Source organism: Xyrauchen texanus, chromosome 40 (genome assembly GCF_025860055.1).
Source record: "Xyrauchen texanus isolate HMW12.3.18 chromosome 40, RBS_HiC_50CHRs, whole genome shotgun sequence".
NCBI lineage: Eukaryota > Metazoa > Chordata > Actinopteri > Cypriniformes > Catostomidae > Xyrauchen > Xyrauchen texanus.
The window spans coordinates 29,869,917-30,103,625 of NC_068315.1; the positions used below are offsets into that span (position 1 = coordinate 29,869,917).

General features: G+C 38.5%; 4 protein-coding genes across 4 annotated transcripts; 2 read left to right on the forward strand and 2 right to left on the reverse strand.

Annotated features, from left to right (window-relative positions):
• Window positions 1–23,868: 23,868 nt before the first annotated feature.
• LOC127633200 (inositol polyphosphate multikinase-like) lies at window positions 23,869–48,418 on the reverse strand. The gene is made up of 6 exons (XM_052112067.1): window positions 47,926–48,418; window positions 42,852–42,937; window positions 41,464–41,560; window positions 40,407–40,579; window positions 33,522–33,603; window positions 23,869–29,317 (listed from the first exon to the last, which is right to left on the reverse strand). The coding sequence occupies exons 1-6, from the start codon at window positions 48,068–48,070 to the stop codon at window positions 28,782–28,784; spliced, it is 1,119 nt and encodes a 372-aa protein (XP_051968027.1). The 5' UTR covers window positions 48,071–48,418; the 3' UTR covers window positions 23,869–28,781.
• Window positions 48,419–53,331: 4,913 nt separating this feature from the next.
• LOC127633203 (ubiquitin-conjugating enzyme E2 D4-like) lies at window positions 53,332–62,505 on the reverse strand. Its single transcript, XM_052112069.1, has 7 exons — window positions 62,333–62,505; window positions 60,922–60,985; window positions 60,788–60,819; window positions 54,532–54,609; window positions 54,346–54,451; window positions 54,154–54,247; window positions 53,332–53,833 (listed from the first exon to the last, which is right to left on the reverse strand). Exons 1-7 carry the CDS (start codon window positions 62,354–62,356, stop codon window positions 53,788–53,790), a joined length of 444 nt encoding a protein of 147 aa, XP_051968029.1. The 5' UTR covers window positions 62,357–62,505; the 3' UTR covers window positions 53,332–53,787.
• Window positions 62,506–64,719: 2,214 nt separating this feature from the next.
• LOC127633202 (transcription factor A, mitochondrial-like) lies at window positions 64,720–81,456 on the forward strand. Its single transcript, XM_052112068.1, has 7 exons — window positions 64,720–64,923; window positions 67,095–67,222; window positions 67,339–67,409; window positions 67,730–67,879; window positions 73,636–73,731; window positions 77,913–77,969; window positions 78,492–81,456. Exons 1-7 carry the CDS (start codon window positions 64,838–64,840, stop codon window positions 78,726–78,728), a joined length of 825 nt encoding a protein of 274 aa, XP_051968028.1. The 5' UTR covers window positions 64,720–64,837; the 3' UTR covers window positions 78,729–81,456.
• A 5,511-nt stretch (window positions 81,457–86,967) lies between these two features.
• On the forward strand, window positions 86,968–219,679 carry LOC127633197 (protein bicaudal C homolog 1-like). The gene is made up of 21 exons (XM_052112063.1): window positions 86,968–87,260; window positions 116,890–116,936; window positions 145,584–145,653; window positions 170,920–170,999; window positions 175,637–175,795; window positions 178,375–178,428; window positions 183,022–183,210; window positions 188,752–189,003; window positions 190,449–190,580; window positions 195,959–196,169; window positions 199,514–199,672; window positions 199,839–200,020; window positions 200,140–200,278; window positions 203,021–203,174; window positions 206,559–206,715; window positions 209,425–209,464; window positions 210,551–210,705; window positions 211,175–211,328; window positions 213,956–214,113; window positions 215,499–215,598; window positions 218,709–219,679. The coding sequence occupies exons 1-21, from the start codon at window positions 87,068–87,070 to the stop codon at window positions 218,837–218,839; spliced, it is 2,916 nt and encodes a 971-aa protein (XP_051968023.1). The 5' UTR covers window positions 86,968–87,067; the 3' UTR covers window positions 218,840–219,679.
• Window positions 219,680–233,709: the final 14,030 nt, after the last annotated feature.

The following is a 233,709-nucleotide window of genomic DNA, read 5'->3' on the forward strand; positions in this document are numbered from 1 at the left end:
CTCCAATGTGAAAAAAATAAAAAAATAAACATGAATTGACTTTACTACAACCTTACATCAAACCATACCTGGCAAAGGATAACATGAGGGTTTACAACAACCAATAACAAAACTGAACTAATAACATAAGAACCAATGACAGAACATAACAGATAACAAGATAACAAGATTAATAAACCAAGGAACCAATAACAACAAAACACATGAAACAAGGTGGAGCAGGGAATCACATGACAAGTCACATGACAAGAAACAGGAACAGGAAGCATGAACTAAACTACAAAATAAAAGACAAAAAAAATCAAAACATGGACAAAAAAACAAATAAATGTGACAACATATAAACTAGATCTAATATCTACTAAGCTCCTAAAAGACAACATTGTTTTGGATATGCTTGAGAATTATGTCGAAATTTATGGACAGGCATTAGCTTGGATTAGGTCCTATTTATCCGACCAGTACCATTTTATCTGTGTAAATGAATAATTGTCATATGAAGCTAAAATGTATGAGTATGGAGTGCCACATGGATCAGTTGTAGGGTCTCTGCTTTTCTAGTAGTGCTGACTAGAACCAAGAAATATTATCATATCAGCCCAATTTTATTGTCGCTACATTGGCTACCTGTTAAATTTCAATTCATTTTTAAATTCAGTTAATTACTTACAAAGCTATGAATGGTCTAGCTCCACAGTATTTAAGCAAACTTCTATCAGGCTATATTGATCACAAAATTCCAGCCTGTTAATAATACCTAAAATATCAAAATCCACAAAAGGAGGTAGATCCTTTTCTTATTTTGCTCCTAAACTAGGAAATAGTCTTCCTAGTATTGGTCAGGACTCAGACCCACTCTCTCAGTTTAGAATAAGTCTAGACTAAATGACTGATGACTACTTAATGCAGACTATTCTAGCCAGACATCACTTTAGTCTATTTACTATGATGAACTTCACAGAGGATGAACGGCTGACACCTCCAACCGTAAAACATGGGATAATTCACTGGCCACTGTCTGAACCTTGGATTTAGGATGTACTTCACCAGAAATGAACCGCCAAAAGCTTCCAGACAGACTGTGATGCCCCTCACTGGCATTTGCCTTTATCATCTTGGTCAATGGAATACATAGACAATACATTTATTGCCAACTAAAGCGTTCATATATATAATATATAATATATTCTAATATACTGTACAATATATATAAGGCATAATCTACAATCATGTTTTCTTCAAGACATTACAGACATTACAGCTTCATTTTCTGTTCTATCATAATTTTCTGTAAAGCTGCTTTGAAAAAATGTGTGTTGTGTAAGCGCTATACAAATAAAAATGACAAATTAAATAATTCACCTGGAATTCTGTCATTATTTAATCACTGTTTAATAACCCTTTTGCTTTGTGTAAGAAAAATACCAAAATGTACACACTGAAAATCTTTTCCGCCACTGCAGCTGTCAAATATAATTCTTAATTTCACACATTTTAGCGGGTGCGTTGTGTTATACAGTAACAGACACACACATCGAAAACAAGGAGATTTACAGTAGCATCAATGACTTTAAACCTGGCCCATCAAAGGAGTGTCAAAATTCCTCGGAAAAACAAACACTACACATGTTTGAAACGGCATGAGATCCAGCTTTTCATTTCGGTTTGCTTTTAGTGCAACAATAGCCTCTTTAGGAAACAGGGCCAATGGCAGATACAGTGCAGGTCACTCTACTGCATGGAGTATTTGTCTTGTTGAGAAGCAATACTTGAGAGCAGTCCTTGAACTTTACAATCCATAACTTTGCTCTCTATTTGTGCTCAAACTAGACTGCAGCAGAGAGCACCATATATAAAAATTGCTTATTGATTTTTGATCGCCATACAATGACATTTAGCTTAGAGATCATGTGGAAATTTTAAACGCAATTTATTTGAAAATGTCATGTTTCTTTTTTCCACTCAAGGGAAATAAATAATTCTGTGCCTCAAAGCACTAATGTCTGAATGTTTCAAAGAATGAAATCATTACTTAAAAGAATAGTACACCTACTAAGGAAATTCTGTCATTATTTACCTACCCTCATGTCATTCTAAATTATTTTTACTTTTCCTTTTTGAAAACATAAGTATTTTATTCTATACAACGACTGTTCATTGTGACCATAGCTGTCAAGCTCCAAAAAGCTCAATTAAATGAATAAATAGATAAATAAATAAAACAGTCCACATGACTCATGCACTACATTCCATCTTCTAGATACACATACAATAACTTTGTCTGAGGAAAAGACCAATATTTAGGTTGTCGTTCACTGAAAATATTCCTCTCTGCTGGAAGATTGTTTAGCACACTGTACAGGTTTGGAACAAATTGAGATTGAGAAAATAATTAAAGAACTGTCATTTTAGATTAACTATTCCTTTTAGCTGATAAAAATAACTCCGTGATGTCATGCAGCTGAAGTGGCAAAAGGGTTTTTTAATGGGGATTACTTAATGTATATTTAATTCATAAAATCTCTGTGGAGACAATCAGTGAACCCTAATGAATACATTTATGGCATTTGAATAAAGTGCTGTGCACATTTTATGCCATGGAAAAATCTGGCCTTGTCAACCATCCAAAAATTAAAACCCATCTTTTATCTTTACCATTACTGAAGCATATTTTCCAGATGTGTGGACACAGAAATATCTTGCAGGAATGCTTCAGACATTACGGACCATGGGGAAATCGGAACACAGCACACTGTCATATTATGTGTCAGTATATAGAGCTTGCATGACTGTCCCAAAAGGACCGCTATGCTGACAGGACTCTGTGCATTTGAAGTTGCTATGAAATCCCAGGCTGAATTTCAACTTTTTATTCCTAGTAGCATTCCAAGTGAAAATCCTCTTTGCAGCGAGGTAAAGACCTAGCTTTTATGCTAGGTGTCACTCACACAGGTTCACTATCTTGCAAATACCCACAGTCCATTAACTGACCAACTGAGTCATACTGTGCAATTAGCGGTGGGAAGCAGCAGCCATGGACTTGGCAATACAATGTTGTTGATATCACGGTCTCAATACAAAAGTAGTAAATAAATCAAATAAAATGTGATATAACTAAAAAAAAATATTCTTGGCTTTAGAATGAAATATTGTGAGGTATTTTTTCCCTTAGCAAATTGCGAGCAAAATGTGCAAGCTTTGGCTAGGACTAGTCGTGTTCTGCCTGTAGTCCATGCATTGTGACTAGTTGAGTTGTTGTGGATCACATACCTTTTTGTGGTTTTAAACATGACAACAGTAGAAGGAAAATTCCTCAGTCCACAAACTGTGTCCCAGTGTAATTGCATCAATCAGCTCTGCGACTTAAAAGCCTGATCCTCCTTTCACTCTTCGTCTGGTCTCGACTAAGAATACAAACTAACTTACCTGTTACCGCTGGTTACTCCCTGAAGACATTCCCTCACTCTCTTATCCTGGTTCCTGCTCCATCGCTCCGTTGATGATTCCCCAAGTTCATCTGTGCCCCTGGTTCCTGCTCCATCGCTCTGTTGACGATTCCCCAAGTTCATCTGTGCCCCTGGTTCCTGCTCCATCGCTCCGTTGACGATTCCCCAAGTTCATCTCTGCCCCTGGTTCCTGCTCCATCGCTCCGTTGACGATTCCCCAACTTCATCTCTGCCCCTGGTTCCTGCTCCATCGCTCTGTTGACGATTCCCCAAGTTCATCTGTGCCCCTGGTTCCTGCTCCATCGCTCCGTTGACGATTCCCCAACTTCATCTCTGCCCCTGGTTCCTGCTCCATCGCTCCGTTGACGATTCCCCAACTTCATCTCTGCCCCTGGTTCCTGCTCCATTGCTCTGTTGACGATTCCCCAAGTTCATCTCTGCCCCTGGTTCCTGCTCCATCGCTCCGTTGACGATTCCCCAACTTCATCTCTGCCCCTAGTTCCTGCTCCATCGCTCTGTTGACGATTCCCCATGTTCATCTCTGCCCCTGGTTCCTGCTCCATCGCGCCGTTGACGATTCCCCAACTTCATCTCTGCCCCTGGTTCCTGCTCCATCGCTCTGTTGACGATTCCCCAAGTTCATCTCTGCCCCAGGTTCCTGCTCCATCACTCTGTTGACGATTCCCCAAGTTCATCTCTGCCCCAGGTTCCTGCTCCATCACTCTGTTGACGATTCCCCAAGTTCATCTCTGCCCCAGGTTCCTGCTCCATCACTCTGTTGACGATTCCCCAAGTTCATCTCTGCCCCAGGTTCCTGCTCCATCACTCTGTTGACGATTCCCCAAGTTCATCTCTGCCCCTGGTTCCTGCTCCATCACTCTGTTGACGATTCCCCAAGTTCATCTCTGCCCCTGGTTCCTACTCCATCGCTCTGTTGACGATTCCCCAAATTCATTTCTGCCTTTGTTTAGTTTGTTTTGTTCTCAATAAACACTACCTCCGGGTTCTACGCTATCTACGAGTCTGGGTGTCTGTTACACTGTGATGACAAAATTTGCGACATGCATACTGTGTGTGGAGTGATCAGCAAGGATTCCACCGAAGTATACTTTGGCCTTTATTAGTGAATGATTTTAAGCACTGCACAGCTGCAACACGATTGGCTGATTAGATAATCACATGGATGATTGCTGGTGCCAGACGGGCTGGATTGAGTATTTCTATAACTGCTGATCTCCTGAGATGTTCAAGCACAACAGTCTCAAGAATTTACTCAGAATTTACTCAGGTGCCAAAACAAAAAATATCCAGTGAGCGGCAGTTCTGTGGACGGAAATGCCATGTTGATGAGAGAGGTTAACAGAGAATGGCCAGACTGGTTTGAACTGACAAAGTATACAGTAACTCAGAAAAACGATATGTACAATTGTGGGGAGAAGAATATCAAGTATATGCGGGTTCCCGCTGTCTTGGTAGCACGAGGGGGACCAAAACAATATTAGGCAGGTGGTTTTAATGTTGAGGCTGATCAGTGTATATAAACTGTATATATATATATATATATATATTGGAGGTGACGTGCTCTCTCAGTGTCTATGGTGATCTCAGCCCTGACATTGCATGTCAATCAGATGGCCTTTTACCTTCCTGTCCAAGTGGGTGGTTCTTGGCCAGAAAAGGCTGCAATGAGAACCAGACTTTACACCGCAAGTCAAAAGTGAGACTTCCTTATGACTGGCCTGTTTCTCACATTGATGCAGCCAGGCAGCAAAATGTGAGTGTGGCAGGGCGGAGGTCGGGGCCGGGTTGTGATCCTACACACCCGGTCCTGTATTAGGCTAATTATGCCTAATTATGCCTAAAGAGAGAGATCGTTTACGGACATGTCCGTCGTGTGTGTTTATGTCTTCTTTTATGTTTATCATTAAACTATTATTTATATCGTCAAGCCGGTTCTCGCCTCCTCCTTTCCATTGATCCCTTTACACTGGTGCCGAAAACCCGGGACCAGGTGTATAGGATCACGACCCAGCCCCGCCCTCCGCCCTGCCACAGTGAGCTACAATGGTCTCAATGAGCTTTTCCTATTCAACTTGGGAAACATGACATGTGACCATTTGATATTATTGTCCTTTTAAATGTTGAAATGTTACTTTGCATTATTTATTTACTGCTAATATGTCTAATGGAGAATCTTCAGCTGGACTCAACCACAATATAATTTCTACACTCCTCAGGAAGTGATCCAGCTTGCTTAATCTTATTTGTAAAAGCCAAGATTCAGGCATGTTCAGGATCACAACTGGCTGTGGATCAAGTCAGTCCTGAGCAACCTCCTTTCAAATGCTGCAAAAGTTCCCATGGTCATGAGCACTTGTGTGCTGCTGTCAGATTTATGGAAAACAGCTTTGGCATCCCCCTTAGTGACACAAGTACATGGCAAAGTGCTTCTCTGAAACTGCTTAACAAAAACATACAAGCAGAATGTGTAAGGTGAAGCAAATCCTCATATAATATAATAGTAAATCCACCATGTAAGATAGTGTTAAAATATAAACGTTTTATTACATTTGCATAATCTTTGAACTTTATAGAGAATTAAAGCCTCATTCACAAATCTTTTGACTTATCGCTGTCAAAAACGCTGGAGTAAAATATCCAATATTAGTTATTAAGGTCAGTCATAGAAGAGACAGTATAATAAAGAGTAAGAGTCAAACTCCTAATAAAATTATGTTGAAAAATCTTAAAGCTCAATATGGCAGCTTTAGGAATAGCCAATAGCCTTTTTATTTTATTTAGTTTGATGGGATAGTTCATAATGTTTAATTCGGTTATCATTTACTCAAGTTTAAGATGGACTTTATCGGAAATGAACCATCACAAGATTTCAGCCGGACAGTGTCACCTCACTGAACTCTTTTTTTTTTTTTTTTTTATTTAAACTGCTCATTAAGGACTTTAAGACATAATACAGCCATTACAGCATCATTTTTTGTTACTGCAAAATTTTCCTCTAAAGCTGCTATGAAAATATATGGCTGAGTTCGGAATTGCATACCACCATACTACTCATACTGTTTCTACCATAGACACATATGGCAAAAGTAGTAAGAGTAGTATGGGTAGTATGCCATTCCGAACTCAGATTGTATGTTGTGAAAAGCACTATACAAATAAAAATGACTTGACTTGTTTTACTCACACTAATGTTGTCCCAAACGCATATGTCTTCTTTCTTACATTGAACACAAAAATCAAATCACACAGTTTTGGAACAGCATGAGGGTGAATAAATGATTACAGAATTTTCATTTTTGAGTGAACCATCCCTAGGCATCATGATATCAAGAATCAAATGGATGAAAGTGTACCAACTCTACTTTTAAATATCAGTGTCAGAGCTGAAAATGATTTAATTGATGAGGAAGTAAAGGCAATGAACAGAAGATCAATACTCAATTGACACCCTGCAGCCAAGATTCATTACATATATACCAACTATTTTCTTTTTTGAGATCTTACTTGATCTTATTTCACATCTTTTTGACATTTCTTGGAAAAGAGCTTGACATAACTGGAAAAAAGAGATGATTATATCATATTTTTGGCCTTGATAAACCTGGATTTTTGGCATTGATTTCTGAGCTGAGGAGCAGATGTTGTGTTCTGATGATCTCCTCTAAATTAGGGATCTGCACGTGCCTTAAGTTGAAGTCCGAACACAGACTGTACCTAATACTGTGTGACCCGACCCGACCATATAAGCCCGACCCCGAAATCACTCTTTCTCTTTAATAAAGTAAAAAAAAATGTATATGCTGTATTTTATTTAAGCATGGTAGGCAGCATTCAGAACAGTATAGTTACAGTAAACATACACCGTTTTAGCCAGGCACGGCAGCCTCCCACCTGACCCGAAACTCAATGCTTTGTCAGGTCCCATTGGGCTTGGGTCTGATAGCAGACCTCTACACTAAAAACAACTTAAATAATAGAATACACACTTATTTGTTTAATAAAAAATGAAATAAAAACATTTGTTACCATTTATCAAGTGCAGAAACTTTGCTGGTTGAAAAACAATCTGGAATCATATGTAACAGTCACATGAAGTCCTCTTTGCAACCTGAACTTTTTCAGAACATCGAATCTTTGTGATACCTGTGCAAAATAAAACTATTAATGACATGGTGCTGCAAATGACATAGAACGCAGGTGTCTCGGTGGAAGTTCTTTATAACTTGACATGGTGTCTAATAATTAAACTGCGTGAGACACAGATGAAACATGCGTCCATGTGTCCAATGCGTTTACAAAGAAAAATGACTGAAACAGCGCAGACACATGCAAAGCACATTTTGTTTTAAAAAAAACCTTTTGTGTTTATGCCGTTTTTCATTAATTACAAACCTTAATCCGAAGTTATACTTGAAAAATTGACCCGAACCCGGCCCGAAACCCAATGCTTTGTCAGGTCCCATTGGGCTTGGGTCTGATAGCAGACCTCTACACTAAAAACAACTTAAATTATAGAATACACACTTATTTGTTTAACTAAGTTGAAAACAGGGTAACACAGCAGCATTGAACTAAAGTTTTGCTCTAAAAACTAAAACCTAAAATGCATTGCAGGAACTAGAAATGGCAACTTTCTCAATTGGTTAATGTTCATGAATCATCTAAACAAACCTATTCACTTGAATGAATCAGACATTCCAATGCTACTTACCAGTATGAAAAAGAAAGAACATTCTTGGAGAGCGTGTTTGATTATTTCTTCAGTTTGCTCAGCTGGAAAAGTGACTACACATTAGAGAAGACTCCAATGGACCATTTAATGGATAGAATTGCATACTGTAACATTCAGCTTTTGAGATGTGGAAAGAAATAACACGAAAATATAACAAATTGGATTTCCAACTGAAATGGACCCGCCAATCTCAATGACATTTCTCATTGGTCAACGGATGCCTACGTCAGTGTGTTTTGCAACAAAGCATATCTACATTTTTGGTCATATGGCAGACTGTCACTTTCGCAAACACTTGCACTTTTCCCTCTATGTGCACTGCACCATTCCCTTTGACATCAGTAGATTTATAGTGATCTCTGATGAAGCAGAAACTCTTGTATTTAGATGTCCTAAGGCTGTATGCTCAATACAATGTGACATTAAAATCATTAATGTTTGGGTTTGGACAAAAGTACAAAATAAATAAATAGCTAACAGCATTTGGGAATAAATACTGTAGCTTGTTTCTGGAAAAGCCAAACTGTGAAATCTCAATAGTGTCACTACATTTAGTTTGTTACTGCCCAGCACCGACTGATTTTCACATCAAATAAAAACTGGCTATCAATTTGCACAGTGCTTTTGATCATTTCTAATGTCTCATATTGACTCACCATGTGATGGGATATTGAGACGCGACCAGACTAACTCTCCACCGCCTTGCTTTGCTTATCCATATTTAATGAGGGAGGTGATTATGGCAAAGGTTGAGTCATGAAGCGAAGGCCTGTGGGAGCACAGATGGATTGGGAGTCAATGCTGTGCTGCTGTCCACAGAAATATGATTCAATAATTAGTTCTCGAAAGTGGTTATTTAATTAGTTTCACCTGAACTTTATTAAGAAAAAGTTTTCAAACTGCAACACTAATTGTCAAAGATGCAACATGAACATCTGTCCCCCGTTGTTTCATGTGCTCTAAGAAATTTTCCCGTGCATAGCTCTTATTTTATTCATTCTTTTTATCCATCAGCTGTTTTCTACACCTTTTGTGATATAAATAATAGCAACAGACTCCTATTATTATTATTATTTATTAATAATAATACTGACATTTTTCAGTATTACTTTTGGATGGAAAATTGTTATCACAAAATCTATACCCATTTCTTTTTATGTTTTCAGTTCAACCGTTCACAGAGACTATGGTGTTATTATTTGATTTAATGTAATATTATTAAATGATACTGTAATTAAATGTAGTTTTCTTTTAACTGGCTGCAATGAAAGCTGCCATTAATGTGTTCATCATAGGCCACCTATTTAACAAGACTCTCCAGGTCCTCTCTATGAAATGACCCTCATAAAGATCACACAAAATGCTAACCCTTCTACAAGAGTATTGGCATTACAGATGCCAATGGTAAAGAATGCCTTCCCCCTTTTTAGTAATTTAATATTTCCCAAAGATTTTCACAAAAAATTCAAGAACACTTGAATTTGTTGTGACATTGTGGAGATATTAAAGGTGATCTGAATCCAGTTTCTTTTAATTGTACATTTTTGCTTGAAGTCTGTCTGTTAAGTCATTGACTGACTGGGCAGAAAGGCAGCAAAGCAGATGGCTTCTGTTTTGGATACTACCAAAATAACGTGAACCACTGAACCAAACAAGTCATTAGCACAATCTACTTAATTACCTCTCAGATTTCCTTTGGGAACAAGAACTAACATACATACACTTAAAAATGACCTGAACACTCCAAGCTTCCCCGATGAACATTGTGGTACATAAATTGTCTTAGAACATGATGTTCAAGCTTTACTTAAACAGTTTTGGGCGCAAATCATCTTGAGGGAATACTTTTTCCACATTATCTTCTGGGAAAGTTGGCAGAGAAATTTTCGTAATCAGGAAGCGTCTGTTTTATTGACTGAGCACATTAGTCTGCAAGGATATTCTGGTGATCACTGGGGAAGTTGTGTGTGTCTGACTGCATCCAACACAACATCTAAATACTCAGAAACTTGCAAGCTTGCCTTATTCATAGCTCCATAACAACTATTAGTAGTCAATGGAAATGGAAGCGCGTAAAAAAATAAATGGATAGTTCCGATTAAATTCTGATAGAATGAACTGCATCCATCATTGTAATATGCAAATATAAACAGACATCTGTGACTGCACATTCTATGTTCATGAACCAAGTTGCAATGTCTTACAGTGATTTTACAATGTTTAGGTTAAAATCACCCCTTCATGCCACGAGAGGCTACATGGCAATCTGAATTGACTTTCAATCACGTGCAAGATATTAATTATCATTATCAACAATTACATTTTCCAACACAGTCTTACTCACAAGGGGTTAAAGACTGATGTTTGAGCAAGAGCCCAGCGCGTCAATCTACAGACACCAAAAGCACCCTCTTGCATCAGTTTTACGATGCATCCAGCACGTGCATTCTTTTCCAACGAGAAACCTTTGACATCAACTGACTAGGCATTATAATTTTAGCATTGTTTATACATCGGGGTACAATTTTGTCATTGTGACATATATTGCGGGTATGAGTTTCATTTAAATTGAAATCAGCAAAATTTATTTGAAATATTTGAGACAGTGGTTAATATTTTATCTGCTGTTTATGTTGTTCTGCACTGCAGAAGTGACCAGTTTCACTGCAGGTGTATTTAGAGTCTTACAATCATTTTATGTGAAGAGCAAACCTAAATGTACGTTTTTAGTCACCGATTTAATCACCTGGTGTCCACCGTAACACATCCTGCACAAGTTACGTTATAACGCGTTCAAAATTGATGCCTCAAGCGTAATGACACGGGTTTGGCGTCATCATGCCAAGGGTCAAATCTGGACACTTAGGGAATGAGAACAGTTGAATTTTCACTACTAATTCTTTATATCTGGAATGGAACTGATATAAAAATGACCACTTGCAGAAAAACACATTCTTGATATAATAAAAATTGAATTTCATCTAGTTAAAACTGTAATTCTAGATATCTGGAATGCATTTTCACTAGCAGAATTTCACAATGATCCGTCATTCACTTCAAAACAAAATTGAAGATGTCTATAATTCATTTATTACTAGTTGAAATTCCAATTTTACATACCAGCAATAAACTTCTTACGAATTATAATAATATTTTTATATCAGCTTTTACATTGCCCATTCCTCATATCAATCAATGAATTACAACTAGTGAAAATGCTATTTTTTGATATCTGTAAAAATATTGATCTATGATACATTTAAAAACATGATAGATTTGATATTTTCAGATATCTGCAAATGGATTTCAAATATCAATATCAAATATCAATAAATATCAATGGAAGTCTTTCTTACTAGTTACAATCACATTACAGATATCTGAAATGTTGCCACTGCTGACAAATAACAGGCATCAAAATTAGCATTGAATTTAATTGTAATTTAATTGTTGAAATCGTGTATAAACATTTGCTCTTAAAAATGTAATTATTGATATGAATAATTATAAGTTTTACTGTGCTGATAAGTGAAATTGGAATTTCAACTAAGAAATGAATTATAGATATCTATAATTGTGTTTTGAACAGGAATGAATGATAGATCATTGTGAAATTATGCAAGCCTGAATGCAATTACAGATACTTTTTAATTTTTTATATCAAGGATGTGTATTTCTGTGAGTGATGCTGTCATTTCTGATATCAAGAAGTCAAGTTTTTACTAGAGCAAATGTAATTAATGATATGAAAAATGAGCACTTCCACTAGTATTAATTCTATTCCTGATATAAATCATTCGCACTTTAACCAGAGAACATTAACTTGTTGATATCTATTATTTATATCCTGGACGTGATTAAAAGTCATTTCAACTTGCCAAATGGCCTTTTGTGCTATTATTACTATAACGCACATTCAGTTTTCCATTTAACAATAATATTTACCCTTTCACTAGAACTGCTGCTGTCTATAAGGAAAATAAGAAATGGGAATAATATCTAATATCTCATATATATCTCATAGATAGCAATGAGTCTAAGGGGAGTGCAAATGGAGACTTTTCTCCCCAGTAATGTCACTTGTGTCACTTCTGTCTACAACTACGCTCAGATTTACCAAGATACCAAAATGTCAAATCAAAAGTCAGGGATTTCAGTACAAAGTCTACACTATACAAGTCAGAGATTTCACTTTATGTTAATGTTTCCTTTGTAAAGGGTTTATAAAGTGGTTTATTAATGACTTATAAGTACTTTACAAATCGTTATAAATCATGCATATGCAGTTACAACAACATGACTAAAAATTACAACTAACATGACTCACTATGTATTTCAAAATGCAGCAAAAATAGATTCAAAGGAGGGATTATGTCATTTTGCTACCGTCCGCTTTGTGTTTAAATGAATTATTAATGTCTTGACTCACTTATGTTGTCACTTTTCATAGCATATCATATAATAAAGCCTAATGATGAGTAAATCATACTGATTGTTATGTATATTCTGTGACTCCTAAAGTTGGCAACTCCGTAATAAATTCATCATATGCCTCCATTGTACATTTAGGGAACATTTTCAAATATTATTCAGTTTAAATACGTTTATTAAGCATTTACAACATCTGAGGTAAAATGGCTCACTATTTGGCGAGTACTGCTAGAAAGTCTACATTATTATTCATATTCATATCAAATGATTTATAATGCATTTGTAAATGGCTTATTAGTCATTAATGGAACATTAATGTAAAGAGTTACCAATATTTCAATATTAACTCATTGTGAAGGGAGTATACAGGAAAGGAGGAGGCGAGAACCGGCTTGACAATATAAATAATATTTTAATGAAAAACTTTAAACCAAAAGATACAAACACACACATGACGGTCAGCTGCCCATAGACGATCTCTCTCTGTTGCACCACCATCCGCAGTCGGCCTTTATCCCTCTCGGAGGCTTAATTAGCCTGATAAGGGACCGGGTGTGCAGAATCACCAACCAGCCCCGCCCTCCACCCTGTCACACTCCTAGACATGTTTAATCCAATTTTTCTAAGAGCAAATTATCTAGCTATGCTATCCTCAGCCTCATTCATTGTATAGCTCTATCCTCTTACTGTAACAATCAACAATCGTCTCATCTGTGTATACTTTTATTTCTCTAAGGACTTTTGGTTGCTAAATGAAACATATATACGATCTCTAAAGTCTGAGCAATCAAATTTTCCACTGGGTAGTTATATCTCACATCATAGTTTAGCTAAATAATGTTTCGATATAAGGCATCCTATAGGAGTGTAAGAGGTTAATTTTGCACCTCTTTTCACTCCTCTTTTGAGACAGTGGTTCAAGAATATTACTGGACTCTCAGATCAAAATCCCCAAGAGCCCTGTGGAAGCCAGAGAGCATGAGACACTTTTGAGAAATGACATTTCTGCACTCCAGCTATATATTCAAGTGAGGTCTGAATCGCCTGCAGACTTTCCCCTGCGATATGCTGAGCATATATGCACCAGACAGGCTCAGCAGTTTTGGGTCACAAAATTCAATCACCCGGAATTATCATGAGTTTACTGGCAACCATATTTGTGGGATGTCACTTCTTTGGCTCCAGGGGCACAGTGAGTAAATTATAAAGCTCAGTTATAAGGACGGCTCTAAACAACCCCCTCGAAGCAATTCCCATTCCTCATGCACGCACGGACAGGAACCCATGGTGGGATGATTTCACTTAATTGCTCATTATGTTTTCCAAGAGACAAATCTACTTCTGAAATATTAATTCTACAGGGGAATCTGAGGCTACATTCACCACTGGCACTGTTCATTAAGACTGTATACAGCATCTGGATGCCTCAAAGTACATTGTTTATTCATTTGGAATAGTGTCTTGGGATATGTAAAGGTGTTTGGCGCCACCAAGAGGATATTAAGACATGTTTCATCATAACAGTCACTTTCACTTTGAGAGATGGGGTAGACTAGAGCTAGTTGACAGACCTTTTTATTCTAGTAAATAGCCTATTTCTCAGGGTATGCCAACCCGTGTCTCAGAACAGCATTCTGAGATGATATTCTTCTCACCACAATTGTACAGAGCGGTTATCTGAGTTACCATAGACTTTGTCAGTTCGAACCAATCTGGCTATTCTCTGTTGACCTCTCTCATCAACAAGACATTTCTGTCCACACAATTGCTGGTCACTGGATGTTTTTTGTCCTCAGACTGGATGTGAAAGGTGACTGTGGACAGACTGAGAGCCGGACGTTGGGATCTGTAGGAGATCAGGCATGGCGTTGGCCCCTCGGGACTGAACAGATTGGACAGCGTCTGCTGGGAACTGTAGGAGATCAGCCAGGGCGGCACCTCGGTACTAAACAGATTGTCCAAGCCCGAAAGGATCTCATCAAAGCACCACCTGTGAGGCTCACTGACCACGACCGTTCTGGGAGCTGGCCATGTTGTGGTTGAGCTTGGCGGTACTTTGAGAGACCGGTTCCTTTCAGGCAGGAGCGGGGGGAAAAAAGTGCCCAAACTACCTCTGCTGGGTCCAAACTCGCTGGATTGTTCTCACAAATTTGCAGTAAGGCCCCAAATGGAGAGAGTCAGAGATGAGTCTTAATTACAGAAACAAATCAAATACAAACCAAGACTCTCGAGGGAGAGAAACACTATTACCTAAAAACCAAAACAGAACTAGACCGACCGAAGAAAAGACAGGACTGGTAATCAAATTAGCACAAACAGCTAACATCACATAACAATCCAGCAAAGGAAGAGGATTTATAAGGTAAAGTGATTGAAGGTAGGTGCAGCTGGTGACGAGCTGGGTGGAGAAACAATCAGTCGCACTGGCAAGAGCTGATGTTCTCCATGTGGCACCTGCAAAAAACCAAAGGGAGAGAGAAGGAAACACAGACAAACACACAACAAGACAGACATACAGGAGGGACTGTCCAGCCCAGACTGTGACAGATATGTCTAGAGATTTGGAAAGAAAACTAATTCATAAAACGAAAATGTGGTTTGTTCACATCAAATTGCTTAAGAACATTGCTAGGATATGATGAAATTACAGGAAATTAAATATACCCCAAACAGTTTTGTAATCTTGTATTGATGCTGTGCACCAAATACTCCCCATAGCAATTTCTCATTATTGTGCTCAATCAAAAATGTCATCTTTTCAAATGAAGTCCCCTTTGAGCTTAGCCAACGTTGCATTGAAACTAATGCTTTCATTTTAGAAGTCAATACACGCACATCTAAATTATGTTTGAACACATTTTGAATGAACGGGTCCACAATGTACATCAGATTTGATCTGAAAATGTTTTAAAAAAATGCTGTTGTAATTTATAATTTGCCTGTCACAAGTTGATGTTATGGTGTAAAATACACAGAATTGTATGGCCTAAGAGGCTCTGGGAGAAGTTCAACATTAACAGCACAGTAGTAGGGTAATCATTTTTGCATAGCACAGTGCTGCACCATAGAACGTCTGAAATTACTGCCCTAGAGGGTTTTTGAAATGGCAAGGCTTCATTTTACATTGAGGAGACCTAAAATACTGAGCCATAACTGAGAAAAGTTGAAATATGTTTAAATAGATGACTGATGATGGCCTTGATCTCCCTGTAATCTTAGTCGACACATAAACGCAGGGCTGTAGATATTGGGGTGAAAGGTGGGGACTATTTTATGGATCCAAAGGTGTAAATGGCCAACAGCAATTTCCTTCATGATCTAATTGGAATTTGACATGTTGCTTCCAAAAGTTAATGTGTCCTGAAATCAACCCCATACTGCCGAATTTTGACAAGACTGAGGTTCTGGTCCCATGGAAACCAGAAGTAATCATGTTCAATCGCGATCACACTTTGTGGACATTTCACCTGGAATCTAGGGCTCACATTTGCCCATACGTTCAACAACACTTCCAGCTTCGGCCACTGGGGACAGTGCTTCGCATTTTAGGTAAGCACAAACTGATTTCAGCAGCAAAACTTTCAACCTGTCACCAAATTCATTGTGCGATCAGTCTGCTATTTTTGCTTTAAAATTTCAGAATTTTTAAAACCATTTTGTTTGAAAATGTTATTGCTAAACTTTCAAGAACTCATAAATGTGGTTATAGCCTTGCAAAGTTCCAACAGTAGTTTATCATAACTAAACTTAACCAATGTTATCTCTACCTTGTAACAGTTTGGAATTCATTCATACATTTTGGTAGTATCAGTCTTCTGCCATAACAGAGTTTAACTATTGAGCTTGACAAGGCCAAAAATGCAAACATAATGAAATGCTCTTAAATATGATGTCAGAAAGATTTTTTTTTTAAAGGGGGTAATGTCAAAGCATTTCAGGGTTAAATAGGAAGTGCCGGGACAAAGATGAATTCTGAATAGTCTCAGAATAAAAAAATAAAAAACATTGACAATAAAAGCATCATATTGTAATTTAGTATTTTTTTTTAATATTTAAATATAAAATAAATGATTTCTTTTGTAAATGCATTCCCAGGCACAATTTAAATTTGCCTTTAAAATGTATTTCAAGCATTTAAGCACAAGCCATTTAGATAATGAGAAACAATAATTCAATTAATTGTTTCCAAACTTTTGGCTGGTAGTGTAACTCAAGAGTACAGAAGTAACATTTCAGTTTTAAGCATTTTACAATGGCAGGCTTGTACTGACATAATATGACATGACATGTCAAAATCCTTCTTGATTGCTGTGCGATAAAATATTTAACTTCACATCAGACACTCATGAATATTTAAATCACACTGGGGTCTATACCTGCCCAGGTGCTGATGGGGAGAGACAAGAAGTCTATCATCGGCCTGTCGGCAGACGTCTGATATTAAAATGCCCCCAAAGCATCACTGCACCCACACATGTACTGTATGCACGCAGACACTGATGTCATTTTACTGCATCTCCACAGATGACATGCTAGTTAAAACAGTTGCATTTGTTATGGGCAGAGGATCGCTTCTGATGCAAGTGTATGCGCTACTGCACAGTACTGAGTCAAGAGCCTACCAGTGCTCCAGGGAGTGTGTCTGTGTGTGTCTAGTGACAAAAATCAAGATTCATGTTTGTGTGCATTCATTCAGGTTCTTACACCCCATTTGCTGCAAGCGATTGATTCAACACTTGCAGTGTAGATATGGGATCATTCTAGGCCAGTCGGCCACTTTAAGTCACGTTCATCATATAGAGATTAGCCCATTACTGAGACCACAGTTAATTACAGTCTGCCCTATAATGTATGGAACAAGAGATACATTTCAATATTTACTTAATTCACAGTGATTATTAATATTCAGTATTACTGGCTTAAACTCTCAAGGTACTTCCAACAAACTCAGCCTGTTCTGACTTTGTGTCTTTTTCTAACTGATTTCACTTTTTCAACCAAGTCTTATGGCAACTCGTAAATTTTGTGATATTGTATGACTTGGCTCCTTCAAAAATCTTTGACATTCATTTCCATAGAGACCAACCAATCAGCATTTCAAATTGATGTAATGCAGCAATAACATTTTACTGTATCTAGGTTTGTTTATATTTCTCTATGGGAGTAAAAGTCACAAGTTTTGTTTGAGCCAAGTTGTATGATTTTAACATATCGTTCTATTACGACTTGAGACCCTGTTGGACATTTGGTTTTTCCCATAGCTAATTATCTATATCCCAAAAATTCCAAACACCTGTATTTGAAAATGTCTGAATGTAATTCATCCAAGAGCTTTCAAGTTTTGTCCATACTTCCGTATTTATGCTGTTTTTTCCTTCTAATTTAGGACTTATGATTTTCTATCTACATTGTAAAATCTAATTAGTTGATCTTACTTAGATATTTCATGGCAATCTGTAAATGTACTTATATGGATCAAGTAAACAAATAATTTTTTTAAGTAAAGTTAACTTGTTATCAGTAAGCTTCACTAATCTGTGATTAAAGTATCGTTGTTTATATTAAAATATTTAAAAGGAGTTATCATGTCTAATACAGTATAAGGGAAATTAAGACGGGACTCAAGGTTAGCCGTGTGGTATTTTGGATATACTCAGTACTTCTTAGTGCACATAAATCTGCACTTTTGTAACATATAGTTGAGTAAAGAAAAATAGCTTAACAGGCTCCAAGTTCACCAGAGGTAACACTAATCGACTTCACAATAATCTCAACTATCAACCAGCTACAACAAAACAACAAAAATAGTCATAAGAATTCAAGCTAAATACAATTTCAAATAATAATAATTATTTTTCTACACAAGTTCCCTTGTTTTGACCAGACATTCATAATTTATTCAAGCACAAGGGCTTATGGGCCAATCTATCTGTATATCTATCAATATCAATCAATCTATCTGTCTGTCTGTCTTTATATCTATCAATCAATCTATCTGTCTGTCTGTCTATCTATCAATCAATCTGTCTGTCTGTCTTTATATCTATCAATCAATCTATCTGTCTGTCTGTCTTTATATCTATCAACCAATCTATCTGTCTGTCTGTATATCTATCAATCAATCTGTCTGTCTGTCTGTCTTTATATCTATCAATCAATCTATCTGTCTGTCTATCTATCTATCAATCAATCTATCTGTCTGTCTTTATATCTATCAATCAATCTATCTGTCTGTCTTTATATCTATCAATCAATCTATCTGTCTGTCTGTCTATCAATCAATCAGTCTGTCTGTATATCTATCAATCAATCTATCTGTCTGTCTGTATATCTATCAATCAGTCAATCTGTCTGTCTGTCTATCAATCAATCAATCAATCAGTCAGTCAGTCAGTCTGTCTGTCTGTCTGTCTGTCTTTATATCTATCAATCAATCTGTCTGTCTGTCTATCTATCTGTCTGTCTGTCTTTATATCTATCAATCAATCTATCTGTCTGTCTGTCTGTATATCTATCAATCAATTTATCTGTCTGTCTGTATATCTATCAATCAATCTATCTATCAATCAATCTGTCTGTCTATCTATCAATCTATCTATCTGTCTATATAGCTATCAATCTATCTGTCAATCTATCTGTCTGTCTATATATCTATCAATCTATCTGTCTGTCTATCAATCTGTCTGTCTATCTATCAATCTATCTATCTGTCTATATAGCTATCAATCTATCTGTCAATCTATCTGTCTGTCTATATATCTATCAATCTATCTGTCTGTCTATCAATCTGTCTATCTATCTGTCTGTATATATATATATATCTCAATCAATCTATCTGTCTGTCTGTCTATCTATCTGTCTGTCTGTCTATATATCTATCAATCAATCTGTCTGTCTGTCTTTATATCTATCAATCAATCTATCTGTCTGTCTTTATATCTATCAATCAATCTATCTGTCTGTCTGTCTATCAATCAATCTGTCTGTCTATCTATCAATCTATCTGTCTGTCTATATATCTATCAATCAATCTATCTGTCTGTCTGTCTTTATATCTATCAATCAATCTATCTGTCTGTCAATCTATCTATCTATCTATCTGTCTGTCTATATATCTATCAATCTGTCTGTCTGTCTATCAATCTGTCTGTCTATCTATCTGTCTGTATATATATATATATATATATATATATATATATATATATCAATCAATCTATCTGTCTGTCTGTCTGTCTATATATATCAATCAATCTGTCTGTCTGTCTTTATATCTATCAATCAATCTATCTGTCTGTCTGTCTTTATATCTATCAATCAATCTATCTGTCTGTCTGTCTATCTATCAATCAATCTGTCTGTCTATCTATCAATCTATCTGTCTGTCTGTCTTTATATCTATCAATCAATCTATCTGTCTGTCTGTCTTTATATCTATCAATCAATCTATCTGTCTGTCTGTCTATCTATCAATCAATCTGTCTGTCTATCAATCAATCTATCTGTCTATCAATCTATCTGTCTGTCTATATATCAATCAATCTATCTGTCTATCAATCTATCTGTCTGTCTATATATCTATCAATCAATCTATCTGTCTGTCTATATATCTATCAATCTGTCTGTCTATAAATCTATCAATCTATCTATCTGTCTGTCTATATATATCTATCAATCAGTCTGTCTGTCTATCTATCAATCTATCTGTCTGTCTATATATCTATCAATCAATCTATCTGTCTGTCTATATATCTATCAATCTGTCTGTCTATAAATCTATCAATCTATCTATCTGTCTGTCTATATATATCTATCAATCAATCTATCTGTCTATCAATCTATCTGTCTGTCTATATATCTATCAATCAATCTATCTGTCTGTCTATAAATCTATCAATCTGTCTGTCTATAAATCTATCTATCTATCTATCTGTCTGTCTATATATATCTATCAATCAATCTATCTGTCTGTCTGTCTGTCTATCTATCTATCAATCAATCTATCTGTCTGTCTGTCTGTCTATCTATCTATCAATCAATCTATCTGTCTCTCTGTCTGTCTATATATATCTATCAATCAAACTATCTGTCTGTCTGTCTGTCTATATATATCAATCAATCTGTCTGTCTGTCTATATATCTATCAATCAATCTATCTGTCTGTCTGTCTGTCTGTCTATCTATCAATCTATCTGTCTGTCTGTATATATATCTATCAGTCAATCAATATATCTGTCTGTCTGTCTATCTATCAATCTATCTGTCTGTATATACACTCACCTAAAGGATTATTAGGAACACCTGTTCAATTTCTCATTAATGCAATTATCTAATCAACCAATCACATGGCAGTTGCTTCAATGCATTTAGGGGTGTGGTCCTGGTCAAGACAATCTCCTGAACTCCAAACTGAATGTCAGAATGGGAAAGAAAGGTGATTTAAGCAATTTTGAGCGTGGCATGGTTGTTGGTGCCAGACGGGCCGGTCTGAGTATTTCACAATCTGCTCAGTTACTGGGATTTTCACGCACAACCATTTCTAGGGATTACAAAGAATGGTGTGAAAAGGGAAAAACATCCAGTATGCGGCAGTCCTGTGGGCGAAAATGCCTTGTTGATGCTAGAGGTCAGAGGAGAATGGGCCGACTGATTCAAGCTGATAGAAGAGCAACTTTGCCTGAAATAACCACTCGTTACAACCGAGGTATGCAGCAAAGCATTTGTGAAGCCACAACACGCACAACCTTGAGGCGGATGGGCTACAACAGCAGAAGACCCCACCGGGTACCACTCATCTCCATGATGAATCTCGATTTCTGTTGAGACATTCAGATGGTAGAGTCAGAATTTGGCGTAAACAGAATGAGAACATGGATCCATCATGCTTTGTTACCACTGTGCAGGCTGGTGGTGGTGGTGTAATGGTGTGGGGGATGTTTTCTTGGCACACTTTAGGCCCCTTAGTGCCAATTGGGCATCGTTTAAATGCCACGGCCTACCTGAGCATTGTTTCTGACCATGTCCATCCCTTTATGGCCACCATGTATCCATCCTCTGATGGCTACTTCCAGCAGGATAATGCACCATGTCACAAAGCTCGAATCATTTCAAATTGGTTTCTTGAACATGACAATGAGTTCACTGTACTAAAATGGCCCCCACAGTCACCAGATCTCAACCCAATAGAGCATCTTTGGGATGTGGTGGAGCAGGAGCTTGTGCCCTGGATGTGCATCCCACAAATCTCCATCAACTGCAAGATGCTATCCTATCAATATGGGCCAACATTTCTAAAGAATGCTTTCAGCACCTTGTTGAATCAATGCCACATAGAATTAAGGCAGTTCTGAAGGCGAAAGGGGGTCAAACACAGTATTAGTATGGTGTTCCTAATAATCCTTTAGGTGAGTGTATATCTATCAGTCTATCAATCTATCTGTCTGTCTGTCTATATATCTATCAATCTATCTGTCTGTCTATCTATATGTCATCTATCTAACTATCTGTCTGTCTGCCTATCTATATATCTATCATCATCTGCAAAGATTTTCCAATTTTATTCATTACACGCTTTTGTGTTTTTTTGTACTACAAGACACACCACCTCTCACTGTTAAAATAAATATTTTACCTTTCAGTTTTCATAACTTAAAATGTAAAGTTAGAATAACTGCTGTTGAGATCAATTATCCAAGTTTTTGTTGGCTGAACTTGTGATCAAGTCAACTTTTATTAATAGAGCACTTTTAAAAACAACAGAAGTTGACCCAAAGTGCTTTACAGATCAAACAAACAAAATATATAAAAACTGATTTAAAGGCTGATTTAAAATTAAATATAAAACATAATAACATAAGTAAAAGCATTTAAATACAACATCATGTATTAATCCTCTTCATCCTATTCAATGATCTATTCAAAAGCCACAGAATAAAATGTGTTTTTAAAAAAGACCGATAAATGGCTAGTGATGAATCTGACCTCACATGTAAATGGAGACTATTCCAGAGTTTAGGACCCATCACAGAAAAGGCACGGCCACCCTTAGATCTATAGCGGCAACGAGGAACCTTCAATAAAAGTTGACCAGAAGTCCTGAGCGTTCTGGTGGGGGAGTAAGGGTATAGAAGGTCACTGATATATTGGGGCGCGAGACAATATATAGTGCCTTGTAGACAAAAATAAAAATTTTTAAATCGACTGTGAATTTCACTGGAAGCCAGTGTAGAGATGCTAAAACCGGAGAAATGTGATCCCTCATTCTTGACCCTGTTAAAAGCCTAGCTGCTGCGTTTTGAACAAGCTGAAGGCGGGATAACGCAGTTTTGAACAAGCTGAAGGCGGGATAAAGATTTCCCGATTCAATTAGATTCCGATTCACAAGCTCTCGATTCGATTCAATATAGATTTGTAGGGATTTATTTCAGTTATAATGTCCCTTTTGTTACATATTAAATACATTATTTCCCAGCTAATGCCATTAATTATACAGGGGACCTATTAACTAGATTTATTAGGAAAATATTAATTTGACTAATTATATTTTATTACGTTTTCATCATTTTGGTCACATTTTGTCTTTTTAAAAATGAACAAATAAATCAATCAATAAATTATAATTTGTACAATTTACAAATATTGACATTGATATGTTGAAAACGTGGTAAAACCGGTACGGTCTCTTTTACAAAAAAATTCTGTAAACAGCGCCTTTAATTGAGCGAATGTTGACATATGAGGTAAAGCCATTCAAATCCTCTCATGTGCGATGAATGATTAAGATCAAATATATTTTGGTAGTTTTTGATCAACATCTGACTGTAAAGAAAAAAAGGGTATTAAAACAAACATTATTCAATGACAAATGGGTTGCGTGGATCTTGTCTTCGGACACATTACACGGAACAACTCTTACCCGCAACACGCTGTGAAAGGATCTTGCTGCTGAACACTTTACAACTAAACTACACTATTACAGGAGAGTAATTGCCAGTTGCCAAATATATATTTACTTTAATCACATAGCGCGAAATTTGGTTGCAAATGCGAGTGATTTCCTCTCATTGTAGTAGTGTTGCACAATGTGTGAAAGATCGATCTTGGGATTTATGAATACAATTTTAGACCGTTCATGAAGATTGCGATTAATATATATATTTATTTATTTATTAAGTTTGAATGCTTACATGTGAAAAACATCCCACAAATTGAAGACAAGCATACACAACCTGGTATCAACTGTAGATTTTATTACTGAAAATTTGCCAAATACACATATAATTTCATCCAAGTAAATACATTTTGTTCACGTCTCTATTTTCAAAAGTGTTTAATTTGAGTATGATTAGAGCAGGGTTGAACAGACATTATATCTTCAAAGACTACACAATATATACTGTAGGTCTGAAAGCATTACATTTCTTAAAATCAGAGCATTCATTGATTTTTTTATACATTTTCATCATTTTTCTTTTATTACCTTGAAAAATCATATATAACTATATATAACCAGTAACAAACAGCAAAGTATAAAGACACCAAAGATATATTATATCATACTCCACTGACTCTGCATGAGAGAGAGAATGCAATTGAAAAATTCCTGCCATTCTACAAACAAAAGATCAAGCCAGTGTACAAACATTTGAGTGTTCAGACTTCATCTGTAGAAATAAACAGTTTTGTGTCAATAAGCAAGTTTGATTTATTTCATGGTTGAAAATCCAGTCTTGCCAGAGGCTCAGTAAAGTGCTTTAAGCACCACCATACAGTAGTTAGTTGCCAATCAGGTGCTATATACCAGTATTAAAAAACAAACAAAAAACAAAATACAATTAGAGATAAACTTTAGTAAGTAACAAAAGCATAAATGAACATGCTAAATATTTCCACTTATGTTCAGTGCATAAATAAAGATAAAATAATGATTTATGCATGTATGACTCTAGCATTAAGTGTCTCTGTCCAGATAACTATAAAAAGGTAGAATGTAAACAAGATGCAGTTCATTAACTGTGCTCTAAAACTAAATATAATATTATAGGGAGCACTATTATGCTCTCCAAAGGCAAAAAAAAGTAACGACGCCAACACTGAACCTATGAAACGGCTTTGTTTTTAGTGTGGAGTTTGTACTCACCGCAACTTAGTATAGTTGAGCTGAACCTGTCAAATAACAGATCATAGTATAAGAGACCTGATTTCAGTCAAAACTCCATTTTGACTCAATATGAAGTTACTGCATTTTGCCTTGGGACAGCATTATAAAACTCTAAAGCCTGCTTAGACTGTTAGCAAATAGCCACTGAAAATTTTGTTTTTGTTTTTTGTCAATAATATGCCAGTAGGAATCGCAAAAGGGCTAGACTATACTTTCTTAGGCACAAAGGGAGTTCAACTTTGCCCATAGACACACAATTCCATTTTGCGTTGGAGCTATACTTTTTATGCACTTCTATATTTTGGGGGTACGAACAGAAAGAAACTCTTTCCAATTTTGTGCTGTTCAAAAGATGAACAAGAATGTAAAACTGTATTTCGTACACTTGGTGTGCTGCCCTAAGCTTGCTGTGGTCTTTGAACATCCATGACAACTGAGGTGATGTGATATATTACACAGATAACACAAGAGAACAAAAAAGGAACACTGTGGCTCTATTCCGAAGCCTAGTGAGTTGCCTTGCCATCTAATACCTACATAGGGATCTGGCTTCTAAGGCAGTATCCTGACTAAAATGAAACCTCATATGTGACTGCTTTGAAACGTAGGCAGCTACTCTGTGTGTAATGCAAATAACACATTTAATTTAAAGCGAACTGTAGCATGTGGCGTAAAGCATGTTGCTAAACTAACAACTAAATACTCTTATAAGCAATACAACACACGGAACAAAGAAATATTGGATACAAGTCCAACAGCTACTCAAAAATCAATACTTTTTGGTATCATTTATAAATCAAAACTACAGCCACCATCTTGGATGGGATGGAATTTTCTTCTCTGTATAAGATACATGTGATGCTGCCTTTTAAGCAATGCTGAATTTTAAACTTTTTGAATAGGCTCAAAGTCTTTCTAGCATGTCAGTCCACTGTTGGCCATCTTTGGAACACTCTAGGGAGGTTATTTCCAGTCATGCCAGTGCCAATGCAATCTACTTGAATGGAGAAAGACCAAAATCTCAAACATGGTTGGTCAAGATTCCAATCAAAGACCATATTTCAAAAAAGCAATAAAATTTGACAATACTGGTATCATAAGTTGTGATTCTTTACCTCATATTACCCTAAAAAACGAAATTTTCCTGGCTTGTATAATTGATGTGCATTCCAGTGTTGATTGACAGGTGATGTCTTTATCTAAAAGGTGATCTGATTTTTTTACTTTATGGCGGGACTTCCTTTCTACATCCGTTGACCATTGGGGGCTCTGAGGTTTTTGGTTGAGTGATCCAATTTCTCGCATTCATGTTAATAGAAGTGGCCCATCTCTGCGAAATCATTTCTGATAGCCTTCATGTCAGAAGTGTGCCAATGCTACCTTAAAATGCTGCCTACTCAGGCAGCTCACTAGGCTTTGGAACAAAGTGTATGTTTTCTGATGTTTTTTGATTTAAACATAACCGTACTGAGATGTAAATTAATGATCATGATACATGAGCATAATTCATGTTTATAAGACAACTTTTAATAAACTTGCAATACCTAAGAATTAAAAATGGATACAACAGTAGGTAAATGAAAAACTTTGTAAAAAAAAAAAAAAAAAAAAACAACAACAAAAGAACCCCACAAAAAACATGTTATGGTGCGTTCACATACAACGCGAAGCGAACGCTGAGAGCCGGGCAGTGCGATTTAAGAGAATGGTGCGACTCAAACACGCAAAATCGCTTCAATCGATTTTCAACACGAGTGAAAAATCTGCATGACACATTGTTGCGAAAGCAATTGAGATTGTCCGGATGACTGACGTACTGACGTAGTAGCAGAAGAAATCTGGAAAAATGTATTAAAAAAAATTGTTGTAGCAGTGTGAGGCACCCGGAATTGTATGACACAATGTCATACATGTATAGAGACCAGATGAAAAAAGACATCGCTTGGAGGAAATTGAGTGAGGAAGTTGGACTACCTGGTAAGTTCTGAAAATATGCGCATCTACTTGATTCCAGCGATTGGTTGTACTTTACTATGAACCAAGTCATAGAAGCCCCTCCTCCTGTCCTTTTCCGGAATAGAAGGGGGAATACTCGCAAACGTGAGTTTAAACACAATTTTATAATCCAGCGAAAATTTTATTCGCATTGTATGTGAACACACTATTAGTCTCCGCTATGAAGAAGCATGCAAACTGCAAATATAAAAAATGTTAAATGGTTACTTACAAATCAGAGATCATAAATAAACCTAAAAAAAAAAAAAAAATGGACTGATAGATACTGAAAAAATAGATATTAAAAATATTTATCATTTAAGGGTCTTTATTATATTATTTTCTCACATTCTGAGGCTTTTAATTATTAAATATCACTCTATATGTGATATTCCCTGTCTTAACTTGTGTGCTCACCCAACGAACATGGACTAATGTCCAAATTAAATACCTGGACAAGAAAGGAGGACGTGAAAACACGAGAAGGATAGTATGATTAAAACTCAAATAAACCATTTATGAACACAGTCTTAAGTTGCTAAAGCTACTTGAATTCTCCAGTTCTCATTGTCTATTGATAGAAACTTTGGCATTCCTTGTAGACACAAGGGTCTCTTTAAGATGAAAGTCACAAATCTTCATTACCTTCATCCTATCATTTTAGTCATATTGCATCAGTAATGTCAGAACATGAATATACTTACAAAAGTTTAATTATTTCAAAATCACACGTTAAAAAAAAAACGAGAAAATTCACAATTCAACAGGTCTGAAACAACAGGCAGGGTCTTTATGGCAGCATCTGCGCAAGAATGTCAGACATATTTTCCTACATCTTCATTTTGATTAAATTCCTATTTTCAGTCACATCAATTTAAAAATAAAGAGATAAAAAAGAACTGGCTCTGCCATGGCTCTGGAAACAGGAACTAATATGTGATAGAGTGTTTTAACATTTTGTGAATGTTTTCTTCTTTTGCCGGGATAAACATACAAGCATTATGGATTTATTTACCTGAGTAAGATATCATAATAAACTGTACAAAGCTTTTTGAAGACTAAAGCACATACATCAGACGAGGGCTACAAACATATTAACTCCACTGATGGTGTAGGTAGTGCAGATTAGAGCGAAGGGGGCATATGGTCTTGAAAGTGGCTACAAAATGTATACCTTCATCAATCAGCTCTCCAAGGATCACTAAAGAGCCTCATCAATCATCCAGAAGTTGATTTAGGACCTTTAGAAAGTTATTTAAGCTGTAGATGTAACCCATGTAAGTACCACTAAAAGAGCTCCATCACTACTCTAGAACTTGCTGTAGGACCTTCATTAAGCTCTTCAAGCAATAGATATAACACATTTAAGAACCACTAAAAGAGTTCAATCAGTTGTAAAGAACTTGCTGAAGGACTTTTTGCTGGTTCTTCAGGCCATACATGTAACCCATCTCCAAAAACTACTAAAAGAGCTCCATCACTCCTCTAGAACTTGCTCTGGGACCTTCAGTAGGTTCTTCAGGTGATAGATGTAAACCATCTAAAAATCACTACAAGAGCTCCATCATCACTTGTCTAGACCACGCTGAAGGACCTTTAGCTGGTTCTTCAGTCCGTATATGTAACCAATCTCCAAAAACTACTAAAAGAGCTATATCACTCCTCTTGAACTTTCTGTAGGATCTTTAGTGGGCTCTTCAAGCCTTAGATATAACTAATTTAAAAACCAATAAAAGAGCTCTATCAGTTGTATAGAACTTGCTCTAGGACCTTCAGTAGGTTCTTCAGGCAGTAAATGTAACCCATCTAAGAATCACTAAAAGAGCTCCATCACTTGTCTAGAACTTTCTGAAGGACGAGTATGTTCTTCAAGCCATAAATGTAACTCAGCTAAGAACCACTAAAAGAGCTCCATTACTAGTCCAGAACTTGATGCAAGACCTTCAGCAGGTTCTTCAATCCAGATGTAACCTATCTAAGAACAACTAAAAGAGCTCCATTACTCATCTAGAACTTGTTGTAGGACTTTAAGCAGGTTTTTCAAGCCATATATGTAACCCTGGTCATGGACATCACTAGGGAAGACATGTGCAAAGTCAATCATTTTAACCTCCACATCACTGACCGTTTCCTGTTCCGCTTCAATTTTCGACTCCCTCCCCTCATCTTTCAGTCTAGCAGGGCTACGGTTGCCATTGGGCTGCTGTACGGACATTTTCCACACACTGTTATCCTGTTTGGTTTGGTAGTGGCTCCTGACACAACCTTTCTTGTGCAGGGAGTACATGGAGGAGAGGCTCTGATCAATGTTGTTGTTCTGCTCACGGCTTTTGGGTGGAAGATGGCTATCCAGTAGGGTCTGATAGCCGAGACTGGGCATACAGATGCCCTCGTAGACGAAGAGCAGAGAGCTTGCATAAAAGTTGAACTGACTCTGACTCTCAAACCACTGGAGGATTTTCTGGACTTTGAGGATGCTGGCAGTGATGGCGTCTTTGCGGAGAATTTCACCGTTGAAGAAGAACTTGGATAAACCTGTGGTACAGAGTGGATGCCATTTACGATTGAATGACATGATGAATTAAACAAGATTAATTAAACCAGGAGTAGGCCCAGATGGATTCTGCAAACTTTTTTTTTGCATGCTTGTTGATTTTGGGACAAGTAAATTCTAAATCAAGCAAAACATCCCCATTTCTTATTTTAATTCAAAAGCAGAAAGGACTTTAGTTGGAGTTGGCAGAATATTTAACTAGATGCAAATAGAAGATAGTAGTACATTCCATTCAATAGGTTCATAGTTCAATCAATGTAGTATTGAAAATATTTCTCTAAATAAATTTCCAGTGGACGAAAAGTAGTATTTTCAAGCTTGCCTTGGCAGAACAATTGACACCCAGGTACACAACAATATGACAAATTGAATGGACTGTACTTCTCACAGCTTTGTTTTTGTGTCAGATTAAATATTCCATCTGTTCTGACTAGTGCTGCAACAACCGATCAAAATCAATAATAAAAAATAATAATTGTGCTGTTTGATAGGAGTTGTTTCTCTCCAGCGAATCACTTGTGTTTTTTTTTTAATCTTCTATATTTTATAATGTATAAAAGTAATGCATATTTCCATTTCACAAAACCATTTGTCTTTACTGTAAGCAAGTCTCTGTTAAACAACTATGACTTCAGTAAGCCAGTTAGCTTGGGTAAAACAGTTTAAACAGTTTGTAAAAATCGTTAGGAAATTCATAAATGTAACATGTAAACCTTTTTGGTTACAATGTACATTTTTAGGCTTGGGATTGATGCCTTCTTCCTGAAAAATGTATGCCTTTGCCTTTTTCAATAATCAGAAAATGTTCCATATGATTATAAAACTATATATGCATATTTTTAAAGATATAAATAGGGCTACTTGTTGCACAATAGTCTTTGTCTCTTCATATTTCTCAATACAATGTTAGTACAGTGTGAGTTGCAGGCTGTAGTTCACTTTCCTCTAACATGTTTCGTAAAAAGGGACACTCCACCATGTTAAATGGCTGCATATCGCCTACTATAAACTTAGCTACACAATTTGTTTACTTCTTGGACTGTGGCCAATCAATTTATATTTTTTCCTAGTGTTCAAAGATTACATAATAGTAAGTTTTGCCCATTTGTTGCTTTTCGCTGCACAGACCTGCCATTCGCCATGATGTCCATTCATTCAGGATATTGACCAGCTCCATCAAATTCCTTCCAAACTTCACTTCTTTTGCCCTTTCCCCAAAACTCTCCCATTTGTTTATCCGCCATAAATAACATTATCCACAACGAAACACTATACGAAATACCAGCTGCACAAATGTAAGAGTGACCAAGGTGATGATAACATAGTATTAAGTACAAAAAAAATGCAAAATCACCCCTTTGTGGTCTCATAAATCTATTAAACCAGACTACATTAGTAGACTACATTACTACAACTAAAAGTGAACTGGAAAGCACAAAAAATAGGCTTCTAATCTAAATGTCGGCTTAGGTAAATATATCGATGCATCAAAAACGCATAGAGAAAATAACGTGCCGATCAATAATCAATATATCAATATTTTATGAAATTCCAAATATTTTTTACACATTGAGGAAGGCCTGTACACCAAAACGCTCGGTGTCTAATTCCCCTTTAAAAGTCATTGAATAAAAACATTAACAGTTTACTATCGGAGTGTGGATCAACTACATTTTATTACAAAAGCTAAAAAGATTTACAAACCCCCCCAAAATACAAAGACAATATAAAACGACTGAGTGCAGTGTAAAAATAACTTTGTTGGACTGATTCCTAATATTCTTTTAAAGAAAAATATAGTATTTTCTAAAGTTTTTCCATACAAAATTTGATGTTTGCTTAATATCTTTTTGCTTGCCTCTGAAAGTTTAAACTAGTTTTAATAGTTTGAAGTTTGATGGATATAAAGACATTACAGTAAGACGAACAGCAAACTAGCTAGCTAGAGAGAGAGGAAGTGAGGGAGAGGGAGCATCTAGATTAAAGACTTTTAGTGGGCTTATTTACATTTGAATTTTTGACAGTTTTTTAAATAACAAGCATTCTGTTGGCCTGTTTGAAAATTCTGTCAATGTAAGACAATGGAATTTTTCAGATTTGAGATCATCCACTATGTGAAAACCAATCAGTGCAATCAGCTAAAATGAAAAGCAGGAGATACAGTTTAGCTTTTTAATCCAAATAATCAAAGAAATAATTGATAATTAATGGATTTTCAAATATTTTTTAGTTGACTAAAGTTTATAGTGCATGTCACTAGTAGTTTTATTAGCATTACAAACCACAGCTGTGTTTCTAATGACACACTAGACTATGCAATTTTCAAGTGTAGTATTGTCCCAAAGGGAACACTTAACACTTTTTGACTAGACAGAAGCATTCACCGTTTAACAGGTGACAAAAGTGACGTTTCAAAAGCATGCGGTGTATTGCTGCTAGCTTTAGCACGTTAGCCAACATCAGTTCAACACTTATATCTCATAATGTACATATTCACACACTGTGGGGTGATGGTAAAGCGTTCAGCTGTCATTTGTAAAGTGCTTTCTTCAATGAAGTTTCGCTAGTTGCTACATTCTCCATTATTTACAATTGTTTTGTCAGGCCAGCATCACCAGGTAATCCGCTCATTCAGCTACGTACAGCAAGCCGCGCGCGCTAAATGTATGAAGTGCCTAACATTCCGTTTTAACGGTTGAAAAAGTGCATCATACGTGTATTTATAGTACACTACTTTTTGTTGCTTGTGTTATATTACTTGCACTACAAAATAGGGCTCAGTATTGATACAGATTTTCCGATTAAATTCCGATTCACAAGCTCTCGATTCGATTTGATACAGATTCATATGGATATATTTCAGCTATAATGTCCCTTTTGCTTTCATGTGAAAGAAATTATTTTCCAGCTAATGCCGTTAATTATACAGGAGACCTTCTAACAAGGTACGTTATGAAAAAAATGTATTTGACTAATTACATTTTATTAGTTTATCATATTGATCACGTTTTGGCTTTTTTTATTTTTTTTAAATGAACAAATCTATGTATTTAATAAATAACATTATATTTCATAATTTCACCATTATTTTGTTAAATGTTTATTGTTTAATTGCATAATTTGTACTATTTACAAGTACTCACATTGATTTGTTGAACATGTGCTACAATTAGTACAGTCTTTTTAACAAAACCGGCATTTTTGTATATCATATGTTAACGAGAGCGACTCGAATGGCTTTATCTCATCTTTTGTTTTTATCAACAGCTGACTGTAGAGAACAGAAAGGGTATTAAAAGAAACATTACTCAATGACAAATTGGTGGAGTGGATCTCATCTTTGGACACATTACACGGAAAAACGTTTACTTTTAACACACTGTGAAAGGATCTCGCGGCTGAATTCTTCATCACTATAATTCACAATACTTCACAATCACAGGTGTGTGAAATCTAAACATTTACCAGCCAGTTGCATAAATATATACATTTTAGCTACATAGCGTGAAATTTGGTTGCAAATGCAAGTGATTTCCTCGCATTGTAATGGAGGGTCGTGCATAGAGTAAAAAAAAAAAAATCGATCTTGGGATGTAAGAATTGATATAGAAATTGTTCAAATGAAGATTGTGATGCATCAGAAAATCTAGATTTTTACCCACTACAACTACAAAATGACAGAATAGTGCAGAAGTGCGCAGTTTGGGTCACACCTTATATGCTAATTATTTATAGATAACAGATATTGAACATTTACAATACAATTTATGAGATTTAAGATTATACAGTATATAGAGTTGGTAAAGGTTTCATTACACAACTGAAATGAGGGATAGAAGTGACATTTTAGATTTTGCCTTTTATATTTAGCTGTTTCTCAGTATGCATTGAAAAATTATTTTTCGATTAAATATTTTAGAGCTGAGTGTAAGAAACATTCATATTCACTATAGAGATTTCAGTTACTTTTTTTAATTTCCATGACTTGGGACTAGAATTAAAATTATTGAATTAAATCATTTTACATATAATCTAATTCACAACAATGGCTGTAAAGTCCAACCACCCTTTTAAGACATTTCAGTGTAAATACTTTAATAATGAGATATATATGAAATATCATCAAAGGCTGATATATAATGTTGTTGAGTTGCACTCAGGAACTATTCTTCAGTTTGACCTCACCTTCCTTGATAGTGTCCTTTACGAGGCCCCTTCCATAATGCTGGTCATAGGTGTCAAAGCTGTCTGAGCCCGCTTTATATACCTAAAAGTCAAAAGACAGTCAGACAATAAGCATGAACATTTTTGAACTTGAAATATTAACAGTCATTTCAAATGTCTTGCTCTCCCTCTAGAGGGCACATTAGGTCATTACAGCCATTCCAAATAATACAATTAGTTCCAATGAAGAAATTCAATTAAAAAATGAACTTCTAGAATGGGTGATGAGACAGCAAATGTAATTTCATACTGCGTAATTAACATTTATTTTGAGGGGCCTTTCTTTCTATATCACCTAAATCAGCAGTGCAATTATGACTAATAGTTCTATTTGCATGGCGGTCATGTAAATTGCTTCCTCTCATCTATCTGTTTTTCCATGTGGGCTGGCAGAGAACCAGACCTCTGGGACGGACCAAGAATCATAATTTACATAACGTCCACTCCTCATCAATATTACATCAAGAAACCGGACTGCATTGCCCTACCTGTGCACAATTTTGGGAAAACATCTTAAAGGCTTCAGAAATCACTATTTTCTAAAAAAGTAAAAGGTCAGCCAATAATTTAACTAATTAAACTGAATTAAACCTCATTTATCATGAGCTGCTGATAGAGTGTTTAGAGGTCTCCACCCACATTTCTCGAGAGATGAGATATAGACCCTTAGGACACTTGTGCGGCTGATGAATTACGGGAGAGGTCACAGTGCAAGATATGCTCATCCTGACTGATGCCACAGATATACAAAAATGTCTCTCGGAGCAACTATAAAGCTGAACAACAGAGGTTTGTTGTCACGGACATCAATGTGGTCAGGTTACACATAGGCCACATACACACTACAGCTATTAACAGTTGTCACACCCCTTCAGAGAGCTTCGTTCACACAGAGCTCTTTTAGACACCAGAAAGCTATTTATTGAAAGTTGCTTAATATACAAAAGTGGGAAAGTGGCATTTACATGCACCGTGTTAGTATTTTTACACCTGTACACTTGCAGCTCGGTCAGTAAACAGCTTTCTCCACAGCAAAGTTTATAACATGGGATATCACAGATATTATTTGTTAACCGGCGTACTTAAACGTATATGCGGACGTGAGGGATAGTAGTCGATATTTTAAATTGGTGTGCTCGAACATTGGCAAAAACATTGAACTCTGAGTTAAGTGTCAGCATTATCCCCAGCGCTGCGATTTGCTTCCGTTAAGTGTTTAAAAAATGCCAACTTTGATCCCGATGATGCTGAACTTTTGAAGCATAGGACAAGGATTACCAGACAATTTGCATATAAGCAAAGTCTGTCTTTGCAATGACAGGTCCAACTTTAAACCTCAGTATTTTTTCAGAAAGTTTTTACCTTGCCAATAATGCCCAGGGCCCCATGGTACCTTAATGCAACTCCGGTAATGTTTGGCCCTGTTGGTGATCCGATCACAGCCATGGTGCATTTCTGCTTAAAAAAGGTATTAACATGAGTCTCAGATGCATTTCCTGTGACCACTTGTGATCAGTTTTCGAGGGGAGGGGCTCTGATTCCATGATGACATACATCAGACAATGTCAGTGCGTTATTGCATGATAATAAACCGCAAAAAAGGTATAAAAGACAAAGAAAGCACGAATTAAACTGGCGTGGCATTTTTCTCAGATGCAGCTGAAATTTAATTGAAGAACAAACACAATTCTGCTTGAGATGTCAGCAGAATTCTCCATTATACCTGTATTTACTGCTCTTAAAGATGTGTGTGGTTCTCATTTGTGTCACTTCATGCTGATTTACGAAACACTGAAGAATTTGCTTTTTCAAAATTACCAATCAGACAGTAATTTTCCATTAAAGCAGCATGCAACTTTCAAACGCTTGTTTAAGCAGAGTCGTTGATTGAAAGGTCAAGAGAGGTGCTTCACTTATGTCTGGGATGCATTTGGGATGGATAAACATTTTACATCTCACTACCTCCATATGTGGTTTCAGTGATCCAAACACTGTATTCCAATTGTATCTAGCACTGATCACTTGTGGTCTGATCAACAAAACGCATCTTATTACCAGGTCGAAAAACAGGGTCTTTGGCAGCCAGAAAGTGTCCAAAGTTTTGTCTTCATGCGCAACAAATAGGCACACCCTTTTGCTTGCAAAAAGGCTCAACTTTAGGTGTGGGGACGTTTTACTAAAAACAAGGTTTAGGTTCACTGCAAACAATGTGATAAGTCTGCTAAAGTAAAACATGACAATAAACACTTTTTCTCGCTGACAGGGTGTGATGTGTCAGAATATGATTCCAGAAGTACGAGACATGCTGTACATTCTCTGCGAGTTATCATTTGTTATAATTTAGTGCATGGCCAAAAGTAAAATAATTTATAATTCACACAATGCATTTTTTGAAAGAAAGAATCTATGTTACTGGCATCCAGTTCACAGCAATCCATTTGGCAAGTGAATTTGTCAATCAGTTTGAGATTTATTATGAGGGCTTGTTTAAGGACCGGTCAATGTACACCTGCGTAAAACATGCTTGTGTAGCGTCTCGGGTGTGGACTTTTCTAAGGAAGCATCAAACGTATGCTTTGATCTCACTTTGGTGGAATTGCATCAGGAGAACAGCATTTTTAGGTCGCTGTGTCAAGTTAAGGCAGTTTGAAACTTAGAAAAACAAGTCTTGCGATCCCGGTGTTCGGATTTGCACTCCATCAAGCTGTATTTGAACGCAAGTACGTGCTCTCATCTTGTACTGTCTGCTGTGAGCAAGTGTGGTTTGTTCATTATATAAATTGTGCGTTGTCAAAACAGCTGGAGTTTCGCTTGCCCCCTAGAGAAAACAGGTAGTACTTCAAGATATTCAGGCTCTCCCTTATCTCGCTCTCCCACTGATCAGCTGATTCAGTGCTGGCCGTGCTCTATCACGGCCCAGCCACGCCCTCCTTCTCGTCACACTCCTCTCCTGCCCGATTCAGGCTGGGGCACCACTGGTCGTATTAACTCCCCCCCCGGTCCTAAACTGCTCCTCTTCCCTCTGGCGGACGCCAGCTCGCTCCTCCCATGGCGGACGGCAGCGAGTCCGCCGGACCCTGGTGGGCAGAACCGCTACTCCCCTTCTAGGCAGATGGCCGTGGTTACTCCTGATCTAGGCGGTCGGAAGCAACCCCTACGTCCCCAGAGAGACGGCCGGGGCTGTTCCCCTGGCAGATGGCAGTGGCGAGGACACCACGACAGCACGTCCCTCCTCCCTCCTGGGTTTTGGCACCACTGTAACTGATAAACAGACGGGCAAGGATTGCGGCGGGAACTGGCTGAACAGTCAGCATAAAGGTTTAATGATAAAAATGAACTTAAAGCAACAAACAAACAGACGCACGCAGTGCGGCCACGAGTGTCTCTGGCTCCCCGTTATCTCACTCTCCCGCTGATCAACTGATTCAGTGCCGGCCGTGCTCCATCACCGCCCGGCCACGCCCTCATCACACACTGAATTAATGCGTCTTTTCAATTCAAAGGCAGTCAATAGCGACTCACTTTAAAGCTTAAAAAAGGGTCCAGGGGTATTATCTATACAGTCCATTCAACTACGTATCATATTCCAAGTCTCTATATCATTTTGCAAGTCTTCTGAAGGCATTCATACATTAGGTTTTGGTGAGAAACAAACCCAAAATGAAAGTAATTTTTTAGTACAAATCTGTTCATGCAAGAAACAACACGTGAATAGGAGAGCCATTGAGCACCGCTCTCATAGTGCTCATGACAACCCTATCTTGAAAACCCTATCTTTTTATCATCTTTTGAAAACTCTGTTGTTGCTCGGACAACAAATTGTGTCTTATATTGGAAAAACTATGCAGTTCCTCTTCAATAATTCTGTACTAATGGGTACATAGCTGTCTAACAGCTTGGTAGCTGGCCAGCCAACAACATTTTACTCAAGTTTGAAGTGGTGAAAGTTCACCAATGTTTTGTTTTACCAGGGTTCTTACCATGTGTCCTTGCATAATTCAAATGCTGTGTTTGTCCAATTTCTCCATTCAAACCCTTTGAATATTTCACTCAATCAGTGTTGATGACTGATTGGCTCTTGCCTACCGAGCTCAGTAAATCTGTGACTCCAGTGCACAAACTGTGGCCTCTCTACCAAGCATTCACCCCCACTGCTCTCTCTCAAAGCTGTTGACCATTAATTAAAATGGTCAACATGAGGCTTTGACACTGACCGTGCTGAAGTGGCTAATTTCCTGAAATGAAAGAACTTCTGGAAGAGCAAAGCCACATCAACACTAAAAAGCAAGAAAGTGTTTAGAACAAGATATCAGGCTAGATGTCAAGACTTATAGGCCCTGTTTCCACCTAGTATTAAGATGCGTTTTCGGTGATCCGATCACAAGTGATCAGCCGAGATGCATACCTGTTTCCACTTGGAATTACCATGTGTCTCATGCATCTGCTGTGACTCCTTGTGATCGGAATTTGTGCTGAGTATCTCTGATTTCATGACGACATAGAGGGGCTAGGGGAGGGCGATATACTGGTAGACATGATAAACAGGTAGAAATTTGGCAACCGGTATATATTTTGGATTATCATCTATATTGTGGTTATGCAAAACCGCTACCGCGTGCAAGAAATGTGCAATTAATTTGCTATTCACGTAACGTACGTGGTACACATTTTGTCTGAGAAAAGGAGGAAGAAGGCGGAGTGGCTCTATGTGAGACTGAGAGAATTAAAGAAACAGGGTTTTTCAGGTACTGACAGACACCCAAGCAAAGTTTTGGGCCACCAAAGCAAATTTGGTCACATTAATCTTGCTTTCAGAATATGCTTCTCATCAGACACATGCAGCTGTGTTTCACGTGATTTTCGCACACGCTATCTCTGAAGCATGAAAGTGAGCACGAGTCCCATTTGAATTCTACTGAGTTTTGAGTTTTTTACCTTAAAGCGCTATGGAGGAAGTCAAACATCTTAAATGGCGAGAGAGCCTGACATTCTAATCAACACCATTGAGGAAAACAGCTAAAACAATGTGTCATGCGGCAACAATTGTGTCATCTGTCACACAGATTTTTTAAACCTAAAATTCAGTTGGAATAATGTTCGATATTAGAAAGCAAGTAAAAGCCTAATGAAGTGTTTTATAATAATAATAGTCAACAACATCAGATTTAAATGTAAAATTTAGTATTGTGGTAAGGTTGATAACCACTTTTTGAATACCACCAATTTGTTTGGCTTGACTATGTCAAGTTCCAAATAAAGAGAAAATTATACAAGAGGAAGTAGTTTTCATTTATAAAGTATTTAATTCAATGACTGGATTTAAAAAAAAAAAAAAAATAGGCATTACAATATGGTTATTTAATATATAAAGCAATTTTTATTGCAAATGTTTTATCACACGCTGTAGCACAGGCATAAAGAATGAAAGATGAAGCGCTGAAACACTCAGCTCCGTCTCTAACAGCTACCGCAAACTTTACACAGACAGGGGGGGGAACAGAAAGCCACTGAGAAAATGCTGCTTCAACTTTCTTTGCCTCAAAACTGCATCTCATTTGGAAAAATAATCAAGGCATTATTCCCTCATTTCTTGTCAGACAACATTTCCACTCTCTTTACTGTGCATATAGACACACAGATCTCGCATTCAGCATGCCGTATGATACATTGCGTTTGGAAATAAATAAATAAAAGGCATCATCATAGGTTTTGCAGATACAAATATGAATGGAGGTTTACATGGAGACAAGAAACACAGCATTGTCACGCTCTCAGTAAAGTAAGAAGCAGATTTTATTATTGTCTCTTCAATAACAACACAGCAACAAGTGAATGATCTACTTACACTTTTACTATAAATGCTGATGTTAGAAAATGATCTGACATTGGCATAATATTCTGCTTTACATGCTGTGGTTGTGTGATGTTTATAAGCCCACATCACTAAATTCTGGTCTTAGTATCCTTCTAGTAATTTACATTGAGGTCAATGAGAGCGAAACTTTGTCACATTTGCCGGAAATGCAGTCGCTTGCTTTCATCTGTGGATACTATAGAACCAAGCCATTCTAGTTTTAGAGTACTCAAGCAATGGCCACAGAGGAACATGGTGGTATAAAAAGATTATTAATAAATAAATGACAACTATCGACATAAGACTTTTGCCGATAACCGAGACAATGGATCGCAGATGAATAGGGTTTATGCTAATGCTTGCTACAGCACCCCTTCTGGCAATGCTGAAAACACAACCCATACTCGCTTAACAATATCAAATGCGTTGACAAATTTCAGAATGCAAAGATGTGTGTAACTGAGCCCATGTAACTAGAAGCATTTGCGTTCACATATTTTTGTCATGGGCTTAAGGCTTAGCTAGTATCACAATTTCTTGCAACCAGTTTTGCAAGTTGTTTTGTAAGAATGTATCAACACAGGACATTAATAGTTAATGTTAATGCATCATCTATTGTGTGAAGAGTATAAATGTCATGTAATGTATATGAGTCAATACATCAAATGTCAGTGTCCATAAAGAGAGTGGCATCACTACATTAACAATAGTTCAGTTAGTTTTTTTACATACAACGCAGATATTATAAAAATTCTGTTGTCACTATCAGAACTTTTTCGGGAGTGACTTTAGTTGTAGAATGCTGTTGTTCCTCCCATCAGTCACCAAACTCAGGGTGTACTGAACAGAACAGAGCAGAAAATGAGAGACAACTGTATTTAGTGTGTAGTTGGCCATTAAGTCCAGTTACAGTAACGTTTGAATTGTACATGGCATTATAAAATAAACAGAGCCACGTTTGAAATCCACAGTGATTTTAAAAAGGCACATACCCTCATACCCAGAACCAAGAAGCCAATCTCCTCCATCAGCGGGTATTTCCTGATCTGCTGCTCCCGTTTCTCTTGCAAGGCGAAGGGGTCGTAGCTCCTCTGCCCGATCTTCACATCCATGATGCATGGCTTCTGAAACCTACGTGTCACGTCCTCCAGTTTTAGGTACAGGTCTGTGGTGGAAAACAGAAAGGCTTACTAAACACACTGCATATCCATTCATTCATCTATACATCAATCTATCCATTTATTCGGAAGGAAACGGTTTACATTTCTCACATATCAGAGTAATGTGGCCACATTTTCAGTTTGGTAAATTATAGGTATGACACTATTGGGGTTAGGAAATTGGAGGCTGATACCCCTAACCAATGATTTAAATTTGATTGTCCAATGGTCAAAATGCAAAAACAACAATGCTGTAAAATAAAGGAAAAAATGTAATTTAATGGAATAAATCATTGATGAAATCGATCGTTGGGGGACACTGGAATCTAGTAAATAGCATGAGGGTTTGGCATCACACACACCAGAGGTGCCTTCAAAAACTAGACAGATATATCCGAAAATCGCTACAAAATGGCTCCAGTGAAATCGTTAGTATGATTTGTTTACCCTCTTTATAGTTTTGTTTAGATTATGTAATGCAAATCACTAAAACCCAAGCAAGATGTCGCAGTGCCATTAACAGCTGTTGACGTTATTACTGTTATCACCAGGAACATTTATCTCAGTTGATCTCTTCAAACGGGTTTCAAAGAGAGCACATATGTTTGCCTAAATGGTTTCTATAGTCTGCCTGAACACCACTCATCTTTGCATCTTTGTTTATTGTTCAATTCACGGTTACATCCATTATATGCATGTTATACATCTGGATGTATATTATTTATACTGGTATAAATAAAGCAATGGAGAGAAAAAAGAAACTGCATATTTCTCTCCGTCACTTTATTTATACTTTCTTAGGCATTGTAAGAAATGAGATGAACAACCGTGCAGATCATCTTTTTTTTTTTGTTAACAGGGAATCGTTTTAGCTCTACTATCTGCATACCTGTGGGAGTGTCAGGTGAGGACCAGGTGCCGTAGTACTTGGGAAGGTGCTCTCGGAGGTTTATGAGACAGGGGTCACAGCAGTCTTCAGCGTACACCTGGTGTGAAAAAACTGTTAATTGTTGGAAAGAGTCCTATTTGATTTACATTATAAAATGACATCTGTATAGTAAAAGGGATTTGTGGGTTTTCATTGTTATAAATATGGCTGAATGATATTTCGAATTTGTACGATATATCGCAAATGAACTTATCACAAGACGCTTATTAAGTGTGTTTACATGCACAGCAATATGCTAATAACCAACAAAAAGCAGCACAAACAGTCTATAAGATTTAAAATCAGGTTATCCTCTGCTTTTGATGTCAAAACTTTAACAATCAACACTTCGCACACTGTATAAGCCAGTAAGAATGGTTGGTTACATACAACATGAAATTGGGGTAATGGGCAAAAATGTGCCGATCGGTTTTTTGCTTAAACCATTTAACCTTACCCCGACAGAAGAACACTATTTGCTGTAAGGTGTTTACATGACATGTTGTCAGCTTATTAAGCATAATCTGTGTATGTAAATGCATGTAATGCTTAAATGCGGTTGCAGTGCAATATGATTTTATTGTAGAGGTCGACCGATAGTTTATTTTGCAGATGACCAAGGTGGGGAAAGGGCCGATCACCGATTAATCAGCTGATAGTTTTTTTTTTTTTTTTAAATCGATCTACAGAATAATAAAACAAATATCTTAATCTTTCCTTACTATGAACACACTGAGGCTGCAAAAATAATAAAATCCCAAAGGCAGTTTATTGTGCAAACAAAATCCCAATAATAGCCAGAGAAATTATGATTTGATGCATAACACGGGCATTTTTACTCTAAACAAGCCGGAAATAAACTGGGGACTCTTTATTTTTAAATAACAGAGATTTGGCATGTTACAATGCTCTATAAATGCAAGTGTTTCCCAAATTAAGCCAATAGAATCACCAGATGTAAAATTGTATATGTATATATATTTCACAAGATGAGGTTAATTGAAAATTTTTTAACAAAATATCAGCAAATATTGGCATTTATTTTTTCAGATAACCAATAGTTCCAAAAGGCAACTATCTGTATCGATTAATCGGTAAAACAGATATATCGGTCTACCTCAATTTTTTTGTTGTTGCATTAAATCAGTTTGAATAGTGTTTCAGAGTTTGTTGTAATAAATGGCATTTTGTAAATAGCATAATATGTCAGACAAAACTGTATTGTTAAGCACAATGTTAGGTTGCAATGCTCCAGCAGCAAAATCCTATAGCCAACACTGCATCAACATATACTGTACACCCAATTCAAAGACCATTGTATGACAAATCAAATATACTCCAACACTTACCATACTATAGAACTGCATCTCTCTGGGTCCTCTCGGAGGGGGCTGCAGCTGTTTTAACACTGTACCATCAGGATGTTGCAATATACCTGTAAAGAAAAACATCTCGCTGTTTGTGTGCACTAACATTTTTGAAATTCTTCACATTTAGTCCTTACATATCTCTGAAAGGAAACTGATTACTGGTAAGTAATGCAAGCTATTTTGTCCAACACAGCTCTGATATGCAGAGAAAACTATATTAAGTGTGCTACAGATGCTTCTACGTAAATAAATGCTCTGTTTGGTTTAGTTTAAGTAAGATATTGTGACTTGGCCCTTATGAAGCTCATGAGAACAGTGGAGACTAAAGCCGTGTGTGTAAATGACATCATGGCCTGGCCTACATGCTGGTGAAAAGTGGGCTGATTGGGCTTACAGATTACGGTCACAGACTCTGGTTGTGATGCTCAGGATTTAGGTCAGGCTCTCCCTATTTAAAAAGCTATATACATCGGTGATTAATCTATACACCCTTCAGCAAAAGGAAATATATGATGAGCCAAAATTCATGCTAAGAATTTGATCAGTTTTTACAACCAGGGGACTATAACCAACTATAATAATCAAAGCAAAAAATAAAAAAATATTCTGGAAAATTTTCACCACCAAAAATAAAAAATAATAAAATGATATTTTGCACAAAAAAGCAGCACATTTTAGGATCATTTGGATTTGCATTGTTATTGTCATGATTATCACGTTACATAAACATGGTCATGAAATTTCATCTTTTTAGAAACGCCATCAATAAAATGGCATTTTAATGCATTTGATGACCAAAACCATTCCAGACACATAGCGACACAGTTATATCACAGAGTGATAATTCAAATAATACTTAATGTGTTTGTCAAGAGTTAAGAGAACAATCAAAAATATCTTAAAATGCTTCTTTAAATTTGATGTTGAATCCTTTGCAGTTGACAGGATATTAACCTTTGGAAGGCAGAGTTTACATTGTACAGTGTTGTTTTTCCCCATGTCGCCTTAAGTGAAATTATCTCTGTACATCCAGTGGTCAAACACTGATTTAATCCGCTCCATCTTCACCTGGCTAATGACGAGTATCAGGTCTGTGTGCAATTTCACAAACCCCATTCGTAGTAAATTCAAGAGACTGTTGTGCTTGACAATCCCAGATGATCAGCAGTTACAGAAATACTCAAACCAGCCCGTCTGGCACCATCAATCATCCATGCGATTATCCAATCAGCCAATCGTGTGGCAGCAGGTGCATTAAGTGCAGATACGGGTCAGGCTGGTTTGAATATTTCTGTAACTGCTGATCTTCTGGGATTTGCACATGCAACAGTCTCTAGAATTGACTTAGAATGGTGTCAAAAACAAAAACATCCAGTGAGTGGCAGTTCTGTGGACAGAAATGCCTTGTTCGAACTGACAAAGTCTACGGAAACTCAGATAATCTCTCTGTACAATTTTGGTGAGAAGAATAGCATCTCAACATGTTAGACAGGTGGTTTCAATGTCGTCGCTGATCAATATATATATTATACACACACATGCATAAACACACACACACATAACCCCAATTCAGAAGTTGAGACAGTATGAAAAATTATAATAATAACAAAGTTATTTGTAAATAATATTCACCCTTTGCTACATTGAAAGCACCACAATTACACACAATATGATGTTTTACCTTGTGAATTTTATATATATATTTTTTAAACGTACAATATTTTCAAATCTGTTGATTGCAACATGCTCCAGACAATCTGAGACAATGTAAGACTAATAACAATTTGACAAGTTGAAATAAGGCGATGTACAAACAGGAGATGTTTAACATATGATGTGTCATAGTACTGTATACTGTATAAGAAGCCTCCAAAAACAGCCTAGACCTTCAAGAGCAAGGATCGTTCACGACTTGTCAATTTGCCAACAAATGCTTCAGCAAATAATTCAGCACATTGAGAACAAAGTTCCCCAAAGAAAAATTGGAAAAATGTTGGGCATTTCACCCTCTACAATGCACAATATAGTTTAAGGAATTCAAGGAATCTGGTTAAATCTCGGTGTGTAAAGGGCAAGACAAAAAAACACTTCTGAATGTGTGTGATCTCTGAGCCCTCAGACATCACTGTCTTAAAAAACATCATTTATTTGTAATGGAAATCATGAACATGGGCTTGGGATTACTTAAGTAAACCTTTGTTAGTCAGCACCATTCACTTGCATACACAGATACAAGTTAAGCTTTTACTATACAAAGCAGAAGCCATACATCAACACTGTCCAGAAGTGCTGCTGACTTTTCTGGGCTCCCTCTCATCTGAGATGGAAAGTAGTATAGTGGAACTGTGTTTTTTGGTACGAAGAGTCCACATTTCAAAACGTTTTTGAAACACACAGCCATCATATTCTCTGAGCTAAAACGAAAAAAGACCATCCAAGTTGTTATTAGCATCAGGTCCAAAAGCCAATGTCTGTATGGGTCAGGGGTCTGTCAGTGCCCATGGCATGGGTAAATCGCACATCTGTGAGAACACCATGAATCCAGACACATATGTACAAATTTTGGAGCAACATATACTGCCATCCAGCACCGTCTTTTCTTGAGATGTCCCAGCATTTTCCAGCAGGACAATTTAAAAACAACTTACTGCCCAGATTACAAATACATGGCTGTGTAAGCATAGAGAATGGGTGCTAGATTGGCCTGCCTGCAGTCCTGACCTGTCTCCAATTGGGAATGTTTGGTGCATTATTAAGCACACCATCCGGCAACAAAGACACCATACAATTGTCCAGCTAAAGACCTACATAATGGATGAATGGGGGAAATTCCACTTTCTAAACTTAACAAACTTGTCTCTTCGTTTGCTAAATTCTTAATTAGTGTTATCAGAAGATATGGTGATGTTTCACAGTGGTAAACATTCAAATGTCCCAAATTTTGGAGCATGTTGCAATCATCTGATTTGAAATGACCCTACATTTTAAAAAACATATATATATATATATATAAAATTGTATATAAAATAATGTTCATGCAAAATAATCTTAATAGTCCAAAAATAGATTCTTTTTTTAATGCATTTTTTATTGTTGACACTTTTGAAATATAGCCCAAGCAAGTTCTTAAGAGAAGAACTTTTCTTTTTTTGTAAGGTTTACCAAAAAAGTACGCTACAGAAACAGCTACAAACATATTTCCCTTGATATTGCAATGGTGATTATTTTTAATTAATAGAATTTACATGAAAATAGGCTACCTATTTTGTCTGGGGCATCTGCATGCCATATACTTTATGTAGGCTACACGGCCAACATAAAATGCGAACCATTTCCGAATGACTTTATTGCTATTTTACGCATAGGCAAATCAAGACTCAAATCAAGCGAAAACGGTCGAGTTCACATTGCCCCAAGCACTAGCAGCATAAAAAACTAAACTATTATTAAAATTGACAAAATTCTACACAGACATTGAGCATTTAATCAACAGTCAACAGACAGACAAATGTGTAAGCAAAAATTATATTTGGCATGGTCCTCCATTCACCGTAATCAAAGTTTACCCTGTAATCGATTACTTCGTGTTCCAAAACCTGGAAGTGTGAAAAGGATTCAATGACACATTCCACTATTAGTTAAGTGTGGCTGTTGTAATCATTATCTCAATTATTATATTGTGCAGCCTAGAGCTACATCTAATCTAGATGTGATCATTCTTTGCAATCTACATCACCTGAAGCTGTTTGGAAGTTTAGAGTTCATCTGGACTGTGAATTGTGTAATTCTTTCTCTCAGTGCAGTGCTGCTCTCGCGAATCATTAGAGTTTCATGTGAGCTCATGTTATGTTAAATGAGATCAAACGACTATTCGAGAACGTACATTTTTGTCGACAATTTTTTATTGTCTATAATGTCGACTAATCGTTTCAGCCCTACTACATATGGAAGGGGTTAAAAATCTCTTAAATTAATTCAATCAAATTATAAAGACATTCAAATCTTTGCAATAATCCGTTTTTCTTGATTTGTTGTTCTTAAAGCATTGATCTAATTCTCTTTCAAACTGCGCTACCACTGACTCAACATATGTGTCATACATGTAGAGCTTTTGTGCATGTCATCAACACGCTAGCATGCCATGAGACAAACCCAGTTCAGTCAGCAGTATACAAATATTATAGGAAACATGGCAAAAAACAAAATCATATATAATATAGGGGAGGGATGTTTTCACAAGGGGTATAAAGTCCAAGGTCCAACAGCACAAATAATTGTATTCTCTCAGTGGCTTTTGTGTTTTTGTGAATTCTGACCTCAAAAGTAAAAGTCCAATATTGTAATATTTTTGTTACATCTGCTGCGTATTACAAACACAATTCCATGTTATGGTTGAACTGTGTTCTCAAGACTTATTTAAGTTTATTTTATATATATATATATATATGTCCCATCAGGGCAAGGAGTCATGTGTTTTTCCTATATGTAGTAATTCTATACAATTAATTTTATTATAACTTCTGTAGGCCAAATCCATTCATTTATTGTTGCCTTTAAAACTTTTGCCATTTAGAGAACTGATTTGGGTTAAACGTTTTTGTTTATTTTTGCTGAAAAGACGTTTGAATGGCAGGTTCCCATTGTGAAATGGTCATGTAAAGTAATGTCTACTTGCCTTTTTTTTATTTATTTTTTAGCAAAGGCAATAAAGCATTTACAAAATTCATTACTACTAACCTTCTGTTGTTTCACCTTTTACATTTAGCTGTTTCAGGATCTGTTTGCATCATATTTGTGTTGCTGTTTACATGTTGCTTAGATGCCAGTATTATGCTATTTAATATGCTAGGTTCCCAGATTACCTTGACAAGAGCAGAGAAAATATATTTATTTCTGTAGCTAATCCTATATTAAGCATGTGCCTCAAAGAAATGAACATGATAAACCTAAACTGAGAAATATTCACTCCATTGAGTACATGGCGACCGTCTCCCCTATAACAAACCAGGAGTATGGTTCAACCCAAAAGGAAAGACAACATATGTATACTGACCCACTTTGTCCACGCCATACTTGTGTCCGGCCACCTGATGAGAGAGCGGCACGCAGCCGTTCAGGTGAGCGCTCGGCGCGCTCTTCCCCGCGTCCTCCGGTAAACACGAGCCCCTGGTTATTAACAGCGCCACAGAAGAGTCCATTATCTGATGCAGACGACTTCAATGCACTGGCTTTTTATTTCACAAAACTTCCATTTGCCAATTCACATATTGATCTCACGCCCTCGACGCGTCATCCAGTATTGCGATACTGATGTGGATGACCGACCGATCGCGTGCCATCAGTCACTGAGCCCACGCGCGCAACCACGTAACAGGCTATTCACATCACAGAAAACAACATCCCACTTCCTCACTTCACAGATGTTTACACAACTCCCTCGGAAATTGGTACGAGATGGTAGATACGGAACGGGTACGGTATATTCCGGCGGAGTTAGTCATTTCCACTCGTGGGGTCGCACAGGAACACGCAGTTACGCGAACGCTTCGCTGTTGGCTTCCGCCCCGCACACACACTGAAACGTGTACCCGAGAGACACGCTGCGTGTGACGTCACGACGCACGGCTGGCAGACGCGTCACTAGTATTATTTAACAACTCATATAAATGGTCAGAACAAATTTCTTGATACATTGTCCAGATCTTAAGTCTTTCAGAAGATTAAATATGCCATGTTATAAGATCTCTTAAGTAATAGCAAGAATGACACATTTCGACAGTATTATATCAATGTTTTTCTTTTTGAGGTTATTTATACTACTTTTTTCTCTCTGTATTTCCCAACTGTAATGCTTTTCTGTTCTGTGTTTGTGTGATATGCAAATAACTTCAAAACAAGAAATTAAATGCATCAAGCGTGTTTCCTCTTATTTCTTTTTAATTAGGTAAACATGGGCTCACAGCAGCATATTTGTAATATATACTACTTCATTTTAATAATAATAAAAAAACTTAAGGTTGGGGGAAAAACAGGTTTTTTTGTGTGACCATTTAAAAAATTTACACTTTTAAATTTCATAACAACATTCCATCAAATTGAATTGAGTAATCTTTTACAATTTTTTTTTATATATTTATATATATATGACTCAAATATATGTAATTGAGTGATCTTGAAAAAATAAATAAATACATACATAGAACTTGAAAATGTTTGAATATTGAGTTTAAATTAATCATTGTATTAATAAAATGTTATTTTATATATATATATATATTGGAGTGTACAGATGATAGATAAAAATTTGTTTACACTGCTGAATATTCAGTAATGATGTGACTAATGAGAACACAGATAAAAATTATCAGTACTGAATATAATCAGAGAAGGAAAACATTTTACATAATGATATGTTTTGTGTACTGGGCCATTTAGAAAATCCCTCTGGCGTAATTACTTAAATTCGCCTGGGAATGTTGTGATAATTATGGTATCAGCTGTTTACATACAAGCAAACAAATTAATAGCTAAATGTTGATGTGAATACTGATGGAGATACAGAAATTAGCATCTGATTTACCCTTTCAAAAATCAGCAAGGTTTATTTTTATCCAAGGGTATGGAAAGCACACAAAAATATAAACTACAATTCTATAAGTGCTTTCCTTCTGGAAGCCACTGAACAAATTAAGATCTTTGAATATTAACCCTAGAACACATATTTCACTTCACCTCCAGTAAATGCATGTGTGAGTCAAAAAAGACAATCAAGTCAAGTGGTTTTTATTGTTGTTCAACCATATACAGTTAGTACAGTACACAGTGAAACGAGACAACGTTCCTCCAGGACCATGGTGCTACATAAAACAACATAAGACAAAACACAGAACCCCCGAAACTACAAAGCCTAATAATATTTCTACATAAAGTGCACGTGCAAACATGTGCAAAAAAGTTTGGGACAGTACAATAAATTACTAAAAGGAACATGACAATAGACACAGTGAGAGACAGTGCAGCGCCGACCAGTACACATTTGTAATGAATAGTGCAAAAAAAATGACACTTTCTAAAAATTCCAAATGTAAACATACCATATGAAATAGTGTTCTATGGACATAGCAGCTATTGAGGTAGCAGCCAGGTAAGGTGACAATGAATTAAAGTGCAACTCTGGACATGTGCAAAAGTTGGATGGTGTACAGGTGTGTGTCAGTCCAGTCTCTGAGTATTGAGGAGTCTGATGGCTTGGGGGAAGAAGTTGTTACACAGTCTGGCCGTGAGGGCTCGAATGCTTCGGCACCTCTTGCCAGATGGCAGGAGGGTGAAGAGTTTGTGTGAGGGGTCGTCCACAATGCTGGTTGCTTTGCAGATACAGTGTTTTTTGTAAATGTCATTGATGGAGGGAAGAGAGACCCCAATGATTTTCTCAGCTGTCCTCACTATCCTCTGCAGGGATTTCCGGTCCGAAACGGTGCAAGTAGATGCAGGCAGTGATGCAGCTGCTCAGGATGCTCTCAATATTCCCTCTATAGAATGTAGTGAGGATGGGGGTTGGGAGATGTGCTTTTCTCAGCCTTCGAAGAAAGTAGAGACGCTCCTGGGCTTTCTTGGTGATAGAGCTGGTGTTGAGGGACCAGGTGAGGTTCTCCGCCAGGTGAACACCAAGGAATTTGGTGCTCTTGACGATCTCCACAGAGGAGCCGTCGATGTTCAGCGGAGAGTGTTCACCTTGTGCTCTCCTAAAGTCAACAACCATTTCTTTTGTTTTGTCGACATTCAGAGACAGGTTGTTGGCTCTACACCAGTCTGTTAGCCGCTGCACCTTCTCTCTGTATGCAGACTCGTCATTCTTGCTGATGAGACCCACCACGGTCATGTCATCAGAAAACTTGATGACGTGGTTCGAGCTGTGCATTGCTGCACAGTCGTGAGTCAGCAGAGTGAACAGCAGTGGACTGAGCACACAGCCCTGGGGGGCCCCAGTGCTCAGTGTGGTGGTGGGAGATGCTGTTCCCGATCCAGACTGACTGAGGTCTCCCAGTCAGGAATTCCAAGATCCAGTTGCAGAGGGAGGTGTCCAGGCCCAGTAGGTTCTGCTTTCCAATCAGGTGCTGAGGAATTATTGTGTTGAATGCTGAGCTGAAATCTATGAACAGCATTCGATTGTATGAGTCCTTTTTATCTAGGTGGGTGAGGGCCAGATGGAGGGTTGTGGCGATGGCATCGTTTGTTGAACGGTTTGGATGATACACAAACTGCAGTGGGTCTAGTGAGGGGGGCAGCTGGGTCTTAATGTGCCTCATGACGAGCCTCTCGAAGCACTTCATGATGATTGGTGTGAGTGCGACGGGACGGTAGTCGTTGAGGCAGGACACTGAAGACTTCTTTGGCATGGGGATGATGGTGGTGGCCTTGAAGCACATTGGAACAACGGCGCTGCTCAGAGAGATGTTGAAGATGTTGGTAAGCACATCTGCCAGCTGGTCTGCACATCCTCTGAGCACTCTGCCAGGAATGTTGTCTGGTCCAGCAACCTTCCGTGGGTTGACTCTATGTAGAGTTTTCTCACGTCGTCCGTGGTGAGACAGAGCACCTGGTCGTTGGGAGGAGGGGTGGTCTTCCTCGCCACCGCATCGTTCTGCACCTCAAACTGAGCATAGAAGTCATTCAGCGCATCTGGAAGGGAGGCATCTTTGTCACAAACAACCGATGTTGTTCTGTAGTTGGTGATGGCCTGGATGCCCTGCCACATGCACCGCATGTCGCCGCTGTCTTGGAAGTGACTGTGGATTCTCTGGACGTGTGTGCGCTTTGCCTCTCTGGTGGCCCGGGACAGTTTGGCCCTCGCTGTTCTTAGGGCAGCCTTGTTGCCTGCTCTGAAGGCGGAGTCTCGGGTCCTCAGCATCGCAAGCACAAATCCAGATTCTATAAAAATCTACGTATTTAAAAAGTAATAAACTTGTAATATGATAAACTTATGCATTCTTTATTGCCAAATGACATATTTCTATTACTTTGCAGCTGTATAAAATTGTTGTTCAGATTGAGTCGTACTGAAAAATAAAAGTTACAGGTTCAAATGTTCCAGAAGCTATGAACATTGTACGCTTGACATGAACTAGGCATCTAACCTCGGTTTGCTCCATGAGGACCGTTTCTTTAATGGGTATCATATCAAGCACTTTGGATATAAGCACCGGCTGGCTGACAACTTTCTATACTACACATAAATATAACTGTGAACATAGTATTTAACATATATTTAATTACATGACAAATAGATACCAAAAACAATCAATGTATTACAAAAATAATACCAGTGTTAAAGGCATTGAATACCATAGAAAATATGGGTTAAATAGGACTTACACATGCATTCTAGCGATAGTAATTCTCTAATAATTCCAAAAATATTCCACTAAATAAAGAAAGAAAAGTCAGTTCACATTAAATAAAACACCTTTACGGAGGAAAAACCAGAAAGGCAGATCAAAAGATCATGTAAAATCATCTCTTAAAATGTTGCAGCTGGATAATTTTTTACCCACCCATGCTATGGTTAAAGGGATAGTTCAGATTTTTAGAAGAATATCTCAGCTGTGTTGGTCCATACAATACAAGTGAATAGGGATCCTAAAATCACATAAAGGAAACATAAAAGTAATACATAAGACTCTAGTGGTTAAATCCACATCTCTAGAAGCAATATAACAGGTGTGGGTGAGAAACAGATACAAATTGAAGTCTGTTTTTTTTTTTTAACTCTAAATCTCCACTTTCACATCTAAAAGACACATTTAGTTTCTCATTCACATCTGTGAAGGTTTTTACTAAAACAAGACTAAGACTTAAATATTGTTCCGTTTCTCACGCACACCCATTATATAATTTCACATGAGACTGGAGTATAATGGATACATTTTTTGAATTTCCTTTATGTGATTTTTGGAGCTACAAATGTCTGATCGGCATCTGCATTGTATGGACTTACAGAGCTGAAATATTCTTCAAAAACCTTTGTGTTTTGCTGAAGAAAGAAACTCACACACATCTGGGATGGCATGAGGGTGAGGAAATGATGACAGAATTTTATTTTTCAGTAAACTATCCCTTTAAGGGCGGACACAGCAGCATTGTTGTCTACAGACATTCAGATAAATCCATTCTCTGTAACAATTTTTGCATAACGTTGAAACATTTACAAAATAATTGGAAATATGTGAATATTTTGACATTAAATATTTTCTTTGTGACCTTAAATCATGAAGACATGTTTGAATATTGCAACTGCATTGGATCTAGTGGAAATAGAGCCTTTGTGTACTTACCATTGCAGTCACGGTAATTTCTGCAGAAGGTCAGTTATGATCAAATCTTCAAAACGAAATGCTTCAAATATAAAACAGCTGTTGTGTACAAATATGAAAGAATGCAAACAAAAACAGCAACACAGATGCAAACTTTTCAACAAATTTTAATGCAAAATTAAAAAGAAAAAAATAGATCCAGAATAGTTGCTCTTAACTATACAATAAAAATATCTAAAAGAAAAATGTAATCAGTTAAATGAGAGATACAATAAAACGGTTTTCAATTTCTTAACTGTCCTCTTGTAGGGTAACCACAGCTGTATAACGTCATGCCAATCTTAAATAGGATTTATGAAACAAGAAAACAAAGTGCCCAACACCACTGCGGGGATGACCAAAAATGCACAAAACCAATAAAAAAAAAGCTTAAATGTCACATTTTGCAGCGCACAGTCCCCTTCAAAATACTAGTTCATCTATTATTACTGGTCATTTCAGATGGTAAATGTTAACAGTACAATGCGTTTAATATAACCTAATCTTACTTTTTCAATGCTAGAATTTACAGTGATTTGTGACTTAAAAAAAAGTCTGTTAGGTCTTCACATTGCATACTTTTGGGTCCATTCTCTTGCTAGTCTGTTGTACCTGGGGAGAAAAATACATTTATTTCATTAAAGAATTTATTAACAGTCTAGCTTGTTTAGATTAGCATGTCAAGCTAATGCAATATTTACATTTTGAGTTGTAAGTGCCTCACTGTAACCTCAATTTTTGCTTTTTTAAAGAAAAGGAGGGACAAGTCGAAATTAATTTGGTGGTATTCATCATTATGCCACAGATGCTGTCGGTTGAGCTTAACTTGTATTAAACCCGGAATATTCCTTTAAACACGTAAAGGATAAATCAATAATTCCACGGCCACAAAGAAAGAAAATGAAGTCTACCAATCATATCTATATACTTACTTTTCTTTGTCTGATTTGTAGATATGTGCTATGTCTGGGACTAAGGGGTCATCAGGATTTGGATCACAAAGCAAAGAACATATGGACAATAGAACTGAAGAAGAGATTAAAACAATGATCACAATCATGAAGGCCCTGGTATTAGAAGAATCCAACTATTATAAGAAGCACCGACTAGTAACATCAATTTACCCTTTGAAACTGTTAATGCTGGAGACCATTGTGACCTCAGGATGTCCAGGCAAATACTTCCATTACTGTTAATGTTTGGATGGTAGATTTTTGTCGTAAACGCTACCTGTTACAAGGAGAAGAGTGTCAAAATGCTATTATGAGAAAACGCAGTAAATAAATGGGGATGGGATGTAACTTGATTACCTTTGGTGGCTTGAAGGGATAGTCTGTAGGAAAGTGAATTGTGAGAAAGAAGACCCCTCCTTGGTATGGGCTGTCACTCTATAAATGGAAGAAAACGACTCCAGATATAATCAAAACTGAAAAGACGAGTAGCATTTAGGGTGTAAAATTAGCACCCATGACCAACCAAAGGAGAGCACTTTTTTTGCACAGTGGCAGGTCATTATTTTATTTGCCAACCACTGTGTAGGAGAACCTTTATGATGTCTCAGATTAGACTTCACAAGAAAGGTTGTCGCTTAGAAGGAACGATGCACAATTAAAGGTGCACTTAGTAATTTATTTCCTCATTTAAAAAGTTTTACTCCTAAAGAAATAAATCAGAATTTTGAAACATGGATAAAATCATGATCACTCACATGAGATGAGGACTCTTGTCTTATCAGTTATCTCATTAAAGCGGTTTAATTTTTATGGGGCAGGGGCACCCTCATGGGGGCTGTCCGCACACTGAATGACAATCAGGCAAATGTTTCCGCTCATAGCTTTTTATCAGTGCTTCCAGGGGGTGAAAACATTTGCTTGAGTAACTTTTTCCACTATGCAAGTTTAAAATGATTACAAATATCCATTACGGCGAGAGACTTCCTCTCTGATGATTCACACTTCCGCTTAGTTGTTGTAATCAACTAGACTAACGCTACTGGTGAAGGCGAGTAACAGAGGCTCTGGATGAATATGCGCGGTTATAACAACTACAGGTTGCTTAAAAACTACTGTAAAATTACTGTCACAACAGTAAGCCCCCACAAAAACTGCCAATGCTGAAACATTTTGAGTCAAGCCAGATGTAATAAACAGCGGTTGCATTAAATGAATTCTCTGTCACTTACCTATTGGTTTTTAAATTTGACAAATAATTCCAAATTATGTCCATCATTTCACCAAGCTCCTTGTTGTTGTTTTTTCATTAATCATCTTTATGAGGTTCATATCTCATGTTTCCCTGTGAGTGTATGTGAATCAGGGAGAGATGGAGTTGTTGTCGGCAGATTGAGAGAGAATGCGGCACTTGTTAATGCAGAAATAATGCCATAAATTGGAAGATTTTTAAAAATGGAACCTTTGATGACCATGTACCCTCTTTTCTCAGACACGTCCTCTTTTTCTAACCTTAATAGAGCATCTGGCTGGATTTCTAGATTCCCTAAATGTCCGGGATTTGGATGATTTCATATTGAAGTGCTCAATAGAAGCGCAATGAAATCTAGCGCATCATATTTGTGGATTCTCTCTCTCTGTGCTGCATGTCTGGCAAAAGGCCGTCGCCTTTATTTATTTATTTAATCTAGTTCTGGGAATGGTCAACATTTTGTGATTTTCTGATCTCAGTGCTCTGGGGGTGGGTATAAACATTCGGAATGATGGTGCGAGGTTCTTCAGAGATTTGTAAACTATAATTATATTTTTTTTATTTAATTCTAAAATGAATAGGCAGCCATTGAAACGAGGCTAATACCGGAGTAATATGTTCATGTTTTTGACTCATTTAATGAGTCTAGCAGCTGCGTTTTGAACCATTTGCAGATGTGCCAAAGCCGTGGATTTAATTCCATAGTACAAGGAATTGCTGTAGTCAAACCTAGATAAGATAAATACATGCATTACTCTCAAATTCACCGGCAGATAAAAAAAGGTTTCATTTTTGCTAAGAGGCGTAGATGATAAAAACTTCCCCTAACTACTGCGTTTATTTGTCCATCCATCTATCAAAGTTTGTTAGAGAGAAAAAATCCAAGTTTTTTTTTTTTTTTTACACATGACTTAGTCAAGTTGACGAGCGACACCATCACTAACTTGTCCAAATAAGATGACCTCTTTTTTTTTTTTTATCCTCATTTATTTTTAAGAAATTTGAGACCATCCGAGTCTTCAATTCCTTTAAACAAGTCATTAGTCTTGGAGCACCTCAAAGCAAATAAATGTGTGTGTTGTCAGCATAATAGTGGAAAGACACTCCATGTTTCCTAAAAATGGAACCAATCGGAAGCATGTATAGGGAGAAAAGGCTAGGTGCAAGAATAGAACCTTGAGGAACCCCCAAGATAGAGGTGCTCTAGAGGACTTAAAATGTCCAATGCTGACAGAAATATTTGTTCTCATCTCATTGATCTCATCTACTCGGAATTGCCGCCGAAACCTAATGTCCATACGCAGACATTAGTGAGAAAGTGATTTACAGTGCATCCGGAAAGTATTCACAGCACTTCACTTCTTCATAATGACAACTTGAAAGAAGCAAATGTATTAAAAATAAAAAATAAAATCACATGTACATAAGTATTCACAGCCTTTGCTATGTCACTCAAAATTTCAAACATTTCAAAGAGCTCAGGTGCATCCTGTTTCCACCGATCATCCTTGTGATGTTTCTACAACTTGATTGGAGTCCACCCGTGGTAAATTCAGTTGATTGGACAAGATTTGGAAAGGCACACACCTGTCTATATAAGGTCCCACAGTTAACAGTGCATGTCAGAGCACAAACCAAGCCATGAAGTCCAAGGAATTGTCTGTAGTTCTCAGAGACAGGATTGTATCGAGGCACAGATCTGGTGAAGGGTACAGAAAAATGTCTGCAGCACTGAAGGTCCCAATGAGCACAGTGGCCTCCATCATCTGTAAATGGAAGTTTGGAAATACCAGGACTCTTCCTAGAGCTCCAAACTGAGCAATCAGGGAGAAGGGCCTTAGTCAGGGAGGTGACTAAGAACCTGATGGTCACTCTGACAGAGCTCCGGCATTTCTCTGTGGAGAGAGGAGAACCTTCCAGAAGAACAACCATCTCTGCAGCACTCCACCAATCAGGCCTGTATGGCAGAGTGGAATCCACTCCTCAGTAAAAGGTACATGACAGTCCGCATGGAGTTTGCCAAAAGGCAACTGAAGGACTCTCAGACCATAAGAAACAAAATTCTCTGGTCTGATGGAACAAAGATTGAACTCTTTGGCTTGAATGGCAAGAGTCATGTCTGGAGGAAACCAGGCACCGCTCATCACCTGGCCAATACCATCCCTAAAGTGAAGCATGGTGGTGGCAGCATCATGCTGTGGGGATGTTTTTCAGCAGCAGGAACTGGGAGACTAGTCAGGATCGAGAGAAAGATGAATGCAGCAATATACAGAGACATCCTTGATGAAAACCTGCTCCAGAGCACTCTGGACCTCAGACTGGGGCGAAGGTTCATCTTCCAACAGGACAAAGACCCTAAGCACACACAGCCAAGATAACAAAGGAGTGGCTATGGGACAACTCTGTGAATGTCCTTGAGTCGCCCAGCAAGAGCCCAGACTTGAACCTGATTGAACATCTCTGGAGAGATCTGAAAATGGCTGTGCACCGACGCTCCCCATCCAACCTGATGGAGCTTGAGAGGTCCTGCAAAGAAGAATTGGAGAAACTGCCCAAAAATAGGTGTGCCAAGCTTTTAGCATCATACACAAAAAGACTTGAGGCTGTAATTGGTGCCAAAAGTGCTTCAACAAAGTATTGAGCAAAGGCTGTGAATACTTATGTACATGTGTTTTTTTTTATTTTGTTTTTTATAAATTTGCAAAGATTTCAAACAAACTTCTTTCACTTTGTCATTATGGGGGTATTGTTTGTAGAATTTTGAGGAAAATAATGAATTTAATCAATTTTGGAATAAGGCAAAATAAAATGTGGAAAAAATGAAGCGCAGTTAATACTTTCCAGATGCACTGTATGTTAAATAAACAGACTGATCTTCCTTTTTGACTGTTGTTAGTGGTATTATAGTGCTTGGTAGTGGGAAGAAGTTGAAAAGCGGAAGTCTAGTGCATCCTTATTGGAAGAACGTCCAAAGCATAATGGGTAATTTTGCTGCCTGTGAAAAGTGGATAATCATAATTTTTGTTTAGAACTTTTTTCACTCTATCATTTGAGTGTGGACAGCATCTTTTGTCAATTTTGATACATTTTTGCATCCCCACACCTGAAGTAACAGAAGTTGTTTGAGCACAGAAATTCCCACTACTTAATATTTATTGGGTGAAAATAAATTCTATCATTACTATTATTTTTATTTTTTAGAAGTACGACTGTGCAACAGTTGTGTCATTTCCACCACACCAAACAATTTGTTTTATTTAAAAAAACTAACAATTATTAATCTACAGTACTCGTTAACCAAGTCAACAAATGTGTCAGTGAAGCACATGCTTGAGATCAAGTATGAGACAAGTGACGCTTAAAGGGTAACTAAACCCTAAACCAACTTTTTTTAGTTAATGATCTGTAAGAATGGGGCTTTATTAGTACTGGTCATTGATTCAAGTAATTTTTTTGACATTTGTGTATAAAGTGTTTTAATTCTACAATATATGGTGTAAAAACGTCTGAGTGCTGCCCTCTTCAGGTTGAACGGTGGCTACTGCAGTTGAATTTTCCTATTGGCTTTTTGCGGTACTTCGTGACGTAAGCGGTGACAGCTGACATAAGCAGGTTCCAGCTCACCACGCCCTTGGTACGAGCTACCACGCCCATGGCAGTATAAAAACCATCTCGTTTCAGTCAAAACCACTGTAGCGAGTCAGGAGTTGGAATAGCGAGTATTGAAAACGATCAGTATAGAGTATTTTAGCATCTATTTAGCATAGCATTTATATAGTTATTTAGATTATTTTGTGTAGCCTAGGTAGTTAATTAGCATATTTGTTAGTGTAGTATTGTTAGAAGCATAGTTAGTTAGTAGCATAGTATTAAGGCCAGTTAGGATAGCTTCAAGTTAGCGTAGATTATCTGTATTTAGTACAGTGGTCAGGATGGTACGTAGGTGTAATCTTGCTGGTTGCAACAGCACTGCTGGACTGTATTGCTTTCCATATAGACTTGGAAATTAGGTGCCAGGGGTTGCACGTCCTTGTTCTGGAAGACCGCAAGTTCCCGCCTAGAGCTGTAGGAGTGTGCAAACTGCATTTTACGCGGGATTGCTTCTCCAACGCAATGGAGGTGGAAATGGGCTTCTCCAAACAGCTCGCGCTGAAAAGCGACGCAGTGCCAAACGCTGCTCCTCCTGCATGGACTCCACCACCTCAGCGGCGCCTTGAGGTGAGTGATCATATATATTTGAATCACAATTTATGGTTAGGCTAAAGTTAATCCTCTGGGGCCGACAAACGCTGCGTTCGCGAGCGGGAGTGTTAAACGTATTGCACCCTTATACATTGTATTACGGTATTGACTACCTGTATAGTTTTATTTGGAGGTATATGGTTTTGTACATGATGACGTTATGCTTTGTCACATTCTTCTAAGTTGAGAGAACAGCTAACTGATGTTATGTTCAAGTGAAGCTTGCTAAATAAAAATCCTGCTACAAGGATAAACATCACTGAACAGCGTTTCGTTTGTTTTTCCTGCACGTGAGTGAAGGTGAATGCGCACTCGGATGCTCAGCAGGGAGTTAAAACCGCAGTTTGAGCCAGCGGCTCGAATTGATATGGCTCCGGCCCTGTGTCCACAGACAATTCACCCTCCTCCACTTCAGGTGAAGGTGGGGGAGAAAGGTCCTCGACTTCAAAAGACCGCTCCGTGGCAAAGCTACTTGCGTCACTCTCCATTTAAGAGTCTGACAGCAGCTGTCAATTAATCTGTCACTACGGGTCTCAGGTGCACGCCCCCCCGCTCATCCCCGCCCTCGGTTCGTCCCCTCTATCCCCGCTGGGGTCTGCCCACTTTGAGCATTTTTCAAATATTGCTAGTGGGTGGAGTCAGACTCTGAGCAGGGGTTTAGTTACCCTTTAAAGAAAAAGACCAATCTGCTGTTGTAGATGCACATACGCTGTTAAAAGATTCTCATTAGGCAAATTACATAAACTAGTGAGTGTATTAAAGAGTTTTAACTTTCTAGATGTTCACAGTGCAAAAAAATATAAATACCCAACTTACAGTAATTGAATAGGTTCTAATACAATTAGGCTGGTAGAAAATCTAAGCGGCTGGAAAAAATTGGGAAATCACAAGCCACTGTGGCAGGTGAGCAAAAAAGTTCCCCATCATAAATGATAAATGGTGTGCACTTATATACTGCTTTTTTAACCTTGAAAAAAAGGTTTGACACGGTGTCTCAATCACCCATTCACACACACACACTCATACACCAATGGCAGTCCCATCCTTCAAATTATTCCTGAAACTTACTTTAAAACAAAAGCATTAAATTTTTCAGTCAAGACTAAAGAGGTGAATACTTACAGGTCCCATTATAGTTGCCTGCCAGTGAAACACTAAAAACAAACAAAAAGAAGAGGCTTATGGAAATGTGTAGATGAGTCAGATGTTATCTGTTTTCATACAAAGCTGAACATTTTGACTGATAAGAAACTTACAGTCATCCCCAACAGGTCCAGCGGAGCATTGTGCGGGAGGGTCCCTCTGCAAGTCTTGAAGCTCCTGAAATACAAAATGAATGATGGAATAAATGTACACCATATACAGTACTGTGCAAACGTTTTAGGCACTTGTGAAAAATGTTGCATAGTGAGAATGTCTTTAAAAATAATGATATAAATAGTGTTCAATTATCAGTTAATGTTATACAAAGTCCAGTAAACATAAAAAAGTTAAATCAATATTCAGTGTGACCACCTTTGCCTTTAAAACAGCACCAATTCTCATAGATACACCTGGACACAATTTCTCTTGGTTGTTGGCAGACAGGATGTTCCAAGTTTTTTTGGTCAATTCACCACAGTTCTTCCATCTATTTAGGCCGTCTCAAAGGGTACCCACAGTACCTTTCTTTAAAATAAACACCACTTGGTGTTTTCTAATGCACATGCATTTTTATCTATTGCAACGATAGCCTATAACTTTAGGCTACATCTAAACACAACTTACTTTTTAATAAAATAATGATCATACGCAAGATTGGAAGGGCTTTTAACAATATGCTTAATTACTTTAGTTTATTTAGCCATTGTGCGATACTCATCACGTTGTGAAAGAGAAACTGTCAAAATGACAAAGCAAAAGCGTCATGCTGGAACGTCTGAGAATCAGGTTGTGTTGCTTTGTGTCACACAACAGACACAATTGCGCATACTGACCATGTTCAGTATAAACGACACCAAATCAATGGTAGCCAAAGTCACTCGAAATGTCACATCAGCTGGGAGGTTTAACAAAGAGCACAAAAGTGGCCGAATCCATCCAGAGATTTGCCTCGTTTAGTGCAGCTGCTACTGAAGCTCGTGAGAGCAGTGTCTTTGTTTAGATATGGGCCTTCTCGAACACAGTGTATTATTTCGGAAGGAAATAATAGTAGGCATACACGTCCTGATGAAACAAAGCTACTCGATTGCTTCATTATGTGTTTTTACATGTATGTGTGCATCATTGCTACGCGGAGATTGTCAATCTGATTGTGACAGTTTATGTTGTGCTTTTGCCAGCATAGCTGATAGTAAAGTAAAACACTGTTCTTTTGACCTAACTGTCATTAGTAGACAACAAACGGTGAATAAATCGTCATTGTTAAGAAACATTACATGTTAGCCCACATATGCTACATTTAACTTACATCAGAACATTATTGCGAAACGTTTAAACGTGAAAAAGATTGACTAAGAAACACATATACAACCAATGTAGAACTATCGTGTAACGTAAGTGTTAGTTATAACCCTGACAGTCGACATAAACAAAGTTAGCAGGTTAACAAAATCTGGGCTAATGTCGTCAGGCAAAAGCGAATCGTTTGCTCATTGACACACACACACACACAAACACAGGTCTTACCTTCTGTATTCTCTTTAATGCCATGATGCTTTACTATGTGTACCGCCCCAGGTTTACACGATATTAGTTTTTGTCAGGTATTATTGCTACGAAAGAGTCCAGCAACACTGTGTTTCCCTGAGTAAAGACGCAAATGTGAACGGCGAGAAAACGAGACAGCTGTAGCCCCACGAGCTCACACTTCCGGTGCAAAATAAAAGTCAAAATGCATCGACAGATAAATGCACTAGGGATGGGCGATACCACTTATTTTATTTTCGACCCGATACCAAGTACTTTTAGGCCAGTATCGAAAATATCGATACCTCTAATGCATTTATTTTATCATAAAATAAATTATTTGGATAAAATTATTAACTTAAATTATTACTTAATATGTTTATATATATTTATAGACATAAGCAGAAAATTATTATGCTGCATTGTTTACCTTTTAAAAATGTGTAAGTACAAGCAACATAAAAAAACACAAATTAACCATAGATATTATTATATGGTTACTATTAATAAAACCAAGTTACAATATGGATACTACAGCAATGCTGTAGCAAAATCATGGTTAATTTTATCAAAAACTTTATTACTGCCAAAAACAACTAGGTTACTACAGTCGTGATTACTAGTCATTGTTAATACTACATTAAATCCATGGGTAATTTTCATACGGGTATTATTTATTAACGAGGATTAAAGATCATTATCAATGTTTTAACACCTCTGTATTTAAATAAGCCTGTAAAATGGTCACTCAATGCAATTATTATACATGTCACGTCTAGGTTTGTCATTACTTAGTGTGAATGACTCCAGATTCTATTTTCTGTCATTACATCAGGAAAGCACTGCTCCCTCTTCAAACGAGCGCTGTCTGAAAGGGTGAGCACTATCACTACTCTAGTGACAAGCACTGTCTGACTGCTGGTGTAATTTAGCATTTCTGTGCGTCAAGATGAGCGAAAGAAAAATAGTTCCGGTGCCATGCAACAATACGCTAATATAATATTTTTTTCCCCACTTCGATGCTTATGAGATGCATTAATATTAATTTTATCTAAATAATAAGATCAATAGTTTAAAAAAAAAACTTCAGAATCTATATTTGTAAGTGAGGATCGATACCACACCAGTATCGGAAGTACCAATGCTTTAGTATCGATCCGCCCATCCATAAATGTTACTCAACAGATGAACGATACATTCAGTTGATTTCCCTTGACTTGTTCATTTTGTAACATTGAACAATATAATATTGTCATGTTTAAACAATCTCAGTGTTCACTCTGCTTTTGGCCTCAATCTCTGTATGTGAAAACGAACGTTTATGTCGTCCTAAACCCTTGTGCGTCAATTAAAAAAAGTTTCTCAGAGGTCCTGATCATGACTACCAAATATTCATTCATTTTCAAGATTTTAACCCTTTAAATGCCAGTTTGTTTCATACTGCCACTTTAGTTTCACTCACACACACACACACACACACACACACACACACACACACACACACACACACACACACACACACACACACACACACACACAATGTTTTGTAAATGTAAATGTCAAAAGGCTATAGAACCTGTAATATTTTAAGTAAGGATTGTTGCAGTAGTGGCAACCTTTTCCTCTTTGTATTATTTTATTTTATAGTTCTCTGTCACCTGTTTATTTATTTATTGCTTGTTTTTGTTTTACATTTGAATGAATGTTCCTTTTTGTATTCATTGTTTTTGTATAAAGCAATGTAAAATAATACAATTATGTTCCTATACAAATGAGAACAAGATGGCAGATAATTAAATAACGTATGTTACTAAGAACATATCATATTCATGAGAAAAGGTTTAAAACTCAGATTCACCCCTTTCCAGACTGCCCCTTTTAATTGTTTTGAGTCTATCAAGGCTTTTTTTTTATTTTATTTTTTTTTTTAAATAAAGCCTGGATGACGTATTTGCTTGATGAATTCAACAAAATACATTATTTGTGCCTCGTTCTTCATTTCAGTTGCATTTTTTATATTCACTGTATGTATTGAGTCCTAAATAGCAAAATAAAAGTCCTTAGAGGACTTAACTCATCAGCTCAGATTCGTCTGACAAATGCTTACAGAATATTACAGTCAAGAAAGATTAATATGAAAGATTAATTCAGCCCAATTTAAAAGTGGCATGCCAAACTGATTTGAACACAGCGCTGCGTCCTCCGTTGATCTGGACTAGAGCATTTAATGTTATATATTGCAGGAAAACCGTCAATATTATAATACTACCATTTTAAAAAACAACACAAAGCATGAGGTGAATCCATTACCTGGCAATTTCCTAAATGTTCGTTTCGTGAAAGTACTTCTGTGAATGTAGTACTAATGTTTCTCCCATGATGCCCCTCGGTGTTATCGCAGGAGGGGGACATGATAATTCACAACCATAACAGTTTATTCTAACTAAGTATCTGTGTGTCCATTAAATATCTTATTGACATTACTGGGATTGTCTGAGCGCGTGAATGATGGCTCCGTTCAGTTTGCTGTCAGTCGGTGCAAATGTTCTGCTGAAGTCTTTGGGTTTGTTCTGTTCTGCATCTGCTGTGAGGTGAGCATGCTTCCAGTTTAAGGTTATTCATGCATGTGCAGTTTGTTGAGTTATGTCTTCGAAATCATAACAAGACTGCATAAATCACACATTTGCAATTACTTGCACTAACCACGTTTTGAACATTTACTAGGGTAATACTATTTATTTTTTTTTTTAATTTTTTTTTTTTTTACATTCACCATGGTATTATCATGTTTTTATTTATTTTTCATAAAAAAAAACTGTAGGATATTTACTATGGTAATGCAAAGTTTTTGGACATTTACTGTAGTCTTACCATGTTTATGGACATGCACCATGGTACTATCATGTTTTTTGACATTTACTTTGGAAATACCATGTGTTTGGACATGTCTCATGGTATTATGATGTTTTTTCCAAATTTACTATGGTAACACCATGTTTTTGGACCTGTCTCGTGGTATAATGTATTTTTTCTTTTACATTTATTATCGTAACATCGTGCTATTTTTTTAAAATTACCATGGTAATATGATGTTTTTGAACATTTACTATAGTAATACCATATTTATGCACATGTATAAAAACAAAACAATGTACATTTAATATGGTAATACCAAGGTTTTTGGACATGTAACATAGTACTATCATTTTTAAATTTACTATGGCTATACTATATTTTTGTACATTTTACCATGGTATTATCATGTTTTGTGTTTTTGCATTTATTATGGTAATACTTGGTTTTAATACTTGGTATTTTTGTGTTTAATTATCATTTTTTTTTTTACATTTGGCATGGCACCATCATGTTTTATTTTTTTGTTACTTTTACTATGGTAATACAGGGTTTTTGGACATTTACTGTGGTCTTACCATGTTTTTGGACATGTCTCATGGTATTATTGTGTTTTTTTTTTTTTTACATTTGCCATGGTACTATCATGTTTTATTTTTTTTTACATTTAACATGGTAATTCAGGGTTTTTTAACATTTACCATGTTATTATGATCGTTATGGACATTTGCTGTAGTATTACCATGTTTATGGACATGCACCATGGTACTATCATATTTTTTGTCATTTACTTTGGAAATACCATGTGTTTGGACATGTCTCATGGTATTATGATGTTTTTTGCAAATGTACTATGGTAATACCATGTGTATGGACATGTACCTTGGCACTATTGTATTTGTTTACTTTTACTATGGTAATACCATGTGTATGGACCATAGACTGTAAAAAAAGATGGACGACGCCCCTTCGCTCTTTTCCATTGGTGAGAACTGAAGCCGCCATTGTCCCGATATGGCGCTGACGTCTTGGGACTTGAGTCTGCACAGTTGCGATTTCGGGACCAGACCTGCGCACTAGTGAGCAGGAAGTAAAGCCGCGAAATCAAGGCCCCGCCCTCACTCTCGCTGAGTCAATCTCAAGCACACGCCCCTGCACTTTTGACTTTTGACGGTGTGAAATAATTAATTATAGAAATTTAGATATTAAATTTAAAGCTCCAATCTCCTCAGTCATCCGAAGATCCCGAAAAAAAGTCAGTTGGTGCTTCAGTGACTACTTCGCTCAGAGAACCTGTCAATCACAGCTGTCAATCATGATGTCACAGCACCGTTTTTATAGCATCAAATAACTAACTAAAAACAAACTTATTTTGAAAACAAACACTTGAAATTACATCAACGTGATAGTTTCTGTCATTTACTGTAGTTTCTATCTTTGGAAAAAAGATATGTGAATTGTAATTTAATTGTTTAGTTGGTCTCACATCCCGTTGAATAACATGGGGAGGCGGGGTTTATGACCTATACTAGGACCAGTCACCGGGGGGCGATCGAGACGTTTTGGCTTCACTTTTGAGGGCTTGTGCGGCACACTTGGTATGGACATGTACCTTGGCACTATTGTATTTTTTAACTTTTACTATGGTAATACCATATTTTTGGACATGTCTCGTGGTATCATGTTTTATTTTTTTACATTTACCATGGTAATATGATGTTTTTTAACATTTACTATAGTAAAACTATATTTGTGCGCATGTACATAAGGTTTGTTTTACATTTAATATGGTAATACCATGGTTTTTTGACATGTACCTTGGTATTATCATTTTCTTTTAACATTTATTTTGGTAATATTTGTTATTCATTGTAGTCTTGTATAATGTCCTGTTGTTTTGTAATTGTAGGTGCTCCTGTGTAGTTCCAGTGATAAAGAGTTTTTGTACCACAACAGGGGGTCCACCTAAGCGACCCCTCACAGCATACATGAAATATGTGCAGGAGATTCAGCCCACCTTCATCAGACAAAATCCAGGTAGTGTGTTGGATTGCAAGATTCACTTCTATAACCTCTCTGGTTGTAAGGCATACCAGGTTTGTTTCACAAAATTCACATATTGAATCTCTTAATGAACACGCTCTTTCATCCAGGAGTGAAAAATGTGGATATTGTTAGAAAGATAGCCCAGCAGTGGAGAATCCTGACTCCTGAACAGAAGCAGGTACATTTGAGTTTGCCTATATTCTATCCCCATTCTAAATGAATGCAGTGATCTCTTAATTTATTCCAGAACTGAACATAATATTGTTGAATTATATAAATTAATATCCACACAAAATTGCTGAAATTAACACTTTCTTTACTCCGCAGCACTTCTCTAACTGACCAAGCTGCCTCTGTCATTGATTGACACAATAATCTCAAAATGGATAATACTCAAACAATTAACCATCACTAGTTTGATAACTGCAGTAAACTCTAAAAAAATATTGACAATTTAAGTGAATTTCTTGTGTTTGAACTCTAGCATATGTATCACAGCCATTTCAGGATGCATCTTTGGCAGCTAGGGAGCAGTACAAGCTTGCTGTGGAGAAATACAAAGCCCAGCTCACCCCAGCACAGTCTGCTGCTATTGCAGAGGAGAGGAGACAGAAGATGGCCAAAAGAAAAGCAATTAGGAAAAAGAAGGTGAGTGTTTCTTAGTAAATCTCACCTCCAATGGGAAGTGGTTCCACTCAATAACTTGGTCTCATATTCAGAGTCATGAATTTTACAAACTACAGTACTGTGCAAAAGTTTTAGACACTTGTGAAAAATGTTGCATAGTGAGAATGTCTTTAAAAATAATGATATAAATAGTTTTCATTTATCAGTTAACATCATACAAAGTTCAGTAAACATAAAAAAGCTAAATCAATATTCGGTGTGACCACCTTTGCCTTTAAAACAGCACCAAGTCTCCTAGATACATCTGGACACAGTTTCTCTTGGTTGTTGGCAGATATGATGTTCCACAGTTCTTCTATCTATTTAGGCCGTCTCAATTGGCCATCTCTTTATGTAATCTCAGACTGACACGATGTTCAGTGGGGGGCTTTGTGGGGAACATGACATCTGTTGCAGGGCTCCCTGTTCTTCTGTTCTAATCTTTTATAATTGCAAAAGTGATGTTTGGGCATTTTGAGCAGCTGGTGATCGAACAAGTGGTGTCAGTAACAAGAATATCTCCTTTTACAAATCATGAATGTTCTCGTCTCTTGCATTCAAAAAAGGGAGTGACTATTTGCACCCAGGTCTAATTAGAACTAGCCATATATATCAGCAATTATCGACCCAATAGTCTGGGTTATGGTTTGGATAATTATCAAATTAAAGGAATATTCCGGGTTCAATACACGTTAAGCTCATTCAACAGCATTTGTGGCATAACGTTGATGATAATGTGTCTCACTGTAACATTGTTTTTAAAGAAAAGGAGGGACAAGTCCAAATGAATTGTTGTGGTAATAGTTTTAAGTAAATTAAAACTTCAGCATAACGGACACTCTTTTTAAATACCAATATACAATAACAGAACATTAAACATGATCAAATCTCCTTATATACTCATCTTGCTCAAAAATGCATAAAATAACACATAATTTCAACACTTGTTCTCCCCATACAGTCCCAAGCAAAGCATGCTGGGAAATGGAAACCCTCTGCCCAGTTTGATCACTTTTACATTAACACTGCAAAAAGTATTCATGTTGTCCCAACTCAAATGGATTAAGTAAACTAATTATTAGGGCTGTCAATTGTTTAATTTTTTAATCAAATTAATTACATGATGGTGTTAATTAATTAATCACATTTAATCGCATATACAAATATTTGCTGAGAAAGCCCCTCATATAACAATAATTCAATATATAATGATGAAATAATTATACAAAGTTATCTTTAAATATGTAAGAGAACTTCTCACAAGGCAGTTCAGGTCAGTCACTTTTAATGTTGCCACAATGTAGTACACACAGCTTCCACAATATACATATACACACAACACGGCACTGAGCCTTCAGCTACACACATCTCTCTGTCTCTCTCTCTCTCTCTGTGGAGGCCCTCTGGCTGCTTTTTATGCCGCTTTCCCCGTGCTCACTGAAATTAGAGACAGGTGTCAGACATAATTTAGCTCAGGTGTAAGCGCCCTTACCGCTTTTCTCTCCCGGACGGGCGCTTGACCACGCCCCCGCTGCCACAAAATAATAAAAAAATAAATATATATATATATATATATATATATATATATATATATATATATATATAATAAAAATATTAAGATAATTAAGTTAATCATTGATAAGACAATACAAAAAACGGCTTTAGAATCCAATGTATTGTTTACTACCATATTATTGAACCTAAGCCAATCATTGACATGGTAACATCGTGCTATTTTTTTACAATTACCATTGTAATATGATGTTTTTAAACATTTACTATAGTAATACCATATTTATGTAAAAAAACAAAAAAAAACATGTACATTTAATATGGTAATACCAAGCTTTTTGGACATGTAACATAGTACTATCATTTTTAAATTTACTATGGCTATACTATATTTTTGTACATTTACCATAGTATTTTCATGTTTTGTGTTTTTGCATTTATTATGGTAATACTTGGTTTTAATACTTGGTATTTTTGTGTTTAATTATAATTTTTTTTACATTTGGCATGGCACCATCATGTTTTATTTTTTTGTTACTTTTACTATGGTAATACAGGGTTTTTGGAAATTTACTGTGGTCTTACTATGTTTTTGGACCTGTCTCATGGTATTATTGTGTTATTTTTTTTTTTTTTACATTTGCCTTGGTAATTCAGGGTTTTTGAACATTTACTATTATATCTTTATTATGAACTTTATGGACATTTGCTTTAGTATTACCATGTTTACCAATTGTATTGTCTTGGTATTGTCATTACCAAGACAATACAAAAAACGGCTTTAGAATACAATGTATTGTTTACTACCATATTATTGAACCTAAGCCAATCATTGACACACAGTTCACAGCAATCCATTTCACAAGTGAATTTGTCAATCAGTTTGAGATTTATTATGAGGGTTTGTTTAAGGACCCGTCAATGTACACCTGCATCAGACATGCTTGTGTAGCGTCTCGGGTGTGTTGCATCATAAACATAATATTTTTAGGTCACTGTGTCAAGTTAAATATAGTTTAATACTTGGAATACATCTTGAGATCTCGTAGTTCGAATTTGCGCTCCTTCAAGTGTTTTCAACGCAAGAACGTAACGCACTTTTGTGTTGTGCTGCTGCTGAAGAGTTGTTTTGTTCACTGTATAAACTGTGTGTTGCCATACAGTTGAAATTTCAATTACTGCCCTCTGGAGTAAACAGGCGGTACTACAAGCTTGCATTTCTGAGGAATCTTCCTTATTACGGTTCGGGGGCATTGCGATTAATTGTGGAAAATTTTTTAACGTGTTATTTTTAATAAAATGAATCGCACTGAATTAATGCGTTAAATCAACAGCCCTACTAATTATACAAATTTAAATGGAATGCAATAAAGTCAAGTTGTGACAATATTTTAGAATTGGGTTGCTTTAGATTATTTCAATTAAGCAAACTGAACAAGCAGCAAACAAGTTAAAGGGATAGTTCACCCAAAAATGAAAATTCTCTCATAATTTACTCGCCCTCATGCCATACCAGATCCGTATTACTTTCTTTCTTCAGCAGAACACAAACAAAGGTTTTTAGAAGAATATTTCAGCTCTGTAGGGATGAAACCGCTCCTCTCATTCTCGGCAGATAGCCGCGGTTCCTCTGGCTCTCTGCGGCTGTCAGAGACCCCTCAGTCCCCAGGCAGATGGCTGCGACTGCAGCTGCTCCCCTGGTGGATGGCAGCAGTGAGGTCTCTGTGACAGCGCCTCCCTCCTCCCTCCCGGGTTTCAGCACCACCGTATCCGGTAAAGGATGGGCAAGGAGGACGCGGGAACCAGCTGAACAGTCAATATAAAGTTTTAATGCAAAACTCAACATAAATATAAGACAAACGCACACGCATGCAGCGTGGCCGCATGCGTCTCTCTCTCTCGAACTGGCTTCTCCGGCTCCCCTTTATTTCGCTGTCCCACTGATCATCTGATTCAGTGCCGGCCGTCGACTCCAGTGGATTAATTAATGTCTTCTGAAGCTAAACATTAGGTATGCCTAAGATAAATATCAGTATATATTTTTTTTTACTAAATATGTTTGCTTCCGGCCAGCTTGAAGCTTGTATGTTGATGAGGGTGTAGTTCAAACTAGCTCTCATGTGACGTAAGTGCGTAAGTCTCCTCTGCATAGATATTCATACATAGTGTAGATCCCTTATTAGCAGCTGTTTCTATGGACCGCAGTACTTTTTTGACAAAAAGGAGTTTATGCAGCAGTCTGAGCAAGAAGCTTGATCTGACTTAGGGTTACTCACTCCTCACTCACTCACTTGCATTCAAACCGATTCAAACAGCTCACCTTGTTTACTGTTCCAAGATGGCTCTGCAGTTGACGTATTCAAACCAGGCGAATAAGGCATCTTTATGTGATTCTCTATGCTCTTCCTTATGTCACGTGTCAGTTCTCACGCAAACTTGCCAAAGCGCTTGACCTCGACCCTCGTGAATTTTCAGTGTAAAAAATGTTTATTGATCCATTTCTTACACACACCTAACATTTAGCTTCAGAAGACATTAATTAATCCACTGCAGTCATATGGATTATTTTATTCTGGCTTTTTGTGCTTTTTTTTTTGGTTCAAAAATGTTGCATCCATTCTCTTGCATTGTATGGACCTACAGAGCTGGAATATTCTTCTAAAATCTTCATTTTTGTTCTGCAGAAGGATGAAAGTCATACACATCTGGGATGGCATGGGGATGAGTAAATTATGAGAGAATTTTCATTTATGGGTGAAATATCCCTTTAAGCTCAATCGACAGTATTTGTGCCATAATGTTGATTACCACAAAAATGTATTTCGGGTTGTACTTAATTTCTTTAAAAAATAAAAAAATCGAGGTTACAATGAAGCACTTACAGTGGAAGTGAACGGGGACAATTTTTTAATGTTAATACACAGAAATGTGAAGCTTAGCGTTTTATAAAAGCACTTACATTAATTCTTCTGTTAAAACTCATGTATTATTTGAGCTATAAAGTTGTTTAAATCATAATTATTTACAGTTGTTTTAATTTTTTTTTTTTTTTACATTACATTGTCATGGCAAAGAAGTTGAAAAATGTGCTATAATTTACACAGAAAAATTAAGTGATTTTATCACACTAAAATGTTTACATGCATATTGTTTGTCTTGTGCCTATATTTGTGAAACAGTGAAACCGCTTCCATTGTAAGTGCCTCAATTTAACCTTGATTTGTTTTTTTAAAGAAAAGGAGGGATGAGACTAAATTTATTTTTAGGGTAATCAATATTATGCCACACATGCTGTACATTGAGCTTAACTTGTATTGAACCTAGAATATTCCTTTAAAGTAACCTTAAAGGGGACCTATTATGCAAAATTCACTTTGACATGGTGTTTGAACATAAATGTGTGTTGGCAGTGTGTGTACACAACTACCCTATAATGATAAAAATCCACCCAGTCCTTTTTTTTTTAGTCCCCATTAATCATAAGCACTGTCTCAGATCAAGCCGTTCACAGATGCTGTACAAAGTGAGTTCACTTTGTACAGGTCCTGCCCACGACTGTTGACGGACACTGCCGAAGGACGTTTGCTTGTGTGTGTTGTTCAGTTATAGCGCATAGTGAACGTTGTAACAATATTTGTTTGTGTTGCTCATTCATCATTGCAAAACTGCTGAAAGATCTGTACAACAAATAAATACATTTATCAAATAACCATTTGGAAACTTCCTGGTTCATTTTCAAAGTTGTTACTTCAGTGTCTGACTCTGGTTCAAACATATAGGGCTGAACACCACTATTTTCGCTGTCAGTCATATTGCTTATGATGTCTAGTTATCCGAAGCAGAGACCCTATTCTGGATACAGGGCGGGCAGCACCAGCTCATTTGCATTTAAAGACACACACACACAAACAGCTCTTTGTTCCCACCCACAAATGGCCGATTTCAACATGGGATAATAAAATATCTGTAGGGTATTTTGAGCTGAAACTTCACAGACACATTCTGGGGACACTTATCTTAATAGGTGCCCTTTAAGACTTAAGGCATGTGGGCTATGCAGAAACTGACCATAAAAAATACATTTACTTTGAGAAATATTCACTGGAGTCTCCTTTATTATAGAACACTAATTGCACTTGAGTACAAGTAGCATACATTATTGTGTATCTGGGGTACAGACAGGTCCAACATTGAGATTTTAAATAAATATTGTGTTGTAATTGTAGGAGCTGAATACTCTTGGCAAGCCCAAACGCTCCAGGAGTGCCTTCAACATCTTCATGGCAGAGAACTTTGAGGAAGCGAAAGGAACTACTATGCAGGTGAAGACTGGCTCTAATTAGACAATTTTTGTTTTACTGTAGACAACAATTTGTAAAGCTAAAAACAAACAGACTCATGGAATTGGTGTGAACAGATGTGGGCGGTTACGGGGGTGGAAAAGGTGGAGGACGGGAGGGGTCAAGAGCTAAACACACACACACACAGAAATGGCTGAACATTACATTAAACATGTACCACACTAGCTGATTTTTGCAGTGATTTTCAGGTGTGTTCTTTATTAATTGCTTTACGGCCAGGCGGAGGGAGACGAAGCACGCATTAGCATCTACCTGCGCAAGGTCATTAATCACTTGACTCTCGGGACTCCCTGCTGAATTAGTGGTTCCAGCAACACGAAAAAAGGATCAAACGTGACAGAAAAAATTGTTCCGACGCAGAGGCGGGCTCTTGTGTTCTTATCAAGTGACCAGTGAGATACTTTTACTGAAGAACTGACAAGACGTCTAGCTGATATGAACGTTTTCATCAAAATGACATCAGAAAGCGGAGCCACAACAGTCTGTTTTTATTGAACGAAATTTCTTTACTCACCGAAAGCTGCATATGGACATACACGTTCTACAGCAAACCTCGAGGTAATAAATCCAAAAATCACACACTTTCACAAGGTAAGGTTTCTCCATGATTCGTACACCTGGCTCGTTTGTAGCATTTACTAACGGAAACTGGTGCGTTTTCTCCTTGGTTTGGTTAGTTTTGGCATATATGAACACAGCAATCGCACTTGGATCCACACCAAAACAATTGCTCGGACTGATACAAACTCTGGAGCGGTTAGCTTCTGGTGAGCATGCAATCACACCCAACGGTCCAACAAAGCAAAAATATCCCTATAAAAACCATGAACGTACCTGATGGATCTGCAGAGACAAAATCAGCTTGTGACTGTAATTCATAATCAAATCGACTATATTAGATGCTGTATATTTGCACGTTTAATATGCAAGTAATTTAATAATTTCCTTAGGTAATTTTAGCACGATCGCTTATCTCTTTTGGATCGCAGAAGAACAGACACAGGTAGGAAGGTGTCAGCAAATTTGTAAAGAAATAAATATTCAGTGACCTTTTGCATAACCGTGATATAAAAAATACTCTAAAATCTGTACCCGTTGACACATTTTTACAAGTATATAATTTTAACAGGTATATCGATGTATGATCTGAATCTACTAAATGAAGAAAATGCAACATTGTAACTATTTTAACCGCTGTTAAAATACAAAATAGATTTGGAAAAAATCAGGTCTGTAAACACCCTAAATCACTCTTTTACCACTAGGCCTTTCGCGATTATTAAATAACCGTCTGATTATTGTGCATTCAAATTCCAATCACATTTTAATGGCCAAATAAGGGACTTTTTAAGCGAAGATATTGCAGAAATGCCATGAACGGCACGTTTGTGTGTCTTCGTCGAGTCCGAGTGTCACTGAGCCGCACCGCGGACGTCAACCAGCTCCTGTCCGGAAGAGCGCATGAAGTGCTCTGATGTGCGCGCTGTCAGCAGATGCTCACGTCAAACTCACGTGGAAATATAAACGAGTATAAACTTTGATAGTGAACACAAAGCACTCTGGTTTCACTTTAAACTATCGTGAAATGACAAATGTTCCTACACACTGTGTTAATGACATGCAGTGACGGAGTGGAGACGCACGGTTACTCTATTTCTGTGGAGTGATAAAATGATGAAACTAAATCTTAACCATTTTAATTAATTAAAAATTAAGGGATTGTGGGTTTAATCAGAGCATTAAAATAACGTGAAGAAATTAGGAAATAAATATTTTACGAGTTGTTTTGAGTCTGCTTGTGTGGTGCCGGCTGTAATTGTGGAAATGATTTGTATATCAGACAAAAGTGTGAAGAGTAAAGACGATAGAACAGTTTGCAAATCTGCCAAAAGATGTGGATGCTTTGCTCAAACATTTGAGAATGAAGTGAGAATGTTGAGAGTGCTTCATGTTTCATACAAATTAAACTCTATTGACAGCATTTGTAATGTTGATTACCAAAAAATAATTTCAACTCATCCTTTAAAATAAATAAATGCATTCAGTAAGGCACTTACAATGAAAGTAAATGTGTCCAATACACAAAACATTAACTACACACTGTTCACATCATCAAAAGTATGGCCACAATACTTGCATAATGTGTTTACATTACTCTAGTTAGATGAAATCACTTACTAGCCTCATCTGTCTAAAGATATCCATATTTCAAAAACGATCTAAGCATAAATCATGAAAACTTTCTCACAATCTATAGGACACAGATACATAAGAGAACTGACATAACTTAGTTTTCATTTTTCATCATTGTCTTTTGTTTTTGAACAAGCCGCTGTGTTATCTGGTATATTATCAGACATGCAGAATAACACCCTAGCTGTGCCCAAAATGACACACTATACACTATGCACTAACAAAATATACTATGCACTCAGCCATGGCATGTACTGTAGTGTATGAAAAGCATAGTGTCGTCCCAAATGGAACACTTAATGTTTTTTTACTACATTGAAGCATCCACCATTAACTGCTTATGAAAGTGACGTTTCAAGTGCACGTGATGTGTTGCTGCAAACAAACTAGTGTTGACGGTCACTACACCACCACGAGGACTTTGAGTGCATAGAGAATTGGGGAGAAAAAAAAACAGCCAATCTGGCACCAACGATCATGCCAAATAATTGAGATCACATTTTTTCCCCATTCTGATGGTTGATGTTAACATTGACTGAAGCTCCTGACCCGTCTCTGCATGATTTAATGCACTGCTGCCACAGTATTGGCTGATTAGATAATCACATTGATGATGGTTGTTGCCAGACGGGCTGGTTTGAGTATTTCTGTAACCGCTGATCTCAACCCAACAGTCTCTAGAATGGTGCTTAAAACAACATAATACTGGTGACAAAGTCTACGGTAAATCAGATAATCGCTCTGTATAATTTTGGGGAGAAGAACAGCATCTTAGAATGCTAGGCACTGTTTTAGTGGCACGAGGGGGACCTACACAATATTAGGCAGTTTGTTTTATTGTTGTGGCTGATTGTGTAAAGTACAGAAGTCTGCAAACCTTGTGAAATATCTTTGGAGATTGAATATCAGTTCTAAGCACATTGATAGTGATTAAAATTGATTACGTACATTTTTAATACTTCTTAGAACCAGCTAAAAAACAAATGTTTGTCATTTCAGTTTGCTCTAAGCAGAAACAGTATTTTTTGGTTCCCGTTCGGGCATTCTGCAGCCTCCTTTCCAAATGATAACCGGTTGGGGGGATTTTCCCCACCACTCTAGGGCTGGGGAGGGGGACGAGGGGAGGGAAAAACAAAAAAGAGGAGAGGAAATACCTGGTTTGCCGGCACCCAGATACGCTGTCGTCCGGCCCTCAGCCACTCCCCAACCTCTGGCGGACAACAGCTTTTTCTATGGGGGGGAAACGGCAGCGTACCTCAGATCCTTGGTGGCCGGCAGTGATGTCTCTGTCCCCGACTGCTCCTGGGTTGGCTGGTATTGGCAAGGACTCCACGACAGTGCATCCCTCCAGCTTCCTAGGTTTTGGCACCAATGTAACAAGGTTCAATGGAAAGGAGGAAGCGGGAACCGGATGAACCATCAAAATATTGTTTAATGATAAATTGAAACATGAAGACTAAACATAAACACAAATGCATACAGGGCCGCTGCCTGTAGCTCTCTCTCTCTCGAACTTCCGCATCTCGCTGCACTTATCACTCGGCTGATTAGCTCGGCTGATTAGCCTGATTGAGTGCCGGCCCCGCCCTCCTCCTCGTCACAACCAGTTACCAGCATTTAAAAATAACATATTCACTCAGGAACAATTGAAAATCACATTGTTTTGGTTTTCATTCATTGAACCATTTTTAGTCCCTGATTACAACAACAATTTGTGTTATATAATATACAGTAAATTATTACAAAAACACTACTACCTACTACCTAATTCATCTAGAAATTGCTTTTGATAGTGTAACGTCTAAAAAATAATTGATCTTAAAAATCCTTAGCCAGTAATCACATTTGACTGGAAAAGTCATGGCAATTCCTGGGTCAAAGGTGTGGGAACCATGTTATTTATTTTCACAAAAAGTGTTTTGGTTGTTGAACGTCATCTCTCCTTCCAGGCGAGGATGAAGTCACTGACAGATGACTGGAAGAGACTCAACATCACACAGAAACAAGTGAGTTTCAACTCAATTCACCATTTTCAAAGGGGCCTGGGTAGCTCAGCGAGTAAAGACGCTAACTACCACTCCTGGATCGTGAGTTTGAATTCAGGGTGTGCTGAGTGACTCCAGCCAGGTCACCTTAGCAACCAAATTGGCCCGGTTTCTAGGGAGGGTTGAGTCAAATGGGGTAACCTTCTCGTGGTCGCTATTATGTGGTTTGCTCTCGGCGGGGCGCGTGGTGAGTTGTGCGTGGATGCCGTGGAGTATACTGTCCAGAAGCCTCCACACACGCCATGTGACTGCAGTAACGCGCTCAACAAGCCACGTGATAAAATGCGCAGATTGACGGTCTCAGACGCAAAGGCAACTGAGATTCGTCCTCTGCCACCCAGATTGAGGCAAGTCACTACGCCACCACGAGGACATAGAGCACATTGGGAATTGAGCATTCCAAATTGGGGAGAAAAAAATATATAATTTTTCCTTTCAACATGCATCATCACAATAGATCTGACCTCACCGCTCCATTCTCAGATTTACACACAGCTCGCAGAAGACGACAAAGTCCGTTACAAAAATGAAATGCAATCGTGGGAGGAGCACATGACAGAAATCGGAAGGGAAGACCTTGTTCGGAGAAAAGAGAGGAGACCTATTAAGGTGACGTCCACCAAAGACAGACAGAAGAAATCCACAATCACAGTGCTGAAGGCAAAAGCACCGAAAAAGAAAACTGCTGCAAAAAAGACTGTGACAAGCACCAAGAAGTGAGACAATGTACAGTACATTACTCTGTTAGAGTGTGTTGTATAAAGGCCAGTTCCGTCCTGAATAAAAAGGCTCCATGCTTTCTGTTATCACAGTATTTATGTAGATTCAAAACATGAAGGATTTAAAACGATAGTTCACCCCCAAAAAAATAAAATTCTCTCACAATTCTGTGGGGCACTTAAGATGATGAATGGCAGTACTTTTATTGTTATTCAAAGACACAAAGGCTTGGAAGAACATGAGGGTGAGTAAATAATGACATAATTTTTATGTCTGGGTAAACTACCCCCTTAAAGCTGACAGACCTTCATGGCCAGTCAGGAGGTCTTCATCTTTTCAATGTATCTTTTTTTTTTTTCCAGTTTGACATATATACTATATTATAAATCTACACATTCACATTCTTCTTTTGTTTTTGCCTATTCACATTCTTTGTGTATTGTGACGTATTGGGCAGCATAGAATGTATAGTAAAAATGGACCTAAATATTGATCTGTTTCTCACCCACACTTATCATATAGATTCTGAAGACATGGATTAAACCACTTGAGTCATATCTATTAATTTTATGCTGCTTTTATTAGCTTTTTGGAGCTTCAAAGTTCTGACCATCATTCACTTGCATTGTAAGGAACTACAGAGCTGATATATTTTCAAAAATCTTTGTGTTCTGCAGAAGAATGAAAGTCATACACATCTGGGATTGTATGAGGGTGAGTAAATGATGAGATAATTAAAACATGTACATTTAAAAAATATTAAGAAAGTTATTTTTATTATTTTGAAATATAATGGGGATAAAATCAGGACTTTGAGGCTGAGCAGGGGTCAGATGACAGTTTGACCTCTTGGAGTAAAGTCTCAAAATCAGGTAAACACACCAATTTGTGAGTGATGTTCCCCAGAACAGTCATGTCCCCAGTCAAACCCTCTGACAGCCGCACACAAACAAGTTGCTGCAGATAAAAATGACAGTTTTTACTTCTGCGTATTCCTTTACGTGTAAATGACATCATCAGTGCAAGAATTCAGTTATAAAAAATATCATACCAACTATCTCAATTTTTAGTCATTATTTACAATCTTTCAATCACCTGGTGTCAAAGTGATTTTTAGTGGATGTATGAAGTCAGTTCCCCTCAAGTTCACACAGGTGTCCTAGCAAAGTAACCACAGGTGGAGTTTATCACATTAAATATGGACATGTTCAACTAACATTTGTCAACCAGAAAAAGTCCAAATACTTCTTGGCTTCATTTTGAACCGTGTATGTATTTTTTATCATTTAAAGCCTAATAACCTTTTTGTGAAGTGTTTTGCTTGAAAAGTGTGCTTGTACCGTCTTTCTATAAAATAAATATATAATAATCTATATATAATAAATGCAGCTAGGTTTGATATTTTGTTTTCTATAAAATGAAATGCATACATTGTGTGCACAATTTAAAGTTTGTGTTCATATACTTTTTGGGGCCCACTGTAACTTCAATCTGATAGATCTACCTTTACTAGATAATTGTGCTACATTATGCCTGATAAAATGAGTGTGCATTGTACTTACCTGAAGGAAAGAGAAAGCCACTCCCTCTGAGACATCTAATGCAACATTTCCCATCACCAGCTGGACTTTACCAGATTTTCTAATTAGCAGTTTTCCAATTAGACCCTCTGAGAAATCCGACAGAACAGGCATATAGGTCTTATCAGTCTGATCCTAAAGAATGATTTTATCACATTCATATCTTTCAGAGGACACCGAAGATGACATTAAGCATAGATAATATACTGTACAGCCAGACAGTCATTATTGCAAAATAAAGTCTGAGAGGCTGACTGTACATTACCTTTATTACACATCTATGAATAAATAAATGGACATGAAATATTGATTTGAGTTTTAACGTTTTTGTTATGTGAGAAGAGACTGCGGTGATATGATATGAGAGACTTAAAAGGATAGTTCATCCAAAAATGTAAATTTTCTTATCATTTTCTCACCCTCATGCCAGCCCAGATGTGTATGACTTTCTGTCTTCTGCTGAACACAAACAAAGATTTTTTTAGAAGAATATTTCAGCTCTGTTGGTCCTCAAAATGCAAGTGAATGGTGACCAGAACATTGAAGCTCAAAAAGGAAGTATAAAAGTAATCCATCTGACTCCAGTTGTTTAATCGTTGTATTCAGAAGCGATATGATATTCTTCTCCCTGCCCAGTAGGTGGCGATATGCACGAAGAATCTGACATTCATAAAAAACAAAAGACAAAGAAAGTGAAATTGAAGATTAATAGTAAAAAAGGACTTAAATATTGATCTGTTTCTCATGCACATCTATGATACCTCTTCAGATGACATGGATTTAAAAACTGGAGTTGTATGGATTACTTTTACGCTACCTTTATGTGCTTTTGGAGCTTCAAAGGTCTGATGACCATTCACTTGCATTGCATGGACCTATAAAGTTGAAATATTCTTCTAAAAATCTTCGCTTATGTTCTGCAGAAGAAAAAAAGCCATACACAGGGACACATCTGAGATGGCATGAGGATGAGTAAATGATGAGAGAATTTTCCTTTTTGGATGAACTGTCCCTTTAAACTAATTGCATTAGTGCTTGGTTGCATCAGTTATATAGTTTAGCAGTCATCCAGAAGTATTTGACAGCAGGGTGCCCTGATTGACTAATCAGAATCAGGTATTCCAGATAGCTGTTTAATAAATGTTTTATATCAGACTGAATATGGGTTGTCTTAACTGTGGTTTGTACAGTACCGTAGTGTGAAATGTGAACTAACCAGTACTTTAACATGCGACGAGCGTTTGTCCTCAAGCTTGTTATCTTCTTTTCTTGTCTTCTGTGGGCTGGTGATTTTAGGCTGGCCAGGTAGGGTATCAGGAAGTTGAATAAACAGTAGTTCTTCTTCATCTGAAACACTTAGCTGCTCAAAGTTCTCCAAACGTTGGTTGCTGTGGGCATGCGGACCCGCCTCTCGCTTGCAGCGGCTATTTGTGCTCGGCTCTGGGTGATTTCAGTAAATAATCAGACACAATGTCGTCTTTAACTACAGAAACAAAATGTGAATGGTCTTGGATTTAGTTTTTAGGTTAGAATAAGTAGCAAGGAAACTGCTTTCAAGACCCTTGAAATCAAAATGAAAATGTTCTGGCTTTTAGTTAATGTCTATTAGCTTAACATTTATAACATTTTGAATCGAAACAATGGATTCCTATGAAGGCATTCATACCTGAGCGAACATTCGCCATTTAATGGCGAGTGTGTCAATTAGCCTCTGCAGTGGGAAAATGCCTTTAAGTAGCAAACCGTGGTTTATGGCTGTGACATAAACTAGAGCTGGGCGATTTTTCAGATTAATTCAAATTTACATTTTACGATTTAATTTTTTAAATCATGAAATCGAGGTTTTGCATAAAATATTAGCAGACGCTGTAGCTGGATACACTCTCAGTCCACCGATGGCTTAATATAAAAGAGAAAAACTAATTTTCACAGCACTTGGCTTGATGCCGCCCTCAATCTAAAAAAACTGAACGTGATGAAATATGCATGGCTGCGTTCTTCAACGTAACAAAGGTTAACAACACAGAGACCGATATAAAAGCCAGTAATATTTCCAGTACGATTGTACAGTGTGATTGTAGGCAGACTTTGTCCATCATGCATGTTTACACCAGCTTAATCATACAATAAGTATGTTCTGTGTTAGTTGTGTAAGTCATGAAGCAGATGTCAATAGTGTTTAGAATTTAGAACAAACGTGGCTGTTATGGGTGCTTCATATCAAATCATATAATTGATAGGCTATACATGGGAGAATCATCCACATCGCCTTTTGCCATGATGATTCAGATTTATCTCTAGTTATCTCTTTGTTTTGTGATGTGTTTCAAATGTACTCCATTTATAGCCAACATTTAGGAAGCAAAGCGATCATTTTGACAAACTGCGATAGTATTTCATTTTGCTGCTCTGCTCAGCGTGTACCGCTAGAGGGCGCCACGTGCTCACAGCACTGACTGACATCATTATTTTAAACCTGAGCTTTTTGCGTTTTCAACTGCACTGACATTTTTGTGATATCTGGACTCTATCTGCAGGTGTTTATGGTTATACATACAAATTGATTGATATACAAACAAATATTTTCTAGATAAACATGACTATTTCTAGATATTGATTTCTAGATGGACGTGATTTAGATACAAATAATACCTAAATTGGTTTTGAGGTATTTTGCAGTTTTCTTATTTTATACTATTATTTATGAACATCAGATTTTAATTTATTTTACTTTTATGCTGTTGACAACTTTCTCTGTGTTGCATTTTTTTGTGCATTTCTGTTACACACCTTTGTTTTTTTATACTGAAAAAAAACTTAGATTTTTCTAACAAGGTTAGACATGTTATTTTAATTATGTTAAGAGTTACTTAAAAAAAAAAAAAAAAACTTTAAATGTAGGAAAATCAAATCGTAAATTGTAAGTTAAAAATCTAGATTTTATTTTTTTGCCATATTGCCCAGCCATAATATAAACTAGAATTTTAAGCCCAAACTTTGTTTCAATTAGAGTTACGTCAACACAGGAAACAAACGGCACTCGACAAGCCATTTCTTGAGGACTTTAAACAAATTATCAATATCTACCTAGCCATATACAATTACCATTAGCATAAACTAAAACTTAAATTTTTTTTAGCTGACTCTGTAGACAAAATGTTGCATGACTGTTGGAGTGGAAGTATTATTGGTCTTTGCTTTGGATAATTTTTTAAACCGGGATCATCCAAAAACTATGCAATCAAACAAACAAAAAATATATAAAATATTAATGATTAACTTCAAAGTACATCAGACTAGCTAAAGGAAAAGAGTCGCTGTGTTGTGACTTCACTTACATCATCTCGTTGGAGTTTTTGTAAAATGTAGTTATCATCGTCCTCAGTATCCTTCTCCTTTTCAATGCATTTTGTGATAAGTGCGGGGTCACAGTTACTAAGGTTAGAGTCACCCCAATTACCTATAAATTAATAAGGACAAGCACCCATAAATTGAATTAGTGCTTCAGCATTTGATTTGCTTTTTAATTTCCATTGTTCCAGCATAAGTTAGTGTTGTATAAGTGTGCTGTACCCAGTTTCCTATAGGTGTCTGCAGGGCCCTGCTCAAAGATGGAGAGAGACTGAATAATCTGTGTTTTTTCTCGTTGCCGTCTCCGGCTTTGCCTGTCTTCCCTCTTTCTCCTCTCTTTCTTTGGTGCAATGTGAGTTTCCTCCTGTAACCTCCAGAAAACATGAGTGCAATGTAAAGGCAGCTTAAATGGTCAAATATATGCAAGGGAAAAAAAGACCAATCACAATTCAGCATACAAATAGATGCAAGAAGACCAAGCGCAATTCAATGTTACACGTCATCACTGTCAGTTACGTTTTGAATGCTGAAGCGTCTATCAATGTTAGTAAAATGTAATCTTAAAGGAATAGTTCACCCAAAATTACAAATTCTCTCATCATTTCCTCAAACTCCCAGATGTTTATGACTTCTGATAAACACAAAGAATATTATTATTATTATTTATTATTTCCTTTATTTTAACCAGGAGAATCACATTGAGATATTACTATCTCTTCTTCCAGAGAGACCTGGTCAAGGACTTAGCTCTGTAGGTCCTCACAATGCAAGTGAATGGACACCGACATTTTTACACTAAATTCTCCTCCCTGCCCAGTAGGTGGCGCTATGCACGAAGCATATGAATCACTAAAAACACATGAAGAAGAATGTGAAAGTAAAAGTGGAGATTTATAGTAAAAAAGGACTTAAATATTGATCTGTTTCTCACCCACACCTATCATATGACTTCTGAAGTCATGGATTAAACCACTGGAGTCGAAAGGATTACTTTTACGCTACCTTTATGTGCTTTTGCAGTTTTCTTTTTTTTTTACCTATACACTTGCATTGTTTGGACCTACAGAGCTGAGGTATTCTTCTAAAATCTTAATTTTTGTTCAGCAGAATACAGAAAGTCATACATATTTGGGAGAGCATGAGGGTGAGTAAATCATGAGAGAATTTTAATTTTGGGGTGAACTATCCCTTTAATTACTTAAAAAGTATAACACTTACAAAAACAAAAATGTTTAATTGGAGTCTGTATATTAAGCAGATTAGTCTCGAAAGAACTCTCTAATAAAGTTTATATGTGGGGATCTAAAATACTTACTCATCTTTAGTTTTGCGAACGGAGTGAACATTTGGTACGAAGGTCTTCTGTGGGTGTTAGTCATTTATGTTGTCTCTAGAGTTGAGTATTCCCATCCTATTTAACTTAACATGTTCTATGACTTGGTCATACACCTTTTATGTTTAATAGAAAGCTGAGAATAGCAGAAAACAGGACAACGTGCAGCTTTCTTACATCCACCCAGGGGAGGGAAGAGAGGTCAGTCTGCCAGGTTGAGGTGGATTCAGTGATATCCGGCCTGGCAGTCTTCTACCCAGAGCAAACGATGGTCTGAAAGTGCCAGATGAACTCGCCATTAGATCCCCATCACCATGTTCAGACATTCTGACAAAAAAGAAAAAGTCTAAGTTTAGATCAATGGGATACTTGCTTTATTGAATACTGCACAGCATACATATTTGCATAGCCGCTGTGTCTAACACCCTAATGTGCTGCCTATTTAGACAGCATCTTTGGGCATCATATGCGCACCAATAATTTTGCTGTCTAAAAGCATGCAGTTCTACAGGTTGGGATTTCTGCATCATTTATGCAACATTCATCAGAGTCTCTATGTGAGAACACAGTCTTTAACAGTTATGGTTAATTTTCTGATGTGAATATAAAACACTCGTTCAAACTAGATGCTGCGCGCTCACTGAGATAACACTCTGGCGCACGCGCCTCCATTTTGTTAGCAACATTAGCTGTCAAAACAAAACTTGAAATGCTTCTTCAGCGCTATTGGCACTACCAGATTTGGAATAATGACGGTAGTATGGTTGTATTGCATGCGTAAAAAAAGAATATAAGTACATGAAATTTGTGTAAACACATTAAGTCATATCTGCCACTTTCATCCAGCTGACGGCTACATCATCGCAGAAGCATTATGGATCACGTGATCGCGTGATTATTATTATTATTATTATTATTATTATATTTTACAATTATTTTTGTTACTAAATGTATGCATATATAAATATAAATGCATTTATATTAATTTGTTAAATATATTTGTATTTGTCTCATATGGCCTTGGTGAATGCTCCATATTGGTGTCACATTTGTCTTGTTATTAAATTGATTGTTGATGATAAATAAATACACAAGAGTTATGTAAGAAGAAAACAAGGAAAAGGACAATTAAAATGAAAAGTGACAAGAAATACAACTTTATCTATGACTAGATTTTACATTATATTATGTGATTAAATGATACAATTTTTGTACTATTTGTAAAATATATTTATGTTGGTCTGATATGCCGTTGGTTCCATATTTGTCTTAGTATTAAATTGATTATTAATAAAACAATGACTAAACATTAAGTAAATAAATAAATAAATAAGGGCTATGTACGAAGATAACAAGGAAAAGGAAAATTTAAAGAAAAATAACAGACACAAAATACTACTTTTTTTTAATAATAGAGATTTTACAATATATAATTTTATAATTTAATATATATTATTAACATATAAATTATGTTTATATTTACCTCATATGTTCTTAAAGTGTCAATTTTTTTCTAGCTATTATTCATAAATAAATAAATTATATGTAAGAAGATAATAACATTAACAAAATATTAAAATAAGGAAAGTTCTTGACGCAAAATACAACTATTACGATAGACATCTCTCTTTTATAACTTTATAAAGGAGGTGGGAGGATATGTTGAAGTTCCAGACCTGCCGCTTTGTAAACAATGGCTGCGTCTGACAATGTTTAGACAGTCACTTTGTGTATTACACATGCGTGCGACATTTCTGGACATATAAAGCAGAGCAGACTGAGAACAAAAAATCAGAACGCTCATATAATGGCCAATAATGCTGTCTAGGTAGACAGCTCACTAAAAGTTCAGTATTACAGCCCCCATCCATCCACCCATGACCGTCTGGCTCATATTGAGCAAAGGGCGGAGCTCTGCATCTTCCTGCCCTCACTTTATCACCCGCAGTCAGTGTAAGTCTAACAGAGAGCCCGTGGCCGCGATGACTCGCGCTCAACCTCCGCGGATATGTGTCTGATCTGAGGGCGCGTGCGTGCGTGGCGCTGTGGAGAGTCAGCGGTGCTCTGTGAAAGTCATGGCCGCTCAGTGTGAACCCTTAAGCGGATACTTACAGCAGTCTGACCCGGGCTCCAACAGCGAGCGCAGCACTGATTCTCCTCTGCCCGTGTCTGAGGATGACTCCATCGGACCCACGGCGACTCCGGACCCCGAGTGGACCGAGGAGAGGTTTCGAGTGGACCGCAAAAAACTGGAGATCATGTTATTAGGTAAAACCGTTATTTCCATGACTTCGATTAGCCCACCATTTTTCTTTGAAGAAATAACTCTTCAAGTAAAAGTTTACAGTTAATAATTGTCCTGTTCAGTTGAACAAACACTCAAGAAGGTATGCACTGTGTGTAGAGCTGAACCATTTGTTGTGTTCCACTTCTCTATTTTTCAACAGCTTTGATCCTTAATCATATTTTCAAGTGTATGGTTATTTTTCCATACTTATTTTGCTTTCTGATTTTATGAGAATTGCTTGGGGAAGGAACATTACAAGTATTTTGTGATACAACTGTGATTAAATAATGTAGCAGTCCATACTTTGAAAAGTCATTAAGACTCCATCTTTCAGTTTGCAATAACATAAATGACTGTAACAGCAATACTGAGACAGCTTTCAGATTTTGGGAAATGTTATTTAAGACACAAAAGTCAAGCCTATGTTTAAAAGTAAACCTTTAAACTATAACAGGTTTAAAGGAGTGATTCTTGGAGTTTTATTTAGCCAGTTCTTTTATTATTATTAATTAATTTTACATCTGTAATATTTTGTTTAAGGCTGGAAAATTGTTTAAACATTGGATTAATTTTTCCAGGGGCGTAGATTCCAGGGGGGATGGGGAGAGGTACCCCCCCAATGTTCAAGCCAAATCTACACCCTTGTATTTTTCCATTATCATCTTGTTGCATCTTAATGTAAAGCTTGTTTGTAATTGTATATTTTGTCTTTAGCCCCCTTGATTTTTAAGATCAGTTACGTGTACTGCCAGTTTGGCCTTTTCCTGATGTAGGTATTGTAAGAGTAATAACAGGACTGGATAACCTACACTTGACAGAACAACTCGGTTACTAACGTAACCTCGGTTCCCTGAGAGGAGGGAACGAGTATTGCGTAAGTAGCTTACGCTATGGGAAAACTCCGTTTCTCGAGAAATATTGAAGTCTTTATGTAAAACGCATTGCAGCTGCACAGCAGACAGCAATGAGCCAGGCAGCTCGGTCATTGGCTGTGCTGCGGCAACTTGCTCGAACCAATGACGGGGTGACTCTGAACGCGCGACCAATGAGCGCGCTTCACGCCCGCACGCTCAGAGCCCGCCAAGATTAGCGTGGCTAAGGCTATATATTAGGCGCCCCGTCATGAGAGTTCTTTAGGTTCAATCGACTGAAGCGACTGACCAAGCACAAGCACGGCAGCTTACGCAATACTCGTTCCCTCCACTCCGGGAACCGAGGTTACGTTAGTAACCGAGTCGTTCCTCTCGAGAGGTCTCTCCTATTGCGTAAGTAGCTTACGCTATGGGAACACCATGCAAAACGCCAGTGCGTGCTGACTTCAGCTCTATAAAGCCAGAGGCAGATGCCTGAGCCTTAAATCAAAGTGATTATTCAACGAGCCGGCCAACGGCGAGCTATATAATGGGATAATACAGAGCGCCTTTGCCCCAAGGTGGCCCATGGTGGGGCGCTCATTGTAAAAACACACGCACATATCTTATGTACTGATTTTTCTTTTTACTGATATGCATAAAAAACTCCCTAAGTCAGTCAGAGACGGACCTTATAAGGGAGGAGATAATGCTCAGCATATGTACTCCAGTCCATACTACAGTCAGGCTGATAGAATGTTGGAATGCAATGAGGGGACCTGTAGGTTATAAAACCTGATAAATGTCGAAGGCGAGGCCCAGCCTGCCGCCGCACAAATATCCTCAATGGGTATCCCACTCGACCACGCCCACGAGGAGGCCATGCTCCTCGTAGAGTGAGCTCTGATGCCTAAGGGGCATTGAAGGCCCTTGGCTTCATAAGCCAGCGCTATAGCATCTACTATCCAGCGCGATATTCTTTGCTTTGAAACTGCGAGACCTTTAGTGCGGCCGCCAAAGCATACGAATAATTGTTCCGTCTGTCTGAACGGGGCAGAACGTTCCAAGTATACTCTGAGCGCCCTGACCGGGCAGAGTAAATTAGCGTCGCTTTCGTCTGCTGAAGACGATAGCGCTGCCAGAGATATCACCTGTACTCTGAAGGGTGTGGAGAGCACTTTAGGAATATACCCGTGCTTTGGCCTAAGGACAACTCTGCAGTCGTTAGGTCCAAATTCCAGGCAAGCAGCGCTTGATGACAGCGCGTGCAGGTCGCCCACTCTCTTGACTGAGGCGAGTGCCAGCAAGAGCGCAGTTTTGAGCGAGAGCTGTTTAAGGTGCATGGTTCGGAGAGGTTCGAACGGGGCACTCTTGAGTGCGTCCAGGACCGTGGCCAGGTCCCAGATCGGTACCGAGAGGGGGCGAGGAGGGTTCATCCTCCTAGCGCCTCTTAAGAAACGAATGATTAGGTCGTTTTTCCCTAATGAGCGTCCTTTATCAGGATTGTGTGACGCCGCTATGGCAGCCACATAGACTTTGAGCGTGGAGGGTGTGCGGTCCGCCTCCAGCAGCTCTTACAAAAAGGCGAGTACACTTGGTATCTCGCACGATTTGGGGTTCAAGCTCTTGGTATCACACCAGTCACGGAACACTTTCCACTTTTGGGCATATAAGCGCCTCGTAGAGGGCGCTCGCGCCTCAGTGATGGTTCTCAACACTGCGCTGGGGAGGTTCTCTGGAACCCGTTGAGGGGCCATGCATGAAGGGCCCACAGATCGGGGTGGGGATGAAGAATCATCCCGTTGGCCTGCCTGAGGAGGTCCAGCCTCAACGGAATCGGCCATGGGGCAGATTGCATCATCTGCATCAGTTCTGGAAAACACGTCTGGTTCTTCCAGAGTGGGGCTACCAGGAGCACTGCACATTTCACCTCCCTGATCCGACTGATGACCTGAGGTAGCATCGCGATCGGGGGAAAAGCATACAAGGGGCGGCTCGGCCAGACTTGGGCGAGCGCGTCCGTGCTCTTTGAGAAGAAAAGAGGGCAGTGCGCATTTTCCCTGGAGGCGAAGAGGTTGACCTCTGCTTCGCCCAAGGTTTGCCATAACCACTGGACTGTCAGGGGGTGGAGAGACCATTCTCCTGGGAGAACCTTGTCTCTGGACAGCATGTCCGCTCCCTGGTTCAGGATGCCTGGCACATGCGCTGCTCTCAGCGAGCGCAGGTTGTGCTGTGACCTGGCCATAGAGTGCAGGGAGCTCGACCTGAGTCCACCCTGGCGATTTATATACGACACTACTGTCATGTTGTCCATTCGGACCAGGACCTGTTCGTTTTTCAGGTACGGAAGCAGGGCTCTGAGAGCCAAGGCGACCGCTTTCATTTCCAGACAGTTTATATGTAGGCGCTTTTTCCGGGTTTGACCAAAAACCGGAGACAGGCCTGCCCTCGTAAAGGGCCCCCCATCCTATTTTGGAGGCATCTGTCGTGATCATTTTTCTCTGCGTATTCACGCCCAGACTCACGCCGGTTTGATACCAGTCGACGGCCTTCCAGGGCGTCAGGGCTTTTATACAGCCGTGATTCGCTCTGATTAAAAAGTGGCCCAAGCGCCACGCGTGAGTGGGGACACGGCTCTTGAGCCAGCGTTGGAGAGGACGCATGTGCAACAATCCTAGCTGGAGTACAGCTGATGCCGAGGCCATGAGACCGAGCATCCTTTGAAATCGTTTGACGGGGGCGTGCGCGCCCGCTCTGAATGATGTTGCAAGGCGCCGAATAGCGAGCGCGCTCTGATGTGAGGCGCACCGTCATCTGCACTGAGACTAGCACTATTCCCAGAAAAGAGATATTCTGGCTGGGGGATAGCACGCTCTTTGCAAAATTGATTCTCAGACCCAGACATTCTAGATGACTGATAATCCAAGATCTGTGCGTCGTTAACTGACTCTCTGATTGTGCTAGGATTAGCCAATCGTCGAGGTAATTCAGTATTCGCACTCCCGCTGTCTCAGGGGAAAGTGCTGCGTCCATACATTTTGTGAATGTACGGGGGCCAATGATAGGCCGAATGGTAGTACTGTGTACTGGTATGACTGTCCCTCGAAAGCGAATCTCAGAAATGGCCTGTGATGAGGCGCTATCGGAATGTGAAAGTAAGCGTCTTTCAATTCCACTGATAGAAACCAATCCCCGGGGCGAACTTGCGCGAGGATATGTTTGGTCATTAACATTCTGAACGAGCGAATCATTAAAGCTTTGTTCAGATGTCTGAGATCTAGGATGGGGCGGAGGCCACCGTCCTTTTTCAGGACGAGAAAGTAGCGGCTGTAAAAACCCGCCTCGCTAACAGAGGGAGGAACAGTTTCTATAGCGCTCTTCTCTATCCGTTTGAGCACCTCGGTGCGTAGAACATGTGAAACATCTTTCCTCACTTTCATCTCGACCACCGCTGAAAAGCGGGGTGGTCTGCGAGCGAATTGAAGCGAGTAACCGTGTCTTATTATGTTCAAAACCCATTTCGGCATGTCGGGGATTTTTTCCCCGGCTTTTGCTCGCACAGATATGGGCTGAATGCTGGCTGGGGGCGTGTCGCAGTGACGTATGGACCCTGCCGGCGAATTGCCTTGTGCTAACACTGAGCTTACAGCTCTCAGAGGCGTGGGAGCGCGCTGAGCAGCTTTGTTGAGTGCCGAATGCAGGGGTGCGTGTGAGATTACAGGCACGCACGCTATCTCCGTAATGCTCGCAGCATGAGCTGGAGAAATGTTTGAAACTGTGTAGACAGTGTTTACGGTTGGGGGTGCATACATTGTGATAGGCACGCGCGCCACTTTCATAAAGCTTCCCGTTCTTAGCGGGGAGTTTCTTGGCTCGCGCGCCGCATCTGTGATGCTCGCGGCATGGGCCAGAGAACTGTTTGAAATTGTATGGGCAGCGCCTATGGGTGGGGGTGCATATACCGTAGTAGGCACTCGCGCCATTTTCATAAAGCCTCCCCGCTCGCGGCAGGGGGGTTTTGGGCATGCATACAGTGTTTGTGTGTAGGGGTGCATGCATGACAGCAGGCACGCGCGTTACCTTTATAGTATTTCCCGCTTTTACTGGGGAAGTGTTTATAACTGTGGGAACAGTGCTTGTGTGTAGTGGTGCATACATGACAATAGGCACACGATCTACATTTATGGGGCGTCCAGCTTGAGCTGGGGAAGTATTCGGCACTGTTTGGACAGTATTGATATGTGGGAATGCGCACTTTAGTGTGGACACTTGACCCCTTAGTGACACAGGCAGAAAATGACTCTTTTTGTGATTTCTGCGTGTTGCCGTTAAAACGGCGTTTGATTGCAGGTGAGCGAGTTCTGTGACTGGCCCATTGACTGCTGTACAGACATTTCCAGCTGCTTGTAAGGGGACTGGGTAATGTTTTACACGTTTTGGAGAGAGTGGTCCGGCTTTTGCGAGACACGCACTCTCTCTCTTTCTTCCTATGGCTAGGAAGGCTTACGAGGCTCCGGGTTCAGCACGATCTTGGGCTGAGGTCCCCGTCGCTCAGGCGGCTGCTTTCGGTTAGCGGAACGCGAGCGGCGTCGAGCAGCGTCGAGCGTCCGTTTCAGGTCTGGGCTGGGAGACGGGAGGTGCCGCCCTGGCTCACTGCTGCAGCTGAGGCGGTCTCTGGCGGCTCTGTGATGAGCTGGAGCACTTAGGCAAGAAGTGATGCATAGCCTGCGAATTCTTCTGGGCTTCAGTGAAGCGTTCAGCGAACTCTTTTACCGCCGGTCCGAACAGGCCGCTTGGGGCGATAGGCGCGCGTCGAGGAATGGCGCCTTATCCGCGTCCTTCATTTCTGTTAGCGTCAGCCACAGATGGCGCTCAAGGACAGTCTGGTTAACCATGGCCCGGCCGATGGATTGGGCGGTGGCCTTTGTGGCTCGCAGGGCTACATCAGTGGCGCTGCGCAGGTCCTTGAAAGCCTCAGGTTCAGGTTCAGATTCGTCCATGGTGCGGAGAAGTTTGGCCTGATAGACCTGCAGAACAGCCATGGAATGAAGCACTGACGCAGCTTGGCCAGCGGCGGCATATGCGCGACCGGTGAGAGCTGAGGTAGATCTGCAGGGCTTCGAGGGATGAGAAGCTTTAGCTTTCCATCCAGCGGTGGAGGGTGGGCACAGATGGTTGGCCATAGCCTCCTCGAGGGACAGGGTTCCCTCGTAGCCTCTTTCTCTCGCGCAGTCCACCGAGGAGAGCGAGGAAGAGAAAGAAGGCTTCAGGCAAGCAGAGTGCGGGGCTTTCCACGACTTTGTGAGTTCGTCGTGAACTTCGGGGAAGAAAGGGGAGGGTCTCTGTCGAGGGGCCTGCCGGTGCCCTTGCAGGAACCACTCGTCCAGCCGGCTGCGGGCGGGTTCTTCCGGAGAAGACCAGTCGAGCCCGAGGTCTTCCACGGCTTTGGACAGTATGCGGACGATTTCTGAGTCCATGCTGGTGCCCCTGCTCATGTCCGCTAGTGTCGACGGCGCGGGGTCGAAGGCCGAGCCCGGCCAGTCGTCGGATGCAGCGTCAATGGAAAGGCTGTCATCCTTTTCACCGTCGTCCCCTGACGCGCCAAACGAGACCCAGCGCTCCGGAGGGGTGCTGGTCTGCCTGCGTGAATAGAACTGGCGGCAGGGAGTCCTCGGGTGGTGGTGAAGCACGCGGAGACTGGCCCGGCGTGACGTCACTGAAGTCCACGTGCTCTGGCGGCCTCCGTGAGTGGCGCTTTTTCTTGCGCGGCTCGAACAGAGGGGATGGCAGCACGGTGGTAGCAGGCTCGTTCGCGGCGAAGGCGGCAAAGCGAGCGCGCAGCTCGGTGAGGCCCAGGGAGTCACATTCGGGGCATCCGCCTCGAGTGAGAGCAGCTTCTGCGTGGTCAGGTCCCAGGCAGCGACCGCAGATAATGTGACAGTCCCCGTCAGGAAGAGGGCCTCTGCACGAGGCGCAGGTTGAAGGCAATTTAAACAACGCCTCGAATTTGCTCTTTACTAAGGACAAAAAAGCGTCGCAGAGGCGAACACTTGAAAAATTATTGCTTAGTAAAGGATATAAGGTGATGCGCGCCGGATGGCGTAGCAGAAGGCGGCTGAAGGCGGCGGCGTCCTCGTAGCAGTCCTGCTGTAGGCTTGTCGACGGCTGGCGAAAAGACTCCAATAATCCAGAGGATCCAGCGAAGAGAAGGTCTTTGCTGAAGGAGATTAAATCTAAAGAACTCTCATGACGGGGCGCCTAATATATAGCCTTAGCCACGCTAATCTTGGCGGGCTCTGAGCGTGCGGGCGTGAAGCGCGCTCATTGGTCGCACGTTCAGAGTCGCCCCGTCATTGGTTCGAGCAAGTTGCCGCAGCACAGCCAATGACCGAGCTGCCTCGCTCATTGCTGTCTGCTGTGCAGCTGCAATGCGTTTTACATAAAGACTTCAATATTTCTCGAGAAACAGAGTTTTCCCATAGCGTAAGCTACTTACGCAATAGGAGAGACCTCTCGAGAGGGAACGCATGTAATAACTCGACCAATAGGGGGCAGTGTTACAGCATCTCTGCTTTTGACATCAGTCTGAATTGATTGTGTTTTCCTCAACTTCTTAAAGTGATACAGTATAATTTTAGAACAGGTGGCTTTCTACTGACCATGTGATCACATTTTTCAAAAACGTTTGAGGATAAATTGAAAGGAATGCTTCATTTTGGTTAATGAGCCCATGGTTTGGCGCACATTTAAAGTAGAATAATACTACTGTACATACTGAACAGTACTTCATGCTGCATACTATACAAAAGTGAAACAGTAGGCATTATTCCACAAGCATTTCAAAAAGTAGTATAACATTTCCTCATCACATTAGATATGAGAAAAATAAAGAGATAGTTCACCCAAAAATGAAAATTCTCATCATTACTCAACCTCATGCCATCCCAGATGTGAATGACTTTCTTTCTTCAGCAGAACACAATCAAAGTTTTATAAAACCGTTACTCTGTAGAAAACATTTTACTCTGTAGGTCCATACAATGCAAGTGAATGGTGGCCAGAACTGTGAAGGCCCAAAAAGCACATTAAAGCGCAGCATAGAATTAATCCATACGACTCCAGTGGTTTAATCCATATATTCAGAAGTGATATGATAGGTGTGGGTGAGAAACAGATCAATATTTAAGTCCTCTTTTTACTATAAATCTCCTCTTTCACAGTCTTCTTTTGTTTTTGGCAATTAACATTCTTCGTGCATACTGCCGCCTACTGGGCAGGGAGGAGAATTTATTGTAAAAAAGGACCTAACTTGCGAGACAAAGTTACAATTAAGTCACAAGTCGTAACTGCAAGAAATAAGGTTGCTGTTGCTTGAAAGTCACAATTGCATACAATATAGTCACTATTGCAAGAAATAAGTAAATACATTAAATTGTGAGATACAAATTCAGAATGACCTCTTTTGTTTTTTTTTCTGTGTTGTGATTCAGCTTCCATAGTTCCCAGAGGGGTGCATTATAAATGAACACGAATAGGATAAATAGTAATTTTACAAACAATAAAGAGACTTTTAGCTACTTTAATTCACATTCTGACTTTTCATTGACTGAAGAAAACATTCAAACGTATTGACATATCTGTATGAATGTCTTTTTGGCTGTATCCCTTTTGACCTTTAATGGACTTATCAAGCAGTTATTAATTTGGACAGGAGCTCCTCTTCCACGATGGCTCTATTGGGATGGTAAAACGCTTTGATGCTGTCTGTTGTAATACTTTGGACATGCATGGTCAGGTCACGCATTCCATGTTATTTCCTCATGGGCTTGAGTTAATTTGGAATGGGACATAATTGTCCTACGCACACAGAGTCACCAGGCTCAGTTCACCACAGCAATCTTTCCCATTGAGGTCATTCAGCATCTCTTCATGGGACTTTCAGACTATTTGATCAACCTGCTTGTTGCCGAAAAGCTATTAGGATTCTTCTGGAAGACGTACAGAGGAGTTTATGTAAATTACGAGATCTCTTTGCCAAACCAAATGGAATGGACATTACTCAGTTTGATAGATTTAAGTCTAGTCATAAAACTAGATAGCTGTGAGCACACATATGAAGTGACCTTGTGTTATGTACTCAAAACAATCATGCGAGTGATGGATCTGACTTTGGATTAGTCAGAAAGTGAATACAAGAAAAAGGGTATTTTGTTTTTACCTTTAACCTTCTGGCTCTTTTACCACTTAACATTTTTTTGGGTGAACTATCCCTTTAATAGGTATCGGTTTCCAAATATAGTGTAATTTGTTAAAGAAGAACCTGAAGTCTGTTTATGTCAAGAGCGAGAGAGTCCAGTTTTTTTTCTCCATTGTCAAATAATTTATCGTTCCAAACACAGCCGTCACAAGAGCAGGGAGAGGAGAAAATTGCCTCATCTGCGTGTTTTCAGAAATGTTAACATCACAGGTATGCGTTCCAAAAGCTCTTAGTCCATCAGATATAATGAGAAGAGTTAAGCAACATTCAAGACCTCTCTCATGAATGTTATTGTACATCTTGGATGTGAACATACATCTTTTCATTTTATAACTATTTTAGCTGGCTCACAAGACGGGAAGTACACTGTCATTTTTAGAATTACTAGTGAATCACATAAAGTATGTCCGGATTTATTTTCTGTTCCAGATGCATATTAATACTTTAATCTGGGTAGATAATGTACACCAGAAATGGGTTTGAGTAGATTGATTGGAGTGGACCGAAAAGAATTGGGACTTTTCGCCCGGTTTCTCACACGCTATCTTATGACACCAAAACACTTGCATCTTGTAAGGCGATACATTTTAACATATAGTCACTATTGTGAGAAATACTGTGATCTTACCTACAAACAGACACATACAGGACTTCCTGGAGAGTTCAGAATGTCAAAATAAAAGTGCGGGTTTAAAAGTTAAAGGTGTAATGGTGGCAGAGATATAAACTCAGTAGCCGGATTTATTGAACAGATGATTGAAACAGTGATGTAAACATTGTGAGTAAATCCAGTAGAGCCGAGTGGCAAACAGCAGGCGAGTAATATCCAGACAAGGTATAGACACGATGAACAGATACTCACAACAGTCTTATGATACTTGCAGGCAATAATGAAGACACATGTATGTTTGACATAGTAGAAAGGTCTGGAGTCTCAGAGATACTATCGATGAGGATAGACAAAGTGTGTGTGTGTGTGTGTGTGCGTGTGTGTGAAAGCGGGTATATATGCAGTCCTCGATTAGCCACTAATAATATGCAGTTGCATGTAATCAGAACTCAGGAGAGAGTGAGCACTGGGATGGCAGTGAGGAAGAAAGAGAGAGAAAGACTATATATTACTATTATGATATATTATTATTATTATTATTATTATAATTTGTTTACAAATTATAATCATATTTAAGTTGAATGTGTTCCAAAAAATAACTATGTGAATGAAAACTGAGCTGATGTTTTACAACTAAATTGAACAAAAAAGAGATCTGAATCCTTTAATGTCCAGATAAAAAAAAAATGTGCCAAAAAAAAAAAAAACGGCTTCATTTGATGGCTTATACTGGAATTACTGTTAATTTTGCTGCTATATTATACTGTATACTAGTAAACAATAACGTTTTTATTAATAAGCTACACATTGATATTGAAATAATGTGTAGTTAGAGGTTTGTGTTTCTTTACATATTAAAGAATACTCCCAATAGTTCCACACAATAATGTAAAGATATTCTAAACTGATTATGCAATAACATTTCTGTTTTACCTAATCAACTGCATTGCTTTTTTTCTGATATTTGTGCCTGCAACACATTCTGAAAAAGTTGTGATGGGAAATTTAGGAATAAGAACATTCTGATGAGTTGAAATAACAAGGAGATGTTAAACAGGTGAGACAATCGTGTTATAGTATATAAGGAGCCTCCAAAAATGCCTAGTCCTTCAAGAGTAAGGATGGGTCGAGACTCTGCAATTTGTCAGCAGATGCATCAGCAAACAATCCAATACTTTGAGAACAAGGATTGTAAGGATTTTGGGCATTTCACCATCTTCAGTGCACAATATAGTTAAAAGATTCAAGAAATCTGGCCAAATCTTGATGCACAATGGGCAAGACTGAAAATCACTAAATGTGTGTTATCTCTGATCCCTCAGACATCACTCTCTTAAAAATCGCCATGCAATTGTCTTTAATTGATATCATGACATGGATCAATACTTTGAAAACCCATTCGCCGCTGCATACACTGATACAAGTTAAAGCTTTACTATGCTAAGCAGAAGCCATACATCAACACTGTCCAGAAGCGTCACTGACTTCTTTGGGCTCCCTCTCATCTGAGATGGAAAGTAGAACAGTGGAACCGTGTTTTTTGGTCCGAGTTCACATTTTAAATAGTTTTTGGAAAAAAACAGCCTTTGTGTTCTCAGTGTCAGGTCCAAAAGCCAGTGTCTGTCGTGGAATGGGAGTTAGTTGCATGGTTTACTGGTACTGATGAAGTATCGTGATTACAAAAAAATTTAAATTGTATGATATCATCTTGTTGCTAATTTCAGTACCATATTACAGTATGCTGTCATTAGCAAAATGATATGAGATGCGACAGTTTTGAAATGAAATCAATGACAATTTGATAAAAACAAGAGGTGCCACTCTGCTCTGTCTTCTGCTTCACACACACACACACACACATGTGCATGCATGGTCACATTCACAAATGCAACACACACTACTGGTGCTTAATTTCCATGCAATGTGTTTAAAGTATAAACAGCTGATAACACTTTAATGAACTCCTACGGAGCAGCTCGGAGATTTGAGCTCCAGAGTCCCGACTGGATTATCCCAGCATTAATGGGAAGCCTGATATAACTAACCCATCAAAACAGGAAGAACTCAAAGGTCTGTCAATATTAAATGTCCTTAATAAAATCAAATAAAAATATTATATTTGATTAAAGCTATATGTATCAATTTGATTAAACACTTTAACATGGAATCCAGAAAATGTAAAACGGAAAATGCATAATTTGTATCTGTGAGACTTTATGCTGTTCTTTAAATCAAGTTGTTTCTTCTGAGGCTTTTTATTTGTTGATTATAGTATCGATACTGAGGTACCAGGGCTGGTATCGGAGCAACCCTAATGGGAGTGTGGTGGTGCCCATTAAATGGGTAACTTGCACATTTGTGAGGGCACCATTAATGCAGAAAGCTATGTAAAATTCTTATAGCAAAATATACTGCCATCCAGATGCTTTCTTTTCCTGGGATGTCCCTGCATTTTTCAGCAGGATAACGCCAAACCACATACTGCCTGGATTACAAATGCATGGCTGTGTAGGCAGAAAGTGTGGGTGCTAGATTACAGTCCTGACCATCTCCAATTAAGAATGTGTGGCCCATTATGTAGTGTAAAATTCAGCAATGAAGGCCCCGTACAATTTTGCAGCTGAAGACCTGCATAATGGATGAATGAGGGAAAATTCTGCTAGCTATGTTAACATGTTGTAGTGATGAAAGGTAAGGGATCTAAACACATGCTTTGTTTAATAGAAACAAAGAAGGAAATACAATCAACTTGGAGCAATACAAAGAACTAAATATGCACATTTAACATTACATCTAAACATTCACACATAAGGAACACAAGAACTGACAAAGGAGAATGGAAATTAAGGGCATATATACACACATAAATAAACAAGCTAAATAGCTAACACATGTGAAACAATGGCGGAGGGTAATAAGGAAATATATCAAAATAAGAGTCTCAGACAATGTCAATATAAAAGTGTCTGGAACTGAAAACGAAGGATGGTGACCAACCCTTGATAAGCGTAGTTAGAAGATATGGTGATGAAGTAAACGCTCATCTGATTTGTTGCAAAAGTGCAACATAAAAAAAATTGTTATTGTGTTGCTTTAAATATAGCAAAGGCTGAATATAATTTACAACTCACTCGTTGTAAATAAAATAAAAAATATTAGCATTTTCCAAATTTTTTGGAATTGGGGTTGTATTTCTTGTAAAATATTTTTTTTACACTGAGACTACAGTAAATAGCAATGACTTATGGAAATGAGGGCCACAAGGGAGTGAGATGATCTTAGACTGGTACCAGTAAATCTAAGCAGGGGTGGATATAGAATTTCTTTGGAGGGTGGCAAAGGGGTGGCACGCAGACTATGAGGGGTGGCAACACCAAAGCAAATGCCCATGTGTAGATTTTATGGATTAAGGTACCAAGCTTCATTGCAACAAGTACTAGTTCATTAATTGGAGTCACTATCAAATTACAAATGTCTATGAATTTGCGATACAACAGCATTTCCACAGGAACTGCATAGTAACCAATTTGCTACTGATTTGCCAATATAAATTATTTTTGTATTTTTTTTTCAACATTCAAAATAACACATTCCAGATCACCAGACAGAGCACACACAGATAAACTAGAAACACCTACTCAAGAACTAGAGATGTTTGTTCTGGATTATACACATACCTGACGAAAGCAATTTCAGAAAGTGTTGAGGACATGTCTCAACCCAAAACTGACAGCGATGTATCTAATAATCATTCAGTGAATACTTGGAAACAACTGATAAATTAATCTTTTACCTCTTTTTTTCCCCCCACATATTTGTCAATGTGGTCTTTGTTGTTGAGGAAATAAGCTCATCAACCCACGAGATCCCAAACACTCTACATGCGCTGCAATAGTAGGTAGACGATTGGTCGATGCTGTGATTGGCTGCTGCTGTAAACAGTCACAGGATTGGTTGCTGCTGTAATCAATCAGTGGTTCTGTTGTCATTTGTGCGTTCGGTGAGATTTTAGGCAGTTTGACATGAATAAACCCCAACACAATGTCAAAATCAATGATAATATACTTAAGTTTGTATTAGATACATTTAGATACTTATGCTGGGGTGGCAGATGGGGTGGCAATGCTTTTTCTTAGGGTGACATGTGCCACCCCATACCACCCTGGTTGATCTGCCCCTGAATCTAAGTTCAGGATATACTGTAGGAATGCAATGGTGAATTTTGTAACCCTCTCCATGAGTCAGTGACTGTATATTTTGGAGATTTGTGTTTTTTGTTCAATGTCTTGTCTAGATAGTATCTGCACAAATAAAGAGGTAAACTCCCAGTCTACATTTACATATTAAGGTTTTTCCACTATTTCAAAACCCTGGACTGTTTTGTATGATGTGTCGTAGAACAGATGAAAACAGTTCATCTGCCCAAATCTCAGCAAAACGTTTGCAAGAGATCCCTCGCTAAAGAAATTCCCAAACAAGTTTACAGTACAGCTCACAAAGTCAATGCCTTTGATCGATGTAATTCGCACTCAGGCACCGGAAAACACACACACCAGTCAAACAGCACTCTGTTGTTATCTGAAGATGTCCAAACAGAGAGGGATTAAATGGCTTATAACTCTATCACAGATGGGTTTGATCCTTTACGAAGAGCCCAAATAAAAATATAATAAACATTTTTGGGCTGAAAAAACATAATAAATGCGATTCACTCAAAACAATTACTTGAAAACACCTCTTCTATGATGAACATGTTTTACATTTCTGAGTTCTGAGTATTTTTTGGTTGCGCAGTGACTCGCCTCAATCCGGGTGGCGGAGGATGAATCTCAGTTGCCTCCGCGCATCTTATCATGTGGCTTGTTGAGCGTGTTACTGCGGAGACCTGATGCGTGTGGAGGCTTCACACTATTCTCCGTGGCATTCACGCACAACTAACCACACATCCCACAGAGAGCGAGAATCACATTATAGTGACCACAAGGAGGTTAACCCAACATGACCCTTGCAAATAGTCCAATTGGTTGCTTAGGAAGCCTGACTTGAGTCACTCAGCATGCCCTGGATTCGTACTTGTGACTCCAGGTGTGGAAGTCAGCATCTTTACTCGCTGAGCAATCCAGGCCCCTGGACAACCTTATTTGTTATTGACCCATTTGATATCAGATTGAACCATTTTAATAGATACTTTTTCGAAAAATGTTATAAAAGTACAGTGAATTATAGTCAATATTTCTCTAATTTGTACACCATCTTGGATGTTCCCACTGAGCATGAATGCGATGCTGCTTAAGAATCTACACCAAAGAAGGGATCTTTGGCCACGTCCACACTAATAAATTTTTGGCTGAAAAAAATTTAGTTTCTAAAGAATGCCGTACTATATGGCCGAGACTTTCGGTTCCATTTTCGGTGGAGGAAAATGCATTTCCAGTGAGGATGAGAGATGTAAACTTTCAAAAATAAACCATTTTCTAGAAAACTGTATTTGTGTGGATGTTGCCTTTGAAGGCAGCATAATTCCTTATGAAGCAGACATCTCGTCTAGAGTGTGCTTTTGATGTCTTAAAATACTGCCTAAGTAGACAGCTCCCTAAGTTAAGGAACACAGGGTATGTGTTCTGTTTTAGCAAATTACTAATACCAGTTTAATAATCTGAGATATAGAACTTTCCATCTGTTTGTAGAAATGTAAAGAGTACTTCATACAGTTGCTTGTGTGTCAAGTGTACTTTGGCTAACCGTGTTCTGAGTATGTTTGTGTGCGTGCGTCACCAAGGCCTGGTTAAAAAGTTCATCTTTTTGTTGTCTGTTGAATGAAAATATAGAGACAGGAAGTGAGTCGGTGAGGAATGTGCTTGGGGCTAACTGTCCACTGGATTGATGCCTAGGGAAACACTTTTCTCTTTAGCTTTCAGAGGGTAAATGTGGCATTCTCCTCATGTACTACTGTTGAGTCGAATCGCTGCTGCCTCAACTTTGACTTCACCGTTGAACGAGCCGTAATTTGGCCTGCCATTTTGAGCATATCGTCCGATCCCACAGAAAAAGCTGAGGATCTCAATTGGCACATATAGAAAACCTAATACAATCCTAAAGGCCAATAAATGTTGGAAATCAGTCTGTGAAAGGTGGTAGAATCCAGAATGTTGGGAGCATTCAGGAAGCCCTGGCTTGTGTTGGTCGGGTATGAGGGACCCCTGAGAGCTGGTGGGCGGAAGAGTCCCTGTGCTCACAGCACATAATTCACTGCAGCTGTTGGAGAGTCTCTGTGTTTTTAAAAAATGCTGGCACTGACCAGAGACTTTGTTTTGACAAGGAAAAGAACGAGCCATTACACTGCAGCTACTAACTGAAATCAGTAGAGTTGAAAACAAAATGGTTGTTTTTCAGTGTAATCAAACCCAAAAACGTGGTACATCTAGGGACATGGCATTGTCACGTTTTCATTTGTTTAGAAGCATGGCTTTTATATTGAAAATTGAATTAGAGTGCAGCCCAAAAGTCATGAGGCCACATTGAAAGTCCCATCCCAACTACGCAATTGTGGCAACATTTTTACTAAATGATATTATGTGGTTTATTACAAGTATTGTTGCAGTTCCGAGGTGACATACACTGTCTGCTTCTAAAAGTGAGTTTTCTCCAGATGAGGTTTTAAAATTAATTGAGTTTTAAATGAACAAAACGTACCTCCCTACCCCAACCTTAAAGCTTAAACTTACTGATAGTGTCAAACAAGACATTTGAGATGGAAAACACAATTGCTGTAGCAACTGCATCTTTTTGTGGTGCTTCTATGACACCACTTTTGACTGTCGGCTCTTCTGGACTCGTGCCCCAGTCCAATTTATCAGTTGAGATACTGTGCAATTTAATTGCACTGGAATAAGCTTATTAATGTAGTTGGTTATGTAATGCTGTATCACCTTACAAGTCATGTTCTATAGTAAAAGTGTTTAGATGTCATAGGATAGGATTTTGTGAGCAACATGCCGAAAAATAAGTATTTATGAACTGATAATCTGTAGTTTAACTCAGTCATTGTTGTTGTAGCACCTCTTGTGTTCATTTCACCATGTAGGCATAGTAACGTTTCTATGAGACCAGTTTGCAAAATCTTGGTTGTCGAAACATTTTACTTTCATACAACCTGAAAATAATGAGAACATTTTAGAATTCTGAAAAATGTAAAAACAATTTTTTTATATTTCTGCAGTATTTCTAGGTCTCGAATTGAATGTAAGCACATTTGTGATGTTGATCAATGTACAAAAGGTCAGATTTCTTTAAGATGCTCTTTCAAACATAAATCTGCTGGAAAACATGATCATCAGGATTTGCGCAAACTTCTCGAGTGCATGCTGTCATCAAAGAAAAAGGGGGACATACCAAATACTAAGAAAATCTGAAATGCATGTTATTTTTTTAATCACGCTCTTCACTCAAATTGTTGTGGTGACAATAGAATTTTTTATGAAAAAAAATAAATAAGAAGATAAAAGAAAGATGCAAAGTAGAAGCATTTTTGTTAGTCGTCTTAGACTTTGGATGTACTTGTACCTTTTTAAAGTTACATAATACATTTTGATGGATTTGCAATATTTACAGAGACATTCATTTTTGCCTTTTTAATATATGTTTAGGCAATCCACCTAATTCATTTAAAGCAATTGTTGTTGTTTTTCAACCCAATAGTTTCCCAGAAGGACTAATATAACTATATTGTTTGCGTCACTCTTGCTTACTTCTATGCACATCTCAATAACAGCATAAAACTTATTCCACTAGCTTAGCTACAACAATATTGTATGATTAGTTGTTAGGGTTGTCATGATAACAAAATGTTGGTAGTTTGTACCAATACCAGTAAAAGTTTACAATTCTCAATACCTCAGCTAAATATGCTATTGAACACACTCCTTTAGCCCGTTAAGGAAAAATATCTGTAAATAAGAAATGAAAACAATTGCATGTTTCCTTCAAGTGTTTCTCATTTAAGTAAACATTGTTTCGCGTTTTTGTAGGTAATTATTCAGGTAAACAGTTATAGTAATAAAGGATTGGGTACTGTATAAACTTAACAAGAACTTATAAAAAACAAAGAAATAAACTAACAACATTAAAGAAATATTCTGGGTTCAATACAAGTTAATTTGTGGCATAATGATGAGTACCACAAAAAATAATTTCGACTCATCCCTCCTTTTCTTTAAATAAAGTAAAAATCGAGGTTACAATGAGGCACTTACAATGGAAGTGAATGTGGTAAATTTAATCATCTAGCTTCAAGGCAGAAATTTTATGTGTATAATTTTATAAAAGCACTTGCATTAATGCTATTGAAAAAAAAATCTGTTAAAAATATTTTTACTGTCGTTTAAGGGTTTTAGGGTTTCTTGACATTACATCGTAATAGAAACAGAGTTGTAAAATTGACTAGAACTTTACACAGAAAAGATTAGTATGCGATTTTATCTCATTAAAATCATGTCAACACGTATATTGTTTATGTCTTGTTTCTAAAATTTTGAGTATAACATAAAAGATTGTCCCCATTCACTTCCATTTTAAGTGCCTCACTGTACCCCAGATTTAGCTTCTTTTTTTTTCAAAGAAAATGAGGGACAAGTCGAAATTCATATGTGTGATGGCCATTTTGCAACATGATCACACTGGACGTTAGCATGCCCAACACTTACTGCTTTGGCCACTGGGGGCAGTATTTTGAATTTCGGTAAGCACAGACCGATTTTAGCTAAAGAAATGTCAACCTATTTACATTTACATTTGTGCATTTGGTAGACACTTTTTTCCAAAGCGACTTACAGTGCACTTATTACAGGGACAATCCCCCCGGAGCAACCTGGAGTTAAGTGCCTTGCTCAAGGACACAATGGTGGTGGCTGTGGGAATCGAACCAGCAACCTGCTGATTAACAGTTATGTGCTTTAGCCCACTACACCACCACCACTCCTTTTCAGACGAGGAGCTCTTCTTCTGATTGCTTCTCAGTTCCACCGGCTCTGACTCAACAATCAGCAGCATTTTAGTGTAAAGGAGTAACAGAACATGTGCTCAAATAAGCATGTGTCAGACAGACATCGCTCAGGGACTGACTTGAGTCTGTACTCGGTACAAACGGTACTGCAGAAACACTAATATTGTTAAATCTTTTTTCAGTATCTGGTTTACTTTGGCATCCCTATTAGTTATGTAAAATGTGCCGTTTACAGGAAGGGTATTGGTCTATTGGTCTATTTCCAGCTATGGACTTTTGCATGCTTGGTGGCTGTTGGCTTCACAGACATTGACTTTTTACAAAATACTTTGGTTAAAGCGAATCATCTACCGGATGTCTTTTTTTTATATGGGAGAACACTCTCATTGAAGAAATTTAATCCTGGTAAGTAAAGCCAAGAAAGTCATCTGCCGATAATGGTTTCTCAATAGACTGTTGCGTCCAACTTTTCGGTGGATGTTGATGATATGTACCATTCATCCACAGATAATCTGGAGAAAGCATACATTCTTTTAAACTGACTCACGCTCAGCTGGGACACGTGAACCATGTGCCGCAATCTGCAGACAAACTGCAAGCTTTGTTTATCATTTGTACATTTCCGTAGAACCTCTTTAAGGGTCAGTGACAAATAATTACGTCCAAGATGATGGAAAGGAAAAATCTTGTTGCATGTGCCAAGTTCTTAGAAATGCAGTCTTTGTATTCATGCTGAGTTCATGTGTTTGAAAAACATTTACTGTATATAGTCCAAAAAAATTATTCTTATATATTTAGTTGTATAGGGTTATATACTGTAGTTATAGTTGTTTTTATGGACAGTTATACATAAAGGCATGTTTTAGTTTAAGCCTCTCAAAAACATCAAAATACATTTTAGGCTAATTCAGGAATGTTCAACATAGCAGGTGCGGATTCAAAGCACTATCTGACTTTAATGTATTGAAAATAATAATAATAATCATAGTAATAGATCCAGACCTAAAAAAAGAAACCTCACCTCATTGACCCTTAAACACTTGTGCTTGAGCGAGTGAATCAAGAATCCTGGACGTCAGTTCCTTTTATTTCATTTGAAGCAGAATGAATAGCATGATCTGAGATTTGGACCTCCATCTACGAAGAGCACAAGGATATTGAATTAAATTAAAAATGAAAGCTATTTAATTTAACCAGATATTCAATTTAACTGTGCAAATTTCTTGATTCTGCTTTGTTGAGTCACAAACCTCATGTGCTCATTGTCCCTCATGCAATGTAATACAAACTCTTGAGGCTTTAAAATGTTTGAAATCTGTCATGCATTTAACGTGCCACTGTTTATGCATTCAAAAACCATCAGACCGTGTCTTCTTCTGTTTTCATTATGCATCATTGCCATGACATCAGTTAAAGTTCAGGATATCGTGGCCAACAATTATGAAGTCAGCAAATCCAGTTGGACCCTTGGATCAGGCTGCATCACACATCTGTTCGATTGTTTGTTGGTTTCCAGGCAACAGCAGCCCATTGTTCCCACAGAGGTCCATTGAACCAGTGCAACAACATGTTTAATAGACACGTTTTCCATCATAAGCAATTTAAATTGTGCAAATAAAAGATATTGTCCCACTAGAGCAACCTTGTGTGGAGTGCCAAAACTGCTAAAGGACTGAATGGGATTTCATCAGTAACTCCCACCTGTGACTGAACTAGTAATCCTTGTGTTAGCAGCCCAAAGCCCTGACCATTAATAATTTGACTGCTTTATAATAATCTTAATAGTCACGATAGAGCAGATTTTTAACTAACAGTAATACAACAATTTGTCCTCACCAGAAGTCAATAGTAAATGCAAACTGACCCTTTTTACTGTCTTAAAAAATTATTTGGGGCTCTATTTCATATTATTATATTATTAATGAGTGTGCAAATCCATGCACCGTGCGCGATGTCTTATCCAATTTTCATGAGCGTGCTAATTCTTTGTGCAATTTTTGTGCCAGCGCAAAGTGCAAGTGGGCATGGGTGGGAGTATTTGAGGGTGTGTATGCGGAAACTGTGGGTGTATTGTTTGTTAATGAAGTGGCTCAAAGCGCAATTTGCAATTTTTCTGAGAAATAGGTCATTATGTTATGACGTTTCAAAAGCAGGTCTGTTTTCAGCACGAGGGTGTGTCTACGGGTGGGCATTGCCCACTCTGAAGGCTCGTCTGCCCACCCTAGGTAATCGGATGGACTGCAAAACAAAAGCTGTGCAGTGCGACAGTTTTGATAGTTAAGTTTAATCTGTGGTGCTTGGAAAATGCACAAACGATGCATATTAAGAGCATTGCAACAAAGAACATTTACAATGAGGCTTATTTACTTTGCTGTTGCGAAATCTCAAGCGCTCAAAGTTTAGCGTGTGGCCATGAACCTACTTTCAAGGTCAAGGTAACGTTCCCTTTGTGCAAACATTTATAGATAACATTTTTAACAATACCCTACTTACATTCTCTATAATCTTGGAGTGTTCTTCCAAATCCTGATGAGAATAACATTTTCTAAACATATAAAAGGAGCATGTCCAAATTCTTCAAATGCATAGCATACAAGCCATTTACATTACCAACTTCTTATGAATGTGCTGTCTTTGATTATTGTGCTGGTGCTTAACAGGGAATGGGCTAATAAGACGCTGAAGGTGCAATAACCAGAGAAGAACCTCCGAATTGAATTGCACTTGACCCAGGGTGCTTAGGCTTAGTGTATGCTTCCATGAAAATACCAAAACTTCATGGCCATGGCCACTGACTTTGCTCTTTTGACTTATGGCATAGTGCTGCACTTCGCACTAGCACACTTAAAATAGGGCCACATATTGTCCACATTGCATGTTATTCTAAAGAAAAAACCAAACACTTTTCTGTTGATGTAACTTAAGCAGAGACACTGTTTTAGCGCTATTAGTAATTGTCCTAAATATCAGTGTAAATACATGTAAATAATATAAATTATGCAATAAGAGAGGCATTTATTGAAAATAACGAAAAACATTTATAAATTGGTAAGAAAGGGTCCAGGGGGAATGGTGTTAAAAACAAAGGGGAATACAGGCATCCTTGTGGTGAAACGGGGCTCCGTGAAGGTTGGGGATGTGTCCAAGGAATGACGCAGGCTTGAGCGTGGTCCGGCAGACACACACGCTCCCCTCCTGGGTTCGTGGCGGGTTGGGTGGCCTGTTCTCTCAGGCAGGTGAGATGGGATGGTGGCCTGGCCTCTGACCCATCGGCCACAACGTGGGCTGTCCTCCCTGGTGACGCATCTAATTCACATCGGAGGTCCGAGGAGCTGGTCCGGCGACGCATCTAACTCGGCCAAAGCCTCCCCACTCTGCTCCTGGCCGTGTGAGGATGCCAGTGTGTGCACACATGGAAAATAAAAGCCGGCTCCCCCGAGAAGAGGCGCACTCTACATTTATTTGGCAGCAGTGACGAGGCCAAAAACACATCAGATGTGCCTTGTTCACCCCGCTGCCCAAACAAGGCTTATTAATTATGCGCTTCTTTTCTCTCCTGCCAACTCCCGTTGTGAGCCTGGCTGAAGGACAACCCTGAGTGGCAGTGCGACGATGACGAGAGGGAAAGGCGGGTCATTCTGCCATATGAATGAGCCCCTCATGAAGCCCCAACAGAAAGCCCCAACAGTAATTAAATATATAATGATGAAATAATGATACATAGTTATCTTTATATATATATAATATATATATATATATATATATATATATATAAAATCATATAATTAATCATTGATAAGAATACAAAATCGGCTTTAGAATACAATGTATTGTTTACTACCATATTATTGATCATAAGTCAATCATTGGCACACAGTTCACAGCAATCCATTTCACAAGTGAATTTGTCAATCAGTTCCAGATTTATTATGAGGGCTTGTTTAAGGACCCGTCAATGTACACCTGCATCAGACATGCTTGTGTGGCATCTCGGGTGCTTTGCGCCATAAGCATAAAATGTTTAGGTCACTGTGTTAAGGTAAATATAGTTTAATATTTAGAACACATCTTGAACACATCACATCCCTTTGTTCGGATTGGCGCTCCATCAAGTGTTTTGAACGTAACGCATCTTTGTGTTGTGCTGCCTGCTGAAGGGTTGTTTTCTTCACTGTATAAACTGTCTGTTGCCCATACAGTTGAAGTTTCACTTACTGCCCTCTGGAGTAAACAGGTGGTACTACAAGCTTACATTTCTCAGGAATCTTCCTTATTACAGTCCGGGGGCATTGCGATTAATTGCGTCCATTTTTTTACTGCGTTATTTTTATTTTTTTTTAAATGAATCGCACTGAATTAACGCGTTAAATCGACAGCCCTAATATATATATATATATATATATATATATATATATATATATATATATATATATACATACTGTGTATACCCACCTCTAATCTACATGCTAGTGTACTTACTTGCATGCACAGATATATAAATCTTGGTCCAGTAAAATGCTCTCTAGAATGAGAATGCCCCTTTTCCTAATATGGTAATAAGGCATTCATGGTTTTGTTGAGCTGTGAAGTAAATTTAATAAAAGATGTAAAAAGGCCACTTGCTATTTAAAAGAAAAGACAAGCCCTTTGATTTGTCCCGCCTCAATAGCCTGTGTTAATAGGAAATACATCAACTAAGGAATGCGTTTGCATCAAACCATTTTGTGGGGTCTTTAAGATAACACTAACTATTGCTTCAATATCATTAGCATTTATATGTTAGGATGTACACTTAAAAAATAACTCTTTGGCTGAACTTAGTGTTGCTCCATTTGTGTTGCTTTGTCCTGCTTGAAAAAACGGACTATAGCGTGAGCCAATAGCATTCGAGTACGGGCAGTATATGAGCATACAGTCATTGGTTTGACCCACTGAACGAATAATACTCCTTTCACTGAACCAGTTGGTATTGATCGTTTGTGAATGAACAGAATGTATTGATACACTTGTTTGCGAACGAGATGAATGAATCAGTCATCATGAACGAGGATCTGCTATTCGACTGAGGAGGAGGAGCTGCATATCATTAGTTCAGTTTCTCAGTCTCGTCCAACAAGAAAAGGAGCCTGATAAATGATAAATAAAAGTGAGTGATGACCATATGTTACAATGAGATATGGATGCTATTGAATATCATTATTATTTTTGAGGCTAGTATTGTTGTCTTTTTTGTATAGCATGATAAAAATTCGTGCCCAGCAGTTCGAAAGTCATTTGTGGAGAAATGCATATGATGCTTAAAAACTGCATTGCTGAAGTCTCGTTGTAGAGGTGTTATACACACACATTTTATTAAAGGTTAATTAGACTTGTTCTGGTCATGAATGACTGCGTTTGGTTTATTTGGCACCATCTACAGGTGCAAAGGTGCAACTTGCAGAAAAGGTCAATGAACAAATCTGTACTAATCATATTTATGAACAGAATCAAATGATTTGAGTCACTAAAATGAATCAAAATCACCACCACTAAAAGCAATATGTAGAATACTCAAAATATGTTGGCCTTGAACCTAGCCTCAAGCGCTACTCTTCACCATGATGGTAACCCCCAAAACAACAACATAACATACATTTTTCTAAATCAAAATACTAACAACTCACCCCCTTTGTATTCATCTTGCACAAAGACACATAAAATAACACTTAATTTTAACATTTACTCTCCCTTTGAGTGCCATGCAAAGTATGCTTTGAACTAGAAATGATTTATTAAATGCCCAGTTTAAGTTAACAAAACGAACGTATTCTTGTTGTCCCAATGCAAATGGATTAAGGAAAGTTGGCAAAATACTTTTGATTTGAATCAATTCAGTTAATTTAAGTTCCATTGGTTCCATTAATCTTTTGAGTAATATGAACATGGGAGGATTGAGTAAAACTGATGATAGTTTTTGAGTGTTTTGAGTGTATTGGTAATTCAGCCTAATGTAATATACAGTAACATAAATTGCAGAACTGAGGAAGTCTATATTGCTGTGTTGCGGTTACAAAGTACATGAATCACTTTGGATTCAGTCTGAACACAAAACATTTTAAACTCAAACTTTTAACCAGTTTGTCAAACAGTTTTTCAAAAGCAAAAGGGTTTCATGTACTGCTACACAGCAATAAAGACTTCAGCATCTTCAACTCAAGACCGAGACATCCTATGTGTGTTCTGAGGTACTATTTAACTTTCCCATGATGGTATGAGAAATTAAATGTGGAATACAGTATATGTGCTCTGTTCAAAGTAAAATCCAATTTAAATCACCCCCCTCTCATACCGGTGTAGCCTTACCATATTCGGCGACCTGGAGGCCTTCTCTTCTTACAGAGAGGTTAACCACTAACCTTGCCTGAGAGGATGTTGGCAGTCCTATATCCTTTAGCTTTGCATTTTGCTCAGGAGGAAAGTCTAGTCACAAAGAAGACATTTGGGTCACTAATCCGCTTTTGGAAACCATTCCCTGAACACAGCCAATCTTGGATAAGTATGAATGTTAGTCATTTGCCAGTAATTCATAGAGATATTTTTTTTAATTCACTGAATGTGATGACTGACAAAGGTTTATAATTCTGTTGATTTATTATTGTGTTCCATAAGGATGCGGCTTATGTTGGCACGCTGCTGTTAGACACTGCTGCAGCTCTCTGTGTGTCAAATAAAATCATGTCAAGTACAGAAAGTTATCTGTCTTTTGAAGCCATTATACAGAGGTTGGCTCATTGTAAGAGCATAAAGAGAGCAATCTCTTCCTTCTCTCTCTTACCATCTGTTATGGTGATAAATCAGCAAAACACAAATTTTCGGTGGAAACATTGTAGTTTAAAGCAATCAGGCACATGGGAAAAGCACTGTAACACATGGACTTGTGACTTGTTTCTTTTATAAAATGACAGCAACAACAAAATGATGAACATCAATGTGCAACTCTTGCACCAAGAAATATAGTTCATTAGCTTAACTGTAGACTGTTTACGGTTGTTAAGCAACGTTGTAATGTGCGGTTGCAGGTATATGTTTTATGACAGCTTCGAAATGGCTCATCCAATCAGACTTTATGGTGTAAACTCGGAACAATCCATGTTAAAATTGTATTTTGACCATGCTTATGAATGACTAAGTTAAGTGAAGTTTAAGTATAAAAGAAATATATATATATTTTTATAGAGTGTTCCCCTCTGGCTATACAGCATGAATATAATGGCAATATTAGTTATTAGGAATGTCATCAAATATTGATATGTCGATTATAGATTGGTACGTTATTTTCTTGATATGTTTCTGAGGCATCGACATATTAACATGAGCCAACATTTAATTTAGAAGCCTAATTTGTGTGCTTTCCAATTCACTGTTGACAGTCAGTAAATTTTGTCTGGCGTAATGCTGGTTTTGGGTAAGACATGGCACAGGGCGTGTCGATGCACAGCAGGTGGCAGTCCAAAGATTCTAGTCATCATGCACACAAAAACCTATGAAGGTTTTTGTATTTCTTCAAGAATGAACAAAGTAGCATTGACGAGTTTGCAAATATTGGATGAAACTGATGTAACTGCACAAACTGAACGATTAGAAATGGTGACGTTTATTATGCAATTCCTCTCTTTGTAGCATTGAATTGGTTTCTAGCTGTCAGGCCACAAAAAGACATACTTGTTACTGGAAATACAGTACATTGTGTAGGCTATATGAAAGATACATATACACAATATATCATCCGGTGATGGCTAGAGTAAGTAATGTATGCCCTTTGATATTGATTTGGGTCGAATTTAATGGAAAACTATGTGTGTTGTGCACCGTGGCGCTGCAAAATTTTGTATGGTGGTGTTTTAGAACGTGCCAGACGAGTCCAGTGTGTGACCCCCTTTAATATACCCTGCCACTCACACTTTACCAAAGTTGTGTTGAGAAATATGTTTAAAGATACAAAAACAATATTGCATCGAATAGCTCATATCTGAAAAAAATGGAGGAATATATCGATAATCATCAGGACATTTTTCTGACGATCAAGGTGTGAAAAAGCCTTTTAGTTATCTATGTATAATACAAGTCATGTATTAATTGAGTCAATGAGTAGATGCTGGTAGGTAATATTTAAAACTGGTGGTGGCGTAGTGGCTAAAGCACAGGTCTGTTAATCAGATGGTCGCTGGTTCTAACCCCATGGCCACCACCATTGTGTCCTTGAGCAAGACACTAACTCCAGGTTGCTCGGGGGGATTGTCCCTGTAATAATTGCACTGTAAGTCGCTTTGGATAAAAGCGTTTGTCAAATGCATAAATGTAAATGTAAGTCCATCCAGAATTGACTGTGGAAGTTCAGGTAGATGCAGTGTCCTTTTTATTTGGCTGATGACGGCTTTAGATATCATGATATATGAGAGTGGAGCCCATCCAGTGACCAACATGATGCTTGAGGAGCTTAGTGAAGTCTGTAAACACTTCTGTAAAGAAACTAGTTAGCCACAATGGTTGTTTGGTCCAAATCATTTGGTCCATAACAGGTAAGCTACACATTAACTACACATACACAGAAATTACCCTTTGAAGGGACAATGAAGACTACTACATACTGTATGTATTTTCTCAGGCATTTATTGATTGTAAATAGATGTATAACTAAGTACTATAACTATGTCAGTAGAACCAAAGTCTTTCTACCAAGTCAGTCCACTGTCGGCCATATATGAAATGCTCCCTGGAGGTTATTTCAGTCATGACAGTGCAGATCCTATCTACTTGAATGGGAACACGAAATCTAAAAATGATTGGTCAAGAATACGATCAAAGAGCATATTTTAAATCAGCAATAAAATCAGACAAAACTGGTATGATAAGCTGTGCTTGTATAGCGAATGCGCATGCACATTCTCGAGTTGATGGACAGGTGATGTCTGTATCTAAAAGTCTCTTTTACCTGTAAGGTGGGACTTCCTTTCTACATCCATTGACCATAGGGTGCAAGTTCCTTGGTTGGTCGTTCCAATTTCCCAAGTGGCCCATCTATGTTAAATAGTCTCTAGTAGAACACAGTATGCAATAGCCAATTGCAATGACAAATGGAAATGAATAATATGTATATGTACACGCATATGGGATACTGATAATTCACCGTTGTTTCCAGGAAAATTGACATGATATAGCATAGTGATTTGTAAAACTATAGTACTCATTTGTCTTGTAATAAACAAAGAAATTGTTATCTTGTGATTAGTACATTTATATAGACATGAAATAATAATCATTGTTACACTATTGCATATCCTGGGTCACTAACAACCCTATATACTTTTGGCAATTTTGCCATTTTTTTTAATGTTACACTACAAATAAGAGAACGATTGAGGAATACTTATGAGGTTGGGGCATAACTCCAAAAAACGTATTCGGTAAAGGGAGGGGAATGAGGTCCTAAGTCATTAAAGACCTGAATTATGCATTTAAGGGTTAAGCTATATTTCCCAGGCCTACCACACATCACATATTCAGAACAACATGGAGTTAAATGCTTATAGAATGTTTTTGAGCAGTATATGCTGTTTATGAAAAGTTTCCTGAGACCTTTCCACAGTCTCATAAATCCATTAGATCCTGTTTGGGTTTGTTTCTTGGCCCGTCATGAATAAATGAGTAATTCTGTTTTCTCACAGAATGCAGTTAACTCTGTCAAGTTCAGTGAATTGAGTGTGGCAGTTCTCAGGGCCTCTCTAGCTTCCTCCACTACCTCTGGATAGCATGTCTTCGTGGTAATGCAGGGCTGATTCAGCCTATGCCTGTGGTTTGAGCAATTCTCAGTCAATCTCTGACATAAAAGCTCCCCTGTAATTCATTGGATATAAATAAACACTTTGCATTTGTCTGGATTGCAGCAGTCACAAATTGTAAAGCCTGTGGCAACAAAACTGCATCTTTCAATGTAGGTCAACTTCCTGCTCCAAAGAGATTTCATCTGTTGTATTTTTGCAGTATTTTTTCAAGTAAGCTGTCAATATCTATAGGCTGTTGTATTGGATAATGTTCGTAATTGCAGCATCCAAATTGGCCATGCAGCAAATCATTAATTGTCCACAAGTAATAAACAAATCATGTCTAAATGTGTCAATGTTTAATCTAAATCATACACTGCCAATCAAATGTTTGGACACACGTACTCTTTATTTTTGACTATTTTACACATTTTAGAGACATGAAGTCATCAAAACTATTAAATATTTAACATTTTAGCTTCTTCAGTGTAGCTCTCTCAACCTATTTCACGGGGAGCATCCAAGTATGCTTTATGAACAGTGTTGAAGGAATTCCCATTTCTGATTTTTGTTTTGGAAAGAAAGTCGTTTTTCTTCTTTACAAATCTCAAGCATTTAAGCATAAGCCTATAAACATATCAAGAACATGGGTTTAAGGGTTTTCAAGATCATGAGGAATATACTTTTAGTGTTTCTAAACTTTTGATTGACAGTGTATGTTTTAGACAAACATCTCAACCCAAAGAATTGTATATCTGGGGTTTAGCGCAAACACAGTTTATATCATATCATGTGGGTTACAAAGAAAGACACCCTTAATTTAAACCTTCTAAATAAAGTAATATGCATCGTGCTGTTTCTTACAACCCTACAAAAAACTTAGAATGCAGTAATGCATTGACTTTTCTACAGAGACTTGCTGCAAATGAACAGGAATATGACCCGCACTCTGCCTAATTTGCACTGACATTTTTCCACCCAAAGCCATGTGGAAAAAATGTGTTGATATGAATTGCTGATTTTGTTAATACGCCAGCATAAGTGATCCCTGATGTTATGCTTTTTCTTAAATGTCCCATTCTTCTCTGCAGCTGCCACAGAGGGGCGAGTGAATGGAGGTGAGGACTTCTTTCAGAAGGTAAGGAAAAACACATTGCTTTGGCAGCCTCGTGCAGTGCTATAAAATAGGTTAGCATCCCATTGCATTTGAAATTACTTCTACTGAATGGCATATGGTGATAAGTGTTGCATTGTATAGCTGTGCAATGGTAGTATCACAGTTTTTAAGCCTCAAAATACTGGCAGAGTCACAGTATTCTTCCAACAGAAGTATTGTAAATAGGTGTTACCGTAAATAAAATTGACCATTCATTAAGCTCGTCCCCTTAGTTAAGATTGCTCGTTCTGACAAGCTCTGCAGAACTCCCCATTGGAATGATTGGGAGATTGCATTGAAGGTTTTTGGCAAAATAACATAAATGGAATGGTTAATATTTTTAGGTGGGCAGGTATGAAGAGTTACAATGTAATGCATATTTATGTGAAGTTTTTTGTAAGAGAAATTGTTAAACTACACAGTAATTTCATTAAAAACTGTGGAGACGGTGAATCAAAATCACAGTCACTTGAAAAGAGAAAACACCTCTGATCTTTGAGAAAAGGCCAGTGGGAATTGGTGAGTGGAATTGGCATGCCACTCCCCCAGACATATGGCAATAAAAGGCGCTGACTCGCAATCACTCATTCAGGTTTTGTGCTGAGGAGCCGAGACAGGGTCCTGGTCATTTTAGCGGGTAGTACAGTGTTGTGGTAAGAGAGACACAGTGTCTCATTCCCTCCATCAGGGAACAGAGATTACAACAGTAACCAAGACATTCCTTGACTGTCACTCACTCGACGTTGTGTCAATGTAGTGACACTAGGGGTCCCTATATGAAATGCCACAACCAGCTGAACTGTGTTGCGTGAACTGGCGGTGCAGGTGCAGGCAGGCCGCTGCGTGCCTAGTAGCAAGTGCATCTGGCCAGCACGTAGCCTCCCAAATGCCCCACAAACGTCGCACAGTCCCTCGCACCCGGGGGGGGGGTTAAGACGTATTCACAATGGAAAAAGCCCAGGCCAGCTGCGACCTTTCATCATTCTTTTTTTTTCTCTCCCATAAAAGAAAAAGAAATGTATTCATCTGGGGCCATATGTATTTGCATTGGGGAAGGCGCACTTCCCACGGGGGAAGACACAGCAGAGACCATGTCCTGCCGAAGAGGAGGTTAACAAGTGGCAAAAATGTCACATGGGCATACCAACCACATGTGGAAGAAGCACCATGGTAGGTCCTACCCGGGGGTAGCACGGTAGCACAGCACGGTGACAGGTGACAGGGGGGGCCCTGCCGAAGGGAGACACGGATTTGCCCTCAGGGAAACCGAACCGTGGAAAACACATCACAAGGGGTTACCACAAGTAACCAGCACATGTGGAGCACCTACACCTGTACAAGGCATATAGCACATGTACTGATCCGGCTTTGAATTCTTCCACCGAATTCGACTGCCACTGGGCTGAGGAGGAAGGACATCTAGGGTTGACCCATCTCAGGAACTCGCATGGGGATAAAAAAAGCACACGTCCTCCACTCAGAGAGGGGAAAGGCGGTCTCCGCAAGTGGTACACCCGGCCAGCTGCCGCACACTTACCTGTTCGCACCCGTCAATACACAGGACGGGGCCAGGAACTGCCATGTCGAGGAGCTTTGCATCCCAAACTCGTGGCTGTTTTGAGGGAAACGTCAATGCACTTTCCTTGCTCCGCGTACCAACCATAGTACTGGTCAGTGAAGGGGGCGGAGGCTGGGTGCCCTCGCGGCTCGTCACATCTGCCTGACCTTGGGTGTGGGTGTGCTGCGGTTGGGTGCGCGAAGGCCAGGAGTATGCGTTTGTAGTGCCCTGGCCCCTAGTGTTCGATGTACGGCAATAGTGTCAACATCGGCCATAAACACAGAGTGTATGACCCAGGGAGAGAGGAAACCACTCTTTTTTGGAAATGTGGATGCTGCAGCCCCTTGGGCATGTGGCGAAATAAAAACAAAAGATAACAAATTTCCCTTTCCCTGGGGGATTTAGTGGTCTGTGCACCACATCCAGGGTTCCAGCGGATCTCTTCATCCCTGGGTCGTTCACCTCAGGGGTGCTTGGTGGCCTTCCTGGGGCTCTTAGCGCCGGATCGTGAGACGGGGGCATTAGCTTACTGCGGGGGGGCTCTACGCCGGGGCTGAGTGGTTGGCTCGGGAAGGAAAGCCACGACCACAACGTTGCCATGGTCATGCTCCTGCAGTGAGGACATGAACCATCCACGAATGCTGTCTCAGCATGACTACAGCCCAGACACATGCGTCAGCGATCGTGGCCGTCAGAGGTAGAGAGGTAGCGACCGCATCCAGGAACAACACACAGATGGAAAGGTATCTTTAAAAAGATGCTCTCCATCAGTACACATTCTTTTAGAGGAAAATATACTCTTTATCAAAATATATACTCTCGAAGTCGAAGTCGAAGCACTAATCGTGCACGAAGGGGAGAAAACCGCTGCAATGCACCGTATATCCAACAGCACATACTCCAACACCACTCGGCTCAGAAGAAAAAATCTGGTTTTTTTTTTTGGTTGCGTGGTTGCGGTGGTTGCGAGCCAGCTCCTTTTATACCCGTATGTCTGGGGGAGTGGCATGCAAATTCCACTCACCAATTCCCATTGGCCTTTTCTCAAAGATCAGAGGTGTTTGGGGCTCCCAAGAGCGACCACTAGTGTCACTACATCGACACAACGTCAAGTAAGTGACAGATAGGTAACTTAATTGAATAGTGATTACACATCTAATAACATTAGCATAAGTGAACAGAGCTGTTTATAACATCTCATAACACACTCATGTTGATGCTTTGAACTGTTTATTTACGCTCAGTTATTAGTTTAATTTACCTTGGAGAAAATGTAGGTGTCGTTATAGGTTAATTGGTATTGAGGGCTGATACAGTTTAATCCATAACATGCTCTTCTCCAGATTTATTTAAAGATTATTTAAAAAAAGAAAGAAAACATTGCGGGTATACACTCTGGCTAACTCGTGTCACTATTAAAATTACCCAGCAACAACGTTTTTAAAAATGTTTTATTATTTTGATAAAATACCACTTAAAAGTACTCATACTTCACTCGGACCAACAGTCTAGGAGGCGTTCGAAAAAGTGAATTTTTTCTTTCTTTTTCGGAATACTTAAAATGACAAATGAAAATGAAAACAGACATATACATTTTGTTTAGCTAATCATTGAGAGTCTGCAAACACCATACCTACAAAGTAACTAGAGTACTTAATGAGATTACTGTGGCAGTAAAAATTTGCCAGTTTTGTAATTTTCTCAAATTTTACGGAAGCAAATGTCCAATCGTGATTTGCCACTTCACTAAGTCCATTCCATTAGCACGGTTCTCCTGTTGTGAGTACGGTTAGCTTACTGTTCTGAGAAATCTGTATGGGGAATGGTTTATAAATGTATCGTACCGAACCGTGTTTTAATGGAAATGTTACTGTAAATGTTACTCACCATGCTCTGAACTGTTCGGCCTGCTAGTCATGTGCTATTCATGATTGAAAGGCGGCTTAAAGATTTAGCTATTGTGACAGCACTATTGGCAATGCTAAAAAAATCAGGAATCTGAAATAGCAAAATCATTAAATTCACATTTGTTTGCTAACTGCAAAAGTGTGCACAACGTCTGTGTGAAGTGTGTGATGAATCACCTTTGCGTCGAAGGCCTCGTTGGTGACTCGTGACACAACACCTTTCGCCAAAGGAAACTCAAAACAGGTTTTCCGTTCGTTTTTGTCTGTGCCAATACAAGCACACTTCGCGTGTTTGGATTCAGTGGGGTGAAAACGGTCGTAGGTTTTAAGGGCGAGCACTTGCAGGTTTTATTGGCAGACTGTAAATAAACACAGACGGTAGAACATAAGCAACCAGACAGCTCAGGGCGAGAATGAAACTAAGGACCTGAGTGAGAGCATGCTGGGTACTCGGTTACTGTTTGTAAGTTTGAAGAGTGCCGAGGCAGAACAGAGCATGGCCTTCAAAATAAACACACTTTAAAAGTCAAATTTTGATAACATTAAGAATTTCTGCCCACGTCAAAGCTGTTCCATTTGTGTTAACCTGAAAGGTGTGGGAAAATAATCAGACCCAGTTTAGAGAGCTTCGAAAGGGCTTATGTGAGCCTGTTCTGGTCAATACGGCTGGCTGCACTATAGGACTGGGCTGCCATGAATTTGGGCAGTCGCAGCTGTTGCTGAGCTTCAGTAATGCCAATTTGTGCTTTTCAAATAAACTACCTACAATGTCACGAACAGCGTGTTAACAATATGTCAGCTAAATTAGTGGACACAGAAATTCTCATTCAAACTAAATTCCATTTACTGGCTGCTTTTTGCAGGCGTTATAAACACAATTATAATAAAGTGCATCTATAACAGGGTGATTCTTATAAAACCTGTCAAGAAAATGTCCTGGTGCTATAACAAATTGTATTCGTCTTTTTTGGGGGCCATTAAGATTTTCATTACATTTATGCACATTTTACCCCCAAATTCTCATTACCGTAATGCAAAAAAGATGTCAATCATGATATTATCAATACCTGTCATTGGAAAAAAAATGGGAATGAAGCTGTGCTGTGCAATAAAATTTGCCAACTTTATATTTTCATTATATATCAAGTTAGAATAGAATTAGCAGTAGTCTGAATCTGAATTTCTTACTTATGTAAGCAAAATGGACATTATATCTAAAAATAAACCCAAATGAATCGGAATTGAAATCGAATCGAATCAAGAGCTTGTCAATCAGAATCAAACTGGGGAATTTGTAGCAATATTAATATATCCCTATTAATTACGTTTCATTAAAAAATCCACTATTTAGCACCAATTTCCCCAGAATTGACTAATTTTTCTCTTGAACACATGGGATGGAAACACTGCTTTATTCACAAATTATTTTTTTGATTTTTCATACAGTATAGACCATTTCAAGGACTGTTCGTCGGTTTTAAGGAAGTGATATCTTTGTGCCTAGAACATTTCCTGCTAGATGTCAAACTCTTTCAAAGCAACAGTGGGAGGCGCCTCATTCATAGTGACTTCAACACAATTCATGTTACTAAAATTATAGAATATCATTGTTAAAATTTGGACCATGTTGTTCAGTGGATGGATGATCCCTGAATGTCTGCAACTTAACAGAACAGAAAGTGTTTAGATTGCCGAAAGAGCAACCACAATATGTTCAGTATTGATAACTGTAGCACACATTTGATCTATTGTAGGTGAATAACAGTTTTGCCAACTAATAGTAAGTTTTATAGAGTTTAGCTGGCTACAGACTCTAAAAGTGTCCATCGATCGCTCCAATTATAATGAATGAAGCTGCACAAGTCATTTACAGTTAGAGCCCTATTTTAAGAGCGTTATCGTTAAGCGCAGCACTATGTCATAAGTCATAAGTGCAAAGTCAGTGGGCATGACCATGAAATTGTGGTATTTTCATGCAAGCATGCTCTAAGTTTAGGCTAGGCACAAGTAGGTTTGGTGAAATCAGATGCGCAATGCGCAAATAAGCCGGTTATTATTCCTCCGTCTGCGTCCTAAAGCACCAGTGACATAAACCAAGACAACACATTCATAAGAAGTTGGTACTGTATATGGACTGTATGCAATGAATTAGAAGAATTGAAAACTACGTTCTTTTAAAATGTATCCTTGATGATTGTTGGACATATTTCTGTGACAGTGACACGCTCCTTTTATACGCATGGAAAATGTGATTCTCGTCGGAATTTGGATGTAAGCTCTGTTAAATTACAGATAATGTAAGTATTATTAATCATTTTCCTCTACTGACACACAAATCATGGCTAGTATTAACAGTGATTGCATCAGCACTCACTTGACTTCTACCGAAAATATTTTTGACCAAAAATATTTCTAAATTGAAATTACACTTCAAACTAAACAAAAATAAGTGGTCAAAAAATCATAGCCTACCAATTCCAAACATTTTACTCTTAAACTCTAACTTCTTCCACCGGCCCATTTTGTAGAGAAAAATCACTCATAGGAAAATAGCAAATTGCGCTTTGCACCACGTCATTAACATACATCCACAGTTTGCACACATACACCCACAATAGTGCAAAAAATCCCACCCAAGCCCACTTGTTCTTTGCACTGGCACGAAAATTGCGGTTAGAATTAGCGCTCTTACGAAAATTGAATAAGACTCTGCGCATGGTCGTTGCACTTTGCACTCACGGAAATAGAGCCCTTAGTCATTAAGCAGACGCTTTTATCCACAGCGACTTACAAATGAGGACATAAGCAATTATTCACCAAAAAAGTCAACAATATCTGCAGTACCGAGTAGCTGCAGTAGTATACAGTATAAGCTAGCGCAGAAGAAAGTGACACACAAGGAACGTTTTTTATATATATATATAAATATATATTTTAAAAGCAAAATAAAAACCTGACCTTGCCTGCAAGTCACATGCTTGATTATAACAGGTGCGATCCAATATACCCAACCTTGCCACTGAGGAAACAATTCTGAGCATCTAAACTGATGAAATTTCATCACCTCACATTGTTTTAGTTTTGTTTTCAGTTTTTGCACATATCTTGTTTGTTCTATTTTAGCTAAGCTCTAAAAGTATGAGCTAGTCATTTTATTTTGACTGTTCTAAATGCAGCTACCAGAAATGCTTCTGGGCAAGACATGTGTCCTGAATACTGACGATGTAAATACTCATGATGCAGTGCAATGCGAGCACAGATTGCGTGTGGTTCGTGAATTTGATATAGGTTTCTTCGGTGGTATATTGTGCTCTAAATTGGGGCAACTATTTAGTGAATTTCCCCCGGAATGTCCTAAGGAACCTTGTAAATGTGATCTAACGTAGATAAAACAAAAGTGGTATTTTGCTGTTCATGTCAACAAACTTGTGCTGAAAAGAAATACTATATCTAAACACACTATGTAAGAAAGTGAAATTCAACCTGCACCCAGAGACGCAGACAAAGTCACAAAAAATTACCTCAGAAATGATTTTACAAATGTGGAAATCAGCATCCTTGTGCTTAGAAAAAGTACTGAAAAAGCAAACAAACTGGACAGCGTATAATCGGCCTTTTGACTCAACATCTAGTGAAGTGAACAGCCCCAGCTGTGAGGTAAATATTTCAGCTGACTCAGCACCCCGCATCCCAAGAGCTTGTCTTTCTCAGAATGATACTAGCCTGCTAAAATTACGTGTGTTTTCAATCACAACATTGCATTCCTGTCCATCACGGCGGCTGCAGTTTCGTGTCTGTGCAATCGGGTATTCTGTGATTCTGCACAATGATGGGATTCAGCCCTTTTCTCTCATGCTGAGAGCCCAGATCAGGTCTCATATACAGACGAAACCTCAGGAAACCTCGCCTCATCTTTCTGAAAGTGCATACCAATATTAAGTTCCAGAATATTAAGAACATAGTACATTAAGAATACTAGATGTTTTAAACTTTTTGAACAAAATATGAGTGGTGCTTTCCTGTTCACTACACTGTGTCTCGTGAACACTACATTCGTTTTGCTTCACTACGCGTTTTGTAGCAGTTTCCCTGTGAAATGTCCAGCGGGGGGCGCCAAAGTGAGTGAAATGGTGTCGTAATCAGTCAAGCTTTTTAAGGTGAATAATAGATGGAGGTTTTAAGTAAAACGTACCTCCCCAAAAACTTTACACTAAATATAAAAACATACAACCTCATCCTAAATCAACACCTAAACCTAACCGATAGTGTTCTAAAAACAAATGAGACATGAAAAGCACATTTTCTGAAGCAACCTCATCATTTTGTGTTGCTTCTATGTCACTTTTTTCTCACGTGTCAGCTTGCAGCTCAGCTTTGGCTGGGCTCGAACCGCAGACTTCTGAGTTTTGATTCCAACGTTCTTTTCTGGTAAAGCTACCGCACAAGCTAGTCACATTGACATAAGTGTGTAAATGTAGATGGGACTGGAATACAAGCATTCAAATTTATCGTTTTTCAAATGATGTATTCGAGTAAAAGTGTTTTAATATCATATCATAGCATTGTGTGAGTAATCATTTGAAAAATAACCAGCTGTTGCAGTCGTGATTCATGTGAAACTAGGAAACTGCGGCAAAACTTAAAACACGGCACGCAAAAGTAAAAAAATGCAATTAAAAAATAATTGCCAAAATGTAATTATAATAACCTTCATTTTATGAGACTAGGATGCACAATGCTAGGGTGTTCTTGGCAGTTTTCAGGGTGTTGCACGGGAATTGCTAAGGTGTTGTGGGTGGTTGCTAGGATGTTGCTAGGTCATTACATCCTGGCCCAAGTCAAAAGAGCCCACCTCCCAAGTCTCTATGATATTCCGGTCCCTAGAAAACACATGGGCACCTACTTCTAAAATGAATTCCCTTTGATAGCAGTGTTTAAATGTGTGCCATATATTAGGCTAACAGTAGCTATGTTTCAATCCAAGATACATATTTAATTCATGCAAAATATTGGAATATCGCAAAAACTATTTGCAAACTAGATAGGTAAATGTAACAAGACCTTCAGGTTCGGGTATGGAAAAGGAGGAGACGGGTAGCAGTGACACGCTTCAGGTAAGGCTTTTATTCACTCTTTTGGGTTTTCACTCACTCCACTAATTCACTCTCTCTCTTCTGGTGTGTTCAGCTGTTTTAAGGTGTGTCTCCAGTATCACTTTAATGAGAAACAGCTGTTAGAAATCTTGTCAACCAGCTTGACGAGTCACACCACTCCCTCTCTCTCGCAGACAGACACATGATCACAGCCCCATCACCACAGTAAAGTTTGACAAAACTTTGATATTGGCTTGCCAAAGCCTTGTTTGAAAGTATAAAATAGTTAAAAAATGTGCAATTATTCTGATAAAACTTTTTGTATTATTTGAAGTCGTTTAAATCGTAATTTTTACAGTTGTTTCAGGGTTTTAGGGTGTACAGTGTTACGTCGTCATGACAGCAAAGTTATAAAATTGGATATAACTTTACACAAAAAAGGTTAATATGCGAACCCTAGAATCACCCTAGAATTTATCACACTAAATGATCCTAACACATATAGTTTTTCATCTTGTGGCTATACTATTGAAAGTATTTGAATGTTTATGGATTGGCCCCATTCACTTCCATTGTAAGTGCCTCACTGTAATCTCGATATTTGCTGCTTTTGTTTTTACAAATCAAAAGAAATTTTTGTGGTAGTCAACATAATGCCACAAATGCTATTGCTAGAGCTTAAAGGTGCTGGAAGCGATTATAGCCGTGCTGGAAATTGTATTCGCATCATGGCATTTCCATCCAACATTTCTACAAATATGCGAATGGAAACCAAGCTAATTAAAACAGCAATCGGTTATCTCTCTTTCTGAAGCCTCTGTTTTGTGGATTACCATCATCGTTAACTAATTTCAAAAGCTCTCGCTGGAAATCTTGCTAGTTGTTTACTGAATGAGGATGAATTATAAACTCTTGTAAAAGCATTTGTAAACATGCTAAATTGGGAATTTTGGGAGGATAATGAAAAGCAGGTATATGTTGTTTCTGTGTTGCTGAAGGAACTGTTTACATATGAAAAGCTTAAAGAAGAATGCCACGGCCCATGACTAAACAGTCAAATTACATTGGGCAGAAGAAAAGATAGACCCATTTTCAACAGGTTGTAGATGCTCAAGCCCAGGCAACCACTCATAACACCTTAGCAACCACAAAGCACTGTGCATATCTACAGTAACTCTTTAAATGATATAATGGTTTTAACCTTTAAACTTCAGACTGACTAAGTATCCCATCTACAGAAGACTTCAAAGCTCTGGCCAAGTATCCACATTACATAAGGACTCAATAACCTTTAGAATTAAAACTAAACTCTTTTAAAATTTCAGATAAGGCTTTGCCAAGCCAACATTGAAAGTTTGTCTTGATAAACTTTCCTTTTCTATTTTTTTAGTGGTGCTTTCAAACTAAACTGTTTAACTAAAACTAAACATTTAGTTTAATTGTGACTAACCTAGCAGCTCTGCAATTTCTAATGTTTAAAGAGAGGACTGTGTCCTATTTCAACACTCTTTTCAAGTAAACATGGTACTTGTGTCCGAATAAAGACCTATATTGTACTCTGTGCATGTCATAAATGGGTCTGAAATCGGTGCTTCATAATTTCTCATTAAATCGCTGGTACATTGCATCCAGGATCTTTCTCAACCTTACGCCACCTATTATTTATGTCTTGTTGCTGGCAAATTCTTGTTTTTTTTATCTACAAAAAACATGTGGCCTTTTGGGTCTGAGTTTTACTACATGAGCTACCTTGTTTATTTGACAAGATTTCATCAATTCTATAAAAACAAACATGATTCGTCAGTTGCGGAGGATGCCAAACTCAACCATGCACAGGGTGAGCAACAACATCTCGCTCAGTACGCTGAAGTGGTGTGCTCATGGAAACACTGATCTGGGCTGTTTCCCAGCCCTCCACCCACAATCCCGTGCTCTGGATGAGAAACACAGGCTGTGAGGTAAACCTCCGTGTGCTGCCGTGATGGATGGATCAAGCTCTCGGACCACAGTGGGTGTTTGTGCCTCACACAGATAAATCACTGAGAATCTGTTTGCGACCGATATCTGGAATTAGGTCCTGTTGGGCTGCGCATTGATTAATAAATGTTATAATAAATACTTATTTGTTGATTTTCGTGTTTGGGTGACTATCATTTTAAGCAACATCGTGAATATCACTATGACTTTAATGTGCATTTTATTTGGTCTTAAGTTTCCTAAAGAGTGTGTAATACATCTACATTTATGGATTTGGCAGACACTTTTATTCAAAGTGACCTACAGTGCTTTCAATGTGTAAATTTGATCAGTTTGTGTGTTCCCTGGGAATCGAACCCATGACCTGATCTGCACCGATCTGATACCTGGATTGGTATCAGCTCCGATACTGATGTTTTTATCGTCAGTATCGGATTATCAGTCCGACGAGCCCGATCCAAATCCGATACTGTGTGTTAGTCGTGTTTGTTACTGTTAAGCTCAAAAATTGACATAAAAGAACCATTAAAACACAATTAAAGTAGTTCATATGACTCATGCATTTTATTCAAAGCCACTTGAGCTCCAGCGTTTTAATGAATGGTGCTGCTCTGTTTACACACACCCACAGCTATTTTTAGCCTTCACGGTGGTGTGCGATATTTGAGCGCTACTCACGAACAACATCTCAGATGCGCAATAGTTCGGTTCACTTATAATATGCATTTAGAACGGCACAGGAGGTGCATTTTACCAGAATTTGAATAAGAAGCAAATTCAACTACTGTGAACTTTCCTACAAACAGACACATACAGGACTTCCTGGAGAGTTCAGAATGTCAAAATAAAAGCACGAGGGTTTAAAGTTAACACTGTCACGGAGGGATGACCTTAGATTTGGCCCGCCTTGAACTATATAGTGAAAAACAAAAATGATGTAGACGCAACTATTCATTTCATTAACTTAGCAGAATGCAGAGTAATGTTTTGTTTTTTTTGTGTTTTTTTTGTATAATGAAATTATAAAGGAGGGGAACCAGGGCAACTTTAATATTTTAATATAAAACAGTTTGCAGAGCCAGAAATTCAGCACGGGATTGCGGCTATTGCGCACAATTTTAATTATTCCTGCAATATTAGTAAATTCGTTTTTGTATCAAACTGTAATTCCAGAAGCTGCGCAAATAAATCAGCTCTGTCTCTCCCTCTCTCGCTCTCTTGCAGCTGTCAGCAGTGTCAGAAGTGTGAGCGCATGAAGTGAAAAAGTGCTTTGTCACATAGATACTGAACTTAAGATGTTACAGATGTATAAACCTTTCTAAACCTGTTCATTCGACATGCAAATGGCGTTATGCCACGTCTCCCTCTGTAAGCGAGCGACACGATAAAACTATAGAATTCCTGTTTATAATCAAAAAGCAAGCGCGTGATGGTGAATGCCTTTCACATCTGGCCCAACAATCATCCATGCGATAATCTAATCAGCCAATCGTGTGGCAGTAGCCACACAAATGTATTGTATGGGCCTACAAAGCTAAGACGTTCTTCTAAAATATTCATTTGTGTTCTGCTGTAGAAAGAAAGTCATAACGCATCTGGAATGGCATGAGGGTGAGAAACTATTCCTTTAATGTTTTCAACATTTAATTACGATGATCCATGTAAATTATGCAGATCCACTGTGTTGTCCAGTGATGTTTGTGGCAAACCTGAAGACATCAAAAGTTATATATGTTTTTAATAATGACCGTATTGAATTATGCACATATAATTCAAGATTGAAGTACTTCACATTCTTTCTTATAAAGCCTGTTTGGTGTATTGCCTGATGTTAATTAATGCATTAACTATCAAACATGTACTAACATGGAATTAAGGTGACCGATATTAATGCATGAATTCATGTGACTCATGTTCCTGATTAGTCCATTCCTTAACTCATCATTAATTTATGCAGAAGTAACTATTAATTCATGATTATTCATGTGCTATTATAAAGTGTTACCATTATTGTTATTTGAGGAGCTTTTTTAAAAAAATTATGTGTATGATAAATTACATTAATTGGCATATCATGTAATTAAATTGATTAAACATTTTGATTGATTGACAGTCCTATTTTTTTTTGGCAATTACTTCTCTCTCCATGTTTGCAGCAGAACAGGCACAGATGATTCAGTTAAAACTGTCATTTTTCAGTGAATTTCAGTTTCAGCTAGAAACTAGATTTTGACTATTTTACTTCTTGCATTAAATATTTTGAATCTAATTTACAACAATGTCTGTTTTGTTGAAATGATGGTTCCTCTGATGGAAAACATAAATAAATCTAGATATAATTTGTTTAGCCATATCACCCAGCCCTATCAGGATTCACTAGCTGGGTTTGTAATACTGTCAGGCTTTTCCCGCACCTCATGATAGATGACTGGACTCACTAGCTCACTGTCTGTCTGCCTGATTTCCGCCGAGTGCTGTAATGAAGTGCTCTGGTTGGCTGGATTAATTTTTTTACCTCTCTAATGTAAATGTTCTTCAAAAACAAAAGGCAAGGGATTTTCCCAAGCCCGGACAAGGGTGTGTGTGTGTGTGTGTGTGTGTGTGTGTGTGTGTGTGTGTGTGTGTGGTTTGAGTATTATTTATAAGTTCTTGTTAACTGGGATTGGGAGAGAATTGTTTTGAATATGATCGTGCATTTCCCTTTGTTGGATGAACTGCAAGTTTTATATCTTAAAAGGAGTAAAGAGCACATATTTGATGAGTTAACAGAGCTGTGGACCTCCAAAGACTCACAGACACTGTGCTGTAAAAATTTCCATTGTGACATGTTCTGAATCACGCAGAATGGCTTAAAGGTATAGTTCCCCCAACAATTTTTATTCTGTCATTCCAAACCCATTTGACTTTCTTTTGTGATGTTTTGAATGTCTTTCTTTTAAATTGTGGTGCGAGCTGTTAAGTGATCGTCTGTGTTCCGCGACTGCTATCGGGTCCTTGAATAACGTATAACTTGCGAGGAAGAGCAGCCGGTGGAGTTTCTGATGTGCGTAGACTGTGTAATATGTGGATCGGCAGACCTGGTTGCAGTCCCTTATAAAGTTATAAAGTCCGTGTTAACTTTATAAGGCATATATGTCATTGATTTGAATAGCTTACAAACACAGTAATGAGGGCCTAAACAAATAATTACTCACATTTGGTGTTTGGCGTGTTTTTATTTTGGTCCCTGGTTGTGAAACTTGTGGATGGAAACTACAGTGCTTAATAAGGTTATCTAGATTTTTTCTGGGTATTTTGAAGTTTTCACGATTACATAACTGTGCACGGTAATTATTGCAGTATAACATATTATCAAAGACGGCACAACAAATAATTTATGAACTCATTAAATCAAATATGGTGGCTATGTCAATACATCAAACCTCATTATTCTCATTATGAAATCATCTCGCAAGAACCAATGTGATTTGATCAGCCTGATCTCATGTAATTTACATGACCATTGGAATATATTTGCAAACCGAAAATATGTGCTGTATTACATGTTTGTCTGATTGGCGCCAAAAGCGTGTGAAATGATGTTGTAGTCAGATTTTTAAGGTGAATTTTAGATGGATGTTTTAATGAGTAAAATGTACCTCCCAAACCTAAAACTTTAGCCTAAACCTAACCAACAGTGTTTTAAAATGCAAATGTGAAACGAAAAGCACATTTTCTAATGCAACCACGTCATTTTGTGTCACTTCTATGACACTTTCTTTTTAATTTAGTTTTGAGCGTCCTTGGCTGGGCTTGAGCATCAGTCTCTAATGTCCAACTCTCTTATCAGGTGAGCTACCGCACAAGCTATTCACATTGGAATAAGTGTGTAAATGTAGGTGGGTCTGTAATACAAGCACTAAAATTTATTGTTTTTCAAATGATTCATTAGAGTACATGTGTTTTGATATGTGTGAGTTATAGTGTGAAAAATATGTGTTTATAAAGTCATAATCAGCCGTTGTACTCGTGATTTGTGTAAAAGTGAATTCAAAAATGTAAAAACGTTAAAATGTTAAAGTTTGTTAAAAGTTACGTTTATGTGCATGTTGTACAATTCAACCCACTTAAAAGTGGCATCGATCAACTGAAGGCTGCACTTCCAGTGTTGACAGATCTGTTAATAGGAATGCTGTAGTTTTGCTGTATACTGTATAAACAATTTAGGTTACAACTGCATCTGTCATTTGTTGATTTGATGTTATTGTTATTTTCAACACTTATTAGAACAATGTACACTTATAACCAGTTCTAATCAGTAACCTTTTGGAAAGGACACCCCAGAAAGCTAAAACCGTAACGAATAAATATAGTTTTTGCTCTGAACGAACCGAAATGAAAAACTATTTGTTAGGGGGCCTGGGTAGCTCAGGGAGTATTGATGCTGACTACTACCCCTGGAGTCGCGAGTTCGAATCCAGGGTGTTGAGTGACTCCAACTTAGTCTCCTAAGCAACCAAATTTGCCCAGTTGCTAGGGAGGGAAGAGTCACATGGGGTCACACCCTCGTGGTCGCGATTAGTGGTTCTCACTCTCAATGGGGCTCAGGGTAAGTTGTGCGTGGATCATGAAGTGTCGCATGAGCCTCGACATGCGGCGTCTTCACGGTGTCATGCACAATGAGCCACTTGATAAGATGCGCAGATTGATGGTCTCAGAAGCGGAGAAGCAACTGAGACATGTCCTCCGCCACTTGGATTGAGGTGAGCAACTGCACCACCACGAGGACCTATTAAGTACAGTAGTGGGAATTGGGCATTCCAAATTGGGAGAAAAGGGGATAAAAAAAGATAAAAGAAAAACTATTTTTTTTAGTCCCTGATAGTAATGTTCATGCTATGGCACTAGGTTGTTGGGTTTGATATACAGTATAGCATCTCTTATTTAAACTTTAGTAGCAATAACATTGTTAGAGTATTACTTCCGAACACTTTTACATAAGTTGAATGAACTATTTCAACAATACTTTTATGGTGCTTTTGCGTTCTGTTTGAAGCTTGAAATCTCCAGTCCCCAATCATTGTAGCTGCATGAAGCAACCAGTACATTATTCAAAATGTCTTTGATGTTCTGTAAAAAAAAGAAAAAGAAAATCATCTGGGTTTGGAATTCTCTTTTTGGGGTGAACGATTCATTTATCTTTTTGGCCTTGCTCCTAACTGAGGCAATTTGGAATGGGGTTGTAGATCAATCTAAATGTATTAGACCAAGATTGAGTAAAATAAAAAAGTAGTCAAAGTTAAAAATGGTGCCTCTCTGCCACTGAATACTTAATCATCTGAGCTCATTTTCCTCTGGGGTTTGTAGTGTTGGTTATAAAAGCATGTTTGAATGGACAAGTCACATTCCTGAAGCAGGAATGAGATGGTTTCCATATTGAATATAATAATATATGTTGGAGGTTCAGCCTTTTATTCCTAACGCCCTGGTTCCCATTAAGCTATTGAGTAATGCATTCTTCATCCATGCAAGTGACAGATCGCTGAGCATTAACCATGAGCTTTTTAATTTTCATCAGTGAAAATTACAGGATTATTCCACAGTTCTGTCCAAGTTTCTAAATGGCAATTTTTTTGTATGTAATTAACAGCTTGGGTTAACTGGATGTTCAAGCAGCTAAGGACCTTAGAGAAGCATCAGGGAGTTTGGATGAGATGCACCAATACATCAAGTGCTGAATGTTGGGTCAAGTTTTGACAGTTCATGCACCATTCTGTTTAATACTTGTAGGCTATGATGGGCAAAGACATGGAGGCTACAAGAGTCTCAAATAAATAAAATCCCAGATGTAGTTCCTTGTTCAACCAAAATCCCAATTATAATCAGAAAGAAATAAGATTGGGTGCATAACTTTGTACTTTTAACTACTGTATAAACTAGCCTGAAACACACCTGGGACTCCTTTTCTGAAATTACAGAGACTTGGGTCCATTAAAATGCTCTCTATTGCTCTCTATTTAAGTATGAACCAAATTAAGGTTCTTATAGCCCAATTATTCATCAGATGAGGGGTTTTGTATGTATACAGTATAGTTGCCCAGTTAGGTTTAATGAGGAATAAGGTTTGTTATTATTCACAAGATATTAAGTTGGAGACACAATGTGCTGACGGGGAACGCTTCCATTTAGTGGCATTTTTCTACCGATAATGATTAATTGGTAAAACCGGATCTACCACTGTCAGGTTGTGTGGTTCACAAGTGTGTGTATATTGGCTATTTTACAACAGCTTTGAATGCAACATCCAATCTGAATTTAATGTCAGAAACATACAGTCTATAAAGGTTACTTTTACTATTTTGACCTTTGTGTTGGATCCCTAATGATGCATTCCATAGTGTTGCAGATGTCAATTTCTGAATTCCAAAAACTAGATATGGGTATTGTATTAACTAAAGTACCAAATGTATCACTTAATAGTGATGGCATATTTTTGAATTCTGTAAAAAAAAAAATTACATTTTATACATTCAGATAAAAACAAGATAAATGTCCAGGTCCAACACTATTTATACTTAAATCCTTTTTGTCAAACAAGGAAAATTAGCCTTACATTTGGTTTTCGACCATTGAAAATGGGTCGAGTTCACAGATGGAGTCTCCCTGAGAGGCCCATATCTTTGGCATTTAACCATATAGGTCCTTAATATTGAAAATACCAAAATTAAGGTTTATTTGTAATGTTGCTGAGCAGGCAAGACTAGCGAGACGAGTATGTAAAATAGGAAACCATGTGCAGTTTTATTTTAGAAAGTGCAATAAATCTACTGTGAATCCAAATTGAAAACAAAACGGAATATAAATCAGAACCTAAACTTGACTATAAACAATTGATTTACTAGACTAATCAAAAGACCAATGACACAACATTACACCAACAACACTCAACAAAGGACTAGAAAACATGAGGGCTATAAATACACAGACTAGGTTAACAAGTTAACAAGACAACCAATGGAAATACAAAACTGATAACAAGACAATGAAACATGAACCAATGAAAAGGCAAGACTGATAACAAGTTAACTAGACAATAAACCGATGAGAACAAGACACATGAACATGAGGGAAACAGGATAATCACATGACTAGACAAGGAAGTGAACTAATTACAAAATAAAAGACCTGAAAACATGAACATGAATCTAAACATGACACGAGAACACCCAAACACTTTACATTATTGTGAACGAGAGTCTAAAAAGATATTAGGATATGTTTAAAATGAAAAAAAAAAAATCACAATTTGGAAGAACAATGGTTTTTATTTTTTTTTTAGTTTTGGACTCGTACTATTAGCATATGACTTTGTGTGATTATCAAACCACAGGAGATCTGATTTAATAAAGCACATTTTGGTCAAAAGGAAACACTTACTATTTTTATTTTTATGTAAACAGACTGATCGCACTGTTCAGATCGCAATCACAGTATTATTATAATTTTGTTTTTTTCCGTTCAGCCGTAATTAGCATATAATGCAACAAGTGGTGCTGAAGTTAACTGATTTGAGTAATTTACCTACCTTTCCCTTTGTAAAAAAGGTTTTGCTCTAAAACATATGTGAAAAGTTTATTTTTGACCATGTCTACAAAACAACAGATTAATAAGTCAATATAGATACATGGCATTTCATATTTTGGTTTTCATCTAAATTTCTGTTTCTCTTTCTTCAGAAAAAGTATTAAAAATCTAAAACTTCTGAAGTTTGGTTTTGACATGGAATAACCCTACAGGAATTCATCCAGTCTGAACAGTGCACGTGCCTTTGTTTTCTCTGCACAGGAATAGAGCACCCTAGTTTGTTTTTTTAACTTCCTCTATCCGATCCTCTATTTATGGAAGTGGATCTTCAAAGACAGCAATTTTTTAGGAGATCAGTGTTCGATTATACAGTAGAGTTCCGGCCTCTGCAGTAGAAAGGCATTTTCAGGCATTTCCTCTCATCCCGCATGATTCTGTAAAAATGTGATGCTTGTGTGTTTCTTGCCAACTCAGCTAGCAGTCAAACAACTCTTTCAGCTTAGATGAATTCTGTGTGTCCCTCTCACTTAAGTTCATGCTACCCACCTACCCAAACTTTGATAAAAAACAGTAACAATGTCAACCCAACCAAGTGTTCCAAACACATTTCAGAGCTTCAGCTGGATCAATAGAAGGCCCCTCGTTTTTATGACACTTAAAGCTGTTTATGTGAACTAAGGCCCAGATTGAATCTGGTCTTATGGCCCACAATTGCTTGCTGAACACCTGTGACACCTCACAGTGGGACTGTGGCAGGAAACAGGTGGCAATGGAAGTCTTGCATCATTCTGTCCATTCTCACAGTGGAGCACAGCAGGAGTGTACAGTATTCTTACCCTAAACAGAATCGTGTGGCTCAATTCATGACGTAAAGTGCACTTTCATCCCTAAAACATGTTTAAAAAAGGAACAATTCAGCTAAAAATTTAATTTCTGTCATTATTTACCCAACCTCATATCAAATTTGCATTTAGAATTTTAGAAAAGTTTTTTTTGTGTTTAAATAAATAAATAGAATATTTAAAGCAAAATCAATTGGTATAAATTGAAGCATAAGTGGTAGTTTTGTCAGATGAGTCATCGTTTCATTCATCATTTCCTTCAACCAATCACTGTTCACCTTTCGCTTTAAAGGTATGCCAGCAGCCAACCACTCAATTCTTGCAATACTTTCTACTACTTACTATGTCCAACGTCGAGTCAGCTTTGCTCCCTGACGAGCTAATATGGATTTAATCACTGCTCCTTACCTTATATCCAGGATCAGCAGCTCCTCGCCACAGCACATGTAGTAAGATTGCGGCCCTCTTGGAATGATAATAGATATGTTAACGAGGCATCTCTGTCAACCCCAATCGCTCCAGACCACAGGTGAACCAACTCACATAACATCTACGGAAGTTACCTTCCCTCCCCGACGATGTCGCAACTCCATCTCAACATCTGCCTCACATCAAACCTAGGGGCATAAACGATCAGCAAATTCAGATCTTCATCCAGATCTCAGTCATGTAGGAGACATCCATCAGTCAAGGCTCTGCATCTACTGCAACCGGAATGGACAACCTGGTACTGGAAGGCGCCACTTGTTGTTGCGTGCCTTTGACACCTAGCAGTAGGCTCCGCTCAAAATGGATGGTTATTATACCATTTAAATCTTCTCATTAACAGTATTGCATGAAGATAAAGACAGATTTTTTCAGAACTTTTCTAAAATCCTAATCAGTTGAATTAAGACAGAATCTGCAACATTTACACATCATCATATAAACTTGGCTAGATAAAATAAATCTTTAAATTGCACCTGCCTCATGTTGCATTTGACTGTCACTCAATTTTAAAGGTGACATGCAGGTGTCGTGAGCACTGTGCATCACGAGCACATCAGAAGTCCAGCACGAGTGCAACATATACAGACATGTCTGGGCAAGCCTGAACCTTTATTCCGCTGTCTAGGATTACTTGTAAAAGACCCATGAAGCACCATCAATGTTGATGGCTACCCAGATTGTAAAGTTTGCTGCTGATAAAAATTATCAGCTCAGATGGGAAACATTTCAAACCTTTAGCACCATCTCTGTGAGCACCATCCCCCGGAATTTGCAAAGATGAATGTATGTGGAAATACAGTACACGGGATAATAAATTATAGCCCATTTCATAAAGACACAAGATTCAATGTAGTTTTACATGATTTGTAATGACTAGTTAGGCTAAAGTTATGTTTATGCTTTCCGTCACATTCACAAATGCAGCAAATGGATTTAAAACCTCGTTCAACGTTGCGACAACAGCAGGCCAATGTGTTTGATAATACTAATAATATGTTTATTTGTAAATCATTGTACTAAATAGGGTTTACAAAATGCATGGCTTTTGGTGGTCAGGAAATTGACATTGACCATATGAATGCAAGAAATTGACAGTGAAACTGTGGTAGAAATTGTCATTATTGGACAAAATGCCAATAAATAAACTGCACATGAATAATATATATTCAGTAGATATTGTAGAATTGAACTTAATAACAAATGCAATAAATTACTGAATGATGCAAATGCATATTAGAAGTGTTAACCTGGGCAATAATCATTACAAATGATTACAATTCAATTTAATAAATAATAAAATAACAATAACAAAATATTTTTTAGTTATAATCATCTGACTACTGTACATGTTTCCTTTTCGTTTTTTACCTTGTCGGATTAAGAGAGTGTCCTGATGTTCAATACTAAAAGTTAAAGGATTAAAGTTGAAGAAATCCAAAATAAAGTTCAAGAATTGGTTATAACCACAATATTTATCTGTGTGTTAATCAGAAATAGCCTATTTTATAACCAAATATTGAACTGCTTTTAATATTATCAATGCATCTAAATACAGTGAAACCGTAATACCGTGGTAATTTTTGTGACGGTTATCATACTGTTTCACCAATATTAGGCAGCAAAGACGGTGACAGGTCCACTTGCAATTGACCCATGTGGTCACAGATTGATTGACATCAAACACATTTCAGCCTGTGAGTGGTGGTGGTGTAGTGGGCTAAAGCACATAACTGTTAATCAGAAGGTCACTGGTTCAAACCCCACAGCCACCACCATTGTGTCCTTGAGCAAGGCACTTAACTCCAGGTTGCTCTGGGGGGATTGTCCCTGTAATAAATGCACTGTAAGTCGCTTTGGATAAAAGCATCTGCCAAATGCATAAATGTAAATGTCAGCCTCCCCTGCTTTCTTCACAGCCATTGGATACAATTATTTTATTGACATTTTAGATTTGTTTCCAGTGAGATATTGAGTTTATATATTTTTATATGCTGTTGTAAACATTACTGTTGCTACTCTAGAAACAACATTCTTTAAAAGTAATAATATATATTTAGCAATTATTTAGTAAAAAAACTTCATGGTTACTGTTGTAACCTCCGTTCCCCGAGGTAAGGAACGAGACGTTGTGTCGAATGAAGTGACACGAGGGGTCTTCCTGGGACGCCAAACGTACCTCTGAACCTGAGAAAAGGCCAATGTCAAGTTGGCAGGTCATACGGTATACAGGGAAGCGGGGCAGCGAGTGCCAGTCAGGATTTTGCACTGAGGAGCCGAAAATAAGGTACGGCCGTTTACAGTGGTAGGTCTATTGCAGTGGCAGGAGGAACACAACGTCTTGTTCCTTCCCTCGGGGAACAGAGGTTACAACAGTAACCATGACGTTACCGAGTTCTACCAGCTCGGACCTGACAAAACATGGGACTAGACCGACTCAGCCCTGAGATTGTAAAATCTGGCAAAGGTATTGGGTGTTGCCCAACCCGCTGCTCTGCAGATGTCTGCTAAGGAGGTGCCATTGACCAGTGCCCACGAGGATGCCACACTTCTCGTAGGGTGTGCTCAAACCCACAAGGGGGCGGGCACGGCCTGGGTGTGATAAGCTAAGGAAATAGCATCAACGACCCAGTGTCATCGTTTCATTCATAATTTCCTTTCAAATTTTCACCGGACTGTCAGACAGAGACTTACGCCAAAAGACTTTACTTTATTATTTTGTTGTTCATCAATAAATTGTCATTCCCTTTATGCTATGCTGTTATGAATCTTTATGGTAGAAGTAAAGTGCATGCAAAAATCCACAGCCTAACCTGAAAGGCAGATACAATAACTGATAATACTAGTCATAAGTATATTTTTTTGTGTCACTTGATCAATATAATTAATAATACTTGCATTCTCTATATTTTAACAGAGCATTCATCCAAATCCTGATGAGAATCATATTTTCCATGCATATAAAGGAGCGTGTCACTGTCATAGAAATATGCCTGACATTCAACAAGGACGCAGTTAATGAACAAAAGAATGTTGGTCCAAATTTCTATGGCAAAAACAGTGAGATCTAGTTAAAATGCTTCAATGGGAACAGTAGGGTTCCCCTATACAATTTCCTATTGAAATTGAATATTCCCCCTGTCAATTAAACAGCTTAGTTTTCATTACACAAAATCTGCAGAATGGCGTGACTGACCAGTCCAAATTAAGTTGCACACCATTTTGGAGTGGTGGTGGTGTAGTGGTCTAAAGCACTAAACTGTTAATCAGAAGGTTGCTGGTTCGATCCCCACAGCCACATCCATTGTGTCCTTGAGCAAGGCACTTAACTCCAGGTTGCTCCGGGGGGATTGTCCCTGTAACAAGGGCTCTGTAAGTCGCTTTGGATAAAAGCGTCTGCCAAATGCATAAATGTAAATGTAAGTAAGTATACAAAAAAAAAAATACTCATGGCAAGTATTAACAGTTATTGCATCGGCCTTCCAGGTTAGGCTGTGGATTTTTGCATGCATGTCAATTTTACCGGTTGGTTTTGCTTTAAAAAATTTATGTATTTATTGAAACATAGAGAATTTAAACCAAAAACATTTCTAAATTCAAATTATAGCATATCAAACTAAACAAAATTATACAATCACCTCCCCAAATCCAAAACTTTTACCCTCTCCAACTTCTTTCACCAGCCTCTATTGCAGTGACTTAAAAATCAATCTATGGCAAAAATATGAATGCAAATTTGATCTTAAATACAACTGTAAATTTAAACATAATAATAATAATACTTCAAAAATCACTCTTTCGAAAATAGAGCCCTGTATATAAAATATATTCTGACCCAAAAAAAGTCTATCTTTGAAAGTACAGTATGTGTTTGTGTGACCGGAGTCAACCAGTTATACTGGGCCTGTTAAATTAATGGCTCATTTAATTTGTAAGAATATTAGACCCATTGCGAGGTGTCCTGTAACATGTTGTAAAATGTTTTATGTCTGTTTTCAGGAGCTGTGTGTGGTCTGTTTGAAAATGTCTTTCAAATGGGCACAGCTTTGCCAAAAACAACATTCACTGAAGCATTTACATGGCTCATTGTTAGATAGTAGGATGCCAGCCAGAGTTCTCTGAGCCCTTCTGTCTGTGCCATACAGCAAACAGAATAAATTAGTCATAATTGATAACGAACCATAAAAGACAATTATGATGCATACTGTAGAGGCACAGTTCACATTTATTGCTCTGTTCCAAACCTAGTCAGCTGCCTACTGCTGTCTACTGCCTATACAGGAAGCTGCCTTATAAGCAGCATTCTAACTGGAATGAAACCTCATAAGAGATGGATTTGGAAAATTTTGAATACGTAGCAAATCTGTTCATCAGCAAAGTTCTTTTAAGGCAAGTCTGCTCACTTGCCAGGTATGTTCGTATCACCTCTGGGAAGCCTGCGCTGGACACTAATTTTTGTGAATACAAGTACAGCTCCTATTTACTTAAAAGTGGGAAATGCCGAATTCTACAAAGCGGTTGGTCTAGATTATGAGCAAATCAGCGATGAAATCAGACAACAATTGTACCATACATTGTGCTTAATTAGCTCATATCCCACAAACAAAAAACACAATTTTTCTAAGAAAGGTAGGCTCGACTTAAAATTGATTTCAACTAGGATCGGCAACTTTTCAGCAAGCAAATATGGGACGCTTGAGCATTCTGAGTGCTTCAATACACTCTCTTGAACTACTTGCCACTAAATTCGGGACATCTTAATTTCGGCCAAAAAAAGGGATGACCTGGTATGGGAAAAAACTGTTTCGCCTAGAGAGATTGGAACACCTGATATGGGGGTGTAAAAAGAAGACCCACCTTACAGGTAAATGAGTCAATAAGCATTTAGATACAGACATCACCTGTCTGTTAACTTCAGAACGCACACGCTCATTAGCTGGACCAGCCAAAAGCACAAAGAAGCACAATTTATGGTACCATTTTGAAATATTTGACTGCTTATTTCAAATGTGTCATTTGAATGTAATCTTGACCAGCCTATTTAGAAATTTCTGTCTTTCCCTATTCAAGATACTTTATGCCACTTGTATCCATAGAAAATAGCTGCCCAGGAGCGTTCCCAAGATAGCCACAGAGTGGACAGGTTTGTCTTGGAAGAAACTTTCGTACGTGACAGTCTGCAACCACAGTCTTGGCATTAGCATGTTGCTAAGCTAACAATGTGATACTCTAATAAGTATAAAAATACACAGCACAGACAATTTTGTTTGTTTGTTTGTTTGTATTTTTTAGAGCAAATGGTTTTCTAAAAATTTATGTCCTTAGTCCAGCAGGACTAAGTTGCGAAATTATAAATGATACCAAGCTATAGAAAGTCATATTGATAAAATTGTTTCAGAAATTAGCATAAATACTTCTGATTCTAATTAATGGCCAGCATCATCTAATCACTGCCAACCATGTTAAAATAAAATTATACTTTTGGTCGGATGTTCGGAGTGAATGCACTTAGCTACATAGAAAGCTATAGGATGTGCTATGTGTCTGCACTGGTCTCAGAACAGTTCGAAATGCACCTTATTTGAATCCTAACTTCATAGCAAGCAAAAAAAATGCAGCTTTTGGATGAACCCATTCATTTTCAATGTGATACTGCACAGAGAATATATCATTTCTAAGGTGAAAATTGTGCTATAGTCCATGTCAGCATGTTTCACAATTATATCGTATGAAACTAGAGACTCATTTGAATCAAACAGATTTCAATGGAAAAACGTAATTAGGTTTCGTGCCAGATGTAGTTTTGTTGGCGTTTCTTCCAAAGACAAACTTCACTGTGATTGGCACAATGTTTTTTTTGTCACATGACTCGGTGACAGCCCAGAGTGTCCTGAACTGAGATCAGTCGGTTTAAATAAAATGAAATTGTGCATAGCGTAGAGCGAAGACAAAACACAGTCCATGCAGAAGGATGCGGGATTGCACAAGATTATAATGATTCAGAAGCAATGCTTCTCTCGCTTCGTCCGCCATCTTGGACTGATTTTTCACTGAGCTTGTTGCGGTATATTCTTTGCCCACTTTGCACAGGATGCGTTCAATGCTGCCATAGAATGTGGCCAAAAGCTACCTTTTGGAACAGCCTTTGCGTCAAGAGGATGCCTATGATGCTTTAAAAAGGATGCCTATGTAGACAGCTCACAAGGTTTTGGAACAGAGCTAGTTTGCTGCTGAGAGATCTGTGATATGCTTAGGCTGCTGCCCAGAGGTGACGTCACTTTGTTTGCATCTCGCTTGTTGAAGACACCTCAGAGTTGTCCACATCTCCAGACTTCCACAATTATTGCAGCCAGTAGAAGCCCAAAGCAATGACCATCCTGGCCACTGTTGGTTTTGTGTCTGTTGCAGTCCTTCACATTCTGTTCAGGTCATTACTCTTTCCCGGTGGCTGCGGGCTTGTTCATGCTCCATTTGTAATGCCGAAAATATTCTCAAGGATATGTTTCTGTCTTCCAGTTACAGATCCCCAGAAAGGAACTGAGATATTTGACGTAGTGCTCTAGATACTTCAAGATATTTTAATTGGGGGGTATTATTTTACTCTTACAGCAGAACAGATGCTACAGGGTGATACAGATCCAAAACATATGTGGTTTAAACAGATTGTTTGTTATATGGTGGGGATCAAGTTTACTTGGAGAAGGATGCAGACTTTGTTCATAAGTAATTTTTTTATACAACAATTAGTTGTGGTCCTCTAATCTGATTGGATAAGCAGCATTCTAAAACTTTAACACTATTCTTTAGCTGCCTTGTTTTCTTTAAGAAAACCCAAATCAAGATTTTAATTTGAATTCTGTTACATTCCAACAGAATTTATTATCTTTTATTAACCAAATGAATTGACCTTCTGCTCAGTTTGTTGAAAATAATATTTCCAAAGCATTTTTGTGTGCATTGTTAATGGCTAAATATTTTCATGATGAATTACTTCAGTGTGTGTTTGTGTGTGTGTGTGTGTGTGTGTGTGTGTGTGTGTGTGTGTGTGTGTGTGTGTGTGTGTGTGTGTGTGTGTGTGTTTGTGTGTGTGTGTGTTTGTGAGCGTGTATTTATCACTTTGTGGGTACCAAATGTCCCCATAAGGATAGTAAAACCCGAAATTTTTGACCTTGTGGGGACATTTTGTCGGTCCCCATGAGGAAAACAGCTTATAAATCATACTAAATTATGTTTTTTGAAAATGTAAAAATGCAGAATGTTTTCTGTGAGGGTTAGGTTTAGGGGTTGGGTTAGGTTTAGGGGATAGAATATAAAGTTTGTACAGTATAAAAACCATTATGTCTATGGAAAGGCCCCATAAAACATGGAAACACAACATGTGTGTGTGTGTGTGTGTGTGTGTGTGTGTGTGTGTGTGTGTGTGTGTGTGTGTGTGTGTGTGTGTGTGTGTGTGTGTGTGTGTGTGTGTGTGTGTGTGTTTTCTTCTTGTCATCTAAATCTTGAATAAAGGTCAATACTCTTCCAATGTTTAGTGCAGTGAAAATGTCCATAAGCATGCAGTGCTCATTTTCTTTGCTATAGTGGGATGTTTTAAGTAATTAGTGGTTTATCATTAATTACATCTTAAGCAGCCGTGCTCTTGACATTTTATTCAAATGCATCAGCTTATTGAAATATGGATTACTAGGGCGGACACATTTTCTGATGTTGACGGTTACCAAAGTAAGGCAAATGACAATGATACACATGTGGCAGGTTTATCCTAAACTGAACCAGATTTTTATTAAATATCTACTCAGTTAAAATGCTAATTATATAGATGCCAGGTCAGCCAGCTCTGTCAGGGTGACCATAAACATACAGAATAAGACACGATGACCTTGATATTGACCTTATTTATAAGATATGTATTTTGATATTAGCTAAAGTCTTTAAAACTGACATCTGATAGAAAACAGGACTTTTCCTGCTTTTTGAAATAAGATGTACTATGTTGACATACTCTAATGTTCATAATGCAATTCTTTAAGACAATTGATTAAATCTAGTGGTCAAACAATAGGCTAGGTTTTGTCCAATGCATATATCTAGTGTACATAGTATAAATAATGACATTTCGTGTAATTATACACATTATATTTATTCAAAACTCATACTGTATTAATATTATTCATAATAAATACAGATAAATAATAATAATGATGATAATAATTAAGCAATATACCACAAGCAAGAGTGCAGTTGTACTGAATAAAATGTTTGTTAAAAAAAATGCAATGGTATGTTGAAATGTATTTGTTCTATTTCCACTTGTTAAAAGAAAGAAAAAAAATCATTTGATTACTATTTTGATGATTAAATAAAATAAAAATGTAAAACATGGAATTCTGTAAAAAGAAATAAAAAAAAAGAAAAGAAAAGGAAAACAGGATTTGGGAAAATAATAAAACAGATTCCAATAGGGCCCTACTAAAACACTTATACAATGCATACCTAATTGAGAAATAAAAGACACATGCATTTGTTTGAATCTTTTTATTTACATTGAAATTTTACTTTTTAAATAGGCTAAAGGAGTGTGTTCAATAGCACATAACCATATCAGCATATATTGCTGTGGGATCAAAATTGGTATCAAGAACTGTGAAATTTCACTGGTATTAGTGCCAGTTAGTATTTTTTTTATATATATCATTAATAAACATACATGAACATACATATTAATAAAGCTGAAGTATGTCATTTATGCATCACTAGTGCCACCAAATGGAATTGCAAAAATAAACTTCTATTAAAAATGTTCTCAAAACATTTAGTCAAACAGATATTCCCAAACAGGGTCTAAGCAGGTCAATTTACAAACACAAGGATTTTCAAAGAATGCTTACAGTTTTTGAGAAAATTAACCTGATTGGCTTACTTATAGTTGTCTCTGCATATTAAGCTTGGAAAAGTATCTTAACAGCAACAAGGGTGTTCTGTGCAAGTATACAAATTATGTAATTTGTAAATAGAACTCTTAAAGGTACAGCAGCAATAACTGTTTAATTGTAAGTATCAGAGGGAGGGTAGAAAACGGGTCAAGAATTGACCATATTTGAAGAAACCTTGACTAACAATATACTGTATGTGGACTTCAGTGACTAAGTATTTCAATGCAACAAATGTATAGAATAAAGTGTGTTTCTTTTGTCCCCCCACAGGTCATGGAAGAGACAAATACTCAGATTGCATGGCCGTCCAAGCTAAAGATCGGTGCCAAGTCAAAGAAGGGTAAGAGTCTCTCATCTGATAAATTAAATCAAACATGTGTTAAGGGTTTGAGTGTCTTTGTGTAAATGTGGATCAGGTTCAGGGCTGGATTAGTTATCTGGCATACCGGGCATTTTCCCGGTGGGCCAATGCACTTTGGGGCCGATCAGGGGTGGACTGGACATCGGGTTTGCCCACTTTGTGTAGATGTAATATTCCCACAAGGATGTTAAAACATGAAAACACCTCCATTGAGGGGACCATACTAATTAAGCATTAGTGTTAATTAGGGATGTCCCAATACCAGGTCCCCACTCATGTATTTGTTTATAAATGCTCTGATACCAAAAACCAATACTAGCTGATGTATGAATGTCATTCCATAAACATTCAGCACCCAAATTAAAACCACACTGTGTCCTATTATGATTATTAAACAGCAAAGGCTGTGATTTAATGAGATATGAAATATAGAGTTTGCATGTGCTGCACGCTTCAGATGTGTGCGCTTGTGAATGTGTTGTGCTGAGGCCCGCTGCTCCTTTTAGAGCTCTTTGCTCATAAACGGAAAACACAATCATGAGGATTGTGCACTCTGTTTGTAGCAGATGACAGCGAGCAGAGCGCAATTCCGCATTTTAGCACTAGACACATATAGACTACATATTTATTTAATTGAATAGGAGTCTTTTGCTGTTTAACAATCACATTGGGTTACATAGCGACCTGCTTTTCAGGAAGTGAGAAGTTACCTGCAAAAACACAGAGAAATAGAAGGGCTTCACTTCAAAATAAAAGCTTCCTTCAAAATAAAAGCTTGACATTTGATACAAATACAAAAAAATACAATATAATGTTGAAAATCAATTGTTCTATTTTCATTTGATTAAAGTTTAAATTAATGTATTTATTTAGACACCATTTTTACGATCAATTTAAGAAAAGGAAGTATCTAAAAAATGGTATTGGGGCATCCCTAGTCTTAATGAAAATGTAAAAATTCTGAAAGGTTTGTGTGAGGGTTAGATTTAGGGTAGGGTTAGGGGAAATAAAATGTCATTCGTTCAGAACAGAAACAATAGAAGTCAATGGAAAGTCCCCACCAGATGTGTGTGTGCGTATGTTTGTTGTAATAGTGTCTTGCTTTGGTCTTCCTATGACTCACTCATTGTTTAGCATTCACACTCTTGCTCTCTTTCAACTGGAATGCATCTTATCAATGTGTTACATAAATTATGATGTTACAAAACAACATTATAAATATCATCGCATAAGCATCACTGATAGTTTCATGGCCTCGTGGTCACATAAATCATTCTAGAAGTATCTCACAGCGAGTCTTTCTTTGCAAAGTTGTTATGGCATGTGGCATGTTTCTAATAGTTATCTTCATGTAATTACGCTGAATTCAAGAGCAAGGAATGCAAACAATAAAAACAACAGCTTAGCCATTCCAAACAAAGATTGAATCTGTTTTAAAAATCAAACCATCCGTTCAAGTTCATGTGTGCCAGCAATGTGTTTATAGGGTCGTGACCCAGGTTAAAGACCATTCAAATTCCCATTCGCATGGTTTATGTTGGCGAGCAGCTGGGGGCATTGCCTGCACTGACAAAAATGTTACATAATCATTTGCGTTTATCTGGTGACTGCACACAACAAACATCCCAGCTAATTAATGATGGAAAACTAGGGCTGGGATAAACGATTATTTTTTAAACGATTAATCTAGCGATTATTTCTTCGATGCATCGATTAATCTAACGATTCATTTTTTTCAGTCCGATTCGATTTCGATTCGATTAATCGACTTGTGACAACACCGGTAATACCTGTTTCATCAGGGGTAGGGGTGTATAAAATGTAAAAAAAAACAAAAACATTTGCCGGGAGTTTGATTGACTGGCGATCTGATCAATCAATCATAATACGCCATTTTTGTCCGACAAAGTAGTCAGGAGAGAGAAGATTAACGTCGGTGGATTTGAATTTGAATAATGGATTGTAGGCTACTGTACTGACGTCTTTCCGCGGTTAAAACAACAGTCCTTCTGATGTAGGCTACATGCATGTTTAGCCTATTTGATGCTATAAATTAACCAAGGAAAAGTTGATCGGTTCACGAGCAGCTTTAACTGAGGCAATCTGTCACGACACGTTAAAGAGCCACAAAATAGTAGGCCTATTTATGGTTTAATTTTCTTTGAATGACCAAATTTGAAAGTTGAGACTTTGTTAAATGTTACCTGCTTGGTCCTGTCAGTCAGCGCGTTGTCAGTGTCCTCTATGTATTTTTCACGACATTCATAGCTATAAGCGCATTATTAATAACTATAAGTGAAAACTTTAGGTGTCAACAACGTATTATAGCTTACTCCAACATCGAGTGCAAAGTGGGGAGTTGAAAAAAAACTTACGGTGCTCTGTCATCTGCGGCTGCTCCCGGGTGGCGCTAGAATGGAAGGCCATCTCCATTTTGCAAAGATGACATATCACGGAATTTTTTCCTTTTAAATTAAATAATTCCCATACTTAAGAGGAACGAGTGCATGCCGCCTTGCACTTCTGATAGTCTGAGGAGCCACTCGTGTTGGTGCTGGCGCCGCCATCTTTGTTTTGGGTCTGACAATTCGACACGCATATTTTGCGTCGACGTATTTTTTGCGTCGACGTCATCCCAGCCCTAGTGCTGGTGCATTGCCGTGGTGCTAGAATGGAAAGCCATCTCCATTTTGCAAAGACGACATATCACATTATTTTTTCCTTTTAAATTAAAGAATTCCCACACTTTAGATGAACGAGTGCGTGCCGCCTTGCACTTCTGGTAGTCTGAGGAGCCACTCGTTTTGCTTCTGCTCTCCGGCGCCGCCATCTTTGTTTTGGTCTGACGAATCGACGCGCATATTTTGCGTCAACGTATTTTTTGCGTCGACGTCATCGATTACGTCGATGCGTCGTCCCAGCCCTATGGAAAACACATGCAGGGTTCTGACATGTGCACTGCACCAGGCCCGGCTTAGACCATGTGATCCTCGGGGACATGCTGCTTCCTGTGAGACTGTCTGCAGCTTATTACAACTGTGAAGAAGTGTTGACAACAACACAACATCTCTGGAGCAAAACACACTCTGGTCAGCTCGACAACACAACATGCGATTGAGCCAACAGACTTTAGGTCCACCTCTGTTGCATGGTGAAAGTGATATGCAGTCATTCGAACTGGGCGTTTGACATTATTGATTGTGGAGGAACAGAGATGTGGATCTCTTTAGTTTGTACTTCTGGGAATTAAATCAAACAATGGTCAGACTAGGGCTATCATTAGTTGATACCCATACCAATCTCATGATTTTAAAAATAAAGGCATACATTTATAATGCCACTGGACACTGCTTAATTTAATGACTTTGTAAGTGAATTAATAATATAAATGGTATCGCTTTACAATAAGGTCCAATGTTATAACATTAGTAAAGGCATTATGTATTATTTAACAAACAGCGAATAATTATTTACACCATAAATGTCATATTTGTTAATGTTATATACACTAGTGTTTTATTGGTAGTTCATGTTAAAGGTCATTTTAGAGTGGCATTGTCTATAGTATATGTGCCCTCACATGAACACACAGTATTATTAAACAATGTGCCCTCTCATATATATAAAAAGTTTATTTCAGACGGATATATTTTTTTCTTTTTTTTACATAACTACGTCATAAAATTAGGAAGCTTGGACAGAAGTTAATTTTGTCAGAATGGGGAAAATTTTGGGAAACTTTCTAGTCAAAAAACTAGAACACAGAACACTATAAAACTGTTCCTTTGCACGTGCACGTGATTGCGCTTGGTCTTTTGAAGCATGCAAAACACAGGCAGTATATTCATATGCACCGATCAGCCACAACAATAAAAACACCTGCCTATATTTTGTATTATCCCCCTCGTGCCGCCACAACAGTGCCAACCTGCTATTCATCTCACCACAATTGTACAGAGCGGTTATCTGAGTTACCGTAGACTTTGTCAGTTCAAACAATTCTGGCCATTCTCTGTTAACCTCTCTCATCAACTAGGCATTTCCATCCTCAAAACTGCTTTCTGAGTAAATTCTACAGACTGTTGTGCTTGACAATCCGTGGAGATCAGCTGTTACAGAAATACTCAAACCAGTCCATCTGGCACCAACAATCATGCCACGCTCCAAATCACTGAGATCACATTTTTCCCCATTCTGATGGTTGATGGAACATTAACTGAAGCTCCTGACCCGTATCTGCATGATTTATGCACTGCATTGCTGCCACACCATTGGCTGATTAGATAATAATCTCATGGATTATTGTTGGTGTCAGGTGGGCTGGTTTGAGTATTTCTGTAACTGCTGATCTTCTGGGATTGTCACGCACAACAGTGTCTAGAATTTACTACAAATGGTGCCAAAAACAAAAAAACAGACTGAAACTAAACTAAAATACATTTTCATGGCTCTGAGAAAAACAAAACAAAAATAAAACTAATCAAGAATACATTTTGTTTTTGTTTTTGTTGCGATTGGTTTTAACCTCTTAATGACGGATGGGTCAAAAATGACCCACTTGTGTATTTATTTACATTCAATGTATGTACAATGCATGTTCAAACTGTGAATTTGTAAACTGATATTGACATCCAATATATCATTTGAAAGATCTGGGTCTCAAGATTTTATATTTAAAAATTGCAAATTGCAACAATAAGAAATAGTTATCGTGTCAAGAGTGAAATTCAAAACACAGTTAATTAAACCGGAAGTTCTGAGTTTTATTGTCTTCCTGCCAAAATTGTCTTCCTCCAAACTTCAGTATGCTTTTCATTGCAAGAGTCCAATAAATAAAATCCATTAGAAACTTTAGTCAGAAAATGTACAAATATGAAGAAATATTGATCAGTCTTTGTTCAGGATTTATATATTAAACACGTGTTATCATTCATGTCCATTCTCTGTGAAATCTTGCACTCTGTGAAGTGTTTCAGTAGCAAAACACCCAAACATGACATTTGGGAGAGTCTTAAGAACAAAATGAGCCCTCCCTCAAAATGTTCTGTGCAGTTGTGATTGGGTAATCATTCAAAATATCCAAACAGGACAGTAGACACAAGTGACGCAATGAAAAGCTAGATCATTTTTGACTGATGGGTCGTGTAGCTGATGAAATTATGAAAACAATAATATGAGGGTTGTATATATGCCTGACACCGATTTGTGAAGCTTTGAAGTGGAAAACCGTGGACTGTGTTTGTTTGTGTTTGCACTTTTACGCACTGTGTGGAGTTATAGCGTGTTACTGCCGTACTGTCGACAAAGAACTTGGCTTTTGGACCTGAGATCTGATCCAACCTCCTCGGCTTCAGTCACCATCACTGAGGGTTTGGAGAACATATTCTCCCAACTGCATTTTTTCATCAAACCACCTGTTCAACTGCACATCCAGGGGGCTCGGACATATCATTCAAGCCGAGATGAGCCACCCTCCCAGGCTTCGCTCATCGTGAGTTAGACCGTGGAGCACAGGCGCTCCCAATGCATCGACTTTTTTCACTGCTTTTGCTTCGCCGTTCACCCAGGGCCTTTAGCCACTGCTTCAAGCCGAGAGGTGCCACCCTCCTTGGCTTCAGTCACCATTACTGAGGGCCTGGAGGAACTGCTCCTCTTGACTGCATTTTCACTCAAACCCCCTTTTTAACTGCACATCCAAGGGGCTCAGGTATGCCATTCAACCCGAGGGGAGCGACGCTTTTTTGGAAGTACATTTACATAAATCATTATGGAGCAACATTTTTGGTCATATCGACTTCAAAATTGTGTCAGACCTTCATCAGACAATATTTGCGGTCGCTATTCAAAATATTTGAATAGCTCTAACTAATTTTTTATACTACAATGATACATTTTTACTCTTGAATAACAAAAGTCTAAGTGTCTACTTTCAAGCAAGCCCAAGTTTGTGTTTGTAGACCAAAGGGTTCAAGAACTGAAAGAGTTTAACTTTGGGTATGTCGTTTTCAAGCTCATACACAAAAAGAGGCCAGATGTTAAGAGGTTAAACCTTTAAACCTGCTATCACCTTAAAATGAAGATGCCACTAGGTGGCGATAGCATTAGCAGATGGTCTATTGCCCTCATTACATCAGCAAAGACAGAGCGGGAGGGAATCACTACAGTACATCATGGAGAGCAGCAAAGCAGTTAGAAAACTAGGGTGACCAGAAGTCGGTTCCGGTTTTACGAGGTGTGTCCCGACATCCCGTTAGTTCTCTAAAAAACATTATAATAATGTCCCGGTTTCAGCTGTTAGGCTCACTGATGTATTTATTTATTGTTTTTAATTAAATATCCTCAACGTTCTTCTTGGTATCGTGCCTGGTATCGATATTGCAGGGAAAGAAAGATATTTTATTGCATTACACAATGATTTGACAATACTTTCGTTATAGTTTTGCAACAATCTGCTCCGAATCTATCTGGTTACCATGACAACGAATCACGCGCTTGGCGCTCTCTGCTGCTCTCTGTCATCATCCAATGCATATTAGAAATGCCAAAATGAAAATACATGTTCCAGAAACTGAAAGAAGTCGATATTTTTCTTTGCACAACACATGAAAATGGAATCGAAATGTTTTGCCGTCACTGTAAATGTTCACTTTCCCATGGCCACAGTGTTAAATAAGAGATTGCAGGTCATATTCATACAGCTGTATTTTTTTTTAAAATAGTATAAGCACTTAAATGTGGAATTTGTATTAAAATTTTTAAAAATATTTCAAAACTTTAACTAAACTAAAACTAACAAAGAACTAACAAACAAATAGAAATAAAACTATTATAACCTTGGTTCAGAATATAGATCACTCCAGGGCCGGCCAGGAAGAAATTAAACCAAAAATAACTATCGGAAACGATTGGTTTATTTTTTTCTGATAGCGATACTTAAAAAACGCAACTATCAGCCCCAATCAATTGGTAAATCTGTTATATCGGTTGACCTCTAGTTAATGCACAGTACTTTTAATGGTAAAATGCATTAGTATGCAGAAATTAACATTAACCAAGATAAAAACATGCTGTAAAAGTGAATTGTTAGTTCATGTTAACTGTTTGTCAGTTCATGTTAAATAATTATTAATCATAAATAAATGTAAATGTAACTAGTGCATAAAGTGCTGCCATTTAAATACGATTAAATTTACACAAGGCATGCAAACTTCAAGTATATCTCAATTAAGTGAACATTGCTTCTAAGTCGACCGATAATTGGTACTGAAAGTTGGAACTATCGGTTATCTGAAAAAATCAACAACAATAAGGGAAAAAATGTATGTTAGAATATTACCATAATACTAGACATTTATGACGAGTGATAGTTGTTGATATCCTGTTGATGAAAGATGATCTACTGTTGATAAATTGCTGCTCATTGTAATACATTGTAAATTATTGTAAGAGTACATATTTAGTCTGGCTCGTTAGGCTATGTGTTTGTGTGAGCAGATGGGAGTGCAAACATTGCAAAATAAAGTCCCCCCTGTATTTCTGATAAAAGTCCTGCGTTATGCACCAAATCGTTTTTTATTGTGGTTATGGGAATTTGGTAGCACAATAAACTAAATCTAGGACTCCATTCGTTTTGGACTCTTGTAGCTTCTATTATCTGAGCCGTCCCATCACAATAAGTAAAAAAATAAAAATATTTAAGCTGAAGAGCATGTTTAATAAGTTGATTTTACATGATCTGTCAGAAACACTCGGTTTTGGTGCTGCTTCTTCTTTAAGACTTGGCAGTTAATGGCCACTGTTCTGATTGGCTCTCTGCTCTTGACTGACCTGCTCTCTCTCTTGCCATCTCACTGGTCACCACTGCTGGGCGGGTCTACGGATGTGATAAGGTAAAGTAGGTGTTGATGTGTCATTGTGGAGACAGGATGCAAATGTCTACCACAGTGTGACATCACAATGTGGAGGAAGTAGTGAATGAGTCGTTTTTGTAGCTTGGTTTCAACAAATGCTCTTTTTGCAGTGAGGAGGAAGTTTTGAGTTCTGAAACTTACAGTATACTTAGTACAGTGACCTCTTATATGTTAAATGATCAAATAAATTTTTATTCCTTGTCATGGTCCCTTTAATAGCTCATCAAGATGGCCATTTTGACCAAGAATTGTGTTTGACCAATCACGCTCAAGGCTACATTACCGCAAAGCAAAAATTGTAGAAAGACTTGCACTGTTACATTAATTTATATAGAATGTTGGTATTGATTTTTGACCTTAGTTCTCACCCTAAACTAGGGTCTTCCAGATTATTCAGGTAATCATTGAGATTAAGTACACCAATTACAATTGGAGGTAGACCGATATAACGGTTTAACCAATTAATCAGTGCCAATAGTTCATTTTTGGAACTTTCAGATATCGGCAGAAATATATACAGATACAGTAGTTGTGATTCATTTGTGTATTTTCTATAGCTTAACTTACTTTTACTTAATTTAAAGTATTGTAATGGGGACAAGTCTTTGTGATTTCAAAATAAGAGTCCCAGGTGTGTTTCGGGCTTGTTTATAGTTAAAAGTCCCATTTTATGCTCCAAATATTGTAGTTTTTCTGGTTATTATTGGGATTTTGGTTGCACAGTAAACCACATATGGGATTTTATTAATTTTGTAATATTGTCTGTGTCCATCATGGTAAGGAAAGAATAAAATTATATATATTTGTTTAATTCTGTATACTGTATATCGATTTTAAAAACAGTTGGCCGTTTAATCGGTTATCAGCCTTTCCCGCCAGCTTGGTAATCGGTCTTGGCAGAATCCACTATCGTTCAAACTCTAATCACAATTGCCTTCGTAAACTAGCTCATAACTGGTCACGTCAGCTAATGAAATGATTATTTATGTGAAGTAATAGATGAATAACCTCTGACAGCAAATGTACATTTTTCTAAATTAGTCATCTCTCTTGGTGACTAAAAGTCCTTAGTAATATCAGGGCCCTGACTGCTTAATAATGACAGATACTTTGCAGACACAGTTACAGGCTCCTAAAAGTCTCCACATCCCTGGATCATCTGGGAGGCGACCAACACCCACAGCTATGTGGTATTATCTCTCGCCTCTACTGGCCAAAGAGCAATCACAACTAATACAATCATCATTGCCTCCTGATGGGCCCGAACTGGAATGTTAAGAACTACGAACGGCCCTGAAACTCTTTCTTTGTGTGTTAAAAGTGGAAATGCAGCTTGCGGTGTATTTATGTGGCTCCTGAGGACACATTCCATTTCTGCAGAGTCTGAGCTGATGCGGGGACTTCTCATCTCGGTCTCTGAAGTCTCTCTCACTGTCTGTTTCTCTCATTTGACATCGTAAAGCTCGGCTTAATACTCTGCAGACCCTCAAACAACACTGTCACAAAAAATGTTGGCTTTGCTCTGCAAGACTAAGCGTCTTTCAGAGTTCTCCTTCTGTGTGTAAGTTGACCATAAATCAAAGTTATGTCCTTTTTGTTGTATCTTAGAAGTATGAAATGAATGTGCTGGTCTAAAATTAGTAGCATTTCTGTAATTGCTTGATGCTTTTTGTATGTCAGTTTGAAACGCAAATTGACCTTATTTACTTACTTTAAATACTTGTCTGGTCTAATTGTACTCAATTAATCTGTTCTTCTCATTATTCAAAAGAAAATAGATCGTAATAAATCTGCATTAAAATCATGCAGATACGGGTCAGGAGCTTCAGTTAATATTTACATCAACCATCACAATGGGGAAAAAATGTGATCTCAGTGAATTCGACCGTGGCATGAATTTTAGTGCCAGACGGGCTGGTTTGAGTATTTCTGTAACTGCAGATCTTCTGGAATATTCACTCACAACATTCTCTAGAGCAGGGGTGTCCAAACTACGGCCTGCGGCCATCTGCGGCCCACCAACTGCTCTGATTCTGCCCGTGTTTTAGAAATAGAACAGATTTTGTCCTGCTATTGAGACATTTTATGAAATGAATATTCTGAACACTTGAGTGTTGCTTTCACGTGCAGCCGCGCTTCACAGCGCATCATCTCCTCTAGCGTATTCTCTTTAGTTGCCACCAGCTTCATCCATTAGAAGAGTTCAGGAGTTTGGAATGAAAGCCACATGCAAAAAGAATGATACATTTGTGAAAGGATCGCTATCAGGTTAGATACTTTGCTCATTCTTGGAAAAATGTCACAATACCACCACGAACAAGTTTATTAAACATGCACAGAGCCAAGCATACTTTCCTATAACGTCCTTTCGTAGATCTGGGGAGTTTAATTAATTCTAGTGATTTTGTTAATTCTGATGTTTCATTGAAACATGAAAAATGATTCATGGACTTCCCAGTGCCGTTTGGGAGTGAGGAGATAAGAGAGAGCAGGAGAAACTCATGCATCTCTCCGTGTACTGCACGTGTGTACTGCACGCGCTCAGCTTGCACTTGTATGTGAACCAAGTTAAAGGGAACATAATAATTTGTATCAAAATAAAACATTTTTTTTTTACATATTTTAAACAGAAGTAACAACAGATCAGAAACTATGATTTAATGACTAATATATGAAGAGTAATTACTTGCTAGTAATGCTACTCTGAAAGTAGAATTATAAGGACTATATCAGATGGTATAAATAAAAGATGGCATTTTTTTGCACCCACATTTTGAACTTCATGGCATTTTTGCCACTTTGGGGGGTATTTTTGCCCTTGGCCCCCCTTCTGATCCTGCATCACTGTTCCATTGCAAGTGTTCTTGGTGAGAGAAATATCCTTTATTAACACAAAATGTTATTAAAATGTGCATAACATTAAGCAGAGAATATAAAAATAATGCAATAGCGGCAATCCAGTTGCATTTCGCTTTTTTATTATTATTAATAAAACGATGTAGGTACACCTTATTTGTTTTTGCATCTGGCCCCCAGTAGAAATATTTTAGACACCCCTGCTCTAGAGTTTACTCAGAATGGTGCCAAAAACAAACAAAAAAGAAAACACCCAGTGAGCGGAAGTTCTGCGGATGGAAACACCTTGTTGATAAGAGAGGTCAACGGAGAATGGCTAGAATGGGTCAAGCTGACAGAAAGAACATTGGGTTATGAGGCCCTATGAGGCAATCATTTTGTGTTCCCTCCCACCATTGCTTTATTGTGAAAATTAATAATTGTTGTACCATGGTAACATAGTTCAAATGTAATATTTGTATTGAAAGAAAAGAAACCACAAAATATTCCATTGTTACCACATTTACCACAATATTTACCATATTTCCTACAGTAACCATATTGTGATGGTGATATTTGTAGGATAAACATGATATTTTTGTAAAACCATAATAATAATAATAATAAAGCAAAATAAAGCTATAGTAATAAAAGTCCATTGTTAATGCAGTTTTATTATAGTGAAACCATGGTCAAGTTTTGTAAAGGCATAGGATCTATATTAAAAAACAATACCAAAAACATGGTACTTCTACCTAAAATTAACCATGGTGTTACTATAGTAAAATTCATTGTAAGGGGGTTAAGATGGGCAAGGAGGAGGCGAGAACCGGCTTGTCAATATAAATAATAATTTAATGAAAGCTTAAACCAAAAGCACAAACATGAACACACACATGACGGACATGCCCGTAATTCTCTCTCTCTCGAACCATCGTCACCGGCCGCCTTTATCCCTCGCACGCCCCATCAGGCCGATTGGGGACCGGGCGTGCGACATTCTAGCCCGGCCCCGCCCCCCTCCGCTCCACACTCCTCCCGGCGTTACCTCAGGCCGGAGTGCCACCGGCATAACCTACACCCCCCCCCCTCTTTCCCTGGGGAGGGGCGTGCTTTGCGCCCTGTCAGGTCATCCCTGCCTTCCTCGACCTGGGAGCAGACAGGAGGGGAAAACAACAACAAAAAAAAAAAAATAGGCGAGGGAAAAGGCCAACACGGTTCGAAAGAGAGAGCGAGAGGAGAGAGAGAAAAAGCTCACTCACCGGTTCTCTGATGTACCGTCGCATGGTCCTCCAACACTCCTCCACACTCTCCGGTGGACGATAGCCGGTCCTCTCCGGGCGAACCGGAGTCAAACCTCCGACCCCCAGTGGACAGAACGCCCCCCCCCCCGCTTTTCTGGCGGCACGTGGGGACACTCCTCCGCCCCTGGCAGCGGCCCTACCACTCCAGGCGGTCGGGGAGTTGCTTCCCTCCTCCCCTCGTGGACGGCGGTCTTCTCTCGACCCCTCCACGTCTCTGGGGACGTCAGGGCACTCCTTATATGTCAAAATATAACAGTTACTTTTACTCATGTAAAATCCTGAAAATATTTTGTAAAGGTGATGATGCATAATGAAAAATAATATTTGCGCATAGCACAGTGTTTCTCTTTTCCTCCTCAGTGCTGTTTGGCATGTCAGGGGTGCTACTGTTTGAGAGATTTGACTTGACTTCCTCCATAATGCTTTAAACTAGAAAAGACTCACTAGAATTTAAATTGGTCACATCAGTTTTGAGGTTTGCGCTCCGCAATATGGAGAGAAGCCCAGTTGTTGCACGTGTGCGCCAGAGAGAAGAGCAGATCATGATCATGAGCTGGTTCCGTTACACTTGTGTAAAAGTGCAGATGAGAAGCCTTTAGCTGGTTGCGAGATTATCATTATCATTAAATCTGCCTCAGGAGTCCTAAATAGGCCATCAATTGGGCGGCCGCCGAATTATATTCAATGGGAGAACCATGGCATTGTTCTTTCCCTGCTGTCCGTGACCCAGTCCGAATAGACCTGCGACCCACCAGTTGAGAAACACTGCTTTATACACACACACACACACACACACACACACACACACACACACACACACACACACACACTTGTTGTGTTTCCATGTTTTATGGGGACTTTCCATAGACATAATGGTTTTTATACTGTACAAACTTTATATTCTATCCCCTAAACCTAACCCTACCCCTAAACGTAACCCTTACAGAAAACATTCTGCATTTTTACATTTTCAAAAAACATAACTTAGTATGATTTATAAGCTGTTTTCCTCATGGGGACCAACAAAATGTCCCCACAAGGTCAAAAATTTCGGGTTTTACTATCCTTATGGGGACATTTGGTACCCACAAAGTGATAAATACACGCTCACACACACACACACACACACACACACACACACACACACACACACACACACACACACACACACACTCACTCACTAAATGTCAGACCCCCTCACCTTGCTTCTCTTTGAGAAGGTGAGATTCTCCATCCGGTTGCATTTTTTTCTCAGTACCGTAGATAAGCAAATGTACATGGTATTAAAACCATACATTTTCATACCGTGGTATACCGTGAAACCGGTATAACACTGCAACCCTAGTCAGTAGTGGTGCAGAAGTGACACATTTCAAATTGATCCTTTAAAAATGCCTCATACTCTTAAGTGATCACAAAATCTCATCTGAAACCCAGACCTTGTCATCTCATAACATACAGTACAAACACCAAGATCCTGGCTAACATTTCAGATTTTCCTGTTTTGGCCAATCGAGCTTGGAGCTCTGGATAAACCTTGGGCTGCTGTATGGAGAGATTTATAGGAGGACAGGAGAACAGAACTCCCACTGGACTGCTCTTAAAGAAGGGGGGCCACAGCTGTGAAAACAGTCCGAAGCGCTCCGTCCTTCTTGCGCTAATCACCCTGTCCACCTATCAATTGAAACAGACCCGGGCCACCGTCGCCATGGAAAGCTGCTAGGCTGCTTGCGTGTGCTGCCCAGTATGCTTCTATAGTGAACGGCATATTGGAAGGGAAATTTAAGGGTCCTTCCTTTAAATGAAGACCTCTAGCTCTTTGGCAGCAGATTTTGAAGACTTTGGACTCACCCTCTTGCTCCCAAGGAATAAACTTCTCCCCTGAATGGCTTTGTTACAGTGTGAGGAGCAAATGAGATGATGCCATGACAACAGATGTGAGGGACACATTTTATGGTAGAGGCTCCCACAGGATTTTATAGTTGATACAAAACAAGTTCCATAAAACGTTCCATAAATGGATTTTCTCATTTAGAGTCAACAGACCACAAATAGTGCATTGAGGAACTAGAGTTGCATTTGTATTTTTATTTCTCTCTGTAGTTTGTAAGACAAGAGGTGAATATGAAAACCTTTTTTTTTTAACATACTAGTGTTTGACAGATAAGTTAACCTAATCTTATTTTTATTATTATTATAGCTATTCAGATGTAACATGTCAACCGACCATCACCTGGTGAGATAAAACCGTGACTCGTCAGTGAAGAGCACTTTTTGCCAGTCCTGTCTGGTCCAGTGAAGGTGGGTTTGTGACCATAGGCGACGTTGTTGCCGGTGATATATGGTAAGGACCTGCCTTACAACAGGCCTACAAGCCGTCAGTCCAGCCTCTCTCAGTGTATGTAATTTGATCCATTGCCATGGCAACACTATTAAAGATATCAAGAATCCCTTCACAAGTTTACATCTGCGGTTTTCCAACATTATTCTAAACATTTTTTAAACGATTTTGGTAAATTTAAGAGGATTATTAAGATGATTATAAGTCTTTTGCAAGTTCCACACTTTCTGCTACCAGGTGGTGGTGCTATGACCATGACCCACAAAAGCCTCATCCACGTGATCAGCCCCAAGACCAAACATACAGCTCAGCTTTGATCTAAATCACACAATACATGAAGAAGACATGAGACACTTCCTGTTTCCCATTTTTTGCCATACATTTTTTGCCTTGCCGTGGCAACACCATTCAATATATAAAAAATCAGTTTGCAATTTAGCATCTTTAATGTCTTGGCATAATGTTGTCTAAATTTGGTGACAGTCACATGAATCCCCTAGGCGGAGTATTTAAAAGTTCAGAGCCTGCAATTTTCAAAGATCAAAAATGGCTGACTTCCTGTTGCGGATCTAATGACTGTAATTATGAAAGTTGTCTGCCTTGATGAGATCAATATATGTACCAAGTTTGGTGACTGTAGGTGAAAAGGGGGTGCTACAGAGCCCCTCTTACACACCCGAGTTGTTAAGCATGTTAAGTGCCCCAAAAGCACCCAAAACCTTGAAAAGAAGAAGAAGAAGAATACTTAGAAGGACAATTGGCCGTCGCACTTTCAGTGCTAAGGCCATAATAAATGCTTTGGAGGGCACATTTGTTTAGGCCTCACAACATCATCAAGCCTTCTTTGGCTGCAGCCCTCACATGAGGAGATGTTATCGTGGCAGCATCATGGACTCCATCGCAGCTCAAGGCCACTACATCTGACTATTCATGGTGGTGCAGCAATCCAAAGTATGTTGTAGAAAAACTTAAAAATATCCTGCTTTTCCTCTGTGCAACACCGGCCTGTGTGTGACCTGAGAGCTCCAATAAAGAATGGCTGTCACTTGAAGTGGAATTAATTGTTACTCTCCATAATGAATTTCTTTTTTTAGATGTGTTGACAATGCTGTGAAATCAACTAGTGTGCGTGACTGCAATGTGTTTTTGTTAGCTCATGAACATCTGTTTGGTCACACACAGAACAGTCGCATACTTTTGCACTGTTTGTTGTGCAAGATGCCGTTGACTCCAGATGTGCCAAATCATTTTACTTATGGAGCACATGAGAAATTACATTTTAAAGCTAAGGAATGGAGGAGATTTATATTATATTTTCAAAAGCCTTTAGAACATGATCGCAGAGATTTTTTTTCTATAGCTAAATCTACTTTAAAAAAAAAACATTGGCGAACATCTTTGTAAGGATTCTTTCCTCCAAGGTGACCTCAGGACGACCCAAACCCTATCCCAGGGCAGCAGAGAAGGTCAACGTAATCACACAGGTATTCAACAGGCTGTTTCAGAGAGTTCCAGTACCCTAGGATCGGCCACATCATGCCGACTCACTGACAAGCGCCTATCAGACATTTTTGCGTTGGCTCTGGGATGTTTACCGTCCCTAGTAGTGCGACCAGATGCACGTTGCTTCAGCTGCCTGGGTTCGGATCCCACCATAATATCAGGAAGTAATCGTGTTTGCATTACGTGTAGTGGGCATGTCCTGAAGTGGGTGTTCCTTGTAGTCTTGCAGGATGGAGACAGATACACAGAGCTCACGCATACAACCAACAACAGTTACTGCTTTGGCCACTGGGGGCAGTGCTTATAATTTCAGTAAGCACGGACCAATTTTAGCAAAAGAAATGTCAACCTACTGTTTACGATTTCAATTTGAGATCAGTCTGTTTATGAATGCCACTTAGGGTGCCTTCACACTAGCACTTTTGTGCAAACCCGAGTTCGAATGACATCAAAACCGCACCCGATTCCGTTTGAAAAGGTGGTCTGGGGTACGGTTCACATGAACCTCTGCAGTTCGCTGCTGGCGTTTGTAACAATTGTACCAAATTGCGGAAGTGAACCGCTATTTATGACGTGTCTTTGCATGCTCCTGATTGCAGTTATTATGGTTTAATGCATTTCTCATTCCTAATAAATCACCTTCAGAGAGCAGCTCACATTCTTCACATCTTTAATGTATAATCGTAAATGTATAATAAAACAAGTCCATGCGACCCGGGAGTCTTGTAAATTCTCACATAACAGTTGAAAATTTCCCCAAGAGAAAGACAGTAATTTAAAAGGTTATACTAATTTAAGTTAAAGCTTTAAGTTTAAGACTAAATTATAAATTAATTTACAGTAACATAGAGATGACCTCAAAGCTAACAAACATGGACTAAAAGCCAAAAAACCCTTTTAACACTCTTTTAAAACTTTAGATGTCAGAAAAACTTATCTTAACTAACATTTCCCAGCAGTTACACTGTTGTAGATACTCAGTTATTTTCTCTCGCAGTGGCAGCACTGCAAGAATTTGTGGCTCCCTCGGCACAAGATATAATTCACTGTGGGCATTTCCAAGCATCTCTGCTGGGAGGCCATAATACGTTGCGGCCTCCAAAACAGCATGCTCCATTTAACTCACGCCACCCCCTGTGTGGATAAATCTCTGAGCTCTCTGAGAAGCTCAGCCTCCCTACCTTAAAAACACTATAAGAACATTTCAGAGGATCTTGATCACGAAACAAAACACTTTGTATTAGCAACACTAGCATACACCAAATCTATACTGTTGACAAACCAGTAGCAGTCAAACAGATGCTTTCCCCAAGAGTCAGATCTATGTTCATTTGCTGTATTGAGCTGCCTTTTAGCCTTTTTTTTGTTGTTTTTTTGCACCTTCCACTTATGCATTTGAAATTATCTGAGAGGAATTCATTTAAACAGATGTGTTTAACACAATTGGCCCAGTGTATAGTACTTATCAAAGCCAGCTGTGGAAGGCGGTGCATGAGTTGTGTAGATGTTTTAGCATTCTTTGATGGAGCTATATTTAAAGGCTGCAGTGTGTTAAACCTGAAACATGCGTTCCATTATGTCAGGTTCCGAAATGTGTCTGATGGCAATTTATAATGCAACTTAAAGGGATAGTTCACCCAAAAATACAAATTATTTCATTATTTACTCACCCTCATGATATTCCAGGTGTGTATGACTTTCATTCTTCACCAGAGCACATTTGAAGAAAAACAGAAATATAACTCTGCTCAGTAGGTCCTTATATTGCAAGTGACCGGAGATTGATGCTCCAAAAATCACAGATATTCACAATAAACTTCATCCATGCAACACTACTGTAGCTGTTAAGTTAATAAAATTATAATAAATTAATTAAAATGATACAATCAGTTTTGGTGCGAAAAAGATAAATATTTAAGTACTTTTGTTTAGCTCTATATCATGCTTCCGGACGGCAGCAGTATGCGCATGTGACATAATCGCATTGGCATTTGAAACACACAAGAACTGACTCACGTGCATCACAGCCAGAAGAGCAGCGCTGTTTACACGTGAGAAGGAGGATCGCTGTACAGAAGCTTTATTGATTTTGATTTAGATCTGTATTTGTCTGTTTCTTTTCTCACAATGGTGCAACCGAGTGCAGAACATGAGATTACATATGTATCCGTGGCAACACGAATACATCACACAAGAGACCGCTTGTACTTCACCCTCTCGTGAAGCATTGGATTTTAGTTCAAAATTACTTAAATATTTATATTTTTTGCACATAAATTGATCTTGTTGCTTTAGAAGTTTATGCTGACTGTCTGTGATTTTTGGAGCATCAAAGAGAAATCTCCATTCACTTGCATTTTAAGGACCTACTGAGCTAAGATTTTTTTTTATTTCTTCAAATGTGTTCTGGTGAAGAAGGAAAGTCATAAACACCTGGGATATCATGAGGGTGAGTAAATAATGAGAGAATTTAGATTTTTGGGTGAATTATCAATTTAAGGACACATTGCATTCTCAGTTTTGCCACAAGGGGTGCTATAGCGGATACAGTGTTAGCGAGAAGTTAACAAAGTGTAGCAACGCTACTAACTCAACTATATTTTTGAGTAGCGTGACAACAGTTAAGCTAGTTTTACAATAGAGTAGCTTTTTAAGCAACATTTTCCATTGAGTAGCGTGTCAGAAAATGCTGTATTTGTCAAATTGTATTGTGAACACAGCAATGCAGCAGATGGAGTAATCAATGTGCTATCGCTCCTCTATCGCTTATGTAGTGCTGAGAAAACTAAATCATTTAAGTCGATTGCTTCTTTTGGACAGTTCATGTAAATGAACCGGATAAAATAAACAATAACCTATTTTTAGCGTTGGGAACTCCGATTCCTTTAAGGGACTTAAAGAAATATTTTGGGTTCAATACAAGTTAAGCTCAATCGACAGCATTTGCGACATAATGTTGTTTACCACAAAATGTATTTAGATTTGTCCATCCTTTTCTTTAAAAAAGCCACAAATTTTATTTATTTTTTTGCTTCTAATTCACAATCTTGATGTTTTGCTCATAATCATAGCCAGGGATGGGCAGTATTGCAGATACATGTATTTGAAATACAAAATGCTATTTTTTACTTTGTATTTTAAAGTCTTTTAAAAAAAAATCTAATGTAATTTGTACTTAAATACATTTAAGTTTGGTATTTGTGTATTTTCTAAATTTCCTGTATCAACTAGTTCAGGTATGCCCATAGATATACATATGTAGATGCCTTATTCGGCTAGTTCAGATACATCAGCTGTGGTGCAATCTTGGAACGGTCAACCAGGAGAGCAGCTGTTTGAATGCAAGTGAATGGACAAAAGCCTCAGACCACTGCATTAACTGCTTTTGTGTGGAAGCAGTTCATCAGGTAATTAATTGACTGACTGGGTGCTAATTTTCAGTATGTTTTCCATGAAATATTCATTTGTAGAGGACAGTTTGCTACGAAATTGCTCAGGAATTTTTATATCATCTAAAATATTGCCCAATGTTTATGGAAAATCAGATCATCTGAAAGTTGGGAGGAAAAGACTCCAGACTGTTACAGACTGTACAGTGTCAGTCAGTTTACTTTCATGTGTTGACAGACGGCTCTTGACCTTTCCATTATGGCAGATGCGCCAACATATCACGCTCCATAGGAACAGCTACTCATAAGGTATCTAAATACACTGATCAGCCACAACATTAAAACCACTGGCAGGTGAAGTGAATAACATGTATTATCTCATTAAAATTGCACCTGTCAAGGGTTTGATATATTAGGCAGGAAGTGAACAATCAGTTCTTGAATTTCATGTGTTGGAAGCAGGAAAAATGGACAAGGGTAAGGATCTGAGTGGGCCAACATGTGATGGCTAGATGACTGGGTCAAAGCATCTCCAAAATGGCAGGTCTTGTGGGGTGTTCTCAGTATTCAGTGGTTAGTATCTACCAAAAGTGGTCCAAGGAAGGACAACCTGTGAACTGGCGACATTTTCATGGGCGCCCAAGGCTCATTGATGTGCATGGGGAGCGAAGACTAGCCTGTCTAGTCCGATCTGTGCACTGTAGCACAAATGGCTTAAAAACGTAACGCTGGCCATGATAGAAAGGTGTCAGAACACATAGTGCATCACAGTTTGCTAAGTATTGGGCTGCATAGCTGCAGACTGGTCAGAGTACCTGTGCTGACCCCTGTCCACCTTGGGTCCTGGCATTCATGTGGATGTTACTTTGACACGTACCACCTACCTAAAGATTGTTGCAGACCAAATACACCCCTTCATGGCAGCAGTATTCCCTGATGGCAGTGGCCTATTTCAGTAGTATATTGAACCCTACCACACTGCAAAAATTGTTAAGGAATGATTTGAGGAACATGACAAAGAGTTCAAAGTGTTGATTTGGCCTCCAAATTCCCCAGATCTCAATCTGATTGAACATCTGTGGGATGTGGTGGACCAACAAGTCCGATCGATGGAGGCCCCACCTCACAACTTACAAGACTAAATGGATCTGCTGCTAACGTCTTGGTGCCAGATAGCATAGATGTATCAGAGCTGTTTTGGCGGCATGAGGGGGACCTTCACGATAATAGGCAGGTGGTTTTATTGTTGTGGCTGATCTATGAGCCCCCAACACCAACTTTCATGCATGCAGGCGGCAGGTGTCAGAGAGATAAGCTCCATCTAGCATTGGGTGAGAAAATGTTCTGCGTTCCTGTAAGGAATTATGGATTAAGATAAAGTGAGGATGTGATGGTCAATTCTACTTGTTGCAACTGTTATTTAATTTACCTTAAAAAATTAAGGCTTGAGTAGCTCAGCAAGTAAAGACGCTGACTACCACACCTAGAGTCGCAAGTTTGAATCCAGGCCATGCTAAGTGACTTCAGTCAGGCCTCCTAAGTAACCAATTGGCCCGGTTGCTAGGGTGGTTAGAGTCACGTTGGGTTACCCTCCTCATGGTCACTATAATGTGATTCTCGCTGTCAGTGTGGCACGTGGTGAGTTGTGCGTGGATGCCACAGAGAATAGCGTCAAGCCGCCACACGCGCTAGATCTCAGCGGCTACACGCTCAACAAGCCACATGATAATATGCGCGGATTGACGGTCTCAGACACAGAGGCAACTGAGGTTCATCCTCTACCACCCGGATTGAGGCGAGTCGCTACATCACCACGAGGACCTAGAGCGCATTGGGAATTGGGCATGTAAAATTCCATTACAAAAATAATTAAGGTAGCTGTGATATTTCTCGCCAGACAGTGCAATGTGTGTCAACAGTGAAGAAATCAAAACTAGTCAGATTTGCTAGCTAATTGGTTGTTGGTGTTAGAAACTGCTTGCGTATTTACTAGCTAGTCACGTATGTAAAGCATTACTTCTTGCTGTAGGCTATAGCAAGAAAAGTACCCACTCTTTTACACATGATTTATTTAATAGGGTTAACTTTTACAAAAATGTACAGTGACAGTGCCATGGTACAATGATGTCATCAGATGGTACTTTGATATAAACCATTACCATCAGGTGTTATGTCCAAAAACATGGTAACACGTACAGTACCTTGCCATAAAAAATACTTTATAGGAACTATTGAAGCTTTCATATGACTTCAGCACTAGCCCTGCATATTTTATTAATTATTTTCCATAACAAAATGTAAATTCTTTGAATTATAGTATATATTTTCTGAATATTTTGAATGTAATTCCACCAGAATCTGTTGCATTGAAAGAAAATGTAGTGTTTGTTACTGAATTTAAGGGGTCGGTGTAAAAATGTGATGAATTTTGAAAGTACATGAACACAACCTATATGTACTGTATATGCAACTTACTTTTTAGTACCATAAAAGGGTCAACGTGAGACTTTTATGTGACTATTTGCATTCAGAATAGATCCAGATAGATTTTTTGCCTAATAGTTATACTTCATTGAATGGCCTATTTTGTAGTTTGTAATGTATTTTGTGTATTCTCAAGATAAGTATTCAAACTATTGTGATGTATTTGTGCCCATCTCTGACCATAGCCTTGAACACCATCCACACCAGCATTGTTTCACTCAGTGTGCCATAAACATATTCAATTGCATCGTTTTCACCACTCTTATAAATCCAAACCCAAGGGGATACCACTCAAAATTGGTGAGGTGGAAACTGAGAGATCCCAATCATAGGTGTAATCCTACAACTGCTAAACCACACTGGATTGGCCCCTTTATATGAAACAAGTATTGTATGCAATTAAATTCCTGTTTCTCCCCTAACACCACAGTATAAACTGTAAAACCTCGAGTGAGCACTTGGGCTTGACCACAGAAAATGGTCACATTACATGCAATTTTGTCTAAGGCTAGTCTTACTGAAGTGGCTAACTGTTTGGTGTGTGGAATGCCGTTGGAGCCAGGCTGGAGTGATTTCCTCCCACAATGTCCGTCCAATCAGGTCGAATGGATGTTTTGCAGGATTTTGTGGTGGAGAAATTCGCTTCCACTTGGGACAGCGATTTAGCGTGGCATTTTACTCATTCCCTCTGGCATGAAAAGCTCTCATCACGAGTTTCCTTCGGAACTGCAGCCGTAGCATGGAAAGGCAGACATTTAGCATTGCATCTGGAGCCTTGAGTTTGTCTTCACCCTTTGCGGAGAGTAAAATGTACGACTTGCCTTATCTTCTGGGTTGCTCCAGATTCTCTGTCTGACTGGTTTGCTGCTAAAAGTGTGTGAGTTCATGAGCGCTAGTTGCTATTGTTGTTATATGCTTACTATCTACTATCCTGCAGAAAAGACAGCATTGCTGGTCACCAGTATTTGTTTTGTTTTGGATGCTGGTGTGCTGGTTTCCCTACCAGGCTTCTTAACTAGCACAACCAGCCAGAGTTCAACCAGCTTACCAAGAAGGACAATGATGATTGACCACCTTCACCAGATAAGTTTTGTTGGTCAACACCATGGCTATGCTAGTCTGCCAGCTAGACAAGCACGAAACCAGTATAAACCATCCAGCACATGTTTTTTGCTTAGTCTGCCTGGAAACAAATTTGTATTTACAAGGTACAGGGTTTAAACAGTGAGCACTTTTTAGGAAGATCTAATAAATAAAATCTAAATTTCTGACTGTTATGATTTGAGTGAAGCAGGAGAAGGCAGACGGGTGTTTAGGATCCACTCGCAGTTTTATTTGGGACTACACAAGGTAAACAAACTCAGGAACAAAAGAAAGGGTCCACGATGGGAAAAATAAACTAAAACATGAGGTATACAAGGGTGAAGGGCGGGGATAACCTCGAACGAAAAGACAACAGGCAAACATAAACAGCAGGGTTATCCCGAACGAACCAGGGTTATCCTCGAGTGGACCAGAGGGGGCACAAGGGACACAGAGACAGACCAGGGAGGCACAAGGGACACAGAGACAGACCAGGGAGGCACAAGGGGCAATCAGGTAGACCACAGAGGCACAAGGGACGGACAGGCAGAACATAGGGATATGTGACAGGGACCGGGTCAGGTGGCCTGGGGGGCGTCCACCGGGTAGGGACTGGTTTAGGAGGCCAGGGAGGTATCGACCGGGCAGGGACAGGTTTAGGTGGTCTGGGAGGCGGCCACAAAATGGGGATAGGTTTGGGTGGTCCGGGGGCTGGCCACAAGGCAAGGGCCGGTCCAGGGGGCCTGGGAGGAGGAGTGACCTCTGGGGAAGCTGGCGGAGCCGCGTGAGGCGGAGCCAAGGAAGGTTTCTGAGGCTGCGCAGTCGTAGACTTGGGCGGCGGCGCCGAGGGGGGCGCAGGTAGGGCCGCAGGAGACCCTGGGGGCAGAGCAGAGGCAGGCAGAGCTGTGGGGTACACTGTGAGCAGAGGCAGGCAGAGCCGTGGGAAACCCGGGGGCAGAGCAGAGGCAGGCAGCGCCGTGGGAAACCCGGGGGGCAGAGCAGAGGCAGGCTGAGCCGTGGCAGACTCAGGTGGTAGGGCCTTGGGTGCCCTGGAAGGCTCGAGAGGCGGAGCCCTGGAAGGCTCGGGAGGAGGAGCCCTGGAAGACTCGAGAGACTTGAGAGGCGGAGCCCTGGGAGGCTCGAGAGGCTTGAGAGGCAGAGCCCTGGGAGGCTCGGGGGGAGGAGCCCTGGAAGACTCGAGAGACTTGGGAGGCGGAGCCCTGGAAGGCTCGAAAGGTGGAGCCCTGGAAGGCTCGAGTGGCGGAGCCCTGGGAGGCTCGAGTGGCGGAGCCCTGGGAGGCTCGAGAGACTTGAGAGGCAGAGCCCTGGGAGGCTCGAAGGGAGGAGCCCTGGAAGACTTGAGAGACTCGGCAGGAGGAGCCCTGGAAGACTCGAGAGACTTGAGAGGTGGAGCCCTGGGAGGTTCGAGAGGCGGAGCCTTGGAAGGCTCGAGGGGTGCTGGCTCTTGGACGGTCATGGCTACTGGCGCTGACTCTGGGACGGTCGAGGCTACAGGCGCTGTCTCAGGGACGGTCGAGGCTACAGGCGCTGGCTCAGGGACGGTCGAGTCTACAGGCGCTGGCTCAGGGACGGCCGAGGCGACAGGCACTGGCTCAGGGACGGCCGAGGCGACAGGCGCTGGCTCACTGACGGCTGAGGCGACAGGCGCTGGCTCACTGACATCGGGGGCTAATGGCTCTGGCTGGTTGACCGGGGCTGATGAGGGCTCAGGCTCGTTGACCGTGGCTGACGAGGGCTCAGGCTCGCTGACCGTGGCTGATGAGGGCTCAGGCTCGCTGACCATGGCTGACGAAAATATCCATGTCAGTCTATTATTGTTGTATAATCTATTTTTGATAAACCTTTGGTGGGTTAGGGTAAAACAGTCTCTTCCTGTCTAAATGGGTGGTTCTTTGCTCATTATAACTAAGAATAAGAATAAGTTGCAGTGTGGACCAAACTTTATGCCAATTGTGAAAAGTCTGGCCACATGAGACTACAGAGAGATCTATTTCATGCTGGCATGAGAGGTTGGGAAAATGGATTAGTACAGGGGAATTTGGGAGGCTGTTTATGGTATGGATGAGTTGGAATGATACAAAGGCTGCCTGGATTTATTAATCCATGAAGCACTGCATGCAGATTTCTGCCTGCCACAATTGAACCCACCAGGTTATCTTAACACATAATTTGTAAATGATTATATTATTGGTCATGAATGAATATGATAACTGGATTTTTACAGTACTTTTCCTGTAGAAAATGTGAGCGATGCTTGCCCTTGCAAAACATGCTTGAGTGTTCTGGTTGGGATCTTGCCTAACAAACACCACTTATAATTATCTCCTGAAATTAGCATTATGACATGTCTTACACTATGCTTTTCTGTCTTTCAGATCCACACATCAAAGTTAGCGGTAAGAGGGACCATGTGAAAGAAGCCAAGGAGAAGATAATGTCTGTCCTGGACACAAAGGTGAGCACATCAAGCCAGATTGTATGAGTCTTATTTGATATAACATTGCCAAAATGCCTTATTTATCATCCCATTCAAACTGTACTACATGTGTTGAGTTTTAGCCCATTTATGACATTTGAAGCTATTGAGCTTGAGGAACTATGAGCTACTGGATGTGGATCTCAGTAATTGGCTGCTCTCATAGCTATAGTGAATTAAACATCCCTTCACAAATCTTATTGGATGAAAGAACTCATTGGTTTGTTCCTGTTAAAAGGAGTCCCAACCTTTGCCTGGAAGTCTCAGTTGACATCTGTTACATCTTTCTATTGAGCTTTAGAAAGGCTTTTCTATGCCATTCCAAAAGTTGAGGGAGTTTTAAACAAACCATCAGGGTGCTGAAAAGCATTGAGAAACACATATTCAAGTCCAAAACGCTGTTTTTTGAAAATAAATTAGTATTCGCATGATATGTTTATGTGTGTGACGTATCTCTATATATATCTATATATTTATATATACAGTTCTGGAAAAAAGTTTCTCTGGATTTATTATTTATGGGTATGTGTTTGAGTAAAATAAACATTTTTGTTTTATTCTATAAAGTACTGACAACATTTCTCCCCAATTCCAAATAAAAATATTGTCATTTAGAGCATGTATTTGCAGAAAATCACAACTGGTCAAAATAAAAAAAAGATGCCATGTTTTCAGACATCGAATAATGCTAAGAAAACAAGTTCATATTCATTTTTAAACAACACAGTACTAATGTTTTAACTTAGGAAGAGTTCAGAAATCTATATTTGGTGATTTTCAATCATTGCTGTTGGGTGACTATGCCACTCCTGGCACACAAATTCAAGCAGCTCGGTTTGTTTGATGGCTTGTGGCCATACATCTTCCTCTTGATCACATTCTGGAGGTTTTCAATGGGGTTCAGTTCTGGAGATTAGGCTGGCCATGACAGGGTCTCGATCTGGTGGTCCTCCATCCACACATTGATTGACCTGACAGTGCAGCATGGAGCGTTGTCGTGCTGGAAAATATGATCCTCATAGTTGGGGAACATTTTCAGAGCAGAAGGAAGCAAATTTTCTTCCAGGATAACATTGTACGTGGCTTGATTCATGTGTCCTTCGCAAAGACAAATCTGCCAATTGCAGCCTTGCTGAAGCACCCCCAGATCATCACTGATCCTATATTTTACTCCTATAAATAGTAAATACAGAGAAACTGATAATTTTGCAGTGGTCTCTTATTTTTTTCCAGAGCTGTATACACTCACCTAAAGGATTATTAGGAACACCTGTTCAATTTCTCATTAATGCAATTATCTAATCAACCAATCACATGGCAGTTGCTTCAATGCATTTAGGGGTGTGGTCCTGGTCAAGAAAATCTCCTGAACTCCAAACTGAATGTCAGAATGGGAAAGAAAGGTGATTTAAGCAATTTTGAGCGTGGCATGGTTGTTGGTGCCAGACGGGCCGGTCTGAGTATTTCACAATCTGCTCAGTTACTGGGATTTTCACGCACAACCATTTCTAGGGTTTACAAAGAATGGTGTGAAAAGGAAAAACATCCAGTATGCGGCAGTCCTGTGGGCAAAAATGCCTTGTTGATGCTAGAGGTCAGAGGAGAATGGGCCGACTGATTCAAGCTGATAGAAGAGCAACTTTGACTGAAATAACCACTCGTTACAACCAAGGTATGCAGCAAAGCATTTGTGAAGCCACAACACGCACAACCTTGAGGCGGATGGGCTACAACAGCAGAAGACCCCACCGGGTACCACTCATCTCCACTACAAATAGGAAAAAGAGGCTACAATTTGCAAGAGCTCACCAAAATTGGACAGTTGAAGACTGGAAAAATGTTGCCTGGTCTGATGAGTCTCGATTTCTGTTGAGACATTCAGATGGTAGAGTCAGAATTTGGCGTAAACAGAATGAGAACATGGATCCATCATGCCTTGTTACCACTGGGCAGGCTGGTGGTGGTGGTGTAATGGTGTGGGGGATGTTTTCTTGGCACACTTTAGGCCCCTTATTGCCAATTGGGCATCGTTTAAATGCCACGGCCTACCTGAGCATTGTTTCTGACCATGTCCATCCCTTTATGGCCATCATGTACCCATCCTCTGATGGCTACTTCCAGCAGGATAATGCACCATGTCACAAAGCTCGAATCATTTCAAATTGGTTTCTTGAACATGTAAATGAGTTCACTGTACTAAAATGGCCCCCACAGTTACCAGATCTCAACCCAATAGAGCATCTTTGGGATGTGGTGGAACGGGAGTTTCGTGCCCTGGATGTGCATCCCACAAATCTCCATCAACTGCAAGATGCTATCCTATCAATATGGGCCAACATTTCTAAAGAATGCTTTCAGCACCTTGTTGAATCAATGCCACGTAGAATTAAGGCAGTTCTGAAGGTGAAAGGGGGTCAAACACAGTATTAGTATGGTGTTCCTAATAATCCTTTAGGTGAGTGTATATACACTGATCAGCCACAACATTAAAACTTCCTGTCTAATATTGTTTAGGCCCCCATCGTGCCGCCAAAACAGTGCCAACCCGCATCTCAGAATAGCATTCCGAGATGATGTTCTTCTCACCACAATTGTACAGAGCGGCTATCTGAGTTACTGCAGTCTTTGTCAGTTCAACCAGTCTGGCCATTCTCTGTTGACCTCTCTAATCAACAAAGCATTTCCATTCACAGAACTGCCACTCACTGGATGTTTTTTGTTTTTGGCACCATTCAGAGTAAATTCTAGAGACTGTTGTGTGTGAAAATCCCAGGAGATCAGCAGTTACAGAAATATTCAAAACAGCCCATCTGGCATCACGCACAACAGCCTCTAGAATGTTCTCAGACCTAGTTGAAACCTCTCTACAATAACGGCAATTCTAATATTGGCTATGGTGCTTGAGCCTTGTCCTTTTAGGTGCGAAGCTGTCCGCTATAAAAACAAACACCATTCCTCATAATTTTCTGACTGAGGGACAAAGAGTGCATCGCTTGCACATCAAATAACTTTGTGTCTTGTAGTGCAGCCAGATTACACCATGTCTTTTTCCCCTCGTCTCAGGGAATTGAGGTTATGTACATAACCGAGACGTTCCTTTATGACTCAGCACACTTGAGATTGTGTCACTAAGCTGATGCATATTGGGAAAAGAGTCCCATCACGGTGCACGACATGAAGTCGCAGTCCTGCGGGACAGCGACCGACATGAGTATACCGTGAGTGAATGAACCTCATGGTCAGCTAGAAGGGGAACTCTCAGAATATATATATATATATATATATACATATTGAACTATGGTCACATAGTATGGAGTAACCCCTTCACGAACCCAGTCGGAAAGGAAGTTTATTTATATGTGCCTGTTACTTTGGGAACACAGCAATCCGAATGCAGGCAGTTGTGTAAAGTGACAGGGAGCCCGTACTTAAAAAGAGGGGCATAAATATATATTTGGCCAATAAAATAGCAAGCGCTCTAGGAAGAGAGGACGTGTTTTGAGAGAATTGTTATGTCTAGGTTGTAAAACCTTTGCGAATGTATTTTGAGAAGACCATCCTGCTGCAAAACATTTGTCTTGTAGGAACTCTCTGTTTGTCCATGCCAATGAAGTTGAGTGTACTTTAACACCAATTGGGCAATTCTTACCCTGCGACTCTTAAGCCAGGATGACCATGTTAAGAAGCCAGTGAGATCTCATTCCCGTCGGTGTGGGGCTTGCGCTGAGGCGGCTGCCTTTGTTTGGGCCACGGCTTGAGTGGCTTTACCAGCGGCTCGGCAGCAAAATTTGCCAGTGCTGATGCAGCTGGTGTGGGGTTTTAGCCGGGCGTTGGCCTGAGATAGAGTGGCAATGAGGCGGTTATGGTGAAGTACTGCTCCTTGTCGTGACATAAGCGCTGTGGGGAATCAGGAAGCTGAAGCAGCCTGTTCAGTAGTGACGCGTCAAGTCAGAGTAAATGTTCACCTGAACACTGCAGGGTAAGCGGAGAGTCTTCTCCTTCCCGCCCACTGTCTCAACAGCGAAGTAGTAGAGGGCTTAGACAAGAGATTAATGCGTAAATATTAAAAATAGGCTGAAGTATTTGTTTGTATTGCGTTAACTAATTTGAAAAAATACAACCTTATTGTTAAGTCTTACCATATATTTATACAGTATGCTTTTTATATCCAACTGTAAAAGTTCAACAAACAGGAATATTTTTCTCAGAATTTCAATTACTGACTAAAGTTTAATTTTATCACTGTATCTTTCTTGAAAAGAAAGGAAATTGGATTCAAGACTGCCTACTGATTGAAGAATCATATTGACGTTATATTTATTTGGCTCCTCTCAGTACATAAAAAAACTAGAATCTACACTGATTTTTTGAACACCACTCTTGACATTTGAGGGAATTTCCTAAAATTGTTGAAGTGAAAGGGGAAATAGTATATAGAGACAACTCTCTGAAGACATGATGTAATGGAATACTGACCTTGGCTATAGGTCATCTAATTCATGTCACTTGCAATGTTAATTGATGTTAACAGAGTGGCTGTGTCTGTTTTTATGTATTTAGCGTTTGTGCTTGCTATAGAACCACAACCAATACAATCCAACTCTTTGTCATCTCAGAGTAACCGTGTGACTCTAAAAATGGATGTCTCGCACACGGAGCATTCGCATGTCATCGGCAAAGGTGGAAACAACATCAAGAAGGTGATGGAGGACACAGGCTGTCACATCCACTTCCCTGACTCCAACCGCAATAACCAGGCTGAGAAGAGCAACCAGGTGTGATTCAGACTTACACAACACTGACCACGTAGTCACTTACAAACAATGTTTCTTGACCAGACAGGTGACTAACTCTTAATCATGGTATATGACATGTATTTAAAGGTGAAAGGTGTCATATATTTTCTGTACTAATGCATAAAATTGTTATCAGAGATTTAGGAGATTAAGATTGGCTTCTCTGAAAACAATGCTACTGCCAGTATATTCTACTTTGAAACGTTCGTTCCGGGCCGGAATTTCTGTTTGTGTTTTGGCCTGTGTGATCCTGCCCACTGCCCATTTCCCAATAGTATTTAGACACCCCGGGTTCCCAGATTTGAAACAAGTTAGCAGGCAAACACAGCGTGTTACTGCCATGGAAGCCAGCAATACATCTAGTTAACATTGACAGAGTTATAAAAAATCCACATGAACTGGCTTAGAATTTGCAAACAATAAAAACATTGCAAATGTATACATTAACTGATCAACTTACAGTGTAATGCTCATCGCTTGCCATTGTCAGTTTGCTCGTTCCTGTTGCGTGTCCTCAACCTGGCAACCCACTTGAGCTTCAAAGCTGGGGAGGAGGGGGAGGGGAAGACAAATTTGGACTGCAGTACCCATATTAAACGCTTGATGTATATGTTACATATTGCTCCTTTAATTCTTTGACTTTGGAAACAAGGCTGTGATGGATAGACAGTCCATTCAATTTCTAATATTGTTTAGAAAAAACAATCTCCACGTTTCCATCCAATCATTTTTAAAAATCATTTTGTTTAAGACTGGTTCTCTAATGGATCTCTACTTGATCTAACCCATATAAATAACTTTCATTGGTGTTACAATACCAAAAAAATCTTAACCATTTTTAAAAGTCTCATTTATTTCTCTCAAATTTTGGAGAGAAACATGACTCGTGAGATTCACCCATTAAATTATATTTTCCATCTCAGTTTTAGCAGGCCTGTCTCAACTTTTATCAGGGTGAATTGCTGAGCTATGTATATATGTTGTCTTCTCTGTAAGGGAGGGTCAGTGATAGCAGAGAGACAGAGCTATAATTGGATGTGAGATGTGTTTCCAGACATGATGAAGTGGGGAATGTGGACATTGAGCAATGCAATAGCACTCCCTCAGTGTGGACTAATGTTGGGTGCAGAGAGTCTGGTACTTGCTGACAGGTGAATGCGAGCCAGCCAGTGTAGGATGAAGAAATCACACTCCTCCTAGTGGTGCTCTTATGATAACATTTGACAGGAGGGTATTTTTCATTCTTAAAGGGTTAGTTCACCAAAAATATTAAACAATTTACTCGCACTCTTTCTTTCTTCAGTGGAACATAAATGGAGACGTTTTGAAGAATGTCAATGCTGCTCTTTTCAGTACTATGAAAGCCTTCAGTGACAAGGAGCTGTCAAACTCCAAAAAGGATGAAAAAAAACACCAATAAAGTAGTACATGCAACTTGTGCACAGTTACAAGTCTTCTGAAGCCATATGATAGCTTTAGTGCTGAAGAGACTGAAATTTAAGTGGCAGTTTCTGTTGTAGCTCTCAAATTTCTCAAAGTATTTTTTATTTTTATGATATTTTATTGCTACTTAAAGACATGTTGTGACAGTTTGACTTCAGTTATGCCAAATGTGCATCATGTGACTGATCACAGCATGGCAAGTTTTAATATATGGAGTTGCAAATGAGGTTTAATACATTCAATATATTTAAAGGGATATAGTCCACCTAAAAAATTTAATTCTCTCATCATTTACTCACCCTCATGCCATCCCGGATGTGTTTCAATTTCTTTCTTCAGCAGAACACAGCCGAAGACATTTAAAAGAATATCTCAGCTCTGTAGGTCCATAAGTGAATGGTCCAAAAATCACATAAAGGAAACAAGTAATCCATAAGACTCCAGTGTTTTAATACATATCTTCAGAAGCGATGTGATAGGTGTGGGTGAGAAACAGAACAATATTTAAGTCCTTTTTTACACTAAATCTCCACTTTAACTTTCACTTTCATATGCACCACATGTGACTTTCAGAAGCAGAAGTGAAAGAGAATTTGGAGTAAAAAAAAAAAGGACTTAAATATTGATCTGTTTCTCACTCACACCTAATATATGGCTTCTGGATATATATGATTACTTCTATTTTTATTTTATTTTTTTGGTGATTTTTAGAGCAACAAAGGTCTGATCACCATTCACTTGCATTGTATCAGTGTCATACATATCTGGGATGGCACGAGGATGAGAGAAATTATTAGATCATTTTCATATTTGGATGAACTATACCTTTATTTACAAATTTCAGAAAAGGAACTTGAGCTGACATGAACTTTACAAGTTTGTGCAAATTCTGATGGTCCAGGTTATCCAGCATGATTTGAGAATCAGGGAGCATCTTGTGTGCTACAATGGAAGCAAAATTGCTTATGTTATACTGTAGTTAAATAGAGCAGAAACTTAAATATTTCTTCTTCATTTAACATTGCATTTTCAAAATCTTCTTAATTTAATTCCACACTACTAAGGTTGTTTCAGACTTTCCTGTAAATGTGGCATTTTCCTTTTTTTTTCCTCAGGTGTCCATAGCAGGCCAGCCAGGAGGGGTGGAGGCTGCCAGAGCCAGAATTCGGGTAAATAAACATTCATAACATGATTACATATTTTGGTGGGAGGGTGGGGGGTGCATCCAAGTGGTCATCCCAGAAACACAACAAACAGCATTCCTCATTGAAATGGATGGAGATGAGAATTTGGAGGACTGCTGCCCTCTGTTGGTGTTTTACAATCACTGTAGTTATTTCCTTCCTGACAGTTCATTGTCATGGCCATCTTCCTATTAATCTCCCAACAAGTTGTGAAGACAAAAGCATTTTAATGGAATAAAGTATGCGGAATAAGAAGGTTATTTTTAGATTGATACTTTTGACAGTCAAGGTCTAAGTCTGGAGTTGAGCCTTGCCTTAAAGACCAGTATTAAAGAAATTGACAATGACAATTCTGTTATTATTTACTCACCCTAATGTTGTTCCAAACCGGTATGCTGTTTTTGTCCTCCCTGTGGACATTTGAAGAATCTTCATTTAACTCTTTTACTTAAAAATTAAAATAACAGAATAAAAAAAAAAAGACTTTATCTCTCACAAATGTATCATATGTCTTCAGAAGACTTGGAATATAGTGTACACATTGTATGGACTACTTTTCTGATACATTTATGTTTTTGGTGCTTGCCCGATGTGGACACTATGAACTGTCATTGTAGGGAAGAGCGGGGTAAAGATTCTTCAAAAAGTTAATTTTGTGTTCCGCGGATGAAAAAGAAGTCATATTGGTTGGAACAACATCAAGGGTAGTAAATAATGTCTGTATTTTCATTTTCGGGTAAACTATTCCTTTAATTTGATGTGAAACACATGGTGCCAATTGAAGCTGGCTTTCAACAATGTAACTGCAGTTTCAGTGATATACTGCCTGTTGGCTGGGAGTCGCCGCCTGTGCTCCTGCTCTGTCCAGACTTGCTCTTCGGGTTACAGCAGTGCCAGGGCACCTCACACGTGCTTCCTCCTCAGAGAGAACCAAGAAAAACAAGCCAAAGCATTCGAGCAAAGCGTGCTTCCACAGTGTTTTCACAAAGACCAATCCCCAATTAACTCAAGGATTCTCTAAACCATAAACTATCATAAGCCTTCACTATTGTTTCATACTGCAATTTGTATGAAATGGGCACCTACGAAAAACCCAGGCCACCCCATTTTTATGTCCAAAACATATTTAGTCGAAGTACTGTGGATGAAAAATGCATTTGATGGAAAGAAGTTAGTTGGGCTGCATCCTTTTCTCTTTCCTCACTCGCGTGACCAGAACTTCTGGGAATTTTTCTCCTTACCACCTAATCATCACTTTCTTCTCTTTTCTTTGAAAGATCATTTTTGTCATTTTTGTGCTTTCTTTTGTTGTTACACCCAGTAAATAGTAGTGGGCAAGCATAATTATCTCAATTAACCTCAAGTCTGACAGTTAACATTTTTCAGCCTCTTTTCAGGCCAATTGCGATTGTTGCACCAATTTTGTAATAGCACTTTTTATGTTTCTGTATGTCTCCAGCTGTCCGAATGTGAAAACCTCACTTCACAGCAAAATCTTAAAGAAACAGTTCATCCAAAGATTAAAATTGTCATCATTTACTCACCCTCATTTAATTTCAAACCTGTATTATTTTCTTTCTTCCATGGAACACCAAATATGAACATCTCCAACCGTCAGAATGCGATAGCCCAACATCTCAGCAGAATCATAATGTTCCCCACTGAAGAAAACAGTTTAAACCAGCCTAAACTAATTTTCTTGTCATAGCTGGTCTCCCACCCTGGTCAGGCTGGTCTGGTTTGCTGGCTTTAGAGGGGTTATGAGCACTGGTCAGCTGGTCAGGCTGATAGACCAGTTGGCTGACCAGCTAGACTAGATAAACACTATCTTGGCCAGGCATGGAGACTGGCATAAGACCAAATGACCAGACTGGAAGACCTGCTAGACCACCTTGGTCAGGCTGGGAGACAGGATTGACCATTTGATGAACAGTTTAGCCAGACTGCGAGACCATCTAAAGACCAACTTGCCCAGGCTGAAAGACCTGATAGACCACCTGAAAACCAGCTTGGCCAGGCTGGGAGACAGGGTTGAACATTTGAAAACAGTTTAGCCAGGCTTAGAGACCAACTGAAGACGGACTTGTCCAGGCTAGAAGACCAGCTAGACCATCTGAACACCAGTTGGCCAGATTAAGAGGCCAGCATGGCCAGGCTGGGAGACCAGCTAGACCATCTGAAAATCAGCATAGCGTTGCTGGAAGACGAACTAAAGACCAACCACCTGAAAACCAGCTTTCCCAGACTGGGAGACCAGCTAAAGACCAACTTGCTCAGTATGGAAGACCATCTAGACCACATGAAAACCAGCATGACCAGGCTAGGAGGCCAGTTATACCATCTGAAGACCAGCTTAGCCAGGCTGGAAGACCAGCTAGACCACCTATAAACCAGCTTGGCCAGTCTGTGAGACCAGCTATATCATCTGAAGACCAGTTTGGCCAGACTGGGAGACCAGCTAGACTACCTGAAGACCACTTTAGCCAGGCTGGGAGACCAGCTTTCCCAGGCAGGAAGACCAGCTAGACCACCTGAAAAACAATTTTGCCAGACTGGTAGACCAGCTGAAGATCAACTTTCCCAGGCTGGAAGACCAGCTAGACCACCTATAAACCAGCTTTGCCAGTCTGTGAGACCAGCTAGACCATCTGAAGACCAGTTTGGTCAGGCTGGGAGACCAGCTGAAGACCAAGTTGCTTAGGATGGAAGACCAGACAGACCATAATGAAAACCAACATGACCAGGCTGGTAGACCAGCTTGACCACCGGAAAACCAAATTTTTGCAGGCTGGAGGACCAGCTAGACCACTTGAAAAACAGCTTGGCCAGACTGGGAGACCAGCTTGGCCAAGTTGGGAGACTAGTTAGACCACCTGAAAACCAACTTGCCCAGGCTGCAAGACCAGCTAGACCACCTAAAAAACTAACTTGGCCAGGCCGAGAGACCAGCTAGTCTATCTAAAGACCAGTTTGGCTAAGTTGGAAGGCCAGTTGAAGAACAGCTTAGCTGGGCTAGGGGACCAGCTAGACAAGTTAAAGTAGACCAGCAAACCATCTAGGGCTGGTTTAATATGTTTTTGTTTCTGGGGTTATGTAGTACAAGCAAAAAATGTATGCATGAGTTGGAGTCAATGCATGTTGGCTGTGTCCCCAATGCTTGATGCTTGAGTGAGATTAGCCCGTTTAAAGATTAGCCTTGCATTCTCAGAGGAGCCAATTTCATTTCTGTGGAATGAGCCACAAAGCATCTTCCCAGCTCTTTGGTTGTGTGCTGTCTATGCAAACACACAGCAAAGCAAATACAGGAGTTATTGATTCTACAAAAGGTCACAAGAAAACTCAGACTTCAAGTCCCCCTTGTTTGTAAAAGATCAGAGTACAGCGTTCTCCTCCAGATCCTTTATTAACAGTAATCTAAATAAAAGCACAGAAGATTTTTGTTTTGGAAGCTCTGCTTATATTCAGTGCATATGCCTTTGGTAAAAAAATAATCATGGTTATGGTTCTAAAACCTTAGAGAATGAACAGAACCATTAGCAAAGATGAATGATTGGAATTCCAAAGCTTGCTCTATGAAGGATGTCCTGCTCCCGGCTCCAGTTAAACTTAATAAAAGTCTCCTTGTCTAAAGAGAGAGTGACTGTCCTGACCACATCTAAAGGGCCAGAGAATGTCTTTCATTTTGGACCCCGGTACAGAACATTAGGGTGAGCAGAACCCCCACAACATATGGGACTGATCAGAGCTACATTTTTAAGGCTTGGCCATTCATTCTGTTTACCCATTCAGTTTGGTAAGGCACTCTTTGCTGGGCTCTTGACGACCCTAAATCAGAGTGGTTTTTTGCTTAACTCATTCCTTTTTTCATACAAGTTTGTAAGCTCATTTTGCTTAAGATAAAATCGATGTTTGATTGGTCTCCATGATGTGAACGTTCTCGCCTAGGGGCCATTGATCAAATGCCATGGTTTTCGTAGTGGTTACGGTAATGTTCAATGGTATTCCATGTTGTTTGCTACTAAATGAGTTTTGTTTGTAGAAGTGCCATTTTGGACCAATCCTGCTTTGCTGATTGATTACCCATTATTTTCCTGTTGTGAATACAAAAAAAATAACAAAATGTATATTTAGTTTTTCACATTTACGCATTTGGCAGACGGTTTTATACAAGGTGACGTAAAGTGCATCTGAGGTATACATTTAATCGGATTGTGTGTTCCCTGGGAATTAAACTCACGAACTCATAAATTCAAACTCTAAATGCATATCAGGCTAATATAAATACAGTTCAAACCATGATATAAAAATTAAATCAGGCTGGATGGGACAGTTTATTCTTTTATCTTTTATTCAACCTGACTGCAAACCCGCAGTCCATGTGTGAGTGTAGCAAAGTGCTGTTGCTAATTTCACATGTGAAGAAGGTTAAAAAAACAAATCTGTAATTGTAAGAGTCTGAGAGAAGTTGAAAAATAGTCATGAAAAATTATATTATGCAAAAAACCTTAAAAAAGTGAAATCATTAGAAAAATGTTTGATATGATTCCTTTAAATGATGGGTCTGTGTTCATCTTTCAGGAGTTACTCCCGCTGGTGTTGATGTTTGAGCTGCCGGTCATAGTACAGTTAAACCCTGACCCCAGCTCTCCTGCCATCCAGCACATCTCCCAGACATACAACATCTCTGTGGCCTTCAAGCAGAGGTCCAGACTTTATGGAGCGACAGGAGTTGTGCGGGGCTCACAGAATAATGCTGCAGCTGTAAAGGTGAGATGTTTATGAAGAAATTATTTTTATTTTTAGGTGAACTATCCGGTTAAGTAACATTCCTATATGCTTACTATAAAAATGTTTACTGTGTATATTTATAGTATATATATATATATATATATATATATATATATATATATATATATATATATATATAATAAAATATTTTAAAGTAAGAATGTTGGAATGTTACTTAACGGGATAGTTCACCTAAAATTAAAAATTCTCTCATCATTTTACTCACCCTCATGCCATCCCAGATTTCTTTTTTAGGAAAAGAATCTCCGCTCTGTGCATGAAAGACAGATCAATATTTAAAGTCCTTGTCTTTTTTTACTATAAATCTCCACATTTACTTTCAGATGTGAAAGTGAAACTAAACAGGCCATTCAGAAGCCATATAATAGGTGTGAGCGAGAAACAGACCTGTTTTTTTCTCTAATTTGACTTTCACTTTTACATCTGAAAGTCACATGTGGTAATAAATTGATCAATTGTCACACATTATACATACATTTCTGCATATACATGGTGAAATTATTTATTTTTCACATATCCCAGCTAAGCTGGGGTCAGAGTGCAGGGTCAGCCATGATACGGCGCCCCTGGAGCAGATAGGTTCAAGGGCCCAACAGTGGTGTCTTGGTGGTGTTGGGGCCTGAACCCCTGACCTTCTGGTCATTAACCCAGAGCCTTAACCGCTGAGCCACCACTGCCCAACCTGTTTAGTTTCACTTTCACATCTGAAAGTTAAAGTTAAAGTGGAGATTTATAGTAAAAAAGGACTTAAATATGGATGTGTTTCTCACCCAAATGTATCATATCACCTCTAAAGACACAGATTTAACCACTGGAGTCTGATGGATTACTTTTATGCTGCCTTTATGTGCTTTTTGGAGCTTCAAAGTTCTGGACACCATTCACATGGAATGCATGAACCAACAGAGCTGAGATATTCTTCCAACGATCTTAATTTATGTTCTGCAGAAGAAAGAAAGTGAAATACATCTGGGATAGCATGAGGGCGACTAAATGATGAGAGATATTTAATTTTTGGGTCAACTATCCATTTTAGTAATTATTTTAAACATAAGAGGTTTGATTAAGATCAATTTTCTGAAATTGATCAGTTCTGTTGTCACTGTTATTGTCAACTAACAAACAACATGAGTGTTCAACTTCACATACACCAGAGATGTGTTAAAAAACAATAGCGATATATCCAATATTAGCACCAAAAGAGCTTCAGTGACAAGTCATAAAGATTTGTTCACCCCCCTTAGTGTTTTGCCCTAAAGTAGATCACTAAAGCATTTGCATGAAGGTGTCTCAACTCCGTCATTGCAGGAAAAACTGTTATATTTTTCCTGTAAATACTGTCATGACAAGTACATATCTCTGATGAGTTATTCAAGAGATTGCACAGATTCCACACCATGTTGAGTAACTTTCAAATGTGACTGCGAGCTTGCATGTTTGATTGACAGACTGCGCATGAGCATACATGCACTGTGTATGAATACACATGCAGACTGGCCGCCACTGTCATAACATCAGCCATGCTCAGATATTTTTTATTTGTAACATCCTCTTGCAGTTGAACTCCCTCTCTACCGTGATTCAGCAATGTAGAGAACTAGTGTAAATCCTCATGAGAATGGACACCTCACAATGAATACAGATTTGAAAGCATGCTGTTAAATGTATTTCTGTTGATGATAACACAGGCCGCAAAAGATCACTTGAGGGCCACAGGTTGAGTTGCGCTGCTTTAAGTAATACCGATCAATGGCGTTCTTAGTTGTGTTGCTATAATTAGCATCTATTTAATCAGAATCATAAACAGAATGAGCTTTATTGCCAAGAATGCTTACATACACAAGGAATTTTTCTTGGTGTCAGAAGCTTCCAGTGCACAAACAATACAACAACAAGAGAGAGATAATAATAAAAAAGGATAAAAATAAAAAGTGAATGGAAGTATATATAAAAAATCCACAATAAGGCAAATATGGCTATAATCACTCAGCACACCCTGGATTCGAACTTGCGACTCCAGCTGTGGTAGTCAGTGTCAATTCTCCCTGAGCTACCTAGGCCCCAAGTCTACAGTTTTTGAAGGGAGGGCAGGGGGAAACAACAATCCTCTCAGCAGTCCGAGCTATCCTTTGTAGTCTTCTGATGTCCGATTTCATAGCTGAACCAAGCTAGACTGTTATTGAAGTGCAGAGGAGAGACTCAATGACTGCTGAGTAGAACTATATTAGCAGCGCCTGTGGCAGGTTGAACTTCCTCAAAGCTGGCAAAGGAAGTACAACCACTGCTGCGGCTTCTTTACAATGGAGTAAATGTGAGTCTCACACTTCAGGTCCTGTGAGATGGTAGCACCCAGGAACCTGAATGACCACTGCTGCCACAGTGCTGTTTAGAATGGTGAGCGGGGTCAATGCTGGGGTGTTCCTCCTAAAGTCCACAATCATCTCCACTGTTTTGAGCATGTTCAGCTCCAGGTTGTTTTGACTGCACCAGTGAGCTAGTCGTTCAACCTCCCTTCTGTATACAGTCTCATCGTCATCTTGAATGAGGCGGATGACAGTAGTGTCGTCTGCAAATTTCAGGAGCTTGACAGAGGGGTCCTTAGCGGTGCAGTCATTGGTATACAGGGAGAAGAGTAGAGCACACATTGCTGGGGGGCACCACTGCTGATCATACATGTGCTGGAAGTGAATTTCCCCTGTATCACTAGCTGCTGCCTGTCTGTCAGAAAGCAGGTGATCCTCTGATAAATAGATGTGGAAACAGAGAGTTGGTGTAATTTAGTCCGGAGAATAGCTGGGATGATGGTGTTGAAAGCCGAACTGAAGTCCACAAAAAAGATCCCTGCATATGTCCCTAGTCAGATGTTGCAGGATATGATCCGATCCCATGTTGGAGGCATAATCCACACACCTGTTTGCTCGATAAGCAAATTAAAGGGGATTTAGAAAGGGTCCAGTGATGTCCTGTTCATGACCACAGACGTCAGAGTGATGGGGGCGATTTTGGGTTTCTTTGGGGTAGGAATGATGGTGGAGCGTTTGAAGCAGCAGGGAACTTCACACTGCTCCAGTGATCTATTGAAGATCTGTGTGAAGATGGGGGCCAGCTGGTCAGCACAGCATTTTAGACAAGTGGGTGAAACACAATCTGGGCCCTGTGCTTTCCTTGTCTTTTGTTTCCAGAAAACATGGCACACCTCAGATCTTAAGTGCAGGTTGAGTAGCAGGAGGGGGGTTGCAGGAGGTGTTGTTTGTGGTGTGAAGTGAAGGTCAGAGTGGGTGTGAGACTGGGCCTTTCAAATCTACAGTAAAACACATTCAAGTTGTCAGCCAGTTGTTGGTTCCCTACAGTGTTGGGGGATGGTGTCATGAAGTTAGTAAAGTCTTTTAAGCCTCCCTACACTGAGGCAGGGTCGTTAGCTGAAAACTTGTTTTTAAGCTTATCAGAGGAGCATATTTTAGCCACTCTCATTTCCCCATTCAGTGTGTTCCTGGCCAAATTGTACAATATTGTATCCCCACTTCCATAAGCTGCCTGAGTTTAGTTGTAAACCATGGTTTGACATTGTTGTATGTTAAAGAAGGTCTAGTAAGAAATGCACATATCCTCACAGAAACTGATATATGATGTCACAGTATCTGTGAGCTCATCCAGATTGGTGTCTGCAGCTTCAAATACACTCCAGTTAATGCAATCAAAACAGGCTTGTAGTTCCAGCTCTGCTTCTTTGGTCCATTTCTTTAGTCTTTACTACAGGTTTAGCTGATTTCAGTTCCCGCCTGTAGGTTGGAAGAAGATGAACCAGACAGTGTACAGAGAGTCCCAAATCTGCTCTAGGGACAGAGAGATATGCATCCTTTATTATTGTGTAGCAATGATCCAATGTATTTCTGTCTCTGGTGGGGCATGTAATGTGCTGTCTGTATTTTGGCAGTTCATGGGTGAGGTTGACTTTATTAAAATGTCCCAAAATAATAATAAGTGAGTTAGGGTATTGTTCCATGTCTGTGATCTGATCAGCCAGCTGTTGCAGTGCTGCATTCACGCACACATGCGGAGGAATATAAACACTCACCAGAATAAGCAAGGAAAAATCCTGTGGCGAGTAGAAAGGCTTACAGTTGAAAAAGAGCGCTTCCAAATTAGGACAGCACATTTTCTTTAACGTCGTTACATCTGTACACCAACTTTCATTGATGTAAAAGCATGTTTTCTCTGTCTCTCATTTCCCCCGTTAAATCAGCAATGCGATCCGCTCAGAAGAGCTGAAAGCCTGGCAGATGTAACGTGCTGTCCGGAATGGCTTCACTCAGCCAGGTTTCTGTGAAGCACAATGCAGCAGTGTTTGAAAAGTCCTTGTTTGTACGGGTGAGGAGCTGTAGTTCGTCTGTTTTGTTAGGTAGAGGGCAGAGATTCACTAGATGAATACTCTGCAGCACCGTTCAAAAGCTTTGCTCAATTCCCTTGCCTGATGGAAGATATTCTCCATCAGAATATCTTTGTTTGTGTTCCAGAGAAGGAAATATGTCATTTGAGTTTAACACGACATAAGGTTGAGTATATAATGATTTCCCAGTGCCTGAAGTGGTGTTTGCCACTGGTGGTGAGCTGTTCATGCTCTGTGAATTGCTGCTGGCATTGTGGCTTAGACAGAGGTTCTAGTGTGGGATAAGAGCCTGTAGCTTGTTCTTGTTCCCAAGGAGAATCCTCTTCCAGCCCTGGTCTTGAGGAAGGGTCTTGGTCCAGAGCTGTCTTGCTGGCTATGCATACCATACCAGATGTGCTGAGAGTCAGACTGGGGAGTCCCATGCCAAATCTGCCTACAGATGCAGCCAGAAAGGAGCCCCAAAAGAGCCCCTCTATTTTTCCTCGCTATAGTGCGCTGAAAGCAAGTCTTAAATTTAGGCCATTCTCAAGGTCATATTTTCCAAATGGAAAAACAAGATTATAAAAACGTTGTTTACTAAAACACGCTCTATTAGCATCGACAAGCACCAGCCATGTTGGCAGATCGTAACCAGGGTCGTTAAGACCAGTGGGTCATAACTCAAAAATGGGACACTCAATGGTTTGCTCTGATTGGCTTACAAACAGCAGTGAAAGCAAAGGTAAAAGCAAATAATAAAATGCAACTCTCCATATAATTGTTTGGTTATGTTAATTGTGGAAAATATATAGGTTCATCAACTTTTAAATGAGAGGGAATATCTTTTGTTGTTGACTCCAAAGCTGGATGTCCAATCAAACTTAACATTATTTTGGTGCAAATTCATTTGTCACTTGGTAAAAGCTAGCCAAATGAGATGTTTAGTGATGTGAATTTTTCCTGTTTTATTTTAAGGACATTTTTGTTTACTTTGGTAGAATAAACAATTTTGGCACTTTGATGAGTCACTCGCCACTTGATGTAAAATCTGGGTCCTGAAGCAAAACTAGTTGAAAACGAATGGATTTGAGATTGAAGAAGAGGTAATTGAGGTGTTTGTGGACTTGTTGCAGAGGGGTACTGCCGTGTTACTGGAGCACCTCATGGGCAACCTGGCCAGCGCCATCACTGTCAGCACCCAGCTGGATATCGCACCCCAGCACCACCTCTTCATGATGGGCCGCAACGGCAGCAACATCAAGCACATCATGCAGCGCACAGGTGCTCAGGTCCACTTCCCAGACCCCAACTGCCCGCAGAAGAAATCCACGGTCTACATGCAGGGAACCATTGACTCTGTGTGCCTGGCCCGCCAGTACCTGATGGTGAGCGATTGCTTTGTCCTATATTTCTGTGTTTAGTCGGCTTGAGAACCAAGTTTTAAGAACCAAGAACCATTTTTATTTTTTAATTGAATTATTATTGAAGTATTCTTTTCTTGACTTTTGGTTCCATTAATCAGTCTTGAACTGTTCCCTTGCTTGACCAGTGAAATGTGGTTCTTGAACAAATTACTCAGTCAGTTCTTTTGAATCTACAGTGCTAAACATACAGCACTACCAGTGTAGTCTGATTCTCGAAAGAATGACTCTTATGAGCTGAATCTTTTGAGTCTACACCATGAAACACAGTGCAACCAGTGCAATGTGTTTCCTGAAAAAATGACTGTCATGAGCTGGATCTTTTGAGACTACAGTACTAGCAATGTAATGAAGTTTCCAGAACTAATGACTTGAGTGCACTAGCATAGTGGTTGGTTGCCAGGGTGTTGCTTTGCAGTTGTTAGGGTGTTCTGAGCTTTGTTTTTAAACATATTGCCTCAACAACCTCAAAATCATCTCAACAAGCTGCACAATTTAAGGTATCATTCATGTCTGAAGCACAAACTATGCGAGTTACATGCTGAAGTTTTATACTGAGAAACCACTCAGAACACCTTAACAATTCCTGGAAAATTTGTCAGGATATCTCTTACATCGTAATGTTGAGTAATGTAGGGAACAGCTACACCACTCTTCATATTTTCATCACAAAATCTAGCTCCTCTAATTGTTCCCCTCAAGCCACTAGTCTCAATGTGTGGTGGTCCTTTTCGAATTAACAGTCCCCAACCAACACAGAGGAAAAATAAAGTTGAGAAGGCCAGGGGGACCTGAAGTAGTATAAAAACAATATCCTTTTTTGAGGAACACAAGTCGAGAGCATTCCCTTGGTGAAAGAAACCAAACTAATTAGCTCTCCACAATTCTGCGGTCTTCGCTAAGAGACAAAGATTGCCCTGTGTGTTCCCACAAGACAACCCAGTCCTGATTTAAACACACACTTGGGGGTGAGGGAAGAGACTTTATTCAATTTAGCGGCTTAGAATAATGTATTCACACAAGCTTTCTGGCTCAATTTAGATCCATTAAGGACATTTTTAGCATTCGCAAATAAGACTGTCATGGCAGGATTCTACAGCACTTACTACCCTCTAGAATTTTTGCGTATTTAGCAGTTTCCTTGCTGTCTGCTGAGTTAGCTGTTTTTTTCGAGACGAAAAAAAGGGGTCAAGGCCTAGTAAATGAAAGCCTTGCGCCTGCAATACCTGCTGCTCTTTTCTTTTCAACATGAGAAGGAGGTGATGGATCACTAGTGAATAACTGGAGCTTTGCTGCTTTAGGACCAAAGCCAGCAAGGTCCTTGAAACACTTAAAGCTTGACTGAATGAATGATTTAAAATGGTGTAGAAAAACTTGGTCTAATTTTGTCTTGCTTGTGTCTTCTGCAGGGCTGTCTGCCACTGGTGCTGATGTTTGACATCAAAGAGGACATTGAGGTAGAGCCGCAGTGCATCAGTTCTCTGATGGAACAGCTTGATGTGTTCATTAGTGTCAAACCAAAACCCAAACAACCAAGCAAGGTTTGTGCAGATAGTGTCACAAACTAACTCAAAGACCAAGTTAAATGACCTCTTTGTCTTACAGTACATATAGGGTGAATACAGGTAAATTGGACACTTAAGCTGAATTACAAAAATATTCAATTACTAAAATCAAGTTCCAGTGTTGAGAAGTTGTTACCTAAATGTAGCGACACCATTAACATTAAAATTTTTCAGTATATCAGCTATTTTCACAATAGTGTTGCTTTTCCAGTAACGAGCTACACTTTCAAACAGTGTAGTTACAAAATGCTGTAGTGATACATTTATCACATTGTATAGCAATAGAGCCGAGAGAGTAACCGATGTGCTCACCTAAACCGTCCTCTATCTCTCATGTAGCGTTGGGAATAATACATCTTTTAAGTGGATCGGTTCTTGTTAGTGATCCAGTTAAAATAAATGATGCCCTTATATTTAGATTGATGTCATATTTTAGATTCTGCCAGAACATTAGGTTACTCACGTAAACCCGATTACATAGTGAGGTACATCACCAAGCTTCCCTTCATGCATTACATGGGGGAAGAGCGTGCTTCTGAATGCCATTTTAGGGCTTCACAGCAGTTTATATAGGAAGGGGGTGGGCTCCTTATTATAGCTGTGATTGGTCTGCCCTTCGGAGGACATGAGTAACCTAAAGTTACAGTCTGAAGTTACCTTTATCACTTTTTGCGAGGTGGGGGATTTTGGCTAGTGAAAATGCTGAGTGACTAGTGACCTTGGAAACAACTTGCCACAGTGGCTGGAGAGCCAAAAAGATAATTTTAAACCATGATGAGGATATTATAAAAAATCTAAAATAAGTAACTACAGAAACACTCTTGTTGTGAAATAAAGCAGAGCCGGAACTGCCATTCCACTTAAGCAAAACTTGCATATCAGAACATCTTTAAAGGGAAAAACTCAGGTCTTATATCTTTAATGCATTCTTTATTAAAATTCTAATAATAAGGAAGCAGGTAATGTAAATTTGTTCAAACTCTGAAACAGTAATTTCTCTGTGCGTTCAGCGTCGCTTCTATGAGTCGCGTGAAGTGATTGGGAGAGATTGAAACTGCACCCTGCTGATCCACACTCTGGTGCAGGGACGCTCGTCCCTCATGTGTGAGATTGCTGAAGCTATATAAACTGATCAGCCACAACATTAAAACCACTGACAGGTGAAGTGAATAACATTTATTATCTTGTTACAATGGCACCTGTCAAGGGGTGGGATATATTAAGCAGCATGTGAACAGTCAGTTCTTGAAATTCATGTGTTGGAAGCAGGAAAAATGGGCAAGCGTAGGGATCTGAGCGACTTTGACAAGGGCCAAATTGTGATGACTAGACGACTGGTTCAGAGCATCTCCAAAATGGCAGGTCTTGTGTGGTGTTCTCAGTATACAGTGGTTAGTATCTACCAAAAATGGTCCAAGGAAGTACAACCGGTGAACTGGCGACAGGGTTATGAGCACCCAAGGCTCATTGATGCGCGTGGGGAGCGAAAGGTAGCTCGTCTGGTCTGATCCCACAGAAGAGCTTCTGTAGCACAAATGCCTGAAAAACTTAACGCTGGCCATGATAGAAAAGCGCCTACAATGGGCATGTGAGCGTCAGAACTGGACCATGGAGCAATAAAAGAAGGTGGTCTGGTCTGATAATTTACGTTTTCTTGTGGATGGCCGGGTGCGTGTGCATCGTTTACCTGGGGAAGAGATGGCAGCAGGATGAACTATGGGAAGATGGCAGGCCGGCGGAGGTAATGTGATGCTCTGGGCAATCTGCTGGGAAACCTTGGGTCCTGGCATTCATGTGGATGTTACTTTGACACATACTACCAACCTAAAGATTATTGCAGAACACGTACACTCCTTCATGGCAATGGTATTCCGTGATGGCAGTGGCCTCTTTTAGCAGGATAATGCACCCTGCCACACTGCAAAAATTGTTCAGGAATGGTTTGAGGAACAAGACAAAGTGTTCAAGGTGTTGACTTGGCCTCCAAATTCCCCAGATGTCCATCCGATTGAGCATCTATAGGATGTGCTGGACCAACATGTCCGATCCATGGAGGCCCCACCTTGTAACTTACAGGACTTTAAGGATCTGCTGCTAACGTTGTGTTGCCAGAAACAACAAGTCATCTTCAGAGGTCATGCCTTGACGGTTCAGAGCTATTTTGGTGGTGCAAGGGGGACCTACACAATATTAGGCAGGTGATATATTAGGCAACATTAATATTTAATGTTGTGGCTGATCAGTAAATGTGTCACTGTGTGTATCTTATCATAAAGAAAATCTGAGAGATTTACAGAGTTTAACTACTTTAAGTTACGAGTAGCTTATAGCTTGGTAAGTTATAGTTTCAAAGTGGAGCTTCCCCAACACTGTTAAGTTTGTCCTAAACTAGTATGGGATGACATTGATTTAGCCATTTGGATGATATTTTTACAACTACGCCAATGGTAAATGATCAGAAAGTGTCACTCTTTGCCTGTATTTACCCGATGACACATAGTGGGGTCCAAAAGTCTGCGACCACATCAAAAATCACATTACATCTTTTTATTATTAAGTTTTTATTATAGCTTGGAAATAAAGTAGTAGGATTTTGACCAATTTAGAAAAAAGAAGAGTTATGACGTAATATTAATACAAAATATTTACGTGTCTTCACTATTTCTATGTCACAAATCAAATGTAAGTACATTTGTGACATTGACCTTGCTAACTCCTTTGTGTAGATTTCCTTTCTGCCACTGAAGCAGACAAAATACTCTTTGAAAGATTCTCAAACATGCTGGGGATAACATGGACCATCAGGTCGTGAGCAAACTTGTGGAGTCCACGCCAGCTTGAGATCATGCTATCATGAAAGCAAAAGGGGGACACTCCAGATTCTAAGAAAATCTGAAATTCATGGAACTCTAATTGTTACACAGATAATTAATTTGTAATGAAAATATGTATTCAATTATAAAATAATAGAAGTCTCATACTTTCAGACCCCACTGTATATATTACATATTGAGAGTTCACAAATACTCCCATCATGCATTAAGGTCTCGTAAAAGTAATTTATGGAACATATAGGATTTGTGGGTGGCTTACTGGATATGGAAACTAGAAAAAATTCACAGTATTCATGTTCACATCTTTGGGCATGGTCAAGGGTGAAATCCTAGCCTATGTTTTAGGCTGAATGGCAGCACTGTAAATTATGTTTCTTCGCATAAACCCCATAATTTTACATGTCAGTGATTTGTCTGTTGATGCCACTTTATAAACCAGCTTCTCTTCTTTCACTCTTCACTTATCGTGTCATATCTTTTATATATGTATGGTAAAGAATAGCTTGGCTAGCAACTGACTAAGACATTTGAGTACATGCCGAATTACATCCTCAAAAATCCTCCACTCAGATTCATTTCAGTTGAAAGAGTTCACCATAAATACTGCAGGCAGTTATTTACAGTGTCAAGCCTGTACTTTATGACTTCAAATAAATGTATTTTCCAACAAAATAAGCGCATTATATCCAACATAACTTACAATTATTCTGTGTTCATTGAATCGGCAAGCTAGCTTTTTTCTCTCTTTCGACTGGATTCAGACTGTTTTGTAAAAGAAAAATGTACATTACATGTACTATAATATACTTATGTATTATAATATATATATTTATATATATATACACAGTATACTTACAATATAATTTTTTTTTTACAGCTCTCTAGAGTACTTGATTATGATGAGTCAAGTGTTTAAAGTGCACCTATTATGGTTTTTAAACATGCCTGATTTTGTTTTAAAGTTCTCATACAACAGATTTGCATGCATCCAAGGTCAAAAAATACTTTAATTTGCTCATAATTTAAATTGCGGCATTACCATTACCTTTTATTTCCCAGTGTCAAAAACGACTCGTTCAATGATCCGTTCTAAAGCATTCATTCTAAACTCCTTTCAGAGAGCCTACTCTGCTCTGATTGGTCAGATGTCCCAGTCTGTTGTGATTGGTCTACCGCTTAGAGTATTTGAAGGCGGGTAAAAGCTGTTCACGAGCAGCCAATGAAGAATAGAGGCGGGTTTTGTTACCAAATTATGCATTGTTGCCAACTTGGTGACTTTTTTGCTATTTTTAGCGACTTTTCAGACCCCTTTAGCGACATTTTTTCCAAAAAGCGACTAGCGACAAATCTAGCGACTTTTTCTGCTCTTTTCAGTGAGCGGCTGAGAGGAGCAGCACATTCCGTTGACTGCACGCCAGCGGACATAGACATGAATGAGCTGCGCATGTGCACGCTGTGTTAGCAGGAACCAATCAGTGATCACATAGCGGCTGCCTTCTCCTTTATTTTAATTCAAAACATTTAATTTGACCGTTTTTTCTTGGCATGCGCTTATATTCACTACTAATCAGAGTTTTAGTTCATTCCGGTTCGGTTTCTGAATTCTCCGACTTCAGATCGTATATTTACAGACTCTATACATTTTACTTATCCAAACACAACAATAAACCTTCTTCAAACTCATAAACATGTAACGTTAGCTAAGTTCCGTTCCGTTGTCTAACAGAAAATATGTAATTGAGAACCGTTTTACTGGACATTCGGCTATATACTTGTAAAAAAACAGTATGAGCACGGTTTAGGGGAGATAACCGTTATTATAAACTGAAGTAGGCTACAGTACCGACAAATTAGGCAGAATGCAAATACGACGTGATGACGTCATTAATATGCTAATGACGCACGACGTCATCTGGCGACATTTAGCTACTTTTCGAGCAGGCTTTAGCTACTTTCCATTGAAAATAGTTGGCAACACTGAAATTATGTAGGTAGTACAGGAAGTAAGTCTGGAATTATTAACGACTCGTTTCAGGTGTTCAGTGTCGGCTCTTTTGGGAGTCAATAACTCCATTTTTCGTGCACTTTGATTTTTGAACCTCTACAGACTTTTTTTAAATTCACAAACAGCTATAACACACTACAAGGTAATATTTGAAAAACCATAATAGGTGCTCGGTCTAATGACCGCTAAACTGTATAATTGACCGTTATATTCTGCAATATATATTGCTTGTTTATTTATCTGTTTAGTTAATAGGTAATACAGTCAGTTGGTCCCTTCTGGATACAAGTACGACCCGCTTCAGGTCGAGATCCCATTTTGTGATAATGACCAGCAGTCCGTACATTATCCCTTACATTTATATTAGCTTGAAGACTTTAACTGTGTCATATGGTACAGAAAACAAGAATCAGGTCTCACGTTGTGTCTAGATTCTAGAATAATATAGCAACTACTAGTGGAGGAGATCTGATTTCTAAAGTCTCACCTAAATATCTCTTTCTCTGGGCTGTCAGTCAGTGATAGTGAAGAGTGTGGAGAGGAATGCTCTGAACATGTATGAGGCCAGGCGTTATCTGCTGGGTTTGGAGAGCAGTGGTGTATTAGTCTCCAACAGCATCACCAGCAGCTGCAGCAGCAACCCTCCGTCCGTTCCTACCCCTGCTCTCGGCTGCCCGGTGGGGCTCGACATACTGGCCTCTGCCGGCCTCTGCCTCACAAGTCTGGGTAAGGCAAAAGTGAATTTATATTATGGTTATTAGAAAAGTATGTTTAATTCTCAAATCTGTGTGGCAAATTGCATATATAAGATTGTTTTCATTGCCAAAATTATTAAATTTTCTAGACTAAAACTGGATTACGCTGTACAGTATTTAAAGGCTAAATCTTAACTAAAATTGAAGTACAATTTGAATTAAGAAGACTATCACTAAAATTAGATAAATAGGTCACCCACTAAATAAAAAAATCGGTCATAATCAAATAACGAGATAAAAATAATAATAAAGGAGGATAACGGTCAGCTCGCTGTTGAAGTTGTCTGTGCACTAATGTTATCTGAAAAACAAAAGAGGCGGGAAAACACGAAAATATGGCTGAAACAATAGGTTGGGAAGACACGAGAAGCAAGATCTTTCTCTTTTGCAAAAAGAGTAAAACATAGTGTCCACACCATTTATTTATTTGTTATGAATTATTTCTTGTTTATTACGCTAAAACACCATTATGATGACATTTTGGCATTCCATTCCTGTACATAAAGATGCATGTTAAGATGTGATTGGCTGGAGCAGATCAACAATACAAAACTATGTGGCCATAAATCAAACATGCTTGAAAATATTGCAGCATCAGCTGAAGACCGGCTCAGATCAAGTTGCTGAACTGCTCATGCTTAACCAGCAAACATAGAGAGCACTAATTTGCCTGTGATCTGGACCTAAAAAAAATTCTGTCTGTGACCGGAAAATCCAACCATAAATCATGTAGTGATTGTAGTCTGTCTTTTCAATACAGTGACAGTTGATAGTAGATGTTGATCGATATATCGGTTTTACCGATTGATCTGTGCCGATAGTTGCTTTTTGGCAGTATCAGTTATCAGCAACAGGGGTGGGTTTATAATTTCTATTTCCCCAAGCAACCGACTAACCATTTCCAAACATTTTTCTTAAAAAATTACATAAAATGTATTTTAAATCATAATTTTCAATTCATCCTATCAGCCGCTGTACATTCAAATTGTTTAATGAAGATAATTAATGCATGTTTTCCAGTTTTTCCACAATACAGTGATAAAAAAGCAATATTTACCCACATATATTTTTAAAAAACACTTTTCTTTTTTGTGAACAGGGTGTGCAAATCCTACTGCTTCACCCATTAACATTTTGGAATTCAGTTGTTATTTATTAATATTATAAACCAACAATGATTTATTGTTGTCCAGTTTGTCATTATAATATGATACAGTATTATTATTATTACTTTGAGGATTTGTTGTATACAATAGTAATATATTTCTGTCTTATTTACTTTATTTTCACTTGTATCTTATATTCTGGTGCTGCAGTGTATTGTTCAACACGTTGCAATAGGCTGTTTTTTTGTATGCATCGTAGACAACATTCGTAACTGTATTGTAACAGTAAACATAGGCCTATGAGACATGGAGGCCCACAGCACACTAGAGCAGAAGGGGGGAAAAAACCATTGCCGTTTATCAAGCGCTGAAACTTTACTTGGTGCAAAATAATCTGGAATAATGTTAAACATTGTAACAGTCGCCTCTTTGCAACCTGAACTTGTTCAGAACGTAAAATCTTTGTGACACCTGTGCTAAAAACAATCTAGACGCAGCACAACAAATGAAACCGTGTGAAATGAAATCTCGATGTGTATTTTTGAAGTTCTTATTAACTTGACACATTGTCTAAAAATGTGCCGGTCCTGTGTAAGACACTGAAGAAACAGCGAGACTGTGATGCTGGAAAGAAGTGAAGAGAGCTGGATCTAGGTGTGGCTAAGGATTTTAATGAAAAGATAAACAAGTATGAAATAAAACATCCAGGATGGGAAAACAGGAACAAAACACATACAAAGGGCACTGGGCAAACACGGGTGGTCTAAACACATACGCATTCAACAACTGACCAAGAACCAGCAAACAACAGGGCATATATATACACAATGGATAATGACTTAATGAAACACAGGTGAGGACACAATCAAGGACAGCTGGCAGTGATGAGGGTTGGGAATTATGGGAAGTGTAGTCCAGGAACAGATGACAGGGGAGAAACACAGGGCAGACAACAGTGAATCGTGACAGACACCCCCGACGTCCAGGGCCCCATGCAATTGCGTGGTTATCTGCGGCTACTGATCTGCAAAAATCTTTGCCCATCGTTTTGTTTTTGTTTTTTTACTGCTTTGTGGTCCTCTGTGGCTGCTGCTGGAGGATTCTACATTTAACACGGCTTGGTTCTGCAGTATAACAGTAGCCTTTAGAGGAGAAATATTTGCTATATCTTTCATCATTGACAATATTCATCCATATTTTGGATATTTTGATTAGAATATCAAGTGTTTTAGCGAGTGTATTAAAGCGAGGACATGAAAGGAAAATGTGATTGTTTAGAAACATGCCTCTTATTCCTCATGAAACCTTATCTGGTTTAATATATACTGTATACAGTATTTATTTAAAACCCTTCATGTGGTGAATATAGGCTATAAAAAGCTCAATTTGATAAAACAATTTTTTTATTTGTTTCGGACTCTTGGGTCTGTGCCTGTCATAGTAAATTAAAACTTAGAATTTTTCTTTAACATTCTATAAATCAATGTTAAAATGATCGTCTGATTAATCGGTTATCGGCCTTTTCCACCACCTCAGTTATCATATCGGCAAAACCCACTATCAGTCGACCTCTAGTTGATAGTGACTCACTTTAAATGTTAAACATGATCGTTAAATCAAAAGTAGTCCATGCGATTTGTGAGTCAGATTCCAAGTCTTCTGTAGCCATACGATAGGTTTAAAGATCACAAACAACCTGAATTGAACTGCTAATTTACCTTTATCTTTGCATGGTCCCGCACAGACTTATTATATTATTATTATTAACTTATTGTAGTACAATAGTAATGCATTTCTCATAGCGGCTTGTCTCTGAACAAATTGCCTTTAGAGAGCAGAAATTTCTACTTTGCATCACTTGCAATGTATTCACATGCTGTTTTATGCTTGTGAAGATTTGATAGTGAATCTAAAGTGTCAGCTACTTTAATAACACATTGAAAGTGACATCGAGTTGTTACCTGTTTAAAGTAGTAAACAGCTGCTGCTATGGTGGTACTGTACTCATGTTGATGCTGTAAACGTACAGTACCATGGTTTTGCATCAAAAGTCCAATGTGAAAAGAGACATGCAAGGACAATGGTGGAATCAAACTCTGATTTGGGTCAAGCAACTGAAAGCTTGTATATGGCTTCAGTATTCGGTATATGGCTTGTTGTTATACTTGTGTTTGGATGGTTAATATTTGGTGGTGTGTCTGACCTGCAGGTCTTCTGGGACCTACAACAGCCTCCATGACTGGACCCTCCACCAACTCCCTTCGGAACGCCCTTAACAGCTCCATCAGCCCGTTACAGACACCCACCTCTGGAACACCCAGCCCCACTCTCTGGTCCACCTCACTGGCCAGCCCACCCAGCACTCCAGGTAGAGTAGACTGTCCTCCACAAACACACACACACACAATATGCAAATTTGTTATTATTATTGTACAGTATATGGTTATGCTGACAATATATGTTATTTACATTGTAATGACTTTGAAATTGCTTTTCTCTACTGTATGTGTTCTTCCACCCATTTATGTTATCAGGATTCTCATCACCCCTAATGATTCATCCAGCCACCCAGGCCACTTTAACCAGCATCTTGCTGTCAGGGGTGCCAGGCTACACCCAAAACACCCCGTCCCCTCCACCTGGTCTCGCCCCCATAGACGCCCAAGTCAATGGAATATCAGACTGCAGTAAGGCTGTGTCACCCCTCAGTTGCAAAGTGAGCAAGCCTTCATCGTCGTGAAGTAACATACGGTCAAAAGCTGTCATAAATATCTACTGTATTTAGTGTCCTTTGATTTCTTTGACCAGAATATTGTATATGTGTGTTTGTAACAGTCCAGCTCCATGTACAGCAGAATGTCAGCAGCGTCTCTGGCTGATACAGTTCTGACTGCAGCTCATGGTGACTCTGTGCAGGAAGCCAGCTCTCACTGCCCTTCAGAACCGATGTCCAGCAAGTCCAGCCAAGACCAAGGTCCATATAACCCACAGATCCTCAAGTACCCTATTACATCTGGTACTATGATCTGTTTTGGGGATGATCAGATCAAAAGTGTATATATATATATATATATATTAGTTTTGATAATTTTTTCTGACAGAGTGACAGTTAGCATGGTAAGACCCTCTCAAAAAGTGTCTTTAAATGCACCCACTTTAAACCACCACCGATACAGGCATACTAATGCAGACAGGGGTATTTGGCCATTGTGTCACATTTCAGGCATTTTTCAGCATCCTGCCATGAGCGCTGAGTTCTAAAGATGTCATGAATAGTTCAAAATAGTATAAAATGTTGGGAGACATCTGTGCTATGTTCCATTCCATTGTGCTTCACTAGCTGTGTTTAAACAGTATCTAAAAGTGTCTTATTTAAGTCCTAAGAGATTTGCGTCAGGTGAACCCAAAACCAGCGGAACTATACAGGGCTTCCTTCAGACCGTTTAGTCAACTAGTCTGCGATATGCAGTTTTGTGTGTCCGTAGTGTAGAAAAGTCCATAACGTTTTGTGATCATTTCACACAAACAACATTCGGAGGAAGCTAGAAATGCTTGTGACCCCATGGCAGTTGTAGTCTAAACGCTAGTGTTATCTAAAGCATCCCGGGTCAGTTTGCAAGGACTGCTTACTCACCTGTCAATCATTCATTGTGCTAAAATGTTTATAACTCTGCAGGTTACATGTGTCGATGCATAAACGTGACTTCCCAGAACATTTTCAGTATTCCTGATTTAAGCTTGACTAAAATAATAATGAACATTTCGCTCATGTTTCCAGTGGGATTGAGGTTCATAAGTTTATTTGGATGCAACAATGTGCCTTTTTTTGGTTTATGTTTTATTAAGATGCAGCAATACTAGTAAAAAAAAGCATATTGTGTATAATATTTAAATATGTTTTTATCACATACATATCTAAAATCTATAAAACTATGTCTGTCAATAGAATACAATTATCATGATTAATCTCATGATATCCTGCCAGTCTTTAGAAAGCAGAATGAAACAGTAACAATGTCAAATTAGTTAATAATAAATAATACATTTTTAAACTTTTTTCTCTTTTCCACGGACCCACTAGAACCCCCTTATATTAGTGTATGTAGTATGTAGGCACAAAATCAGAGACCCTCCCCACAAAGTTTAATCACAAGTGCTCACAGGAGATGCATTTGTGTTAAACAGGGATCTGTCCTGTAAGGAAATGAATGCAGTTATACCCTGTAAAGAGACCAGAATGAATAATGATGATCAAGAGTCAGAGTTAAAGTTTCAATCAATAGAGAGAGTTTACTGAAGACAAAGTTCCCCACATTTCCAAAGGCAAAGGACAGAAAAAGAAAATGAGTTGAGGATTTAACCTTAAACTAACTTCACATCATCTCTTACAAGTACAGAGTTCTGATAATACAGACAATTCTACACACACAGTGTTTTGTTTAACTACATGAATGCAATCATTCAAAGATTATATTTTTAAGACACTAAATCAAGTTGGCAAGCACAAATGGGTCAGAGGTCAATCTCATTTTAGATACACTAACATCTAGTCCCTCTTACTAAGTCACATGATTCTCAATACTCCAGACAATTCCTGTCATCAGTAGACCGAAAACAACATAGGCTATCTTTTCTCTTAAGGATGATTCAGACTTCAATGGGACACAGGCCTTATCCAGCTGGAACTAAATAGAACTATACGTCTAAATGTAACAGAGCAAGTTAGGTTGAAATATACCTTTAATGATGAATGCTAAGAATGTATTTGTGTCAGTAATTAATGACCTAAAACTTGAACACAATAAAACTCAGAGATCAAATAGAAAAATGACCTGTAGCATAGCTGAATAAATGCACACGATTAAAAACATTTGAATTACCTTTTGATTAATCAATTACTATTGAATGTATTGAACTCAACATTAGGCCAAAGAGACGTTTAAATCCACCCCTTCGGTCTCATCTAACAACTTGTGATTGGATCACCCGTGCCACATCTTAATACCAGGTGTAAACAAGGCCAATACATTCTCATTAGAGCACACATTTGTTTTTCAAAAAACTATTACAGTCAATCCAATTTAATGGCATGGTTCACAATTCTTGGCATATGTCAAAACGGAGTAATGCTCTTTGGTAAATGCCAGTACACTTTGTTTTTATACTGCTGTGTATGTCATATGAATCAGTGAAGTTTTATTCCTGGCCTTTTGCAAGACTAAATACATTTTTTTTTATGCTGCCCTTAATACGAGCTTTATGCAACCAGTGACATTCACTGCAGCATTACGGCAACCGCTTGATTAGTACTTGTAGCCACTCCTTGACCTTCAATGGATTGCAAATGAGAATTGACTTTGGTTAGTGTAATTACAGATAAATATAAACTCTTCCAAATGGTTATACCATTATTTTCCTGTTCTTTGAATGGGGCATTTGTGCAAGGTTTCTGTGCTCTGCCATTGTTGCGGTTGAAGGTGTTTGAATTGGCCATACATCCATTTAGTCTGGAGACGTGTGTTTTTACTACTGGATTAGATTAAGTAAATTAGATCTCGTTATTCCTTAAAAACACAGAAGGTAAATTGAGTGCTAGATTATTTGTTAGTGAATACTATTTTGAACTACTCTACTAAAACATTCAATATGGGGGCTTAAGGAAAGGATAACGCTGTAGCATGTATGTGTGTTACAGTAGCATGTATGTGTGTTACAGGCTCGGATACGTTTGTGGAGGTGGGCATGCCACTTAGCCCCTCTCACTCGGGGAACAGTAATGAACTGAAGCAGATGTTGGCCTCTTGTAAGACGACCTCAGGAAAGAGACAAGCTCTGGAGCTGTTGCAGGGCACCAAGAACTCTCTCCTACAGTATGAATCCACACATGAACACACACAATCACTCAACATCAGGATTGTGTACCATTTGGAATTGAATTGAAAATGCCTTAAATGACTAAATTTGAATAGAAATTGAGGTAATAAGCATCCAGCCTTTAATTAAAATGGAATGAAATTCATCAATATTTATTAAGTCTAGTTTTTAAAAATGTAATTTCATTGATCACTATGAATCAGCCATACGTATGTTATCATACACACAACATACACACACAAGTTTGTATTTCCAAAAACATGATACCTACTAATCAATGTTAAAATTGAATGCCACCTCTACAAACGTGTATATAATTTATGCACTGTATATTTTAATTATTAACTAAAGTCATTGTAATAGAAACTTACTAACTTTTATTAAATCAAATTTTATTTAAAGATGTAAAGACAATTACTGTCAGACGTCAAATCTAGTATCTCTCTATTTGTCTCTCTCCCTCTTTTAACCCACCTATTGTGTTCAAAATCTGCATAAACCTTTTGCATTTGTCGGTCAATTTTGACCGAGTTGAATTTAAGCTTATAAGCAGTGCTGGTAGATAACTTCTGAATTATAATCAGGTACTCATTACAAATGACAAATTACATGACAAAAATTGCAATCAGTGACGTAATCTCACAGATTACATTTTGGGGTAATCTAATCTGATTACTTTTGGATTACTTCCAACCTAACTCTTTTATTTGAGTTTATGGTCGAGTTTAACAAACATTTCTTATGGGAGTTTATAGAAATATGGACAGGATTACGGGTGCGTTGCACAAACATGGTCATGAAATTATACCATTTTACAAACGCCGTCCATGTTTGGTAAGAGATCAGACCAGTTATATTTAAGAATGAACGGCACAAAAATGGCCTCAAAGTTATTACTGAAGCAAAAGTGAATTTTTGTTTTTGAAGCCGAGTACAAAAGCAATTCGCTAAACTAAAACTAATTTTATGACGGTAATGCAATTGGTTTACATTGTTAATATGAAATTATGTGTATTTGTGCATTTTGAGGACAAAACACTTCCAAACACACAGCTAATGATGAGTATCAGGTCTGTGTGCAATTTCACAAACGCTCCACCTCCCGCTGTCCCTCTCTTCTGAAAACACTCAAAGTTACCAAATGTATATTTTAGGTAGGCTGATTTTGAGTGAGAAATGTACAAGATTTAAAAAAGAGGAAAATTACGGTGATCAATATATTATGTACAATCAAATGCCTAAATAACATGTAATCAAGTAATCCATAAAAAGTAACTGCAGTCTGATTATGAGTGTTTTAAAATGTTATTTAATCTAATTACAAGTACTTGATTTTCATAATCTGATTATGTAATACAGATTACATGTAATCTGTTACTACCCAGTATTGCTTATAAATCATTAATAACCTGATTGTTTTCATCTAAAACCATATTGTAAGTCATTTATAACTTAACTGTTCATGTAAAAAGATTGATATTTTTCCCATGTTTACTGACAAATATAAAAGTTCATATTTAATATGCCATTTGTTCTAGAAATAATAACATTTAGAAATTATTTGATATTTCAAATTATACTTTAACTACAGCAAAACCAGTGTGATACATGTGAGGACATGTGAAATGTTTATTTAAATATAAAGTGTTCATTAACATCTACTGTGAGAATTAGTAATTTTAATGGTATTCCTATCCATACTGCTCATTATAACTTAGTGTCCAAAATCTATAAAATCAACATTTTCTTTTTCAACATAACAACATGAATACTTCTTTACTATATTTAAGCACAATCTATTGTATTTACTCTCATGACTGTCGCATGTTATTACATGTGTCTGCTGCAAGCATGTTCATCATCAGATGGCTGTAGAGTAAAATGTGGACAATTTTGTCTTTCAAGCCTATTTAGGCTAATATGTGCATGCTCTTTTGTTTTTCTCACACCCCTTTTAGGCAGCAGTTCTTTTAATTTAGTTTATTTGTTAGTTTTTTTTTCCTGTCATCTGTCATGTCTGTTTTGTTCAGGAATGTGTGTGCGTGCGCGTGTGTGTGCGTGTGTGCATGTCTATATACAAGATTCATTTCCAGTGAGAGACAAAGAAAGTGTGTGTGAGAGTATAGGAAAGAGGCTAAATGTAAGTGAAGTGTTTATAAGAAAAAAATAGAATTCACAGATGTAAATATCATGTATAAAGCCACAGTTGGGTAAAAATTTATATACAAATTCTATCGATGTAGCAATTTTTTTAAATGGCTTTTAAAAAAAAAGGTTTAATCTGGGAAAAAAAAAATAATAATAGACAGACAGACAGACAGAGAGATATATAGATATAGATATATAGTTATAGATATAGATTATGTATATTTTGATAGACTTCAAACAAAGTTTGGTTCCCACACTAAAAACTATGTGGTATTTAAAAAAAATATTTTCTTCCTCTCCTGGGTCAAAAATGGCCTAAATGCAATTGGAGGGTTAAAGGTCAAGAGAAGATATGTAATAGAGTGCAACAGTGCCTGCCTTTTTTCTTCTTTTTTTTCCAGCCGTCTTGGTTCTGGTAGAATTTTCCCCATTCATTTTTTTGCTTTGGGATTTTATAAAATTCCACATAAAAGAGTTATAATATGAACCAAACTAACCAGCTCCAAGGTGAATCTCTACATTGCATTGATTTTAAGCAATCAAATCAGACTAGAAGACAAAGATACAAGACTTTGTACTTAACGTCATGAGGGAATGAACTACAATCCCATGAAGCATTGCAAATAATAAAAAATATGAAAATATTGATTTAAAGTTGTTAATTATACATATAGAATCATAGAATCAATTTATTTCATTATATTGGAAAATATTCAGATATATGCAACTATATTAGTAGATTGAGGATTTAGGGAGACTGACTGCGTCATTTACAGTGCGTTGTCACATTGTGCTTTTTTTGCGCAATTTGGCTTGCTCTATGGGGGCCTAAAGACAAATAAATGTATGGTTTTCAGTGTATGGATTGGTTTTCAATTACGCTTTTCAATGAAACGGCTCAATGAGGAAGACATTTAAAATATTACTGGCATTACAGCATATTCTCTAAAGCTGCTTTGAAAGAATGTGCATTGTGAAAAGCGATATACAAATAAAAATGACTTGATTAACAACCTCAGAACTCACAGTAGTTCTGTCTTTATAGGTTTATAAGTTCTCATAAAAAATAGATTATATATGTTCTTTGTTTTTGCTTTTTCTTTGCTATTTTTGACCAGAAAGATGTTTTTAAATGTGAATCTGGGTGTAAACAGCATTATGGTGAATTAGTGGCTAATTCAGCATGTTCACATATATTTACTTATTCTATAATTCTCTCTTTCTCGCTCTAGTTCGGACTGTCTGTTGTCAGACTCTGACTCCAGTGCCTCAGAGAGTCCAGTTGCTGATAAGCGCGCTCCAGGAAGTGAGAGAGCAGCAGAACGGGCCGCTCTGCAGAACTCAGAGAGAATCCGCCTGCCGCCCCAGTCCTCCTTCTCGACCATGCAGGTGAAGAACTGTTCCTTTTGAGTCACACTTCTATTGTTTAAAGGATACCAGTTAGCGGTCCACAGTCCAGATCCAGGATTGTATCACAACAAATCATTTTACATAAGTTCTTATAATATAACTAGGGCTGAAAAAATGAATGCATTATTTTATGCGATTTAATAGTTGTGTTTTTAACACATAAAACAAAAATGTATGCCCTATCAGTTTTTAATTTTTTTTCACTTCCTGAAACTTCTAATGTTTTACCTTACTTTCTGTGGCTTAAATTGCCATTTATAAATTTTCAGGAGGTTCATGGTCGACTCTAATGCACATCCTAGCACAGAAATGTATTATTGTGTGGAGCAGCGCACGCTTACTCATTACACGCGATACCCAGACATAATAAACACTGGAGCAGATTTACTGCACAGAGAATCAAGATCTCTTTGCATCGCCTGAAAACACTCACTCGCTGTCATCTTAAACCGTGTCAAAACAGTCAGGTATACTTGTAGAGACTTTACGGCAGCCAGAGAAAAAAATATTTTGAGATGTTAAACTTTTGCAAATTAAACTTCAGCATTTTATTAGTTTTATATAGTTTTGACAAAATACTGTACACTTAAGTTTCTCTTCCCAATAAAGCTTGATATGAATTGAATCTGCCCATTTGATCCTATTTTTCATTACTTTTAATTCCAGCATGCCCTTTAGATTATGTTTTTTTTATTGTTGTTGTTAACAAGCAAATGATAAACTTGTTGTGATCTAATTCTGTATATATATATATATATATACACATACTTGTGACAAACAACCTGATTTCATTATTATACATAGCTATTTGTATGTTATTAATATTAACATTTAAACGTACATTTGTTGACATTTGGATAGATGCTAAAACTCATTATATGGATGTTTTGACATTTTTACATATTTACACCTTTAGAAACGTAAAATATTTATAAATCCATTACAAATATATTTGAATACACTAATTAATTATAAATATATTTGTATAAATAATGTAATATACATTGAAACTAAATACAAATATATAATTCTTTACATGTTTACTGTTTTATAGTTATTTTAGATCCCTCAAATCTATCCCAACCCTTAAACATAACCACTTTTCAACCACATAAAAGATGTAAGAGCTGGTTAATGTACAGTGACACGAATTTGTTAATATATTAAAATTTATTTTTTATATACAATACCCCTAATCATAACTATTTCTAAATGATATACAAAAAATTAACAGTCAGATAAATTATATCACAACAATTTATTCAGAAAAATGTCAAAATCCAGTACAAAGTCATCCAAAGGACAAAGCGCTGGCAAAAAGGCAGAGAATGGAATTTAAGTTATTAATCGTTGGAAATCTTCTTCTGATTCACTCCGTGAAGGCGCTGTCTGTTACATTTAAACCAAAACCTGATGGAACACGACATGTTGCAATTAGTCACGAAACACTTGAGATCCAACGAGCATTATGAAAACAAAACCGATGCGGGTTGACGGTTTGGCGGGCGATACGGTGGATGGAGACAGAGATCGCTTAATAAAATACTCCAATTTGGGTTTATTCCTCATACAAAGCTATCTTTGGATCACAGAGAACAAATAAAATAGATTCATTTTATGATTGATTATAGTGTTTTTATGGATTATATTGTTTTTTGGCCTATTCTGAAAACTCCTTTTATGTCCATTGGCAACCAAATTCAAATGAAATGCTTAATGAATTATTACATGATTGCAGAATTTTTAAGTGATATAATGCTTTAAAACGTTGAACAGGGCAGCAAAAATCAAACAGAATGAATTGATACCATTATATTATCAAATTAGTTAAATGCATCAACTGCGTTAAATAAATGTGATGGCAATAACGTTGAACTAATCTCATTGATTATGCAATTAAATGCAATAAAATTTACTGATTAATTCCATTAATTCAATATTCATCGATTTAATCAGAATACATAAGCATCTGTAAGTTTCTAAAGGTATTAATACGTAAAATTAGGACGTTTTAGTTGCTGTCAATATGTCAATATTGTGCGTTTCTGTATTTATGAAAACGTAAGAAAATGTACGTTACCGGTATACAGAAAACATACGAATTAGGACAAAACAGCAAAATAGCTGTTTTGACCATTTATGATTGATTATTTAATACTTTTACATACTATATGGCTGCATCTTAAATAAGTACAATTAATCCTCCTGAAATTTCATATGAATGCAACATATTGACTCCTTATGATTTTTCAGATGTTTGCTTGAAAGGAAATTTAGAAACGGGATCTCGTGAAACTTGAATTGGCCCCTGGCCTTGAGCTTCAATCTTTATGAAGAGTCATAGTGCCTCCCTCAGTTGCGATAACAGTTATCAAATGAATTTAAGCAGGCATGAATATCACGTTTAGCTTGCAGCCTAAAATCCCACATGCAAATAACATGTGCAGCCTATGTTGTGATCTCATGGCCTGTGTACCTAGACAATGCTCTGTTTCTCAAACGACAGAGAGTCAACACTAGTCTGCTCGCCACAGTCTGGTAAACGATTGTGACAGAATGAGGCAATGCTTACCATTTGCCTTCACGTTCTATAAACCAAGCTGACAGGACAAAATGAGGGGCATAACTCTAAAAGTCTTCCCAGCAGCCTTAAAAAAATACTTTGCTTTCTTTTTTTCCCCTCTACAGGCTTTTGACTACGAGCAAAAGAAGTTATTGGCGACCAAAGGTATGTGATCGACCAGTCAACTCGCAGAATTAATAAACCAAGCCTTTAAAATCGTCTCCCACTCATCTATACTGCTCTAAACATTTCTGCTGGTAGGCAGTTTGGGAAAATTGGAAAAGGGATATGTTTAGTCTTCTGTGCCAATAGCGAACAAAGCAGGATAACAGTGCCTTCATATATTGAATGACTGGCAGTGAGTATGGTGTCATTAAAGTCCTGTTTCACATTTACAGTAAATAAACTCTGCCTCATAAAGCGTCTCCATACCTTGTGCCCTGTGTCCATCGTTCATCCTGTAAACTATGGGCCTGAGAATGAGGAATGCACCCAGCGCTAATTGTTAATGATTTATGTTGGAACGGTATCGAAATGTGCCGTAGTTATATTGTAAAGCTCTGGGCTTTGGTTGATTAGGCATGTCGCTGGGGAATTTGGCATCATTTCCAAATCCAACAAATGGTTGAATCTCAAGAAAATGAAGCCTGTTTTTGAGAGCTTTACGTCTTTTTTTTTTTTTTTTTTGCTCTGGGAATTTATTTTCGTGACAATTACGCACAAGTACCCCCAAAATAATCATTATCGTAATGCATAAAAATCTCATTATCATTACTGTAATGCGAAAATAATGATATATGAATTAAATTATTGGTTTAGAAAATGAAGCTTATTTTTAGGGCCAGGTTTTTTGCATTGTGACATTATTTTCATGACAGTTACGCAAATTGCACCCTCCAATTCTCATTACCACAATGTGAAAAAGATTATCAGTATCATATTTTATTAACGTAATGTAAAAAAAAAAACAATGTTATATTAAAATTAAGTATTTAAACATCATCATAGTGGTCCCTTTAGTACTGCTTTCATTTTCGCTAACTTTACAGTAAAGAGAAAAATAGTAATAATAGTAATAGTAAAAGTTCAATGTCCAGATGCATTGGGCGGTAATGATTTTTTCAAATTTGGGGTGAAATATGACCCAGACATGGCATTCAGTGACCTGCATGATTTCCTGCATGAAATTTAATACATAGACTTTGACCTCTAGTCTTATCAGTTGATTCAATACATGTTTTCTGTTTTCAGCCATGTTAAAGAAGCCAGTGGTGACAGAGGTCCGCACCCCCACTAATACATGGAGTGGTCTGGGCTTCTCTAAGTCCATGCCTGCAGAAACCATTAAGGAGCTGCGCAGGGCGAATCACGTGTCCTACAAACCCACCATGTCCACTACATATGAGGTGAGCTCAACGACTTCAGCAGCAGCACAGGCAAAGCCCCTTTAATGAAAGTCAGTTCAGTCTGTGGCCAATTTCGTAACACCCCCTGAAAGCCAAGTACAGCTCCTGTTTACCTGAATTGCAAAAGACCAAAATCCCCAAAACTATTTGTTAAAGTTATGTTTGAATTACATATTTCAAATTAGCAATAATCTCTGACAACAATGGTATAACAAATTAAGCTTCTTTAGCTCAAATCACAAAAATTTAAAAATAAAATACGCTGCTTACACACTGCTTTCGCATGTGGTGTGAAACAGCACTTATACTGTCTCTTGCACAGGTCTCCTATGAAGTGCTCTAAACTGATTTTACTCTGGCAATGCCTGTATACTTCTTAATAGTAGTTCTAATGATGTGTGTGTTTCTAGTGCAGGTTATTTTTCAGCAGAATAAACTGTTCTAATGATGATATGATATGTTTTATAAGGGGTCGCCTCTAGCCTTGTCCCGGTCTAATAGTAGAGAAGGGGTGGGGAGTGGCAGTGACTCAGATAATTGGAGAGAGAGGAATGGGAGCGGGCTCCCAGCACACAGTGACTTCCCCTCTCCCATCAGCCCCAAGAGGAAGCAGAACAAAACAGGTGAGCATCAGTCAAACAGGTCATCATATCTACTTTAGGTTTACAAAACTCTCTGTTCCAAAACTTATTTAGCCATATTTTAAGTCATTATAGCCATGCTGCAGAAACAAGTGCTGTTCCAAAAGTTAGGAAAGGTTTTTCAGCCTTTTAAGATACCGCTTCACACGTATCCTTCACAGAAGAAGTCACGGAATGCATTGCGTCAACCCAAACGGGAAAATTTAAGGTTTTTCCTGTGCATTTGTATAGGTGCAGTTTGCAAGTTGAACTCTACTCAGCTTTATTGAATCACCAACGGTCTTAGTCACTCATGTCAGTTCAAATTCTCATCTTTCACTGCAAATGAGTGACGACAGTTTGTTTTGTCCAACCTAAATTTAATGTTTGTATTACATAATGTAATCAGTTCAATGGAAAGGAGGAGGCGAGAACCGACTTGACGATATAAATAATATTTTAATGACTAACTTAAACAAAAGACAAACACACACACACACACGACGGACACGTCCGTAAACAATCTCTCTCTCGTCGCGCCACCGTCTGCCATCGGCCTTTTTCCCTCTCAGAGGCTTATTTAGCCTGATAAGGGACCGGGTGTGTAGAATCACAACCTGGCCCGCCCTCCGCCCTGCCACATTCCTCCCTCGTACTCTCAGGCTGGGGAGCCCCCGGCCTGACGTACACCCCCCCCCCCCTTCCCTGGGGGAGGGCGTGCTTTAGGCCCGGTCTGTCGGCAGGTCATCCCCATCTACCTGGACGAGGGAGGGGACAAGGGGAGGGAAACAGAAATAATTAAAATGGGGTGGGTACTTCCTGTAACAGTGTAGTACCCCCCCAAAACACTGTAAAATTTAAACGAGAGGGAAAAGGCCAACACAGAGAGGCAGTGAGAGAGAGAGAGAGGAGAGAGAGATGAAAAAAAAAACCTACTCGCCGGTTCTCCGATACACCGTTGCATGGTCCTCGATCACTTCTCCACCCTCTCAGGCTGATGAAAGCCGCTTCACCCCGGGTGGACCGGAGTCAGGCTCAGGAACCCCGGCAGTCAGAACGCCCCTCTGTGTTCTCTGCGACTCGTGGGGACACTCCTCCGCCCCTGGCAGCGGCCCTACCGCTCCAGGTGGTCGGGGAGTCCAGTCCCCACTCGCCTCGCGGACGGCGGTCTTCCTTCGACCCCTCCACATTTCTGGGGGATGGCAGGGCTCTCCTCCGCCCCTGGCAGCGGTTCCATCGCTCCAGGTGGTCAGGGAGTCCAGTCCCCACTCGCCTCGCGGACGGCCGGGCGGTCGGTCTACTCCTCCTGTGGATGGCAGCGGCGCTCCCCATGGTGGATGAATTACGGGTATCCCTCCTCCTTCCCGGGCTTCGGCACCAGTGTAATCAGTTCAATAGAAAGAAGGAGGCGATAACCGGCTTGACAATATAAATAATATTTTAATGATGAACTTAAATAAAAGGCAAACACACACACACACATATCCTTAAACGATCTCTCTCTTGTCGCACCACTGTCTGCCATCTGCCTTTATCCCTCTCAGAGGCTTAATTAGCCTGATAAGGGACCGGGTGTGTATAATCACAACCTGGCCCCGCCCTCCGCCCTGCCACAATAAGCAACTACATTTACAAGCTTGTTCATGATAAAATTGCGCTATAGCTCAACTGAATCGGGTCCCTATAAAGCACATTGACACGTGAGCCGAAAGTGTCATAGAAGCACCACAAAATGACGTTGTTGCTTCAGCAGGGTTTAAATGGCACTATTGGTTATGTTTAGGCTTGAAGTTTAGTTTAACTGATTTCAAATTCAATAGAAAATTAACCTTAAAGGTGCACTCGCCCATTTCAAAAAGTTTTACTCCTAAAGAAAATATTTGTAATTTTGAAACATATGTATAAATCATGATGACTCACATGAGATGAGGACTTAAGTCATATCAGTAACCTTATAAAAGCTGTTTTATTCTCCATGGGGCAGGAGTGCCCTCATGGGGGCTGCCATTTTGAATCACATGACCAGCTGAATACTACTCTCTTGATCTCAGTAACTGTCTTGTTATTCACTCTTGTATTAAATTAATCATGGCTGATTATGAATAGTTAATTTGTACAGTGGCATCTGTAACTGCAAAAAATGTATTTGCAATGATGCTGCATCCACACCAGTAGGTGTCACTGTAAGTACAAGATGACACAAGCAAAAAGTTACTGAGTGCACCTTTAAAACCTGACTTATTTTTAATCTCAAATTTGCTTTTTATGTCACTTTCAGTAGATTTAAATAGTTTTTAGAGCCACACAGTGGACATTTGATATGTTTAATATCCCATATACTTTCAATTTGCTAAAAACGTTTCCACAGTCACACAATATTCATGAGATCAGGCTGGCTTTTGGCACTGTGTGAACGCATGTTTTCCAAAATTATATATGTTGAATGGGTCGAAAATTTTGCAACCTAATGTTTGGAACAGATTTTGCCTCATGGCCATGCCTTTGATGCCTTAAAGTACTGTAAAGGTAGAAAGCTCACTAAGTTTTTGAACAGAGCATAATTGTAAATGTTGTTGGCCTGGTAAACGTAGTATATATAAATAATAATTTATGTATGTATTTTGTTTTAGACCACTACCTAAGCAGCAGCAATTACATGGACTGCATCTCTTCAGTGACGGGAACTAATGGCTGTAATCTGAACATGTCACTCAAAGGATCAGACCTGCCGGAGCTCTTCAGTAAACTCGGCCTTGGAAAGTATACTGATGTCTTCCAGCAACAGGAGGTACCGACAGTACTTCCCATGTGATCTCTGTTAGTGTTACTATTTGACATGAGAAGATATAAATGGTTTTTGACTGATTTCTGGCACCGGAAGGTTCTGTTTATGTCTCGAACGGATTATGCAGTCAATAGTTAATGTCCTCATCAGATGCAAAGATTTAAAAATGTAGTTTTTAATAATAGACTAAGGCTACAATGACACAACGTCCAGTTCAAAGCTAAATTCCAAGGACTGGCAAAAAAAAAGTTATTTATGAATATTCCAAGCTCTGTAATCCTAGATGCCATAGTTGTCATCTTGGAGTCCAGAATTTAATTTTGTTGTAAACAGTTCATCAGAGCCGTGACGCAGCATTTAGTGCACATGCTCTCGACACGGTAGAGCTATGGTGCAGTTTTCTATCTCTATATCTAGTTTGCTTTGCTGTTAAATTGCCATAAACCAAACTCTGAGCATATTTTAAAGATTTGATGTCACTAATCTTATCCTCAAAAGAACTCACTGTATCAATCTGGTACCTTGTAAAGATGACTTTGTTTCTGGATAGACTGATAAAAAAAAATCACTGTGGAGAATTCACTAAGAATGAATTGTGCACGGTAAAAGTGCCGTTTATTCTTCATGCACTGTCAGCATTGGTTTAGCGCCCGATTCACTAAAGGAATTTTGCTGATCATGCCACATCACAAATGCGCCCACAAAATCTATGCTGAATGCAATTTGCACAGCACAATTTTGATCTTGCGGGCTGAATCTGAGCACTGTATAGTGGAGGATACAGCAGACCACCGTAATGTGACACACTCTGCCGGGACTGTCCAGCATCACTTCACACCTGCCGAAAGTGTGCTTGACTATATAACCACACATCTGGATATATGCCATGTTATAATGCTCTTCTCCTTCATTTGATCATTATTTAAAGAATCACTGCTTCAGTGATGAATAGAAAATGCTTTCCTGGGGCAGTAATCGTTTGATGTATATTGCACCAGTCAAATAGCAAGCAGCTTTGTGAATAAAGCGCAACCTATAATGAGCCTAAGGGGTTGTGTTTGCGTGGAAAGGAATGATAATGACTGTTAGAGTGCTGATTGTGCCTGCTTCAACTAGATTGTGTGTAATTAGTGAATAAGACACTAGTGAAATTCCACACAGTGAATTCACCCCTCTTTGTGACCTTACTCCCCAAGTTGCGTAAAGTCAGCCAAACAGATTAGAGCTTGCCAGAGATTGTGCTCTTCAGTTTGGGTTCAATCAATATTGATCAGATGGTCAATGAACAGACTTTGAGGCAAAGACTATATTGTGGTTGGTTAATGAACAAGGTGTTTGTGCAGATGTTTCATTAATTCGCCCCCTAGTGATTTCTGTCTGATTCACAGATTGATCTCCAGACATTCCTCACACTGACCGATCAAGATCTGAAAGAGCTGGGCATCACCACATTCGGAGCTCGCAGAAAAATGCTGCTGGCCATCTCAGGTCAGTCCTCTTCCACAAAAACAAGATCCTCAAAACAAGATACATTTATATATATATATATATATATTAGAGAAAATACGTTTATTTTACCTACCCCTATGGCAATATTTTGTTTGTTTTTTAAGTATTAACCTCACAAAATGTGTTCGATTTCTCTGAAAACAAGGCCCTGATTTACTAAAACTCCAAATAAAGGGTTCTAATTTGCTTGTCCAATCTATCAAATTGTGTGTGCGCTTCATTGGCATATTGTGGGGATTTACTAAGCTACAGGTGCAAATATGTTGGATACACCATCCAAAAAGAGGCTTTTGCTTGTGCCAATTTTACCAAATGCATGCTTACAGTGTGGCTCTCTCACTAAATAATACTATTTTATTTTTATTCAAAATTATTTGGCAATTATTCATAAATATATTTATTTATAGGATCCACTTGGGGTTGCATCAGGAAGGGCATCCGGTGTAAAACCTGTGCCAAGTCAAATATGCGGATCACGTATGTTCTGCTTTGGCAACCCCTAACGGGAGCAGCCAAAAGAAGAAGATATTTATTTATAGGATAACTCATATCATTATACAATCCCAGCTATTTAGTAAATAAAACAGTAGTTGATGAGAATACCCATGTACGACACTCTTTGCTTTAATCTTTCTGATATACAAAGAGGAAAATACAATATTATGTACACGTTAAGCCATTACAGCCATTGCTGTATACTAAAACAAAATCAGCAAAATATCGTGACCATGTTAATGTTTCGCAACGAGAGAGGCACAGAGGCTGTACCAGAGAGAACCAGTGTTTGCTGCTCATTTCTCGGGAGCCAGACACCTTTTCAGTGTACTGCTGTGCACCAGCCGGCCCACATTAATCGAGCACTGAATAGAACCACCACTTCAAATATTTAGTAATTTTTTGCCATTCAAAAACGATGTTTAAAGCATTAAATTACTACATAATTTGGGCATAAATTGTTAGTAGGCGTCTTTTTGTATCTAAGAGTTATTGGATATCCTTATTTTATGATATCGAGTTCTATCAGGAAGACTTGCAGACTTGAGTGAAGTTTAAGATTACATTTATTTGATGAATATGAAACAGAAATGTAATGTCTCTCTTTGGCGTAAGTCCCGTCTGGCGGTCCAAAGAATATGTATTCAGAACCGTCATATCTTGCCTGAGATAGGAGGCAGGGGCGAGGAGCCTACCCCTGTGAAGGACGAGACTCAACTGGTGGTGGTGGGGTGGTGGAGGTTTGACACTGAAACAACAATGTGCTTGATTGTGAACAGAGTTATGAAGCTATGGCTTACATGTGATTAGCTAGAAGTTACCTAGCTAATGGTGCGGTGTTGTACAGCTGCTATTCTTCCCGTTAGAACTATGATGCGCTTATAATAATATTATTCTAATATAATAAAATGGGTGTTCTGTGTATTTTCCATTCTCAATTGGAAAGTCTTTGCCACAATGACAGCATGATACCCATTGTGAATCAAATTAATACCCGCCTTTCATTCTTATTAATTTGCTCTCGTAGTTTCGGTTTCTGAAATGACTTTCTGGCTTGATAAATCTCTTTGCGGGTGCAATTTTGATTCATTTGCATAGACACTACCCTTTATTATGCACATTTGGAGGCAAGCCTCTAAAGTGCATATTAATTTTGTGGAACTGACACTGGCACTACTGCACAAATTAAACTGTTTAGAACGTTTGTGTCGACAAAAAGCAAAAATCTGGGTTACGGTGAGGCATTTACAATGGAAGTGAATGGGGGCCAATTTTTTTTTATGTTAAAATACTCACCGTTTCAAAAGTGTAGCAACAAGACATAAACAACATACGTGTAAACATGATTTTAGTGTGATAAAATGTATTTGCTTTCTAACCGTTTCTGTGTATATTTATAGCTCCATTGCCATGATGATGTAATGTCAACAAACCCTAAAACCTTATAAAATGACTGAAAAAATTTCCATTTAAACAAATTTACAGCTCAAATAATACAAGTTTTAACAGAAGAATTAATGTAAGTGCTTTTATAAAATTAGAAGTTTCACATTTCTGCTTTTAAACACTCCAAAAATTTACCCCATTCACTTCCATTCTAAGTGCCTCACTGTAACCCAGATTTGTGCTTTTTCTTTTTTTTTAAAGAAAAGGAGTGACGAGTCAAAATACATTTTTGTGATAATCATCATTTTGCCTCAAATGCTGTCAATTGAGCTGAACTTGTCTTGAACCCAGAATATTTCTTTAACGTAAAGGTTCATTTCTGTCCTGATCCAGACCAACATGCCATACAAGATTTTTTAATAACTTTTAAGATTAGGATTTATTGAGGTGTCGGAGTTAAAACTGGATTTGACTTTCAACTTCCATAACAGCCCAGGCTTTACTGACTGTCCATGGCCCAGCATGACCGCAAGTGGAAGTGACAAGACTCAATCATTAGACATCTAGAACAGCTGTGATATATTTCGACCAACCACTGCTCAATAACCATAATTATTATCTGCAGTCTGTCATTGATATTTACCAAAAGAAAAACATTGTTCTAGTTTATCAGCCCAGTGGCTGGGATTGAAACACAATGGCTGAGGTCGAGGTTGCCCTTTCACCATAAAAAGTGATTGGGATTCCAAAGTGCAGAGGTTCAAGGAAGACAGGAAATGACTTCAGGCACCTGTTTATTTCTCTGGATGAGTTTGGATGCCAAACACAAATTTTCTGCAATCAGGGCTGATCCAAGTTTGGGCTCAGGGAGTGAAATGTCCTGATTTCTTTTGTCTTAAAAAGAATGAAATCATCTAAGAAACGACACAAATCCTGTGTTCCAAAGCCTAGTGAGCTGCCTACATAGGCTGCCTTTACATTATAAGTTGCTGCCTGTGTAGAACATTCCAAATCAATCACTTTATAAGGTTCTGTTTCAGTTAGGAGTCTGCATCAGAAGTTACGTGGTGTAGGCAGTAGACAGCAAAACAGAGCCTCTGCACATGCCAAGCTTTTTGAAAAGAAGGCTTTCTAGGCTTAGTGCACGCAGTGTTGCGCAGTATGCAGTGGGAACTATGAATAATGAAGCCCTCTTCTTTTTTTGACAGAGCTGAACAAGAACTGGAGGAAGCTCTTCGAGCCACCCAACATCCGCTCCTCATTCCTGGAAGGGGGTGCCAGCGGTCGACTGCCACGCCAGTTCCACACAGACATTGCCAGTGTGAGTGGACGCTGGTAAGCTCATGCCAATGCAACGGACACCCTGAACTGCACAAATTCCCATTCCTAACTCCAACCTGACATACAGTACTGGACCAAAACCTGGACCTCCTGAAACTGTGCCAAATAAATAACGTCCATGGAAACTGAGGTCAAGGGTCAAAGAACTGTGTTCATGCTGAATATTATATACAGTGTGGTATATTATGCAATATGGTACTCGTGTTACGATGACGGAAATGTTGCGAAGGACACTCAAGCTCCTGCTCTGGGCTTGTATACAGAGCAGGAAGGGTGTTATTTATATGCTTATCTTAGGCTTTATCATACTAATTCTTTGCACTTTAAGAATACTAAATACTTTGTTTATGGACAGATGTTTGTCTGATCCGCTGACTAGATGCGCTTGGATATTACTTTAAGCACTTCAATGGATATCAAGCCAAACGGTGTTCTGCACAAATTATGCTGATGAAAAACAGGTTGAAAAGGGAAATCAACTCACTGCTGCACTGCAGTAAAATCGCCAATCGGTTTTTATTGTTTTTGAAGCTTAGTCAGGGTAGACGGCAATCTTAATATGACACAAATGAAAACAACTCTGTGAAGGAAAAGTTCAGTCAGTATAATGTGTTGTACTGTTTTAAGGCCCTTCACTGCAATAAATAATTGTCTTACTCAGTATGTTTGTATTGTTTTCCAAAAACAAAATATTGAAACATCCTTAAAACAAGATAAATTTACTTAAGAAGCAATAATAGTTAGTGATAATAATAAGATAATAATACTTGTTTTCAGAGAAAACATGTTGAATTTAAAGGGATAGTTCACCCAAAAATGAAAATTCTCTCATCATTACTCACCCTCATACCATCCCAGATGTGTATGACTTTCTGTCACCAGCAGAACACAAATAAAGATTTTTAGAAGAATATCTCATCTCTGTAGGTCCATATAATGCAAGTGAATGTGGCCAGAAATATTTAGCTCCAAAAATCATATAATGGAAACATAGTAGCGATCCATAAGACTCCAGTGCTCAAATCTATATCTTCAGAAGCGATTCAGAAGAATCTTCACTTTCACTTTTGCATCTGAAATTCACATGTGGTGCCTGTTTAGTTTTGCTTTCACATCTGAAAGTGAAAGTTAAAGTGGAGATTTACAGTAAAAAAAGGACATAAATATGTATCTGTTTCTTACCCACACTTATTATATCGCTTCTGAAGATATGGATTTAACCACTGGATTACTTTTATGTTTCCTATATGTGATTTTTGGACCTTCACAGTTCTGGCCAGCATTCACTTGCATTGTATGGACCAACACAGCTGAGATATTATTCCAAAAAATCTTAATTTGTGTTCTGCTGGTGAAAGAAAGTCATACACATCTGGGATGGCAGGAGGGTGAGTAATGATGAGAGAAGTTTCATTTTTGGTTGAACTATCTCTTTACGTTTTTTGTTTTTTTTTTGCCCCATTTTTATTTCTTGTGTTATGCATAACTTTGCAAAATGTTGCTAGATTAATTCTTAGACAAGAAAAAAAAAATTACTTAATTCAAGGGAAAAATCTAATTAATTCAAGACATATTTTCTCAAAAAAAGTCTTAATATTCTTTTTTTTTTTTTTTTAATAATATTGCTTCTCAAGTAAATTGATCTTGTTTTAAGGATGTTAAGATATTTTTTTGTTGTAATATAAGATTAAAATACTGATTAAGACCATTTATTTTCTCAACCAAAGGTTTTTGTTCCAATGGAAAGTTTTGGGACAACATCATTTCAATGTTTTGTTTGGCGAATACAACAGAACAACCCATTGAACAGACTGTGGGTCTACCCTGACTATTGTACATTGTCAGTATTCCTCTCAGAGATTATGTTTGAATATATGCTTTACTCTTAATTGTTTTCTTTTAAGTTTAGATTCAGCCTGTCAAAAGCAGTTCTCTCAGTCTCTCAGTATTACCAACTGACAGAAGTGCAAATTACAACAGATCTGTTTCAACCACTTTCCTCAATGCCACAGACCACAACCTCTAAAATCAAAACCTCATTAACCACACTCCTCCAACTGAGCGCTTTGGGCAACCTTGAAATTCTTCTCAGAACGTGATCATGGCTTAATCCACAGCATTTCTCCCAACTACCTCCCCATTTCCATCTGCCTTCCCGGATGGAAAAGAAGAAGAAGAAAAACATCCTAAATCAGACAAAACTGGTTTGCTGGTCTCCCAGATTGGTTAGGCCGGTCTGTTTGCTGGTTTCAGAAGGGGTTTGGGGCACTTATCAGGCTGGGAGACCAACTGCCAACCCAACTAAACCATTAGAGCACCAGTTTAGCCAGGCTGGGAGACCAGCAAACCATCTTAGGCTGGTTTTAAATTTTTTTCAGCAGGGTTTCCTTCCTCCAGCAGATGACCAAAGTTGTCTTGTGTTTCTAGAGTTGTAGAAGTTGTAGAAGTTCTACACTGTCTACAGCAGTTTTTTCGTTTGGTTTTACAAAATCCTTTTGCGCTATTGGAATATGTTCCAAATTATCCTCGATAATGTTTCCAAAGCAAGTATTTCTGTTCCAACTGACTATATCTAAAGCTGTGAATGTTGCCATGTGTACTCTGAAGGATTGAAACCACCATGTGCCTTTTGTCTTGCACTGGCAACTTTTCCAAAGTACCACTCTATAAGTACCACTTATAGAATAATCTCGCAGTGCATTGCTTTATCTTTACATGTATGGTATATATTTAGTACTTCCATTTAACTCTTGAGTACGTCAAATATGTACCTCATATGTGATAGAGGTACTATTTAAATTTGTATTGTGCATATTGTCTTATTATAATTTGTTTAACCTTATTTTACATTCGTTTTCTTTGATAATTTACAGACAGTAGCAATCAATCTGTGTATTGCTTTTTGTTTAGTTATCTTTTCATTTCGTTTCTTTCCAATCAAATTGAGATGGGAAAAACTAGTGAAACAATAGCTCTCAGTGTTGCCTAAAAATAGTAATAATAAAATGCATCTGACTATGGAAAGGATCACTTTGCCATTTTTACGTTTAAATGTTTCTGTTTAAGCACATACATTTTTTGTTGGTTTTGTTTGGCCATTTAATGGTTGGCCTTTTTTTTTATAAAGCAGATTCATTTTATAGGCTGTTTTCAGTATATTCTTTATGTATCTTATTGCCTTTTTATGCATCAAATCCCAATTCAGTGAGAGATCAAATGTAATTCCTTTGTATAATTGTTATATTCTCTCCGTAAGAACGGAAAATAAGGGGGAAAAAGTCTTTATATTCTGACATGGCTTTCTGACCTGGGCCAGCACATTTTTGAGTACTTTGGCCAAAGTCAAATGCATAACCGCTGGGTTATGAGGTTACGTGCATAACGTGCACAAATGTACTGTAGTGATTGTGAAGCAAAAAGGGGAATGTAAAAGCACATTAACCAGTATTGTTCTGCCAAATGTTCTGTAGTTGCTATCTTGTACACCAGTTCCTTGGCCAGTGCCTTGACTTTTGAGATCTGTGAGTTTAACGCAGGATTTGTAATGTACTCCAATGTTATGTGTTTTGATGTTAGATCACAAATTGATATAATTGCCATAAAACTGAGCTCTGAAAGTTCCTTGTATGTTGGAGGTGTTGTTACAAGAGAATAAAGCATATGCAAACCTTTGTCATCCGTTGTACTCTACCACTGCTTTGTTTTTACAATGATCATGTACAACACCAAGTGTCATAATATTTAGTTGGCTTGACTCCTGGTAGCTTTTTGCTTTTACATCTTGTTTATATGAAGACCCAATGAATTGGCTTGACCAGCACAGTTATCTTTCCCGTGCTGACATATATTTCTTATAGAATGCAAAAGTCGGGTTCTGAAAGTAAAAAATCCCTTTCATTTTCTCCATGGGTGAATTTATTTCTGTAAGGGATAATGAACAGTCAGCCGGTTGTTATCGCACGATAAACCCCGACAGGGTGATAAGGGATCTTGTATCACCCTGAAGGGTTTATTTTGCAAAAACAACTGGATGACTGTACATTGTCCCACATATTACATGGCTACTAATGAAATAAATAAATACAAGGCCATATAATATTGATATGTGCTATGTGTAATTTGAGAAGAAAGAAATTTCTGAAGAGCTGAAATCAACCTCCGGTTTGCATCTGAGTTCTGTCAGTGTTTACTTTGTTAAAAGGACCTTTTGACTCCAGAGGGCTGAGACATGTCAATGTGAATGTAATCATTGAAAGTTTTATGTAATGCAAATTCAGACACTTTGTAATATATATCAAATGCTGTCTCAAATTCTTTTATGCTTTTTCTTTTTATCCCCTTTTCTCCCAAATTTGGAATGCCCAATTCCCACTGCTTCCTAGGTCCTCATGATGGTGCGGTTACTCACCTCAATCCGGGTGGCGGAGGACAAGTCTCAGTTGCCTCCGCTTCTGAGACAGTCAATCCGCGCATCTTATCACGTGACTCGCCGTGCATGACACCGCGGAGACTCACAGCATGTGGAGGCTCATGCTACTCTCCGTGATCCATGCACAACTTACCACATGTCCCATTGAGATTGAGAACCATTAATTGCTACCACAAGTGACTCTACCCTCCCTAGCAAAGGCCAATTTTGTTGCTTAGGAGACGCAGTCTCAAATTCTTAAACTGTAGACTAAAACCACAGAAAATAATTAATTTAATTGAATCACATTTAATCAAAATAATGAACTGTATTGGCAATTAACTGTCTTGTAAATGTAATAATTTTGTTAAACAATTAACAGGAGGAATAAGGTTAAGCTATCAGATATTTTGCTGCAGGGCTTACATTAACTAACAAAGAACACATTTGATCATCAGCCATCTTTTAGTTACTTTTCTGGACTTCAGCAAAGTGGGTTGCAGCGTGAATCATCTACATGTTTCTTGATCATGGTATACATATTAGGGGGGTTGTACTTGTTTGTTTATTCATGGTGTTATATTGTTAATGGTTTGTTCATGATAACTAATGCATTTACTAATGTTAACGAATGGAGCCTTATTTTAAAGTGTTACCAGTTCATTTGTCAACTTCTAGGACATATAGATGATCTCAAAGCTCACAGTCAAGGGCTGCATATACGATCGTTCTTAGCGGTTAAGAGTGTTTTCTTCAAGCATTTTTAAGAACATAAGTTATTTTTTACGTGCGTTTCCAAAAACTGCCCTTAACATGATCGTGCGAGGGCACACTTTAAGTGCTACTTAACTTTGTAACAGTGCTGAAATATGATGTATAGTGCTGCTCGTCATTGTAACTTTATAATATCTGTGCAATAACTTTACAATTTGTAATTTACTTTGCTAAAATTATACATAAAATAATAATAAGAAGAAGAATTCTTATTACTAGAATTGTCTGTTAAAATAAAAATAAATAAAACATACACTGGCAGCCAAAAGTTTGGAATAATGTACAGATTTTGCTGTTTCTGAAGGAAATTGGTACTTTTATTCACTAAAGTGGCATTCAACTGATCACAAAGTATAGTCAGAACATTACTGATGTAAAAAACAGCACCATCACTATTTGAAAAAAGTTATTTTTTCTCAAACCTACCCCGTACAAAGATTTCATACAAAGGTGTATATATATATATATTATACACTTCATACAATACACTACAGTCTTCAAAGATAAAGGACAACTGGCTCTAACAAGGACAGAAAGAGATGTGGAAGATCAGATGTACAACTAAACAAGAGGATAAGTACATCAGAGTCTCTAGTTTGAGAAATAGACACCTCACATGTCCTCAGCTGACAGCTTCATTGAATTCTACCTGCTCAACACCAGTTTCATGTACAACAGTAAAGAGAAGACTCGGGGTGCAGGACTTATGGGAAGAATAGCAAAGAAAACCCACTTTTGAAACAGAAAAAAGGTGGTGGCGTAGTGGGCTAAACTGTTAATCAGAAGGTTGCTGGTTTGATCCCCACAGCCACCTCCATTGTGTCCTTGAGCAAGGCACTTAACTCCAGGTTGCTCCGGGGGGATTGTCCCTGTAATAAGTGCACTGTAAGTCGCTTTGGATAAAAGCGTCTGCCAAATGCATAAATGTAAATGTAAATAAAAGGTTAGAGTGTGCAAAGAAACAGACATTGGACAACATTTTCAAGAACTACTTAAGTAACGATGCTTTTTGGGAAACGGGCTGCAAAACTAAGATGAATCATAAGTTGGATTCTGCGATGTACTTAGGCTTACAGTGCTTTTGGGAAATGAGGCCCAGGACATGTAGGTTTTATGCGGTTTTTAAATGTCCACATACGAAACATAGTTTATAAGTGGCATAATGTTTCATTTTTGCTGTTATTGCCATGAATATCTGACAAGTAGATCTCATAACATTTGAGAGGAAAAAAATGTGCTTTGGGAAGAACCACACCCAGTGCGAGGAGACCCTTATGACATTCTACTGATTACAGTATGTCACAAATATGCCAATGATCTCAACGGTACACAGACACACAGATGGACTTTAAATGGATTTTCTTTTTATCTGTTTTTATGTCAAAGCCAGATATGAGCAATAGATTTCGAAGGACTGAAAAGAAAGCAGTATACTCTGAAAACTGGGTGGAACTGTTTGATATTTTGTGGATTATCTCTTAGCGTACTGTAAATTGGGCCTGCAAGCCAAATTTTTCTAAGTGATAAAGCTTGTGGCTGGAAAACAGGGGGAAACATTTCTTATTTTCCTCTGGCAGAGAAGTTAGCATTCAAGCTTTTGAATCCAACCACATTGTCTGGATTGTGGATAAAATGTGAATAGAGTGTCCAAAATTTGAGGAGCGTACGAAATGTTTATTTCACCACAACAAAATAAAATCACTCAAGAATGAACTCAATGACATTCTGACATCCATTCGCAAACAGACAGAAACAAAAATGGATGGGAATTAAGTTAATGCAATATAATTTTTTTAATTATATTTCAATTATGTACCTTATATTTTGCAATAACAACGGCTGGCTGTTTTTTATCACACTTATCACATGGCTACCCACCAAATAAATATACAAGCATTAAATATAAATATGTAAAAATTATTTTATTATGTGATAAAGAAAGAGGTATACAAGAGCACAGCTGATTGTCAGTTAAACAGTTTAATTGTCATTATTCTAAAATCTTTAAACACTTTCATTTCCACATTCTTCTTGTTTTTGACGATGTGCATTCTTCATGCATATCGCCTCCTACTGGGCAGGGGGGAGAATTTATAGTAAAAATAAATAAAACTTGATCAGTTTCTCATCCACACCTATCATATTGCTTCAAAAGACATGGATTAAACCACTGGAGTTGTATGAATTACTTTTATGCTGCCTTTATGCCCTTTTTGGAGCTTCAAAGTTTATCGTCACTTGAATGGACTAACATAGTGTGTGTGTGTGTGTGTGTGTGTGTGTGTGTGTGTACATGTTTATACTACAATGTGGGGACCAATGTCCTCACAAGGATAGTAAAACCTGAGATCACCTTCCTTGTGAGGCCCAGCCAGCAGTCCCCACTAAACTATGTTTTTTTAAAAATGTAAAAATGCAAAAAGGTTTCTGTGAGTGTTAGGTTTAGGGGGTAGGTTAAGGGTTAGGTGATAGAAATTATCGTTAGTATGTATCGTCTGTATAAAATCCATAAAATGCATGTAAGTCTATGGAGAGTCCCCACAATGATATATAAACAAGTTTGTGTGTGTGTGTGTGTGTGTGTGTGTGTGTGTGTGTGTGTGTGTGTGTGCGTGCGTGCGTGCGTGCGTGTGTGCGTGTGTGTTTTCTCCACTCCCCAAGAATTGGGGCCACAAGTGCGCAGACCATACTGTATCACTTTAATTAATGTATTAATTAATGAATGTAATTCATTTAGTAACATGTGGCCTACTGATCTAAGGCATCTCAAACAAAGATTGTTGGCCATAGATTCGTTTTCAGGATATTATATTCCAAATAAAGAAGAAAAGTAAATGATATTAGATAGGTCTTACAGGTTAACAGGTTACACAAAAGGTTAAACAGCATTAACATAAACTATTCTGTGCTGTTACACTTTCAGTACAAATGCATTACTTCTTGTTCTCCAATAGGAGGCGCAAAGGTTTGAATTTGCTCAAATTTGTAAACATTGCTACACCATGTTTACATTGTTCATTAATATTATTATTCAAGAATGTGTCCCTTAATTGTTCAAGAATGGAGGCATAAGGTTATAATGAACCATCCGCTTATTGTTCACAACAAACTCTTTTCTCACAAATATGCTGGACAACATTTAGTTAAGATACTGAAATCAAATATAGCCTCAAGACTTGATTTGATTACAGATGCTAGAGAGACATCTAGCTTAATTAAACACGTTCATGCTTGGAAATGGATCAAATGTGCAGGTTAATCTCAATATCATTCACATCTGCATAGTAAGTACTGTATAATATGACATTTAAAAAGAATGTGAAGTCCCTGGAACTCATCCATCACCTGTACCTCACACTGCTGTGTTTTGCCTCTGTTTTGCATTCTGTATGTGCTCATGTGCCTTATTTACATTCAGAGGCCCTAGTACTGTACATCATTAAACCCCAAACCATCATATCTACACTAGAACGAAACATCAGTGAACAGAACTGACAAACTCAGCACCCCTCTGACCTTGACATGTGTTTAGTGTAGATAGGCCTCGTGTGGTGATCTGATCTGTTTATGGGATGTACAATCACTGTGAAATCGTTCTCGTTATATAACTGGTTCTTCGATGCTCTTGTGTCCGCATGCTTCTCAGACACACGGAATGCAAACATGGTGTGGATGATATAAAAAACAATGGGAACAAGTTTTATTTTCCATTAAATCCTGGTTCAGTTCTAATGTCACCTGGATGTCAGTAAAATAACTAGCACTAATCTCCGCCGCATCCACCAAGAGCGAGAAACACATTAAAGTGACAATGTGGAGGTTACCCCTTATAACTCTATCCCCCAAGCAACCAGGCCAATTGGTTGCTATGGAAACCTGACTGGAGTGACTCAGCACACCCTGGATTCAAACTTGTGACTCCAGGTGTGGTAGTCAGTGTCTTTACTTGCTGAGCTACCCAGGCTCCCAATTAAGACCCATAATTAAAAGTAGTCACATGGGGAGGTTGTCCCAAGGGCTATGTCTAAGTAAGTATAAGAAGTGTGGGGAAATAACAGACTACATGTAATCTGGATTACATTAACATATTACTTAAATCAAATACTTTTAATTAGTTTACATTATATTTTAAAATGTGTAATCATATTGCAGGGCTGGGCAACACCTAACACCTTTGCAAGGTTTTATAACCTCAGGGTTGAGCCAGTTTCGTCCTGTTTGTTATCAGGTGACACAAACAGGTAAGTTCGGGTCAGCTGGCCGGGTGTATCAAGCTTAGTCAGTTGAACGAATTACAGCTAATTAATTAGCCAATGTCTCCCTTCACGTGACTTTTCGCCTATATTTGGCAGTTACCCCACATCCAATTCACCACACGCTTTATGAACTCAGTGATATTGCAATAAGCTGAAGGAAGGCTTGAGAGATGCAGCCTCACTCTGAAACTTTATAAACTAGGTGTCGCTGTTTGACAGAGTGACTGCAGAAATTTGACTGCTACACTCGTTGTGTCGGTGAGTTGACACTAGGGGTCGTTCCTGAGGAGCCCAGACATCTCTGATCTTGAGAAAAGGCCAATGGAAATTGCCGTGTGGAATTTGCATGCCACTCCCCCGGACATACGGGTATAAAAGGAGTGACGCTGCAAACGCACATCAGATATCTTCTTCAGAGTCGAGAGAGCAAGTTCCCAGAGCTGAAAAGAAAGCAGAAGGGAAGCGCAGTCTCCAAACAGAGGATCACCCACTGGGTCGTTGATGACATCACTATGGCATTCCACGCCCAGCATGTGCTGCCCTCTGCTGGCCTACGAGTCCATTCTACCAGGGGTGTTGCGGCTTCTTGGGCGTTGTCCCACAGCGCCTCTCTAGCAGACATCTGTAGAACTGCGGGCTGGGCAACACCTAACACCTTTGCAAGGTTTTATAACCTCAGGGTTGAGCCAGTTTCGTCCCGTGTGTTATCAGGTGACACAAACAGGTAAGTTCAGGTCAGCTGGCCGGGTGTATCGCTTGCGCATAGCGCCATTTCCCTCCCTTGAGGCGAAGACGTGCACTCTTTCCCCAGTTGCGTTCGCAAGAAGTGTGAACCCTGGACGTTCCTCCTCCCTAGACTACCGGCCAATGAGTCTTCAGAGAGACTCACCACCACCCCAGTATGGGCATCACCAAGGCCCCCGTACTGAGGAAAGTGCTCCACATGTGCCCTCTGTCCTTGTCGCCATGTCTGTAGTAACTCCTCCCCCCTCGGGTAGGATCTACCATGGCGCCGATCCGCACGATGTGCTTCCGCTCCTACCCGGTAAGTCCGTGTGTTGTATTCCACTTAAAGACCCCCCCTTAAAACGTTTTTAATGGGGGAAAAATACAGAGTGCACCTTTAATACATTCAAATACATTCAAACGCATATCATCGCTGAGGGTACCTGCAGCGTTTCGGCCCAGTGCTAGCTAGTGGTTGGAGATAGGAAAAAATGCTATTTTTGCTTATAACTTCTAAGTAGTTTCACCTTAAATCATGAGACTGTTCTCTTTATATTCTGAATGACACCCAATTTTCCTATGTTGACCATCTTGGGCATTGATCATTTGTCTTAAATTGCTATATATTACAAACGCAGTGGCGTATTATTACAGAATTTGGTATGTGTCCTTGGGGCAATGTCCTGAAGCTGCTCAACAAAGAAATGCTTATAACTTGTGATTCATTTGGCTTGTTGTCATGAGACCTTGTTGTTAGCTTCCTTGCCAAGTAGGTTAATACCAAATTTGCCATAATCGGCCATAAATCCTGTTCGCTATTATTAATTTAATTGAAAACCTACTTTTTCGAACTCCTCCTAGAACGTAAGTCAGCTTTTCATGAAATTTTGCATATAACATCTATAGACTATAGACACTCATTACAAAAATGTGTGAAAGCTTTTTGATAGATCAAACTGTTCTCATTTAACACATCAATTAATTTAATGGCAAGATTCCAATTAGGATCTGAGGCTTTATCTCTGAAACACTTTGGTGTTTTGACAAGAAACATCATATATGGCATTGTCACCAAGCCCTTACAATAGTGATAAAACACAATAAGTAAAAAAACAAAGGTCTTTTTTCACCACTATGCTTAAAATCATTACCGAAATTCTACATTCAGTCTAAATGTTTGCCATGGGTGTGCTTGGCCCCGTAATCATTGATTGCCGCTATATTTGTAACTAATGTTCCTTTACATACCTGCCCATCCTGGCCAGGACACTACTGTTAAAGTGAGTTTTAATCTCAGTGAGGTTTCTTTCTTGGTTAGATAAAGACCCATATATAATTAAAATATATGTAACAAAGCCTTGGTATATGCCTTTGTGTTTGTGGGTGTGGCCTGTGAATTCAATTCACAATGCAAGCTAGTTTCAATTTTCAGTTTCACACAACATCCCTCAGTGCATTATTGCTGTTTAACTGTACAGCAAGACAGAGTAGGTCACAAATACATGTGTGTGTATGGGAGTTGGAGGATGAATGCACTGCCTGTGGCACAACCCCCTCTCTGCATTCAGATTACTATTAGAGCTGTATGTCTGCCTCATAATCACTCTCCTTCATCATAGTCACTGCGAGTATGTGTGTGCACACCTCATATAAACCTCCTTGATATTGAATACATCGCTGTAAGACATCCATGCTCTTCTTTTACTGTATCTGCCTCTCTCGCTCCATATGGCTGATTGTGTTCTCTGTTCAATGAAATCTTACCATCTGCCATCCTCTTCTCATATTTGGCATTAGGCTATATGGAGAAACAACACTGTGAATAAACTGTAAAAAAAAAAAAAAAAATGAAACAAGAGGAGATATTTACTGTAGCCTTAACATATGACCAAAAGCAAGACATTTAATGCAGGACTCAACAATAATGATGGCCTGATGGCCCAGGGCCAGAGTGAAACACAACCATCATTTTGCCAATCATGCCATTGCTGCATTGTCCCTGTATCTTAGGTTTGTTGATTATGTAAATGTTTTATATACATTGCAAGCTCAAAAATGTGGATGTCTAAGGGTCCCTCACATTTCTGACTAATAATTTACCATGACTGTTCCAGTTGTCTACAGATATTTAATAGATTGCACTCACTAAGAGCAATTTTCCAACCAGGAATTCTGGCAATATATGTAAAACACATATATAATTTATCTTGATGATTGGCTTTCTCTGATTAAAAAAGTTACAAACATGTACGCTATATGCATTCAAAATATCTTTGAAATTACTTCCCAAAATTTTTGTCATATTTGCTCAAATATATAGTGTATTCACATATACATTTTTATGACTTTCCATGAATTTTTAGGATTTTGTTAATGTGAATTCTGCTGATTTGAAGGAATATTCCGGGTTCAATACAAGTTAAGATCAGTCGGCAGCATTTGTGGCATAATGTAGACTATCTGCTAGTCCTTCATTTTCTTAAAAAAAGCAAAAATCGTGGTTAAAGTAAGGCACTTACACTGGAGGTGAATGGGGTCAATATTTGGAGGGTTTAATGGCAGAAATGTGAAGCTTATAATTTTATAAAAGCACTTACATTAATTCTTCTATTAAAACGTATGTATTATTTGAGCTGTCAAGTTGTTTAAATCATAATTTTAACAGGGTTTTAGGGTTTGTTATCATTACATTGTCATGGCAACGAAGTTGTAAAACTGTCTCTTAACTTTACACAGAAAAGGTTATTAAAGTGATTTTATCACACTAAAATCATAATTATATGCATATAATGTTTGTCTTGTGGATATCATTTTGAAAAAGTATATATATATTAAAAACATATATATATATATAAAAGGGACAAATATAAATACATTTTTGTGGTAAACAATATTATGCCACAAATGCTGTCAACTGAGCTAAACTTGTTTTGAACCGGCAATATTCCTTTAAATGTTACCTGGATCACATGATAGCTGGCTAGCATAGCTACTGTTTTTTTTTATTTTATTATTAGTATTATAATTATATTATAAATTTAATTATTTCTGAATCCTGTGAATAGACAAAAAGAGGCAGAGAACTCTATGGATGGATGGAGGGAAGGGGGGGATGGGTGAGTTGGGTTTTCATGATACTGTAGGCTGCTGGAGAATGCTGGGGGAGGAGGGGCATCCAACTGTCAGATTATAAATTGACAGCAAGGTGGGGGAAATAGATTATCTGCCTTCTCACTCTGCCCTAGGGGGACATGACGCCAGTATTGTCTCTCCAGCTGATTTACACCACAACACACTGTTCCAACATCCGCTGGTTGTGGAGATCTTCGTTAAGATTTCTTCAGCCTCTGTGTGATCTAAATCACAAGCATCTATAGTGTGACTATTCAACCTTCTGACCTTGTTCAAACCTGACATGATATTACACAGTCTATTGAACTACCTATTCATGTGAATACATTTTTTCATGCATTATGGGCACAGTTAGATCTTTAAACCCATAAATACATTCCTAGGTTTCATGCTTTTAGGCTAAAAGTATCGTAACTTTACGTCGCCACCACCTGCGAGGTGAACACTAAGGACAAAGTGCAAGACAGACTAATTCTATCCAGAGGTTCCCAGTGGAGCATATAATGAATTTGCTGCATGCATCAGAATGGCTATTTGAATAATAGCAAAGTCAATGACGTTGACAATTACAAGAAAAATACAGAGAAATAGCCATTTTTATAGTCCATGCGAGGTTCTTGTTCTGTCTTGTAGCCTATAACTAGATCATCTTTTAATGTCTGAAATCATTTTTCAGATATTGGGTAGAATGCAAAAATAGTCAAATATTTTTTACAGTGTCCACCACTATAATTAAATGAAAAATAAAAAAGGAATATTCCCCAGTTTGGGTTCTCAATTCTCTGTTTAATTGTACCTTTTCACTTACAGTCAGGGCCATTTCTAGCTATAAGCGGTATATGGCCCCCGAGCCACCAGGGGGCCCTGCAAATCAAGGTCATTATTATTGTTATTATTACTTTTTTATATACTAAATGCTATGAATAAGACACAGGCATCTGTTTTTCCATAAATAAAGGGGACCCACTTGTGGCCCGAGAGGCTATAGGGAGTGCAAAATTGTGGGGGGCTTCCAGGTAGAATTTCGTTTATGGCCCCCATGTACTCAGAAAAAACCCTGCTTACAGTTCATGCATGACTAAAAATAGTGGTTAATAGCTACCCAGAAAAGAGCATGTGTGTTTGTGTGTGTGTGTGTGTGTGTGTGTGTGTGTGTGTGTGTAGAGAGAGAGAGAGAGAGAGAGAGAGAGATTTGGCAGATTACACACCCCTTTACCAAAGTAACCTCATTTGGTTGACAAAATGAACCAAAATACAAATGGGACAACAAGAAAGCAAGTGGGAAGTAATGTTGTTACATAAGAAAACATTTAATTCAGTTTTCATGCAATAATTAATCTGTTCTGTGTTCACAGTTCAGCTGTGGAATACACACTTGTAGCTTTTAGCTTTGCTTCTAGGTTTATAAAATAAAACTTTACATTACAGTGTCCATGGTGTTGCAAATATTTTGATAAAATAGTAAAAGGAATGTTCAATGTTTAATAAAATGTAATCTCTATGGAGAGAATCTGTGACATGCTGAATTATCAAAGACATTTTTTTTGACCTTGGTAAAATTATGTTTACAGT

Bases quoted from the DNA above. Each gene is read 5' to 3' on its own strand.
- LOC127633200 (XM_052112067.1), bottom strand. From the start codon at position 48,070: ATGGACTCTTCTGTGGCGCTGTTAATAACCAGGGGCTCGTGTTTACCG. The intron at 42,938-47,925 runs GTCAGTATACAT...TTTTCTTTACAG, and splicing joins GTATGGCGTGGACAAAGTGG to GTATATTGCAACATCCTGAT. The intron at 40,580-41,463 runs GTATGCAGATAG...TTTCCACCACAG, and splicing joins CTCACCTGACACTCCCACAG to ACCTGTACCTAAAACTGGAG.
- LOC127633203 (XM_052112069.1), bottom strand. From the start codon at position 62,356: ATGGCATTAAAGAGAATACAGAAG. The intron at 54,610-60,787 runs GTAAGTATTCAC...TTCCATTTATAG, and splicing joins AGGCAACTATAATGGGACCT to AGTGACAGCCCATACCAAGG. The intron at 54,248-54,345 runs GTAAATTGATGT...TCTCTTCTTCAG, and splicing joins AGCATTAACAGTTTCAAAGG to TTCTATTGTCCATATGTTCT.
- LOC127633202 (XM_052112068.1), top strand. From the start codon at position 64,838: ATGATGGCTCCGTTCAGTTTGCTGTCAGTCGGTGCAAATGTTCTGCTG. The intron at 67,410-67,729 runs GTACATTTGAGT...TATGTATCACAG, and splicing joins TGACTCCTGAACAGAAGCAG to CCATTTCAGGATGCATCTTT. The intron at 77,970-78,491 runs GTGAGTTTCAAC...CTCCATTCTCAG, and splicing joins TCAACATCACACAGAAACAA to ATTTACACACAGCTCGCAGA.
- LOC127633197 (XM_052112063.1), top strand. From the start codon at position 87,068: ATGGCCGCTCAGTGTGAACCCTTAAGCGGATACTTACAGCAGTCTGAC. The intron at 145,654-170,919 runs GTAAGAGTCTCT...TCTGTCTTTCAG, and splicing joins CGGTGCCAAGTCAAAGAAGG to ATCCACACATCAAAGTTAGC. The intron at 211,329-213,955 runs GTGAGCATCAGT...ATTTTGTTTTAG, and splicing joins GAGGAAGCAGAACAAAACAG to ACCACTACCTAAGCAGCAGC.